The 288,358-nt window shown below is 43.2% G+C and overlaps 2 protein-coding genes across 5 annotated transcripts; one reads left to right on the top strand and one right to left on the bottom strand.

The window, feature by feature from the left end:
* Positions 1 to 36,253: 36,253 nt before the first annotated feature.
* GRHL2 (grainyhead like transcription factor 2) lies at positions 36,254 to 103,309 on the top strand. Of its 4 annotated transcripts, none has more exons than XM_066334289.1 (17): positions 36,254 to 36,599; positions 51,904 to 52,093; positions 55,048 to 55,115; positions 56,675 to 57,059; positions 59,532 to 59,584; positions 62,687 to 62,843; positions 65,165 to 65,276; positions 70,322 to 70,416; positions 78,963 to 79,121; positions 84,596 to 84,683; positions 84,770 to 84,909; positions 86,900 to 86,931; positions 88,014 to 88,108; positions 93,506 to 93,591; positions 98,817 to 98,881; positions 100,084 to 103,112; positions 103,174 to 103,309. In XM_066334289.1, exons 1-16 carry the CDS (start codon positions 36,580 to 36,582, stop codon positions 100,196 to 100,198), a joined length of 1,860 nt encoding a protein of 619 aa, XP_066190386.1. In that variant the 5' UTR covers positions 36,254 to 36,579; the 3' UTR covers positions 100,199 to 103,112; positions 103,174 to 103,309. The 4 variants fall into 4 exon arrangements, with proteins under 4 accessions (XP_066190386.1, XP_066190394.1, XP_066190403.1 ...); XM_066334297.1 differs by having other exon boundaries at positions 88,017 to 88,108; XM_066334306.1 differs by having other exon boundaries at positions 84,773 to 84,909.
* Positions 103,310 to 116,672: 13,363 nt separating this feature from the next.
* On the bottom strand, positions 116,673 to 165,751 carry NCALD (neurocalcin delta). Its single transcript, XM_066334328.1, has 4 exons — positions 165,670 to 165,751; positions 123,597 to 123,993; positions 117,231 to 117,336; positions 116,673 to 117,017 (listed from the first exon to the last, which is right to left on the bottom strand). Exons 2-4 carry the CDS (start codon positions 123,972 to 123,974, stop codon positions 116,920 to 116,922), a joined length of 582 nt encoding a protein of 193 aa, XP_066190425.1. The 5' UTR covers positions 123,975 to 123,993; positions 165,670 to 165,751; the 3' UTR covers positions 116,673 to 116,919.
* Between the last annotated feature and the right edge of the window lie 122,607 nt (positions 165,752 to 288,358).

Raw genomic sequence — 288,358 nt, forward strand, 5'->3', positions numbered from 1 at the left:
CAGCGCTGTGCAGGATGGAGCAGGGCTGTGCAGGAGGGAGCAGCGCTGTGCAGGATGGAGCAGCGCTGTGCAGGAGGGAGCAGCGCTGTGCAGGAGGGAGCAGGGCAGTGCAGGATGGAGCAGGGCAGTGCAGGAGGGAGCGCTGTGCAGGAGGGAGCAGGGCAGTGCAGGAGGGAGCAGGGCAGTGCAGGAGGGAGCGCTGTGCAGGAGGGAGCAGGGCAGTGCAGGAGGGAGCAGGGCAGTGCAGGATGGAGCAGGGCAGTGCAGGATGGAGCAGCGCTGTGCAGGAGGGAGCAGGGCAGTGCAGGATGGAGCAGGGCAGTGCAGGAGGGAGCAGCGTTGTGCAGGAGGGAGCAGGGCAGTGCAGGAGGGAGCAGCGCTGTGCAGGATGGAGCAGGGCAGTGCAGGAGGGAGCAGGGCAGTGCAGGAGGGAGCAGCGCTGTGCAGGATGGAGCAGGGCTGTGCAGGATGGAGCAGGGCTGTGCAGGAGGGAGCAGCGCTGTGCAGGATGGAGCAGCGCTGTGCAGGATGGAGCAGGGCAGTGCAGGATGGAGCAGCGCTGTGCAGGATGGAGCAGGGCAGTGCAGGATGGAGCAGGGCAGTGCAGGAGGGACCAGGGCAGTGCAGGAGGGAGCAGGGCAGTGCAGGATGGAGCAGGGCAGCGCAGGATGGAGCGCGGAGCGGCCGCCCCGGGAAGGCGCGGCAGTCGCCGCTCCTCGTGCACGCGCATCGGGGTCGCGCAGCGCGGCGCGCGCGCCCTCGCTCCCGAGAGCAGCCCACGCTGGGCACAACGCGGCACTGTGGTTCGCGTAGCTGAATTGTTCTGCCGCTGCGGAGTCTTTCAGCTGGGAAGGGTATTTCCATGTGATGGAAGTTTGCTGTGCACAGTAAATTTCGTGACATCTTTCTCTGAGATTTCAGCTAAAAAACACAGACAGCTGCCAAAGGAAAGAGAGAAAAGATACGGTGAGAGACTATTTCTCACCTTTCTGAAACCCTCCTCCCTGAGATGGGGGCTTTACAAGGCAGCTCAGGTCTTTATTATTTAAGTTCATCATGACACAGCTTGATAACTGCAGTCTCCACTTTCTTCTAGCACATATCAAAACCCTTCTCCCCAAATGCTCAGCCAAATAAATGCCCATTTATTTCATTTTTCTGCTGCTGGAGTTCTTCAGGTTGCCTCCACGCAACTCCTACACAGACTGCAAAGAATATTTACAAGCAGTCTCTTACACAGGTCTTAGCATATGCATAGCATTGGTTTCATTTAGTGTAGGAGGTTTCTATTTTTGTGTTAGTACGTCCCAATAGGCTTTGCTCTAACTCACATTACATCAGTTTTTATATATGGTGGACAGTGTAGAATGACAACAGGGATGCAACAGTGCAAAATGGCTTCAGACTTTCCATTCTACAGGACAAAAGGGAACTCCCTGCTTTTTCTCCTAATTTTTCCATGCAAGCTTCAAGTAGCACCATAACTAGACAACTGTTGGATCAGTATTGGACCATTTAGTTAGTATGCTGCCTCTTGCACTGATCTGGGCCATAGACCTTGGAGCTGACTGGGAACAACTTGGCCATCCATGTGTTTTCTTGACACCCCAGAAAGCAGGTGGGGAGCTGTAACTACTAAGTCTGAGAGTAAATTTGCTAGGAAGGGTGTTTTTGGTGCATAAAACATTAAATTTCCATTCAAGAGACCCAAGATTTTTTTTATCTGAACCATGGATCATCAAGTAAGCAGGCCATTCACTTTAGCTGTCTTTATTCATAAAATTCCCTGTCTTGCTGGTCACTGGGACATATTGGGGTACCATAGTGATGGTGTCCACATAGTTCCCAGAAAGCTACTAGGATTACAAGAAGTAATGTCTTCTGCCTTGGACTTGGTGTGATGACTGGAGTACCTAGGATGTGTCCTGGCTGTGTTTCCTGACTGCAGCTCCTGGATTTATAGCTCAGAATGGGCTTAGGTGACAGATTTGTCCACACTCCTGGGTATATACATGCTTTGATTAGAACTCCCAGGGATTCGGTGGAAAATATTCTTTCTGTGCCCAGAGGAGTCTGGGCCTCTTCAAAGAAGCCTCTGTAGCTTGGCAGTGTGAGACAATGCTCCTCCCACAGGAGCATGTGTTCAGACTTACTCATGTTTTACACAAACCACTGAATCAGTGTTAAATGTGATCATTTATGACCATTCCACTGTCAGCATGGACTCCTTGAGTGGATGAGTGACTTTGAGTTAGTGGATTTTAGGCTCTCTTGGAGTTAGTTAGCTAAGATGTTTAGCTAACTAACTGCAAGATATTCTCTACATTTTTTATGCTTGACTGAAGTAAAATATGACCTTAAAAGCATCAGTAAATACTGCAGCTTTCATGTAAACACATCAGATATACATCTACTCTTTCTTTGTTCTTTACTGATAATAGAGAAGTTGTAGAAAAGTTGTGCATACCTTCCACTGTGTGGGCTCCTTTCCATCTCTTCACCAGTGATCTTTTCCTATCAGGAAGTTTTTCAGTGATCTTCCTGTGAAGAAAAGAGACAGGTGAATGTATCTTGAGAAGCTGGGTGCTGCTTTTGCACCCAGCAGGAACTGAGATCTTTGTGAACAGGTCGTGCTTGATACTCTGTGTTCCAGGGTGCAGAGGGTTGTGGTGGTGTTTTACAGGTAGGACTCTCCCAGGAGCTGTGGTTGCCATGCAGGGATGCTAATGTGTGATTCCTCCACTGAGATTTTGGGTTCAGTCACCCAAACTAAGCAAGGTGCTGGCTGTGTGATGTGCTGCTCTGCAAGCAGAAGTCATTTTGGGCAGAGAATGTGGATAGAAAGACTGAAAATCCTTTTTCCCCTGTCTTCCTTATGTGTGGTGCTACGTGGGTCCCCAGTGACCTCTACACACAGCCTGCCTGTTCTGAACTTGTCTTGTGCCTCCACATAGCCCTGTCTTGGGATTCTGCAGGGTGGGAGACATGTGGCTCCAATCTACAGCAGGCTCCCAAAGGAAGAATATCTGGGAACCGCAATCCGCTGCTGAAGAAGTGCTGCATAATTATACACTTTCACCTAGGCAAAAGGAAAACGGCTAACTAATTACTTTCCTTGGTAAAATATGTCCTACCTTAAAGAAACCCATAAGCCTGCTTCTATTATACCTGAAAACTCTTGAGAGCTCATCCAGGGTAAAAGCCAAGGGCCACCAACTCTAGCGCCTTGGACTCATAGATGCTACAATAGGTGGGAAAAATTCAATACTGTGTCTTTGTCCCAAGGGAGCCATTGCATTTTGAAGGAGGCAGGATAAACACTATGAAGCAAGAAAATCCCAAATGTGGTAGTGGAATGTTAGCCAGAGGCTTGGCATCCCAGAGAAATGGGTGGGGTAAGAGGATCAAGGATTAGGCAAAAAATCCCAAGCTTGTGCTTCATATATCTTTTAATTTTTATCCTGAAAGTAAATACTAGATCAAAGATGGTTCCAAATTTTGACAAATTTTTGCCAAGGCTCAGGCTTTCAGGCAGGCTATAAGCTGAGATGGACAGTGGGCACTTCCACTGAAGCACTGTGGGGTTTGTCCACAGGGTGCCACATGGACACTGAACCACAGCGATCCTGATCCTCAGGAGCTTGAATCCAGCCCTCAGTTCATGACTGAGCAGCAACACAGAGTGCTGTGGAATGGCTGTGGAGAGGGCGTCTGTGAATGTGAAACTCAAACAACCTCTTGACCCACAATCCACCTGTAGTTCAATCCACTCCACTCCATCAGATAGAAGCCGCTTGCAGCTATGCAAATAGTCCATCCTAGCTGTCTTGTTGGCCTTCCCTCTGCCTGACCTAATTAGTGTGGTGAGTAAATAGAACAATGAGGTCAAATACAGGACTAGATTTTCCTTGAAATGGTTCCAGATATGGCCAGGACACCTGAAAGTGTGGTATCCACAGAGCACTAGCTGCAACACCTGTCCATCCAGAGGCAAGATGAACCAGAGTGGAATGGCAAAGTTACCAGCCCCTGAAACTTTGGGCTGATAGTTAAAATAAACAAAATTCCATCTGTATCCACTGATTTATGTAACAACTAGTATTTTCCCTGTTTGAGCTCTGAAGTTGTGCTCATGCATTCCTTTGCTTCAGATGCATTTCCAGGGCAAATTACAACAGTACCTGACATGGTAGGGGTTTTTTAACACAGCATCAGGCGCCAGGTGATATTTTTATAAGTATTAAATCAAGACAGTCTGCTAGGGAGGCAGGCAAGCCCAGTCAAGTTCTCACATACTCGCTTTATGGTATGAAGCCAAACTGCAAAGTTTTCCAAGTGTTTTAATGAACATGTTTCAGACCTTTTTATTAACTTTTAATGCTTCTTTATTTTGGCAGTTTAGTGCTGTGCTACAGGAAAGGCCAAGACACCCTTCAGTGCTGTTCCAGATAAATATGCCTTAACCGCAAATTAACACTTATATCTTGTACTGCTTCTGAAGTTGAAGGCCCCACGATCTGTTTGAGAATTGCTGTTTGCAATTCCAGGTTGTGATTTTGCTAAAAGAAGCCCCAGCCAGCTGAGGCTCTAGCAGAAAGCACTCCTCCCTCAATGCCTGGGCACCATTGGCAACTTGAGAGAAATGTAGGAATGGCAGCCTTGTTTGTTGGGCTTTCTTGTAAGGACTTTGGAGGCAGATTCCACTTCTGGAGGATGGACCTGAGTGGCAGGGTGGGAAGGGAAAGGAGTTCATCAGAGGACCAGCCCAGAGGATGTAAGGGAGACCCAGCAGGTCTGTCCTGCTCTGAGCACTCTGCACATGCCATTGTAGCCCCAGTGGAGAGTGACACTGGAGGTGCTGCATTGCATCTCTGGCCTCTGCTTGCTTGCCTGAGTAAATCTCTTTTCTTTACTCTCACAGTTTACTTTTGATTAAAGGTACAAGAAGTATTCAGCATTCTTGAAGGTGGAAGACAACCATAAAACACTGCTTTGCTTCTTTCAGAAATTTGTTTCCAGATCCCCTTTGGGGGTGAACTTCAAAACTGGGATTGAGATTTCTATTTCTCTATAAAAGTGCCTGTTCTGATCCAGGCTTTAAATCACTCCCTTTTTACCTGGAAAGCAGTAAGAATATAACCTCTACTGCCCCAGAATGTCCTTGAGCCAGACCCTGACACATTATTTCAACAGGTTCTTCCAACAGATAGAGGCCAGGCTGGAACTACAGGCATTCTGGTAAGTCTTCCCTTACTTTGCCAGTTTAGGAGATTTCCAGTTCTAAAGAAAGTGGGCACACATGAATGCAGCCAGAGTGCAAAGTAAGTGTTAATATTTTAAAAGGGCAAACCCTTTTCATTTCATTACTCTGTAACAGCCATATGAAGGAAAATGCCCTCTCTATCCTCCTTCCTTTTTGCTGTTTTTTGCTTTTTCAGAAGATCTAGGCTGATCTAAATATAGTGAAATAGATCAATGTCTCCTCCATCAAGTGTGTTCAGCTGTGACTCAAGTGTGGTTTTGCACCACTGCTTTCTAAATGTGCAAACACATTACCAGGCTTGCACAACTTCCCTGTGTATGTACCCATGAATGAAGTCAGCAGTAGCAAAACCAGGCACAAAGACTCTGTAGGTCATCTTGTCTCAGACTAAAATTGAATCCTTTGCACCTTGCTGTGTTGGAGCAAAGCCCTTTGTGGAGTACAACTGCCTCCAAAGCCAATTCTGAGAATAACTAGTGCTATTGCATGGTACTGGTAGAGTATGGGCTTAGATTCATTCTTGTGAAAAATAATGTTCATGTGTGAATTCTCTATTTTTGTTGCTGCAATACTCACTTGCTTAAGCTGTTCCTTAATCCAAATTTTAGATCTCATCAGCTGATTATTACTAGAGTCAGCAATTAGAGACTGACAGAGAGCAATTCCTAAAGTGTTTGAACTTGTTTCTCCACAGACCTTGTTGAGATCAGCTCTTAGTCAAGCCCAGTACAGACACCTTTGGACACTTGTCATTGCTCTGGTAGATGGCACTGGAGCTGTGGGATATCCCACACCATATGGCATCATGCTCAGTTTTTGTGGAAGGAAGGAAGGAGGGAAGGAGGGAAGGAGGGAAGGGAGGAAGGAAGGAAGGAAGAGAGGGAGTGAGGGGGTTACACATTCAGAGCGATGCCATTGTTCTTCCCAAGTCACCATTACATGTGATGGATCCCTCCTTTCCTCCTGTTTTTCTGGGGGTGGCTGAAATCCTGCCTGCTCCTGGGGAGTGGTGAATGAACACCTTGTTTTGCTTTGCTTGCAAGTGGGGCTTTTACTTTGTATGTAGTCATCTCAATCCATGAGTTTCCTCAGTTTTACCCTTCCAAATCTCTCCCTTATCCCATGGAAGAGTGGTAAGTGAGTGGGTGTGTGGGGCTTAGTTGCTGGCTGGATTTAAACCACAACAGGTCTCCAGACAGTGCATGTGGAACTGGCTGAGGCTTTTCTGCATGGTGCTTGTAAGACCAATCAAGAACTCCTTGAAAATGCTTTCCATTCTTCACTTTCTTGCTTGCTCTTGCCATGTGTTTCATTTCTCTTGTCTAAGAAACTTGGAAGTCTACAGGGCTTTGTGCACAGCCACAAACCCAGGTAGAACAGGTAGAAAGACAAGCAGCTGCTGAGCACCAAGTCACCTCCTCTTGTACCTACAGACTGCAGGTTCTGTCACTATCCATGCTATCTCCTGAATGCAAAACCCTGATTATTAACTGCCACCAGTCCTAAGGAGTGCAACAATCAGAATAAACCTGAATCTTGTAAATGTCACGTTGTGCCTTGAACAACCTGTGGCTGTTAAATCTGTGGCTTTGCTTTCCCCAGATAGGTTCAAGCTGTCTTTTGCATAAGGACATATTGCCATAGCAGCAAGCAGCCTGTTTGGCAGCACAACCTCTGCAGACAGCAGACCCTTTTCTCCTCTGCATAGGTTGAGTCCCCTGCTTCTTGCGCTTGCATGGATCTGAGGTCCCTTTTCAATGATGCCTGTGTATCCACTTTGCAAAGGACCCCAGCCCAGTGAAAATGTGGAGTATGCCCAAATACTGCCATTGATAACCCATCTATTCCCATTGTGTTGCTATGTGCTCAGTTTATAACTCCCTAAATTAAACCATGCTCTGGCTTGCCCTTCCTCTGGGGTCACCAGTGGTACTCCAGGCCCAAGTACACGTGTCCCACAGAGAGCAGTGAGATTATTCTCATAACTGTGCTGTGAAAGCAGTATTGCTAGGGCTTTCAAAGCAGGTACAAGAACATATCAGCTGGGCAGTGTCAGGACTGAGGTCCCAGCACAGACATGCAGTAGGAGTTCACACAGTCTTGGGTCAAGCCAAAAGCACTCCTCCAGCTGGGGCCTGTGCAGGGCCTGGGGGAGGCCTGAGCAGGGGTCCACTGCCATGGGCATGTCACCCAACCAGTCTTTGAAGAAGAATTTTCAAGTTGTTGGGTTTTATTAAGTGCAAAAGGAAAAGCCATCCCCATTTCCTTCGAGTGACATCTCTCCATCCCAGCCAAGGGTCACTGTCCTTGACAAATGTCCACCGCTGGCCAAAACCACTGTAGCTCCATCATTGCTGTAGATCCAGGTTTCTAAGAGAGATGGCTTATGCAGCCATGTGTGAGTGTGTGTGTGCGCGTATATGTGTGGGTGTATATGTCTGCATATCTGCCTGTTTATCTGCCTGTTATCCCCTGCTGAGCTGTGAAGCCACTGGCTGACTCAACTGGATGTCAGACATAAAATTAACCACCTATTATTTTCACAAAAGTAAAGAAGTAGAAGGGGGAAAGAGGGAAAAAAAACCCCACCAAGCTGTAGAAAAAGTGGCCACAAGGGCTTGCAATTTCTCACTCACCAGAGGGTATGCATGGGATAGTGGTTTTCAAAATGTTCCTGTTGCAAAAAAGCCTCCAGTTAGCAGTTACTGGTTCCTGGAAGCCAGATCAGCCATTAATAACAGAAAAACCCACAGGAGGAACTCAGGTCTGCTATGTAAATATGGGGATACTTTTAAATAGCTTGTAACCTGGCTGGGCTTTGGTGGATTTTTGCAGGCACAGAAAGAGCCATGCCCAATACCAAGCTGCAGCAGCAATGTCAGGACATCTCAAGAGAAACGTGATAAAACCTTCCCAGGATGAGCACTTCAGTGTCTGGCCCAAGGCTCCTCCATAAATGGCCAGCCCATTGCACCAATCCTGGCAAAGCCTCAAATGCAGGCTAGAGGTAAATACCCCGAGGACAGTTTAATCTTAAAATAGTTGAAGCTTGGCAGTGGTTTTCAAGAGCAGAGTGGGTGCCACTGGGGAGGATCAGATGCCCGGAGCATTAGCCAGTGCTGCAGCCGGCGCTGGGAGCAGGGGCTTGTGGGGAGCTTGGCACTGTGAAGGGACAGACCTCTCTGGACACAGGGACAGGCATTGGATGGGAAGCTGGGGATTCCTCTGTCACTACTTTTACGTAAAATAGGCCTGTGTCTGCTTTCTGAATTGGGTATGGGTGGTGAAGCCCAGCTCCTGTCCATATAAAGGAGGTCTCCACTGTCCCCTGCAGGGTCAGCTGCTCCATCAGGGGCATGATAGCCCAAATGCCAGGCCCACTGCTTATGGGGGGAGCTGGGAAAGGGGAGAGGTCTCCCTGGGAGTGGGAGGGAATGGGTGCCATGCTGCAGCATGCAACCTCCTGCTCTGCACAATGAGCCTGAGGAAAATTGGCAAATGGGATGGGGCAGGATTTGAAATGCACGTGAGCAGTGGGGGGAAAGGGGGCTTAAGCAATTATTTGAGGCATGAAGCAATGCAAAAATATTTCTCAAGAAGCCCTAACACACTGTGTGCTGCTGAGGTTCTTCCCAGGAAAGCAGACACCGTGGCTCTTGAGGACAGGCTGCTTGCTGTGCTGTGCAGGGCGAGGCAGCAGCTGCCAGCCTTCTCCCAGGGATCACTGTGACGTTACAGCAACCTGCAGAGGACTCACACTTTGCTACTCGGAATGGTTTCAGTAGTGGTGTGAAAAATATGTCTGGAGAGTTAAAATCCTGGCAGGCTTTGTGCATCTCTATACGCAAATACCAGTTATTAATCTGACACAAAACATGCCATGGTCCGTGGCCTATCAGGCTGTGCTCACAGGAGAAGGGATGGGGATGAGCCCCACAGCTGTTGAGTGGTTGATGCTCATCCAATTTCTTGTAGTGTTCTGTGCCCACAGTCTTCCTCCTCAGCTCTGTCACAGTTCAGAGGTGAAAAAAACTAACATATTTTTATTGTTGGGAGGCCTGCTCTATTTGGCTGCAACTGCAAATGCCCTATCCCCTTGCCAAGAGAAGCTTTGTAAACACACACCAGCCCTCCCAGGATTCTGCTAACAACTGATGCATTATTTGAAAATCAGATGTGGAAGAGGCTGGTGCATGCAGGAGCCTCCAGTGACCTGAACACGTGGATGGGGACCAAAGGCCAGAACTGGGTTAGTGTTTTTCAAACTCAATTAAACCTAGAAAGTCAGCATGCTCCAGACCATCAAAGCCAGGTAGGAGTGTATGAAACACAGGAAAAAGGACATTTGAAAGTCACACCAGAGCTGAAGATTCTGAGATAAATGCCAGCAGCACTAGAGAAAGAAGTGACACTTACAGCATATACCTAAAATACAGGCAAAGCTAAGTGAAAGGGCGAACACGGGGAACAAGGGGAAAAGAGCCTTCTCAAACCAATCTAGAGGCAGATTTGGGTGAGCTAGCTGGAAAAAAACTCTAGTTCTTTTAGATGATTATTCACATGAACATCATTTATGAGTTCACACATTCAGCATGACTGAGGAATACTGCAGCTGAAGAGGAGGCATGTGTACACAGTCATTTTTAATCAGATGCAGCTACTTGATGCATCATGTCTGATAACTGGCCACAGAATTACAGCCGCTAGTTCAGACATGTAACTGCTCTTTCCTCAGCTTCTGGGAAAGAGAAGAGTGACCTGAGACATAAAATCCATGGGGGAAGATGAAGAGTCAAACTCTGATTTAAATTTATGACTAGATGGCACCAGCACCACAAGAGCTGTAAACTTTGATGCTGCTGCTCCAGAGAAAACTAAAAGCAAGTCTGCTCAGCTTGCTGCAGGCTGAAATTCCAGTCACTGGGACTTACAGATTTGCAGAGGCAGACCCTCTAGGTCATTTAACTGCAAGAAGTGGCCTCCTCATTAGTGTGTTGGGGGAATTCCACTTTCACACCAACCATTCCTTGTGGTATCTTCAGCAGAGCTCAGTTGGGCTGGGAGTTGCTTCCGAAGGAAATATGACGCTGACTGGCACTGCTTTCAAGGGTGAGGATATGTGGGCAGAGTTATCCATGAATAGAGAATAAAATCTTAGAAGAATTACTTTTCATAATGTCTCATGAGGTGGATTTCATGACTTGTATTGCTTCACGGAAGTTAAGAACCCAGGTGCAGACTGCATCCAGCTGCCTCTGGTTCGAGTTCAGCCAGGGCAGAGGGTGGCTGGAGCCTTGCCACCCCCCTCTCATGGAGTTTGAGAGCGGGACAGAGTGAGAGCTATCTGGGCTGCTACTAGAAGCTTGGATGCAGTCTCTTTCCATGACAGTGGGGGAAGTCTGTGATAAGTGCATTTTCACAGTTGACAGCAGCTCAAATCAAATTTCACCACCCTTTTACCTTGAGCGATTTAGTCATCCTGAAGTGTTGTGCTAACACAACCTGCTGCCAGCAGGCAGCTCCTCCTCCCTTTTCCCGGTGGGGTGAAGCACATTACAGTCATTGGTCCTTACATTCCCCTAAAAATGCTCGTTACTTCACCATGGCTAGACCAATTAAAAGATGCCATTTCCATGAATGTAGCACTACAGCATCGAGAGAACAGGGATGGATGGGGTTGGACCAAAGGGCTCCAAAAGAGACTTCAGGAGAGCAAGATGGGGCTGGGGCCCAGGCAGGGCTGAAATGCCAGCCTGGCTGGCCAACAGAGCTCATGGCACCTTGGCCCCTTCCAGCACCTCTACCAGGGACACAGGGTGGGAAGCTGCAGTACTGGAGGCAGGAGACAGCTGTCTGCAGCTCATGGAGGTTGTACCTGATGTAAGAGCTCCCTGGGGCAGCACCAGTTGAGCAATGACTGCAGAGAGCCCTCTGTGACCACAGGTATGTCGGAGTAACTACAGGAGGTTGCTTTACATCATCTGTGGGTCTGACTCAATTTATTTACCAAAACACTCGGTCTCTGCACTGCAAGTAATAAAAGTGACTGGCACCCATTTTTTTTGGGTGAGCTTAAACGAGGCTGGCAAAGGAATTTACAGATGTCAAATTGTTTCTGTACACTCATACATAAGTGTCAGGTATAACAATAATTGTTTGAGTCGTTTTTTTATTTTTACACAGTCATAAAGTTGTAACTTGCTTCACAGCAGTCCTTCTTCCAGGGCATCTCACAGAGCTGGCTATGCTCCTGGGAGAGAGAAAAAAGGCTTTAAAGTATTTAATTCAAATTTATTTGCAAAACCTATCTGAAAATACATGACATTTCACTAAGGATTTTTGAATCACTAGAATAGGGAGCAAAATCTAATGGGACATTTTTTACGCTTAAATCAAAACATTCTTTTTCAAAAAACCCCATCCAGTCTGTGAATTTGTGGGAAAAAATTCTGAAAGTTATCTTCATAGCTTATTTCAGTTCTTAGCAGGACCATTTTCAGGGGTAGAAAGATAAATTTCCTTTTGACTCCAAATGCCTCATTCAGCTTCTGACAGTGCATTTGCAGACCATAGGAGTTTTCACAAGACAATAGGGATAAATGGAATTGCAATGTTCTCTAGTTCATAGGTCTTAAGGCCAGGTTTACGCATCAGCACCTGAGAAAGGGGAGGAGTGGACTATGTAGATATTCAGCAGCCTTGCATTACCACTGGCTTTGGCATGGAGATTGAACCTGATAATCCTGTACTGTGTGTTTTGTGGGGTGCCTGGTGACATCAGGTGCTCTTGGTTTATTTCCTAATGAACCCTGTCACATAACTGTTCTTTGCAACCCCTGCTTTGGCATGGTCATTGGGGCTTGTTGGCTGACAGAAAAGGAGGCTTAAAGGGGCTTGGAAGACAAGGTTCTGTGAAGAGACACAGGTTTTCTTTCTGAAAGTTCCTGTCATCTGCTGCATGGGCTAATCTGTGCAAAACCACATGTCCTCCCTCAAGAGTTGGACATCCAGGGCAAGTCTTCTTCAAGTGAATATGATGAGACATTCCAAGACCAGAATAAACTGCTTCCCTAGCCCAAAGTGCTGCATAGGACCTCAGATATATCTCTTACCTGTGAAGGTAAGCCATAACACCCTGTGCTGTTTTCAGAGATAATTGCACAGACAAAGGGAGATTTTACTTAAATGGCTGCCATAACTTCTTTTAACTATTGAAGGAAACAGGCTGGGACATGTCAGTTTTCTGCTCAGGCTTTGTAGGAGGCTTTCATCCTGCACTGCTCAAATAAGAAAAACTATGAGGTCACCAGTTGCTAAACACTTGACGTGGTTTCCCAAGGTTTGCCTCTATGGTAAGTGCTCTGGTAATTTGGGTGGTGTTGACAGAACCCTTGAATATTACCCAAAGCACTTGGTGATTATTTTTTTCTGCTGCCTCCAACAGCAACCCTCCCTCCAGACAGAAACACTGTTCTGCTGCTAATGGCGCACAAAAAAAAATAAAAAAAAAAATCCACCTTTGTGTTCCAAATGCCTTCCTGCAGACCAGGCTGCTCCACTCCTCATCTCCCAGGATTAAGGATGGAATGGGGTGGGACAAGATGGGATAGAGACAGATTTCTTTGGCCACCTCCACCTCCATCTTTTTAGGTTAATATTTCGAGCTTAACATTTGAAACATAATTTCAGGTTGCATTTTAATATCACATTCCAAGTGTGGAGTGGTGAGATGTTTTAAAAATGCATACATAATTTATTTTTCATTTGTGACAAGGACAGAGGGAGTCTCTTCAATAAAAAGACTAAATGGCTGAGGCTCTGCATAATCTGGTATTTGCGTTCAAAGACAGAACTGTATTAAATTTTCCTGCATGCCTTTTTACACAGTAAATGATCATGCAGATGTCCTCTCTATAGTCAAAAGCTGAAGCAAAATGAGGAAAATGATGTTGTTGTTTTATGAAAACCACCAAGTCTTCTAATGGGAGGAAGAATTTCTTCTATGGCATTAATTCAGCATGGGCTTTAACCACAAGCAGTCTCCCCTCCATTCTTAGAGACAGGACTCCAAATCTTGCTGATAAATATTGAAAGACTCCCGTGGACGTCTGCAGTTGTTGATTAAGAAGAATCATGACACCCGCTAGAGAAGCCACAGCAAAGAAGACTTGGAAGGCCTTGGAGAGGTGATAGGAAGGAAAGGCAAAACATGTGGTGGCAGTTCTTGGACCTAGAAAGACTTCTGAGTTTGGCTGTCCATTTGGTTGATCTGGAAGGTACAGGCATTAATCTGTGATATTTTTTTATCCAGGTTTACACTCTTATGCTGTGGCACGTACACTCCTTACAGAAGGAACACATTATTATGTTTAACAATGACATAATAAAAATGATCAGTTACCAATTACTTATAAAACATTGGGCTGAATATTACTTTTGTGCAATGCACAGGTTGTGTTTGGCTTTGTTCTTTGTATAAGCCTTGCAGTGGGGAGAGGAGGGAAGAAGCAAGTGTGATGACATGCTAATTCCAAATACTTTCCCTTTTTTCTTACACAGAAAGAAACATCAACAGCAGTCCAAGCAGCACAGCAATTATCATAGCATGCACCAATCTGAGAATAAGATGGGTCTCATGACCTTCCCCTGGACAACACAGGATGCTAATAAGCACATACACTTTTGAAGGAAACCCTGGGACCTGCCACCTTAAAAGGAAGCTCAGGCTGAGGTCACACTGAAGCAGTCTGAAGCACCTGCCCTGGGATTTTGTTTACATTAAGCCATTGATGAAACTGGCAAAAAGCAGCCACAGGGGGTGGAGTTGCAAAAGAACCTATTTGTGTGTTTGCTTGGGTGTGAGGATTTGTTTGCTCTTTATTTTACAGATATGAAAAGATTTAATAAATTATGTATTACTTAAGGAACAAATCCTTTACAATCTAAGTTCTTGCAACATAAAACATTCATTGGAAATGCACTGCTTAATAATCTTTCCCCACTCTGAAGTAGAGACTATATACTAAAGTGAACTATCCAGGAGATGTTTCTTCTTTCTCCTTCATAACTTCTCTTACCTCTGGCAGAGAAAGAATCTCCTGAGCTGTGATGGCTGCAGTGTATTTTCCACAAATTGCTAGCTGGGCTGCAAACAGCACACTGTTTGCTTTGTCCCAACTAGCCTTGGGTAAGACAAGTTCTTTGTGTCAAAACTCAGTTGTTAAGTACAGATAGATTGCTTTTCTGTTTCTTTTTTTTTCCTCTACTAGTAGTACACAGCCAAGGTCTATATGAGATCTTATTCTAGTTAAAGCTGCAGGAGACAGAATATGATGCTCTTCAAAAGCTCTGGAAGATCAAAGACAACCCAAGAGTTAGGAAATGCCAAAATGGAAGTTGCTCAAGCAAGTGGTCCGGAAGGGCTCACATTTCCCTTCATTCACATTGGCTCTGAATGATTCTGACAGTGTCCCCCAACCAAACTGCATCCCTGAGCCCCTTGTTCTCACTGCTCCTCCTGTGAGATCTCTTCTTGTAATTCCCATCTCACCTGGTTAGATGCCATCCTTTCTTTACCACCTGGAATATGACAAAGTCCATTTGTACCCTATTGTCCTTGTGACAACACTGCCCTTTAATTTAAATTGTGTTTGTTTCCTTCCTTGTTTCCTTGGTAGTTACTTCCTTGATGTATTAGTACCTCCTTTCAGTCTTTTTCTGTGCAGAATGGGTCTGAGACACCATCCTAGGGCAAAATGTGGCAGGTCATGCCCTGGGATCTCACCACTGCCTTCCACAGTGACCTCAGCACTGCAGTGGCTGGCTGGAGATCCCATCCTGCAGCAGTAAAACAGTGGTTTGCCCGTTGTCATGCTGCTGTCAAGGAAAGCTTCCTGGCCTCTTGCTCTGACTGACAACCTCACACGCCTTGCAGCAGTACAGCACTAAGACATCCACTTACTGTTAATCCAGTTCTCCAGTTTCTGGCTATCCTAGCTGCAGTGTCTAGTTCTACAGCCTCCCAGGGACACAGTAGAGACCCCATCACTAGTGATTTTCAATATGCAACTGGATGGGGTGCTAGATAAGCTCTTCTAGGCTCCCTGTGTGTGAAAAGTTTGACCAGGTGATCTTTCAAGGTTCCTTCCAATCTGGGCTGTTCTAGAATTCTTTGCGTATGAGAAGTGACTTTCCTGCAGTGATGAAGCTCTCGGTAGTGTAATTAGTAATGGTGAGGTCTCTGGGCAATCCAGTACCAGGGGAAGGCAGAATACATGGTGGTTAAAGCAGGAGGCCACTCACAGTCATTGGTCTTGTCCAGACCAGGTCCCCACCACAGAACTCAGCTGTCAGTAGCCCTTGTTCCTCACAGATCAACATCACCACTTTTCCTTCTACCTCTGTTAGTTCCCAGTTTTCACAAAAAGTCCTAGTCCCTCCCATGTCTTCATGTCTGTCTTCACTCAGCCCTACTGTTACTGCTGTGCCCAGAGGTCCCCACCCCTTGCTCCTGCCCCATCCAAGCAGTCCAGTGCTTCCCATGCTCTGGTTCCCAGTTGCAGCCTATCTGCTCACATTCTCAGCTCCTTTCTTCCCGCCTTGTGCTCCTTGTTGTGGTCCACTTCTCCGTCCCAAGTCCAGAAAGCCTTGCTGGGCAGCTTGTCTGCACAGGGCACTTCTGCCTCCAGGGTAGTGATCCCAGCAGGAGAGCTGTGGAGAGGTGGAGGTGTCTGCTCTTAGGCCACACATAGGCTGGCATGTGCTCAGTGTGGATGGAAGCCCAGATGTATTTAGCTACATTAACAACTACTGCTGAGCAAACGTGGATTTCAAAGGGATTTTCAGAAGCAGGCTCCTGAAGCAGTTTTTTTCTTGTCAGCCTCTCCTGATGCCATGCTAACTTTCAGCATCTTTCTCTGAAGCATGGGAATGGCAGAACTGTTCATATGTGTGAAAACAACAAAACTGAACAAAATAGTGTCTTTTTCTCTATTCTTACTGCAGCAGAACCATTTGGCTAAAAAAAATCTTAATATTAGGTTATCAACCTCAAACTGAAAATTTTTTCAGAAAACTTCCTCCCAAGTAGATCTGGACATGGGGAGCTGAACCCAAGGTCTCATATTGCAGTGTTTCTGAATCCTTACCCCGGTAATAGCAGGTGACACCTCTCAGACCTATGGTTGTGTAAAATATTGACAGAACTACCTGCTCTTTCCACCTGCCCAGAAAGAGCTCATAAACAGTTGCTTTGTGTAGTAATCTGTTTGCAGCATGCTGGAAGGATGGAGCAGCCCATAGGTGTCCAGCAAAGCTCCATTCAGCTATTATACACTGGGCAGAGCCGGAAAGTTGGCTAGAAACAGCAGTGGCCACTGTGGGTTCACTTATGAATGATGGGAGGGACCTTTCTCTATTTGATGATTCAGTGCTATGGTGACCAAAATTCCACAAACACTTCACAGAGAATAAGGCCACATGTTTTCCGCTCCTCCTTAGGCAGTGGTGCTGCCTGGGAATAACCTGTGGTGGTGAATTCTTTTGAGTTGATCCTTTTCCTACATGTCTCTGCTGGAATATCCTCTGCTGGGGGAAAAGACTACTCCAGATGCCATTTATGACCCACTTCATCTAGTAGACTCTTCATTGGTCATTACCAGTGAACAACAGAGTCCTCGTTACACTCTTCAGAATCCCCTTGTTCGGCCTGAAGTACTGCTAACCTTTTGTACAGAACCCAAATAGTAAGTGGAGTCATCCTGCCTCTTAACATGCAACAAGTCACTCATTGTAAGCTTTACCTGGTGATGGCTGGAAGCCCCTTCAAAACAGTGCGTGCTTCCAAAAAGTATGTTTAATCACTGTGACTGCACTGCTGCATTAGGAAGGCTTCTTCCCAAACTATGCTCTCCATAGCTTCATCCCTCCAGCTGTTCATTTAGAAAACCATTTTGTACAATAGCTACTTTCCATTCTTTCCAAGTCCTTCATATTCCATTTGCTTCTGAGTCACCTTTAATTAATGCCACTCTTTAAATGCTTCCAACTGTTCTGGCTAAAGTGCTGATACAGCAGAAAGCACCAAACTGAAAGGCTGAATTCCTTGTTTTCACAGAAGGAATTTATCACAGTGAAAGGTGAGACAAAACATTTTCACCAGGCTGCCACTGGTACTGGTACTGCATCTTATTTCTCTTCTATGTTAACAAGCCTGTGAGCATGAAGTTTCTCATTCCTAAGGAGCAGAAGAGCATGTCACTCAGCACTAACTGTGGCTCACGTTCTTCTGCAGCTTCTCCTGTCATTAACAAGAGATGCTACCAGGACTTCCAATCTTGCTGAAACTTTTTCTACTCACTTCAAGTGGCAGGGTAATCAAAAACACACAGGGACACAAAACTTGGAGGTAGGCAGAAAGTTGCAGGAGAGAGGAGAGTTTTTGGCTTAACTCAAAAAGCATTTGTGCTTATGCAGCACAACTGTGCAGCAAAAGCATGACCATGAAGTCTGGTGGAAGCATTGCTCCGCATGCTCTGGTTGCTCCCATGCTCAACAGGACTGAAGCAACATCAGAAATGTAAGAAATCACTGTTACATCACCAGGCAATGTAGAGCATCCCACGTTTGCAACACTGCATGCAGTTCCCTCCTAAAGGGCAGACGATTGGAAATATTACAATGTCAAAATGACCACGGTTGGAAGACACACCAAAACATGCCTGACCCTGCAGGCTGGATAGGCCAGCAATAAATGGGAGACAGAAAGATTATTTTGCCTGCTGTTTCACACAGTACCATGGATGCTAAGTGGCCCAGTCAAAAACGTGGCCTATAATAAACAAAATTATTATTTTAAGTACCTCATAGCTTGTGAGGCTCATGGCTGCATAACATTATGCAGGTAAAAACTACACAGGGGAAGTCAGACCAGTCCACAAAACAGAATGTTTACTTAAGAGATGTGAAATGCAGAGATGCAGGTCCAAACTCCAGCTGAGGAAGCTGAGACTCAGAATGAAGGATGCTTGGAAGGGGAAGAATGCTGCCCACTTCTTCCCAAAGGGCAGGAGATCTCAGAGGTGTGCAGTGCCATGTACGAGCCTCTGGTGCAACCCAGGATAGATAATTGCAGCTTCTCATGCAGTGGTTGTGGACAGAGGAACAGGGCTCGTCATGTTTTTCAGCACTTTCTGAGAAAGGGTTGTGTTTTGCTCTGGTTTGATCCCCAGTGCAGAGATGTCTCTGTGCTTCTGTAGTGCTTTCTTGTGGCTCCTGCAGAGTTAGTGAGAACAAATACAAACCTTGCTATTGTGTCAGCCAGTAGTCAGGCTTAATGACCATTTACTGGCCCACACACTGCTGAGCAAAGAGACTCCCTCTTAATGAAAGTCCTACTAAATAACAGTACAAATAATGTATAATTACTCAGAATGATGCTGGGTCCTTTAAGATCAAGGAAGATGGTCTCAAATTATACTCGGATTTCTTCTTCCTCAAACGACATCAATTGGTCAAAGTTCTTTCAGACAGAGAAGCTGTTTATTAGTAAAAAGATGACTTTTTTTTAATTAAAAATAGAATACTTTGGAATCACAGTAAAATAAGATTCAAAGGAATTGTATGATATTGTATTATATGTATCTGTGATAGCATACATGTTAATAAATAACAGTCCTTGTAATCTGCATTTTTTATGGCTAATAACCTGGGATTTGCTACTCCAACTCTGCAGGTGAAAATTCAGAGACCAGGAAAGGGGATGTGGCTTCTCCAAAGTCACACAATAGCCCAATTGTTAAATATGAAACACCAAAGTAGAAATACACAAACACGGAAGTCTGTTCACAAATGGGAATGAAATATGAAAAGAATGAGCAAACCTTTCTGTTCCTAAAAGAGCTAAAAGAGGAGGGTTACCTGCAGTAGTTAGGGAAAAAAAAAATCAAACATCTTAAACCCACCTGCAAAGTCACTGACTGTCTACATAATTTATACCAGCTTCCCTCGAGGGAGGGGCTGATGCAGGAATCTTCCCTGACTGCTGCAGGAGATGGAAATGGGGCCATTTGCCACAGATAAAGTGGTTTTGTTCAATAAACCAATAAGGTTTGGATTCTGCCTAATGGCAGAGTTGAGGCAACTGCACATAAGCTGTTTAACCGTTTCTAAACCAGTTGAGACATGGTTTCCCCACTTCACATCTACCCTGTGCCAAGTGAGCTTGGTTTTTCCCTTTCTTCTGTTCCTATATCCCATGACACCGCATCACATTCAATTATCTGTTATCAAGATTCTCGGGGAAGAATCAAAACTCTCATCTCTTCAGGGAACGAAAGAAAAGGGCAGCAGCTTCTTGCAGCCCTTTCCTCAGCTCTTCTCCTGTTCCACTATTTACTTTATTTCTTTACCTTGCAAACAGCTCCGGTGTCTTGGAGCGCGGGCTAAGCCCAGCCCTTTTGTGCCCTGCAGTCATCGCTGCATCTTTAAGGGAAAACTGATTCCCAGGAATGCTGTGCATGCACATACCTATCTGGGCGCTGCACCCACACCTGCCCACCAGGTAACCCAGCGCCCGCTGGCCCTCGCAGCCACATTCCAGCCGGCAGAGCTATTACTCGCTAATTGTTACCTGTCAAACAGGTAAACGAAGCTTTTGGGCCAAGTCCAAACAAGCGTATATTCCCACGAAATCCTAAACCAGCAAACCTTTGACCTTTCTGCAGCCCCACAGATGATTTTTACCGGGGCTGATTTAAAAGTGTGATGGTATCTTTGAGGGACAGAAGAAAGTGGCAAGTTGTGGTATTATTTATTGTGATGAAGCTTTCTCGTATGTGTTAATACATGCAGGAGAGCAGAGGATTACCAAAACAGGAGAGCAGAGAGGCAGCCCAGTAAACATGACAGAGCTCACGTCCCCCAGATCACCTGAGTTTAGTGGCTTTCCAGTGCTGATCCAAAAGCAGTTTGTGGATGGTGGGGAGCTAATATGCAAAATCTCCTGAGGGTGAAAAAGTTAGTGTACAGAGTAACTCAGAGCCATCTGGGAGGCCTGGAACTGGCATTTCCTCTTCATTTCACCCTGTTCAGACTTGTTCCACAGAGCATAACAGGATCAGCTCCTGTGGAGCAGGGGGGTCTCTGCACACAGCCAGAGGCAGCAGCCTGTTCCTGTCACCCAGGGAGGCTGTAAACATGGCTAGCTTTGCCCCTCCTTAGAGCTTTCTGAACAGGTCAGCAAGAGAAAGCAGCTCAGACCAATCTGCTCCATCATAAAGTTTGATCCTCCTGGCAAATTGCACAGAAGAGCCATTCTCTCACAGCATAAATGGAAAGGCGAGCTGTGTTCACTGAAATATCTGTAACATTTCATATGCTTTAACAGCAAAATGCGATAAAATAAAAAATTGATTTAATTGAAAAACTACAGCTATAAATCACAACATTCAAAACAGCAGAGCTATCCCTACTCTGCCATGACCCTCCTCCTTACTATCTCTCTAGCTTGGAGGATGACTACCCTGGGGAGAGGACCTACACGTTCTCACAGTGGGTGATATGATCTGGGACACTTCTGAATCAGTAACATGACTCAGTCTCATCAGAACTTCACCCCAGGGGTTGTGTGAATCTTCCAGCTGTCAGAGGAGATAGCTTAGGAAAGAGGGGAGAGTAAACAGTATAAACCAGATTGTTATTGCTTATAACAGAAACATGATCTGCCCAGTAAGATGGTAATCTTTTTCGGCAAAGGTTGCAGATAGCCTCCATGGTAAGCTTGATTTTGACCTGTCTCTCACCTTAGCTTTGCCCCAGTTAAACCAAGCTTATGTAGATCCCTCAGATGTCATCTTAAACACTGAATTTTATTTTGGAATGGATAATTTTTAACATTTTTATAGATGATTTTATTGTTTTTAATTTTGGAATAGCTGAGTTTTATTTTGGAAGTTACCAGGAGAAAGAAGTTTCTAGGGAGGGCTTTTTCAAGGCAAACTGGTTTCTATACCTTATTTGAAAAAGCATTTCAGTTTTTATATAATCACAGAATGGTTTTGGTTGGGTGAAAGACTATCTAGTTGAGGGCGTTTTCCACTAAACCAGGTTGCTCACAGCCCCGTCCAGTCTGGCCTTGAACACTTCCAGAGATAAGGGCATCCATAGCTTCTCTGGGCAACCTGTTCCCGTGCCTCACCACCTCACAGGGAAAAATATCTCCCTAATACCTAATCAAAATCAATTTTCATTTTAAAGCCATTCCTCCTTGTCCTATCACTAAATACCCTTTCAAAGGTCCCTCTGCAATTCTCTTGTAGATTTAGGCACTGGAAGGCCACTCTAAAAGGCCTCCCCAGAGCCTCCTCTTCTCCAGGCTGAACAACCCAAACTCTCTCAGCCAGTCTTCACAGAAGAGGTGCTCCAGCGCTCTGAACATCTTAATGGGATTTCTGGTTTTAATCCAGCGAAAGCTGCAGAATGACGTCTGGTGCTTTTCTTTGGAACAGGCTACTGCTTTGTGCTGATCTTGAGGAGTTTTTAGTTGACATGCAATCAGATATGCTTGCAGAATTTCAGCTCAGTCCAGTACCTTCTCTAAATGATGAGGAACTGTCTCAGAAACCAGAAGAAATCCTGGTATCTACATCTGAGCTAACAGGTTTCATGGAGCTAAGCTCAGCTTTGGGCTCCTGCAGACCCATAGGAGCATGCACAATTCCTACAGGAATTGGAAACTGCTCTGCAGTTCCTTCTCTTCTCTTCCTTCACAGTATTCTCCTGTCCTCTCATGCACACACACCCTGTCAGAACCCCACAAAACTCCTCAGCAGTACAGGAACTGCTCAGACAGCATCTGGAGGTCAAGACGTGGATGAATCCCTCTCCCAGAGCCTCCTCTGCACTCTGGGGAGATGGCTGGGGAGATGACTGTGGGCAGCTGACACCCGCCTGCGTTAACTGAATGCTCTTGTGACAGGCCCAAGCAAAGAGGAACCCATGGAGAAACAACCATTATGAAGCCTGGACTTTCAATAGATGCTGTGAAGAAGTAGCTGGTCTGGCCCTGCTTCTCCTCACCCAGTAGCAAGAGATACTCCAAGCCTGGCAGGGAGCAGGAGGGAAGGAGAGGGGGCTATTTCAATATGACTAGAAGAAAAGGGGAAATATTTTTTCTTGTGGTTCCCAAAAGGAAGCAGCATCTTGGCAGAGGCAACCTGACCACCAGGCCAGTCTGTCCTCTTAAGATTCCTCTCAAAAGCTATCCGAGCAAACAGTGATCCCTTCACAAGCTCTATTCAGTGGAATATATTTGATTTGGGATTCTTCTCCCTTTCACCTTACAGGGAGATTATTCAGATTCCTTATCTGCTCCCAGCTCTGTGCCAGGTTCCACCATGGAATGTCTTTCAGCTTGCAGCACTGTCACCAGATTCCCATGCTGCATCAATCACTGCACTGACCAACTTCCATAGGTATCATCTTAATATTACTGTCCACTAGGATCTGAAACCATCAATAATGGTACCCATAGGTATTTTGCTTAGGATAAAAAGGAAAGATATCTTAAAAGATGAAAAATAAAAGGGTGTCTGTTCAAAAACCATCATGTGAAAACTGACAGCTGCATTACTAATACCCACCTAGAACCAGCTGGAAATAATTTTGCCAGAAAATGCTGATTTTTCCTGTATCTCTCATTCCTGGTTTGACAAACATTTACTGAACTAAGAGCAAGGTTTCAGGAATTTGTTGCTTCACACAGGCTATTAAGATTCCTGGAGCACCTGGGCTCTCCAGGGTGCCCTGGAAGCTGTTGTTATCTGTGACAGAGTTGACTGTCCATGTCTAGGGTTGTCAAGTCTGTTCTTTCTGTAGAATTTTTGAGAAAGGGCCAGAATAACTTGGTTTTCTCTTTCAGACTCATAGAAGAACTTCTGTGTCTGAAAGCTTTTCACAACTATGTATTAGCCCTGCCAGCAGAGCAAACCTTACCTCTCCCCATAGCATCAATTTTACAATGTAGCTGCGATATAGAGGATGTCCACTTTGTACTTGGCTCCAGCTGGCATTTTAGCTTTTTTTAAAAACAGCTGTTGAAGAAGGTTGATTGACTTGAGGTCCTCATGCTCTGATCACCAGAAAAGCTGACTAAAACCAACAGCTCACATAGTCTCAGGCCACTGCTGGTGACCACAGGGTTATGACATTTTCCCGTTTGTGACTCCAGCTTGAGCAAAACAGTGTTATTCACAAAGCTGGTGACACACAAAGTTTTCTAGCTTCTGTGGTGTTCAGAAGTGACCCATCCTGGTATTGGTACTTGATGCCTGTGTGAGGTTTAGTACCAGTTAGTTTAATCAAGAGGTTGTGCAATAATTTAAAGCTGTCATTACACATTTCAGAATTGGAAAAGCAAATGTAACAAAAAGAAGAAAATGTGTAACTCTTTAGAGTTACAAAACAACCTTTCTTAATTTAAGAAATAAACAAGGGATTCTCACAAATGGATGCAAAACAATTGAGAAAAAAGAGATGCATGCCTAATCAAAGCAAGCCCTGCTAAGTTCAGTGGTGTGGTGATGCATCAGTGATACCAATTCCTACAATTTTCTAAAGGCCACCCTCACATGACAGAAGCCTGTTCTTTAAATCTCTGATTCTTATACTTCATTTGTACTTCAGGGAAAAGCTTTAGAGGGAAATACCGAGACACTGGCAGACAGATGAAACCTCTATTTTCTAAATGTCATGATTCTAAAGAAGGGGGTGCCACCATCTGTATGCATTCACTTCAGACTTAAAAGCAAGGTTTGAAGCTGAGAGCCTCCAGAGTGCGTTGTCATCTGCTGCAAACACAGCATAAAAGAAGCAGAAAGTAAGATAACAGGATTTGTGCATTTGTTAAAAAGAAGAAAGGAGCTCAGTTCTCAGATGCCTGTATCTTCGCTGTGGCTCAGGACACAGCAAGCCGCTGAGACAGCAGTATCTCCGGCACTGCTTCTGTGCAGGTACGGAGAATCTGCGGCAGCACTGACACTACGTGTATCTTCCCATCTCCACAACTGTCTGCCGTCCACAACACTTGCTTCACCGCCGGTATCAGGGCAAGAATTGCCTGCCAGGGCCAAGCTGCCTGTCCTCAGTGTGAGCTAGCTGGGAGGAGTGCCCTCCAGCTCCAGCCACTAATTAGCCACTAATCTCAGGCACTAGGATTCCCACACACCATGCAGGCTTCCTTTGGTGACTTTTCAATTAGCATCACAACACCCCAAGCTTTGAAGGCTTTGTGTATATTTATCTTTTCTTCCAATTGTCAGGGCCAGCAGACATAAATTAAACCAATTTAAGAGCATCTGTGTATCTATTATTTGGCAACTATTACCCTAAATTGACATAGTCTTCTGCCAGCTGACAGTCAGACACGGCTATATTACCCTGGTGTGACTTGTATTCTTTCACAGAAAATGTGACACATCACATAAGTACTGCTTTAAAACTGGAATTCACTTCTGCTTGTACAGGAGAAATGTCTGCCTTTATTGCACTGATGTGTCACGTCTAGCTATAGATGACACAGCTCTGCTGAACAAAGGAGGAAAAACCAGCACATCAGTCCCAGAGTGAACAGGGACTATAGCAATGAATGTTTGGGAAGTTTAGAAGAGGAGCAGTCATGTGGTATGGGAAGAATCCTCTTCTAAAACCAGAGACCAGATGCAAGTAGCAGCACTCACCTGCCAACAGACTGAATTCAACCAAACAGGGCCTGATCAGTAGCTCACAAAATTAAGATTCTCAATAGACTCCATCCACTACAGGATCAGGCCTTCTAAAAAAGCAGTATAGTGCTTCAAAGGAGAAAATTATATTTGAGGCATAGAAAGACCCAAAGCTAGAGGAAGCTACAGAATTTCCCAGTCACTGGGAAAGTGACTGGTCAGTAAAGTGCAGGTCAAGCAATTTCCTGGACACAAAGATAACGACTACACATATATGTAACAAAAAAAAAAAAAAATCCAATTCCTTCACACTGCCATAAAGGATTTGTGTTGGCTGATACAGCAAGCCTGCAGCCAGGTTGCTACTGCCTACTGCTTCATTGCTGTTGAAATTTCAACTCCTGTATTGTCATATCACTCCCATCCATCTCCCAGTCCGCCCAGCTCCATTGTCATTGCTACCAAACTCCAGTCATTGGAGCCAAGAACTGCTGCTGGGGCAATTCTCTGCATTAACAGGGGATCTCTGAGCAGAGGCATTTCAAAGCATCTTCCTCAGGCTCTAAAGGTTTTCCCCATTATAGTGTGATTGCTTGTTTAAACTGAGGTAATTGGCATGTGTATAATTGCCCTTGTTGACAATGAAGATTTTCAGATATCCTTAGTCTCCCTTCCCCCTCCCTGCCCTGATGGAAGCTCTGGAACCCAAAGGGAATGGCAGAGACCAAGGGGAAATCCCTGCTCCCCATCCCCCATGTTGTAATGGTATTTGGAGGGCCATAGCATCAAATTTGACTTCAGGCATCTGCTGTCTAAACCTTACAAAATTGGAGCACTAACCAGCAGTGGAGTCACTTCCAAAGTAAAGAATGGATATGTAGTGCAAGGGACAACTTAAATGAGTAACATTCTTCATAATACTGTCTATAAAAACACCATCTACATGTACACCCTTTTTGAAAATATGGTAATTTCACCTGTGACTTAGACAATACCTTATTGACCAGATAACTGCACTCATCCATACACTTCCATGAATTCAGAAGCTTTGCTGGTACTGCATTATGCTGATCCTGTCTTGCACTTGCAGAAATTCACCACTCCACCCACTGGAGGAGCTGAAACATCCAAGAAATGGGTGCTCCCAGAGCTGCTGGTGATGGCTCATCTGCTGGTAATGCCAAGAAACATCATGTGGTCCAGCCATGTGTGAGAATCTAGGAGAGAAGGGCTGTGTAAATGCTGTAATTAATTCCCTATGCTTGCATTTGGAAGGCTTTAGTTCACCCTGAGCAGAGGAGACTGCTTTGCATGCACTTTCACAATCACTTTAACTCAAAGCTAAAATCAGGTTGCTGCCAAAAGAGGTGGGCCTCTTTCCTTTTGTTGGGTCCAGCATTCCCACAGTTTGGCAATGGAATTTTAAGGGGTCAAATCAACCTAAGTACCTGCCTAAAAACTAACCCTATTAAAAAAAAAAAAAAAAAAAAAAAAAAAAAAAAAAAAAAAAAAAAAAAAAAAAAAAAAACAAACACAAATGAAAAGAGGCTTCAGGCAGATGAAAGAGCAAGGCTGCTGATGAGACACCAGAGGGCAGAAATGCGTGACCTGGGTAAGAGAGAGAAAAAGCCCCTTTGGGCAGCCACACAGTCTTCCACCAGGCTCAGCCAACCAGTGGTGATTCCAATGCATTGATTTCTTGGGGATCTCAAACAGATGTGCTTTACCCAACTTCACTGTATAGAGAAGGATTGAAACATGCACTTCTTACCCCTTACCTTACAAATAAGATCCCAGGATAACTAAGGTTACAGGACCTTCTGACATATTTTTGTGTCCTGCTTTTTACTCGAGTTGCTGCCTGCTCATCACGGTGACCTTGGGGACAGATATCACAGGAATCACCTCTATGGGATTACTTTGCTCCCCATTGTGGTACCAAGTTTAGTGTCCACCACCTGCACTTCATACACACATAACATTGAGAAAGATTTCATCAAGAGCTATAAAACTCTGGTGAGAGAAGACTGCACTCTGCCCAAAGTAAGATGTGTCCTTGAAGCCAGATATGATACTGCATCATCAGCTGTCCTGTGTAGATACTGGTGTCAGTTTAGAGTTATCAGTGCAACATTCAAAATTCAATCTATGCTGCACGAATAAGCTGAACCAATTTGCCCTGATAAAGTGAGATTTTAAATGAGATTTAAAATACCACATTTCATATGTAGTTTGTCAATTTTGTGAATGGAACTCACCAGGATTTTTTTCTCCATCCATAAGCTCTACTATCAATTTTGCTAGAGATAAAAAAAAAAAAAAAGGCAAGACTAGATTGAGAAAGGCACCTCACACTCTTTTAGGCTCTGCCTGGAAGCTCACAGGAGGACTGATGGATTCTGCTAGGCAGCAGGCTTAATGAGAAGTTAGGCGTGATGATGTTTGAGGGGCTAAGAATCCACAAAGCACTCAACACTGACACATTTGTCAAAACATATTCCCTGTCTGTGCAGTATAAGAATAAATGCATTCTAAACTGGGGAACTAACTGATTTCACTGGGAATGTAAGAGTACTTTCCAGGAGTCAGGCTGAGGCATTCAGCAAACTAACCAGATGCATTTGGCATCAGCCTGAGATTTGGGCAAGGGGTAATAAATTCCTAGCTTTGCACATACTCTCCATATAACCTTTGGCAAGTCTGTTGCTCAAAAACCTCATGCATAAAATGGAGAGTGCTGCTACCTCCCCACATCTGCCTTGTGCACCTTCCCTGAAAGCTTCAAAGCTCAAGAACTGTCTCTGGCACATGCTGCCTGGGCTGAAAGACTTTAAGCAACTTCTCCCTGATCCCAAATACTTCTTGGAGCTGGGAGACTGTGTGGTGTCAGTTTGGGCTCCCTCTCACAAGGGTTTCCTGAACCTTTGTAACCTCCTGCACCTAGTTCATTCTGGAATTACATAGATTTTATTTACCTTTCTCGACAAGCACATTAAGCATAGTATTAATTATGCAGAGGGGTAACTCACACTTCCAATGGTGTTAAAGCAAGGTCTGCCTTCCCCTTAAAAGTCCTAGTACTTAAGAGTAAAGTTTATGGTGAAATAAGGAGCAACATGCTCAACTTGCCCCACCCTTCCCTGCAGGGCTATTGCTCATGTGTGGGAGCTAGAGAAAAAAGCAGTGAAGAAATGTAAATGTAAATCTGCCTGCTTTTCCTCTCACACCCAAACACTCCACATAAACAAACAGCCATCTCTAGGTACTGTTTTCAAGTCAAATAGAGACAAGCAAATACTTAACATCTCTGTCCTGGAACCACGTAAAACTTTCTTGCTGCAGAATGCTTTCACCTTGCTTCTTTCTGAAGCTAAAATTTCCTCTTACTTGGGGAAAAGGAACAGATATAAAAATATAAGGGGAAAGCATAGATATAGTAAATTCGTTTATTCTAAGAGGTTTGGTTTCTCTGCTAAAACAAAGGAGGGAAAATTTGCAATGCAATTCCTTTTTACACACAGCGTCTAGGGCATGACACATTAAGAAGTTTCTGCATCCTGAACCACCGAAAAAAACCCATGGATGTTTTGTCCGATCCTTTCTTAAACTAAGAACTAAGAGAAACAAAGGTAGGGTAAAAGCAGCATACCTCAACAGGCATGTAACATTCCAGAAGTTGGAATTACATAGTATCTTCAATTTCCATTAAAAGACAATGAAAAAAGTAATAGTGAATTAGGTGGTATAAGAGTGCACACAGGTAACAGTTACTACAACAAAAAAATGAGGTGTAAAGCAACTTGATATCAACCCGTCAAAGTGAGGCACTGAGAGCCTGATTTCTGGGTCTGGCTATTCCACAACACATGGGCAGAACAAGATAGAATAATTATCACATCTCCCTGGGTGTCAGGGAAGCCCTTCCAGCAGCAGAAGAATAGCAAAACCCACGTTTGCAGCACTCTGAGTAGAGATAAAGCAGGCTTGTAGGTGCACGCAGGGCATGTGCATTGTATAAACATGGTATCACTGAGATGGCAAACCTGATAGGACAGGCTGACAGAGCAGCTGCAGGGAAGCTAAAACTGGGGTCTTCCCCAAGCCATGGACTAAATGATCTTGAAGAAGCTCCTGAGCACTGAAGAACCAAACTTAGGCAGTAAGAAAGGCCAAGAATTATGGCAACAAGCTGGGATTTCACATTGCCCAAAAATGCTGGATAGAGTAATATTATACACTGTCTTCATGTTTATGAATGAAAGCAGCTGGGGGCTTTTTTTTTTTTTTTTTTTCTGAAATACTCTTCTATTTCCAAAGGGAATACCAAAAAGTTGTAGAAAGTGACACTGTCTGTAAAGGTACTAAAGGCAGAGCTGACAAAGCTTAAACAGAAACAGAGACACAGGGTCTGGTGACCTTTCCACAGAACAAGGCACTGCAGAGGTGCCCTGGCTCCAACACTGGTTCCTTTTGTGCCACCAGACAATCCTCTTTATCCTTTGCCCTTCAAATAAAATAACATTTCCTTGCTTCTGAGGGCATCCACAAGGATAAATGAGCAATAGCTCAGTGGCTGTCAACTCTACCTCTCATTCAGTGAATGTTGAAAGGAGCATTTTCCATTTGCTGTGATTTTTTAAGTACCTTTCTCTTTGATTATAGTATTGACCTATTTTAAGGGAAAACTACACTGATTTTAAAACAAACAGCTTGGTAAGTCCATGGCTCTGTTTCCCAGCTCCTACTGCTGAAGTATTTCTGTGGATTCTCTGGGCTGCATTTACTCTAGTTCTTGAGTGTGGGAAAAGTAAACAAGCAATTGTTTATATGCCATCCTTCACCTTCTGCATTCTGGAACACGTATGCGTATTTTAAGACAGACTGTTGGAACAAAAAGACACATTTGTCATGGCTTTTAGAATGCTTATTGTTGCAGGGTAATATTTTAGACCTGTGGAGCCTCTCAATTTTTTTAAACTCTCAACGTACTTATAACCAATGCAAAGACATTTGAAGCTCTTGGGTTTGCCCCATGTTGATCACATCTCTATTTCAGGTTCCTTTAAAATGGTGCTCTGTTGGTCACAATGGCTCAAGGACTGACTGATGAGAGCTGGGAGCAGCATCCTTGGTGACAAACACGGACTTGGCCATTCCCACTCTGCACTCAGAGCCTTCAGTCTGGGCCTCCATGGAACTTGGAGAACACCAGCCCATCTGCCCCGGACACCCTCTGCAGTACCAAGAACAACCGTGGGCTTATTTCGTACAACTGAGGGAATTCTGTGTTGTCAAGAAGAAAAGAAGGGGAGAGAGGGAGGAGGAGGGGAGAAGAGAAGAAAAAAAAAAAAGAGAGAGAAAAAAGGAAAAAAAGGTAAAAATTAAAGAGAAAAAGAGCAAAATAAGAGGAAAAAAAGAAGACAAAACCAAGAAAGGGATAAAGGAAAAAAGTGAAAAAGAAGAAAGAGGAAAAAGAAGAAAGAAAAAAGCAAAAGGAAAAAATTAAAACTTTGATAAAAAGGAGGAGAAGACAAAAAGAAAATGGAGAAAAAAGTAAAAATTTTAATTAAAAGTTGGGTTTAAAGTATCACTACTGGTTAAAATATGATCTAGTAATTAAAGAAATCCAATATATATATATAGGTATTAGGACAATCTTCTTACATTCCCTGGGAGCTGTTTACAACCTAAACAAACCAACAGCACTTTACCTCTATCTCAACACAGTTTGAATTATGATGACTCAAAATGTGTCTATGAATTTGCAATTTTGTTCTATGATGATGCAAAGACTTTGTCAATTAACACAAGAAGCTGGACAAAGCTTTAGCAAGATGCACTCTCAACATTTTTCTCACGGGTCAGGTTATTTACATTCTCCAGCTCTGCCCCATAAAGACAGGACACAATTTTAATGTCAGCATAATTAATGTATTTCCAAAGTCTTGGACCCCACGTCACATGAAATTGTCTTTCAGAGATGTCTCCTTACTCTTTTTTCACACTAGTTTAACACTAACAGCAAAATTACCATCATTAGGTGACCTAACTGTATTTTCCCAGTGTTTAAAAATGGTTGAATGAATCACCAGAAAAGTCTACCAGGTGTGGAGGCCCCCAAAGACTATGCAGAGGGAGCAACGCTCCCGGCTCTCCCGTGGAGAGTGTCTAGCCCTTGAATTTCCCTAACCTAGTTGTCTAACCCCTTGTTGTTTGAAGTTGGCAGCTAAAGTTACTTCCTGATATGTTAATTACCTCACCCCTGATTGGTTCTTTTTGATCCCTTCTCCAATTGGCTCAGTTCTGTATCCTGCTTGGTTCTTTTTGGATCCCTTCTCCGATTGGCTAATTTTTCAATCCGCGCCACTATTGGTTGCTTTAGTAAACCCCACCCCCTGAGTTAAGAATAAAATTCCGGCTCCCGAGACCTTTGGGGTTATTCCTCAGAGAGTCGTCGGAGAATAAAGAAGGCTTCTGAAGAAGACCCCCGGCTCCTGTGGTTTCTCCCGTGCCACCTGCGTAAACCCCTGCCTGGAAGAAAGCTGCTTTGGCAGCCACAGCCTGGCGAGAGCTGGCAGGCTTGATCGCTTCTGCGATCTCACAAAAGAGCTGATCACTCTAGAGGAGTGCCTGTGCCGCCTGGGTTGAGGCCGTCTCTCATTGGGCGACTCACTTGGGAAGGTCTCGGCACCCAGAAGACCCCTGCCAGGGAACTGGGCAGTCGGCGACAACCAGGCAGATCAAAGCATCTGCAGAAAAGCCATCATTCTATATTAAATTCTATTGAATTGGTTCCAAAACTATGAGTAATCTTTATGAAATAGATTGGTACTTTAATGTCTGCTAATCAAGTTTACACCTAATATTCCAATCTATTGTCAGGCTTTGCCACCTTCTCACCTGTATCAATGTCCCATTGTCAGTCCTGAAAGGACTGACATACTGCGAGGCATTTTCATCACTAAAAGTTACTTCTGTTTTAAGCTGAAACATTATGTGTGCCACACTGCCTCGGTGCAATGTTACAGATATATAGGATAGTCACATTATAACTTTGTCATGTTTCAGAACCACGAAGTCTACATTCAAAATGAGCAAAACAAAAAAACAAATAAAGCTTCTTATATTTTTCCCCCTAACATATTTCCATATTGCTTTGATGAATCTAAAAGAAATGCAAATCAGCATTTCATAAACGAAGTGCCACATTCAGCTTCACACCTTACTCTGTGGTCAGGAAATGCTTGATATTCCATGATCCTCTACACGGCTGAGCTGCTGGTGTCACACGTGATGTGGAGGTACTTGAGAACTTGTGGTTGTTAAAAGGCTCACAACAGACATGTTTGGGGAGCACATATTACAGTTTCCAGGCAGCATTATGGAAATCCACGAGTACTTACCATTAATGACCAAATCTCCCATTCCAACAGGAATTTTATAGTTAATTGTGAAGCTCTTAAAGTCAACTGTTACCAGGATCATGGTTACATAGAATCACTTTCTTGAAGCTAACAGTGTACAGCAATTAATTCTTAGAGCAGAAGAACAAAATGTTTTGGGGTACAGGAAGGTTGCACTGCAATCTTTTAAGCTTATTTTGATGTACAATGGCTTCAATGGCTTCATTGAAGTCAGTTGAGGATCAAGGTCTGCACAAATTCCAATATAGTTTCATACAGAAGACTACAAAGGAAGGGCTGTAGGGAAGATTAACAGTAGATGTTGCATATCACAAAACTAGTTAGTAGGTGGTTGTCTTTGAACTTACTGTGAGAGAATACATTTTATATCAACAGCCATCAGTGACAGAAAGACACAAATAAAAATACGTGGTAATCACTGCCTACTGAAAACAGTTGTTTTCAAACATCTGCTCTCCCACTGAACTGTTTTACAACACTGTTTTGACATAAATATCTCTCCAACATCTTTTATCTCATAGACTTCTTTTAATAGTTTTCTGAAGTGTATTTTGAGTACTTGGTGCAATTAGTAAGCCTAGTTAAGCTTTGTTTGTACACTTGATTTCCTTTACCCAGTGCTGGCAAGTCCAAACGACATTCACTGCTCTGGAGTAAATAGCATAAACATGAGGTAAAGCTTTAGACAGTTGAATTCTACTCTGAATCCTTACAATGCCACAAAAAACTATCAGCTCCTGTACAAAGAAAGAAGCAAGCACAGTATGAAAAACAGTACCCTACCATTTTAAATATTTCCTGTACACTCCAGAGACAGGTCCTAGATTTTTAATAATGTATGGCATTACTATTCTATTTTTGCTCTACACAGCCTTGATTCTACAGGAAGCAAGACTGGTCTGCCCAGAAATAACATTATCTGATGTTTCAATGACTAACAGATTAGTTTATAATAATCTTGTAGATCATGAAGAATGAGCATCAAGGCTGGATTAGGTAGGACTTGTTTGACCTGTTCAGCTAGAGGTGGACTCTGACAATTTGATTCCAGCCTGCAGTGTGAAGCAAAAGGCTCATCCAGAAGACTATGAGCCCTATGCCTACCTTCCTAGTTAAAACAATTTTCAGGGTATATTTTTCTATATAAGCAACTCCTAACTAAATAATAGCTGTCATCTCCAACTACCTCAAATCAAGAGTTCATTACTGCATTTTCCACTTATATTCCTAACTCTGACCTTGGAACTACTCCTAAGACAGTAAGCAGTAATTCAGTCTCCTGACTACCTCATTCTAAGAGGATCTCTCCTGAGAGCAGGCTGCTAAAGGCAGTTTTGTATTTGACCCAGTACTAGAACAACAAACTCCATTTAGTTTGAGTTACAGTTTGGGTTTGGTCCAGGACTACAGATGGCATCAAATGCAGTTTTCTTTCTTGTAAAATCACATATCAGCAGCATTTCTACCTTGGGGAAGGTGGCATTTTCAAATGTGCGCATCACTGATCTTCCTCTCCTTCTTCCTATGTATTTCATATGGGAAAAAATGGAGGGGGGTGGAATGAACACACAACATCATCCAAATGTTCCTTAAAACTGAAAAATTAAAAAAGAGAAAGAAGATCCCTGAACCAGTGTTAATCCTATTGATGGTGCTCAAACAGGTAACCTTTTCAGGTCTCAAAGTTTCTTTCAGCATAACAACTATTTGGAAAGAAACCTTACAATTTCTGTAGTAAGCAGAAACTCTGGAGACCTTCAATAACTTAAATTGTTACAGCATTCTACCACTATTTCTTCACTAAAACAATATATAGTAATATATTTGAGAGGTCCAACTTTTAGGATTATATAGAATTCTGTATTCAAAATTACTGCATCATTTGCTATTAATAAATTACTCTGTTTCTCTTCTGTTTAATGAAGCCTTATAGCTTCCTCAAAATGTACTATACAAAATAACTCATACAAGCATAGCCATGAATAATGGCCAGATTGGCAACTTTTGACTGGATTCACAGATTGTATAATGTTTCTTTCCTGTGAATGGTGAATGGGCAAAGAGGATGGCTAACTAATATATTGTGTTCAATCAAAGGGTCATTGATCTAGGTATTTTTCTAATTAAGTTTAGTTAAAGTGACAAATCTTAATAGGACTATATTTAGGCTGACTTAGAGCTGATTTATACTGATTTTTTAAAATTTGATTAGTTACTATGAACACAGATAAGGAATGAGACCCAGTAATAGATATTTGTGCCTGATTGTGATCCCATAATACCACAGACTCAGCAGAGTCAAGTTTGATTTCAACTGCAGCAGTAGGTAAATTAAGATGACGCCCCAAACCATAACATGTTTTATACATACGTATATATGTATGTGTGTCTGTGTGCATACATATATATTTGGTTATACAAATATGTATTTCCATTAATATCCCTCCTACTACATTCCCCAGTGAAGGGAAAATCCCCTGTTCAGAAGTTGGACTTGATGATCCTTGAGGATACCCTTGCAACTCAGGGTATTCTATGATTTTATGAAATCAAATGTAGAAAATGGAAAATTCCCTTCACCTAAGACATTATAAATTTGATGGGTTTGAAACACTTGAGGCAATTGTCTTACAAAGATGACTGAGTAACATAATGGTCTACCCCACATAATGGTGCATTCTTTACACATTCAGCACGATTTATATAGCAAAAAAAAAAAAATCAGCAATCAAGTTGGATGCCTAGTATAGAAAGCTGTTTCCAGGAGGGCAGGTGGTAGCAGGAAGGATTAACGCAGTCCTGGTTTGTCTCTAATGGAGGAATGGGGACTGAGAATGGGTGATAGCAGATGGGAGCTACCACTCCCACTACCTGTTGCTACCCTCCCACTACCTGTTCTCAAACTGACCCAAGGAGGTCCCCTCCCCCACCTTCTCCATCAGGGTCAAAGCTGCTGCCCCCGCAGCCCAATCTGGTTGTCCCTTGTAAACCCACTGTGGTCCTCTGGCAAAGTACACAGTAGGTTGTACTGGGCTGAAGGGTGACTGATGGATTTGCAGTCCTCTTCGTTCACTTCATGCCTGCATGACAGAACCTCAATAAACGCTCCATTCCAGCTTTTCCAGCTTTCTCCTGCTGACAAACAGACCCCTTAACACCCACCATCAACATGCCCCAGTTCAGGTATCAGCTCTCAGATCTACACAGTGGCCGTTGGTCTGGCACCACCTCATCCTGTTGCCGTGAGATGCCTTCTGCAGAAAGACATTAACCAGCGTCAAACTCAGCTGGTCCCAACCGTAGTAAGGCCAAAATAAAAAATAAATAAAAAGGTAGAAGAAGAAGAAGAAAGAAAAAGTAAAAAAAGTCCCCAAACCCAAGAAAAAACCAATCTTCCAAACTGTCCTGCGAAGGGCGACACCTCCCTGGGCGTTATTCGACGGCAGCCACAGGCCAGCGAAGCCGGGGATTTCGGGCCCGGAGCAGCTCGGCAGGTGAGGCAGGCGGACCGCGGCCAGGGGCCGCCTCAGCCTCACGGGGCCCCCCTGGCTCTGCGCCGCTCCTCGGCTCCTCAGCGCGGCCGGCCGGGCCTCTCCGTCCGCGGCTGGGCAGGGAGGCGTTGTTGGACGGTGGAACTGCCCGCCGCCCGAGCGCCGGCTCCCCTTTCCTTTTTTTCTCGCCTTTGCTTTTCGTTCCCTTCCCGCCGGCGGCCCCGCGGTGCCTCCCGGCGCGCGGTGCGTTCGTTACCTGGCGCTCGGCGGCGGCTCCTTCCTCACCTGTGCGCGCCTCTGCCAATGGCAGCGCACCTGGCGGCCGCGCCGCCCAATCAGCGCGCGGCTCGTCCCTCTCCCCGCTCCTTTAGTGAAAGAATCCAGCGCTGCTCGGGAAAGTTACCTGTGCGCGCCCGGCCCGGCCGCTCTCCCGTGCCGAGCCCCGCCGGCGCCCCAGCCCCGCCGCTCCCCACATGCCAGGGGGAGGGGGCTCTACCTGTCCTGCCTCGGCGGCTGGCTGTGGAGCCGGGAGAGGGGGGGAAGGAAAGCAGAATTACCAGTAGCTCTGGTTCTGCCGTCCCGGGCGTTCACACGCACACCTTCACCTGCACAGACCTGAAAGTCCAGTTCCGCCAGGCAGACGGAGGCACCGGGAAAAGGGGAGAGAGTTCATTGGATCAAACATGTCACAAGAGACGGACAAGTAAGTGATCGCAGGCACGCCGCTGCGCCCGCTGCGCTGGGCGGCCCGCCGGGCTGGCCGTGTTCCCCTTGGCCGGTGGCGGACACGGACCCGCCGGGACGGCGCTTTTCCCTCCTCTCCCTCCTGCAGCGACGCCGGAGCGGGCGCACAGACACTCCGGAGCGCCCGAGGACGAGGCTGCGGCTCGCGGCCCCGCACCTCGCTCTCCGCCTGGCCGTGGGGCTGCGCAATTATTTGTTAAACTCCCATTTAGTTTAATTCTTTTATTTATTTAGTTTGTGTTGTTTTGGGGTTTTTTTCCCCCTCACCTCGAGGGTCGCTTTTCGTGGCAGAGATCTCCTCGCCCTGGAAGAGCGGAGCGGCCTCCGCCCGCCGAAGGCCTTGGACGTAAAGTGCTTCTTGGCTTTTGTGTTGGCGCAACAAAGGGCTTTTATCCCCAAAGGGCCGGGCACGGCCATCTTCCTCCCCTCGGCTGGGGCCGGCGGGGCAGGGGGCCCGGGCGGCGGGAGTAAGGCCCTGCCTCGGCCCAGGTGCTCCCCGGCCGCTCCATGCGGCGCCTTCTGCCCCGCCGTCCTGACCTTGTTTTCCCGGCGGGACGCCCGGGCGGGCCCGCGGCTGCCCGGAGACCGACTGGGTTAAAAAGTAACTTTCCTAGTAACGGGGCCGAAGGAGAAGGATGAAGTGCAGAGGGAAGGCTCCCGCTCCTGCGGGCCCCGGGCCCGCCGCATCCGCTCTCCCGCCCGGGCCTGGCGGTAGCGAGGCCGGGACAGGGCGGCGGGGCGGGGGTACTCCCGTTGTGTCCCGGGGCCGCCGGCCGTGGTGCTGGGTGCCCCCCGGGACGCGCAGCACCGCGGCGGGGCCGGCCGTGGGCTCGGTGTCCCCGGGACGGGGAGCGCCGCCAGAAGCCGTCGGTGGGCGCGGAGGCCGCCCCGGAGCCGAGCGGCCCGGCCGGGGGTGGGTTATTCAGCCCCGGTAAATAACTCGCGCAGGCGATGCCGCGCTCCCGCCATGGCGGCGGGTGGCTCGGTGTGGCGCCCGGAGCCGCCGTGAGGCAGCCAGGCGGGAAGGCCATTTTCCCTGCTCGGGTGATTAGTGTTTCTGTAGGAGGCGGCTGGCCAGAGTTACGGGGTAAGGAAGATGGAGGGCGAGAGGTGGCTGTTTTGTTTCACCGCTGCCCCGGTGCAGGTAGGAGTGCCTTAAACACGGGTGTGATCTCGGCTACGTTTGGTGTTGCTCAGCTGCTGGCCCTGGTTGGGCTCCCCAGAGCCTTTGTGCCAAAGGACGTGGAGAGGAGGAGTCTCGTGTTGGAGAGAGGCTTGGTGACAACCTGCCTGTCAAAGAGTGAAAGAAGGAGATTACCCGACAAAAGAGAGCAGCGAGGTTGGGTCCCCCGATAGGGAAGAGACAGAACGGTTCAGAGGGGAAAGATTAAACAAAAGTATTAGGCCTGGCCTTAGCTGACAGTGGGGTTGTAGGAAGGTAGCTACCGACACGAAATTCAACTGATTTCGGTGGGAGTTTAGAGTGGCATTTAGGAGTTCATTTGAGCTGGGGTGGGAACTAATGCCTTAGGTGGGCAGATTGGAGCAGTCAATGATTAAAGCGCGAGGAAGGGAACAAGGACAGAGCCCTGAGGGGTGCGAGTGCGTGAAGGAGCAGCTGAAAGAGCAGTCGTTCAGTTGAGAGGGGAACCAAATTAACTGTGGAAGAGCTGATAAGCGGTGATAGAGGGCATCCCAAAGCAATGGGCAGTTCCAGAAGGGCGTGAAGGTGAAAGGGGCCTATAAGTTACTTCCTGGCTAAGCCTAGTTGTTAGTAGTTTCAGCAGCCAGAAACTAGGCTGCGGCAGATCAAGGGCAGTTAATAGGAGTGGGAGGGGAATTTGGCAAGGTGGGGGGGTCAGAAGAGCAACTTCGCACCATAGTCGGCTTTGAATTAGAAGAACAGTGGAGAGGAAACGTAACTCATGTAAGAAACTAGGGCAAAAGTGGTTTCCTCTGGGTCTGGGATGCTGCTGAGATATTGGGCTATCCTTCCTTTCCAGCAGCAACAATATGGCAAAGGTCTAAGGTACTGAGACTGGAGATTAATGCTCTTCCATCCCGTCATCTGTATATAACAGCTGCTGCTGTTACCACTGTGAGGAACTTAAAAGCAATGCAGAGCATGCAACCCCAAGTAACAGCACTTGCTCCGTTGCAGGTATGCCTGTGATCTGCTTCTGGTTAAGCCGTTTAGAAAATTCATAGGTGATAGGTAAGAGTTTGAAAAGGAAATGAAGAGTAAAGAAATCCCCTGTGCTCTCTGTAGGCAAATGTAATATGAGAAGACAAATACATTTGTTTCCAGAAGAGATGACCAGATGGAATGAGATAATAGACTGGTGTGAGGAGTTTGCTTGGGAAGGTTTTTGACTTTTTTTTTCCCTAATTATATCCAATTAGAACCTAATCCAGAGAGTACATTATTCTCCTCCGCATGGCCTTTCTTTTACTTAAAACTAGACCTTCCCTACAGGTGAGACTGAAGAGTAGAGCTCATTATTTTGAAGTCAGTTAATTTGTCAGTCATTGGACGTGTTTTTATGGGGCTTGTCTACTGAAGTGCTGGTGTAGAGGACTAGGCAGGGGAGGGGATATAGAAAGTGTGGAAAAATACATTCTCTGGGACGTGCTGGCAGTTCTGGAGAGGTGATAGACCCTTCTGCACTGCTACACAGAGCTGCCTGCAGTGTCTCTTTTTAGAAGGAGTAGTAGGGACAGGTTCTGTAGTACTTTAAGGGAGGAAGGTGGACAATTAGGTGAAAATGCTAAAGAACCAGTGTTTGATTCTAATGCTAACTGAGTTTGGAGGGAGAGATTATCCTTAAGATAAGTGTACTATCTTCTTGTCTTTCCCTTTAGTCTTTCTGCCTAAGCTGGGTCTTGTCTGCTTGTTTCCACAAACTCTGGGGTCAGGAGAGATAAGGCATGATTGCACATGCATTTTTTCAGAGGTAATACCGATTTAAGCAGGCCGTGGGCACTTGTTCCTACCTCTGTTCCAGCCTCTCAGCTGTGTCAGTAGAGCTGTTGTGCAGCTAGAGAACTGGCTCAGAGTTGAGGTTATTTTTGACATCCATTTTTCGTCAGTCTGGGTTCATATGCAGCGGGGTGCAAGCAAATGGCAGGTGTTAAGAAAATAACTGTACCAATTGTAATCTCTGCAGAAGGAAATGTGTGTCCCTCCCACTCTGTTTTCTAGGTCTGTGCTATTGCTTCCTTTATTATCCAATTTCCAGATCCTTTGAGGGGAACCTGAGGACTGATGAAGGCTGAGGGACATAGGGTGGAAAGCAGGGAGCATCCCTTTTGCAGGGTGATAAGATGATTCTTCTGCATTTATAGGCTAAAGTTTTTCTTTTGTAGTATATGAAAAATGATCACTGCAAAACAACAGTCACGGCTCTGGTGCATTAGTGGAGCAAATCGGTGAGATCACTACTTGTGAGACTTAACTGGGTTTTAGAAATTGGCAGCACTTCCGTGAACTAGGAGCAACCATTTGGGATCTGTCTTGTAAATGCCACAGTTGGGTCCCTGCTGCTCCTGGAGTTGTGTGAAGGCTCAGGTGGGCTGGGACAGCAGTTGCAGGAAGGGCAGGCCCCAGCACGCTGCCCTGCCGGGGCTCTGTGTGTGTGTGTGTGTGTGTGTGTGTGTGTGCGTGCGGGGCTCTCTGTGTGTGTGTGCGTGCGTGCGTGCGGGGCTCTGTGTGTGTGTGTGTGCGTGCGTGCGTGCGGGGCTCTGTGTGTGTGTGTGCGTGCGTGCGTGCGGGGCTCTGTGTGTGTGTGTGCGTGCGTGCGTGCGGGGCTCTCTGTGTGTGTGTGTGTGCGTGCGGGGCTCTGTGTGTGTGCGTGCGTGCGTGCGGGGCTCTGTGTGTGTGTGTGTGTGCGTGCGGGGCTCTGTGTGTGTGTGTGTGTGCGTGCGTGCGTGCGGGGCTCTGTGTGTGTGTGTGCGTGCGTGCGGGGCTCTGTGTGTGTGTGTGCGTGCGTGCGTGCGGGGCTCTGTGTGTGTGTGTGTGCGTGCGGGGCTCTGTGTGTGTGTGTGTGTGCGTGCGGGGCTCTGTGTGTGTGTGTGTGTGCGTGCGTGCGTGCGGGGCTCTGTGTGTGTGTGTGCGTGCGTGCGGGGCTCTGTGTGTGTGTGTGCGTGCGTGCGTGCGGGGCTCTGTGTGTGTGTGTGTGCGTGCGGGGCTCTGTGTGTGTGTGTGTGTGCGTGCGTGCGGGGCTCTGTGTGTGTGTGTGTGTGCGTGCGGGGCTCTGTGTGTGTGTGTGCGTGTGTGCGTGCGGGGCTCTGTGTGTGTGTGTGCGTGTGTGCGTGCGGGGCTCTGTGTGTGTGGTGTGTGTGTGTGTGTGTGTGTGTGTGTGTGTGTGTGTGTGTGTGTGTGCGGGCCCTGCCGGGGCTGTGTGTGTGTGTGTGTGTGTGCGTGCGGGGCTCTGGTGTGTGTGTGTGTGTGTGTGTGTGTGCGGGCCCTGCCGGGGCTCTGTGTGTGTGTGTGTGTGTGCGTGCGGGGCTCTGTGTGTGTGTGTGTGCGTGGGGGGCTCTGTGTGTGTGTGTGTGTGCGTGTGTGCGTGCGGGGCTCTGTGTGTGTGTGTGTGCGTGTGTGCGTGCGGGGCTCTGTGTGTGTGCGTGTGCGTGCGGGGCTCTGTGTGCGTGTGCGTGCGGGGCTCTGTGTGTGTGTGTGCGTGCGTGCGTGCGGGGCTCTGTGTGTGTGTGTGCGTGCGTGCGGGGCTCTGTGTGTGTGTGTGCGTGCGTGCGGGGCTCTGTGTGTGTGTGTGCGTGCGTGCGTGCGGGGCTCTCTGTGTGTGTGTGTGTGCGTGCGGGGCTGTGTGTGCGTGCGTGCGTGCGGGGCTCTGTGTGTGTGTGCGTGCGTGCGTGCGGGGCTCTGTGTGTGTGTGTGTGTGCGTGCGGGGCTCTGTGTGTGTGTGTGTGCGTGCGGGGCTCTGTGTGTGTGTGTGCGTGCGTGCGTGCGGGGCTGTGTGTGTGTGCGTGCGTGCGTGCGGGGCTCTGTGTGTGTGTGTGCGTGCGTGCGTGCGGGGCTCTGTGTGTGTGTGTGTGTGCGTGCGGGGCTCTGTGTGTGTGTGTGCGTGTGTGCGTGCGGGGCTCTGTGTGTGTGTGTGTGTGTGTGTGTGTGTGTGTGTGTGCGGGCCCTGCCGGGGCTGTGTGTGTGTGTGTGTGTGTGCGTGCGGGGCTCTGTGTGTGTGTGTGTGTGTGCGTGCGGGGCTCTGTGTGTGTGTGTGTGCGTGCGGGGCTCTGTGTGTGTGTGTGTGCGTGTGTGCGTGCGGGGCTCTGTGTGCGTGTGCGTGCGGGGCTCTGTGTGCGTGTGCGTGCGGGGCTCTGTGTGTGTGTGTGTGCGTGCGGGGCTCTGTGTGCGTGTGCGTGCGGGGCTCTGTGTGTGTGTGTGCGTGTGCGGCTCTGTGTGTGTGTGCGTGTGCGTGCGGGGCTCTGTGTGTGTGTGCGTGTGCGTGCGGGGCTCTGTGTGTGTGTGTGTGCGTGCGGGGCTCTCTGTGTGTGTGTGTGTGTGTGCGTGTGTGTGTGTGCGTGCGGGGCTCTGTGTGTGTGTGTGTGCGTGCGGGGCTCTGTGTGTGTGTGTGTGTGTGCGTGCGGGGCTCTGTGTGTGTGTGTGTGTGTGCGTGTGTGCGTGCGGGGCTCTGTGTGTGTGTGTGCGTGCGTGCGGGGCTCTCTGTGTGTGTGTGTGTGTGTGTGTGCGTGCGGGGCTCTCTCTCTGTGTGTGTGTGTGTGTGCGTGCGGGGCTCTCTCTCTGTGTGTGTGTGTGTGTGTGCGTGTGTGTGTGTGTGCGTGCGGGGCTCTGTGTGTGTGTGTGTGTGTGCGTGCGGGGCTCTGTGTGTGTGTGTGTGCGTGCGGGGCTCTGCGTGTGTGTGTGTGTGTGTGTGTGCGTGCGGGGCTCTGTGTGTGTGTGTGTGTGTGTGTGTGTGTGTGCGTGCGGGGCTCTGTGTGTGTGTGTGTGTGTGTGTGTGCGTGCGGGGCTCTGTGTGTGTGTGTGTGTGTGTGTGTGCGTGCGGGGCTGTGTGTGTGTGTGTGCGTGCGGGGCTCTGTGTGTGTGTGTGTGTGCGTGCGTGCGGGGCTCTGTGTGTGTGTGTGTGTGTGCGTGCGTGCGGGGCTCTGTGTGTGTGTGTGTGTGTGTGCGTGCGTGCGGGGCTCTCTGTGTGTGTGTGTGTGTGCGTGCGTGCGGGGCTCTCTGTGTGTGTGTGTGTGTGCGGGCCCGTGCGGGGCTCTCTGTGTGTGTGTGCGTGCGGGGCTGTGTGTGTGTGCGTGTGTGTGCGTGCGGGGCTCTGTGTGTGTGTGCGCGGGTCCTGCCGAGCTCTCTTTCCCTCTCCCTCTCTCTCCGTGCGGGCCCTGCCGGGCTCTCTCTCTCTCTCTCTCCCTCTCTCTCCTTGCGGGCCCTGCCGGGCTCTCTCTCTCTCTCTCTCTCTCCCTCTCTCTGTGCGGGCCCTGCCGGGGCTCTCTCAGGACACCGGCTGGCCAGGGCTGAGGTGTGCTCAGACTGCCCACATAAAGGAGGGCTTGGGGCATCCTGGGTCTGCAGCAGAGCATGTGCTTCTAGGTAAATAACTGAGTGGAAAGCGAGCTCGTAGGTGGGAATGGGTTCAGACCTGTTCCCATGTGTCAGTGGAGGCGTGTTCACATCCAGCTTGCTGCTTGGTAGTATCTGTAGCAGAAGTTCGTATTGGGCTCTTCACAGAGTGGTTTTGATTTACTGTTTTCTCATCAGTGTGTAGATTTGCTGCCTTTGTAATATATAACTTAAGCATCTAGTGCTGTTACACAAACGGGGGTTGTCATTTACAACGTGATTCTGTGTTTTGTTATTTTTTTTTTTCAAACACGTTTCCCATCAGCAGATATTAAGTAGCAATTAGGTGACAAATCACTTAATTTTTTTTTCCCCACAGCTGACTGTCTGAATAGGGCATCCAGTGAGATTAATTTTCCAAAGTGTCACTCATCTGGGAATGAATGAAGAAACATTCAAATTAGATGTGTTTAGTTCTTGTGCTTTTTGTGTGCCAGACACCCTGTCGCAAATGTTCCCTAGAAAACCATTTCTGTGCAAGGAAGGTGGAAAATCAGTGCGCAGAACCCCACGGAACTTGCAACCATAAGCTTAACTAAGAGGAGTAAGAGTATCGAAATGGTTAGGTCTTTCTGTTTATGCTACTGTCTCCCTGGTGCTGGAGTCTGGGACCAGACTGAAGGTCAAAGCCAAAGAGGAGGGAGGGGATTTCCCCAGGTCTCTTTAACTTGATTGTAATGATCACATAACCCCTTCCCTGTAGAAGGGTCAGCAGGGACACTATCGTCCCTGTTTTGACTGGGACATATGAAGGGGAAATGATATTACACCAGTAGATATTTGTTGCCAGACATTTTCACAAATACTAATCCAGTGCAGTGGTTACCTTAAGATTTTTTTTTTTTGTTAATTAGTAAGCAGCCAATTAAGCTGTCCTTTTTTTTGTACATACACAAAATAGCACTTTCCAATGCTGATCTAGGAACTAATCCTGGGTTGAATCTTTATTATCCTTTTGATCAGTGAATGGGACAGTACTAGCTACTTAAAAGTAATTATTTCAGACATCTTAGTATACAAGGATACTGTTCTGTTCTTCTACAGTGCTGACATCATAACAAAGACCGTGGCTGGTTATAAAATATTTAACCAAGGAAACCATATTCAGTATATCTGAACTGTGAAATCAAATATTGCAATATATCTATAGCTTGAGAGTATGTGTCAAACATCAAAGATTACATATATAGATTTTTTAAATATATATTTATAGCTATAGGTTTTAATATATAGATTTGTTAATTTGGCTTATTTGGGGAGCCAGTGGCATATTCCATAATAATGTACTTAAGTAGTTCCATAAAGTACATTTTTTTATTTAAAAGTACATGCTTTTAAAAATATTTAAGAGAAATCTTGACTCCTAGGTTTGCTTGTTGAATTCATGTTTTCCTTCTGGCTGCATAAAAGATTTAATATCCTGAAAAAAACAGCAGTCAATGCTATCAGTTCAGTAACTATTCCATTTCCATTAACTCTGTGGAAGCAGTGAATGAACAAGGACCACAGGCCAAGGGTCAGGTTAAATGGCAGGAGGTCTGGGCAGCTTTGTCATGACCTGTTTTTAATTTTACAGCCTGCTTCTAGCTGCTTCAAGTCAGCTAAAACAACCTTGGGTGCTATGCACACTTGAAGTACTCCTCTTAGGAAAACAGCCTGGCCTGACATGAAGCTGCTAAATAATTGCTAATTCTGATCAACTCTGTCAACTCCTCCAAAAATGCTGTGACCTTCAGGTTTTCCTCATTTTTTGAGATGTCAGTGTTGTGGGTTTTTTTTGTTTTGTTTTGTTTTGTTTTTTTGTTTTTTTTGTTTTTTTTTTCAAATGTGCTGAAACCTGACCTTTTTCTGACAGTCTTTGTCTTGACTAAAAAAAATAAAAGCAACAAGCTTACCACACAAGTAACAAAAGATTGTCTGGTAGAAATAATATTTTATTACAAGTGAAACAAAAAGTCTTTTATTTCATAGGTATAAAAAGTCTGTCTCAGGGTATGTGATTGCTTACTTGAAGTACTCCTCGGTAGGCATTTATTGTATGTATTTAATTCTTATGTCAGATTTATTTTTCATACTTCCGCTTTGACATAGTTAATAATAATTTTCTGTCAATGTTAATAAATCACCTATTTGTTTTAATCTCTTGATCACTACTGCATGCTCAAGTTATTTTGGTTCAGAGTGAAAACAAATAAAACTATTACTAGGCATCTAATTGTTAAACTAGTCTGTTTTGCTGTTCATTGTTACTCTTCTTATATTATTTTACTTCCTCTCAGAGTGTTTAGTAACGGTAAAATAATTTATTTTAATCATTTCATGTGTGTAGTCTTGTTCAGATTTGTCTTGTGTTCAAAAAGTATAATTGTCCCAAAATTGCAAGAGTCCCAAACTTTCATTCATTAGAAGGCAAAATGACTCAACCTCTTTAATGGGAGGTTTTTTTTCCTTGATATGGACTTCTGTGCCAGAGGGCATCTTACCTTTTTGTTTCCTGGTGGTCTAAATTCTTTGACTCTTTTTTTTTCCTTCACTCTCACTTAATTTGTATATTTATATAGTCACTGGATTGGGTTAAATACATTTTGGAGACCTGTTGTGCTTCTGGGAATGGTGTGATTGTCGACTATGAAAGATGAAATGCTGAGACACATGGGCCATAATTTTCCTGTTCATTAAATGTTTGTGCTCCTTTGTAGTTTTAACAGAACCCTATTATCTAATTGAAACAACAGGATTGCAGACTATTTAATTATACCTTTGGCAATAAATCCTGACTTTTTTTTTTTTAATTAAATAAATCAAAACTTGCAATGAGCCACACAAGTTGTGGAGTTTCTTTCTTTTTTGGTCGTATTTTGTTTGTTTGGGGTTTTTTGTTTTGTCTTTAACTTGACATCAAGTAGGGAAAGTATTATTCTGAAAGTAATAAAGTTGGGCCAAAACTAACAATATAATCTTTGAAACCAATGGTTTCAAGCACTAGGACTAGCTTTGATTTATCCTTCTCTGTGTAATGAGCACAGGCAGAAGTTTATGATCTGGAATCTGAAGTTTAACTTATGCAGCTTCTCTGGGCTCTGTCCTGCATTTTAAATGGTCATAGTACTTCATTTTGTGCCTGTGAATTCGTATGTGTGTGCATTAGTTTTGAGGCAAATTGCATGAACATCTGTTCTAGATCTGTTTTATTATGGTCTTACACAAATCTTAGTTCAGCTGTAAGTGTAGAATAAACTTACAGAGGGTTTGAGAGCTACTGAAATGTTTGTAAATGATCATGTGCTGCCCTCCTTAGTTGTGTCAAAACCGAAGTGAGAACTTCTCTCTTTTCTGGTTCTTGGATGTGTCTGGAGCATGCTTCTGTACCTTCTGTCACACACCAAATGAAACATGGGTGTTCTACAGGTTCACCATTTCTATGACTCTGCACTGGAGGAAAGACCAGAATGCACCATGGTGTGGGATGCATGTCTGTGTGCAACAGAAGCCATCCCTTTGGTTAGAATCTTGTTTTAGAATTTGTGTTTCTCCCGTTGTTTGCAGACTGGAGATAGTTGCCCTGGTCACCTTCTTGTCATGCAACTAACATGGAGCTTATGATAAATATCCTATGGCCTTGATGTGCAGGGCTGGGAATGAGGGCGATGTGTCTGTCTTGCCTTTTCCAGTTATTTGACTAGTGCTAAGATTTCTGATGCTTTATAACAGCTGTATGGACCAAAGCCTTGTATCCCTTCTCTTGATGGAACAGTTTGCAGATGATGTGTGCAGAAGTGCCTGGCACTCTTACCTCACCTGGGTAAGAATGGGCAGGCTCAGACCTGGGCTGAAACCTGGGAATTGGTTCCCGGTTCTCCCGCCTCACACACATCGCTTGTGTGTTCCGGTCTGGCAGTGAGCTTCTGCAGGGAGAGGAAACTCCTCCTGCATTGTCAGGGGGTGAGAAGCTCTGTAGGTATATTCATGGAGCAGCTTGATTGTAACTTTTTTTTTTTTTTTTTTTTTTTTTTAAACAACAAATGCAATGTCAAAAAACCACAACCACCCCACAGTTAAAAACTGGAAATGCCTGGGCCAGGTGCCCACCTTGGCAGTTTAAACAATCTGCTTTAGATTTCAGGATTGAATTTCCTGGGCAAGGCAAAAGATATGGGGCAGGTAGGAAGAGGCTTTCTTGCCCAGTAGTGCCAGCTGGGTCAGGATGTAATGCTGAGCATATGATGGAGCAGGATGCAGATGTACTTGATGCAGCATGGCTGCATCAGTCTGCTTTATGTTCAGTGGCAGATATAGCTGAGAAGTTGAGGCCTGCTTAAGCTTTGCAAATTCAAGAAAAAGCTCTCGAGCATCAAAATTGTTTTTGAGAGACTGACAGGCAAGACATCTTGTTTCTCAATTAAAGGAAGCTCTGATCACCATGCCTTTTACCACTGTTTATGAGTGTGTTAATGGGCAATTCTGATTTCTTGTAAGCTAATTTGCAAAATGCATCAGCTTGTGAGAATTTGCCTGTAGTAGGATTTTATAGCCCCAAGGGCTGGCTGTTATATGTTCATTATCTTTAATCCTAGGAAGAGCTTGAAAGGCTGGCCCTTTCCATTTAGCTGATTTATTGATGTTAAGTACAATGTACCTCTCCAATTTACGTTGTTGTACTGCAGTAACTGAAATGAAACAAAGTTTGGATATCTTTATATTTATACACTACGCTTGTATAGGTTTTATAGAATTCCATAATCTTAATTGTAAAAAAGTTCAAAGAAATCACCTTAACTGCTGTTAATCTGGAAAATTTATGTATATTTTATGAAAACACACAAATCACTTTGGATGGTATGAACAGGAAAATCTCTACTAAGCAGTGAGACTAAAAAAAAAAACCATTTTGCAAAATAAAGGCCATCTGAAGATTAGTCTTGACATAAATGCTCCCGTGTCAGAGCAGTCTATCTCCTAGCCTAGACCATTGCCCAGAAAATACCTTTCATTCTCGCACACTTATGCTATTTGACATAAAACAGTGGAAACATTTTGCATTCACGAGGAGCTCACGTGGTACCTTGAAAGGAAACATTTACTTTTTAGATACAAGCTATCCTGAATTCCTCAGTTCTTTCTCCGTCATAAAATGAGGGTGTGTTTTGTACAAGCGCATCCCTCTCAGTTGTGTTCTGGTTAGCACACATCCTGACTCCCAGATAGAGGGGTGGTGGGCCGGCCCCGGTGAGGGGCAGGGGTTGCTCTTGTTCTCTGCTCTTTAGCAGATTTTTAGGTGTGACTGAGGCTAAGGGGAGTGTTTGCTGGTGTTGCTGGTCAGATTGAATGGGAGTCTTGCAATCTTGGCCTATCTTTTGTCCTTAGGTGTGTGGTTCTTGGTGGATGCTTTGCAAATACATCGGTGGTCACTGATGGATTTGCAGCTTTTGATAAGATTTTAGCTCTATGGTTCTGCTAATTGCAGGCTCCAAAATAGGCTTTTCTTTCAGCTGGGACGATCAGAGCAGCTCTACAGTGGGATTGCTGTTACTTGTGTCACCCTTTGTCTTCCACATGGTCCAGGTAGCACCAGTCACTGTCCTCTCCAGCATCTGCCAGCTGTCATCCGTTGTACAGCTGGAACAGCTGGGGCTTCTCTGGCATGAAGTATGATTGACAAGACCGAGGACCTTATCTGTGTAGAGCCTCTCTTAGGATGTTGGGTTTTCTCAGAGTATATTAAAATACAATATATTTCTCTCCTCTGCTTATGGAGGACTTTGCTACCCTTCTGTCACATTTAGCTGAAATCATCCAGGAGGTTCAGTAGTTGTGCAAAAAAATAAAGGGAATGTGTGTGCATGCACAAGTCTCATTTCTTCAGAGAAACACTCCCCTGTCATCCAAACGGCCTTATTTAATAGAGAGGTTTTCTTTAAGTGAGCCCAATTGTTTTGGCTGACTGCTTTGGCTATAATCTTTGAAATGAGTGACTATGTTAAATCATGATAATTAGCTCTGACCATTAACCTCCCACAGAGCTGATTACAGGGATAGGGGTGATGAGGAAGTTTTTTATTTTTCTTCGTGCTATTGTTTCAGTCTGTTTGCAGAGTAAACACAATGAGTATGTCAGTTGATTATGCTGCAGACCATCTCTCAAGGCAGAGGAGACAGATACTTTGTTTTCAAATGTGAAAACGTGAGTTTTAGTAAAAACATGCTCTGGAGAGGTGTTGGGAAGGATCTAGGTCTGTGCACCTGTGCCTTTCCAAGCATTCCAACTGTTTACTTACCGAATTGCTGTTTCTAGAGCGTTTATCCCCTTTGCTTTGGCTTCTCACCAGCACAATCAGACATGCACCTCTGAGAGACTGCACTCTGGGGCTTACTTTAAGATCATTTTAGCTAAGTTAGAGCAACAGAGATTGACTCCTCCCCTCCAGCATTTTTACAGACAAGCACAGCCAAAGTCATAGAAGGTGTGTTTTTAAAGGGATCTTGCTGTCTGACGATAGTGCTCATAAATCAGTTATGACTGTCACACAACTGTGAATGGTGCAAGTAACAAAAAGCAATTATTGATTTTAAGGGAAGATTGCTACAGGAAGAAGGGTGAGTGGGATTTTGTGCATTGCAATGGGCAGCTGCCCATGCGGTGAAACAGCCTGGATTTAGCTGAAGGGGAGCTTTGTTGAGGAAAGGAGAATCCTTGCTTGGAATAATTGCCTCTGAGCCAGGGAGAATTGACTACTCCAGAGTGGAAACAGGCCCTCACCTACCTCTGGCACAAACAGCAGGGCTATTGCAAATCTGATTTGAGTTCTAACAATAAGGTATTGAAAAGGCAAGCAGACATAGCAGTTCTCTCTGTATTTCCTTAGGCTCCTAATTTATGTTCAGCTTCACTTGCTAAAGCAAACCTGTAGTAACAAATATTTATGTAAAAACAAGAGGACAAAAATCTTCTGCAGCAGGCCAGGCAGAGGGGTCCTAAAAAAAAAAAAAGTTTCGAAATATCCAGTTACTTTAAAAGGAAAATAGAACCAGTACTGTAGTTGTCTGTATTTTCTGATACGAAGCTATGAAATGCTCTCTTCCCCCCAAGAGTTCATAAAATTGTGCTCTGTGTACCAGATGGATTATTTTGTTTTTCATTAAATAAAGAAACTTGTAAACAGTGCTCTGTACCATAGAGATTGTGATCTCCACCATCCCCCTCCTCTTCCTTAAACACTGGCGCATGCACTTTGCAGGTTGGACTTGCACCACAGCGGAGTTCTGGCGCTGTCCCAGCCTTCTGCCGGCCACTGCGGCTTGGGGGCCAGGCAAGGCATGCTCCCGGCATCCAAGAGCATTTACCGTGTGGGTTCAGTTGTGCTTTTATCAAATCCTATTTCTGAAAACAAATAAAAGTCTTGTTTGCACAGTTAAAATGCCACTCTCCATGCAACAGCAGCAGTTGGTTGGGTTAGATCTGTGGAGCTGGCACTGGTGCAGGTAGAGCAGAGCAGAAAGAGGAGGCTGACTAAACTGGCTTTTATATGGAAGATGGCAAAGTGTTTTATTAAGGTCACCAGGAATAACTACTAGTTTTACCAGTTAATTTGGTATATTTAGTTATTCTGCCATCTCTGCAGCTTTCTGTAATGTGTAATCTGTTAAAAGTTTCATTGTCGTACTTGTAATTTGAGCCAATTTTTTAACAGTGCTCTTGTAACACCCCTCACTCCACTATTTCTCATGCCTGATCTGTTTGCCTAGTCTCTTATGTAATAGGCCTGCAGTTGTTTTTTTTTTTTTTTTTTTTTTTTTTTTTTTTTTTTTTTTTTTTTTTAGTTCTTTTATCAATACGTTTATTGAACAGCTTGCAAAAGCAAGTGCTATTATCTTCATTTATGTTTCCATTATACTGGAAATTTCAGGCATAGCTGTGGTGCAGCAGCTTCTCATGCAGTATACAGGGGCACTGGTCAGTTTGTACCTCTTTCAGGCTGGAGGAAACTGCTTTGCTGCCAGTGCCACTCACTAATGGTCCTGTGTGTGTTACCATGGGTTTCTAACTAGATGCACTGAGTGATAAAGTGTGAATTGAAACCAAATAGGTTTACTTCTGTTCCATCCACTGGATCTATTGCTCATGTCCCGTTACAGAAATCTTCTCTGAAAATACTCACTGAAAAGTTACAACTGAGAAGTTGCATTCTAAAAGCCGAGAATAGCTTAATTTTAAGGTGTACTCGCTTAATAAATACTGAACTATGTTCTGTTTAGGTGAACCCTAGATTAGTATTAGATGCTTTTTCTTGTTTTTCATTCATGTCTTCTTATGTCAGTTGAATGTTGGAGTTTTTCCCCTATTCAAGTGTAGCAAAAATATGGGGCAAGATGTTCTTATATTGTTGCTTCCCTTTTTTTTTTTTCCACATAGTTTTAAAAATATTTTTGTAGCTCTATCTGTATATTAGTAAAAAATACATTTGAGTTATTATCACAAGATCTGCACGTGTTAATTTTTTTTTTAAATACTGAAGATAGCTAATACTGGTAAATATTTATGTCACCAAGTGTAATACAGAGATGCTTGCTTGATGTAGTCATGTAACTTTAATTGAGCTATTTGATGTTCTTTACCATGCCTTGTGAATAAAGTAATCCATTCTGGATCACAATTTTATTCTTCCTGTCTATGCAGTAACAAGCGACTTGTGGCCTTAGTGCCAAATGACACTTCATTCAACACCAGACGAGCCTACACCAGTGAAGATGAAGCCTGGAAGTCGTATTTGGAGAATCCCCTAACAGCAGCTACCAAGGCTATGATGAGCATAAATGGTGATGAGGACAGTGCTGCTGCTCTTGGCCTATTGTATGACTATTATAAAGTAGGTAATTCTGTCATTATCCCTCCCTGCTGCACTAGCAGGGACCACTCTAAGAGGCATCAAAAGAGCCAGTTTTCAAAGACAGAAGTCATTGCACCTTGTTTTCTCTCTAATGTTTCCATCATGCACCCATTCCGTTATAGGAAGCCTGTCTGAAAGTTTTGATGTATTTAATTCTGGAGAGAAAAAAAATATATCAGAATTCCCATATTAAACTTTCTACCATGTTTTCTTTTTAAGCATAGTGTTCTTCCTCTTCCTTTGCAAGAACATTGGATGATACTTGAAATATTCCTTAAAGAGTGTGAAAGGGGAGGACTTGTCCATCTGTACGTTTGTCTGCTTTTCTGGTTCATTCCACACATGTTTTAGTTTGCTCTTTAACTGAGGTATCTCTCATCTGACAATTTCCCATGTTATTTTTGTTTGTATAATGATTGCAGTAGGCTGTATACAAACATAGAGTGAGGTCTAGCCCTTGCACTGGAAATTTGGAGGACAAAAATGGAGCTGGACACACAGTCAGAGATCTAAGTCAATTTTCAGGAAAAGCACTGACACAGTTTCAGTTTGTCATGTTTGTAAACCAGGGCTTTACATATGATTTTGATAACCTCTTTTTTTTTTTTTTTTTTAATATATATTTCGTAGTGTCTAAGTAAAGCTGTGTTTGAGGTTTTTGCTGAAATCAGAGGAGAGTCCTACATAGTGCATCTCTGTGTAATGCAAAAATGTCATTCTGAAACCCATGCTGATCCCTTGGTACTCTGCAAACGGGATTGATGTTGTGTCCCAAGCACTAGAGTATGAAATAGTTACAGTGAAATGAACAATCTCCACACCCCTGAAGTCGGCTATGGGTGCTTTGGACAGATGGTCTTCTGTGAAAGCCAGCACAGCAATGCCAGGTCCCCTTGTGATTTATGCAGAAGTAATAGGAATGGGAATTAAAACCCTTTGCTTTTAGTGTTTATTAGTATAAATGCTTTTAATTTACGGATTCATCTTTTTAATCTGTGACATTAATTGAGTGTTCAGGAGAAGAGGTTGTAGGGAAGATGCCATATACCAATGTTATGGTTAAATATTGTTTTAATTGCTTTGCTGATTATATTTCAAGAGATGCACCTTGCTTTTGTGTGTTGTCAGTAGAGAAAACTGTTCCCAGTGAGAAAGAATAAATGTCCTTTTCTCTGCTTGATGTAGTTACCACAGTGCCAGAGTCTGTGAAATTAATATGGATTCATAAAATTCAGGATTTGTATAGCATTTGGAGTATTTGCTTCTGTCTTAATAGTACCTTTTTATGTATCAGTTCATTAATCTGATGTATTTTTGTAGTAAACCCAGAAAATAGTTCTTTTCCTTCTTAAAACCATGTTCTAAAAGACATGTCTGCTCCTTGTTCCAGGCAGTTGCAAAAGACTTGGGGTTCAGATGGAATAAGGTGGGATTAACATCTCAAAACAATTTCCAGCATTTTCCAGCATTCAATCATAACTATATTTGTCTTAAATAGCGAAGAAATGACAACTCTTGTTGATACTCTCAAACACAAACAAAAAACTTAAACTCTGTGCTGTAATGTGGAAGGTAGAGGACTTCCAGTGCACCAGACTCTTGACTTGTTCTTATTTGTAATCTGGCTCATTTGTTCTGACATGCTGGATAGTATTTTTGAATTACTTTTTCTAGCCACTAGGAATTATTTGAATTTATTGTTTGATTTAAAAATTTTTTTCTTTTTTCTTGTAGTGGTATTTACCTAAACATAGATCCTCATTCAGAGATAAATATATAGTCTTAAAAGGGAATCAATATATGTAAACTGTGCCTTTTATCCCGGTTCAAAAAAGAAATGAAAGAGGAGTTTTTAAACCAGCAGGATGCTTAAGAGAGAAAGGGGATGTCCCTAAAAGAAAGAATGGCTCTGGATACAACTCTGTGATTGTGCTGCCGTCTTGCAGTTATAGTTGATGTTATCATTGGCTGCTGGACTGCACTGAAATACTGTTTTTCCTCTGAAGTCAGATATTTTTCTGATGTTTCTTTAAAATATTTAAAAGTAAAAAGCATGGCTTTAGCCTATTCTTAGGTCTATTCTTGCTCTTTAATCCTGAGTTAATTGCTGTGATGCAGTGGATATGTCTTCTTGGGCAAAAGACAGAAGTTTTAGTTCCCAAATTAATGGCTCAGCAAGAAAAGAAAAATCTGGTCATGGCAGCAACTTTGCCCTTGGTGATTTCATATCTGTGCTGGTGTCAGGACACTGCTATATGGGAATACAGATCTTTTAAGTTGCTTGGTGTCAATTCTGAGTCCATCAACAGGCCAGATTTGGCTGGGTTTTTGCCTCTCATAGCTGTTGATGCAATCAGCAAAGAAGAAGTCAGTGTTTCTGATGACATACCAGCATGCCCTGACCTGTTCCCATACTAGGAAAGGGAAAGATCCACAAACTTTGTCTAGGTATGAATCCTGTGCTCTCCAGGCTTCTCTCTAACAGGAGGACTTACCTGGTGCTTATGGTTTAATTGAAAAGCCTTTTTTGTCTGAGCTAAAGTGGTCTCAGTGCAAAGCTCATCAAAGCATCATATATTCCTTCTCATCTTGTTTTATTCAGTGAAAAGTGTGTGTTTTTGGAATAATGAGCTTTGATTTTGAGATAGCTTGGCCTAGCTTGGTATTCAAAAGATAGGACATGAAGAAGAGCACTTTGCTCCTGACTGGTGTGCCCAAGAACTAGAAAAGAGAACAATTCCTATATTTTTTTCCCTTTGGGAATTTTCTTTCTGTTCATAATCAGTGTCCCAAAGAAAAACAGCTCCTGGCATCTGTGAATTAGACCACACTGATATAAGTTACATTTTTCTAGTTGTTGCAGTAGAGCAGTCTGAAGCTGCAAATGCCTGACAGTTGCATTTACCTGACCCCATGCCTGGTGTTGTTCTCAGGTTCCCAGAGATAAAAGGCTGTTGTCTCTTAACAAAGTGAGTGATAATCAAGAAGATCAAGATAAAAGGTACAGTATTATTCAAAATCATACACCCAGCTACTAGAAGTGTTGATCAGTTGTGAACTGAAGGAACTGTGAGAGCCTGAGGGGTTTATGTTTTGTTTCAAAAGTTAAAAGAATGAAAGCTGTTTTGGGAAGCACATTTTACTTCCCCCCCCCTTTTTTTTTTTTTTTTTTTTTTTTTGGTTAGACAAAATGGAGAGTATTCTCAAGCATGCAATTTGGAAAGTAGCTGTGAGTTTCTGTGTTTGGTGGTGGTATTCTGCTGCTTCGATTAGTAAAATCAGATTATCTTGACAGTTGGCAATTGGCTGTTTTTCTTTGTTTTCTTGTTGTAGGGCAAAAAGTTGAGTAGCTTGGCCTCAGTAATGTCATTTATAGAGTCTTATTTAACATAGCTTAGGATCTGCCCAGCAAATAAAGTAACTCTTAAAATCACTTGCTTAGAATGTTTTCCTCACTTCTCTCGGATTTCAGCTTTTCTCTGTGGGCTAAAAGTGACTTGAGCCAAAGGAAGCTGCTTCCTACTATTAAGACCCGCAGAAAAGAGTGTATATTTATGTAGAAACAATGAAGTTTTTACATACTGGATGGTATCTTCATATAAAATTATGACAGAAACGAGCTACACAAGGTTTATTTCAATGTAGCTAATTTGTGACAGCCTTAGATGGTCTCCACTAGCTGTTTATACTACTACTAGGTAGTAGTATAAATTTACTGTTTCAAAATAGGCTATGAAATGTTTTTTGGACAGTTTTCTTCTACAAACACCAGAGAAATTCCTGATGTTCAATTCCTAAATTGAATGTGATTGACAAAACTGGCCTTCAGAGCAAAGCCAAGAGAGAGGAATTTGTGTCAGAGCATTTCTCCTGGGTTGAAAACAAAGCAATGTTATACCTACTAAAAGTTCTATGAGTTAACAATTTTATGTCAGTGTAACTACTATCAGCAATCAGATTGCTTTCAACAGCAACTATGGGTAGATGTGGGAATGCTGCTGAAGTTACCTTGCAGCCACTATAGTTACTGATCTACTCTGCTACAATGGAATTCCTTGGACTTGCTCTTTTAAAACAGCATTGGTACCAGAGTTAAGCAAACAGTAATGGCATGTCAGCAGCCTGAAAGAGCATGAATTTTGAGTATGATTTTTTTGCTGTTGATATTTTGTCTATTTCATGTGCAATATATCTACTGTGAGTAATCCATGCCCTGCCTTACTCTTTATTCTTATTTTGTGTCTGAAGCCTGTTCCACTGCTGGATTAATTTTGCATCCAAATTATAAGCTAAGGCAAGAACCACCCTGGATACCCTGAATTTATTGTAACAAGTCAAATCAAATGTACCATCTTTCCCCATTTGTTAAAGATATCTGGACCTCTCTGCTTGCCTTACAATTTCTTTTGCCTAGTATTTGTTTATGTATTGCTTCTTATGGCAGTGGCTTATCAGAATTGGAAAAATCTTCTTCCCTAACATCTAAGACCATTAAGCTATTTAAGGGGAAGATTTCCTCTGTCAAGACAGTTCATAACATTTTTTGGTTTTGTCTCACAGAAATTGTCTTAATACCACGGAAGCTCAGAATAACTTAAGTGGGGGAGAAAATCGTGTGCAAGTCCTGAAGACAGTGCCAGTTAACCTTTCCTTGAACCAAGATCCTTTGGAGTCATCCAAAAGGGAATACAACACAAATGTGTCTGGGAGCTCAACACCCATCACAGGGTCTGCAGTGACTGTGGTTAAAGCAGAGGAATTCACCCCTGTTTTTATGACCCCGCAAACACACTATGCAAGAGGAGAAAATGAGGAGCACCGAGGCGTTATCTTTGAACCATACGAGGTGTCCAACATTGCTCCCCACACAAATTATCTTAAAGATGATCAGCGCAGTACTCCTGACAGTACCTACAGCGACACCTTCAAAGATGGAGGATCAGAAGTAAGTTTTTCACCTCAAATTAACATCTAAGAACCCAATAAAATGCTGTAAACAAGATAAGGATATTTGAGCTTGTAAACAAGATAAGGAGATTTGAACTGTCCACAAGAGCCATTAGAAGAACAGTGATGCTTGTTTCAACAAATTAATTTCTACTCCCTACTGTGTTCCCATCAGTCTGTGCTCTGATTAGAGGGGAGTATCATGAGACATTTCAGAAGACAATTTTAAAGATGTTTATTGAAAATTCTGAGAATAATAAATATTGATTTTTTTGTCTTTGAGGATATTGTGTCAAGTAGAAGATAGTTGTTATTCTGAAAGAAGATTTATTTGCCATTAACAAGATCTGCTTCAGACCTATTCATAACAGTAAGAAATAGCCACTTTGTAACAGGGAAATTCTAGATGTTCTTTTGAAAATGCAAATGAGTAGCAACAGCTTCTGCTGCTGGATAAACCCAAGTAATTTATTCAGAAGCTGTTTGTTGCACTAAGCTCTATTCTGCAACACAAGCCAGTGAGAAAAAGTAGCAGAATTAGACTAATAGAGGGGAACAGAGAATTCAACAGGCAAGGAACAACTGCATTTATATATACAGGAATGAGGAGAAAAAAGGCAAGGAGAGCTCCTTCTAACTTTTTTACAGTTATGCTGAGTCGAAGTAATTTTACAGTCAGTTTTAGTATGGTCATTACCTTCTGGCTGCTTTTGCCTGCTGCAGAATAATGCAAACAAGCTGGAACTGTAGAAATGTTAAGACAGTTTAAAGCTGACAGTACCTCTGCAAATAATTAGTGATATTAGGTGGCAAAACTCCCATAGAGTTAGGAGGGGAAAAACCCTACCAAAATTTAAATGTAGCAAAAGTACAAGGCAAACAACTTTAAGGCTGAGCTGTCCTGATTGAATATATGAGAAATTCACTATGTTTTTATACATGTATTATAGAAAAGTACATTTTCTCCATGAGCAACACAGGTCCAAGATGTCTGGAAGTGAAATCCATTTTCAGATATAGAACATGTGTAGGTCAACTAAATGAATAAATAATGAAGAAATCTAGCATCCTATTGTAAAATCAGTAGGATCAAACCTTGGATTGGAGACACTGCTCTGCATTAGCAAATAATATTATTTTGACTATTTTTACTTGTTACTGGTAAATGGCTCTTCTGGTACCATAGTCATGGCTTTCCCTGGAGTGCTGTAGCAGAGTGATTTCATTACACTGTTTTTTTCTGGGGCACATTGCTGAGAGGTTTCCAAACAGTCAGAGAGCTGTCAGACATACAAACTTGCTAAATTTGGATAAAAGGGAACTTTACATCTATATGTTGGCTTTGCATCCCAAATTCTGTGTTATAGTAATTTTGTTACAATGGTAATATATTGTTTCATGTTTTTAAAATGATTGATTAATAACATGGTGCAATACTTGTCATCTGGGATCTCTGTGCAGTCTGTGGAGAAAGAATCAGTTCAAATCCACTTGTCAGAAGTGGGTGGAGTGGTTTTCTAAGTGCATTCACTCCTCTCCATCTTCACCTCCCCTATTAGTTCTACAAGGAACACTGGATAATTAACTTTATGTCCCCAGCCACAGTTGTTAGGGGAGAGGTGTGCCACTGTTGGTGGCCTTCTAGCCCCAAGTGTTGACGTGCATGTGGCATGAAGAGCAGGAAGAGCTTTGCCATCCTGCTGCAGCCTCACTCAGCACTGAGCCTGTGCCTTTGTTTTGCTCAACTGCCCAAACCCGAGGATGTGCTTTGTCTGGCTGTGCTCTGACTACTCCTCCAGCCACTTTTGTGTAGGCACAGCTGGATGGAGCAGGTGTGGGGAAACCATAAGGTAAAATGTCAAAATATACCAAAAGAAACTTTGGCAAAGTTAGTGTTTAGAAGTAAGAAGGCAGTTTTTCATACTAGTTTTTGTAAGTGCTTACGAAGTATTTCCTAAGTACTGATGAGAATGACTGGGTTTGGATTTGCTCTAATACTCAATTTTCAAACACATTATAAATGCATATTTAGAAATGGTTTCAAAACTTTTATGGAGTGACTTAGTTGTGTTATACTGAAGGAGTGCTGAGTTTTTATAGATCCCTGTGGTGGTGGACACTTTGGTCAATTGCTTGCTATGTTTTTTGGATACGATTTTAACAATTATAAATATAGTGTTCTCATCTCTTTCATTTTCTTGTTTAGCTGTGCTTAGTTTGTTAGTTCTTTATACTATAAACAAATACTTTGAGGTTAGGTAAGTAAAATGTGTGTTTTTTACAATGTCAACCTCTAATCTTCATATAAAATTTGACTAGCATATTAATATCTGCTCCAGTTTTTAGGTATTTTGAGTTTTAAATGGTTGATGGTTTCTTCAGAGTTGTCTTTAAATAAACATAGTTACACTTTGGTTGGTACTTGCATTTTGATTTTATCAAACAATATTTAATTTGTCTTATTTTTCAGAAGTATCGGAGTGTGTCAGTGGGGGCAGAAGAATATATTTATGAACAAACAAGGTATGGCATAAGCTTTGCAGTATGTTGACTAGCATCAGGCAGGAATGTATTGAGGAGTTTCCACTGTGTCTACTTCCCACCCTTCCTTTCTTCACCCTGGGCTACCTGCAGGGCTCCCTTGATGCTGCCAAGCATAAGTGTCCCCTTATTCTCTTGCTCACGTTAGCTCTCGGATCTGGACAGTTTATATCTTCATCTATTGCCTTCCCTCAGCATTCCTTTAAACTCATAATTCCTCTGAAGCTTCCTCCCTGCCCAAGAATGCAAGATGAAAACTGTTGAGTGGTTTCCCAGGTAAAAGAGTATAGCTTTGACAGTCAGGTCATGAAAAATCTTTTCAGGATGGCAGAATGCACAAGTCAAATGTCCAGAACAGTTGAAAAGCTTCAAGAAAAAGCTTCAAAAATTAAAGTTTGAAAAGAATACTGTTCTGCCTAAGCACAGAGGAATGTGTATGTAGCATAGGCAAACACTGCAGAGTCCCTTTATCAAGTAGTAATCACTAACGTTTTTAAACTGATGCTTTATTTCATACTTGTGAATTGTTCTGTTTACATCTGAGAGATTACTCTCACTTTAGAATCAGGAACATGCCTGTGTAGTTTTTGTGGATCAGGCAAATGACTGAAAGTGTGATGAAGGTTCCTTACAGCTTAATATTTTTTCTGAAGAATGTTAAAACAATCATTAACTACAGTGAGTCATTATATAGGCAGAAGATATGAAACTGATATTTAGCAAAGGCTGCTCACTTATACACTGAACATTTGTAAAATTGAATAGTGAAGCATTGCTTTGTTAACAGTTCTCAATATTTAAGTCTTTCATTCTATGACCTGTGTCACATTTAGAATGAAACCTCTGAATGCACAGTAAGAAAACTCCCAGGAAAGATGTATTTAGTTTGCCTGGAAGTGGAAGGTTCAGAAATGAGAATTTCAGATTGAAAAAGAAGTGGTGAATATGAAAGTAATTGGAAGACTGCTAGAAAATCTCTTAGTGACTACACAGGGGTTTAGCTGAGACTCATGGTGAGATTTGGAATAGCATTGTAAGAGTGACTGCAATAAGTTTTAAGAGTGAGAGTAATCCTCCTGCTATAGGGCATGCTTTGCTTGCCAACTGGAAACAAGAAGACTCTCAAGTGGTACTACACAGAGGCTCCAAAACTGGCCAAGTGCAATGTGTCTGGGATTTACATTTTTTGACTGAAACATACAAAATGCCAGAAAACAGAAGACCAGCCTATGGCAGACTGTAAACAGTTCTGTTAAGGCATTGTTTGTTTCTGACTTTGATCATTCTAAAGCCCTTCTCAGCACACATCCTTGTTAGTTCTTCTGCCTGGTGTGTGGTTTGAGGCACATCTCCCAGGGCACTCAGTGTGCTTTGATGTGTGTCATGAAGTGGTTTTGAGCATGCAACCTGCAGCCCCTTCATGTGATGCTAAATCAAGGCTGTGCCCCTAGCAGTGCTAGTTCTGCAGCACTGGTGGTATGGCTCTTCCAGTCCACACTTGCCAGTACTGCTGTTCCCCTTTCACACAGGACAGGGGCTGTGGCAGCACGTGCCACAGAGGAGGGGAGGCAGTGCCTTTGTGCTGCCTTCCTGCTGCTTGCAAGAGCCTTCATGGTGGCAGCAGCTGCCTTGTGTGGAAGCACCAGTGCTGCCATTGGTGGGTTGGATAGGTATAGGTGAGTGTTTGCATATTACCTTAGTTTTGCTTTGATTTGTAACATTTAAGCGACTAGAAATATGACTGGATTTCAATTTATAAGCTAAGAAGCACTTAAAAGTTGCTTTCATTTGATTGAATGATTACTGTTAAACTGAATAAGTGATACTAAGCTGTCTGAAACTCCTTTTGGATGGAAAGACTGGATCTGTTGGGTTTTTTCTGTCTTCTCTTTGAGTGAGGTTTTAAATATAATTATTAGTTGTATGTTTTGTTGTGGGTTTTTTCTATTGGATAGTTAAAATATCTTTTATTTTCCCTTTATTTTTATATTGCTATGGCAGTACTATGATGATCCAGAGTGTTTGCTTGAATTAGAAAGTCAAGTATACACTGTTGTTTTGGACCAACATATTCCTCTTGGTTCTGCTCTGGCACTGCTTAAATACTTTGCTGAATTAGTACCTTTGTGAAAATGCTTCTACTGTATGTCCAGTTCAAGAAGACTCTTTGCATTAAGGTTTCTGTGCTGTTTGATTTTTTTTTTTTTTCAAAATCAACATTATTTTCATTTAAGAGAGTGTGAGGAGCTGCAGGCATCAATTTTATTGGATTATTGTTCAGGCTCATTATTGGAGGTAGTAGCTGAAGAGGCTCAGTGAGAATTGTTTTCAGCCAACAGTTCACTAGTTAATGGAGACTCAACTTTTCATGGTTTGAGAAGTGCTTTGAAGTTGAAAGCTTTTCTGTTAAGGAGCATCTTTTTAAGATCTAAAATTTCAAAACAAGAGCTAACTGTTTTTCCCTGATATTTTTCTAAAAGGAGGTTATTTGCTTGAACATAAAACTAAATGTAGGCACTTCATTCACTCTGATTAATTTTTAAAAGAAAGCTTATAAAACCCTTGATTTGCATGTTGTCTTTAAACAAATGAACTTATTGTCTCTTTGTATTCCTTCTTTGAATTGTGCTGACAGTAGCAGTTGGACTTTTCATTCTCTGTGTCCATCTTTTGCAACATGTTTTATTCTGGTTGTTGTTTTTAAAAGTTAGTTATTTATTTATCTTTCTGCAACGCTGCCAAGTTTAAATGTCTGTGGAGTTGATTATTTCCTGCAAATCATACTGAATCCTTTCTTGGTAATTGACACTCTCATTGTGGGGTACACAGTCTTATAATTCATAATGGTTCCTTTCACAGAAAGTATCCTAGCCTTTGATCCAAGAAACTTACAGTCCAGATAGTTTTACGCTTGACTGCAGGATCTGATGAAGTCGAAGAAAGAAAATTGCAATTTTAAATTGCCATGTGACATTTTCCTGGAATTTTTTTATTAGCTTCTTATGCCTGATACACTGCAATAATTACATAATAAAAGAGAAGGTGGTATGAATTTTGTGTGTGTTACTCTCCCTGTGTTTCCAGCAGCACTTTTCAGTATACACTCGAAGCCACCAAGTCGCTGCGTCAAAAGCAAGGGGAAGGGCCCATGACCTACTTGAACAAGGGACAGTTCTACGCCATCACCCTGAGCGAGACGGGTGACAACAAATGCTTCCGGCATCCCATCAGCAAAGTCAGGGTATAGTCCCATTTCTTTCCTAGGTGGGAATGGAGCTCTGCAGATAGACATGGCTGTGGTTGATTGGCTTTTAATTTTATTTTTTTCCTTGGGGGAAGGACAGCGTGTGCTTGTTCTCATGCTCGATGTAAAGTTGGGGGAGCACCTTATTGAGGGTGGTAACAAATGTTTTGCTGTCCATTTTTTTCAGAGTGTGATCTTATGATTTAATGATAGCCTCAGTTTATGGTTTGGCAGAATGGTGATTACACAGATACTACACTTAACACTGGTGAACTTATTGCCATGATTAAAGTAAAGAAGTCCAGGATCTGCTACATCAACTATGTAGTTGATCTTCGTTTACTGGTGCACTTCATCAGCTGCTTTTCAGTGCATTTCAGAGAAAATGTGAATAGTTGAATCCATCCTTTGTGGAATAAATTTTACATAATTTTCATTGTATAAGTGTGAACTTTCACTTGGCATTCACCCAGAAGTGTAACAAAATGAATGATTTGCATCTTAGATTCTATGTGTAGAACTTTAGTTTATGTATTCAGCAATATCTACCTGGTGAATGGGCCTCCCGATTTCCTCGGTAATGTTTTTGAGTTAACAAATCCTAACCCAGTAACCTTGGAATGAACAATGAGCCCTGTAAATTTTACCCTGGAGCTGGCAGGGCTGCATATGTATGAGGCTGCAAAATGTTTCCATCCAAATACATGAAGCACTCAAAATATTGTGACTTAGTCAAAAGAACCAATGAAAGTCAATGTGAGCAGTGAAGCAGACAACAATCTATGTGTTTCTATCATACATGAAGTTTAGAGAGACTCTTCCTAAACAGAGTCAATTACCTGGAGACTTCAATTAGCAGTTAATTTTTATCCTGGTTTCTTTAGGACATGAGGTTGTTGACTGGATCTGATGTAAGACTTCTGTGTTGCTGTACAGTCTCTTTCCCTGCCACCCATTCCTTCCCATTTTGTAGTTCCAGCTCTAGCACTTCTAGAGCTGAAACAGGACTCTGGAGGTCAGTGGTCTGACTGAAAACCAGTCCTCATATGCCTGGTTCAGTGCACTGCCACATGAATTTTGAAGCTGTGGCAGCAGAAGGGTGGAAATTATAAAGGAGAGGTGAGACTACTACATCCTTCTGGAGGATGTAATTGACAAAAGATTGTGAAACCATGTGCAACTTTCACGATCATGTTCTGTTTGCTTGGGCCCTACTCAAGTGACTGTTGAATTTATAGCAAATTGCATCCAAAGTTAACAGAGGGGCAAGAGGTTTTGAAGGTATTAAACCTCTACAAGTTCCCTGTAAGTGGTTCATAAAAAATATTAGTGCTGTCCTTGGTGGGAAAGCTGCATGGCCTGTTCTGGTTAGTGCATCAGCTGGCCAGCCACACACACATGATATCCCCCCAGTATGTACAGGCATAACCCAGGACTCCTCCACAGTGTGCACTACCTCATGCCCATGGAGAGGCCAGAGAGACATGGAAGATGTGGTGGTGGTGTTCAGCTTTTATAGGTGGAAGGTCACAGAGTACATGAAGGGTTATGGTGGTGGCTGTCGGGGTGGGGGGGACACAGAGGATGAATGAATTCTGATCCACCTTCTTGGCTTATAAAGCAGCTAAGAAGGTGCTTAAAAATCATTAAAAATAATGATTTTTCTGTGCTTAGTGTTTCAGGGTGAAAGTAAAACAGGGTATTTAAAAGTGAAGTTTTTGTTCTCTGTGATTCATTTTCATTTAATTTTAATTGGCATGAACATTCTTTCATTGTTTTGTGTTGTTCTGCTTGCTTACAGCAGGGCTTTTTCAAAAAGCCTATGTTGCTTGTGTAAAATTTTGCATAAAAATTCAATCTGTTTCCTTTGTATCACAATTTAACGAAGTGAATTCAGAATGTGAATTGAAAACTTCAGCCTCAACCTGAAATTCAGTAAATAGTTACACTGAATTTGTCATTAAACACATATATGCAAGATTCCTGCTCCCAAAAAGGGTATTTGAATTGTGTATACTAAATTGAAAATGTCTTGCCTTTAGCCATTGACTCTTTAAAACTAAGAATATGATAAAGTTTGATTTAGACTATCAAGGACATAATCTTGGGCCTTGCATTATTTTACAACTACGTTTCTTCCTTCCTGAGTATTTAAGTACCTTGTAGTATTGGACTGATTAAAACCCAGTCTTCTACAAACAAAGTACTGGGAGAGGGTGGTGGCTGGATCAGAACTAGAGGCATATGGAGATTTTTATTTTTGTGTTTCTGACTATTAATTATTTTAACTGATGTGACTCTGGTGTTGTTTTTCATAGAGTGTGGTCATGGTTGTTTTCAGTGAGGATAAAAACAGAGATGAACAGCTGAAATATTGGAAGTACTGGCATTCCCGGCAGCACACGGCTAAACAGAGAGTCCTTGACATTGGTGAGTGTAAGAAAATCTCTAGATGTTTCAAGGAAGATTTCAAATATTGAAAGCTCTGGGGCCTTGCACAGGAATGTGGTGGAATATATTGACAATGGCTTCATGGCTTGTACCACAGTTTTTAGCAATGGCTCATTCCTGCTAGGACTATGGGGTCGATGGCGGTGGGTAGGGGACCATGCAGAAGGAATGGTTCTCAAGTATTTACACAGAAGAGTTGCCCCTTGCATGTGTGTTTAGTTGTGTACCACCTTCTGCAGCTGGGGAATCAAGACCTGCACCTCCTCAGCTGTAGCAAAGTGTCTGTTCCCTTTATTTTTTCAAAGGATGAACCAGTCTTTCATCCAGCAACAGTTATGTTAGCTAATTGATGTGGAATTGCAGCCTGAGAGTGCAGATGTCATCACAGTGGTGACTGCAAAGGAGTGTGCAGGATTCCTACACCCCGAGAGTCTGAGTCTTGTCAGTGTCAGCAGTGAGGGAGAAGCAAGCTCTGGTGTGCTATCCTGAGAGACCTGTTTACTGTTCATCCCATCTAAAGTATTTACAAGCCCATTTCAGCCCCAGCTGTCCTATCTGCATGCTCGGGAGTTTTTAGCAGAGGGAGAACACGTACTTTCTGCCAAGGAGCCTGAAGTTGAAGTCAGTGGCAGTGTCTAGACATCAAGCGCTTCTCCCCTCCCACATGCAGTTTACACATGCAGCCATCTGCACGTCAAGTCAAAGGAGTCGGCAAGACCAAAGCAGACAAAGTCTATCTTGTTTTGACCGCCTGAGGGAACCAAACCATTGAATGGCAGGAATGAGCGGGGGCAGAGAGGGGGGCTAAACCAAAGCCGGGTTACTTGTCGAGAACATTTGGAGACTTCAGGGGCGATTGAACTGGGTGATCAGGGAATCTGTCCCCAAGTGGTCCTACTCACTGCAGTGTCTGTAGATTTTCAAATGCTGCAGTTTCCACTGAGGCCTGATGTTATTTAAGGTCAAGTGTATTTTGTCCAAGCAGCTCTTCCAGAATCTCTTCTCTGCCTCTTATCTTATCATTATTCTGGCTGAACTGTTTCATTAACTTCTTTCTTTCCCCCCTTCCCCTCATTTTCTCTTCTTGCCCGTTGGGGTTTCTAATGCAGTAAAACTGCTACCACAGAGCAAATGACTTTTATCACGAGACATTAAAAGAAGAAATAGGCCACGTCACAGCTCTTACTGAAGGGTGCTTTTTTTTGTGCTAGTCCCTGCAAGCTTGTGGTGGTAATGCACATGCCTTTGAAAAATATGTGCTGAGCAGCTCGCTCCACTGTAGTTCCAACGCCCTCTGACTCCACTGCATTTGAGGTGTCCTAGCACATTTCAGTTGCCTTACCCCATCAATTAACTTATGGTATGTATTATTCTCTGAAATAGTGCTCTTCAAAATAAGTGCTGTGCATGAGCTGTGTGTTTACCTGTGTTAAAGTGAATGTCTTTTAATTTTCCATTAGTTTGAGGTGAAATAGCTCTGCACTGACTTTTGAGGCACTCTAGTGCGTATTCTTTATTTGCACTGCAAACATGAGCAAAGCACAGTGTAGTAAGACTTACTGATACAGCCCTTTTTGTCAGATATGAGAGCTGTAAGAGCATGGTTCACCTCAGTTTTCAGAAAAAAAGACCTAAATATGTTGCTCAGTAGTGTTTTCTTGAGAACAACTGAAATACAGCCATAGTTCTTACAAGTACAGTGTTTCTGAAGTACATTTTATTTACTTTGGCACTTGCAGTATGACTAACTGGCTTATTAGGCCAGAATGACTCCCAATTTTTTTTCCCATAGAAGTATTAAGCTGCTTCTAGTTTTATCATCAAATGATGTAACTGAGCAACTTAATCTAAATTTGAAGTTAGCCCTGCTTGAAGCAGATGACCCCCAGGGGTCCCTTCCCTGCAAAATTGTATTGAATGGCTCTATGAAGATTTCCCTTTATGTTAAAAATTCAGATCGCTGAAGGAGTCCTCTAAATACTGAGTTAATGTCCCGGTCCTATGTAGTTAACAAAGAAGATTAAGTGTCCATAACTCTGCATCACCTGTTCCATAGATGTTACTCTTATTTTAATTCAATGCTTGTAGCGTGTTTAACATCTGTGAATCCTTTTTAATTGTTTATGAATGCACTTTTAATCTAGAGTATGATGTGGTCCTTAGCAGGCAGAGGATCAAGTTAATTTGGGATGCTCGAGTTCTGGGTTCCAGCTGTTCAGATCTGAGGCAGGCAGGGGGACTATGCTTGTGCTGCTTTCCATAGTGGCAGGGATGTGTCTGTTTGCTTTCTGGCCTGTAGTTATATCCTGGACATCAGAGGAAATAGTGGCTTGCTCCTTCACTCCAGACACACGGGGGTCACTGCTTTTGTTTGTTCTGTGTACTGGCTGCTGCACCTCTTGGGTAGAAGGATGCTTCAATGGATTAGGTGCAGTGACAGGTCTGAAGATGTGTTGATGTCAATAAGATAAGCATGTACTTACATGCTTTGAAGTCCTTAATGCTTGAGGAATAAACCTGAGGCTCTGACAATTATTAGGCAAGAAGGGAGGGTATTTTCCAAATTTAGGCTATGTACTGTTTTTTTCTGAAGAAGAAGTTAGGTGCATGCTTACTTTTTTTAGGAGGAATAAGAGGGGTAGGGGGAAAACAGCTGTATTTTCACTGTGCTGTGACATTGGATCACTAGTTTTTTCTTTTAAAATAATGTCAAATAAAGAATGCAATACTTAATTGCAGTGGATATTGATTGTTTAGAATAAGTGCAATAATTTGACATACTGGAACAGGTTCAAATATGAAGAGTGGGTATGGAAGCTTTGTGTTCCAAAGAAACTTGTGCTTGGGTTTTTGGTTTTTTTTTTTTTTTTTTCAGGATAGTTTGTATTATTTATGTGCACAATACAAAAGTATGCAATTACACATAATGCATGATTAATGTTTAACATTAAAATTTTGCCGTTGTTTAATATGCAATTTACGTAACAAAAGAGGAAATAAGTCCTGTGCAGCCGTTTTTGCATATTGAACAACTCTGATTTTCTCTTTCTGGTAACTCATAGCAGGAGAAGAGGAAAAGTTGTAGGCGCTCTTAACAGCTTTCAAATATTCTGAGTTATAAATGCTTTCTTAATCAACTGGGGATCCTTCTTTAATTGCCTGTAAATTGATGGGAATAGGATGCACTCCTGCTTTTTCACAGTGTCACATAGACACTCCATGAGATTTATGTATAGCAATTAAAGGAGAGGCATGTGTTGAGAGAAGGGTAAGGATTGGTGGGATGTGAGGTTCTGAGAGCCTTTTAAGACAAGAAAACATGTGTCTTTATGAGACATCTTGTTCATGTCTTTCCAAAGTGCACCTACACAGCACGCCCATATGCAGCAGTCACTTGCACGAGGCACTTTCTGGTGAATCATAAATTTAAGAGGTGGGTGGATGTGTGCACATGCATATTAAACTACTTATGTGTCTTCTAATTCCTCTCATTTGCATCCCCACACTGAATTTAGATAGTGAAGCCAATGACTTCAGTTAGAAAGGAGATCTGAGTTCAAGGTGAGAATGAAAAGCCTGCCTCCCCCTCTTAAACATTTTGTTAATTTGCTACATCACCAAATATCTTGTGCTGTTCCTATGGTATGAATAGTGATTTTTTTTTTTTTAATCCAAAATCATTCATGTGTCCCAGGGACACAGTTTTATTTGCCCAGTGAGATTCCAGCGTTCTTGTGTTTCAAGAGAAAAGTATCCTGATTGCTTGTCTCAAATGTGAAATAATTATTCTTGCAGCAATGTTTTTTTAAAAACTATTTTAAAGCAGTTATTACCTAGAAATTATTTTTTAGAGACCAACAGTTTAGGCAAAAGGAATGAATATTGAAACCATTTGTGTGTCTCACAGAATACCAAAACATCCACTTTCTATAACTGATTACAAAGCATGCTTCTGAAGCACAGATTTGGACAAACTTTAGGTCAGGTGTGTAATCTCAGCCCTCTAGCACTGAGTCCAATTAGAACCCTTAGGAAATGTTTGTCCCAGAAAGAGTTCTTCCATTAGTGTGAACTATCTGGAAGTTCCTTTAATCCGGCAGATATTACCTGGAATTTCTCTTAATCTGTCATCAAAAAGATAATGTGTTAAACTATCTAGCAAAGTGAGAGAAAAGCAATGCTTGTTCTTTTTCAATTATTGAGAAGATTTGGGAGTGGTCTGTTTTACATAGTTTTCCACCCTTACTGTTTTTGGGGGAGGGTTAGTCAACTTTGAAATCTTCCTCCCTTTTGCTTTTCATTCCTTCCAAAATGCTAGTTTATTGATGATAATAATAACAGTATGTGGGGAAGTAGTGAGAAGAAGGTGCAGATTTTGTAGCCAGAAGAATGAAAAATATTTTTGTTTGTTTATTTGCTGTTTTAGTAGTGTACATACTTTGGAAAAAGGATCTTTGTGGTTTTGGTTCTTTGTGGGGGATTTTTTGTTGGTTTGGATTTTTTGTGGGCATTTTGATTTTTTTTTTAATAATATATAAATACTAATCCAACCTGCAGTACAGTAATTCCTGGGGAAGTTGAAATGGACACTGATGATTTCCTGCAGTCATAGCTCTTAAACTTTTAGAAAGCTTCTTTCTTCTTTAGGATTTACCATGTTTTTTTTCTTAATATCAAGGTTTGAACATTGCCTTTAAATGCTTCAGTAGTTTTCAATAATTTTCCAGTTTCGGCCATTCCTTGGCCAACCTAATGAAGGCACTGACTCATTGCCAGTAGTCGCACTTACGCCTTTTTGAGAGCCAACAATATTTTGTGAGAGCATTAGCTAGTGATATATTATGCATAAGACTCAAGTTGCATTATATTTCCTCCTTGTGATTAAGATTATTCATAATTAATCATAAATGATACAAGAGGTTGTTTTCATGCACTGGACAACCCAGCTTAAGAAGCACATAAGTACTATGAGTTGTAAAACAGAAAGTTCAAATTTTTTCATGACTCTTGTTTTTTTCTTACAGCTGATTACAAGGAGAGTTTTAATACCATTGGGAATATTGAAGAAATTGCATTCAATGCCGTGTCCTTTACTTGGGATGTCAATGAGGAGGCAAAGGTGAGGAAAAGCCATGCAGATGGCATCCCTTTATAAGAACCATCCATTCTTAGACACTGTTCCATTTCCCTCCTTTCTGACAAATAAGAGGGCTTGTTGGTACGTGCCCAGCCTGAGAAACAGTAAAAGATTTTTTCCTATTTGTAAAGCCAGGTGTAAGACACAAGCTGAGTGTTTTCTTTCTGTAAATTATCAGCTTCCTTTCTACACTATAAGCATGTCCAATAATCAATACTCTGTAAGTTAGACTACTGTTGGTGCCATTATATTTTATATTGTTACACAGACTGTCTTTGCAATTGGGAATGAAAGTGTTTTTGAGGACTGAGACTTCTTTTTTTTGCCTTTTTCTTTTTTTTTTTTTTTTTTTTCTTAATGGTCAAGTACCCTCAGGCATAGGGTTTTTCATTCAGGAGTGTGACTGTCAAGTGGACATCATAAACCAGGACATCAGAACACCTTAACTAGTTTCTTACAGATAAGGTTGTACAAAGGCTGATAGAGTGCTTCAGCTGCATGGACTAGTGTGGGAGAAATGAAAAACTGTCGGTAATTATAAGAAGAAGTTGGCCCCTGGAAAGCAAACAAGGGAAATAGGCTGTGTAAAATGAGTGGGGGTAATGCAGTACTCTTGAGGATGTAGAGTTAATAAACAGCAGACACTGAGCTGGGCAAACTCCTGATACTGTTTTCATGTTGAATACAAAATGTCCAGTGTTCAAGTAAAGTTGTGAATCTTTCAAATACAAGGACATCTTCATGCACAGTTGCCCACTGCATTTCTAGCAGCATTAGAAAGATTGCATCCTCAGAGTGAGTCCTCTGAGAACTTGTATTGAATACTGAGTGGTAGCATTAACACTCACTGTCCTGACTCCCTGACTGAAGGTGTTGCCTGTTTATAGTAACAGGGATTTTTATCTTTGATGCACATCTTAAAAGAAAAGACAATAGTTCTGAAAATCATCCAGCTCTTTCAGAAGCAGACCTTGATAAACAGAGTTGTACTTGGCCCAGTTGCTAATGGTGCTGTATTTACTCACATAGTGATTACATTTCCACCACCCCAGATATTTCCCTATTATGTGTTTCCATTTCAAAATACAGCTATAGGTTGTCCTCTGCAGTAACAACAGGCAACTGTTGTGTGATCACTGTGCAGACAAATACCAGTTTGGGATCTCCAACACAAGCACTCTTTCTCAAGGACCTTTACAGAAGCGCTACCAGGGCTAGAAACATGGCAGTCCTGTCCCAGGGCTGGCAGTTCCCAAGACATTTGCTTTTGCAGCTCCGAGTCAGACTTAGCAAAACACCCATGTTGATCTAGGAATAAGGAAGTCACATCTACTAAGGTCAGGTATTAACCTTGGACATTTTGTTCTAATCTCACACCATTCACCTGGCTCTTGCCTTAGATGCCAGAACATTAAGAACACAACTTTTGCAATGATCACTGGAAGCAAAACAAACTAAGGTTTTAAAATAAAGGCACTTACTGGATTAAAAAAACTCTTCGGAGTGGAATTTAAGCTGCTTGTATTTCTGCAGGAAATAGTTATTAAAATGAAAATTGGCTTATGGTTATTTATTTTTGGGGTATTAAATATCTGATCTTTTAGGAGCTTGAACTGTAAATATATTGATAAAAGAGGATTAATAACATGATTTAGTGTTTGGCTATCAAGCATAAATCAGATTGTTTGTGAAAGCTTATCACCTTGTCTGCACTAAAGTATTTCCCTCCCCACACACATCTACGTGTACATGTTTGCTCCTGTTTGAAAGTATAATGGAATAACTGGTTGCACTGGGTCTGGGGATTCCCATAGGATGCCCCTGTGGTGTTGGAAACCTGTGGGTTCTGAGGCACGTCACTGGAGGCTGTTTCTTGTCCAGCAATTACCTCATCCATGGGAGATGAAGAATTTCAAGGCATAATTACAGACTCCCTTTTCCTAAGCTTTTTGAATGATGATCTTTCAACTGGCTCCATTGTTTCTGTTCAGTATTGTTTTCCATTTTCACCACAATTTCAAGATTAAAACTTAACCCCCTCAGAGGCACAAGAGCCTTTTTTTTCCAAGTCAGACAAAAGTGGCATAGAACAGTTCTTTTCAGGGCCTCTGAGATGGGATGTGATGAAGCATCTTACTGGCCCTGGAAGAAGCAGAGAAAACCTTCTTGCTGGAACACTTCTGGGGATGGCTGTAGAAAATCAAACAGAAGCAGTAGAAATCACCTAACCAAATATACCTCTCTCTCCTGTGAAACTAATCTTGAGCATCAGATTTCTCACTTTCCTACTCCACCTGGATGGCAGCTGATTAAAAGCCTTATTTTTCTGCCAGCTACCAGTAAATCTGCTTAAGGGTTGGTAAGACAGCATTTCATTGGGAATTTTAGTGGAATAAACAGGAATCCAGAGGGTACAGGCAGAGGCTGCTCTCTGTTGTCCCAGTAATGTCAGTGGAACTGGACTAGTTGGCTTTGTGTGTCGTCTTCCAACTTGGCAGAACAAGTCAATGGAAAGGGAATCTTGTACAGTGCGTATCAAGATATGGAATAATTGCACTATTGCGTTCTGTGGACTAAGGAAATAGCACCAAACTCAGAAACACCACTCTGCTAGTGTTTCCTCTGCTGTGCCTGGTTGACAGCAGCACTCCCCTTGCCTTCTGGCAGAGCAGAGTTAGGCCTGGCACATCCGTACTGTTTTCTAGAACAACATCCTTTTCTGCTGGGGCTGTTATCTAGAGGTCAGTGTGGGGCTTGTGGTTTGGAGCAGGATCCAGGGAAATGAGGGGAAGGCTCTATAGCCATGTCACACTCAGTACTTTCTTAAGACAAAAATAGGCTGTAAGGGAGCAGGGGTAGAAAGAGAAGAACAGTTTTGTACAATCCATCTTTGTTTCCCTCCCATGTTTAATTCTATTATAAATATGTAACATTTATGGGAAGGTGATTTGTTGTCTTCCTTTGGTTCAACCCATATTCTATGTTTGGTATTTTTAAAGGAGTTCTTTAAAAAAAGATGAGGAAACAAACAACAATTAACAAGATCTGACTTTTTAACTATCTTTTGAAAGTGTCTTTATAATATGCTAGAAGCTACATAGTTACCTTGCTGCTGCCCTGTAGAAGATTTTACTGTAACATCTGGCCAGTTGATGAAGTTCTAGTGGAGGCTTTTGAACAGAGCTCAGCTTCATTTCTGACAGATATTCATCCTGTCTGTATGCAGTGTTAGCAATGACAGAAGTTAGTTTGCAAGAAAGATTATTAAAGAGGCAGAATTCTCTTGGTTAAAGGATAATGTATTTGTCATAAACCTACCTAGCTCCTTGTCTCTGATAGGTACATCATTTAAATTGGCTATGATGGTGTTACTTCTGAAACAATTAATTGTATGTTTTTATGGAAAGTACTTTTTAGCCTTAAAATCGGATATATGACTGCAATGAACAGTTGCTAACAAAAAAAAGTCACCTTGAAGAGAAAAGAGTTTTTGTTGATATCAAGAGAGTATAGATTTCTGCTAAGCACTGCAACTTGGACATGCAATAAACAGACATGTTTGTGGCTGTGTTATTCAGGCAGGTGCTGGCAGATGAGTGAGATGATTTCAGTGAATGCAGGAGTTGTGTGCTGAGCAGTTGTTGTGTATACTTGCGTGCAATCACTGTCCTGCTAAATTTAACTGAAATGTAGATCTTTAATCCAAAGTATGCTGAAGCTTCTGGGAACCTTTCCAGCTATTTAATGAGTTTTGGCATAGCTCATACAGTAATAAGCTGTTTTCAAAGAGATTGATTTGCAGGATTAAGTTCTTGGATATTGTGGGCCAAACTGAGCTCCAGTTCCAGTGGGTACAATGGTAAAATCAAGCTTATAGAGCAGCACTATCTCTAGCAGTAATTTGTATTGTGACAATTCATATTTCTTAAACATTGTTAATGATACTTAGGACAGGCTTTGACTAGCATAAGATTCTTTTTTTCTTGATTGTGAATTTCCTTCTCAAGTTGCATCAAATTTAATTTAATTAGGAAGGAAATTAATGTCTACTCTAAAACTGTAAAGGTTGAAGGAAAAGGTGGTTCATTTTGGGGAGTTAGGAGCAGAAATTATGTAGGGTTAGACTTGGCAGCTACTTTAATAAACCATGTCTGTGTGTGCAAGTGTGCATATATATATGAGTGTATATATAGATGCGAGACATGCACACACACGTGTATATATTAGAGAAGAGTTAACCTGTGGTAGCACATAATGTTGAAATTCAGTGTATACAAATGGCTTGGTAAGTATGCATCTGGGATTCAAAGCAAATGGCATTTTTATGTAGTTGCCAGGGTGTGGTGTGGGTTGAAGAAGCTTCAAAAGAGTAGTGTAAACATTTGCTGGAGACATTTGTATTGAAATAAAACGAAGGTCTTACCTTTGTGTGGGATTTATAAGGTAACGGCTGGTAGGAGAAACTATAAACCCACACTTTCTGTGTATACGAGGAATGATGGGATTGAGGTTAGTCATTTGAGAGACGAGTCATTTAACTCTTTGTTGTTACAGTCTGGAGGGAGGAACCTTTTAAAGCAGGCTTTTAAGAGACCCCATCTGCGTTCTATGTAGTGCCAGTATTCGGTAGAGAAATTGCTTTAAGTTTCTTATTTTGTGCTGTAATGCACTCTTCCCTTCCTTCTGCCCTTGGCAGTTCCTGAGACAATGGGAGGCAGAAATGTAAATAGTAATAAAAGACTTACATTAGAAGTTTCGTAACTGTAGACCTTTAGTGTATAAGCCGAGAGACCACAGCAAGAGACATGTTGGCTGAATTAAATGATAAAAAGGGAAATGCACTCCTGAGCCTTGCTTTCTCCTAAGGCAGCTTACTGTGTTTGTGTCTTGTACATCCCAATTATGCTGCAGTATTTAACAAACAGCAATTCTCATAATAGCAGCTACACCGTGGAGGAGTGTTGTCCCCAAAAGACAGAGTGCTTTTTCTAGGCACGCTCTATAACAAACAGAAGAGTTGTCGTTATGTTAGGCCACTTGTGAAACTTTCTCAGTGCCAAATGTTTCTCCAAATTAGTATTTAATTGCCAACGGCACGCCTGAGCTGGAGACTAGATGGGTGGAACTCTGCCATTAATTGCTCTAATCTAGGATATGCTGACATAAAAAACCCCAGACATCACTATTATGACAATTGTACAATGTGTTCCAGATAGCAAAGCATTGCCAAAATCCAGTTTGCTCAGGTAAAAAAAAAAAAAAAAAGTTGCATCTGAATTCAGGTACAATCATAGTAACTTTTATTAATATAGTTCTAAGACAAGTGTAGACAGGGCTTGGAAGGAAAAGTGATTTCTCTTCCTGCTACTGTAATTTCTACTTAAGTCTACATTTTCTAACCATGTTAATTCTACTATGTGAAAGACTACAGCAAAGGAGACCTTAAATGTGGGTATCTTCTAAGAAAAGTAGAGCATCACTCCCTTTTGTGGCTGCCCATGGAGTAGTTTTGCCCCTTGTCTCATCAGTGTGGGAGTACATGTGTTATGGACAGGAGCTGGGGAGGGGGGAAGGTGATAGGGCAAAGCAGGGTGTTCTTGGACAAATGGCTGAAATCAGTGCAGTTTAGGGCATGTCACTGCTTTGGGGAGGTGATTTCTGGTCAGACCAGGGGAGAGAGAAGGGGAATTTTATCTCTTTCATTGAGTTCAGATGTTTCTCCAGGTCCTCTTCACCATACCAGAGTGCTGCACTGGTATGAATCTTAATTCATGCAAACAGAAAAACAGACCCTAAAATAAATAACAGAACCTATGTCCTCCTCCCTTTCCCTCTATACACTCATGTTTTCCAAACCCAAAATCTGTGTGGTGCTTTACAGGAAAGCTAATAGACTACTGCATGGAGACAGAAAAATTCCCCGGTATGAATGATCTGTGTTAATTCAAATCCCTCTGTCTATCTGTGAAGTGCTAATGATATGACAGAAAGTGTAGTACACTTCATGTGCATGAATGTACAATCATTGCTCCTCAGAGAGATCCTGATGTATTACAGTGTCAGGACGAGATACTGAGTCTTACAGCATCTATCTGTTATTCATGCTGAATAATTTGTTATTGCTGCATGGGGACTCTTGAAACCATAAAGTCTGTCTTCCCCAGCCACTCCTACTCTGCTCTATGATTGTGGAGGCAGTGAAGAGATGACACTGTGTATGTAGTTGATTAAGGTGGGACAAGATCTTTTTTTTGCTTCTCAGCTGAGTGTGCAGCAAGCGTGGGAGATGTACAAACTGCTAGGTAGATGCAAAGCCTGCACATCTTCTCACGTTTGAACGTACATTTTGGAAAATCCCTGTGCAGAAGTATGGGCTAAAATGTAGGGAGGCCAGATTCTGTTTAATGCTAGACTTTGTTCCAGTGCTGTGTGTTCACACACACTTTAAACCATTGCCCTGGCACTATAAATGATTCTAAAGGCAAGTGAAAATTCAGGCTGTCATATTTCAAAGGCGTATTCACTGTGTCTACACTTCGGAGCTTGAGGAGATCAACTTGTAATTTGAAACAGAAATAACACTATCAGCTTCCAAATCAGAGTTTCACCTAGGGCCTTTCCCTGCCTCCCTCTTCTCTCACAGTTAAAGTTCAACTATTTCATTTGTAAATGCAGCTCTGTGATACAATCAGAAGCAGAAAGGAGGGACCATTAGCTCAGTCAGGCAAACAAGCTGCTCTGGCTCCATCATAAAGACCCTGACTGTAAAGTTAACTTCTGCCAGGAGGGTAAAGTATCCCCCACCAGCCCTGCTGGAGCCCTTCTTTATTCTCAGCTGTCTTTCTTAGAGATGTTGCCTTCTGGTGACTCTCTCTGTTGGTTTATTTTCCCTGTTTGTGGAATGGAGACAGTGGAGGGGGGATGTTCTTTATGCTCTTCCTTCAGGAATCCTCACAGACCCCAGGGGCCTGCTGCCTTCTCATCTGCTCAGTGAGGTGTGCATCAGGTCTGTTTGAGAGACCAGTTTGAGATCGTTCCTGAGTGTCCTTATTCTTCTGGAGCAGGTTTCACATCCCCCTGGTTCTGCAGATATGTACTGCCGGTTTTCTCAGTCCTTTTCCTTGGTTCACACTTTTTGGGTTTTGTTTTGTTTGGTGTTTTGTTGTTGCTTTTTAAACTGAGAGTAAGTGAAAAGTAGAATTAGGTTAATACACAATTGCCCAAAATTATTATGCAATGCACATATTCCTCACTGGGCTGAAAATTAGATTTTTAATTTAGTTTAATGTCTTGAATTTTATGCATGCCATTGCTATCCAGTGGTATTTCAGTTCAGAGTGCTTGCTTTACCTCAGAATAGTCCTTGGGAGACTTTGGTGTTGGGAGACCCTTCTCCCAGGTCCTTTACAGATGGAGACGCACCTTGTCCCATGTGCCAATTGAGTTAAAGAGAAGAAGATAATTAGTAGCTATCAAGTTGTAAGTTTTTATTGTAGAAGGAGGGCAAGAGGTGCATTTCTGAAGTACAGGGAAGCAGGAAACTTGATGATTCAGTTACAGCGTGATGCTTACAATGCCAAGGTTGTGGGTTCCATCCCTGGTTGGACCATTCACCTTAAGAGCTGGACCCAGTGATGCTTCTGAGTTCCTTCCAGTTCAGAGGATTCTGTGATTCTCTGAATGCAGTGCAGAGTTACATGGCTGCTGTGTATCAAAGAGAATTTCTAAGAAGAGAGGTAGGGAAAATTGAAAAATTCCTTCCCAGTTCAAAAGGCAGGGTGAGATGCATCTTTAAAATTGAGGAAAGGCAGTGAAGGGCCCTTAAAATGAGCACAGGAGTATCTATTGATGGGATGGAGAAAGCAGTAGTGTTGATAAGAGTGTGAAGAAAATTTTTAAAATAAAATAAAGAGTAGAGTTTATCTTTGTCTCACTGAATTTGAATGAGCCATCAGATGAACAAGCCATACCTAAGGCAGCTGGAAAGGATGAACCAAAATGATCTGTATTAACAAGTAGTGCAAACATACGCAGCAGGTTTGTAGAGTGGAAGAAGTAAGGGCTAAAGACCTGAAATCCACATGAGGCACATTTTAGGAAGTTTTATCTCAGATTGTCTTTAGTCAGTTCCCATGAACTAAGCAACTGTGAGCTGCTGGAGGATCTGAGGAGTGCTCCTAGAACATGTCTTTCTGGTTTGGCTCTTCCAAAAAGAATTCACTTAATGTATTCCGAGCTCTGGTGTGAACCAAAGCACGGTAAGTTGGGACAACCAAATGATTCACTTCAAATGTGAGCTTCTGATCCAAACTGATACATTAATGTATGTCTTTCAAGTTTGTGCTTCTTCCTGGCATGGAAGTGTCTTTGCTGGACAGAAGTGGAGGATAAATGTGTGAATTGTCAAAGCGTGAATCACAGCTGAATTAAAACCTTTTTACTTTATTTTCCCATTTCTTGTCATGTATTTCTGGAAGTTTAATTGTTGTTTGTACCACATTTTAAAAAGAAATCTCTCTGGCACACAGATTTTCATCACAGTGAATTGCTTGAGCACAGACTTCTCCTCACAAAAAGGAGTAAAAGGGCTTCCTTTGATGATTCAGATCGATACTTACAGCTACAACAACCGCAGCAATAAACCCATCCACCGAGCCTACTGCCAGATCAAGGTTTTTTGTGACAAGGTAAGTGGAAAGCACAGTTATCATGGATGAAGGAGGAATCTTGTCAAGCAGTTTATTGTTGCTGTATTTTAGACCTAATTAAATGCTGTTTCTTTCCTTAAAGAATTGTATTTCATCATAGCATTTAGACTGGCTGTATCACAAATTTAACTGATTATCTTGTAATTATTTTACTGCTTTGCAGACTTTTTGGTCCTGATTCCTCAGCTTGTGAGCAATAGCTGGACTGTTGAAGGTCATGATTCTGGAATATCAAAAAAGTAATAGGAGGTGCAAATGCAGTGATCTCTATTTGGGAGGTCTGTGCTGATCACAGATTCACATAAATGGCAGTCTGCTGATGTCATCCCTTCTAACTCTTACAGCCAGGATAGGTAGCATGTAAACTTCATGTCAGTTTCTCTGACAGAAAAATGCACTTTTTCCGGAGGGTCTGCCAAGCTCCCTTTTATGATGCAGTGGAAAACAGCAAATTCCAGTGACACAGGTGATGAGTTTCCCCCCACTTTGCTTACAAACAGTTATTTTAGAAGCTCTTACGTTGCTAGGATTTTCTTATCAAAAGTAAAATACAAAAATATATTAGCCATTCCCATTTTGTAATTCACTGACTATTTTTTGTCTGTGTTCACACTCTCTTTAGCAAAATTTTGATGTTTTTGCTGTAGATATGACTGCTTCTATGTGGAAATTAGTAAGGTGTTTCAGCATCCAGACATAGATCATTCCTGAATGAACTAGACTGTGTCATGATCAGCTATATATTAATAGGTAGAAACAGTTGCTCAGAAATGTCAGTGATGATTCTTCAAAGAGAATGTGACCACTTTTCAGTTTTGTTTAGCGTCTGCCAGCCAATAACTTTTTTCGTGCTGAGAAAGATCTTTCATAGGGGAGCTGATGCCAGGATTCTAGTCAAGGTTCAAGGATTCAGGAGCCTACATCTATTTAAGTGACTTGGAAATTTATCCAAATTAGTCTTGCCATCCTACAGGTGGGAATAGAAAGACAAAAAGGCCATGCCCCAGGCAAAACATAACATTAACTTTTTAATGGAAAGGGTAAGAGTTCAACTGTTTCAGGTCTCAGTGTTGCAGCTCCTTCCCCCTTTTCAGTTCATTCCCTTGTTGCTGTCTTGACAACGAGATCTTGAGGGCTAATCAGTCAGTTGTGTTAGTGGAGGAAAATCTTTGGAAGTAATGAATGTAAATATATGCACTGAGGTCTTCTTGCAGCCAAAATGCTATGCTTTTAATTGTAACTTTGAATGTCGAATGTTCAGAGATTTGAAGCTGCAGCTGGATGTTAAAAGCTCACTAACTATCAAAGTAACAAGTCATTTTCATCTACCTGGGTCTGAAGAGCAATTAGAAAAAAATTAATTATTTAAAAAAAGGAAGGAAATTCAGAGCACAAACTCATCAAGGGTGACCTCTAGGTACAACTGGTGGAGATTTTGAATAATGCATGTTCATTGCATCTATTGGCTTAATTGGAGCTTCAAATATCCAGACTAGAAAGCAGGAAATGAATGTTGAGTCTATTAAGCAAAACTGTCTCAAAGTAGAAGGAAAGATCACAGGGGTAGTTAAAGTGTTATACACATCAAAAAGGTATTGGAAGTGGGAACTGAAGGGCTCAAGGGTATTGATAATAGGCTATATATCTGATTAATATAAATGTATACACACATGTAGTACTTCTGAAGTTAATGCGGGTGTGAAAGCAACTTGTGTGAATGAAAATTATCGAGGTCAATTCACATGACAGTTTGTACTAATTGGCACTTGGTAAGAGACGAATTCTTCCTTCTCCCCAAACTTATGCTGTCAGGTCTTTACCAACATCTCTTTGTCATAGGGCTTTTGTCAGTAAATAAGTGTTTGCAGAATTTCCACTTGCTGGTGGCACTGAGAGAATTCATCAGAGGAAGGTAGCTGGTGTGGCTGGGTATCCTCATCTTTCCAAGATGTCAAAATAAACCCCTGGCTCTGGTTAAGGTGGTGCTAAATGGTTCAGTTTCTCTTGCTAGCCTGTGACTCTCCCTCCAGTGACAAGGTCAAAGCTTGCTGCCTCTTTGGGAAAGGCCATGAAACTGAGAATGTTATTTATTGCCTACCTCCTTGTCATGATCAACTGAAGAGGTACTATAGGAATGTTAAGAAAAATCCCAGCAAACATATAATGATCTCTGTAAATTCTGAAAGTGTGAACTGCACTGATATGCCCCCATCTAACAGCCTCAAAATGAAGCTGATGAGAGAAGAACCTGATCTATTATAATCACCTGAACTAGTGGAACTGCACAGTAAATTCCTCCTGCCTAAGAACGAAATGTTTTTCATTTTGGAACATGAAAAAAAATGTTTCTGTGCCTGAGATGTTATTACAAATATTTCTTTCTGCAATGGGGGTTCCTCTTTAGGACCAATAAGTGTATTTGTATATTCACATAGATAAATCACATGTGGAGGTTTCCAGTTTTTAAGAACATTAGCTGACAAATTAACGCCTCGTAGCTGCAACACAGCATAACTGTTGTGGAAAGAGTTATCTTTGAAGAAATAAAACTGCATTTAGCTAAGTGGTACATATTATATATATATATTTTTAGTATTTATCCTTGAGTTTAATTTTAGTTTACATATAAACTAGAGAGCAACACCAACTCACATCTAGTATGTGCTTTGTGACATAAATGTATGGAGATAAATGCTGCAAAGGCTGTAAATGTTACTTAACAAATCTAACTTTACCTTACTCCCTATTTCTTCTCCAATCTTTTGTCCATGTTTGTTTTTAGTAGACAATCTTCAAAGTATTTGTTACTGTCCACATCATATTTTCTCACTGGTAATTCTCTTCCCTTGCAGTCTTTTTATCATGTGCAGATCACTGATGCTGCATTATAAGAATATATAATTTTTATTCCCTAAGTAGGTTGTCAGGGAAACTTGCTACCAGGCCTATTTATATATTGCGTGATGCTTTAGCCACTGTGTATGAAGGAACTAGGACTTCAGAGCTTGAAGAAACTTGATTTTCTACATGTGATTATTTTGCTGAAAAAAGCAGAACTTTACTTGGCAAATGACATAACATTGATCCAAAATAAAATACATTAATCCAGTTTTCTTTAATCTGAAAAAAATTATACATGTTCTTTGACATATATGCAGTTTTTGCATCCTTGTTTTTGGTGTGGAGCATCATAGAGAAAATGGACTATAATAGAATATTGACCAACACTAATTTATTATTAATCTTCAGCTATGAAGAGATGAAGGCTAATGTCCATGTGCCTGCCCAATGAGATGTGGAGTGCCTTAGCCTGGAACTAGAAGCAAGTGAACATGAGCATCAAAGTGGTGATGGGAGTGGTCCTTATGAGGGCAAGGGCTTTGTCAGGCTGGAGCTAAAATGCAAGACTTAAGTTTATATGAATTGAAGAATTAGGAAGAAAATACTCTGCATCAGATGAAATTTGTAGGCTGCATTTTTTTAATTATTAGTAGCAGAAATGCTCTTTGCATTTATACAAAGCCCAGATATTTAATTATTTCACTGGTCACAGCATAGTTTGTAGTCCCCTTTAAGAGGGTTATTTCTTCTGTACAAAAGAGATGTGCAAACTGTGTTTTATTAAGTATGTGTCAGATGGCTCAGCTGTTAAAACTATGCAGCCAGAAAGGCTCTAGTATGCAAAAATCATTTTGTGGTCTCATCCCTGTGATGGTGACGTTCATCCTGTAGGCTTGGCTGACCTGTGCCATGTGGGTTGCTCCAAGTTCAGAAGGGCTGGTAGGTAGTTTTGTGGGTACTGCAGTTGCAACATTTGTGAAGTGGCTGTGGCACAAATAAACACTGGTGGATGGAAATGACTGCCCAGCTCAGGGATTGCCTACACGCCAGAGATCTTGGGGCTTGTTCCCTTGAATGAACGAAGACGAAGTTGTGAAGCATCACCAAGTTCATGGTTACAAAGAACATTACAGAAAATCAGGAAAACATATACTTTTTATTATGGATAAAAGGCTGAGTCCTCCTCAGTTTCTGCTTTCTTGAGAAGAAACTTGCACTTGCTGCCGTGTATGAAATACTTTGGTGGTTCATCCTGTTCCCTGTGAGCAGCAGAGTGGCAGCACGGTGTGGCAGGTAGGGCTGTGGCCACCTGGCAGAACCCTTGTGCAGCACAGGTTTCTCAGGATGTGCTTTTTGCTGAACAGGGGCTGTGACGTGTAATTTTCCTCCTTTCTTAGAAAGAGCATGTGGCCTTGAAGGTTACAAATGTACGTCAGAAACACTTCTGATAAGTGCACAACTCTGAATCCCTTGGCTTCTGTGTTTGAGGTTGGTGAGTGACAACTGGACTGGGACTTGGTCTGGAGGCAGTGTTTCTGTTTGACACATTCATGTTTTCCTAAAGAGCTATTTCTTCCTCCAGCTCTTTCAGCCTCTTGAAATCTACTGATAGATCACAGCCAAGTACATCTTTTAATACTTGATTCATTGACTCATGTGTGAATTTTGCCATCTTGAGTGGGTATTTTTTGCTTTCTTTACCTCCCTCCCCTCCCTTTCTATTCAAGAAACTTCTAATTTTAATTTGGAAAAAAAATCTGTAATCTTGCATGCCAACTGTCTGGGAGCATATGGATCTTCATTACCCTTCACAATGTGATGGGTATTTTTTATAAAGTAAATTAGGAGAACTTCAAAGGAGGTGTTGCTGCTTTTTATGTCAATAACAAGTTTTATTTTTTAAACTTGTTGAGAGTGTATTTACATAACAGGAGCCTGCAACTTCCCAGTAGTTCCTGGTGCCTAATAGGGCAGTGCTACATTGCTTTTCTATTTCTGGAGAGCTTCTCCTGGTTTGAAATGCGTGTATTTTTCTGTAAGAACCCTTGCAATGTTGGCAAGCTGTCAGCAGAGCCTTTTTGGACTGTCAGTTCTCAAAGGCTCTGCACAGCTGGCTACCGTGGAGCAATGCCACCCCCAGACAAAGTGGTTGGAGGAGAGTTTAGGGAAGACCTCAGCACAGACATGCAAAATGATAGCAATCCTGTAGCTGTTTTATGCCATTACATGCACAACATATTTGGCCTAAGCACTCTGTCCATTGCAGAGACTGGGCTTGGGATGGCTTTTTGCACAAGTTATGCTGGCATCAGTCCTTCTACAAGACTGCATACTGTCTGTCCTGGCTCCTGCAAGCCAACATGTGGATATGTTCCCCTTGCTGTCTGTAGTCATGGGAGCTACTGGATATGCCAGCTGAGTCTCAGGCACAGGTGATCATGCAAAGCCTGGTACCTTCCCAACAGACTGGACAGATCTGTCTGCAATAAAATAACCAGTTTCTCTTTTAGCATTTCTGTGTGTCTCTTGCTGTAGTTCCAGGCATTGCAAAGTACAATACTCACAGTGGTTCCTCTTTGGCTAATACCTGTGAGTTGTCTTTTTTGCATCAGGGAGCAGAAAGGAAAATCCGAGATGAAGAGAGAAAGCAGAACAGGAAGAAAGGCAAAGGCCAGGCATCCCAAGCCTCATGTAATAATGGTGAGTAAAGTGGGCCTTTCTGGTCTGGGGCTAAGTCATGCTTAATATGCCTCCTTTCACAACCCTGTGCTTTGTGATTCACCTAGCAGCTGAAGGGAAGTTGAATGCACTCCCTCTGCAGAAGAAGAGTGATATCACCTTCTTCAAAACAATGGCTGACCTGGATTCCCAGCCAGTTCTCTTCATACCGGATGTTCACTTTGGAAACCTACAAAGAACTGGACAGGTAGGAAATCATGAGATGAGCAAATGCCCACTTGCCACCTGGCTCCTTCTGCTGTGGGGCAGGTTTTAGGGAAAAAAATCACTGTTCCTGGGAGCTGCTTGTTTCAGCTCTCATTTTGGTAAATGCAGTTTTGGCACATCACTCATAGAAGACCTTACGAGTAAGATGTACCTTTCTGATTTCTGGGTGCGAAGAAGGAGTTTATACTTCTTTGACAACTGACTAGTTTGGGTTTCATCATTCTTTTGCTTTTAAATATAAGGTTGATTTGTGACTGAAACACAATCTGGTTTTTAGTGCACTCTTTGGCTTGGTGAAATGAAGTGCCACCTTGTGGTGGCAGAGATCCCCCTCCTTGTCGCAGCTGAAAACAAAGACCAAGCTCTTACACGTGTAGGAAGGTCAAGAGTAGGGTCACTGAACACACTACCCATTTTCTGTCGGCATCCCCTAGAGATCTGGAAATTCCTTGAAAAAAAAATTTCACTCTTCCAAGTAAAACTCCATCATACTAATGTTAATATTCTGTATTTGCAGTTATTATCACTAATAAACATGAGAAAGTCTTTCCTGACTTGATTCTTTTCTACTTTATTGCCTGCTGGGAAGTTGAAAACCTGAACTGGAGGGTCAGCTCTGACGACTTTTTTACTATGAATGTGTTATTTATTAACATCTTAGGGAGCAGAGTGAGATTTTTATATATGTGTTTATAAAGACAAATAGTTGATGAGGAAATTTAATATGCATCTGGCTGAAAAATAGTAAAATGAGAAAGATTAAATGAAACTGAGTGTTGGAATTGTCAATTATTTTGAAGCAGTGAGAATTGTGGTTGAGCAAAGCACAGAGAGCGCAGACATTGTAATCGCAGCTGTCACTGGCTTACTCTCCCAAATTGGAAAGACACCCACTCACATATCAGTGTTGGGTACCTTCTGTCCTCATGGCTTTCAAACCAGAATGTGGATTTGTTTCAAAACAGGAGACGGTGGAAGCATTCCTTTGTATATATAATCTTGTAAATAATTTTCTAAACGAACTGGAAGATATCCCCATTTCCTAGCTCTTAGGCAATGTTCAGCGATGTCTTTTATTGCTGTAATTCCTAGCCACAGACCTCAGCTTTGCACACACACACACACACCTCTGAGCTATTTTCATTGCACAGGTTCAGAAGTGAAGGCTCCTAGTGAGAGCCGAGTGTGCTCTGAGCGTTGCCAGCACCAGTGCAGGAGTTCCCTGGGGTGGCTTGTCCTGCCCAGCAGGAGTGGCTGCTGTGCCCTGTGCCTCCACCCCACACTTGCACCGGTGCTCAGCAGCTGCAGGGCTGGTGCACTTGTTGGTGCAGACCTGCATTGTGAGGAGTTTGGCTGACTGTGCTGTAAAGTGTTGGACAACAGACTGTGATTTTATACCTTCCTTGCTACTGTCAGCTGCATTTGCTGCTGTTGTAAATCCGGTCCCGGTGACTCTCAGCTATGTGGGTTTACACAAAACTGGACTTAGGCTTCTGCCCACAGCCTGTGCAAAAAATGTTCAGCTGTACCATTAGTAATTGTATTTCCATTAGGCCTGTAGTTTAATCTTGTTCTTCAGAGTTTAATTAGATTTTCAGTCAGTATTAAATACATACAAAAGCTTGTGAGTGTTGTGGCTTAAACTGTATTACGGGTAATTTAGGTGAGTAGTGATCTGATTTAGAGTATTGTAAAATAATAGGGAAAATTATATAAACCAGGGAAGAGGGTAATGTCTCTCAAATAAACTTTGATATATTTCCACTAGATGATAATCAACAGCAGTTTCTCTAAGCCCCACTTCTTCCAGATGACAGTTAGAACTAGAGGTGTTTGTGTTTTATAGAAGGAAAAGGATTTTAAACATATGATAAACTGCTAAACACTTGTCTTTTCTCCCTTTTGAAATTATTCTGTTAAACAAGTGTCTGAGTTTTGGGAATAATGGATTTTTATTTCCATTTTTCTAGGTTTACTATAATACAGATGATGAGAGAGAAGGGTAAGCTATTTGTTTCACAAGCTTTGCAGTTAACAGTTTGAACTCACAGAAAGTCGATACAAAAGATGAAATCAGATAAAACTGACCCCCTTTGTCCCCCTTCCCTCATGTTCTCTCATGTAAACTGTCCACTTTTTATGTCTGTGTTTTAATACATTTCCAAGTAAAAAAGTCCCAAGGTTCAGTACAGGGACAGGGAAATTTATTTGACAGTGAAGTGCCATCTATGTAATCATAAAGGTTCTCAAATAATTTGAAAACCAGGAATTTTTTATTGAAGCACTGAACTTCACTGCATTCCTGAAAACTGTTTAGCAGTGCACACACGTGTATGCAACAAATACAGGAACTGCAGAGAGAATAGGCCATGGGCTATGTGCCAGAAGAGAAAGGCAGAAAGAGAACAGAGAACCAGGGAAGGAGGAATGTTGGAAATGGGAGTACCCTCTACCTGACTTTGGAGGGGCTGGAAGAATTGATGAAAGTCCCTCTAACAGTTGGAGATGCCATAAAATAAGGGTTTAATATGAGTGACTGAACTTCAGCCCACACTGTATGCCAGCTCCATACTTTTTAAGTTGCTTGATCCCCAAGTGAACACCCTCAAGTCTGAGATTCTGGAGTAACATAGCTACACTCCCATAAACCTGAAAAAGGTAGGGAGTGGCTGCAGTCGACATTTTCTTGAAAACATGAGGTCCTTTTTATTTCTTTTTGAAACTGATGTTCTTCATAAGGTTTGCAAGGAATTTGAGAAACAAATGGGTTTATTGCATCAAGCAATAACTACCCCCTTCCCTCAATATTTAAACAGTTAAGGGCCTTTGGGGTTTTCAAATTAGTGTGTAACATCAGAACATATTTTCCCCGTCACCTGTCCCAGCCAGTCAGTCTCAGCAGTTTAAGAGGTCTGGATAGTTCAGATAAGCATCAAAAGCTAAATCCTTGCAGTTTCTGTTTTTGGTGCTACTTGAGTAGTTAGTGGGTGTTTTTGCCAGAGTACAAAGTGAGTCATGACTGTTGCTGTTGTCTCCTGTTCTGCAGTGAACACAGTTTTACTGTCCCTCTTTTGTATATTCTAGTAGCAGTGTCCTGGTCAAAAGGATGTTTCGGCCTGTGGAGGAAGAGTTTGGTCCCTCCCCTTTGAAACAAATCAAAGAAGAAGGTCTGAAAAGAGGTAACAATCAATTCTTAGCAATTAAAAATAATTCTGTGGGACTCAAACCCTCAAGCTGGCTTGGACAAAGTCAGTTGTAGGATGCTAATACAAATATTAGTAGATGGGAGAGGAGATCTTTGCATCTGCCAGTCTATAAGGAGGCATTTTAACAAATGCTTGAAATTACTTAAAATAAAAAAAAAAAAAAAGACTATGCTCTCTCAAGAAGGGATCAGGACACAAGAATATAGAAAAAAAGCTAGAAAGTTTCTTGGTTCTTGGCCAAGCTACAAAGTTCATAGAAGTTCTAGCAGCAAATCTGTGATGGTCTATTTTTAACTTTTGCTCATCTTTTCTGTTCTGTCTGAGATCACAAGCAAATATGCAAGATGCCTTGGGTCAAATACAGAGACCTTAACAGGCAAGCTCCTGCTGACTGCAGACTTAAATTGGCTGGAATAAAATCTCAAAAATTTCCTACCCTAGTAGAAATATAAGACATGGAGGGACATCTTCCAGCACATGTAACTGAATTGTTTAAGAGTTTGTTTCCCTTAACTATTTTTACTGCCCAGATGGGTATTATTACAGTTGAATTTCATGTGCTCTCCTGCTTTCCAGTCTGCTACAAGTCGAATAATATTGAAGCAACAGCTTAGGCTGAACTGTTAAACTTTGCAGTGAAGGTGGTTTTGTCCAAAAAGTCTGTTTATGTACATTACTTCCATTGCAGTGCCGTCCGTGATAACTTCCTACACTGTCATAGTTAAACACCTTGGAGAATATTTGCCATTCCTTCAGTCTCATGAGTTCTGTCATGTAAATTTATTGACAAACTTAGGTAACTAAAACTTGCAAATATTTTTGAAGTTCACCTGTCAGCTTGTGAGACAACAAAGCAACAAGGTACAGAATTGAGCTGGGTTTTTCTTAGTTGTACCATTCATAAGACTCCTTTGAGCTTTACAGAAGTGGCTTTCCACAAGCCCACATTTGCAAAGTTTCTGTGTTGGTTAGGGTGATGTGCTTGAACCAGGGGAAGCATAGAAGATTGTAGGATAGAGACTGATATCTTCTTGAAATAAATGTGAACATATGATTCTTTTAATTACATCTTAAATTAATTATGTGAGGTCAGCACTGACCATGGACTTGCATTCAGTTGACTCAAGACCTTAGTGAAATTCACATTATCAAGGCTGTATCAAGCAGAAGATGACAGCCATGAGGGCTACATAAAGAACTGTCATTTCCTACAGTCTCACCTGGGTTCCCCAGCTGGAAGCCTAGGAATTTGCCTGCAAAGAGGTATTGGTTTGCTTTGATTATTCCTGTCCTTTGCTGTGGTTAGTTGTTTTGATACCATCCAGGACCTGCAAGCATTTCAAGGGTAAAATTAGAAAGAAAAAAAAAATCAGCTAGTGGCAAAACTATGTAAAATGATTAAATCCAGGAGAGGCATAGAACCAGAGAAGCTGGAGGATGCTCTCTTCCCATCCCCTTCCTGTTCAGTGTTTCTCTCATCTTGGACTATTCTGGCTGGAGGCCAAGGCTTTTCCAGCGTGGCCTTTGCTCTGGTGAACTTCCTGCCATCCGGAACCTTGCATCTGGGATCGTGCTGGTGGCGTGCAGCTCAGCTGAATTACCCATTTGATAATGTTGTCTTTGCCAGAGAACTCACTGGGTATTAAAATGTTTTGGTTTGTGTTTTTTTTTTTTTTTTTTTTTTTTTTTTCCATATTAGAAGCTTCTTTTCTCAAGATTTATTTGGTACAGCAGTATCAATAACTCCTAGAGAGCAGGTGTAGATGGGGTGCAGGTGTAATGTTTGGGAGTGAACAGGCCTGATGTGTGAAAATATATGTTAAAATATACATTAAAATCAATTAAAATATTCCCAAGGTGTCTCATTCACAGAGCAGTTCAGGTAAGTAGCAGCCAGTGAGGTGTCCAAGCCCCACTGAAGAAGTGAAGTGAAAGTATGTGGACCTACTTGTAACACTAGTGGAAGTAGAAATATTAAGGGACAGCCTTCAAGAGAACAGGTCTGAAGGGATTTGCAAACACAGTTCATATTCTCATTCAGGTAGCTGCCTCTTTTTGAATGATTCTTTCATCTCCTTGACCTCTAAGGGAAGTCCAAGTGCCCAACACAGAAATGTGAAGTATGTTAATCTGTACCAAATGTGCATCACAGCTAGTTACTTGGCTAGACTTGGCTGTTTCCTGTTTTGAGTTCTCAGTAAGTTTTCAAATCACTTTACCTTTCAGATTTCATAGGGAGTTTCCCATTAATTATAAATCCAGCAGCTGAGATATAGATCAGGTGTATTTCCAGTCCTGAAATTCTCAGTTTCAAGAAAGTAATCTTTTGTCTGGCTTTCATGTCTTAGGAAAGTCATGCTAAACTACTCTGAAACATTTTGGATTCCTAACAATCAGGAGGCTGAGAGCCATCCAAGGAATTTGTGCCTGGGCAATAATGAAAACTCCAAATGTGAGAAAGGAAACCCAAATTACAGCTACCAGCCCTTCTTTCCTGGACTAAAATGTACCTTACCTCCTGAACAGACTGTAGTTATTGTTCATAGGGTGCAGTCACAGCGTTGGTAGTGTCCAGGCTCAGACCTTCCTAATGTCCCAAGTCTTACTGTCTCATTGTGTTCTTAGTTTCATTTTTCCTCATGTATTGTTGTTGTTAACAATTTTAAAAGCAGTATCTAACATTGTTCCTCTGCATTCACACATAAATCCTCAATTCGGTGGCCTGGCTTCCAAAAGTCTCAGTGGTGCAACAACATCCCTTGCCTTGAGCAAAAGCTGTTTGTCTTTCTGCAATTTGGTGTGTTGGGGCTATTCCTTAAGTAACTAAAGACAAATTTATCTCCCCCCATCTTTTGCAATTCTTTTTAACATCTAAAGAGTATTAAGGTCTGCAGTGGATTTCAATGCTAGCAAGATGGTTAAGGACTAAGACCAGGGAGTAGAGCAGACGAATTTGAATTTATCTTTTAGCAAAAATAGCTCATTACCTTGTACAGGATTTAGCCCTTGTTCCCCTCCAAATCTTCTAATTAGTACTGTTAGAGTGAGCCCATCTAGGTGCTATGAATGTGGTGACAGTAGGATCAGAGGATGAGTTGTGTTACACGGTCACAGTCATTCAGTGGCAATGCTGCTGCTGAGTGCAGTGGAGCCTTTGCAGCCCTTTTCCCTCCCCTCTGGCTGTGCCTCCCGCTGTGGCCGTCTCTGTGCTGCTCTGCCAGCATAAAGGCTTGTGGGGCTACATTGTACACTGAGGCAGGGATCTGATCTGTTTGAAGAATAACTCAAAAAAGGGTTATTTTTTCACTCACATCTGCTGTTTGAGAGAGCTTGTTATCCAGGAAAATTCATTGAGACGAGCAAGAGTAAGAGGGTGTAAGGGCAGGGTTGAGACAGGGGCTTCCTAAGACATCACTGTCACCACAAGCCTTTTGTGGAAAAGTGCTCTACTGAATCAAAGCCAGGCGTTTCACACCTGTTGGGGTAAAGAAAAACCTAACAACCCCCCATGTGCTTACTTATCCCACCTCTCTGTGTGTATAATGTTGCCTGGCACACCAAGCACAACAGTAAAGCTCAGCACTGGGATTGTGTAATTAACCAACTTTAACCTTGGGCCAAGTGATTTTTTTTTCCTCCTTTCAGATATATTTGTAATTGTTAAGGCTGGCAGAGCTCCCGATGTTTGTAAAGCCAGGACCTACAGGACAACCCTCTATTCATAAGGAAAAGTTTACTAAATGAATATAAGTGGTAGTACTGGTAAAATTAGCCCATTGAGTGAGTGCTTGTTCATGCCATTAAACATGTCAGGCATGGTAAAATGTAACTCCTGGTGTGGAATTTTTTTTTCTTTTACATTTTGACACTTTAAGTTGTGACCTAAAGTTGCCAGCTTCTAAGTCCATCAGAAGGATGTTCTCAGGCCAGGCCCCAAAGAACTGCCCAAATATAGGTGAAAAGGATGTGACTCTAGGATGCTGTGGTAGCAGTTTCGTGGCTTATATTTCTGAATTGAAGATGCAGAAAACTCAACATTGTCTTACATGTTTGGTTTGTAGGCCAAGTCAGGGGACTGAAGTACCTATGATTTTTTCTAGTCATTTCAAACCTTGGGGAAAGAAGCTGCAATCCTCTGCAAATGGGCCCAAGTCCATCCTGTTAGAGTTTTGGCCTGAAAATTAACTTCTACACAATTACTTCTATATGAAAAATACCATCGTATTTTTTGGTTCATCTGCACATCATCTGTTGAGTTACCTGGTGAATATATCTCCTGGACTGTAAGAATTTGCAGTTTCAGAAGATGCCCTTTTCTATCTACAAAAAAAAAAAAAAAAAAAAAAAAAAAGTTATCAATGTAATTTGTCACACAGACATTACAGTGAATGTGTATTTGTACCTCATGTGCAGCAGTGCTATTTGAAAAGGCAGTTTATTTAGGAAACAAAATAAATTGCAGAACATCTTATTTAACCTGTTACTTATCAGTCATGTGAGATGATGCCTAAAACACTTTTCTAGTGTCTATGCTTACATGCTTTGTACCTGTCTGCTTTGCTTTTGCCATATTATAGCAAGGTTCCTCCTTTTACCTATGTAGGTGTGAAGAAAAGGAAAGCTAGAGAGGGCAGGGCACTGTGTCTGTGGACAGCTAACAGCTAGCAGGACATCTGAGGGAGGAAAAGGAACAGAAATGGCATTAGAGTACCTAAGTAGGTGGGCACACTGCTAAGTGTCTCCCTGCCAGCTGTGCTCTTAAATGTCTCCCCAGTAAAGTCTCAAATTACTTTGAACTCATTTTCCCCAGTGTTTATTTTCATACTGGTCAGGCCATTTGCAGTCATCTGCGTGGTAATGTAAGAGATAGCTATTTCTTTACCTTTTCTTTGATTTTGCTCTCAAAAGCACAGCTAAAGGCAACTCAGACTTGCCTTTTTTGAATGTCCTTTCCCAGCCTTTTAGACGATGCCTGAAGAGGTACAAGCCAAGACAGAGTTTTAAGAAGACCTAGCTTGTGTGTTTTGTCCTATAACCATGGGACAAGGTCCCAGTGCTTTTTAGCTTCTTTCTGTAAATGGAGATTTAGATTCTGGAAGATAGAGATTCTTCACAGAAGATAGAGATTCTTCACCTAAGATTAAATTTGCTGAATATTCAATACTGTCATATTTTCTATGCAAGTATGATGTGTTGTCCACATCTAGATCACTGATGATATTAAAGGTACATCTTTTTAAGTGCAAACCATCTTCAGTGCTTCATTTTATCTGTCATGGATTAATATTTGTTTTTCTATTCAGTGTGGGGTATTTAATCTGTGCAATTGACTGAACCTGCTCCAAGTTCGATTTTTTTTTTTTATTTCAGTGCTTTTGTATGTGAGGAAGGAGACAGATGAGGTGTTTGATGCTTTGATGCTGAAATCACCCACAGTAAAGGGGCTAATGGAAGCTGTAAGTATCTGATGTTCTCATATTGTTTGTCTTTCTTGGCAAGAAAATACTGAGGCTTTCCATGTATTATTGAGATAAACCATAATATAAAGATGAAGTTATTCTTAAGTGCATTTAAAGCATTTTTTAAAGCCTTTCTGGACTGCAGCTCTGAAATGCTGGCATTCTCCTAATTCGGTGTTGTCAGCAGGTTACTGGGTTTAAACAGCATCAGAGAGCTGATTATTTGAGACCTGAGCTTTGAGGACTAGCAGTAGTTAACCAGTGTCAGGGAAGGAGAGAGGTGCAAGCTTCATTTTCTGCTGTGCTTCTTTCTGAACTGATGGTTCAGAGCCTGTTGAATCTTTTCCTGTAATGCTTATCAGTACATTCCCAGCCTGGTTTCCAAGAAGAGGCCCAAGGATGTGCTGTTCCTGTGGGAATTTCATATGGCCTTTGTGCAATTGCTGTTCAGCATGTAAGAGGCAGGTGCTGAGCCAGTGCAGACTTGTCATTCATATGTTGTCTCAAATTCCTTCTCTAGCCCTCATTTACAGCATGACCTACCTACCAGTTGTTTCTGTGCTGCTTCTTTGAGTTGAGTTTTTTGCTTGTTACCCATTGGCCGTCATAAGAATTGCTATTTCCATGTTTAATCTTGTTTATATGAGCTGATGGCTCATGAAATTTGGCAAGGGAAGAGTTAAGAAATAATCACGTGTCTCACTGCTTCAGTGAGGGAATGTGAGATTGACATGTGGGATGCTGAGTTGATTTCCAGCCTTGTTTATATGTAGGGGAGAAGAGGGAAATGGATGAAAGTGCCCCTCTGAGTCCCTTAGAGAACTCAGCCAAATGCTAGAAGTGTGTATATTTATACTCTCTTAAAACTGTCACTGTATCTTGTTGCATGTACTGAACACTTTTAATGCAGTAAAGATTGAATTATTTGGTCAATATTTGGCCAGTAGCAGAAGGCAGAAAAAGATTTGTGGGTTAGTGAAGTTGGTTAAAGCACCTATTTAGATGAGGGTATCTCTGAGGAGAGTCAGTGGCACGCTAAGGATGTCCTAACTGTGCTTCTGCCGATGCTCTTTGTTAGCTGTGATTGCAGCTCAGCTGTCAGGCAGAGCACATGGATAACAAAAACCAGGCTTTGCTTGAAGAGGCAGCAGTCTGATTCATGGTAAGCTGCAACACAATTTGATCTTGTCTTTGTATGGAAGTTAAAAGTATGTTATTATCCTATAACTGTTCAAGCTAGCATGAATATTTTATCTCCAGTAGTCTGTGCCTCTCCATGCCTGTTCTCCAGCTACCATGTAACAAAAACAAAGCTGGTGCAGAAGCAGGAAAGGTTTCTGCATACCTCAGTCAGCGCAGCTGCTGACTCACTGGCATGTTTTCGGCACCAGAGAAATCTAATCTATTGTAAAATGTCCCATTTCACTGGAAGGAACACACTCAGAAAATTTTAATTCTCTTTGGTAGGATATTGTGGATAAAACAATGCCAGAAAGCTGTCAAAGTGCATATTCTTAAATATTCTCTCTACAGTCATTGCAGCAAATCATGTAGTTTTGTAATTGTGCATATCCTAAATGCTTCATTCTAGTCTCAGTATTAAGAATTTAGGAGCTGAGCCTCTGAGTATTACAGAGCACCAGATCTGAAAGAGCTCCAGTGATCCTCAGTCATACTTCCTTCTCTGTTTATGGATTTTACTTTTTTTTCTTTTTGTTAGTCACTATTCTTGATCTTTGACTTTTTCCCTAACTTTCTGTTATTAATGGTATTAATATCATATTGCAGAGGTTTTCTCAGATCCTATGTTTATTTTATACTCACATACTCCTTCTCCAAATTAACACTTAGATTCCTTCTCAATTAGACATCTTTCTTTTGGCAAATATCTGGTGATCTTGGATTTCAGAAATGCAGCACGTCTCAGGAAGCGATGCAGATATTTGGTTTTCACTAGTCATCTTGATCAACAGAAAATAGCAGCTCTACATCCTGCTTTTCAGCCTGATCCAAAGTCAGGGTAACTGTGGATCTCAGTAGGTACCTCGATTTTACACTGTGCAAAATTACATATTTATTCAAATTACAGAAGGCAGTTCAAATTGGGAAATTTAAGCATCTCCCAAAGTTAATAATTAAAAACTAACAGCTGAGTTAGACTATTAGATACTATATGTGTGATCTTCCAGCCAGTGTAGGGCAACAGACTAGACCATTTCATAGAAATAATCTGGCAAAGGTATTTTCCTACACGCCTTGACCTGCCCAGATATTGCCCTTTCCGGCTTCCTTTCTCCAGCAGAGAGCATTTCTGGTGGCTTGTGCAATCAGACAAACCTGCCGTGCCAGGGGGCTGCAGCCCAAAGGAACACTCATACAGCTATTTCAGTGCCACTTGGAAGTCTGTCACACTGCTTTGGGCATCCTAACAGAAAGAAATATCTGCTCAGAAAATTGACAAATGGGCAATGGAGATGATGAGGAAAAATATTTCTCCAAATAAAAATATCATTTTAAAATTCAATGTAGCCTGCTTGGATTCAGGTGAGAAATCCTGTTGTTTTGTATGGAAGTTGGCAGTAAGTGGTGGTCCCCCTTCACTGCCAGCAAACACACTGAGAAGAGGGTGTTAAGTGAGATGCCCTAGCAGATGCTTGCTCTCTGCTTTCTCCAATTCTGCAGCAGAACTTAGCACATTTGTACTAGAGACTGTGAAGGGGAGGTTCTCCCATATCCCCACTTTAATCCTTGCTTCCACAGCTTGCTGTTTGGTATAATCGATTGAATCCCAGGGGTTCCTGAGAAATGTGCTTATTCAGTCAGCTGGAAATCTTTTGCAAAGCTCACTAATCCCTGCATGTTATATAAATCCTACACCTGTCATAGGCAGTGTGACAGGCAAGGCTTTCTCAGCCCAACCTCTCATGGTTTATGTAGGAAGTGATGTCCCAGAGTCCCAAACTGCTTTGAGCAACATTTGGAATGCATGAGTGTTAGGTATGCCAAATATCCTAGGGAAGATTTATGCTGGAATGCGCAGAATGCTGTATATTAGCTGCTATTAAGCCTCCTTGGCAAGAAATGTTTTGCTCGGCTTGTTTATTTGCATGGAGTCAGTGAAAAGCGTCTTAAAGTGCTGATCTTTACAATGTCACTAGGCTTCAGAGTTAACAACCCAGAGAGGAGGAGCGTTTCCTCATGTTCACACAGTTGTGGCACTTGCTGCAGTTTTGGGGTTTTCTCCAATGCCTGTTAAAAAGGATTTTTTCAACTGTCTAATGAAATTGAGCCATTATTATTATTGCTTTACATGAACACTTAAATTTAGGGGTACAACAGAGGCACAAATACAAAAATTCAAGACCAGATTGTTTATCTGATGTCATTCTGTTCATGATAACCAAAGCCAGAGGATAGGAAAGAGTAAAAGAACACTGAAACATGCTGGTGCAAGTGAAACTGAAGTAGAAAATACCACCCAAGTTCAGTTTGTATTTTGTTCTCTGCTAGGTGGAAAACTTAGGCAGTGGATGTGTCCATTGTACCTCATCAGTTATACCCCTTTCTGTTAGCCAGTGATATATGCTAATAGTCAGAGTACACTGTTTTCAGTGTAAGGGAAGTTTTATTGGTTCCTCAGAATCTTGGAGTTACGCTATGTCAAGCTGATACCCTTATGCATTATTAAGGGTAGTTTTTAAGTAAAAAATTGCATCTGGGCTAAGGTGACAATTATACTATTATAGGTGACATAGACAGGTATAGGCTAATTATTTATTTCTTTCAGAGAATCTTGGCTGTCTGGATGGGAGCCATGCTTGGTGTTCAACCTGTGACTCTTTGAATCTGTCCTCACTGTTGAGTTTATCCATTCCATTTTCTCTTTTGTAATAATTGCTTTAATGTACTTCCCTAAAATACCTTTTCTCAACAGAACTCTGAATGCAAACACAAAGAAAGGATTTTATAGTGACTGATGTTTGCCAGTCTTTAAATGGATTTTTAATTATGCATTTCAGTTCTCTAATGCAGAAGATAAGTAGTCAGCTATTTAGCTGCAACTTCATTTCACTTGGGAGGAGCTGGAAACTTGCTTTGCTTGGCAGTAGAACACCACAGAACATTAATCACTGGGGGGGAAAAAGTAACTTTTCTGTAACTATTTTGCGTTTTGGGACAAGCCTGAAGTATGAATGGTGAGGTCTGTTCCCTCAAAGAATCACAATTTGGAAAACAAACCTGGCTCAGATGAAGGGCCCAGGGACAGCATCTTCATAAGTACACCACAGACTCACTGCAGAATAGACATCCAAAAAAGTTACTAGTACACTGCTGCAAAGCAATACCAAAGCATCCCAGTGAAAGTACTTGTTTGCATGGATAATTTGTCAGCTAAATAGTTACTCCTTCTAAAGTTTTACTGTATTTTCTGCTATATTGTTTTAGTTGCATTAGTAAGAAGTGTACTTTCCGAGTCCTTTACCTTGATAACACACTTCTCTGTGGCATCTCATTACCTATACACTTAGATGATGTTTTGTGAGCCAAATAGTGTTTTCATTTTGCTACTGTAGTAACTAGACTGAGTCACCTTCACAACAACACAGAAGCTTCTTAGTCCTGTGTGTTTGATGTTGGTAGCCCTCCCACAATAAAAGGTACCTTAAAAATACTTTTCAGACCAAAGTATCATCATGGAGAGTCCTGTTAGCTTAACAAACCTCCAAATGTCTTTGAGAAATAAAAATGTGTATGTTTTTGTTGTTCCATCAGTCCGTCAGCTCCTGTTGTTTTGCCATGTGTCTGCCTTCTGCCTGGCAGGAAAGCCTTTGCTTCCAGGAGCCCAAAAAATCAGATTAAGAAACAACAGAAAGATCAGATTGAAATTCCCTGATAAAATCTGAAGCTGGGAAGAGCATTGACTCCTTGAGCAGAGCACTGGGAGATGCTGGGGCAGTTCTGATGCCTCACACCCTATAAAAACTATAGCATCTGAGTTTTTGGATGGAGACAGTTGTGGGGTTTGATTAAGCTGTTCAGGATTATTGCTCCCCAAATCATCCTTAAATGAAAGCACGATATAGTTGTGACAGACTTTCCTGTATAGCTATCCTGCCAAGTTTGCAGAGAATTTGTTTTAATGTCTTATGTAAGGTATGAGGTGATAATTTTATATTTCTCATTCATCTTTAGTGATACTTCTTTTATTTTTATTATTTCAGATCTCTGAGAAATATGGGCTGCCAGTTGAAAAGATTGCCAAACTTTATAAGAAGAGCAAAAAGGGGTAAGTTAGTTACCTAACTAAGGATCTATTGCAGGATCTTTTAGAAGTACTCAGAGATCCCAATTATACTTGGGGCCTCATGATGCTGGGCAGCACAAACTCTTTCAGGAGGCATACCCCTGTGCTGAAATCTTCATATCTATGGAGACTGTAAGGGATGGTAGAAGAGGAGACATGGATCTCCAATCTGTGTCTGACAAGTATTCATAAGCTTACTGTGAAGAAAGAGTTTGTGGATATGTGGATAAAGTCTTATTTTGTAGACAATATGCTTAATAATGTTGTAGAGGGCCAGCATGGGAGATGCTGCCTTTGCTGTGAATGCAGCATGGAGTTCTCTTGCAGTGTTAGGAAGAAGTAGGCCACTGTCTTATTCTGAAAGTCAGGCAGACAATGTTTGTTGCAGGGGTTTCAGCTGAATAAATTTAGACATGAACCTCACAGCTGGACTTTTAGAATAGCTAGGCTTCTGCTCCTTGCCATTAAACTAAATCTTCTACTTTTTTTTTAAAGTTCTATTTAACACAATATTGTAGTGATATAATTTTAAACCAATCATTTATTTTTAGCTGCAGCTCTAGCTTAGGGCATTGTTGTGTCTGGGAATTCCTTTAGCTTTTGAGAAGACAGGTGAAACTTCTCATGTTTTGCTTCTTTCTAAGTGGCAGAAGGAACACTTGGAGGTAAAGAGTGAGGAAAACACTCACATACACTTCTAGTAGTCATTGTTGATAGTCTCACATCCAAGCTGAGTTCTAAGTCTATGAGCTGTATGCAAAGCACAAATTATACTGCTTCCCTGTGTTAGCACCTCACACCACAGAGGTGCAGTAGCTCACATGATGTGCCTGAGGAGTAGCACAGACATGTCCCTGTGGGAGCCAATGCCAGGCATGGGAAGCAGCAGCTAGCTGGGTCTGCCAGGGATCTGAAGTGCAGGTCATCTGTAGGTGGCTTAACTGTGTCAACATCCCCGCACTGGTGTGTCTCTTAATGACTCTGGCAAGGAGCAGCTTCTAATCCAAACAGTATAAGGGACTACGGGGCAGATCTTGATAATAATTCCCACTAGTGACCCTGTATTGGCATGTGCTGGAGTCTGGTTTTGTGTTGCAAAGAAGCAAGTACATGTGGTAGAGTGTATAGCTTTCCCTTTCAGTGTCCTGGTACATAAAAACATTGATTTCTGCCTTTGTCACCAGTATCCTGGTAAACATGGATGACAACATCATTGAGCACTACTCCAATGAGGACACATTCATCCTGAACATGGAGAGCATGGTTGAAGGCTTCAAGATCACACTGACAGAGATCTAGCTTCAGACAGAGCCTTTTTGTAAGGAACCACAGCATTTCATCCTTCTTGGAAAGCAGATTCCCCATGAACCTGACAGACATTGATCAGAGAAACTGTTACAAGACTGCATTGAAAATACTGTCCATTCTGCACATATGCAGCCACTGCATATAGACTTGGGTTTGTCAAGCATGAGGCCACTCACGTTAACCTGGTCCCTTATTTATTGTTCCCCACTCTCTAGTATACAAGCAGTTACCAGTCCCCAGATTTGTAACCAGATGACCCACTGCAAATGTGAAATGCAGCATTTTAATCCACACTTCAGTGTGGATAAGCTCATTCAAGAACATGTTCAGTAACTATGCTGGTCTAATTCCAGATATCTGGTATAAATCACTTTACCAGTAGTTGTCTCTGTCATTGCTAAAAATGTGTTGCAGTGCTAAAGATGGGCAAAGTGGCTAACAGTTCACTTGCTCAGACTGATCCATATCTCTCTATACTGTATAGTCTTGCCAAATACCTCTGGTAGTTCTCAGCACGTAGCAATGAGGACTTGTAAGTAAGGCATTCAGCTACAAATGTCATTTGTAAGTAAATGGTAAAAAAACCATTTTAACCTTGTATATAATGTTTATAATATGCAATAATATATTTTAACTACTGTATGTGGGCATGTTTACTGCCACTATGTTTTTGTATGTATTTGGTTTAGGGTTTGATAGAATCTTTTCTAGAGGATTAAATTGCTGCAATCTGTTAAGGAGTGTGTACTGAGAAGCTGATAACTGAATCTGTCCTCATATACTCCATCCTTGCTCACACAGTTGTATATTCAAATATTAGAGCAGACTCTGCTACTGGGTCTTGGATGCTCTGGCACAATGGGGCCCACCTTTGGTGCCCAAGTCCCAGCTGTGGATACCTGAGTCTCCCATCCAGCTGTAACAGAATCCAAGAGACGCTGTGTGTCTGCTGCCGGGCTTGCTTAGGGGTACAGAAGGGACTTCTTCCTGATCGTCTTCCTTGATGAAGCAGAGGCTTCTAAAGCAGCCTTTCCTCAGACTTCTGGTGGGAAGGTTTTTGTCTGCAGCAGCCTGTGCATCAAAGCATTCCTCTAGATTGTAAGAAACAGAACTTCAAACTCTTCCTTTTAAGTGTATTTGCTCTTGTATTTCCATTGAATGATTCTGTTGTGATTCCTAGGACACTTGGGTGGCGTATAAGCCTGGACCTGATGTAAATATTTTATCAAAACTGGAACAATTGTGCTAGTGGAGACTGACTATTCCACAACTGAGGTGTGGAGATTAGTCTCTCCCTCAAGGGCTGCATCTGAATCCAAGTTGACCTACATGGTTATTCCATCAAATTGCATGCCTGTCTTGCGAATTCTGTGAAGAAATAAAGTTGTGCAGGCTACAATCATACCAGGAAAGGGGTTGAAGGCCTGAATGTCCCTATGATATCCAAGCATCTCTCTCCATTCTAGCTCCTCTGGCTGTTGTAAAGAGCTCCTCACTCAGCATATAATTTTCAGACTCAGTTGCATTTTATTCTCTATGCACTCTACATGGATCCTGTGCGACAGACAGAATTGTGGGTCCTTTCCTACATGCAGCCTTTGGAGTTTATCTTTTTATTGTAAAACCTTTTCTGCTTTAGTCACACAACCTTTATTATTTGGTAGTTAATGGCAGGAAGAAACACTGCCTAGTTTAACAGGGCTCATGTAGTGTTTTGAGCTGTGTGGAGCTATTTCCATTCAAGCAAAGTAGCTGGGATAACTGACCAGTCTGATTTGGCTATATGAATGAGATGTCCTGTAAGTTCTTGCACATTTTCTTAACTTAATTAGCAGTAGCATTCCATTAAAACCTTTTTCCTTTTATAGAGATGTTAGATACATGTCAAAGTTTCTGTGGGACCAGAAACTATAAAAGGTTCAGGCTGATAGCATCAGTGCTAACATACCCAGAATCCACATATGCCTGTAAAGCAAAGTATGTGCTCTTTCTCCCAGCCTTTTCTTTTGTCATGCACTCCTTCCCCTTCTGATGCAAAGTTCTGTTGTAATTTTCTTAACTTTTATATAAAAATGCACTCCAGCAAAGATGCTCTTGCTACCCTGCTCAAGAGCAAACAATCTGGGAACATAAGAGATTTATGATGGTTCAGTTTGTTTCTGTTTGGCTCAGACTGAGACAAAAAGTCTATTCTGACTTATCCCAGATATTTTTTTCTTAAATAAAAAAAGAGGACCGTTTGGACAGGAGGCATTAGGAACTGGGACCAGCACACAGGACTGGTGAGCAATACTGTTAGTTCCTGTATTTCTTTGTTGGTGTTTGGAATCCTCAAAATATCAAGATGTTTGGGCAGAAGCTGCAGAAGAAGCAAAGGAGTAAATGTATGCAGGAGTTGAGCCCTGGTTCTCCCCCAACAAACCTGCTGTCCAAGGGAATGCCTGTGGGACCTGGGGCTGCCTGGATTGGAATGTGTTGCATTAAGAAATGCTAGTGAGAATTTAGGGATCACAGAGAAGGACAGGTTTTCCTGGCAGCACCAGCACTCAGATTAATGGGATGTTTTTGTCTTACATTTGGGTCAAGATGAGCTGAGATGTGTTGTGTGCTGCAGCATCCTGTGATGAGGAGCAATGTAGGAGCAGTGAGAAGTGCAATGCTCCAGGAATGCTGAGGCTTAAGGAGATATCTTTCCATTGTAATTTTAGGAGCTTTCAGACAGCCACTGTCCAGAAAAGGAAAGTTGCTTCCAAGATTGACTAAAAGCTATTCCAAATACATCTTAAAGTGTGTAAATTCCTGATAGTTGCAAGCTGATACTCCTGCCTTTAATTCCTTCTTAGAGTCTCAATGAAGTTATTGGGAATGTGACTAGATTGGTGGTAAGACTACTTTAAAACAACAAGTTAGTTGTTGTTTAAAACAACAGTTAGTTGTTTAAAACAACAAGTTGTTGCTCTACCTAGTTAGAGCTAGGTAAGGATGAGTGCCTTTAACTTTATCTGCCAGGGTCAGAGGACTTTGTTTCTTTGCTCCAGATGCAGAAGCATCACAAGCACTAAGGCTGAGGATCCATGCTGCACCCCTTCAGTTGTAGTTATAGCATCAGCTGCTGGAGGAGCACTGAACCTGAATGCTGGTTGTGACAAGCTCTCAAGGTTCATCTTGTTGGTCCAAATCAGTTCATCAGAGTGGTAGGAAAGGGGCAAGGGTGGTATGAGTAATGCAAACTTCTGAAGCAGTGGCTGCCTTATGCCCTGCTTGACTCAGATATCCTGAGGAGTACACAGTGCTTACATGTATATTGTTTAAAATATGCATGTTGCTTTTGTTTGATTAAAAAAATATTGATTAATGCTGGATCTTCCACATACTATGAGTTAAATGGAAGTAAGATTTGGCTACTGTTCAGTAGAGGACAGGACTATCTGCCTCGCCTCACCTCCCTTTATCTCTTTGTGGAACTGCAGTGGTTCTTAATTTAAAGGAACAAAATTCTCATTTCCTTTTCTTCTTCAAGACAGCAGTCTTGAATCTTAACTAGTGCAGCCTGAGGAGTGGCTTGCTGCTCAGTGCATTTTCCCTATGAAGAGTTACAGCAGTGCAGTGTCTGTAGATGTTGTGTTTTGGAAGACTCTAGATAGAGGTGTACAAAAGGAGAACAGTCTTCTAAGTTTGGTTCCTGCTGCAGATTTGGCACTTTGTCCGTCCATTCGATGTTATATTATGAAATCCCATTCAAATTCTCAAATTCTAGTTCTTTCTCACAGTCAGGAGCTGATATTCCCAAAATAAAGTGCATCCTTTGAGTGAAGCTTTGTGGATGTATGGTGATAACCCCATCAAGACATTTTGGAGGATTTCTATCACTGAGTGTAAACTGCAAAGAAAATAATGTTTTTTTCCTGTGTCCTCTCTCACAAAGTTTTTGGTCAATTGAATTCAGAGATCAAATGTCTTTATTTTTCTCTTTCCTTCTATTAATTGTTTAAATGTAAATTAATTCAAACAGTTAGTAAAATCTAAACTCTCTAGCTGTCAGAGATGCTGTATATTGATTGAAGTGGAACTGGAAAGTAGTATCTTATGACTTATGAAATGTAAAGCTTATTAAATGTTTATATGCTCTTCCATTTCCTATTAATTGAGACAAGATACAAACACAAATGTTTGTGCCAAAGATTGTGACAAGCCGTCTTTCTGGCAAACAAGGAAACTTACTGTATAAATAGTGTGCTTTTATATTAAGAATATAGCTCATATAACTTAATAGTGTTGCAACTGGGAGAGGGGTTTGATAAGCTGTAAATACAGTTATTTTATTTTTTGTACATTTTTAAGAAGGAAAAAAAATAAATATTCCTATGTATGAGATAATATTTCTGTTGCTGTCATGTGTATTACTACATCTCTCCAGGAGGGAGAGTATCAGTATGTACCAGAACCTGAAGTCGGGGTGGAGAGAGGATGGAGTCAGGGTCTTCTAGATGGTGCCCAGTGGCAGGACCAGAGGCATGTGGACACACACTAAAACACAGGAGGTTCCCTCTGAAATCAGGGAAAGCTTTTTACTGTGAGTGTGACTAAGGACTGGAGTAGGTTGCCCAGAGAAGTTGTGGAGTCTCTATCTGTATAGATATTTAAAAGGTGCCTTGACATGGTCCTGGACAAACCAGCTCTCATTTGCCCTACTTGAGCAAGGAGTTTGATGAACTACAAAAATCCTTTCCAACCCCAACTATTCTGTGATTCTGTGACTTGTTGGCGTGTCCCAAGGTGGGAACCTGGCTGGAAGCACTGACACTAACATCTTTGTGACTCCTGGGCACCTGAGGTCCTTACCCACATCTAATCCAAAAGCACTGAAGCATACCTGGCCACATATATTGCAGTAAAACATTTTCATCAAGCATTTTATTCTCCACCAGTTGAGTTTGGCTTTTCAAGCAAGATTCAGGAGGTGAGAACATCTTAATAGGTGGGAAATTGCTTGGGAAAGCATTTGCCTCAGCAAAGGTTGATTCCCCAAGCACTAGCAGGGCAGCCCTGTCTTACAGTGGGGTGGAGGAGTTCAGTGCTCTGGATGAGCAGTGCAGGGTGAGCCAGGATCAGCTCCCACGGAGCTCTTTAAGGTAATCACATTTCCTGGGCACTGCATGTGATCGATATTTAATTATGTTTTATAGGAAGTAGTTTTACTGAGTGGCTCTTAAAATGCAAGTGCATTAAAGCTGCATGGTTGGCAGTGTGCCATCTGCGAGGCCATGGAGGAATGAGGAGAAGTGTGTTGGCTGATGGGAACTACTGCACCCACAACTCAAGGGCTGGACTGTCTGGCATGGCTGAGCCAGGCCAAGGTGATTAAAGGTCATTAAGAAGAAGTGACCCGCTTTTTGGAGCAGAGGACAAAACGCTTCACCTGTAGCTCCTGACCGAAACATTAGGGGACTCACTGGAGCAGCAAACCTGTGGTTTTCAGCACCTTCCCCAATCTCTTGGCTCAATTTGTGCGGCAGAAAACAGTGATAGATTCTGGAGCCCGCTACTAAAGAGATGGGGCCATGAGCTGCAGGGTCACAGGTTCCCTGAGGTGGTGGGAGGTCCACTCCGGGATTGTGGGAGTGCAACATGTGCTCCAGTGCCTGGGGCAGACACCTTTGCACGGCGAGATTCAAGGGACAGCAAGGGTGGTAAGAGCAGGATTTTAGCACCCCTGTACAAATAAACACCTCCTTACACCCAGTCTTTTTATGCCAAATTGTATGATGGCCCTAAGGGGAGGGAGAGGAGAATGTACATCACAGGGAGACTGGCACACTGGAAGCTTGTGTAATAAAGCTTGTTTGCACTGAGCTCAGGAGATACCTGAATACTGTAACTGGTGCTTCATTCAGGCTCCAGCCTGCCTCAAGCTCATATTAATGTGCAGTTCCGCAAATAGCCTTCTTTTTTAAATCTCTAAAGGAAATAGGCACTGGTTTCTGTTACCTTCCAGTAGGCTTTAAACTACTTTTTGCACTCAGCTAATCCCAGTTCCAAATTTAACCTAGGTAAAAATTTGAGGAGCTTAAGAAGCATGCACAGAAGCATCAGCCAGCCCCTTCCAGAGCCTGTCTGAGGTTAGCAGGAGTCCCTGCTGTGACAAGCTCTGCTGCTGCCTCATCAGCCATATCTCAGAGTAACTAACCACAGCTACCACCCTGCCAGCCCATGCTCCCTTGCCACATCCTGCTCCCTTGTAGGTGTGATAGTCATTAAGGGGTAAAAAAGTGCCCTAAGCCTGGACAGGCATTTATCTACAGCAGGGAAAGTTGCTGTCAGCCAGCTAAGCTGCTCTTTCCAGCTTCAGAGGACGAGGGCTCTCAGCCTTGTGCTTTAATAACCCACTCCATGATATCCTACTCCTTGTCCAGCTGCTGGCTTTAGCTGCTGGAGAAAAAACTCCAGCAGTGGAGCGCCCAGCCGGCTGCAATGTGCCGGCTCAGCTCCTCTGCACAGCTTAAGCCCTGGCTGAGCTCTCCAAATTGGCTTTCATGGCTGCTGACTGTGCCCACAGCAGTGAGCAGGACAGGAGCCGTGAAGGCAGCAGGCAAAGGCTTCTCTGGGGTTTTCTCCCCAGACCAAGGGGCTACCTGAGGCTTTAAGGCTCCACCGTGAAGGGAGTAAAGCGCATGGCACACCATCACTAGCTGCAGCAGAATGTTTATTAGTAGGAAAGAACATTTAGGGGATTTCAGTAGGTGAATTTTTTTGAACTGTTGGTACCCACCACACATTGGTTTTCATCAAGATTGTTCAAGGTCACATATTTATATAAGAAAGCAATAATTCATATTTAGGTGCAATCAGTAATTCCAGTATGAAAAAGCACCGTGTCACAAAACAATTTACAATACAAAAGTCTTCAAAATCTAACATTTAAAAACAATATATTTGTTCAACAGTAATAACAATACAGTAAAAAAAATTATTTCCCTTTAAACAATACTGCTTATATATTTTGGCACTCAGAAAGAAACTGTCACAAATGTGCCTTTTTAGTCTTTTTAGTCACACAATGCTGTTTTGTGAGTGTCTATATAACAAGGAAAAACATGCTTTTGAAGTCAGTCATTTTGCTAGGCGCAGTTTGAACTGCTTTCTCCATTAAAAAAAAAATAAAATAAACAAACCTGAAAGAAAAATAACTCCTAAGTTGCAGCATGTCTTGTCTTTTGGCCCACGACACAATCTGGAGAAGCATCTCAGACTCAGTCTATCTAGTAAGTCAACCTGCCTGAAAGGCTGGATCTGAGCCCCACTTCACTCTCCAAACTTGAAAAGAAATATAGACCTAAGCCATTCAAATGGTCCTGTCTTGTAGAGACTGACCCCAAGTTCTTGCTATTTTAAACACCCCAATAAGATTCTGAATTGCTGCTCAGGCTCTCCTTTTCCTTAATTTCCCTCAGTGTTTGTTAATTAATTTTAAAGTCACTTGCACGAATTGTCTTGCAATGTGAGCCCACTGTTTTCGTGCTGGCACAGCCAGCAGTTCCAAGGAAACCCAAGTTCCAAGGAGCATGCATTTGGGTGAGCTACAGGATGAAGGAGCCTGATGCTAGCGGGGTGCCCTGGGTCAGGAGACAGTCCTCCCAGGTCTTCTCCTGGGGCCAGGGCTGGCACACAGCCTGGGAGGGGGAAGCTTGAATCTGAGAGAGGGAAAGACAAAGCTAGACTTTTCAGGAAGAATTAGTTTCCACTCAAAACTGACCCCTACTAAAGGAAGAACGCAGGTGCTACGTGCCGGGTGAACACCGGTGCCTGCGTGCAGCTATGACAGCCCCTGAAAAAGGCTGATTCTAGTGAACATGCAGTCCTTGGTGCTATCTCTAAAAGCTGAACAATAACAAAAAAAAAAAAATTTAAATAGTTTTTACATCTTACATCAAAGATGCCACTACAAAAACACAATAGTATCACACATTAATTAGTACAGTCTTAAAAATGCAAACCAACGCTGGTAAGACTCCCATACATTCTGCATATCATATTTACAGAGGAGACTAGCTTCTTGAGAGGAGAGGACCGTCATAGAGAGATAATCTTCTGAGTTTGTTGCATAATACAAATACATTATCAGCATAAGAAAACTTTATTCTAACACTAAGAGCTCAGGAAAGGTCCTAACTGGAAGTTATTAGCTGGGGGAACCGTGCACGTGCTGGGGGGGCACAAAACATACACAACCCTCCGCCGAGTTCTCCGTCTCCTTCAGTGGCCTGATCATCTACTTTGATTTTATCAGGTAGGTTTAACGTGTTGCTCTGTAGGTGCAGACTCCCAAAGCATGGAACAGCATAGGGCCACATGCCCAAAAGCTGCCCCTGGTGCGTCTGAAAGCTGCTCGCCTCTACATGTCCTTCTCATGGGCTCTGCCTGGCGGAGAACCAGCTGGAGACTCAGGATACCACCAGATGAGCTTACAACAGAACCAGGGGGGAAATAACACACCACAACAGCTATAGGCAACAACACACAGGACACTTGCAATTCTAGCCAGCCATAAGAAAAATATGCAGACCAAATTAATTTAATTCATAGTTGTCCCTCTCCTTTCTGAATAGTAAAAGTCTTCCTTAGGATATGTAGATTTGCCTACAAAACATTCATCTAGAGAGGTATCTAATTTTGCCAAGACACAGGATATACTGATCTCCATGCTGCTGCAACGAGTCTGCTTGTAGTAGATCATTAAAAGTTCGATTTATTATGTCTACTCTATGCTGCAATGAGGCAACAGCCTGAGGGAACAGAGAAAGCTCTCCCCGTGGAATGGTCATGGACTTTAACAGGAGCTGGACACTTTGATCCATTCAGCTCTTGACCATGTTTTATCTCAATTTATTAGTTTCTACAACATCAGAAATATCTGCCCAAATTTAAACAAAATTGTTGTGATTTAATCCCAGCCAGCAACTAAGTCCCACAAAACCACTCATTCACTCCCTTCTAATGGGATGGAGAAGGGAATTGGAAGGGTAAAAGTGAGAAAACCCATGGGTTGAGATAAAGACAGTTTAACAGGGAACACAAAAGCCCCTGCAAAAGCAAAGCAAGACATTCATTCACCAATTCCCACGGGCCAGCAGGTGTTCAGCCACCCCCAGAAAAACAGGCCTTCATCACAGGTAAGAAGACTTGGGAAGACAAATGACATCACTGTGAACTTGTCACCCTCCTCCTCCTTTCCCCTACCTCTTCATATGCTGATACACCATGGCCTGGGGTAACCCTGGCGTCAACTGGGGTCAGATGTCCTGGCTGTGTCCCATCCCAGCTCCCTGTGCACTGCAAGCTCTCTTGCTGATGGGGTGGGAAGCAGAAAAGTCCTTGACACCATGTGAGCATTGCTCAGCAATAATGAAAACATCCCTCTGTTATCAACACTATTTTCAGCACAAATCCAAAACCGACCCTCATTCTAGCTACTGTGAGGAAAATTAGCTCTTTCATAGCCAAAGCCAGCACACAAATGTGTAACTACTTTTGCAACCATCACATCACTCACTCAGCAATATTTAAAAATCAAAAGGTATGAAGTACTCCTGTCAGAGGAAGACAATATTGGTCACTTCAGGTTCAAGGGCAAAATAATGCTGAGTATACAAATATTAAATACAAGACTGCTTGGATGGAATTGAAGTGAGCAAATGGAAGAGATAAACACATTGAAATGCAGCTCAATTTGTCTCCTTGAAACAAGTGTGCAGACAAAAACAATTGCTAAGGCAATTAAGCTCTTCATTTTTACCAGGCACAGTGTGCCCACCTTGCTAGTAATTGCTCAGTCAGTTCTGCGCTTGGGATTATTGGGAATTTTGCATAAAAGCTGAAGGACCAGCAGGGCTGAATCTAAGAGGATCCAAAATATCGAAATAAATCACAAACATGCCTAAAACATGAATAAGAAAATTAAACTCAAAATACCAAAGAAACATGATTTTGTGGAACATTCATATGACTAACATTGAGCATGATGTCTTCACTAACTTTCCTTAGACCCTTTTTGGATTGAAACCCTGGATTTGATTTTTCTTTTTCTTCTAGATAACTATTTGGTTGCCCAAATGGGAATAATGACAGGAAATAAAAAGGTGATGTTGGCAAGGAACTGCAAGTTCTCCCCCAAACCTCCACACCGGACCCATTAATCTCACCTCTTAGTGCAGCCAAGGAACAGCACAAATGAAGTTTAAAATCTAAGAGGATTCTTCAGGTGGGTTTACTAATCACCATCATCCTGTCATCCCATTTGGTGGGGAAACATAAGGCCAACCCTGAACACTGCTGAAACCCCTGTCCCCACGGAGGAGAAAAGCAGAGGTCACACCATCAACACTTGTTTTGGACACGAAGCAGGAAGAGTGTCTGATATAACTATGCCAAAATTATCTCTACAGCAGCTGGGTGCTCCTGCAGGACTGGGGCACTGCACACTGCATGGGGATGCACAGGAAGGTGCTGCTCCAGCCTGGGAGAAACCAGCTCTCTGTGGAGTAAACCAGGGCAGTGGAGAGTGAGCACCTGGCAGATTCAGCCTGCAGTGCCTCAACAAACACGTACGTGATAATGAAAACCATGTTGTTTCACAGGTTCAGTGTGCTCTTAGAACGTTTAATACAGCCAGTACTTAATAACAGGAAATAAACAGTGTGGTACACACAGGTGGGCCAAAGATGGGAAACCAAATCAAAAGCTGTTCCATTTAAGTGCATCAAGCTCGGCTCCTCCACATGTCAAGGGCTGGTGTGTTTGTTCACAAAGAGGCTTGGTATGCCAGGAAAAAAAAAAAAAAAAAAAAAAAAATTGGAGGTGGCTGCAAAGACTTGGAGAGCTGGACACCCTGAGCACATGCCCTGGGAAGGTGAGAACATCTTTGGTATAAGGTCAGGGCAAGAAGGGAAGATCAAAAACATCTCAGGTGCACAGAAATGAACACTATGCATAGGGTGGGTGGCTGTTGTGTGCCTCGAGATCTAGGAAGCCCTCAGCCTGCCTAATACAGATGACCATGTCTGCTGCAGGACTCACAGGCCCCAGCCTCACTACACAGGGCTAAAGCAGCCCAGGAGGTACCACTGACTGGGCTGGAGTAGAGGAGTAGTGCTGGCTACTGCTAAGAGTGGTTCACTGTGCAAATTCAGACCCTGGACTACAGGCAGGAATGCCTTTACAGTTTTCAGTTTCTCTAGTCTTTTCACATTGTTCACTGCAACTCAAGCTCTTTTTTTCTTTGCTTATTAGTCAGCATTTTATAGGTGATAGCTTAATCCCAGCTACACATTAAAATAATACAACCTCTTGCATCTGGTCTTTCCAGCTTGTTAAGATATGGACAGCACATCTAAAACTTTATACCTTATCCTGTGAAAATCCTTACCCCAGAAACAACTTCTCAATATGGATAATTTAGAAAGAACAGCAGCAAAGACCAGGATGGAATAAGGGATGCTGTTTAGATACCCATAGTAGACAGGGATATTTTCTGCACAGAGCAAGGAGATTGACTGCACATCCAACTGATGGTTTTACTGCTCTGAAGGCCAGAGCACCTAATGGCTTCTGCGGTCCCTCAACAGTGGTCCTGGTTTCTAATGTCACTGATTTCCATACCTGTTTATAATTCCCTGCTGTTTTTCCTATGTGCTTAAAACACAGATGTTCACTCCACTGTTCCTAGCCTGCAAAATGACACCTGGGCTTTGAGAGTCAACTGAGCTTTCCCTTCTTCTTTTCTACCATGGCCGGGAATGAACTCCTTCAGGCAATGTTTTGTCCTCAGCTGCACTTAGGGAAAACCTTATGCTCATCCTGGGAGCTGTTTGTTCAATGCCTGCCAGGGTATGGTGAACAACTCTGCTGCTTAATTTTAGAGTGTATTTTGTCAGTGCCTCTGACAAAACACGCAGCAGTCAGAGCTGCTCACATAGAAGGTGCCATTTCTAGTCAAGCCCTCTCTTGAAACACATTGCACGATGTGTCTGATGTATCACTGCTGTTTATCTCATCTGCCTACTGCACAATCAGTGGAAAACTGCATGCATCTCTGAGCACTGCTCAGCTCTCGGGCACTTGCCAAGTTTCTCTGCATTTCTAAGCACAAGTTCTGCCTGCAATACCAAGAAAACAAACATTTCCCACTTTAAGACTCCTACATGAGATCCCTCTTACTAAGACACAGAGCAAAGAATGCATCCAAATACTTCTGCAAAGGGCAGGTGAAATATTCTTCTCCACCAGTCTTGCACCAGGTACCTCACACCTAACTGCTGAGCACAAGGACTGCCATGCCAGGAAACCAAGGGAGCACCAAGAGAAAGACAAAGGGAGCTGCTGGTGTACTGGGTGTTCAGGAAGACTTGTCCAGCCAACAATCAGACTCGTGTGATTGTTCCACTTGGCACTTGTAGGCTAAACTGCACAAGGAAACTCTTGAAGGACGTCTCCTCTATCCTGACCTGCTATATTGCTACCATGTTGCATCTTACACCAGCGGTGCTAAAAAAGGAGAAAGTTTTAAAAGAAGCCAGCAGCTTAGCTCAGGGCGTTTGTTCTGAGGCAGGAGATTCCCTTCTCACTGCCACATGTCCCCAGGGCCCTGCCAGTTGTCACTGTGTTCTCTGGTTCACATGTACTGAGATGTATGGCCAAGGCTATCTTCTCATCTTAGCTTAGTCTGCAGATTAGGGCTCAACATCAAGGTACCACAGTTCACCAAGTTTCCATGAGACAAGGTTCTGCCCATAGCAAATGCAAGGTAATGCGACTTAACCTGATCTGCAGTAAAAGAAAATCAAGCTAAGCTGCATTATTGCACTTTTGCCATCAGTGAAGAGAGAAGTCCTGGGGCTCAACCCCCAAGGGCAGTGTTCAAGCCACAGGGACTTGGTCACATGCGACTACTTTCTGTGCTGGTGCGCAATATTTCTGCATGCAGACCTCACCCAGCAATGAAATTTGCACACTTCTGGCGTACTGCTTTAAGCTGCAGAAAATGTGGAGGTCATGCCTTATAACACAGAACAACAAAGGACAGAATGCCCTGGAAGAAGATAAAAATCCTACAAGCTCCTAAGAACTGCGAGGGAACAGCACAGCTCTGGGTACCTCAGGAACATCATTGAACTGTGAACTGACTTCAAATAATGTCAAAACAAATATTTCTTCAGACCATCTCAAATTCTAAGTGGTCACAAGAACACATGTGTTACTTTTAAAAGGGTTGTGCTCCCTTTTCCCTTCCCAAAGCACCCTAAAACAAAGAGAGGCTACTGCAAAACTCACTAGTCATAGTACTCACTTCACACCTTCTGGCCCAGAGTTTGACAAGGTCAGATAAATGACAAGGAACGTCAGATAAATGGGACTGGCATTTTCCATGAGTTCAGTCTACATGTGAGATGTACTCAATTCCTTTGGACAACACACAGTGAAGGCTGCCTCTTACACATGCAAGTAAAACTAGAGAATGCATCTACAAAACTGAGAAGTGATATGAAATAGTACATGCTGTCTGCCATCCTTCCTGTGTGGAGATATTGCTAATGAATCACTCAAAAGTCTGACTTACTGTGCCATTTTATACAGGATACATCACTTTGCCTTCAAAAGCTTTATGAAGGCAGTTATGATTACAAATGTAAGTAACAGCAAAGCAGAAAATTTCAATCTGAGGTGCAGCACACCACTGCTGTCCTGCTGAAGTGAGGTCTGCAGATGTTCCTATTACAACTTCAGCTACGAATCAGCTTTAAGTGCATGCAGAGGCAGAAAAAGAAAGGGATAGTTAATAATTTAAAATAATACCAATCATCAGTGGCACTCAGGTAAAAGAATAACCTTAGTTCACTCTGTAAATGTTTATACATTAGCCTTATCTGCAGCTATGTCCTCTGCAGCTGTAGGCTAATTCTTATTATTCCAAATTTTGTGAACTGTGGGAAGCATTACATCTCTGCTGGCCTGGGGTCACAGCACAGGTTGTGCTTTCAAACACGTGTTGCACGGGAGTAACCCGGGAGGTGAGCCTGGCCCCAACACCCCGAGACTACTGAGCAAAAATAAACTGAGAGATTAGCTTCTGAGCAAGAAGTATCTTGCAAAATGAAAAAGAGGTGGTATGCAGTCACTTAAATAAAAGGCAACATTTTAAAAGCTCCGGTCACATGCAACCGCTTTCACAGCATTAAGAAGATGGAACTGCAGAAGGTATCCAAGTTCACCTTCAGTAAATGCCAGCTTCCACAGGTCTGGGCTGCTTTGGATGTGTGTCTGCACTGAGCCAGGAGGTTGGAAGTTCAGCAGGGATCCTCTGGCGTCACCTTGTCCTGCCCACGGGCGTGGTGATGGAGCCGGCAGCACTGGTCATTCCCGTCTGGCAGAGGGGGGTGTGGATCACTGCGTGCCACTGACCTTGCTTCAGCAATCCCCAGCAGTCTGGCCAGGCGTCTTCTGCTGAAAAACAACCCTAAAGTACATGATGCTCAAAATCCATGAAGTGATGGGCAGGAGACAGAGGGCCAGAACCTCTCCAGGTAAAGCAGAAAATTACCTTGAAGAAGGTAGGCACAGACTGTCCTTCAAAGGGTTAGATTTGTGCACATGGTGTCTAATTAAGATTTGGGAGAAGGAGATAGGGAATATTTTCATCAGCCACAAGAATTGGTGCATAACTTGCTAGTGTTGCTCACTATAACACCTGAAAATTCTGGGTATTAAAATCTGTTTGTGTCTGTGTGGGGCCTCTTTGCCTTTTTATTTTCCCACACTCATCTCAGTATTTTGATTAATGTAATGGAAATATATAATCAATTGGATTTTTGTGATTGTTTGAGACAAAGATGTGTACTTGAAGACATTTATTGAGTGTCATTAGCCACTCATAAAAATTTTAGTACAACTGATTAACAATGTTATTTTCAATTTACTTTTATTTTTTCTTAACATGCTTTGCCCTTCACACCTGGCAAAGCAAATGGTATGGAAAAATTAAGTATAGGATTGCTTCTGTCAGTTATTGTACATGCTAGCTAGTGTTCCACAGAAGATTATTTATGCTCAACTACTTATTCATGACTTCTAATTAGTACTTAGCTAATCATCATCTGCAAAGCAGACTTCTTTTACTTGGTTTATTTTAAATTAAGGCTACTGGGGATTAGCATCTACAAGGTCACTTGACAAAATGCCAACTTTGCCTGTCAGACAAAGGTTACTCTAACGAGCTCATGAATTCCCAACACTGTGCTCTGCCTGCATGGGTAGCTCTCCAACAGGATCACAAAGCAGACTTCAGCTAATGACTGATTAATGCCAATTTAGTCAGCATAATGCCTCCTGTTGCTAAAGCTTTTCCAGCTTTTCTTCTGCAACAGCGCTTGTGAAGTTCCTATGAAATCCCACATGTGTGTATTAGCTTTGCACACAGCAACTTTGACCAAAGGATAAAATTTTGCAGCAGCAAATTTCAGAACTCCTGCACCTAGGCGGAAAGATAAACATTCAACATTTCTCTCAAGAGCTGATCTTTTTTTGTTTTAATTTTTATATATATAAATATATCATAAAGCGTACCATTTCCTCATTTCAGTACAGATTTTTTGAACTTTACTAAAATAAATGAAATATAAATGCTACAATTTTATGTTTAAAACAAGTTTTGATGACAGCCTTCCCCTAAGAGCAGGCCCAGAAACTCTGTTAGCTACATGGAGAGAGACAAAAACACCTCCAAAACTTCCTCCTATGCAAGAGCATTCAGAACAGCAGATGTGCCTTAGCTGGAGCTGCTTGCAGGTGCTCCGTGAGTTCCTCACGTGAATGTCCACTCTCCCTAGTAGCAACTGCTTTATTACTAACCTGAAAATTTCACATTCAACATGTATCTCCCTTAAATTTATTGTCAAGACCCAGCTTTTCATATCTGTGTCTGCTTTTGCTGATCCCAAACAGCAAGAGGTATTGTCAGTTGTGGATTTGGAGATCAGGATTGCAAATTGCTGAATTTTCAGATAAAGCCATATGACTTCAACCACTGTAAACCTAGTAAAAAAATGTCAACCTTCATTTTGTCCCTTCTCCTTCACAACCTGGAAAGTGTTCACAGCATTGAAACAACGAGGCATGGGAGTGGATGATACCCCCCCACACACGTTTTGCGCCTTCATACTTCTTCCCAGTCCTGTCTTTGATCTTAACTGGTGCCTCCTGGACAGGAGAGGAGGTTCCAGGTAAATCCTACCCACCCATCACAACCCCTTTGGTTCAGCCTTACTACACTTTCAGGTCCTGCAAGTGAATACCTAACAACTAAAGCAGCAATCTAAAATCTGTCAGTGTGTCTTGCTGCCAAGGGGTTTGTTGTTGGTTTACTCCTCCTCAACACATACTTTCCAAAACACATACAGAACAAACAAACAAACAAAAAAACAAAATGAAATTTTAAAAACAATGATAACACCACAATATCTGTTTAAAACAGTACTGCCCGTGCTTTGGACAAATTGTTAAGAGCAATTCAGCATTCTTATAATTAATCCACAACAAAATAAGCTATAAGATGCCACAAATGAAGGCATAATTGGCCATACAGAGGCAATACTACCATGAATGTTGTTTGGCAAGAAAAAAAAAAAAACAAAGCAGATACATAATTCATCCAAAGGACAGGTTCAGAACTGCCCGGCACTGCTGGGATCACACTGCAGGAGACGGACTATGGACGGATCACTCTTGGCGCCTCGGATGAACTCTTCCAGAGAGAGCTTTCCTAGAAAAGAAACACATTCATTTAGCACACCTGGTGGGTTGCAGCACACCTGTCAAGCCTCTGGACAAGCATGGTGGAAGGAAGCTGGGGAAGCCAGGAAAATCCCCTGGGAAAGCAACCCTGCAAGGTGAAGCCCTGCCTGCCTACACCCCGTTGGGCTGCAGACGATCCCTTGTGTGGGGACACCCCGGCCACCCCCTGCAGGGTGCCTACCATCACGGTTGGTGTCCATCTGGCGGAAGATCTTCTCAGTCCTCTTCTCGGGTGTTGACTCATCTTCTGGCATCTTCATTACAGAAGAAACCATCTTATAGATTGCCTGTGTGATAGACAGGGGCAAAGAGCTGGTAACAAGCACATTATTTTGGTGCAAGGGTATGATGATCTTCTTGTGACAGAAACAGGCAGAAAATATCCTTGGAGCACCAGCAAGACCTGCTCTTTGGACGTTGAAGGGTGTTGGGTGGCACCAGTGCATGCAGCTTCCCTCTTCAGTGGGACACCCGTTTGCAAAATACTGTGTTTCTTTAGTCATGGTCAAACACCACGTGGGTTTGGACTAAGGTTACATTTTTCCTTATTAAAACAGTCTTTGGACAAATTTATAATTTGTACAACACATTAGGCAATGGCAGTTCCCAGAGCCTGGAGGAACAGCCAGGGCACCATGGTCCTGTCCTGTGTTGTGATGCATCTCCATGCTTTGCCACACAGGCTTGATCCTCACCACACCTGTCTCCTCACCCTGCCTTTGCTTCTCCCCCATCTCCTTTCCCTCCCTCCCTGTCAGCACCCTGTCCTGGGGAGAACAATGACTCACTTCCTGCATTTGCTGCATCTCACGGATAACAAAGACTGGACCATCAAGGAGGCGGCCTTTTCACTGGGGGTCGGTGCGTGTGCACAGCTCAAAATCCCTTTCACAATTCACTCCACAGAGACCAGATGCTCTGGTCCTACAGAGGACCACCACCACCCATAGCTGTTCTCAGCACAGACAAATCCTTTGTGGCAAACATAAGCATGCAGCACCGGTAAACACCAGGGCTTTGTGTTAGGCATCCCTGCGGTGCCACGCCTGGGAGAGCAGCAGCACTCAGAGGGGCTGCAGGGTGGTGGCCTTGGGGGTTCCTCCAAGCCACGTGGAGAGGCAGCACATCCAAGCCCAAGGCAGCATCCATTGCCCTGGTCCAACTGCTCCCCTCTGCTGTCTACTGCAACTCATTGGCTGTCACCTGCTGTCGTCTGACTGCTTGAGTTATTTGTTCTTCCTTTCCTTTCCTCCTGCTCTGGGAGGGGGGTCCTTGGTGCATGCCAAGATTTCTCATTGGGTCACTCCTCCCTCCTCTTTCCCTTCATGAAGGCACTCTGCCTCGCAGCTCAGATCATCTGGCTCAGGATCCCCAAGGACTGGCTCCAGGAATGTAACAGCACAGATGGAGGATGCCACTAAGTAGCACAGACATTTTACACTCAGATGAGGGAGCATCCACTTCCTTGGCCATCTCGCTGGCTTTTCCTCTGCCAACAGCTCACCCTTCACATCTCCCAGGAGAATTAGTGTTCCAGAGCACTGGGCAGAGCCTCACTAGAGGCAGGGATGCTGTCCACACAACCACGATACTCTGATATCAGGAATACAAAAGAAAGGATGAACATGCAAGTATGTAAACACAGGGATGAGGGAGCTGCAGGAAGAAGGCAATAGGGAAAGAAATAATGGAAAGGGCGGACAGTAAGAATTTAGACCTTGCTCATCCTCATCAGCATGCAAGGCTTGCAAGGGTCAGAGCAGAGATGAGCCTTATAAATCTGCCTGTGTTTAAGCATTTGAAGCTGTCTGGCTTTTGTCTGGAGTAGGAAGAAAGGTGGAGGGGTCACTCCCTCTCTCTGGGTGAGAGGACGGCAAAGCAGAGAATCCGCATTGAAAGTGTGGGAGGAATGCCCCAGACTGGGAGTGAGGGCATGTTTACCCGGATCAAAGTAACCATAGTAAGAATATGCAGATTTTTAGGACAAAAAAAAGCACTTCAGGATGACTTCATACTACAGGGTCCTTTTCACAGAGGCGTGTGAAGGGAATAACAGATGAGATATTCTAGGAAAGCCAGATGGGAATAACATAGTAAGCGTTCCTTTCATGCTGAAAATGGTTACTCTGGACAAATTCTTATGTCCTTACTCAGAAGTTCATTGGGAAGTTTTCCCAAAGTAAAAGCCAGCTAAAGCTGATTAAGAATCTTGAGACTTGCCCCATATTAATTCAGTGCAGCTACACAAAACTCTTTATTGTATGTTTGAAAGAGCAAGCTCTGAAAGGAATCTGGTTTCATGTGATGATTACACAGAGCTGGGCTGTACTAACCCTGGGCTAAGACCAGGGGCCAAAAGGCTGCAGAGGTTCCACTCCACATGGAGTGTGACTCCTCAACCTCCCAGAACCTGGGCTGAAAACCATCAGTGGCATTCAGCACTGGAAGCTGACACCTGTCAGCAGCCTCCTGAGTCAGGGCAGCTTTAACAGGTGAACTTCCGGCAGGAGTGCTCCTTACAGCTCCCTGGCACTCCTGAATGTCACCAGGAAATGTCACCAGAGCCCTGTGTACGTCACTGGAGCAAGCACAGGCTCCCGCTTCATCTGCTGCCCTGCTGAACTCTCTCCTTTGATTTTCCAATTCCATGTGGATGAGCAGCAATGGGTGATTCTAGGGCAAATCTCATCCCTCTGCCCATTCACACAGGTTTTGCCAGTTGCTGGCTGCCACTGCTGCACTCAGGTCAGAAGCTTTGGTGAGGGCTGCATTTTCCTGGTATACCTGGCCAACTGTCAAAAAGTTCATTATGTGATGGCAGCAGCAATGACAGCACAAATTTTCAGTTGATCTTTTTTACTCTGTTGAAATAAATTCTGATGGCTAGAAGTCTCATGAAGTGAATGATTGGCCTGAAAAAATTGTTTTCCTCTCAGTCTCATGGAGATTTTTGACACTGTCTTTACAGAGCCATATCAGCTTTTGCTTCTTTCCATACTAGCTTCTGTTTCTTCCTGGCATGCAACTAAGTTATCCCATCAAATGAAACGTGTGTGCTCTGTTTTTATTAAACTGAAAGTGTTATTCTTGTCTCTGCTCAGTATTCTTAAAATGCCTTTTGAGTCCATACAGTGAAAAAATGTATCCTTAGAACAAGGTTTCCATCTCTCCTTTGAACTCTTATTTTAAGAGACTAGCCAAATATGTCCCGTTTCAGCAAGGGGAACAAATCTGCTAACTGGTTTGCAGCTATTTTTGAATGGAGTGGGCTATTTAGATTATAGGTAAACATACGGGACACATGAAAAGCCTGAGACATGAATCTGAGAGGAACTGTGACAAGGTCTGTCAAGAGGGCAGGCTATGAAGCCTCTTCTCACAGTAGTCTGCAGATGTGCTAAGTCTGGTAAGTGCAGCAGTATCCTGTGGACCTTCTTTTTTGAGGCTCTGCAGCTGTCAGCCCACCACCTAAAGTCCTTCAGCTTGCAAACTGTGCAGTTGGCTCCATGTGGATCTCTAGGCAGGGCTTTTTGGAGACTGGTGTAGGGACAGGCACGGTGAGTGCACTGGGCTGTGCCTGCATGGTTAAAGGCACGATGGTGCACGAAGCTTAAAGGAACGCAGGTGCTTTGCCATCGAGTACATCCCTTCACAAGGAAAACAGGCCTTAGGAAGGTGTTATGGACCATTCACCTTCACCTCCTTGGCAGCTGGCCAGCCATGAGGGCTCCTGTGGGACATCTTAACCAGCAGTTCTGCTGTTCCAGTGCTGCTGCTGCTGCTGCCACTGTTACCTCAATCTCCTTAATGCAGCGCTGAGCAGGAGCGCCACACCTGCACTGCCTGCAGTGCTGTTAGGTTAGGCTGGAGCAATGGAAAGAAAATGCAAGGAAGCAAAACAGTGAAAAATCACTGCAGAGAGAGGGCTTTCAAAGCACGAAGAAAAGCAGACTGAAAAAGAAGGAAAGTGTGCCTTGCCCCCATGCTATTTAAAATACAGTAATCCCACAGTAACAGGGAAAGTATTTTTCTGTGAAATGAAGACTTTTAGACTAAAGGTGTTTCTTATAGCATTCATTTTGATATATTGTCTCAGGCAAAAATCCCAATGAAAACATAATCCTGCTCTATCAATTTACAAATGTATGCTAGATAAGGGATTTGCAATAAGTTCCTTTGAGACATATATCAGAGATACGTCAGAGTTCTGATTTTCACTCTCAGAAAAATTGTGATTGTTGAGGGCCCCCAGGAAGACATTTGATAGAGAATCCTGGCATTCCATATGAAAAAATAATCATCTTTCATAAATGAAAGTGATAGTTGTTTGCTAGCTTTTCGTATCTAATCACTCTACATGAAAGGAACCTCTCGACAAAGCAAGAAAATACGTTAATCTGGTTCAGTTTCAGATATCAACTGAACATGTTTCCAGAGACTCCACAACAAATCCCATCCCACTGGGAGGAGCTCCTGGTGATCAGGGCAATACAGGGAGACCAATGCATTCAGAACAACCTGAAAGAAGAGAACAGGGTGAGATCTACAAGCACACTGCCTTATGGGAAGCTCCATCACAGAAAGGGCAGCTTTTGTGGTTTGAAAATTGCTGATAGTCCATGGTACAGAAATAACTGTTTTTCAGGCTGTTCACTTCCATAATTGCTTTTTGTGTGGTCCCTCAAAATTGGGTCCCTCAAAATTGGGTCCTTCAAGATGAGGTGAGATTATAAGTATCACGCAGTTGAGTTTCACATTCAGTGTGAAAAGAGGAGAGAGCCAAACCTCTCAAGAAGCGCAGAGGGATGGCTGGAGTGCCAGGCAGAGGGCTGTGCACAGCCAAAGTGCTGCTCAGGGTTGGATATGCACACTGACAGAACACCACCCTATGCCGACCCCTCAGCTGCTATTTTGTTTGATGATGGCATCATGGCTGTAAAAGACAATGCTGTGATTTGGTACTGACATAAATGTCAAGAGGAGGCAGAGCATTCCAGCCTCTAGACTTGCTGGCAAGCAGATCTGGGGTAACTGGAAAAGTTTCCAGGTTTGCTGGTCCTTGTTTGGCTCACTACAGAAAATCTGGCCACTGGTATTTTCATTTTATTTGACATGAACAAATCTGTGGCCTTGTTCCGCCTGTCTGTAGATCTCCTTGCCTGGGGGCTTGTGCTGCCTGTTGGCACGGTGCCCTCCTGGGCTCCTCGACAGCAGGGAGGGGTCCTGCCGCCCCTGGGGTGTCTCCTCCTCCAGAGGAGCCGGTGGTCACCCGGCTCCTTGTGTTTCCTATGTACTGTGTTAGCTCTTCAGGGATTCTTTCTGTTTTCTCACGAGGAGAAATACAGCCAGAAAAACAGTAATTGACAGGCTGTTTACCCTGCCTGGGGGAGAGGAAGATTTGTAAGGAACAGAGGATCTTCTAATGCAAATATTCCATGGGGTTTCTCATGGCACAGGCAGGGAGGTCCTGCTCCTCAACTCAGACACAGGAACATGGAACAGACTAAGTGAAAGCAAAAAAAACTCTAGGTTTGCAGCTGAACTTGGGATCTGGTCTTGCTGAAGCAGTGCAAGTGCTGGTATTGGCCAGTGTTTGAAGGCTGTGAGAAGGGCTCTGGTACAAAGACAGGAGCACCAGCTGTTAGGCTGACTCCCTACATGCAGCTTGCCATCACAGCCTGTAATTTGTGTGCATTACTTTCCCTTGGTTTTCAGTGCAAATATATGTCTGATTAATACAGTACATTGTTAGCACTTCAGAATTTCCAGGGAAAGGAAAGGATCTTGATAAAAGTTTGCCTTTTTTTTTTTTTTTTTTTTTTAAATAGTGCTGCATTATACAGATTCAAGCTGTGTAAATACACTGCCATATTAAAAATGTTTTAAATCCTTCAGTAGAGTGATGTGCCTCAAGGGCAAAAACATGTTAGAGAAAGCCAGCAATGTGGGAGTCTTACTAACACCACAAGGAAACACAACCAAAGAAGCTATGCATGGAATCATCATCAGACAAAGTTTATCTATACTGTCAACTTAGAATGAAGACAGCTTATATGATTCTAATAATGCAGACCTCACTGGAACTAGGTGGACAAAACACCTTTATAATATGTCAGCTGGTTCTTCATAATAACATGATTTTAAAGTAGATTTGTTTCTTATTGTGGAGGGAGCCTGGCTTCCTAAAAGTACACTGCCTGGTTGCTCTAATGTAACTACTTGGTTCAACTGTAATTAATCATAATTAATTCACAGGGTTCACAGAATCACATTTATCAGCAGGTTAGTTGCTATACTCAAGCCCAACAGAGCTCCTAGGGAAGAAATATACATGCAGCCTGTTGCTCCGGAAGAACTTAGAGTGGATATTAAGCTGTAGTTTGAATTGTGACACCAATCTTTGCCAAACGAAATAGCATTTTATATCCAAGCAGTGATACAAGATTATAAACCAGTGCTGCCAGTTTTTTGTTCAGTCTCAGTGCAACATTGCTTCACAATTTGCTCTGAAGGAGGGAGCCCAGGGGTGCCTCTGAGCAGCACATACCTGCACGATTTCCAGCATCTCTGACTTACTGATGTAGCCATTCCCGTCAAGGTCGTACATACTGAATGCCCACTTCAGCTTTTGCTCCAGTTTTCCTCTCGACGTTACACTCAAGGCTATGATGAATTCTCTGAAATCTATTGTTCCGTCTCCATTGGCGTCGAAAGTGCGGAATACATGCTCTGCGAACTTAGAAGCGTCCCCGTAAGGAAAAAAGTTTCCATATATTTTTTTAAACTCCTCCATAGATAAATGCCCACTTGGACAGTCTCTCAAGAAGCCTTTGTACCACTCCTGGATCTCATGTTCTGTAAAGTCTGTACTTTCTAGCAAATCTTGCATGACTTCAGGGCGTAGTTTGCTGTTTTGCTTTCCCATATTCGAGTTAAAGTATTACCTGCAGAGCAAAAACAAACACATATGAATTATTATTAATTATTGATACTGATTAGCTTGGAGGCTGTAGAAGAACACTATGCTGTATTCCGAGTTTTCTGATGATACTTCACTCTTGAGGATAAACTGAAATCTTGGACAATGTCCAGTACTACATGTATACTCTGAAAAATTAATAAACTTAATCTACATGTTGATCACAATATCTTTTGACAGTAATTACACTGAATTTATTGCCATCCTATTTTGCCCTTGAAATCATGAGTTAAGATATGGATGTTGCAAGGTACTGCTAACCAGTAGCTGTGTGCTGCAGCACACTCTCCATCCCAGTCACCCAGCGGTCCTGAGGACCTGGCTTAACGAGACACAATTTCTGTAACTCTGGTGGAAACCAGACTGGCACAAAAGCCTGTGTTCCCTTGGTCTTGTTCCAAAGGGGGATCAAGGTGCAACTGCAGTTGTTCAGTATGCTGAAACCAGTAGCTCCAAACCCCTTCTACATGTATCTTTATAACCAGAAAGCCACCCAGAAACTGCCTCGTTTGTTTGGCATAGACCAATTCTCATTTTACTTCAAAATTAAGATAAAATCTGAAGAGATTTTATCAATGCTAGATTTCCCCACTCAAATTATTACTGCGTTTTTTTAATCTCTATTGTAGCCAAAACCTGGATCTATTATTAATAGTATTATGGGTGGCCATAGCTCTTTGAAAAATCCTCTTAAAAAAAAAAAAAAAAAAGAAAGAAAGAAAAAAAAGTACCCAGGCAATGAAATTGGAAATTCATTTCCCTTAAATTAACTATTAAGAAGTATTACTGGATACAGTCTCTAATAAATCACCTTAATCATATTTCATTTGAGGCAAGTTGATACATATCACATTGCGCAGCACATTTACTAATGATGGATGCCTTTGGGTTTTAAGTTTTGAAGCCTGAGTGTGTTGGCTCCAAAAGGCAACATCAGTTTTACTGGAAGCTTAACATTATACTAATGTGCAGGAAGCCCTTCTCTATTGACAGAAACCTGCCTGAGAATTTGTCACACAAATGACAGTCACAACTGAGATATGATGTATGGATAACTAAAGCAGAATTGCAAAATAATTTAAACATGACTCACACTGTTGTCAGAATGGAGTCTCTGGCCCAGAGATGGATTTAATAATGATGACTGGAATGGTGAAAGAACATTCAATAAAAGGTCCTTTCTTAACCAAGATATTATTTTTGAAAGATGAAAAATAATACACTATCAATACGTGACAGAAGCAGCTACTGAGAAATGTACCACCATTTGAAGCTAATCTACTGTCTCTTCTGTTTGGCATTGGGAAGAAGAAGTTGAGGTTCTCCTAGGTTGATGCTACATTTTTTTTGTGGGAAGCTCCCTTTCTCCCCAAGGACTTTGAACTCCCCAAGGCCGCTAGAGGACTGATTCCTTAATTTCCTCTGTTCTCGGACCAGAATGACCAAAAAGCTGTATTTCTCAAGTGTAAAACTATGGGACCCATCCTAGATCCATCTGTGTCTCTGGGATTCACTGATGGTTGTCTGGTAACATATAGTTGTCGCCTTTTTCCCAACCTGGAAATGAAATTCGAGATAATTTTAGTAAGGAGGTAATATAAGAGCAGATATTTATTTGAAGGCCTTCAGAGGCAGTCCACAGAGGCAAGATGTCCGCAACAGCCTAGCCCCTCCAGAGGTGAATACATTTCATAGGCTTTAGGAAATTAGCATAATTGATAAAAAGCACCGATTAGGAGGACAAGTGGTGATGCAATTTTCCTTCAGGTCAAGCCCTTTCTTTGGAGTTCTTTCCTCAGCACTCTTGGCCTTGGTTCCCAGGAAGAACCAAGATAGCACTGGGGTCTTGTATACCCCTGGGGCTTGGAGTTCTGGAATTTGGTCTTTTGCCTAGGGAAAGGTTAGGGAAAACTAGTCACTAATACAATAGACTACAGAGATACAAATATATGTGCAAAGAATACAGAGAACACATAAAAGAAAAAGGGCAAAAACCAAATGGCATCACAGTTTGGGACCTAGATGTCCTGTCTAAACACACTGCCTATATGGTTCATGGAGAGTGGCCCTCCCTGTTGACAGGCAGGAGGATGAGAAGGCTGAAGAATCCTGCCCCATGGGGATCTATCCATCTCCTAACAATTTCAGGGGCTTGGTTGATTATGCTGACCAAACAATATCTTTTCCTCTTTTCTCCCAAAGTGTCTCCAAAACACTTGAAAAGTGTAAGATGCCACCTCAAAGGTAATTTTTCCTAACTGCCTTTTGTCTTTTCATCCTGATCAAAACATGCCGTACAGTTTTCAAGCAATCCAAGCTCTTAATGCCCCGAAAATAACCAAAAAGTCCTTGTTTCACAGGCCTGGTCCAACAGCTGCCGAGGCAGCTGAACGTTGTCTTGCCTTCCACGGGTTTTGGAAGGGGCCCATAAAAAACAACCTGGGAATTAGCTGAGGGAATGGATTACAATAGGGCAGCCAGAGTGCTTTATGTCAGGCAAAACAACATGGTCAGGGTCTGCCAGTGGGATGGACGAGCAACTGGACAAGGGAAGTGGCCAGGCTCAGTGGCCAGGCAGTTTTACACAAAACCCCCAGCAGAATCCCCAGCACAGACAGCAGCTGCCCACAGCCCCAGCCGGCGGCTCCTTTGCAGTGCTACAGGCAGCACACTTCCCAGATCAGAGAGTAGGGAGGCAAGATTGCTGACTAAGGTGCAAGCCAGCTGTGGTAGGAATGAGCCAGAATTAGCCATACAATCTCCTCCTGCTTTTTAATAACTCAAGCATTTGAAAAATGGAAAACTCAGCTTGAAAATTTCTAGTCCAGAGTCTTCTGAAAAATTGAAATAATGAGGTAAGATACAGGCAGTGTCCTTCAGGAGGTGGCCAGTAAGACTGTATTTCACTCTAAAAAGTGAATGCCTTTGTAGCTGCACAGTGTTGGAGGTGCAACATGTTTTCACCAAATAATAAAAACCACAGAAGAGCAGAGGGCACTGCCTTGCAGAACATCACAACCAGAAAAACCTGTGTTCTCCAGGCAGAAAGGGAGAGCTAACCATATGTGACTTGCAGTACAAGGTTGAGATCCACAGCTGTTGTGATGCCAGGTGACACAGTCAAAACCAGTAGCATTATTCCTGAGTCCTCTTGTGATGAATTGTTGTCATGTTCTTTGCTCTCCAGATTTCTCCTTTTTAATAGGTGGTGTTCTAGGAACCGCAGCAATGGGGTTTATTGTGCCCATTCTATCAACAACAAATCAAAATGCTTTTGTAGTCCAAGTACAGAAAATCATGGAAGACACTTGAAGATCCTCACAATCACTTCACAGACTGCTATCTGACTCTTCACAATAGATTAGATTATGGGCAGGGTGCAGCAAACTAAGAGGATGTCACCTAACAATGACAGCAATAAATGCACAGAACAAAATAAAATTGAAACTGAGCTTAGGCATCTTTTCACACTTTATCATTCCTGTAGATCTTTCCAATTTCTAATAAATGATTAAAAGTTCAAACTACAGCAAGTAAATAGCGAACACAAATCACAATGGCAAAGTAAAATATTGACAATACTGAGAAATGGATGTTGTAGAAGTGCAAAAAGACAAATTAAGTGGTTAATGAATATGTTTAATTGCATTTCTGCAATTTCTTCCTCTGATACAATGGTATTAGATACAATATATATGGATGACTTGCTACACAAAACAACATATCAAAATATTAAGGTCTTAATTCTTAAGGCAATATTTATTGGTAAAAGAATGTGATGTGTTTATGGTTTGAAAGGTTGATACCATCTCAGCCAACAACTACAGAGTATCAGGAAGCAAAGTGTCACTCACTGCTGCTCAGCTGCTATGGAAAAAATCCCTGTTCATTGATTATCGGAGAAAATGTCATAGGCAATGCTCCTTAAAGGAAATACTTGAAGTTCCTCCATTCAGATCCACGTGTGGAGTTTTTAAGATGAAGATGACAGAGTTGTTTGGCCTGTGGCGATTCAGCACAAGCAGAGAGTGACCCTGCACTGATGGCAGTGAGAGGATTTGGTGTGTGCAGACAGCACAGCGCCGCTGCTCCAGCCTTCTCCTCACACAGGGAGCTCTGACTGTGCAGGAGGGCAGTGGACACCATGTGTCTCTTGGCAGCAGCTCGCTGCTGCTCACACACAGCTGTTACCTCAACCTGAAACCTCAGAGTAAGGCAAACACTGCCTGCTTAAGGGACAACCTTGCAGGAGCTGGGAAGATGCAGCAACCAGGAGCACGGAGCCAACTCACTGCAATGAGTGCAGTGCAAACAAACATGTAATGCAAACACCTAAACGTATTTCCTAAAAAAAAAAAAAAAAAAAAAATAAAGTTTTCTTTTTTCTGTTGAAGTGCTTTTACTCTTCAAACTTGACATGTATCATATGAAAAAAACTCCATGCTGTTTTGGTGGGTTTTTTGTTGTTATTGGTTCTTTTGTTGTTGTTTCTTTTTTTGGTGGGTTGTTGGGTTTTTTTGTTTGTTTGTTTTGGGTTTTTTTGATTGAGCTCAGTCTGCCAAAGACAACAAGACTTCTTAATTTTCATTTAGGCTTAAATCTGAGGGGAAGTCCCACGCTAGGAAAAAGTACTATGAGAAGGGGGCATTTGTGCAGGGAAGCCTTGCTCTAAAAACAGAAATTTTAGGCTACTGGGTACTCCACAAACAATGGCACAAAGCACCTCCAAAGTCTAAAGAATCAGTTTGAGAACAAGTTCTGCCTGATCTGTTTCCAGTGGGACCAGCAAGGTGAATCACACCATAGGCTTGGCTACAGACACTGACTCTGTAAAAATGAAAGCAGAAAACTTCTCAGAAAGAAGCAAATGAGAGTTCCATTTTGTGATTTTCGTCTTCAGAAGCTTCTGTTCCTTGGCTTCTAACACACAGTTCAACCTGTTTCCAAGAAATAATCCACTTATGGGTGCAATGCTGTCTTTAATATATTTCTAACACATAATTTGAGAATTTTCCTGAGACTAGCAATCGTGGGACTTCCATCCCTGCCAAGCAGCTGCACAAGCTCCTGATGACTGCTGGAATGGACTAAAGGCTGAGCAGGACAACAGCATCACTCTGAGCCAGCTCTGCTACCTGACAGTGGTGAGAAAGCAGTGTGCCAGCATGAGTCAGTCCCCCGTGGCAATGCCACTCTGAGGTAGGAGTGCAATTCTCCACTCACCATCACTGCTGTGGTTCTTCCTCCTGCCAGATCATTACTGAAAATGTGTGACAAGTGGACTCATATACACCACCTATCTCTCAAGCTGTCTGCACATCTGGAAATGGCAGATATCTCACCTTCTTTCATGTCCTACCCACCAGCAGTCTTCTCCTGTCACTGCATACCAGCCTCCACAGCACAGTAGATAGGGCTCTGGCAAACTAAATTCTTCTGCCATCACTTTCTGCCACCTCTACCAGTTCTTTTTCTGCCTGTCACTGTGCAGCTCATCTCTGTCACAAGCTCAGAGGGGTGCTGCTCCTTCCTGGTTGACCAAACTTTGCAGTATGGCATCCCCTTAACCCTGCAATAAGTGGAGGGATATCCAGGGGAGAGTGCAGTGTATCTCAGAGCATGAGACTTTGTCTGGGGATGTGTCCCCAGGGCTTCCTGGCCAAAATTTTGCCCTGTTATCAAACTTCACCACATTAGAACTACTCTCTTCCTCCCCCTCTGCCAGCTGCTCTCATTGCTTGGTAAAGCTTCAGGTACCAAATACCAGTCCACCACAATGTGTCAGTCTCTACAAACTCTGTTGTTATTTGTGATCCAGTGCTTACTAATGCAGCTCTGGTTCATCTATGCCCATGCCCTTACAGAAAGGAGGAAGTTATGTGCATTTACAAAAGTCAAGGCTTGGTGAACACAATCTGGTATAAAAGCCAAGTTTCTTTCATAAGGTCAGTTATTCCTTTGGGCTGTAGTACTGCTAACTGCTGCACGAGCTATGTGATGAGACAGCTCAAAGCAACAGCTATCTCAGACGATACATTCCCTTCCCATCTGTGTATGCTGCTTCCCTGTGGTTGGAACACCAGTGTTGCCATGGACTCATCCTGAATGCAAACCCAACAGTAAATGTGGGCAATGCACTGTCTCCTGATCTTGGAGCTCTCCAGTGAGACTTGGTGAACAAGGCAGAGATGTGTTTGTGGATCTCTGGTGTGCTCCAGCCCAGGAGACTCTGTGCTCAATCCCTGGGCTCCTGATTCACAGCCTCAGAGCCATATCAAGCACAGCTCTCCACTGTCCCACTGAAAATTCCAGTGCCAATGCAGGATCCCACTGGTGGGAGACAGTGCTTAAGTTACAGCAGCAGCGGCAGCAGCAGCCGTGCAGGGAAGAATAAATCCTCTGGTTTTAGTCTCCTGCCATGCGGTGTAAGCGCTACCTGATTTTCTTTTTCCATCCATAATTTTCCATCATAATTTTTTTATTTCCATCCCACAAAAAACAACCCCTCTCGCTCTTGGAAGCAGCCACTTTGCTTCCTTCTGGCCATTTCTAGTTTGTTTTCACACGTTCATTTCAGTAACCAGTGTGGAGATGCTTGCCAAGAAAGTCTTTTGCCTATTTTTTTTTAACAGCATCTTGGCACATTTTTTTGAAAGAAAACCAAATTTATTAAAAACCACACAAGGACTTAACAAAAAAAATAAATACATGCCATCCTTGAGCCTTGCCATCCTCCATTTATCTATTTCTATTGGCAAAGAGCAAAAACCAGATGAAATTAATGAGCAAGATTCATTTAAAAAAATCTGACATTCTCTTATTAATATTCAGAAGGAACAGCAGTAAATAGATTTGCAGTGCAGTAAAACAAGCACCCAAATACATCTGGCTAACACTATAGCTGACATTAAAGAAGAGGAATGAAGAATAATGAAGAAATTAAGAGGAAAAAACCCATGGAAAAGGTGTGGATAGGATCATCATTCAGTATTTACGCTTTATTTATCAATAGCAGGAAGAAGGTTCATGTACCATCCAGTTGCCCGCTGCTACTTCCAAACATGTTCATCACAATATTCACTCATTTTGTATTAGGATCTTAGTTCAATGCCAGGATCCTGACATTTTCATTGCTCTAAGTTCCTCTTTTGTTTAGTGTCACCTTCCTGTTTCTCTAACCCCTTACTGGGAATCCTTCCCCTACCAAAGGTGCCCCTAATTTCTCCTTTGACAGTATTTGTTCTGTGCTTTCCTGCTACCGGAGAAACTCAAAACAAGAAATAAAAGCAAATGCTTTATAGCTCTGTGTTTTGGTTGAGGTGGGTAGTCCAAACAGGAGCAGCTGCACAGAGTTCACACGTTTCAAACTTGGAGGTGCTCATGGGTAACATCAAAAGCCCAGGCTCTTCTCCCTTCAGATTTGTCCTGGAAATGCTATAGCTGCTCCACTTTGTCTCCTCTTTCTCTTTATCATAATTCCTTTGTGCATTTTAGCAATGAGGGCTGGTGTGAAAGTGGAGGAAGAGGATGCAGGAGAAATGCAGTGCCCCATCAATAAATGCTGGAGTCTTTAGGATGGTTAACTAGACAACAGCCTAGTGCTTATCATGTTCCTCTCAGCAATGCCCACGGTCTCAGCTGCAGCTGTTTTGAGACCAACATGCAGTGTTTCAGTCTCAAGCAGTGAAAGGGCTGATGTGCACACTGTGAAAGGGCTGATGTGAAGGCATAACCTTCAGTGTCACTGGGGCTTCCAGAAAAGGTCTCTGTTTCCAAAGCATTCCCTGTGAGGTGGAGTGTGTGGTACAAAAAGGGTGACTAGGCACATGAGCATTTCTAATATTGGGAGTTGGGGAAAAGAGCATGTTGTGTGCATTTGTACAGCGTGTCACACTGTGCAGTGACTCCTCTCTCATTCACGGCTGGTCACTCTTTGCCTCTCAAAGCCCTGCATTTAGGGTTCCTGAAGCTGCTCCTGTCTGAAATTTGGTGTACATCTATCCACCAATGAGCAGTGTCTCTAATGGGCCACCTCTACCCATTAGATTTTGATTGCATGGGGCAATCAGGTCTGTCATTAACCTCCTGGTAATCAGGTGCTTGGTGCTGCTGCATCAACAGCCTGGCTGTCACAGAGGGGAGATGAGGCTCTCTTTACACAAAATCTGCTGCTTCAGACAGAGCACACCTAAGTATCTTTAGGAGGGTTGTCTGCTCAGTTAAGGTGGAACCTCAGGCAGGGTAGATAGGCAGTGAAGACACATGGAAAACAGGCTGCTGGAGATACATATAAAGCAATCTATCTTCCCAGATCCTACAGTGACCCTCCAAAGTGTAAGAGGGTGTAAATGCGGGCTCCTCTGTGCACACAGGTGGAGTATCTGGCACTTCAGCCTTTCTCAGTGTCCTGGGCTTTGTCTGGAGTCCCTTTGGAAAGTGCTGCCACCACTCTATGAGCAGGACAAGAAATGATGCAGTAAATGTTAGATAGTCATTCCCCAGGGCCAGCAAAGGCTTCAGCCATCCAGAATGGTGTGAAAGTAACATTTTCTTCCATAATGAGAAATGTGAAAAAAAAAAAAAAAAAAAAAAAAGAGAAACCAGACAAAAGAGGAAGAACTCACACAGATTTGTTTACCCCTCCTCTTACACTCAGAAAAGGTCTAGCTATTTAATTTCATTTCTTCCCAATTCTTTTAAAACTCACAACAATAAAAACCATGCCAATATTCACATGCTTTTTTGGTTCATAATCATTCATTTGTGAAGTTGAGAAACAACGCTTTACCATATGCTATGTAAGAAAAAACCACAACATTTTGTTCATTAACCCTGGATAGAACAATCTGAGGTCTTTAAAACAACTAGCTCTTTGCCTTGGCAGACTTCAGATGACTCTTTTGGGAATTAGATATATATTTATGTATTTGAGGTCTTAAAATTCTATGGAAATAGTATTTTTGTAAAAGTATGTTTGCCTTTGCGTAATTTTGTATGGCAAAGGGCAAGAGAGACTTTTCCAACAGTACATTAGAACATCCACCCTCAGGAGGCTGCCTTTCCAGATTTTACTGCATTCAGCTGTTTCACTAAGCACAGGACATCTGCAGTATTTATAAATGTGGGTGTTAAGCTGACAGCAGGGGAGCTGGCAAAATCTCTCACCTGTTCCATCTGGAGGTGACTTTATCTATCAGCATTCTTTCAGAACACCATATATCAAGATCCAAATGATGGAAATTTTCTGCAGCTACTGTGTCTCCTATTTAGCAACTTGTGAGCCTAAAGTCTCTTTGGTTAACAATACCTTTCTGGGCCACATTTCCTAAAAGGCTCAAGGTCACATTTTTCCAAGTGCCCAGCACCCACAATCAAACAAAACACACCTTCCCTTTGGGCACCTGTGTAATAGGCAGTTTCTCGAAAAGCATCTGTATCCAGTAAACTGAGACCTGCTAGAAAGGAGCACCACTGATTTTGGTACCTAGTAAGGGCCTGAGTGCTTTAGAAAAGCCACCCTTCCTACACACCTGCGTCACTGCTGTTTGTCTTTATCCTGATACTCACATGTCCAGCCACGTCAAACCTGGTTTATTCTCCTTTCTTCCACAGGGCTTCTCTCCTTTGTGCAGGGCACTCAGCAGGAGTAACATAATCTTCCCCAGTGCACCTGAGCACACCAGTCATCAAACTCATCCAGCAGCAACTTCATCGGGTTTCTAATCTGTCCTACATCTTGTTAGGTCCTTTTATGTAATCTAATATGCAATACCTTGGTGAAGGGTAGTGGAAACTAAAGCAGAAAGCTACTGTTGCACAAAGTAAGATGAGAAGCTGATGTGAATTCATGATATTGATTTTTTATCTTGTAAATAAATAGCATGTGACTCTGAAAGAGTGACATTTGTGCTTAGACTACCCTTAAAAAAATTGTTAACAGATGGTCTCCTAGCCCACAGCAGAGACTCGGTGTTGACAGAAAAAAAATTAAATCGTGATACTGGAAAAAACTGGAGCCATTAGCTGGCAAACTAGATACTTTTTAAGATGTTATGATTGGGAAAGGAAAGATTGTCAAGGTTCCTACCTGGAGAGTAACTGAGGTTTTGTTCCATGTTGAAGAGACTTACTGGAACTTTCTCCAGGAAAGTAGGCAACTGGAGATTGGGAGTGGGAGGTTCTGGCAGTCAGGACCAGAATTTTGCTAAGGAGATGGAAACAAGCTGCACTAAGATAATGTCACAGTTTACAAGTTCATAAATATGAAGGTCCATGCCAGGGATTATTTGTCCAGCACTTAGCACTCTCGAGTGTGCCTGAACAAAAGAGAGCTAATGTAAGAGAGATCTAGATGACTAAAGGAACTTCGTGGGAGTTATAGGAATTTTTAAAGCAGTCTTCAACGATGTTCCCAAACTGCATCTATTGTGTTAATCTTCTCTTTGTGCATGTCTTATTTCTCAGAACTTTTACACCCTTGAACTACCAAGATGATCCTATACATCTGGACAGGATCCCTTTGGATCCTTCCTTTTTACTGGCCCTGGATGAACAGCACTGGGTGATTATTTTTTCAGTAGAACCCATTTCTATTAGGTAAAGCAGCTTAGCTGAAATGAAAATGTTTTGTCACATTCAAGAAAACAAATTCTGTGGAAATGCCAGAATTTATCATTTCAATTTAATATTTTCCTTTTAACATGGCAAAGAAGTTTCAGTGTTACTTTATATGATTATTGATTTTGTTTGGGCATTTTTATTTAATTAATTTTAGAATTACACTGGTTTGATATTATTGAGAAAACAATTCAATGCCACTGAAGTGAAATAACTTGGTGTTTCTAGATCAGTTTTAATATCCATCCCACTGGGAAATTTTGCTGTTTTGTTCCAATATGCAGTGAAAATAAACACAAATGTCAAAATTTCATTTGGAATGGGGATTTCAGACTTTAACCAGCTCTAATCAACAACAAAGCCATCTGCTCTGTATTAATGACTTAGGGCAGTATTTAATGCTGCAAGAGAGGGTGATATTCTACTGTTCAGCATTGCTCATGGAAGTCAATGACATATGGTAAGTTTCTAGTTTCTAGTTGTCTAGGGGAGTTTGAGGCTAGCCACTTCTATTTTATTCCTCATGCTCTATTGCCAAGTTCACCGAATTCATCATTCAAATCCAAGATCTTCCTGTGAATATATGAGAAAACATTCTCCCAGTAACATATGGCACAGCCTACAGCTCCTACATTTGAAAGAAACTCATAATTTCCAAATTGCAGTGCAGTAAGCTACTTCCATTTTACAAAGGTTTAAACTGATAATTTAAATAGAATATTTGCTCCATGGTAAATGTCTATTTTTGAACATTAACAGTTAAATAAATCTATTTTATTTCAAAAGGTAACTTAATCCAGATGAGTGATAATATGAATTCTATTTGAGAAGATATGCTGACATGGAGGATTTTAGCACAAACGAAAGAAAGTAATATTTTAATTTTGTTGTAAGACAGTATCTTTGCTGTTTTTTCCTAAGACCTCTTCTCTGTCTTCACATACAACCTTCGTGCTGCAGGTAAGGTACAGGAACACCATATAATTGCCCCCAAGCAATACAGTCAGCTTGCCAAGCTCAGCCATGGACCCCAGTTTAGGCGGTTTGCTGTGCCCTCTGGAAATTTCCATGGAGAAGGATGTGGTTGCCACTGTGATGAAACTATCTCTTTTTTTTCCTGACAACCTGATGATTACTCAAGTCACCTTATAGTATCTCCTTCTTCACACTGTACATGGACAGCTGACCTGGGAGCTCTGCTAGGGGTGTACAACAGGCATTTAATGTGGAGATTCTGTTCCCTCTGAGCACCATTTGTGTACAAACCTGAAAAAACTTCGCTTGGGAAACTTAGCTTGGATATAATCCACAAAGTTGCTGGAAGAAGATTTTGATTTGTATTCACTTTGAAAGTCAGAATGACATCCAGTCCTGACAGCCTGCCGTGAAAAACACAGAGCCGTGTCCTACCCAACTGCTATTTCATGCATAACACAGTGTGCTGCCTGATTTTAGAAATTACTCAACAGGAATGAATTTGGGAGTTTGAACAACACGGTAAAGGTCGGTAAGCAAACTCCCTTAAGAGCCATAGAAAAACATTTTGACAAATTAGGTGCAAAAATAATTTGCCATTCTTCTCTGTCTGTCTCTCACACACATGCAAACAAATACTTGTGTAATCTTGATGCTCTTACTATTGCTTGTTATCAATTAAAAAAAAAAATCCCCTAGCAGGTTCTCAATATTAAGTTAGGTACTAGACACTCATAGACAGTACTGGTTTACAAAGGAACTTTTGAAATGCCATGTATTGTATAGTCATTATACAGAGTGCAGTAAAAAATTGTTTGAATGAATTCCACAAATTTTTACAAGTTTATAGCATTGCACAAATTGTAACAAGAAATAATCTATAAAATCCAGGACAAAATCTAGACAGAAAAATAGAAATACGAGACTGAAAACTCTTCTGCCATCATGGAAAATTTTCAGTAAATTCAACTAACATGAACTCCTTCACAAAAGAAAGGGTTAACAGCACTTCTTCCTTCACTACTAACATTCTTTGAGGAAGTAAACAAAGTCCATCAGATAACTGTCTTCAAACAAATGAGCTGTTTTTTCTCATGTGAACAACAAACAATTTGTACCACTGTTATAGAAAAGAAGTGGCAGTACCAGAAAGCTTCTTTCCAAAGTTTAACTTTAGGAAAACCAGATTCTATCCAACATGAAATAAAATGTCACTATTCACCACTTCCTAGTGACCGTAAATAAACAGAAAAGCTCATCCTGTTACATTTTTAGGCCAGTGTACTTTTGCCTCTTTGCTGTTCTCAAGATGTTCTCAATCTGTTCTCTGAGATTTCTTGTATGTGAGTTTTAGGGCCTTTCCCCATTTTTCATTTTCCAGGACTTTTATTTATTTAGCATAAAAAACTTTGTCCTTTCTTTCTTATACGTTGTCTTTTACTTTCCACTACTATTCCTTAGCTCCCTAAAACAACCACAATCTTTCTTACTTTTCCTATTATCTTTGAAAAAGTCTGTCACATAATTTCTCTTAAGTTTTTCTGCATTTCCTATGCATGTCCATTCCTGCATGTCCAAATTAGCATTTGCAAATAATGGCACTTCTGATGCCATGCACCATCAAAACAATATCCTAACAATGAAATATATCTGTCTGAAGCAGCAGAGTTTGGAAACCTTGGAAGAAGACCATCTATGGCTTGATCTCTGTGTCTCTCTCTAGTTAAATCATCCAAAAGAAATATGTAGCAAAGATGTATTTGGTATCTAATTAATAGAAAGCTATTACAATTTCATCTACCAGGATTTGCCTTGTTGCTTTTATCTTAATGGTAGTGTACCAGTACTGCTGTTTTTAAGAGCAGTTTCTGAACTCTGAACAGCATCACCACCAATTTTCAACTACAAATTCAGATTTTAATGATCTGATTCCTTTTCTGGGGATGCATTACTTTTCAGACATGGAAAGGAATGAAAATGTACATAAGCATGAGAGGTGCTGACTCTAATGAGAATATTTTGCCTGTGGCTAATGAAGGATTTACCAGTTATGTGATGGCCAGTGTTTCAGATCCTTTTAGTGACATATGCTCTTATGTAATCATTATCTCACCAATAGAGTTCTGTCTCTGACATTTGTTCCAGTTTCTTTTCTTGCTCTGTGTGCCCCATATGACCCATTCTTACTACAGTAATAACATCTTGCACCCTCAGTATCATGCCTTATAAAAATAAAGGTCTCATATTTTAAATGTCTCTCTCCTCCTGCTTGCTGTATATAGCTTTTTAGATGTTCTGTTGTCTTCAACTGACAATTCTCCCTTCCACATCATCTTCACCAATAATTTCTGTCCCAACCCACTACTCCTCAGACATTCCATGCTTCCACTCACTTCATGCATCAAGTATTTCCTAATTCTCTCCGCTGTTACCAATGTTATGAAAACCAGAGAAGCTCCACTGCATAGAAACAGGATGAGCACTGAAGAATCAGCCCACTGTTTGTTAAGTGCCATATAAAATCACCATACAAATCACTTATTCAATAAAAAAGCACATCCTGTTCCACCAAGTAAGTCTCAGATCCTGATCTTCTAACAAACTCACAGGAAAGTCACCTAAGTCAGTGAGCAACACAGGGATCCTCCTGTGAATTACCAAAGGAATTCTCCAAGAAAGATTAAGAAATTGGTACTATGCAAATATATGAAGAAAACTACTGATTTTTCTACTTGTGTTTTCTGTATTAAAAGAAGGATGTATCCCATGAGGCTTGCTTGCTGCTTTTTTACTGAATGTTTTAATAAAAGGAGCCATTCATTTAGCAACAGTATCTATTTCATTGAGAGGTGCTTTAAAATCTAACACTCAGTTACATGAAAACAAGGATGTTTTCAAATTAGTCTCCACAGGATGATAAAACAGTGACTTATCAACAGTTTACCACCCAGCACTGGGTAATAGTCATTTAATCTCAATCTGAATGAAAGATGGAGCTATCATCATATAATGAACACAGTTCAAACCCACACATTGTTCATTCATGTGTGATCAGATGAGAACTGGTTTCAGTGATTCAGTGATCTCATACTCATTTGTGAAGCCTCCTATTAGCATATATTGTCATTACTTCTTTTGAATGGTTGGCAGTAAAGTTGGCTTTGGAGCTGGTTTTCAGCCACTCAAAAAAAAAAAAAAAAAAAAAAAAAAAAAAAAAAAAAAAAAAAAAAAAAAAAAGTCAATCCCACACAACTTTGGGAGAAAGCCAAAATTTTCTTGGAAGTTTCCTTGATGAAGTAGTATGAGTGGGATAGAGCAATATCCTTGATTTTGGCAGTAAACTATTCTTCTGGCAACTTCATTAAAAAGTCATTCCACTTTATGAGTTATCAGCAAAGAGCTGGTATTTTTTAGTGCGACTGATGGTCCTCCCTCTTCTGACAAAATTAGAAACATCAATAATTCTTAGATTATTTGCTTAGAAAATTTCCAAGAGGCAAACATTTCCTTATTTTTAGGCCCTTGTTTTCTTCTGTAGTCAAAGCAGTGGAGGCCAAAGTTCGACTACATGTACTTCACTTAAATGATGAGATCTCTCTACTCTGGGTTTTATATGGGCACAGAAACAAGTGTGCACCACTGCTACGTGGGCAGGGGTGTCCCATGCTGAGCCCTCAGTTCCCAGTCCCCAAATAAATCCTGATTTATCTCAAGAGACCTGGGAACAGTCTTTATACTACATATCTATAGATTCTTCCACAGGTGTTGAGAACATGGACATGCTATGACCCCTAGCAGGGACTACTGGCTATCAGGAGGACAAGACATGCCCCATGATGCTGGCTAGCCACAACCAAGTGTTGCATGTGGCTAGCAAGTGTTAACAAACCCATATGGGCCAAGGGTTGAGGATATGTGCTAGCAGTGACATGATCTGAAGGAGTCTTGGCAGAACAGTTATTGCTACCTCAAGCACAAGGTTGAAAGCTGGGGAGCTGCTGTGAACTAATGCACATCTCACCACTTAGATTCTTCCTGTTCCTTATGCAGGGAAAAAAAACCAAAACAAACCACCAAAACAGGTCTTTCTAAACAAGTACTCTGTACCCTTCTCCACTCATTGCTTAGTTATGCATCTGGGAATCAAATAATGAGGTTGTCTTCTGACTAAAGATCTCTATTAGTGCTCCCAAGAGGCTGCATGTGCTGCTCCTTGGCAGAGTACCAGGAGGCAATCCTCACCAGCACAAGCTTGAGTGTTCTCACCAACTTCTGCATGTGATATAGACAGAAAAGGATAAACACTGTAGAACTGGATGAGACGGGTTAAATACCACTGCTAAGAAGCTTTGCTTGTGAAGGAACATCGTAACAAATCTTTTATTTGACCCTCAATGAGGTAAAAATAAATGGACTCTCTCAAGTGCCTTAGCTGGTCAGACAAAGCAGTAAACCCTGAGATAAACACAGGAGAGAAACAGGTGGCCTGTAAATTTATCATTGTTAATGCATTATAAGCGTGACAGAAAAGGGTAATTAGCACATTTGGAGCAGAGAGGGATACTGGTGGAGAAAGAGGTGGTCACTAACCTCCATGGAGGCAGATGGTGCATTAGAAGATCTGTATCATATCTGGTGGCAAATACATCTGGAATCCACTGGATCTGAAGAGCATGGGGGCTTTGGCAAGGCCCGATCTCACCTGACACTTCTTGGCTCTTGGGAAAATTGAATTCAGATTATGAACTAGGAATGGAGGGGGCTACTTGAAACCAAGTGGGAGACGTCAGGAAAAAACTTACTTCCAGGTGTGACCTCATTCCAGCTCAGGCAGAAATTCTTTAGTGATCTCTTCATATAGATGCCAGCCTGCAACACTCAATAGTATTTGCCAAAGGTGCATTCTGCTGTTTGACAGCATATAAACTCATGTAATATGTCATCTCTCTTACAAGTCTCTTACACTGTTAAACCATCCTGATGACAGCACCCGTTTCACACTGTATGAGCATGAATGTCCATGGACACATATGATCACTTCTCTAATTTGTGACTGATGACAATGAAACATAGCATGAAGAAAAGGCACAAGGCAACCCTGAATGGGAACATTCAACTTGCAGGCAAGCAGATTTTGCCATCATCTTAACAACTATAAGGTGTAAGTCAGAGAATCACAGAAGAAGCTGAGTTGGAAGTGACCCACAACTAACATCAAGTCCAACTCCTGGCCCTGCTCAGCACCATCCCCAGGAGTCACACCATGTGCCCAAGAGCATTGCCCAAATGCTTCTTGAACTCTGTCAGGCTGGTGCTGTGACCACTTCTCTGGGGAGATGTTCCAGTGCCCAAACACCCTCTGGGTGAAAACCTTTTTCTAACAATCCAACCTAAACCTCCCCAGACACAACTTCAGGCCATTCCCTCAGGTCCTGTCACAGGAACCACAGAACAGGGATCAGTGTCTGCCCCTTCTCTTCCCCTCATGAGGAAGTTGAGGTCTCTCCTCAATGCCCTCTTCTCCAGGTTGAACAGAACAAGTGATCTCATCTGCTTCTCATACGGCTTTCCCTCAAGGCCTTTCACCATCTTTGTTGCCATCATTTGTGTGCCCTCTAATGCCTTTATCTTTCTTATTTTGTGGTGCTCAGAACTGCCCCCAGCACTTAAGGTGAGGCTGCCCCAGAGCAGAGCAGAGCAGGACAATCCCCTCCCTTGCCCAGCTGGAGATGCTGGGTCTGATGCTCCCCAGGACACGCTTGGTCCTCCTGGCTGCCAGGGCACTGCTGACTCATATTCAACTTTATGTTGTTCATCTATGAACACATGCAGGGGATTTATTTCTTTCTGCCCCACGGCAGAAGGCAAAACTGGCTTGCCTAGTCCAAACATCTTCCAAAAACTTGGAGACATACCTCTGCATGCCCTCTCACCAGGCAGCATGTGGGGGCTTATACTGAACAAAGTATGTGCTGTCCAACTCCCCTTGGACAGTCACAAGCATGGACATCCCAGTATTTTACATATTTCACCAAGAAGCTAGTTTTACTTTTTATTTAAAAAAATACCGTATATTTTAAGCACAGCTTTGAAGTGGGCCTGAAGTAAACAAGGGTGATCAGGGAAGATCAGACAGCTCAGGTTTATCATTAAAATATTCTTCCTTCAGAATATGTGTGAGACACTCAAAGAAAGGAGCCTCTGTATGTGAACTTTCAAAGTAGTCACAAACAAAAAAGCATTATTCTGTTGATTTTTTTCCTGCAGGAGTCTACCTCAGCAGATTATCACTCCTGTATCTATTGAATGGCCATTTGTGACAGCAGCCTTTTCATCTGGGAACTCCAAAGCTTTTATATATTCTCATCCCTTTCATTTACAAAGCTGGCTGATAACAGAAGCATATTTAAAAATTGACCAAAAATGTCTAGAATAGCACATTCACAGAAGAAACTACAGGTCCTTGATGAGATGATCTAGAAACACACTAAGACACTATCAAAAGGTGCATTGTAATGACTGTGGAACACAGATGCATCTTCTTCATTCTGAGAAAGACATATAAAATAGGATTGTGCATAATGGAAAGCTCTCCAGATGCTTTTTGAGATAGTGATGGGACTAGAGCAAATGGGCAAAGTTACACTTTCTAGGACAGTAATGCATGTAAGCCCCTTGTACACTCAAACTATTTGCGGGGAGAGTTATGGTGTGATGCTGGGCAGATTCTGATTTGCAAGACCCTCTCTACTTGAGCATGCACTGAATAAAAGACTCCAGGGTGTACAGTTTTTGAATTGCAAGTTAATTCCCCCTCTCTGAAGCCATCTTCCTTATTCACAAAGAAGCCTTGCTCTTGGATTCCTGCAACTACTTTCCAAGGGGCGTCACAAAAATGAAGCACAGCTGACTGCACTAATATATATGCTCCTATTATACAGAAGAGATTCACACTAGAAGAGTTGAGAGAGAAAACCTGGATCACCCGAATTTCAACTTTTCCAACTATCTGAATCTGAAAACTCACCTTTATCTTTTCTTGTAATATATGCATATGTACCTGTATGAACTATATATACAACACATGTGAATATATACAGCATCAACTAGATGGACACACTTTCAAGAGGAGCAGACAACACACCCCCTGGTTATGTTACCATGTAGGTTAGTATAACCCAGAGTGGGGAGCAGGGTGCAGACATGAATGCCACACTGAACTGTGAGTGCCCTGAAGAGAAAACCAAATTGGTCCTTCAGAACTGGTAGATGGGACAGATCTGAGGTCAGCTGTCACAGCTGCTTAGCACAGAACCCAATGCACCTTCACATGACCTTGGCACTGCAGCTCTGCTGAGCTGCTGCAGTGAGGGATGTGATCAGTCATGCATAGAGCATGAAGCAGATGTTGTAAGCAAGGCACTCACTTTTCTTCCAGCACTGGAAGCTAAAAACGTGCCTTAAGTAAGGGATTGGCTAAAAATGTGCTGTCCTCTGTATGGATGCTCTCCTGTATCCTTTCCTGCTCAAGGGTGATTATGCCTCTATGTAGGCAGAAGACTGTGTCTCTCCTACACTGGCTTAGCCACACTAGGTGGCTGGATTACTTAGGGTAAGTCTGTAGCATTATATTACTATTCTAGAAGGAATGAGTTCCTAAAACCCAAAGCTCAACCTTCTATCTGCTGAGCTCACTGCAACCATGGAAATCGAACATCTCTGAGAAACAGGTGAATAGGAAAAAGTGTAAGGAACTGAGAGTTTTGGACAGTGCACGGTGTACTGTAGGCACGAAATGAGAGGGGTCATATTTAATTACAGACTGCACAGGCAAGAGCAGCTTTGACATCAACATAAGAGATTGCAACTTAGCAAAATAATTGGATAACCAAAAATAAAGGCAAAAACTTGACAGCCAAGCTTCACATGGTTAGAGGAGAAGGAACTGTTGGGCAGCCAGCACTGTCTCCATAGAGGCTGAGAGACACGTCCATTGTTGGCCAGCTCTTCCCCTGCCTGCCCAGCTGCAGCTGTGTGTGGACATTCTGCAAGCATCACAAAGGAGCAGGGAAGCTCAGAAGCTGCTAGACACTGAACACATGTCCTATCATGGGATTTTCTGCAGCCACTGACCCTGAACTAAGCTCCCTCTCTTGTAATCTCTTTTCATTTGGAGTTCCAGTCTCCTTCTGGATCTGCCTCCATAGCATGAGCTCTGCTTTTGAGGGGAAGATAGCACTGTCCTTTGCTTGAGTTTGCAAAATCTTTAAATCAGCGTTCATCAGCATAATTGTTGATGAGATTATGGTCATCTTAATACACTAACAGCTTCAAGTTAGTAGCAGTACTAGCTAGAGCAAACTCCACCACCAAGAGGAGCTGAGCAAAACCAGCTAAACAATGAGACCTCATAACTCATTAGGGAGCTGATACCTAGAAGCTCTGAGTCAAGAAAACTGAGAAGGGTGTTGAACTATTCTAGAACACCTATCTGCAGAAGGGAACGGGAGAGCAGCCTGAATATGGAGATACGAATTCACATCTTTCACTTCTTTAGCGCATTCACCTTCCCAACACTTCAGTACACCAAGGAAGTCTTTGGTGAAGAGCTCAGGCACAGAGCAACAAGACACAGATCCCAATAAGTTTAGTCACTGAAGGTAAGAGTGGGATGAGAAGTAGTGTTGCTCTATCCAAATGTGCTCAAGCCAAACACCCGAAAGTCCCTGCTCAGCAGCCATTTGTCCCTGGAAGTGGGCAGACATCAGAGGATGTCTTTTTGTGACATTTCTCAGTATAAATCAAGTTACATACCAGTCCCAGTAGGATTTAGGACCTACCTCATACTTGATCTTTCTTAAAATCATGTTTTAATCACTAGACTGAGAACAGTCCAGTGGGGAGAGGTGTGCACAGGGAGGTGACAAAGCTTTCAAAACATACTGGAGTCACCAGCCTTACAGACAAAATGTTAAACTTAGGCAACCGTGAGTACAGGAAGCTTTAATGAAAATCTTCTATTCTGTGGCACAAATGGTAATGTTGTCTAACAGGAACATACTATGAACAGTCCATAAGACATCTAGGGGACCATGTTCCCTGCAGTCCTGCTAGCTGAGCAATCTCCTGAGTAATCACTGTCTCTGTCAGACCAGAAATGCCACAATGTGGTAGAGAATAAGCTTTTGGTGAGATCTTGTGTTTTGATAAATCCCAGAGGATTGTACACACAGTGGGGATGCTGACAGTCACAACACCTGGGCAGCTGGCCTGTGCAGGACTCTGCTGGTGATGTGCAAATACATGGCTCTGGCTTAGCAATATCTCTTTGGGTGGAAACCAGAGCCTTCAAAGGACATTTTCAATTCTTTGGGGTTGTCACTGACCAGGACAAGAACTCGTATATTTTCTACAGCATGGTTTTCACTTTCCTCTGATTACTGCTAATACCAATCTAATACCCTGTCTTTAAGATGTCAAGAAACTGCTTTTCTCACCTCAGCTTAGAAGTTGTAGGCAAAGTGCATATTTGCATATAATTAACTTCTGCTATTTTTCTCTAGGAAAATGATAAACAATAAGAAAGGACTTTTTTTTTTTTTTTCCTGAGGACTTCTAAAATGTCAGCTGTACCTAGTGAATGAAATAAGAAGAATGTAATTAAACATCTGCTCTTTCACTCCTAGTAATGACTTTAAAATAGCCAGAAAACTCTGAAGGTTGTGGCCATGGTAACAGACACCAGCTTAGGAAAAAGGAAATACCTGCAGTTATAACTGAACATAGAGATTGCTCATCTCCTTCTCTGAGCTGGAAGTTTACAATCAAAGCTTTGATGTGTGCTCTGGTTCCTCTAATACAATTTCATCCTACACCATGTGGCGCATTTATTGTGAGAAACTACCAAGTATAAAAATATGTATATGTAATTCCAATGCTACATTCACTCTTGCTTGAAGGAAGAAAAACTGTTCATTTTTGGCAAGTGGCTGGAGCAACTGCTGGTAAATACTTCTGTGGAAAATGACAATGCAGCATGATGGAAATGTGCCAGACTTCCCTAACATGCAGCTGTCTCCCTCCCTCAGAGCAGCAAAGTAATTGCTGCTTACATCACAGTGATGTCCAGCAGCTACAGGCAGCACTTCTGGAAGATCCTCCAGAACTAAGCCTAGAGACCTCCTTGGCTTGGCTGAGAGAGAACTGACAGAACTGACCAGATTCCTCAAAAACACCTGGCCTCATCTCACCCTGCTAACGTGCCTACTGCCTCCAGAGCCTCCCCAGACTCCGTCCTGTCTGTGGCCAGTCCATTCCACCGTGCATCCCACCAGGCACTGCAGCTCCTCAGACACACACAAGTGGAGAAGAACAAGGCCATTAATCAAACACAGCCCAATAAAATAAAAATCACAGCAGAGACAGGGAAGATAACCTGAGACAGAGGTGGAGAGGGGGTAACATGGGTGTGCTGTGCACCGAAATGATAAGCAGCTCCTGGAGCTCTGCACGATGACTGGAACTGCTTGCAGCAAGAGCCAGCAGTGAAGGAAAGAGCTTTTCAGAGTGTTTTACACACCTCTGTGACAACTGTCTTAAATGAGAACTTGTAAGCAATGTGCATATCGGCCAAAGAGTCTAGGCAAAAAGCATCTGTCCACTTTAATGCCTAATATCAACCTTGTTTCATAAAAAAATGCAAACACTTAGCTTTGAAATGTACATGGTAAAATATGACATGAAAATAAGCAGGCAAAAGAAGGTCAGGGGCGCTGGTGCTGCTGAACCCTACTGAAACCACCAACTTGTATTTTTGAAGGCTTCCTGTAAACCTTGTCAGAGGTTCACATCTATAACTGGGGTGAACCTCAGCTGCTGGCCATGGGCCAGCTGTGAAGCTGGTGCAAGTAAATATGCTGTAGCAGTCTCCTGCGTGGGGAATAACCACGGGCAGGGTATGGGTACCTGAACATGTTGTATTTCTTGGTGTGATTTCCCTTTTGAACCGCACTTTAAGCCTTCAAACAGCACAAACAGTACTAATTCACTTGGATTTTTTAAATGTTAATATAGAAGCTACGAATAATTTTTCCCAGGAGTTTCCAAGTGAACAAGATGCCACTGTTTCCTTATTGCAGATGCACTTAGCACACTGGAGCATCAAACATTTTTGCCTTCATAAAGAAACAAGGATTTCTTTTTGTTCTGATCAATGGCTTAAAATTCTATTAAACTAGCACATACCAAGCACATTGCTGGAGCCTGCAATGTAAATGCCACCTTTTCAAATGCGAAGACAACCAATTTCTCAGAGAAGTCTGGTGGAGCTTGAGAACTCCTCAAGCATGGCCAAGAGAAATAAAGCTACTGCCACCAGCATTACATGGGCTTCATGCCTGTGGTTTCTAACAATATCATCCTTGCAGCATGGCCAGACGAAAATTTAATTCAGTGAAGTTCCATGAAACTCTGGTCTCACTAGCAGTGCAAGGTAGTTCAATAATGAATGGAAATCAATGACCTGTTAAGACTTGGGGGTTGGACTAGATGACCTTTAAGGGTCCTTCCCGAACACATCTCTGATTGTGACTTGTGATGCCTTGAGGGGCACCTGACTGCCTCTCTGCACAGCTGCTCCATGCACATGCCACCTCATTGCCTTGACCACATTTCAGCAGAGCCATTCCCACCTCTGAGGCTGCAGAGATGGACAAGCTCAGCAGTTGCACTGTTGAGGTGTAAGCTGCCATCCAGCCTAAAATGCTCAGCTCTTGGGGTTTCCTTACTGGCTGCAATATCTGCCCCTCAGCTGCTGCCACAGGAAGCCTGTGGATATTGAGCAATCCCCAGACACCATCTGACCTTGTGTAATGCCCAGTGCATTCAGCCCTCCCTGACCCCAAAACATGAATAAAGGCCTGAGATGTCTACCCAGCATCACTGTGCCAAAGGTTGCTCTCTCTCTTCTTGTGCTGCAGCCAGTAGGAATCAGCATCTCATGTGCCACAGTCCTCAGAAGCTACTTCTGTTTCCAGATCAAAGGTGCAGTGGACTGGCAGTGCTTGTGGCTATCTGAAAATAGCCATTGGAAGAGTAGGGGCTCAGGAACTGCTGCAGAAGAGGGGAGGAAGCAGACAAGGAGAGGCAGGTCTTCTCCTGGTGCCCAGACAACACTCCTCCTTATTTTACTTGGAGTGCTTCTCAGAGCCCTGCTCCATATGACCTTTCACGTGAGCTGAGAAGAGTGACAGCAGATGCTGGTAGCCAGAGGGAGGGGAGATTTAGTGCTGCTCTATTTCCTTCCCTGGAAAATTTGCTTTTGTAGGAGGAGGTCAGAGATGCAGAGCAGCAACCTGAGGGAGAGCATTCTCGCCTGCTCTTCTGAAGGACTGGAAATTGAATGGAGTGGAGTGTGCCATGAAGCCCCATTTCACTGGAGCTTTTATCTTTTAAAATTAGGTTAGGAAATTTATTGCTACAGTAGCTTAATCCCACAGTGCATTATCTGTACACATGATGGACTGGAATATGAGCTAATTCTGTCAATAAAGAGACTGCCTGCATCTTGATTGTCAGATACAAGGAATTCAGTCTTCACTTCGAGGTGCTAAGCAGCTGCAGACTGGCACACTCCCCTGCCTATGCTTTTGGTTTGGATGCTTCCTACACTCAAGTTTCTTAGCAAGAGATGATGCTGTGGGAAGGGAGGAAAGGGGGGAGAAATTTGGTTCCAGACACCTGGCAGCACACTGTGACTCTGCACTAGCCTGTGGGGTGGCATGGGGGCTTCTCTGCCTGATACCATGAGCTCTGTATGCGCTGGGGACCCAGCTGTCTGCCTCTGCTCATCTTTGTCTGTGCCCTTTATCGCCAGGAGAGACAGAGACCAGCAAAAGTGTTCCCTCTCAAGGTTCAGATCAGCAGGGAGGTTCCTTGGTGGAAGGGATCTGCCTCTGGGCACTGACACGCATTCTATTCAGTTTTGCCTGAATAGAGCAAAGGGGATGGACTGGGTCAGAGTTTGTGTACAGGTACACACTGAGTGCTTTGAATCCAGAATCAACTTTTAACAAGATACATCCTTCAACCACAGCTCAGGAGGGGATTGTTTTAATATCAAACTCTCCACATTACTTACCTACACAAAATTTCAGATTCAGAAATCTAAATTTCACTGTCTCTATACAAGCTAAAGAAATCTAGTCGATACCATCTCTAAATGGAATCTAGAAAGTGACTGAGCAAATTCTAAATTTATGGGTTGGCAGAAATAGAAATATGGGAGACTAATTTCACAAAATCACTTGAGCAGACCACAGTCTCAGTTTGTTCAACATGGAGCGTCAGATTGAGTTATATAACTCCTTATTGATGTGAAGTTCCTTGATTTTAGCAAAAATGGCTGGAAAATGAAACTTCATGACAAAACAAAGCCTTTTCTACCTGACTGCTCAGCAGACAAATCCTCAAATCAATTATTCTTGGAGCAGCATCCAGGATAACTGGTCCACCAAACAAGTAAGATGAAGTCTGGAATGTCACAGGAGTATCCGGTCTTTGGTTTTACAACATCTCAGATGTAGGCGAAGGCTTTCCAGCCAGTCCGCAACATGAAAAGGTGAAAGCTTATTCTTCAGATCAGAGAATGCTCTAATGTTTATATTAAAAAGTTAAATTATAAGCAGGGAATAAACTTAACAAGACTGACCTGCTATTTCCTCTTCTTTTTCTTATTCTTTTTAAAGGAGCTAGTTATCATTCAGTTCATTCAGTTCTCATTTATACAACATACTCAGAAGAAGTAGCTGATAACATTGACTGATATACAAAACCAGAACTACTCATGGGAAGGAGGACAAGGACTAATTTTCCTGTCATCAAAAGCGCAGCTAAATAGTCAGAAATGTCTCCTCTCTTGGTTTATTTGAGCCCAAAAGAGAAGTAGCTGTGTTATTTGGTTTGTGAGATGTCACTACTAAGTCCTCCAAAAGTCTCTCAGTGTCCTTTAGCACAAAGAAGGAGACAGTCAGATATTTGTCGGACTTCACAGGGAGATGTTCAGGGAGAAATCTCACACTCTTGATTGAAGAATAAGCAGGAATGTTTTAGGACTACAAGATATATACAGTCTCACAGATTTTGAATGTAAAGGGTACAAACATCATTTTTGCTATTCCTCTGCAGGCCAAGATATGAGGACACATGCCAAAACACAAAAGAATTTTCACCCATTTCAGATTCCCATTAAAAAAAAAAAAAAAAAAAAAGTGTACTAAATCTGAAAAATAAGTGTAGTCATTTGAATCATGAATTTGGCTTTGTAACCCACTGGGAGACTGAAGCAGAGCAAAACACATCTGCTAACACCCCAACTTGAGCACCACAATTGGCAAGTGCTGCTGAAGAGAGATCTCAGACTGAAGTTGTAGAAATGTCAGAGGTTAAAACTGAAGTTTCTTGGAAGAACTGACCTTATATGGAAACTGTAGGAAGTCTGCCTGCACTGGCTTTCCAACCAGTACCAGAAATGAATAAGCATTCATTTTTAATAGATTCATGGATGCATATAGAAAGGTTAATTCCAAACCACTTGGGTAAAATCAAAGCAAATCATTCCTCTGGGGATTTGCTGGACAGAGTAAGGCAGGCATTTCCTCTGTCAGGATCATGAATTGAAATCAAAGGAGAAATCTCAGGTGGAAGATGGTTACAATAGGGCTCTTCCAAGCTGAGTCTTGGGATCGCTGTAGTTGTACATTTTCACTAACAACCAGGATTCATAACCTCAAAGCAGTGCAGTTACTGATGACACCAAGGTGACAGGCACCATCAGGTGGACACCAGACTACCCCACAAGAAGAATGGGAGAATCCCAGCACTGGAATAGTGCAAAGGGGTGAAATTCCTTATTGCAAAATGCAGTATGTGAGGGACCAGCGGGAAGAATTGATGTTCTTAACTAGAAATGATGGAGCTGGAGGAAGAGCTGGAGGACTTATACAGCCATTAGATAACAGGAAAATACCAATTTGATGTGTCCTGCAAGAGACAAGAGATGCTTTCTAATGAAGCTGCTGAGACTGATCTGTTGAGTTCAGGGAGGGTAAAATACCAATGCTATTAATGAGCAAGTTTGGGAAATATGAGGGCTCACCTGGATTACTGTAGTACATGGCCAGAAAAACACACTGAGAAAAAAGGGATTTTGGCCTGCAGTGGCTGCAGAGCAGAGCTATTAAGCCAAATAAGGGAATGGAAAGCCTGTGCTCTCAGAGGAGACCAAAGGCGCTTGGATGTTTAGCCTTGCTAAAGAAAGGCCAAGAGGGGATATGGTTGTAGTCTATAAATACATCAGAGGGGGTAAACACTAGGGAAGGAGAAAAGCTGTTTAAACTGAAGGACAATGCTGGCAAAAGAACAAATGGGTATAAACTAGCCATAATAAATTTTGGCTGGGAATGAGAAGCAAATCTCAAACCACTAGAGCAGCAAAGTCTGTGGAAAAGCCTTCTTCAAAGATCACAAGACAAAGAGCCAAAGTCATGGGAAAATGCAATTTGAAAAATCCACAAATAGGGTCTATATGACATGGATACCTGCAATGGACTGGGGGAGTCAGGAGGTCCCCTACTGTCCTGACTTCTGGAAAAGCATCAAAAAAAACAAGCATGCTTCTTACAGCAGTCCATTTTTCTGGCACAGAGGATCACCACGAGGAGAGCCAAAGGCAGTCAAGTCAAGTAAACAAGTCTATGATATCTCTAGCTTCCTCTGCACTATGTAATCACCCCCCACCACACATCAGTGATGGGGGTGGCAGGAATGTGAGGGGAGGTTTATGCCAGCAGAGGAACAAGATGCAACAGACAGGTCAGGAAAGCTGGCCAGCTCTGTCACTTCGAGCATCAGACAGCACTGAGAGCAGCAACACATTATTGCAAAAAGTTTAACTGAAATTAAGATTTACAAGTAACCTCAATAAAATTCACAGCTGGTTGGGCTTAACCTTGCATTAAGAGGATTAGCAGTCTGTTTTCCAAATCATGAAATAGTAAGTTTTGCATTTTCTTTGAAAGTGAATTACAGACGTGCCTGGTCTCTGTTCAGTATTGAGTAATTCAAGCTTTCTCCAAAATTTCACCTCTTTATTGTCATCCTTTTGTCTCCTCTAAGGAAGACAATTAATATTAATTATTAATTAATTAATTATTAATACTATTCTTTCCATCTGAAGATTTCTGATGACTTCACAAAAATAACTGTGTGACAGCCGCGGTACAGTGTTGATTGCACAGTGGCACAGGAAAAGGGAGGAAAGGATTTTTTCATCTGTATGGCTTTTTTATCAGCTGGTCCTGTGCTCCTGGACTAGCTGGGGTCAGTTTTCAAGATTCCTGGGTTGGCAGAGACTCACAAGAGGATGGCAGAGAACAGACTCCTATCAGGCACTTCTTGACCCTACCTGGGCTCAGAGGCTGTAGGCACCTATATCTCCTGACAGCCATCCTTCTGCCTCAAGGCATGCCCAACACTGTCTTGACTGTGACAGTGGGAAGGCACCATGCTGCCTCATGCTCCCTCCCAAGCCACACCATGACAGATATGGAGGAATCCCTCTGCTTATCAGACCTTTCACTCAATTGTCAAATGTCCACCTAACAGGGAAGAACACAGTCAGCAGGGAGGTCTTGCTCTAGGACACCGCCTTGGACTGAGCTCTTCCTTTTTCTCCTCTGAAAATTGGTTGCTCAGGATTTGAAACAGTAATAAAGTACTAAACAGTGAATGGCATCAAGGCATTTCACCTTGCACAAGAAAAACTAGCCATGCATGGGTCTGCAAGCACAGAGGGCCACCAGAGTTCTCTGCCATCTGCTGACCTTCCAGAGGGCAGCACCGAGGGCAGTGAAACTGGCTGGAGATGAGATGGGGAGATCGACAGCTCATCATCCGAGCCCTCTGCTACATTATGGCTGTCTCATGAGTTTCCTCAGGGCAAGAAAAAACAGCTGAGAACAGATACCACAAAACCTAACAAATCCACCTGATGTCATCGTCTCTTGGGGGTTGTGTAATACAGTTAACTGCTGTTCCCAGGAGAACTACCAAATCTAATTACTTGTTATGACTGCATTAGACGAAGAAGGTGCATCTTGCTGATAGTTGCCTAGTGGGAATATAGAATAGCTCTTTCTTTTGTCCACTTATAATTAAAAGAATCTCCTTTGTATATTAGATTCAGTAGTTTATAATGAAATGCAATAAAGATTCCTTGAGTAAATATCCTATTTTTCTTAATATGCTTATACAATTTAATGGAGTCTCTTATTCATTGGAGGAGGAGCAGTTGCAGAAACAGTGTGCTTAAACAGACATGACAAACCATGCAATAATCCAGTGCATGGTTCAGGCTAATGCCTGACTAACAAGCACGTCCCACAGCAGTGCCATTTCCATTTGTGCCAGACACCTGAGAAGCAGCAATCATAAACCTCTTCAATGGCTAGGAGAAAAACCTGCCATTCTATCGTCTGTGCAGACAGATTTAGCACTCCGTGAAATCTGTATCAAAATTACCCACCAGCAGAATTAGGTAACCAACTTTAAATAGCAAGGAATAGGGAGTTATGTCTAGTTGAGCAGCAGCAATTTGGACAACACTGATTCTTCAGTGGAAAGACTGAAGAAATATGCAAAATATGGTACAGAACAAGAAATGCAAACACTGATGAAACACACAAATGGTTGAACAGACTTTTATTATCAGATGAAATAACAATGCCTTAAAATAGGATCCCATTTGGGTTAAAAAAATTAACAAAGTCAAGGAACTGTAGATTAGGGCCAGGTGCTAGAAATTTAAGAATGTTTTTGCTTTTATCTGATGATTCTTGGAAGAAACACTTGTGTTCATATTTCTGCAAGAAATATTTCCTGTTGTTGAGCTTTCCTTTGAAAGACATATTTCTGTTTCACTACTGAGAGCAGTTGCAGAGCTATAAATGCACAGCAGGCCACGCAAGACAGATCTTTAATTATACCTATCCTTCCGTGAGTTCACTGGGAGCCAATTGCTCAAGGCTAATAAGGATTAAAACATATTCAATGACTCTGAAAAACTGTCTTACTGCTAATCTTCCCAAATCCCCTGTATTATTTAGAGCAACACAAGCACAACAGCTCCTGTTTGCAAGTGAAAAGCGAAAACTTTACACTTTCATGTAGTCATGCCCAAGTCCTGCTTTACTAAACCCCACTGCTCAAAAGTTTTCAGCCAGTATCATGATGCTCTGCAGGACTTTGATGTAAATCTGCAAATATCAGAGTTCTCTATGACGGCTTCCATGGAGCACTGACACTAAGTGATCTCTGAGCAGACCTGACTGGGAAATTCAGGGAAAGTAGAAGACACTCCATGTCTAACAGAGAAAGTAATTAAAATAATCAAACCTACCTGAAAAGCCACAGGCAAAGTTATAGGCAAACGCTCCCCTGGCTCCCTCAAACCCTACTGACATTATGCTCCAAGGTCAAAACCACACAGGTTGAATTCAACAAAACCAGAAGTACTGAGAGAAAACTGCATTCAGAAATCTCCTTTGCGTTTGACCTCTTTCAATCCTGAAGTTTTACAAGGAGAGCACCTGGACATTACTTCTCTCTTTGCAGAGTGAAATGTGAAATTACTGACAGTGCTGTGGGGCAAAGGCAGTGCTGTATGTGGGGCTGGGCAGTCCCCAGGGAGCTGCAGTGCACAGCGCTCACTTCAGTAAAGGAGGGTTTGGAAAACAAACTTTAGGCATCAGACAGCATTAGAAGGGAAGAAGGGAGAATGTTGGTCTCTCACAGAGAGGGCTAATACAAATAATATCAATTTGCTTATTGTGGAGAAATGGTAAAACAGAAGGGGTGCAGTAGTGGATACTGACCTCTACATTTTTCACATCTTAAAAATAAATGGATTGTAAACTAGAAAAGGACTAAAACTTGTTGGAGTCCAGGGCATTTGTTTGGATGCCCTGGAAGGTCACAGACCTCGGCAGGGAGACTCGGGACCTGAGCAAGAGGGTTTAGGATCTGTACAGGGGGGTTGTAGTAGACCCTGGCACGGAGCCCAGGAAGACAAAGTCTTTGACTTCAGCCCATGGGAACGGCTTCCAACATTAAGAGAATAATTACAAACCACAAAGGTGTGAAAATAGCAGTTTAGCTTAGCACAGGGTGGAATATTGTGTAGTTTTGGGGTTCTTAGAATGGAGGTAAATGGGGAACAAGATGCAGGATTTAGGGTAGTGCCCTGGGTTCTTCTTCTTCTCCCCTAGCACCCATCTTCTGATGTGAGGGTGGCACAAAGTAGTTCAAGGAGATTGGGTCAGAGTAGAGATGACCCTGTGAGTATAGATGATAGGTACTGGCACATAACTATAAATAATATACATGTAATTATCTGTATAAAGAGGCTGTGACATCCCATTGAGGGAGGAGTCATCATGTGTCCGAGCAGCAGAACATCTTGGCTGGGCACAGAGAGAATTTTAAGATAAGAAACAATAAACAACGCGAGAAACCTTGAAAAACAAGACCTTGAAGACTCCATTTCATTCTCATGTCTGGCTCAGGGCCTTCAGAGGGCAAAAGACTCTCAACCACCTGAATCTCGGGTGAGCAAAACCAAACTGGAGAAAATCTGAGCCTCACAGGGGAAAGGGTATGTACCAAGAAACAACATGAAATCAGCATCAAACCCACACTCTTTAAAGGGTCAGGTCAGCAGTGTACATGATAATGTTCCTCTGTACAGAGAGAGGAGTAAAGAGCCTGGTGCTCTACAGAGCAAAGGCTTTTCTTTATCCTCTCTTCCAGCCATGTTCCTAATTTCCTTCACTTTGGTCCTATTAGAACCCCACTGCTTTGTTTGACAGACTGGAGTTGCCAGCCTTTTTGTCACGCTCCAATGGGCTGATTTCCTGGCTGTGGTGAGAACCGACAGCTCATGAGCTCTACCTAGACCTGGGCTTCAGAAAAAAACACTTTTCTATTTTTAAGGCTCTTTTTTCTCCACAAGGATTCTCACCCACATCACCTGTGACTACGAAGCAAATGCATCTGGGTGCATTCCCCAGCATGGGGGCCAACTGGAACAGAAGTTCCCTCATCCCTGCTATTGGACTCTGCACCCTCCTGAAAAGTGACTGTGTGCCATTTGCCCCCTGGAATGGGCCCAGTGGCACAGGCTGGGAAGATAGGAACTGATTGGGAGCTAGACTGGGATAGGGACTGCTCTGCAGAGGGAGTGATTTTGACTACTGAGCTCTGGTGCTGGGGTTGCCCCCTGTTTAATTTATTATGGACACAGCCAGTGGCCATAGTACAGACACAGCCATTAGCTCAGAAAACTGGATAGCTTGTCACTTACTTGAATGTTAGTGTCAAAACAAGAAATACCAAGGCTTGGGGGAAGCAAATGCTTACCTAGTGTGGGATATTAAGAGGGGATTATGAACTGGACCCAAAGTTCAAATAATTTGGCACATGCTCTGCAAGGGGCCTTGGGCTCAGTTATGAATTTACTGGGGCTCTGAAGGGGTCTCAGGGTATGTGTACACAAAGGAGTTGGACTGGATGCCAAGGGGGGCCAAATGCCCCCATAGAGCTCAGCCCTTCTGCCTCCAAATACCAGCCTTGGTTGGCTTGACCCTTGCATTACCCCAAATGCCAGTCTTTGTGGGCTGAGCCTCCACCTACACTACACACACCTGTTGCTGGGGTTATTGGAGACTCCAGACCACAAAGAGGGCTGTGGTATGGTCAGTTTAGCTTCTCAGCACCCCATAGATGGACAGCTGCATCTGTTCAAGAGGCATGTGACTCATCTGGGTCTGGCCACCTTCATGTGGGGATGCCTTTCACTGGGACTCAGGGGATTTCCACAAAGAGGCACATGTTGCCTGTTCTGGTCAGTTCTTTGTGCATGCAGCAGTGAAGCAGCTCCTCCTCATCCACCCACCAGGGCCACAGGAGAGCTGGCTGATCTCCAGTGAAGGCAGTGAGAATGGGATGCTCCCCTCTCTGCTCCTGCTCAGCGCTCGGGCAGCCAGCCAGCCACAGCGAAGGTGAACTGCTGAGACGTGGTGACAGCAAGCCGCTGCCACAAGCATTTAATTTTTAATTCTGCTCAGGGCTTCTTTTCTACCATCCTTCCTTGTAGCCCTAGGGGAAGGCTGCTGGCACCTGTTTCTGGAGCTCACATTGTTTGTGTTTGGCTGCATGCCTGACTGTGAGGGACAAGAGAGAGGGGTCCCCAGCCAGCCCTGGTGGGTGCTGTCAGGGAGCCTCTCCAGAGCAGCTGCTTGCCCGGGCCAGCATTCAGGGATGGGACACACAAGGTGCTTTGAGGACTGGAATTGCATCCCAGCTCAGTGGGATCTGATGGCATCACCAGTCCCAGAGCCAGGCTCCCTTGAGCCTTTTTTCCCAGAAGCATTCTTTCCTTCTTCTTCAAAGGAGCATCCACCAACAAGAGCTGCTTCTTTTCAAGTTGGGCAATAAAAAAGTGGACAGCATGAGCACACTGCCCAACACTTGCCCCTGGGAAGCAAGGGCCGTCAGGAAGGAATTACTGGGCTTGCCAGTGAGGAAGCAAAATTGCCTGAAATACCAAAATACCCCTCACTGCAGACAGAGGAGTATGCAGCTGTTCCACGCAGCCTACAGATCCTCTCTTCTCCCCACTCAAGTCATTCCTCTGCTTAAAAATGTTGTTTTGGGAAGGAAATGAATAATGGGAATAGCACTGTAAAAGCATGGGGAATTCACCAAACAAAAGAAAAGCTGCTATTTTTGAGAATGCCTCAAACTGGTAGTGGTGGCTTGTTTTAACTCCTTCTTTCCCAGCTGCCTCCCCAACACTCTGTTTGGAGTGCTACCCACAAAGCATGGTGGGAGTGGCATGCAGGAAAGGAGTGTCTTCCTACAGGCTTTTGGAGCAACACCACAGCCTACTAATAGCTGGCACATGGTGAACTGATAGCGAAACACTCTGATTTCTAATCAGATTCCTTGAATTGAGGCGAGGGTTTCTGCAAGGGTCCCAGTGTCTAACAAGAAGAGCAGAAGTCAGGCAACCAGTCACCCTGCTAGTGCTTCTGTCATCTTTTGTCATCTCTGAAAGAACTGTATCTTTCTAACTGAAGCACCACAAACATTACGTGTGAATGGTGGGTGACTGCACAGCAGCTGAGAAACCTGCCCTAGGTTCTCAGTGAAAGGGCCATCGCTGCAATAAAAGAAACAGAATCTGCCAAGGCTGAGGATCAAGTTAAGCAGTATAAACTCATCTTTAACAAATTCACCAAGACCCGCATGGAGCTGATGTGGAGCATGTTACACTGCTGCTTCATTAGCTCTCACTTTTTCCTGCCACTGGTGTGGCCAAATTGGCCAGGTCTCTTTGCAGCCCTGGTCAGGGCTGAATGGCTCTCCTGCCTGCAGATTCTGTGCCAAGGGAAGGCACAGGTGATATCTGGACCTCTACTGCAGATGGCTCTGCACTTCCTCCTGACAAAACCAATCCTTCTGGGCTAACATCTAGCAGAAGAGAGTCAAAATAAGAAACAAATGTGGAGGGACCACTGCGTTGATTATACTGGAGGAAGAACAACCAAAGTCTGAGTTCATGTTTTCAGTTCCTAAAGCAATCCTATTCTGCCCAAGTGCTGCTGTGCACGTCGGCAGTGAGGATGCAATGGAGCTAGCAGCAGGGACAGGGGATGCTCTCTCACAGGCAAATCTCATTTCTGAATTGTCAGAAATGAATTTTCTTTGTTTCATAAAAGATGAGTCTAAACACTGCTCCCTGGATTTTCCTTTCCAAGAGCAATATGAGAAAAGAAATATCTATTTTTTTGTTCAGAAGGAGTTCCTCTTTGCATTGCTTCTGACCTTCCCAAGTCCCAGCACTTCTGCCTTTCACTGAGTTCTGCTTTTCAGCTTTTACCTTAGCGGTGACAAGGGGGACTTCCTTGGCAGGAGTCACTCAGCTCCTTCATCAGGTGCTGTCAGGAGAGGCAAAGCAAAACACAAATGGCCTTTCGGCAGAAGTTCCCACTACCCAGAAACTCTTCAGTAACTCAGAGACCAGAGAGTCTACACAGACATCAGAGCTGAAAGTGGTTTAATATCATATGCCATCAAACATTACATGCCTTGCAATTCATGTTGGGGATTTTGATTAAGGAAACCCTTGAACATACCAAGGAAGAACTGTGAATTCTGATAATGTTCTCAATTTTTGGCAGTAAAGTAATTGAAAATGAAGGGTGAAGTGAAATAATTGAACATGAAAGCTGTGTGCTGTGTCAAATCAGCAATAATACTCAACTGAGAGGAGATCATGGTTGGACTGAAAGATTGGTCAGCCATAATTTTGCACTCTTCTCATCCCCATCAGCCTGTGAAATAAAAACACAGGCTACCCTTCTGGTGGACTGCTTCAGCAGGATCAGAACAACTTTACATGAAAGATAAACAACGATGAATAGGACGTTTGACAGACAGGTCCAGAGGACAACAGACAGTGCTTCTGCTGAGATATAATTGCTCTAATTGGACCTGGGCTTGTGAAGATGGTAAAGCTAAAGAGGACTCTGCAATCATGCTGCCATTCTGCACAAAAGAATACTGTTGTGATAGGAAGCACATAGCAGTTGTGGAAAATAATCAACAGCTTTGTGCTCGCATCCCCCTGCCATCTCGGATTTGCGAGCACAGCATCAGCAGAATTATCTTCTTTAGAGTTAAAGGTTCTCAGGGCTGAATTGCTTCATGAAGTCTCTTTGAGTGTTATTCAGCTGAAGTTAGACACTTCACATGTGCTGGATCCATTGTGTTTTTGCAGTCCTGGAGGAGACGCAGAAAGATCACATGAGGTGTAATCAGGAAATCTAGCTGCTCTGGGAGTGAGGGAATTCGGTAAGGAAAGAAGCCAATTTTGACCTTCTTCAGCTTTAACTTGTCTTCTCTCGGCTGATAGCCTGTAAACCACCTGATCTGCTTGTCTAATAAAACCTCTCTACAAGTAATGTTGAGTGTCTCCAAAAGCTGATCTCTTCTATTTATAACAGTAGAACAAGCATGAAAATGTTGTCATCAAGTAGCAGGCACTGCACAAGGGTTGACTGTTCACTGTTCCTCCAGCCCTACTTTGAGCCCAGTGCCCAGATGAGAGAGCAGCCCTGTTAGCCACAGCTACATCACACAGCAGCTAACACACACTGCATCACTGCTAACACAGGCAGAGAATTTCCCTCTCCCAACACCTTCAGACAGCTCCATTTCACGAAAGTCTTGTCTGGCCTGTTCTTCAGATGCCCACGGACATGAGGCAGCACTGCCAGAGGCCCTTGCATGGGCACATGCAGCAGTGCAAGAACAATGGCAGCAGCCTGCCCTGGACACTCCTGCCAGCACGTGCTCATCAGCCCTGACAAGGGCTCTCCTTTCCCCCTCATCCCATCCCTCCTGGTCCACCATGTCCCTGTGGCTGGACAGCTTGGCTCTGGCCTGCTCCCCAGAGCCCCATTCTCTTGACAATGAAATTCAGCAGGCAGCTAAGAGGCTTTGTGACACATGTGGCAGGTACAGCCTGTCTCAGCTTTCAGCTCCCCTGTGCAGACACAGTCAGTTGAATTGCTGCCTCCTGCTCCTTTGCAGTTCCTAAGTAAATGTAAAAAAATGCAGTTGTGATGTTCAGGAACCGCTCATTTCCCACCTGTAAACCAGCACTTGTACCTTGAGCAAGGCCAGTTGTCCCTAAAGAGCCAACCTGGCTTGCTGCACCCTCCTTATCAGAAATGGTCATGTGCAGTGATGCCCTGAAGCTCCTGTCCTGTGCTCACACTGCAAATACCAGACACAGGTGGCAGGATGTGCATCACCCAAAATGTGAGCAATGGGACAGACATCTTCTCCAGCACCCAGGCAAAATGACAGGGCTGGGTGCAGTTGGGTGCAGGAAGGAGGACCTGGCCAGCCACAGGACAACTGTCTTGATCCTCAGAGCACTCTGGGGGTGACAGTGTCCCTGGGCCACTAGGAACCATGACACCAGCCAGCCCATTTATTTATGCCATTTGTCCTTGGGGTCACAGGTCCACACTTCTCCTTTTCCTGTCCTGACATTTCCTCTGGAGTAGCACTGTGTCACTCAGCAGGCCAGTGACAGATGTATGGGGACATCAAAGCATCAAGCTTTTGATGCTTTGAATCCCACACTCAACTTCTGCCTCCTCCCAATGCCATCCTTGCTTTGTGCATCACAGGCCTGGTTTCACAAAAGGACCTGACCAATGCCCCAACAAGGTGGTGGCAAAAATTGGCCGTGGATGATGCTCTCCTAAAAAGTGCATGTCTCAAACAAAAGTGCATGAGATTTATAAACACAAACTCAGCTGAAAAACACAAGACATGTTTGTTTCCAGCTAATATGTCTATGATGAGCCATAAATTGTCACAAGAATAAAAAGCGTAAGGATTGAAACCAGTCAATTTTATACAGCTAAAACTTTGCACAACACTGTGAATATATACTGCAAAAATTACTGAACTACAAAAGATGATAAACAGAGCTAAATCAAGACCCATCCTCAGCTATCTGCTGTAAAAGAAGGCGTGGCTGGCAATTTCAGGTGCTGGGCAAATTGAAAACAGCATTTCAGACCAAACTACAAGCTTCTTGGTTTTTCTGCATGTAAATCAGATCCTTACATTATCTCACTGTCATTTTGTGGCTGAAAGCAATTCAGCAGCTATCAGCACAGCCAGACTGAAATTCAGCAGAACAGGATCTGAGCCCTTCAGCTCATAATGATTAGATGATTCTGTGGAAATGAATCTTATGAAAATATGAAGTTCAGTAGAAAGCTCACAGTGTGTGAAGACCACAGAAGGGAGAGGAACTTTACAACTCAGCCTTCACATTTTCCACCTATAGGATTTCACCATTTGCTAAAGTTGTAGTAAGGGCAGCTTCTTCACACTGCTCCCTCTGGGAAATATCACATTCAACAATTCCTGAATTACGGTTTCTAATTATATTTTCATACTGTAATGCTGTCTGAAATGCAAATTTGATGACAGAATAATTCAATCCATATAAAATAATTACAAAATTACTGTTTCTCAGCCCTCAACTTGTACTCCCTGCTATTTAAGAAGATAAATTTAACAGCAGCAAAAGTACAGCCAAAACACAGTCTATTTTTCAAACTGTTATCTGACTATAACTGTCTGCATAGATTTTGGCTCACCATAGAAGATTACTTCTAAAATATGACTACCAAAAACATTCCAGAGTTCGGATTTTTGTTGCTTTAGCTTGGAACCAACAGTCAGGTCAACTTTTATTTTGCACTCAGAGTGCCCTACGCATGGCATCTGTGTTTAATTGGAAAAGCAACTGTTGGTTAAAATGCCAAATCTCTACTGCAGTCCTAATGCTGATGCAGACATTAAATTAACACAATGTAATGATTTTTAGCAGAGTGAGAAACAACTTCTGCAATAAGTAATTTAAGATCCTGAAACTCCATACTGAAACATCAGTTCCCACTGACAACTGCCACCCTCTACAGAGGATTTTATTCCCCCCATGAATATTGCCTAAGCAGTAGCTAGAACCTTTAAAAAGACAGCAGAAATTGTGTTCTGTTTGGAAAAATTCAAGGAGTAGTGTTCTGCATTGCAAGAGGTTTCCAGGTTACATTATGATTCTGGCCTAAATTTAGATTGTCATTGCCCGTCAACTCAACCAGATCAAGGTAGAGCACACTGAGTGCATTGTTATTATGAGGCTAGAGGCATCAACAGCTCACATCTGTTTTTGATTTCCCTGCTGTATCCAGTTGTGTGAGAAGTGACTTGAGGAGACGTCAGACATGACTTTAGCCAAGGTCTTTCCTAAGGTGAAGTGCTCCAGTTCCTCAGGAATTGCTGGTCTGCTTGCCCTCACCATAGAGGAGAGATCATCCATTCCTCACGTGTGTGCAAAGGGGGGGGACATTTGCAAATGGCATGAAAACTGATGGGAAGTAGGAGAGTCAGTCTAGACTCCCTAAAAGCAGGTGAAGTGTTGCCAAGCCCATGTGCATCTCACGTATTTTCTCTTTATGTCAGAGGATTTCAAGCCCAAGTAAGCTGGCAGCGTTACAGCTGTGGCATTGGGCAGAAGGTGAAGGATGGGCTGTGCACCCACCTTCCCCTCTCAGTGGTGGGAAGGAATCTACAGGCTTTTCTCATGGTGGGTGGAAGCATGGCAGCACAGAGATGGCAGGATGCTTAGCATTGCAATGCCTGGCAACTTCACACAGTGCCAAGATAAACCCAAGTGCTAGTCCAAAGGGTTTGGTACAGAGCTGACCAGTGAAAACAAGAGCATGAAATCATCAAGCAGAGGCACACAGCCCCAGGATGAGTCTCACACACCATTCCCTGCCCTCCTGAGCAGGGATCTGTGTCACCTCCAGTTGCAGACCTTCTGCCTGTGAGCTGCCTGCCTGCAACTCATTCCCATGTCTGGGGCAAAATAGGTGGATCCTAGGGATGGCATGGCCAAAGCCCCCAAAGACTCATCAAGAGGGGACAGAGCTGTCACTCTGCCAGGTAGGACGCATCCCTGTGCAATCTCAGCGGCACTTACCAGCTTCCCCTGCAACACTGCCTCTCAGACCTCTTTCCACACAGCATGTACAGGACTCTTCTGCTAAAATGTGAAGCAGTTTATCATCCTTCGCTCTAAGGTCAAGTTAGAGCCTTCTCAAGACTACCTCAGTAGCACTAAGGAAAGATGTCTATTCCATAAGGAGATGAGGAAGGTATTTTTAAATCATTTCTAATGAATAGCTCTTGAGTAAAAGTTGCAGCAATTATTTTTCCCCTTATAAGTAGTTTCAAGGCATCAAATACTACAGGACACTGTATTCAAGCCTAAATGAATGAGCATAAGCCTCAGCCCACACTGAGCATCATCAGTCAAGTCCAATCTGGGAGGTGACGGCAGCTACACATGGAGCCAAATCCTGAAGACATGAGGGTGAATGACTCCTCTTGAATGGCAGGTGCCACTCAGCTCAAATCTGTCCCCATACTCCATGCCTTGGTCCCTCTGCAGACTTACCCCAGCAGCATAAGCTGGTGAACAAGCAGACCTCAGAGGGTGGTGGGCTGTATAAACCACCTCCCTGTCCTCCCTGGATCCCAGCCCACCTCTACAGTCTGGGGAGCTCACATGCAGGTGGAGGGGAATGGACTGCTATGGGCTGAGACACAGCTCCCCACAGCAGCTGGGGATCAGCTGTGCCCATCTCAGCCCAGGTGGGTCACCAGGGCAGGGATGCCGAGTGCCCACTCATCCCCCATGGCAAGGCTGAGCAGGGGTGCCAACACCTCCAAGGCTGCAAGGCTCCTTAAACCTGGGTAAGACTCACCTCTGAGGAGCCAGGCGAGATTCCTCAGGCACTGGTGCAGTGGCATCAGGTGAAGAATTTAATAAAGACAATTTGAAATATTTCAGCCCTCCCCAACAATGATGTTTTAGGGCATGAGAGTTGAACTGGAAAGAATTGATGAGATAACACCAAGTGAAATGGTTCAGACATCTCGGATGCGTTTATCCTCGTTCTCTGCTAAGAACGCCAAATGCAGTGAAATCCGGAGCACTAAGCCATAACTTCCTTAGAGAAGTGCCTTCAGTTTTAATGTCTGTCTTGGCTCTCTTCATAAAACAAGTATTTATGCTGCATTTGATAATATTAGGATAATTTTTATAGATTTTTTTGAAATCTTACTGCTCTGTGTTTTAAATTGTTTTGTAGCTCCACATCATTTTAGACCAGCAGCTGCTTTAGAGAATCATTATCATTATCGATAAACCCTTTGAACTTTGGGAGGAAGGGAACAGGAGTATATAATTAGAGAAGATAAGAAAGATCTAACATACTTTTCCAGGAAACAACATGCATGATGCTTCAGCTGTAATCTGTTGTTAAAACAAATCTATATGTTCCCACAAAAACAAACTCAGCCTGTGGCACTAAACTTCAGGAGCTCTGGGATAACCTTCCACACAACAGCAACCTCGGAGTAAGTGCAGTACAGAAACAGACCCAAACTCCCTCTTGTTTTTACAAAAAGATCCAAATAGTATTTCATTTTTCAATCACTGTGGTGATTGAAAAATCATGCTGCTCATGCTGCATTTCTTTTTTTAGCTATTCTGACTCCTCTCAATGCACAAGAGAAAAAGAGAAAAAAAAAAAAAGAAGAAAAAAAAAAAGAGAGAGAGAGAGAGAAAACAAGCCCTGTGTGTGCGTGCTTGTGAGAAAAAGGGTAAAAGCCTGTGTTACAGCAATGCTGCTCTCTTGGCATATTTCAGATAATTTTTCAGGAAGCTTTTGATTCCTTCCTCTGTAAACACTAGAGTCAGAGCGCCGCGTGCCCCAGGAGAGGGGCAGGGAGCCCGGGGAGCGCGCAGGGTGCAGCGACTCCGGGGAACAAAGATGATCGAAATGCTCGAACTTCGAGAGTTGGGGTTGAAGCTGCTCCTGGCTGCATTGACTGCTGTCTTGCCGCTCACTGGACACACTGGATACAAACCCGCCTGAACCGGGCAGCATTAAAAAACTACGAATTCCAACAGAGTTATAAAAACCACGATGCCTAAACATCATTTCTTTTAACTCCCGAACGCATTAGCCTAGGATTACTCACGTTCATTTATATTCCTAAAGTGTCAAATGAGAACGATACCGTTTTATTCTCCTTTCACGGATCATTAATCTATATTTAACTCCGTTTTGCCGTCTACACACAGAATTAGTAACTGGAAGCTGCTTTGCATTTATCTGATAGCGCTGGGCTTGTTCATCAAGGCAAACTTCCAGCCAAAACAAACAAGTGAAACAAAAATCAGTCACTGATACAAGCCGCTTTCTACTCTAGTTCTTTTTTAAGGAAAATAACGCAAACCTGATGAGAACATAAAGCAAACGGTTACCTCAGACCGCAGAAAGGCAAGTTTTTAACAGCCCATGCTCCGGCAGCCCCCGAGCTCGAGCGGCGGCGAGGATGACTCCGGCATCCAGCGGGCTCCCGGCTTTGGCTGCGCGGCCGGAGCGGGCTCCGCCCCCGGTGACGTCAAGGCGGCCGTCACATGGCCCGGCGCCGGCCCGGGGAGCCATGGTTGTCCTGGCAACGCCGGCACTGCTCCGAAATTGTTTCAATAGGTCATCTGTCATACTGCGCGCACGGCGGAGCCATCGCGGGCCCCGGACAGCCCAAACACCGCCGGGGCTGCTGCGCCGGGGCTGGTCCCGTCGCCGACTCTCCCTTAACCCTGTCCCTGGAGGAAAACGCCTCGTTCTTCCTCTTGCTCCTGCATCCGCAACCTCCGCCAGGAAAAAAAGACATTACAACCTGGTTTGTCCAAGCGAAGGGGCACAAGAGCTGCCCTCCGAGGGTGCCGGGGCACCTCAGTGACTGGCTAGCACTAAAATTAGGGTGTTTCTAAATGACACGCAGCTGAAGTTTTATTCATAGCCACGGAGACACGTGGCTGGTCACCCACATTCTGCTCGGATTCGGGCGAGGCAGCGGCGGAGCGTGCTGCAGTGATGAGGGGCCGCAGCCGGGCAGGGCTGTGGGCTGGCCCCCAGAGCTCCCTGCCCCTCGTGTCCCTCAGCCTCGGTCCCTCTGCCAGCCTGCAAGCGCGGCTTCTCCAGCTGCTCCCAGCAACGCACCACGGGGAGGGACACAAAGCAGCGTGCCTCCATCTGATTCTGACTCACCTCTGCAGCCTTCTCCTGCAGGAAGAGACACAACACATGGTGTCTCCAATTTCCATGTAACTCTAGATAAAATCCACTCCTTCCTCCAAATTTCCTTTCTTTTCTCTCTCTCCACTTCACCTTAGCAGAGCCCCACAACACATGGATGTGCCTGGAGTGGGACACAGAAGGTGCTGGAGAAGGGAAGGACTTTCACCTGTGAGAAGCAGGGAGCAAAGACAAAGTGTCAGCAACAAGAAGATGCTTCTGAGCTCATCAGGTCTGGATGAGTGGACAGTGATGTGGAAAGAAAACTGTCTGAACAGCGGATCTCAGAAGGTTGTGGTCAGCAACACAGGGTCTAGTTGGAGGCCTGTAGCTCATGCTGTTCCCCAAGGCTCAATACTGTGTCCAGTATTGTCTTACTTATCCATCATTAACTTGGATGAAAGGGGCAGATGCCTCCTCAGCAAGGACATGGCACAAAGCTGGAAGGAGCAGCCGATACCCCAGAGGGCTGTGCAGCCCTTCAGAAGGACCTGGGCAGGCTGGAGAGATGGGCAGAGTAGAACCATCTGAAACTCAAAGGCAAATGCAGCTCCTGCACCTGGGGAGGATCCCTGGGGACCAGTACAGGCTGGGGGCTGACCTGCTGGGAAGCAGCTCTGCAAAGAAGGTCCTGGTGGACAACAAAATGTCCATGAGCCAGCAGTGCCCAAGAAGGCCAAAAGTGTCCTGGGGTGGTAGGAAGAATGTGGCCAGCAGGTCAAGTGATGCCCCTCTACTCAGCTCTAGTGAGGCCACATCTGGGGTTCTCTGTCCAGTTCTGGGCTCCTCAGTGAAATAGAGACATGGAACTCCTGGAGTGGGTCCTATGGAGGGATACAAAGATGATTAGGGAACTGGAACAACTCAGTTTTGAGGGAGGGCTGAGAGAGCTGGGTCTATATAGCCTGTAAAAAAGAAAGACTGAGAGGGGACTTTATCAATCTCTATCAGTATCTGAAGGGAGGGTAAAAAAAGGATGCAGCCAGGCTCTTCCTGGTGGTGCCAAGTGATAGCACAAGAGGCAATGACAGAAACCGGTGCATAGATAGTTCCACCTGAACATGAGGAAAAGCTTCTTTACTCTGAGGGTGAGAGAACACCGCAACAGGCTACTCAGAAAGATTGTGGCGTCTCCTTCTCTGGAGTTATTCAAAAGCTTTTTGGACACAATCCTGTGTAACATGCTCTGGGGAACCCTGCTTGAGCAGGGAAATTGAACTAGATGACCTTTGGTCCCTTCTAATCATTCTGTGAGCCTGGGACCAACAACAGCCCATGCTGGTTTACACAGCATTTAGTGAGTAGGGCATCTCTAGCAGAGTTTACCAACAACCCCTCCAGCACTGGCACTGCACTGGGGCTTTCTTGGGCAGCTGCTCTTTGAGGGCAAAGCCCTTTGAGATCCTGAGCTGCCCCCCTGGGTCTCAGTGCTAAGCAGTGAAGAGGGCTGAAAGACTTATTACAATACAATAAGGCAGCCCCCAACTGTCTAAAACTCATGCCATAAAAAAAGGATATTCACAATTAGCTAGGAAACCTGTGACTGTTTAACAAAACAAGAATAATGTGATGAATTTTTAAAACACCCAGTGATTACTACATGTGTTGCACATAATCCCACATATTATTCCAATATAGAAGGCTGAAACTTCATGTCAACACCCACCAATAAAATTGTATCATAACTTACAGATGTATTCTTTCACTTAATGGCAATGTTTGTACAATATTACATAAAGTTTTGGTTTGCAGTTTAAAAGATATCTCTCAACACTGTGTAGTGCGTTCCTTTCTGCTGGTCTGACAAAAATGCATGCACCTGAGAGATATCAATGGTTCTTAATTCTTATAAAAGCCTTTTCACAAAAGGAGACATTACAATGCATGCCTTTTGATCGTCACAAACATTCAAAAAAACTATTTTGCTGATTCCCTAAAGAGCCGACAGAGACAGCCAGGTAGGACCATAGAATCATAGAATGGTTCCAATTCAAAGGGATAGGACCTTGAAGATCACCTACTTTCAATCCCTCTGCCATGGGCAGGGACACCTTTCACTAGATCGGGTTGCCCAAAGCCCCATCCAGCCTGGCCTTGACTGACTTCCAGGAATGAGACACCCACCATTTCTCTGGGCAACCTGTTTCAGTGTCTCACCACCCTCACAGAGAATCATTTCTTCCTAATATCTAATCTCAGCCTGCATTCTTTCAGTTTAAAGCCACTACCACTTGTCCTGTCACTATGTGCCCTTGTAAAAAGTCCTTCTCCATCTTCCTTGTAAACCCCTTTGGGTACTGGAAGGCTGCTCTACAGTCTTCCCAGATCCTTCTCTTCTCCTGGCTGAAGAACCTCAACTCTCACAGACCCTCAAGGACCTGCACCTGCTCTGCTCCTGTGCAAGTCTGGTTCTCCACACTTGCAGACACATGGGTGTGCAGAGCATCTTCATCTTACAGCATAAAAATAGCCCTTTCACTCACCTTTACAGCATATTTCTGCTGCAGTACAAGAGCTTGGAGGAGTTTTTAAACCATGCACAGTGTTTATAAGGGGGTGCTAATTATGTGTTGAGAGGGTTATAATTTTTAGCCAGCTGAAATCTGCTAAGTGAAAAAAAAAGACAAATGCTCTGAAGAATGGCAGTGTGGGGTTGGATGTTCCCAGTTCCCAGGGCTTGGCAGAGGTTTTCCTGCACCTCCCCAGTGATGTGGGTCCTCCACAGGGATATTTTCTGAATCACTGACTGAAATCTCTACTTCTCTGTAGTGCTCAGTGTAACTGTGAAAGCTTTCCAGCACTAGGGTCAAGGGAGACCTTACACCATGCAGACAGATGCAGAAATGAAAGCAACAGCATCTGTCCCTCAGAGAGCTGAAGTATCCTGCTAGAAGTGGCAGAAAACTCCTATATTCTCTGAGTTAACTTTTCCGTGATAAAACCCCCAACATAAAAAGAGCTTCCTCTATAGTTTCAATCAACCAAGTGAGCTCAAAGTAATGAGACATGGGCACTGGCAGGAAAAATACAAAACAAATATTTTATGCAGGGAGAGACTTGTGAATGATGGCTGATGAAGAACTCAGTGTGAGCTGGCAGTTTAGGAAGCTTAGACTAGTTTAGTTTGGAAAGCTTAGGGGGTTTTTTTTGTTAGTTCAGTTTAGTTTAGATTAGTTTAGTTTAGTAAGTTTAGTTTTAGCTGTCAGCCCAGAAGGCCAACTGAATCCTGGGCTACATCAAAAGGAGCAAATTAGAGGAGAAATAGGGGGATTGATTAATCACCAACTTAAAGTGCAACAAGGGAAAGTGTAGGATTCTGCACCTGGGATGGGGCAACCCAGGATATACAGACAGACTGGGGAATGAGAGGCTGAAGAGCAGCACACAGAAAGCAATCTGGGGGTCCTGGTCGATGGAAGGTTGAATATGAATCTGCACTGGATGATATTTGGGGTTCCTTTATACCCTTAACATTCTACAATTTAAAATCTGGAGCCTGCTGAGAAACAAATGCATTGCATCCATCTGGGACCATGATACAAAGGGACCCCTCCTCCTGCTAGAAGAGCATGATGCCTCCTGGGGAGAGGTTTCTGTTGTGCGTTTGGGACCACCTCAGTCCCTCCCACCACTCCGAGTCTGGGGCCCATGTAGGGCAGTACAAGGGAACAGGAGTTGGTTCCTTCATCCTTAGATAATGGACAGTCTGCCAGAACTTCACTGTCTGCACTGAAGTGTGTCATAGGTATCATATACACACATAGATATCTCAAATACCTAAACCTAGAACAAACATGTACGAGGACCTATGTGATAACTTACACACAAATGCAGTACTACAAAGGGCACCATCCAGCTTTCCCCCCTGCACTTCTTTTGTCTCTACAGAGCTAACAATAGATAACATTTGTTTGCCCATAAAATGGAAGACACGCAGGGAGCAGAAACTCTATATGGGTTGATCTTTGAACCCACAAGACTAGATCTTCCCTGGCGTCAATCCTCGCTCTCAGGAAGGAGTCACATCCATGCAAGCAGCTGAGAATCTACTCTTGGCTTTCCTCTTATCAAAACAACACTTAGAAAGTGTTTCACCTTGGAATCTTCCCTCCCTTTTACTGTTTTTAAAAATAAAAGGAAGGAAAAAGGCAAGTAGGCATGTTTTTGGTGTAACAAATATAAAGAACAAACCACATGTGTTTTGCTGGCCTCTGCTGCTTGCTGTTTGAAAGAGTGGCTAATGTTTCCATTGGCATTGGTTACATAGATAAAAAAGAGACAGAAACAAGGCTCAGCAAACTTGTCATGTTGACTTTTGCTCTTGTAGAAAAACAACATGGGAAAAAACCCACAGGAAAAGACATTTTAGTTTCGATACAGCTGTCACGGCACTACTAGCACAGGGGGTTTTGAACAAAAACAAGAAGAGAAAGTGGTTCAGCCCACCCTGTTCACTGACGGCGGCTCAGTGAAAGAGTTATTGTTTGAGTCAAATCAGGTGGAAGATGGTTTCCCAGGAATGCAGCACTGTAAGAAGATCCTACACTCTCCATATATCTGTCATGACTCTTTACTGCCACTGATTCCTGTTCCCAGGGACAGTGAAAGATTCTATTTTCCAAAGCAGTAATTTTTGTTTCCTGTGCTGCACCAGCGGCTTTGGGGATGCCCCCAGCACCTTTTCTAACAGTGAGAAGAGCCCCTAGACTGAAGGGAAACTCAGCATCAGCAGCCAGGACCTGGTCCCAACAAAGGCCTCTGATGGCTGCTGCTGAGAGATGGGAAAAGCTCTTGCAGTGTGATTAGCCCTTTTGTGACATATCCTGTAAAAAGGATCATGTGATCTGTAACAACTTTTCTGGCATTTGAGCCTAAATAATGCAATCATCTATCCTTAGGCAGTATTGCAGTAATTGTTTTTACTGCTGAAATACGCAACAGGATTTTTTTTATAGTTTTGCTTGCACCTGCTTCCCCATAGGAACTGATCACTTTTGGGGCTTGTGCATTCCTCCTGCATCTCCTGCCCCATGCCAGTGTCTCTACATGCTCTCCTTTCTCAACTTGTTCTCCTGGATTTCCCATGCAATGCCCTCACCTTCCTTCTGGGAAACTCCATCACCTTTACTTTAAATGAGAAAATCATCTTGAACCATGAGTAAGATAAAACTCACTTTCTGCCACCTTGCACATCTTCTAGGACAGCATCTACCCCAGCAGCTAAAAGGAGCCAGGACCCGTTTCCTAGCCCAGAGATCAGATCTCATAGCACCACTGGAGCCTGCAGCAACAAACCTCTCCCCCAAGGGAGTTGCCTCATCCCCTTCCTCCTGTTGTGAAGGTTCTCAAGCCTCTGCTTTTCCCTAAACCACAGCTGGGAGAGTGAGAGGAGTTGAGGCTGACTACCACAACAGTAATTTAGCCTCTGAGCAGTAGCAAGTGTGCTGCATTGGAATCACCCCTGTAGGAATCCCATCTCACTGGCACAAAAACACCAGGATGTGCGGGTGGGAGGAGCCCCAGCTGCTTTGCCCTGGAGAGAGCCAAGCTGAGGAGTTAAGAAAGAATTTCACAACTTCACCCAGAGCCCCTAAGACAAAAGACAAACTTTTTAGTCACGCGACCTGTCTGGAGACCCACAAGCCCCCTTGGGATCTTATGTAGATCTGTTACAATTGATTGGTTTTGTACTCTTTTCCTCCCACTCTGGTGTCCCATGAAAACCCCTGGGTTTCCTCTGGTTGGCAGAGGTTCCTCGTCCCTGGACCCTTTCGCTGGTACCTTTGCAATAAAGTTACCACCTGCGGAAATTCCATACGAGACCTCTCTCTCTCTCACCACGGCCGGCTAAAAGAGGGGCTAACTCACAAGGGCAGGAGCTGAAATCACTGAGCTGAAATCACTGAGCTGAAAAATCACTGCTCTGCCCGCTGCTGAGAAGCCCCTCTGCCAGCTGATCCCCCAAGAAGCTGTTTCTAGCGAGACATCTTTTGGGGGTGGTTGTGGCTCTCTGGGTCCCAAGCGGCGGACCCTCTACCAGCTGGAATACCAGGAGACCAGCACAAAAACTCAAGAGACTAGATAAAAAAGTGAAATATTCTTAGCTGGAAAGAAATCCCATCATCTAGCAATCACAGTCAGTGCCTCCTGAGGGACCAGCCAGGAGACTGATTCTGCTGCTCAGTGTGGATGCTTTCCATTAATTGATGCACTTGAGTTGTGTGTCCTTACCTAGGGGCCAAACTGAAAGAAAGCAAGGAAAAATAATTTGGATCAAACAAGAATTGATTATGTGGCAACATGCAGGGAAAAAAAATACACTTTGTATCAAAAAAAGCATTTAGGGCATTTTAAAACAAACCAAGGATATTTGGAAACAAAGGTCTTCATCTGCACTGGCACTTCAGCAAAGACCCATGTGGGCAGGAGGGGCCACCACTGTTTGTCCTGCTGGTGATCACCCTCTCTCATCCTTGAGGCCTGTTTGGCTGGAAAGCACAGACCAACGCCTCTCCTCTCAAACTCTGATATTTGTATGGTCGAACCTAACCTAGCCCATTTGGACTGAATTTGCTGGTTGTTTGCAATGCCTGAAAGCAGCACTTTCTGGAGAATACTTGATTTGCCAATTTTTCATCCAGACTGAAATAATAGCTCAGGTAGCAAATTACCACCTGAGCCCTCTTGCCAGGATCTCTGTTGTCTCAGAAAAATATTTTCTGATTGTCTGGCTCTTCTGCGTCTCCTCCTTACTGTGTGGAAGTCACATCGGAGCTGCAGAGATATTAAGATCCTGACCCAAAGTCATCTAAGCACATGGATAACCTTACACTGGCTGGGATGTTACACGTGTGCTTAAGTATTTGCTGGATGAGAGCCCAAGTGCCTGACAGCATCGTGGAAACCAACCGTGCACACAGAGATAGCGGTGCAGAAAAACAAGATAGAAATACCCTTTTCCTCCCTAAGAAATCTTTCACCAATGAGAAGAATGGAAGAGAAATCTGTAATAGGAATTCAGTCATATGTATTTTAGTCCCACATATATTGAAAGGAACCTTTCCAGTTTTTAAAAAATTCTTTGCAGTGTTGATCACATCTGGCAAATTTCAAATGGTTTTTGTTTTTTCCCTTATTTTTCTTTTCCTGTGCTTTCACTCCCTCTTTTTATTCCCCCTTTCCCTGAGTTGCTGCTGTCCATTTCTGTGTAGTTTATCTTATCTGAGTAGCTGCTAGTATTTAATTTGTAATAGAAAATCACCAGCCTGCTGTTGCACATGGAATTCTTTATCACACTTCTGTTAAATATACCAGTTTGTGAATAGCCCAATTTATAAAAAAGTGAATTTCAGCACACCTTTGATATGGTGTTTCACTGCCCACCCTCAGGAATGAAAGCATGATGTTATCCTTCCTTAACAAAGACACAGTGCTTCCAGCACTTCCCATGGCTCTGAAGCCCTCGTGGTCATATCAGCCCTTGGCACTGGAAACCTGTTTTTCTCTCTAGAGGATAGTGGTGTTTTGCAGCCCACTCCCAGGAGCCCAGATGGTGCCTGTGTACACCCTCTGAAGAGGGCTTCTGCCTGCACAACTTCCCCCAAAAACCCTGGTGGATGTGGGGTCTTTGGGCTGCACTGGTCGCTGCCAGCCTCCTCCTCACCCAGCTCCAGATTGCCACCCAGAAACTGTCTTGCCACGAGGAAAATCTCCCCTGGGTTGAATTTGGACACAATAAACAACTCATTCTGCTTCAATTTTTTGCTAGTCCTTAGCTGGACATTTCTGTGTCCCTTCCAGTTATCCAGCATCTCCCTGGCAGCTAATCTCTGCTCCTCAGTGCTAGATGGGTAAAGTCTAAATTGCCAGCTTTGCCTGGTTTTTTATCAGTGGGCAGGCAGGGGTCAGAATGGAACAAAAGGTCAGTTCAGAATGCTCTGGAGTTTTGCTCTTCGGAATGCAGCTCACTGTCCTTGCACACACTGTTATATGGTGTCTCTGGCAGGGGCTTCCTTAACTTCTTCCTCCACAGATAGTATGGAAAGGTTTCCTTGAGTCAGTAGCTGCTGAAGAGATAGGAATGAAAGCCTTTTTGGCATATGTTTTTGGGCTAACACCAAGTGTCTTTGCCCTTTCCTTGATCACATACACTTTTCCCCTTTCTCCCTTTGATAGCCAAAAGGTAAGTGGTGATAAGTTTGTCATAAATTTCCTAAACACAGGAACAGGAGCCAGAGAAGCTATCTTGCTGGAATGCAGACCATCCGTGCCACTTCAGCATCCAATTTGTCCAAGCTGAGAGGAAGAACCTGGCCATGCCTGATCAGCAATTCCAGCAGCAGTGTCCAGCTCCACCTCTCTGACATCCCATTTCCCACTTCTGCCTTTTCCAGCACTTGCTGCTGGCATCTGCCTGTGTCCCTGACCCTGCTGTGAGAAGGATGGATGCCTGGACACCAGTTAGGCACATACCTGCAGTGCAAGCTCACAGCAATTGCCCAAAGGCAAACATACGAATTTTCAGACCTGCAGGCTCTGCAGCCTGGCACTGCAACAAGAGGAAGGCACAGAGCAGCTGGAGTGATTACTGCATGGCCAGGCATCTGTGGCAGCAACAAAACCAAAAACTGTCAGACTCTAGGCAGATGAGAGCGGAATACCCTCTCTCTAGTAATCTTCCGCCCCTTCCCCTTCCACTGGTGATGACAAACATGGAGTTAGTTAGGACTCTGGACACTAAGCCAAATGTTTGAGATCTTTCCAGTCTCCAGTTGGTGTTTTGTGTCTCTCCTGAAGCCAGACCTGATGCTATGGCATGCTGTCCCCACATTAAATCAATCTTGCATGTAAGTCAACTCCATGGCTGGACCCCACAGATTAACAGGCAAACGGGCTCTGAGCCCAACAGTGCTTTATGTGAACTGGAATGTAAAGGCAGATTCTCACAAATCAACTCAATCGGTCTTTCCCTTGACTTAGTTGACTCCGTGGGTAGGCATGTACACATGGTTTTTCACAGGCAGGTATAAGCTCACTCTGCTCCAGTGTGAATTGACTGGAAACCACATAAGAGTGGTTTACATGGGAAAAAAATACACCAAAACCAAGCAAAGAAGGCAGCCACACTTAGAAAATATTTGGTTGCTGCAGAGCACAAGTAAGATGGAGCTGACAACTGCCTGCCAGAAACATGCAGAACAACCCCAAGAATAAAACAAAAACAACCTAGGAACAGCCAAATTCTGTAAGATCCAGTTACCAAAACTGCTGCATTTATGGCTCCTATTTGTCTTTAACAGGAACTAAGAACTGTGTTGTCCTTTGAGTGAAAGGCTTCATTGTATGAAGTATCTTCCTGTTCCTGGTAGAGATGACCCTATCCAGATGTCCCTGGACTCCTCATAGGGAGAGAAAACTATGGCTGCTTTCCCACATTATCTCTGAGTGGGACAGTCGCCCAGTTGTGTTAAATCCCAGCAACCAAACTCATCAAAACAAAACAAACCAGAGCAAAAGTGAAGCTGTCACTGACATGAGAGGGACATAACTTCAGTAAGCCAGATGACAAGCCATGGCTGGACCACTGCAGATCCAGGTCTTGCCTTCACCCCCTCATCAGTGTTGCCAAGAGCAGCGCTTTCCAGCTAGTGTATCCAGTTTTTTTCTTCAGGAGGTGAATGCCACCCCAGTTTGAGGATGGCTTCTAGGCTACAAATGCATTAACTTTTCCAGAAGATGCAAAGACAAGGCAAATACAGGTTGATGCAAGAATCTTTGCTCCTGACTCACTGAGTCTGAGCACTGCTGTCACTCAGTCCTGCTCAGCCTCCTCTCCTAGGGGTCACAGACTCTCCCAGGCATTAAGTGGCACCTGTTTGCTCCTTCACAGTCCTTCTCCTTCCCTGCCCTGGTCCCTGGAGACTCATCATGGGGCCAGAGAGCAGAGCCCTGTGCTCTCCAGGGCTGTGCAAGCTGTTACAGCTGCGTGTTTTATCTGCTTCAGGAAGATTCAAATGGGAGAGTGAAATTTTATTAATGCTGAATTTGATGAAATGTTACCTGAAACTGGTGAAAAACAGGTTGAAATTTTTGAAATGTATTGAATAAGAAGTGCCCCAAAACAATGTTAACTTTGCAAATTAATCTCACCCATGTACTTAAGTGCTGCAAGCCAGTCCAGCAAGACAGGAAAAAAAGTCAGAGAGGAGTTATTACACAGAGAAAGGGTGACATCCAAGTTAGAGATCATCTGGGTATAGTCTCAAAACAAATTTAATCCTTCATCTCAGTCTGTGGCACAACAGGAAAATGAACAGAGGGGCAAAGATAGAGTAGCTAATCAGACAGAATATGGGGATGAATATTACTAATGGAATAACATTTGAAGACTTTTGATGTGTTTAAATCAAGAGACCAGGTGATCTGTATCTAAGACTCAAAGAATAATGAAAGAGCTGGCAAATTAAACAGTAAGTCCGGCAGTGAAAGCTTCTGACAAATATTTCTAGTTCAGGCTGTCTCTAATCAAAGGACTGTAAGTAATGCTCACAAATATGGGCCCCCTTATCTGGTCTATGTAGCATAGAAAGCATTAAGTCAGATTTTACGGGAGGAACAAACACAGAGGAAGACAATACAAGCCCATATCTTTATGAAATATATACATTCATCTTAGCCAGTATCTGCTTTTGATAAAAGGATTTTACTGGCCAAAGGGAATGTTATTTACCCAGACTTTTCTAAACCACCCAACATGCTACAATATGGGTAAGTATTAGGTAAAACAGAGATTATGCAAGCTACAAGAACTGTAAGGTGAGGATGAACTAGCCAGTGGACAACATCTTCCTGAACCTGGAGCAGGCTGGCAGGTGGACAATGGCAGAGCTCCTCAAGGGTGGGGCCTGGGAGTGCTCTAATTTATAATGGCGCAAAAATCAATATTTTGCTGGTAAAGTATGGTGATGAAGATGTGGCCCACATGCAAGATGATTTTAGTGTCAGAGGATGGACAGACAAATTCAAACCAAAAAAGGGCAGAGATCCTTGAGGAATGGGAAGTCTAACTGGCTGGAGGAAACAAATCTAGTTTTCAGCTCTGTTACCTTCAGCTCTGGTCAGACTGGATGAGCTAAAAAACATTTTGCAAAAAGGTATGGAGGGTATGGAGGGTATGGAACAGTGGCCATCACTGTTTCCATCCTGCTTATCCCACGGAGACTTCCCTGAGGACACAAGGGAGGTGATGACATATTTCCCCTTTCTGCTGGTTAGTTAGACTTGACCCAAAACTTTCCTTTTCAAGATATGTGTTTGGCAAAGAGTAGTGACTCCTTGAAATTACAGTCCACAATAAAAGGGAGACATAAGCATTTTATTTCTCTTAACTGTCTGCATATTTGTCTGCATCTCTTTTGAATTGTTTTACCAAAAGGTAAAAACAATTTCTGTTCTGGAAAAAAAGGCACAAGTCATTCCTAAAAGGCAAAAAAAAGCAAGTTCCACTATACTGGTAGTTAGTCACCGTTTTGAACTGTTGTCATGCAACTTTTCATAACTAGGCAATGCAAAAACAAAAACAATGTAAAATAAGCCTGGATTTATCTCTTGGAAATTCTCTGTTGGAGAATGAATTGGATGAGGGAGATTTTTCACATTGCCAAGGGGCAGTTTTTAGAGGATTTTAAGGTCTTTGGTGGATTAGGAACAATGAACATAAAGAAGTTAAACTGTGGGTACACAGTAAATAGCATTTACACAATAGAGAAAGTGCCACCATGACACTGACAGGACAGGACTAGATCAAGGTAGCTGACCAAAAGAAAGGGAGTAGGCCAAAATGAAGGGGAAAAGTTATTGCCTTGTCTTATCATGAGCATTGCCTTTGACTTTTAAACAGCAAACAAAATAAGCCATTAAAAATACATCTAAATTTGAGATAATGCTAGTAAAGGCAACAGTGGAAGGTCCTTGGTTAAGCAGGAACTGATTTCTACTACTGATTGAAATAAATCTGTTGTGCTATGAAAGAGGTTAAAGTGAATACCAAGTTTCCTCTAGAGTTGTGTCTATGGCCTCTGTTCCCTACCACAGTGACCCCAGAGCTGCTCCATGTCCCAAATAATTCTTCACTACAAGGCTCCCAAGCCTTCTTCACATCTGCAGGCATCTCCAAAATCCTTCCAGTTCTTCCATTTTGTTTCTGAGGGACCTCTGTGGGGCACCCAGCTCACCCTGAGGGTCCATAGGCCAGCCATGCTCTGCCTTAGGCTCCTGCTACTCCACATTGATGGTTTTGGACATGGCTACGGATAATGGTAGTAGTGGTAGGCTTCATCATGTGCTACACAGCTGGTTTAGCAGTATGTCTGAACTGACTAAACTATATAAAGAAGGCCTGAAATGTCTCTGTATATCATTGGGTGGAAGATTGTTAATTTAGATTCATTTTAATTAACTATTAGTTTTGACAAAATACAGAGGAACTTGTATTTTCAGGGCAGATTTCCCCAGAAGGGAGACTTCTGCCAGTCTGACTGGATTTGGGCAGTGGTTTCAAAAGCTGCTTGAGCAGCACAGTGAGACAGGAGATGAAGACATGCTCAAAGACATAGTATGCTCAAATAAATCCCATTTTAACTGCCAAGCAGGGCAAAAGGAGCAATCTTCTGCTCCTGCTAATATACAGCATAGCAGACCCTGGACGTGGCACCCAGTCTGGCATACTGCCCTCACAGAAGGTAACCCACAGGCCACACTCCTCCTCTGCAGCTTTTCTCATGCAAGGAGTCATACAGGAGCTCACATGATCCAAAGGTTCTATGAATAAAGCCTCACAGTGTAAAAATTTTGGAAACTGGCAAGCTGGCAAGAAAAAAGTGGATCTTCCAGGGGGATACAGCACTTCCAACAGCAGGGCAATACAACAAAGGCAGCAGCTTTCACGAAAGCCATCTACATCCTGGACTACTCTGCACGCTGGGGAAACTATTGGCCTAATTTTCTCCCTTGTGCATAGTGACTCTGGAACCCATAAATAATTGTGGTGGATTGACTGAAGGAAGTTAATTCCATTCCAGTCACAGTACAACCACTCTGGAACTAGAACGGACATCACTGGGCCTGCAGCCTGCTGCATGTCCCTGGGCTATCCTCTGGCAGGAACCCTACTCCCAGGGAGTACATCAATCCTCTGTCAAGCATGGAGAAAAAATTCTCATGTTGTCTGGGTCTCTCTTCAAGGCAAAGGTCCTAAGTTTCAGGTGGTTTTGCTGCACTCAAGAAAGAGCTACGTCATCCTGGCATCTTGCACAATCTGGTCTGCCCTCTGAAAGAAGCAGGAGGCAATGTGAATGGAAAAGTGGTTTGTAATTTTTATAGCTTTCCAGGCAAATGATCTTCCTCACTTTGGTGGCTATTTTCAACATCAGCTCAAGCATCTCTTAGGGGATTTCTCTGCAAAGGTCTCCTGTTCAGTGCATGTGGAACTTGTACTGAGCTCAGCTTGGGCTGAGCTGTTCCACCTTCTTTGTCTTCAGGTTAAAGCTTAACAGTGTCTGCTACTTTCTCTCCAAATAAAGTACAGCCCCATATTTTTGGGTCACAGCACAGGTAACAGACCTGCAAACTGCTGAGATGGACCTCACAGTTCTCTGCTTCCTGTTCATGCGCTGCCCCAGCACTGAGAGCTAGCCCACCTAAACCAACACCAGCACTGGCACCCGAGTTGGAGGGCATTCCTACCTGTCCTGTGTGTGCTGAGATTAGCTGACACTGAATCCTTCTCAACAGGAGGTCTTGTGACACCCAGAATTTAGGGCTTGTAACCTATGTCAGAAGTCTGGAAAAGTCTACTATTAACTATCACCAAAGCTGTCTCTGTTTCGGGCTCTGTTACTCCATCAGCTTAAAAAAACCCCAAAACCAAACCTGTAAATCTATCATTTGCAGTCCCATCTCTACTTACGTGGGTGTAAGAAACTCTTCCCAGATCACGAGAGGTTCCCTGGCATACCAAAAAAGCAGCTGGATCCAGGACAAACTTACATTGCATCACATGGAACCAGGGCTGAATGGGACTAAACCCAGTAGACTTTGGGCTGCCTCAAGGCTTCTGCACCCTCCACATTGTTATTATACATGACCTTTACTGTGAAACAGGGGAAAATATACCAAAGCTTTAAAGAGAGTAGTTATTTTCATTAGTGATACCACCAGAGACCTTATTACAGAAACGCAATGTAATTGTAGCGCAGTTCTTACCTTCTGCCAGAGCCTACAACACACAGAGCTAAATTCCTTCCCTTTCTGGGTTTTCCTACCCAGTGAAGCTTGTCCAGATGCAATCAAAGGGGGATGAAAGACTGTTTCAGGACAGCAACACAGCTGTTGCAGGGAATATTGCTCCTCTGAAGAGATTCATACCCAAAGCCTAAAACAACCCTGAGAGAGCACTTCAAGACACCTGAGAAGGATGTTCCTCCCACTGAATACTTTACATCTGTGGTGGTTCAGAGTACAGACCCTGCCAGTCAGACCCTGATTTCAGTAAATGAATTATATCAGAGGTTAGTACTAAAGTCTTAGTGATATTTATGAGAGACTTCTTTACGTGAACAAGCCTGAAACATTTGGAAACTATTTGTTTTTTCCAGACACATACCGCTTAGTTCACCATAGTTAGAGACAGATTTTGGACCAAGAAGCATGGGAATGTATCCAGAGTCAGACTATTAAAAGTTTTTCAGGCCAACTTCACTGTGCTGATACACTTAACAAGTTCAGGAGACTAGGACTTGTTTTCAGCATGTGTGTGACCAGCACTGGAAACATCACAGACACACCGGGGTCTGACATCCCCCTCCCGGTGACCTTGGCTCTACTGAAAGTTTACCTACACTGCAAAGCTTTGGGTATCTATTTCTATTATTTCTATTTCTATTTCTATTTCTATTTCTATTTCTATTTCTATTTCTATTTCTATTTCTATTTCTATTTCTATTTCTGTTTCTATTTCTGTTTCTATTTCCATTCTATTTCTAATCCTCTCACCATGCCTTTGAAAACCCTGCCTTACTATTATTTTGAGTACTATTCAGAAGTGGACCTGTATCCTTTCCAAGGAGCAAGCCCTGAGTAATATACCCCAGGAAGAAAAGGTGACAGCAGCAGCCACAGAAGCGGGGGGCAGGAAGGGTGACAACCCACACACCTGGAGCCTGAGCAGCCAAGGGGTATGTGGGACACAAGTGCCCAGCACCCAACCTCACTGCAAACAGCGATGGGAAATGAGTGAGTGCCCCTGCCCAGATCTCTGACCAGTCTATTCCTTCACCCACAGGCCAGGACCCAAATATGGGGAATGGCCTACTGCACCCTGGGGAGGTCCCACAGCCTGGACCAGCCTCTGTGTGAAAGGGGTCCTGCACAAACTTTAGTTGCTTTGCAGTACCCCATTTCCTCTTTAAATACAAAATGTCAAGATTTAAGTTAAATTATAGGAACATTTTATAAATTGGTATCAGCTTAATACCTGTCAGGAGCAGGGATGTACTGCCAAGATCAGCTGACACTGGGGATAGGGGTGGAGAGCTGGGCTGTGACTGAGAACTGGGAGGTGGGATGCCCAGGATGAGTAGCCAGGAGAAACAGCAGGAGGAAAAGGCAGAGAAGGAGGAGGATCCAAGTTTGCAAATGAAAGTCTTGTTCCAGCAGAGATCATGGCATCAGAGAGAGTGCCTGGTTGGGGGTGTTTTTCAAAAACTGGCTCAAGACCTGGAGGCACTTTTCTTCTCACTCGGCTTGTGTTGTCACACAGAAGCACTTCTGGTGTGTTCAGACACTGACATGATGATTTGAGAACCTGGTTTCACATATTTGCAGCCCTTCAGGAGACACATCCTGCTACTTGTGCCTGTTCACACTTCTGCTGGTGCTGCCAGTGGCGGCTCAGGAGAGCTGTCCCCAGCAGCCTCTCTTAATCTGCTGTCTGAGCACTTAATCACTGATTTACAGCAGTGCTTGGGATGGGAGTGGCAAGAGTCTTTACAAAGGTTTTCCAGCCGCTGCCAGCTGCCCTGCAAGATGCCTTGCCTCATGTCTGCTTATTTCATATCATTTAGCTGGCTGGAAACAGCCCCCACTTGGGCAGAGAGGACGAAACCTCTTAATTACCACGAAGTGAGAAGCTGGGAAACTGGATGGCAATGAGGAGGATGGTGCCAGGATTCCCCCCTGAGCTACCCTCCCCCCTTATACATGGAGCTGGGAACACAACCAGCCTCACACCTCGCAACCATATGAGTCAAAACAGCTTAAAAATCCTGCAAGTGTTAGAACTATTGCACGGTAATGCCTAATCCAGCAGTCCCTGCAGCCAGCGTCAGTCTTTCCAGTGATATCAAAAGTTGTTGGACAAGGGCCTAAGTGACTAACAAGTACAATATTTGAAATAGAGGCGTGGGGCATATTTGCAGCAATATGAAAAGAACCCCTATTCAATCTCTATTGGGCAATTAACTTTAAAATATGTCTATTGTCACTAAGTGTTTTGCAAACATGCTGAATCTGTAGTAGAGGACCGAAAACTGTCCCATTTATAAGCCAAAAAATTTTATCTGAATGCAGGTGAGGCATGCAGAGAAAAGGAAACAAGTATTTCTGCAAATACATTAAAATAAAAAGAAATCATATGTTGTGAACATAGTGTACAAAGTCAAAGAATGTGTAATGAGAAATCCTACTAAAAATCCTGAATTTGGCATCCCTTCAGTCTAGAACGACTATAACTTAGATTTTTTTTCAAGATCTTCAAGTGTCAGAGCTCCCCAATAATAGCCTGAAATTAGTTTTAATTATATGAGTAAATAACCTATTAACTATAAACAATATGTTTAATCACAGCTAAGCAAGGTGCCTCAGCCCCTGGTACAGCCACAGCGGAGAGAAAGGTGCCTGCAGGGAGTGGCTTGTCCCTTTCCAGTGAAGTTAAAAGCATTTTGACTTCATCTGTGCCCTGTGTACGTCACAAGACACACAGAAACTGGTACGAGGTCACCAGGGCCTTCAGAATGACCCCCTGTCCCCTTGCAATGAGCACAATCCTCTGCTGCTGGGGGCCAGCTGAGGGGTCTGGTGGCTGCAGGGGACATGATGCCTGTGACAAAGGAGATTTCATCTGGGAATTGCTGGCAGGAGGCCTGGCAGGATTCCCAAGATGCAGGGTCTCCCAGGGGACAGGGATGTCCTCCCCAGTGACATTGACACAAGTGGCAGGGCAGTGGCTGGACCAGCAGAAGCTGAGGGCTCCTGCTGGGGCTGCAGAGGCTGTGGGGGTTTCAGGCTTGGCAGAGGGATACCTACTCTAGCAGATGTCACAGCATCATGTGAAGGAGCAACAGACTACAGGTCTTTCCACTGGACTTCAAACTTCATGAGGAAATGGCAGTTTTTCTAATCAATGTGTTTTCATAAAACATCATTGAAGATGGCTGTGTTTTCACTGTGTCTTTATGATTGAACAGGCACCACATCTTCTGTATTTGTGAGCACATTGTTTCTGCACTGACTACAGTTTGAAAGCATCTGGAGACCATTTTTAGGGCTCTGACTTACACTGTGGGAGCTCCTGCAGCATCAGGTTACCAGCAGCGTCTCATCAGGCAGCAGAGACCTATGAGCCCTCCCTAAGAAAATGAGACTACTGTAACACTGTGTGAAGCTGCATGAGGGCATCAGGAACTGGAGCTATGGCTCTCACCTATGAACTCCCATATAGTTTTCAAATCCTAAACTTGTTTCTCTTGTATTTCCTAGAAGGTGGCATCCCTGTACTTCTGGGCAGACAAGGGCAGAAGGGAGGTGAATCCAAATTTCCTCCTGTTTTTTTCATGAGCTGAGTGGCAAAATGAAACAAAGAATTTTAATGTGCTGGTCAACAAACTGTCAGATCTCTGCAAATAGCCAATTCTAAGGATTTCTATAACCTTGACATATTTAAAGACCAACTGGGCATAAAATATACAAATTATCTATATGTTTTAGTCAATATATATTTTATTCATTTCCTGGGCTTGGTTCATAAGTAGTTCATGGCTGAGGGTTCATAAGTGAAAGCCCAATGCACCGGTTTTCCCAGGCCTTTGAGCTGCTCCTGTACCAGAAGAGCTCTGAGAGAGCTGGGCAAAGTGGAGCAGGCCCAGAAGAGAAGAAGGGTTTGTGTGACACCTCCTGAGCCAGGAGGTCTCAGTACCTGTGTGCTCTCAGACAGAGATAGACCAAACTGGGCAGACAGAAGTTGTTCCAGGACTTCCACAGTCACTCAGCCTCTGCCCACCTTGATGGAGTGGCTGTTGGGACAAGAACAAGACTGAAGACGTTCATGGAGATAAGCCCATGTTCTCTGAGCACCAGATGCTCAGTGGGGCCCACAGGGGTCTGTGAAGCCTCTGGCAATGCACGTGCATCTGGCAAAATCGGCAGTGCAAATGCAAAAAACTCAGGTGCTGGGATACCTCCAGCGTCTTCCAGACTGGGGCAGCCCAAGAGTAGTCTGGAGAACCTAAACTGTGGATTCAGGTGCCCCCTTCCTAGCTAGGGACTATTTCAAATGTCTTATTATTTTAACGGGTTTGGACCTTGGTTTTAATAAAAGAAATTCTGCTCTAGAGAGAGTGTAAGGAAGATAAGTGCTACTGAGGCAGGGACTGATGCTGGGTGCTCTATGATCCAAGGTTCTCCCTGTCCCCAGGGAGAATCACCAGTCCTCAGTTTGTCACTTCTGCATGTCCCTAAAGCACACAAGCCCAAAGCTTGGCCTCTTGCTGTAGGTACTTCCATAACCACAAAGTCATCCTTCTTCCTTCACCCATGTTCATCCTTGTCTCTTGCAGGAACTCCACAACAGCTCCTCACCTCTTGCCTTTCCATGAGTCTCCTGGTTGCAGGCATCCAACAGATGTGAAAAGAACTGAGGAAAGGTGTCTCTGGAAGAGCCAGAGCAGTGCTGTCATTCTCAACGATTCTTCTATTTGTTCCTCAGTCTTACGCTCCTTGGAAACACAATTTTCCTGACCAGAGCTATTCTTGTGTCACCTGAAGGATGGGAGGTCACTCTTAGGAGTTACCTCTTAGGAGGTACCTGATGTCACCTGTCACCATTGATATGAGAAGCTCAGTACAGATCTGAGGTCTGTGACACTGTCCTGTCTGGCCATCAGAGGGTGTCAGAACAGAGTTCTCCCATCAGATTTTCAGGGGTTTTGTGTTAATCAGCTGTGTTATAGAGGAAAAAGTCTCAAATAAGATTAATACTTTGCTAGCTCAAGTGCTATTAAATGCATGTGCACACAATTTGTAGGACAGATGCACATTCAGTTGAATGACTTTTTTGAGTACATGTAATACATGCACAGTTCTTGCCCGTGAATTATATAAAAACACAATAATAGGCAAGAGGTCACAAGTTTTTAATTGTCACATCTCAGCATCCACCTGTAAGAGTACTAAAAATGTCATGGATTTTCTTCCAGAGGAGTCACAGTGTTCTGCACTGTTGGGCTGCAAACTTCACAAAGCCCTTCCTCAGTATCACTTCAAGGGTTTCCTGTGAAGAGGTCTGCAATGCCCTCAAGTGACCAGGCTGGATTTCCCATCTTAAGAGCTCTAGAGAACCTGGTGAGGGCTGCTGCAAAAAGGCAGGAATGGTGGCGTGGTGTTAGAGGGGGACTACAGAGCAAAGTCCACATGTTGGGCAAGAGGCAGAGAACCCAAAACTTCTAATAAAAGAGATGCAAAGCAGCTGCCAGCAAAACAGTGACAGGAGCTGGCTGCAAAAAGAAATTGGAGAAAAGGAGCGAAGTCTGAGTGAAGTGTTATTATTCCCTATTTCCTAGAAACTTCAGCTGTGGTTTTTGGTAAGAGAGAGCTCAGTTAGTGTGTAGCGCATCCTCATTCTGCCTTTTTAACTGGCACAGAGGGGGAAACCTCATGTGCAAGGTATTCTGTGGCTTCCTTCCCTCTGAAGAAATAGTTAAGCTCCACCTACCTAACTTCATGGGCTGGACGGGAAAGATCTGATTTGTCAGCTTTTCCACCCCTCAGCACCAATCGGTGGAAGAACTGCAGCTGGGTTTGTGCAGACATGGCCCAGGGGGATGTGAAGCTCCTCACTAGCCCAGGTCACTCTGTGAAGAGAGAAGAGGCAAGAAAGGCCTTTTGCAGTGGTGTAATTCAGATGCTTTACATGTGAAGAATATCACATCTGTCCTCATCTGGTGCACTGAGAAGTGGAGGGGATGGGGAGTGCTGATACCAGCCATGCTTTGAAGGATTTTGAAGCATGAACATGCTTTGTCAGAGTTGACTCGGTGAGGAGCCCAAGGGCTGGTGGATGCAAAGTGGTCTGAAAGCAAAAGGAGCCTTCAACTTGCTGGCCATGACCGATGGCTTGTCCAAAGTGAGGGCTGAGTGGAAGGGAGGAGGAGGAATGCCAAGTCCCAGCAAAGCAAATATCAACATGTGTGCACGCCATGTAAAAGCAGAAATGTAAACAGAGCCCTGTCCAAAATAAACACCTGTAAAATAAACACAGAAAGGCCACAAAAATGACCACCAAGGTATAGGAGAATATTTCAGTAGGCAACCACCAGCCCAATGCCACCAGAAATGCTCATCTTCCTGTAAATGAAGCTGCTCTGGAACACATACATTGAATGAAGGAGCACAGTGTCCCTGCACAGCCCCGTGGGCACCAACTCCGTCCCAGTGGGAGGGCCCCTGGGCAGGGAGTGCAGCTGCTGCTGGGGTCAGGCTGCCACTGGCAAAGCTGCAGTGCCTGGCGTGCACCACACGGCCGGCATGGGGAGGAACACTCGCTCCAGCAGGGAACAGAGGTCTCACAATGGAAAGGACCAGTTGGATAGACGTGAATAGTCCCTCACAACCTACACAAAAATTAAGAAAACTAGAAACCCTGGATGTCTGCCCCACTGTCCTGATTGCCCTGCCAGGGTTACCATGTTCCTTGGGGCACGTTGGCATAGCCACCACACTGAGTGGATGGGAAAGTTCTTGTCCTCTCCAGGATGATCTGGATCTGAATAAAGGCTATGCAGGGGCATGCTGGGCCTGGGCAGCAGCCCAGCTCCCACTCCCTCTCCATGCTCTGCAGAGGCAGACAAACAGGGGGTTATTATTTTTTGTCCTCCAGCATAACATCAGTCCTTTTCTGTAGGCTTTGTCACAGCAATGATCCAAACCAGACCCCTTCTTTCCTTTCAAATATTTTTCCAGCATGTACTTCATGCTGCACTGGAGACGGACACTCTGCCCTCTCCAATGACAGACAGTGATGTGCAGCCTTCTCCTTTGCCTCCTATGGCACTGTATTCCAATCCTAATTCAGAGATGTGGTTCAGTCTCTGAATTGTTCTCCATCCCTCTCTGCTCCTTCAGAGATATATCATGGGGTGAGAAGCTGTCTCCCTGAATGTGTTGGGTTTTCTTGGCAATATTTTGGCAGTGGAGGTGCTATGGAGGTGGCTTCTGTGAGAAGCTGCTAGAAGCTTAATCTGTCCGACAGCGTCAGTGCCAGATGGCTCCAAGACGGACCAGTCACTGGCCAAGGCTGAGCCCATCAGTGCCAGTGGTAGCACCTTTGGGGTAATGTATCTGAGAAGGGGGAAAAATGGTGATGCAACAGTAGCCAGAAGAAAGGAGTGAGAATTTGTGAGAAATAAAGTCTCTGCGGGCACCAAGGACAGTGGAGAAGGAGGGAGAGGAGGTGCTCCAGGCACTGGAGCAGAGGTTTCCCTGCAGTCCTGGTGCAGCCCAGGTGAGGCAGCTGTGCCCCTGCAGCCTGTGGAAGTTCACAATAGATCACAGATCCATCTGCACCCATGGAGGACCCCATCCTGGAGCAGGTGGATGCTTGAAAGCAGTCGTGACACCATGGGAAGACCATGCTGGAGCAGGCTTCTGTCGAGACCTGTGGACCCATGGAGATTGGAGCCCACATTGAAGCAGGTTTTCTGGCAGGGCTTGTTATCCCACGGGAGACCCACGCTGGAGCAGTCTGTGCCTGGAGCATGAATCCCATGGAAGGGACCCACAATGGAGCAGTTTGTGAAGAACTGTGGGAAGGACTCATGTTGGAGAACTGGGAGCTGTCTCCCACGAGAGGGGCCCCACACTGGAGCAAGGGAAGGAATGACAGCGACAACCAGAGGAGAAGGAATGACAGAGACAGCCTATTACGGTTGACCGTAGACTACATGCCCTGTACACCTGTGCTGCTGGGAGAGAAAAGGCAGAGATCTCAAGAGTGAGTTGAACCTGGGAAGAAAGAAGAAGCAAGGGGGAGGTGTTTTAAAATTTAGGGCTTTTTATTTTCTCATTATCCTACTCCGGTTTTGATTGACAGTAAATTTATTTCCTCAAATAGATTTTGTTTTGCCTATGACGATAATTTCTGAGTGTTATCTCCCAGTCCTTATCTCAACCCACAAGCCCTTTGTTATATTCTCTCTCCCTTGTCCAGTTAAGGAATAGAGTAACTGAATGTTAAGGAAGTAACTGTCCAGTTAAGGAATGGAGTAGCTTTAGTTGACACCTGTCCAGCCAGGGTAAGCTGACCACACTGACCTACAAGCTAGTATCCAAAACTTGTGCTGAACAGATGCCACATTTGCCACAGTGGTGGGACTTGTGTCCTCATTTTTGCATTTCAACTCAAATATCAGCTGGTGATTGTACGATCCAGAGCCATTTGTCTGCCATACTAGGGACTCACAGCATCTACAAAGATAGTAGTACCAAGTAATTGGGTCTGCAAGTTTAATTTACTGAACTGCCATTAACACTAATTATTTTTCTACCATTTCCCTCCACAGTGACATCTGTTAGAGGTGTAATTTCAGCAATGAAGCTGAGTCCAGCCCAGCACTGGCAACACAATGTACACATCCCTCTGTTTACTATTTCTTAGCAGTCACCTTGTATTTTACTTTTCCCAGGTCTGCTGAGTTCTTTGTAACGAAGCAGTCCCATCCTGCACACATCTGAATAACACCTTACACAGGAGAGCCTGGTCACCAGAGGGGATTTGTGTGCTTGCAGCTATGTCCCTAATATGATAAGCAATTCAGCTCTTGCTTCTTGTACATTGGGGTTCTCTAATGAAAGAGTAGAAACTTTGTGGTGAAATCAGCTGAACCTGAAGACTAGAGGTGTCAGGGTTTTCTGTTTTCCACAAAATCAGCTGAGAATGAAGCACTGCAACTATTCATATTTTGGGGGGAAACCTCAGGGTGAAAAAGAGACTGTTTTCTATTATGGTTTATGTTGTAAATCTCACATCTTAGGCATAGTCTGTGTAAATACTTGTGAGATTAGCCACAGACATCAAGACTAGGAACTACAAGTGCAGTAGCTTTTAGGAAGCTGAGCTCTTCATATCCCATATCTGCTGTGTATCTAGTGCACTGACCTCTTTAAAAAGAAGCTTTACAGAAGATGCTATTAAAAAGGAAGAATTTATTTAATCATCACAAAAATACATATTAAATCTAAGTATCTCCTAACCCTTGAAATATTTCTAGTTTATGCTTAGGCACTTGCACTGTAAATCACTATGCAAGAAGTTTCTTTTTCATGGCAACCTCTTCAATTCCATACTCATTTGGCACATGAAACACAAGGGCCTGCCAACTTGCTGCTTCTTTCCATATCTCCTGGCTATTTAACAACAGTAACTCATGTTAATGAGGTTGTACATTTGCTTTTTCCCTTAAAAAGTAGCACAGAGCTCTTTCAGATAGGGCCCTCATTGCTGTGCACATTCTTCAAAGTCCAAATGCAGAATGAATGAGTTTGCACTGACAGCTTTGCAGCCTCTGAAAATATGCTTGTCTTTGGGTGGTTTGCCTTCCTCCGTGCTCTAGAAAAGAAGAAAACTTCTGTTCTTAACAAAAACTGAATTAACATGAACCAAGAAACACAAAAGAGAATTGTCACACCTTAGCAGCTAGTCTGTATTATAACAAAGTATCACATTAATATGCAACAAAACATAATCTTTAAAATCTTCTCATTTGTTTAACTCTTTGAGGTGTAGATTACTGAGTTAAAACCATTGCCAAAACTGGTGCCATATTATGGTAATTTATATGCAAGAAATGTCCCCCTATGTAGAAGAAGATGATATAGTGTTGTTTGCTATTAATATGTTCTTGAAGCTTAAGATTAATTTGCTAAATAGAACATTGCAATCAAATTTCCTTCAATGGCTCATCTCTTTTCAGTCTGCACAAACCAAAACTTTGTATACCTGGAAGTAAATGCTAAACCATGCTTGCTGCTCCAGCCAGATGGAGTTATTGGCATTAACACGGTTGAATAAACTTAGCATAATTAAAATCAACATTTTGCCCAATCTACATTGCTTACTGCAGGTGCACTTCTTGATTTATTATGTAAAATTATTCAATTTGATTAAAAAAAACAGAAAAGTGCAATACAGAAGTAACAACAGCTTTCCTTCAATAGAGTAAGAGAGATTTTCTCCTTCTGATGCAAAAGCCATATACCATGGTCCTATCCCAGCCAGGGATTTGTTTGCTTTCACAGTGCCTGGCTCTTCTGGAGTTGTGCTCACCAGCATTACCCTGTGTGGTTCACAGACCTCCCTTGGGCACTGGCAGCCTTTCCATTCCAGGGCAGGGCTTGGGCTGCCACTCAGACTCAACAGCATTGCAGAGACTGCAGTTGAAACCAGGATGCAGCACAGATTTGGAAATACTCCCTTATTTCATGAACTGTCCTCCTTGCTTTTAAAGTGCAGATGAAATACCCTTAAGGGAGAGATTTTGTCTGGGGCTGCTACCAAAGGGTTTTCTTGTGCAGAGGGTGGAACAGGCCAATGCACAGCTCATGTGCAATGGCATCACCAAGTGCAGTTGGTCACTGTCCACCAAGAGAGATGGAAATATATTGCAAAAAAGATACAAAGCAAAGTGAAAGGTGTGGCCAGTACCATACACTAGCAAAAGAAGAAAAATCTCAAACATATTCATCAAAAGACACTCACCTGGGCAACTCAATGCCCAGGGATTGTGGGCATGGATGTGTGCCTGAACCATGCAGGATTCAGATGGGGTCAGGAACTGATGTATAAACAGGGACGTTTTCTTATTGTCCACTCAACTGAGCTTCAAAAAATGCAGAGTATATTCCTCACCCTCTGTCATATACCAAGTTTTTCAGTAAAGAAGAATTTGATTTAGGGGCTGGTCTTCCTACTATCATTCCTTACAGAAATCTCTCTCCTGAAGCATCTGGAAATTGTCACTGTGTGAGTTAAAAATACTGAGAATCCGAACCCATCATGCAATGCCTATCTTCTAACAGTGCTCCTGCTCTACATACATATGAACTGCACGTTATCTATAAATAATGGACAAAGAAAAAGGCATTGGAAGGAAGCTAATTTCAACATCTTTTGCATTTGTGGGTTTCTGCTGCAAAGAGTTTCTGCTTTTCATTTCCTTGGGGTTTTTGAGCAGTAGTATCATATAATATGTCAACTGTTTACTAAGATGGGAATCAAGTGTAAATATTGAGAAATCTTATAAGCAATACTGTAAATTCAGAGCTCAGCAAATAGGCTGAGCACAGCCCAGCAGCTTTCCATTGCTTTTCAGGAAAGGTTGATATTCACCCATGGAAATTACAACATTCATACACAGGCTTAATCTGGCCATGCTGCTTAATAAGGGAGGAGAGGGAAGAAACAACTTCTGTGTCTGAATTTATGGCTTGAATACTCAGTGAGGGATAACACTGACATATAACAAGACTGAGCAGTTGCAAAAGAGACTGAAACTGTTTGAATTCTTGTAGTGGCCTTTGGCCTGATGTGTTTGGACTCTTTGAGTGTGTGTGTGACTGTAATAGGATAAAAATGTCAGTGTGAGCTTCTGGATAAAACTGCTTCAGCTTCTTTCTTGTTCTCTACATCCAAACATCTGCAGGGACAGCTTGGGGTTTGGCTCTGCCAGGGACTTGCAGCCCAGCAAGAGGTGTTTGACTTTTAACACCATGGCAGCACCGGTGTGAACTTGAGCATCCATACTGAGCATATAACCAGCAAAACTGCCGTGGCACAGCGAGTCTGCTGACACTTCCAAACAGAAGAGATCCACTCTGTTTAGTCAGGGCATGAACTGTGTCCAGAGCACTTTTGAGGAGATAGTTTCACATGGCTCCTCTTTTGACATTGTTCTTCACTTTTCTGTTTCTGTTCAATGCCTTAAAGCAGCACCTTTTTAACTGATTCATCATCCCCAGACCACATCAACTTTTTGTCGTGCTCATCCCTCTCTGCCTCTCCCACAGCCCACCCTGAACCTGCAGGGTCGTGTGTACCTCTGCTCTCCAGCTCCCTGGTTTCCAGCTCTGAGACTCCTGGTGGCCGCAGCATCTCACTTATTTCCGGATTACAGGGTTTGGTTGGCAACACAGCTATGACCCTTCCTTGCTGTTTGCAAGTTTTTCTTCAAAGCCAAAGATTTTCTGGGTTGTGCAGTGCTCTTCCAGGCTCGGCAGTGGGGAATGGAGTGTGGGAACTGTGTATCATTGTGTATCATTGATGCCTTTGTGTATCATTGTGCTTTGTGTATCATTGATGCCTTGCCACCCTGTATTGCTGATCTCTAGGACAAGTGCTACAGCAAGGAAACTTTGTTTTACTGATGACTTAACTCTGCCTTTCCTTGTACACAAGGAAATTATTGCTAAGATTTCCTTCATCGTGAGTACTTCCATAGGGCTAATGGATTTAAACTGAAAAAGAGTGTATTTAGATGAGATATTAGGAAGAAGAGAGTGAGAGTGGTGAGCCTGTTCCCGGCTGTCCAAAGAAGCTGTGGATACCCCATTCCTGAAAGTGTTCAAAGCTCTTTGGATGGAGCTTTGAGTAACCTAGTCTAGTGGAAGGTGTTCCTGTCCATGGAAGGGAGTTGGAAATAGATGGTTCCTTTCAACCCAAACCACTCTATGATATACTTATCTCTATTTGTGATATACCTGTCTGGGCAAACAGGGAGGTTTGTCACTCTCACCACTTGTGGGATCCTACAGTTGGAGCATCTGTCTCTGTCTGTGACACATGACAGAGACATGGGAAAACCAGGAGATTTCTCACATCCCTTATGAGTCCCATGCTGATGAAGTGACCCTGACAGCCAGCACAAGAAGGGCAAGAAGGGCTGTATGGACCTCCAGAGCAGTGACATTTAAACTGGAACTGAAATACCAACTGTAACATCCCAAAACAAGGTAATCCTGTGGTATTCAAAAATAACTGTCTGAACAGGCAGAGTTCCACACCTGAGCTCTCACTGCTGTTACTGGGAAGCATCTGTCCTCCTGCAGAAAAACACAGAATACTTCCCTCGTTCCTCCCTGTCAGGTAAAGGCTTAGTGGCATTCCTGGATAAAAGCACAAAAGATTCATATGGAAATGTGGCTTTACATCACAGCTGTTTAATTACACTTTCCAAAAGAAGTAAATATTTCCTCTTTGGGGGATTTATTGGTGGGTGACACAACAAAGAATAGTGTGTGTGTCATGGGGCAGAAAGGAGAAGCATTTCATGAACCTGGATTTGGGACAAGTGAAAGAGGCCTTTCCTAGACAAGAACTTTGAGTCAGTGGGCAGAAAGAGTGTCTTCCCTTTCCTGAGTTAATTTGCCTGTGCTTTTGTCCCTACCCAGCTTAGCTGACAGGGAGTGACTGCCAGATGCATTTACTCCAGAGCATATCATGGGAGCTTGCAGAGAGCATGAGCTCCACCCCTGAGTCCTTTCACTGCAGTGTTGAGATGTTTTTATTATGGTTGCTGCAAGCTTCTGTTTCACATTAGCAGTCTTAAAACTGTGAGCACCAAATGTGCCAGCAGCGGGCTCAGGGCTGAGCATCCCCATGGTGGGGAAATCCATAAATAGAATTTCACAGGCCAAACAAGATGGTCTGTAGGACAGAGAGCAACATCCAGGGTCAGAAAAAATTACCCACAAGGCTCAGAATATTTTAGTTTTATAATGAAAGCTGAAATTCATGCAAGCAAGATGTCATCATTGTTCTGACACTATTCGATTGTGCTGGCATTAATGATAGAGCTGGCAGTGCACTGTATGTTCTTGAACGATGGCAAATGCACCATGGAAATTAAATGTGAAATACTGAAAGCAAAATAATAGCTGAAAAGCATCCTGCTTTTAGGGTTTTGATAGCAGAAAACATGAACTACACTGCTTATGCAAATCTGAAGTCAGTTGTAGGCTAAAAGAATTAATCAGAATGCAAAGTAGTGTAATTCTGTCCTAATTCTAGGAGAAAGTATCAAACACATGTTTAAATGTCATTCTCCAGCCATTAATTATATCCACTTAGCAAAGCCCTCACAATGAGCTGTACAATGAGGTGTCACTCACCTGCTGGCTGGGATGCTGTGTCCGATGGCCAGGAGCTGCAGGAAGGTACAGCCCAGAGCACTGAGCAGCTGTTTAGTGACACAGTGGCTGTTTGGCAGCCCTGGGTGTGCCAGCAGACTTCCTTGGATGTGTGAATAACCATAAAGGAATGACAATTAAGTTATGAAGTCTGCTCCAAGGTGCATAAGGAAACACTTCAGCCTCCTCTGTGGCCCATCTCTGCAGTGCTGGTGGTGGCACCTCCTGCCCTGAGAAGCAGCTCTGCAGTTCATCCCCATTTCTGCAGCCATGGCTCAGAGCAAGAAACACAGGACAAACTGCAGCGAGGATTCAGCTGGGGAATTGAATCTCTCTTTGTTTGCATAACTCAGTGGTTGTAAAAATGGGAATACACCAAGCTGGGTTGGTTTTCTCCAGGATTTACAGATTCACAGGATGCTGCTGGTGTCTTGTATGCAGCATGTGGAAAGAAATGGGCAGGAGAAGCAGATCTAGCTACAGCCAGGTCCAGAGGGTTGCCCACAGCTGCAGTATTCCTTGACCTCCAATCTTTCTGAAGAATCCTTGGAAAGAGACTGAGTTGTTGGCTTGGTTTCAGAGGACCAAGAGCCTGTCATGGAGCCAGTGGTGATGGCAGGGAGACTATAAACGCCTCTTCTTATTTTAAAGTAACTTACCCTGAGAAAGGAAGATTGCCCAGAACCATTTCCATGTTCTCCTGACTGATTTGCTATGATTTAGGTGTGAAATGCTCTCCAGTCTTGAAACTGAGCTTTTCATAATTACCAAAAATCTGTTTTGTTCCAGATCAAGTCAGCTTACTGAGAAGTGCTGGGTGTGAATGCATTTGAAGAAGAATGGAAAGAATCAGATCGTGCCATGACTCAAAAATTCTATTTAAATGGCTATTTCAACATAATAAAGGGTTAAGGAACATGTGTCCACACTGTTGGAAGGCACTAAATTTGCCAGTATATGAGAGATATTGTTACTGGTGTTTGCTCTGCAATAGTAACCGCCATCCCTAATGGTCATATAAGTAATTTCTCTGCTTCCTACTTAGTCAAAACAGATGGTTTTAAATACATCACATTTAGAGCTCTTATAGATTCTCAAAATTACATTACACCTTTTACTCAGCTGAATTAGAGCCTTGTGTTACATAAAAGAGATCTGAGCCATACTGATTACAAAAAAGTAGAAAAGATTTTATTAAAGAGATGAATGAGCTTTTTGTAGGTTTGCGACACTCTGGCAAAGAGAGATTAAAATTATTCCATTTCTACAGCACTTACCCACCTCAGCAGGTGGCTCTGTACTCCCCAGTCAATGTTCTGAGAGGTTATTTGGCAGTTTAGCACAGATACAAACACTATAGCTCAGATCTCTGAGGGGATATGAATTGGCATTGTGCTGAAATCTGGCTTCCCTTTCAGAGTTGAGGGAGCTGTAGGGTTCATCCTGCTCATTCACTGGAGGACATCCAAGCTTTTTTTGGTGGTTGGGTGGTTTCATGATCCTCCTCAGAGGTCATGCAGAGAGGGTCAGGGTGATCCATGGCTCCAGATTTCTGCCTGCCAGTGTTGACTAATAGACTTGTGCATGCAGGATTGAGGATCCCGTTCCCAAAACCCCAGAGATGAGGCTGTCACCTGCTGCAGTTCTTAACACTGAAAATGGTTATGGCTTTAGAAAACCTGGTGGCTGTATGTCCTGTCCCAGGGAAATCACACCTATAAGGATTTTGAGCTCTGACATTGGGGGGGAGGGGACAGGATGATGAGCAAACTGAGAGTTTATGGGTTAGGATAAAAGTGCAGACTAGTAAGGGTGACATTGTGTGGGTGTTTGCTACAGTTGATCAGGAGGAAGAATTGGGTGAGGCCTTCTACAGGCACCTTGAAAAGATCCTCAAAGTCACAGGAAGTGGTTCTTGTGGGGGACTTTAACTACCCCGACATCTGTTGGAAAAGCAGTACAACAAAGCACATACAGTCCAGGAGTTTCCTGGAAAGCCTTGATCACAACTTTCTCTCTGTCTGTCTGTCTGGAAGGGAGGAAGGAAGATGCTTGCTCCTCTGTGAGGACTGTTTTCCTAGGGCAAATTTCTGCTGCCCCTGGACCACACAGCAGGGCTTTAAACTATCCCCCTAAAGCTTGGAGCCTTCAGCACCAGTGTCCTGGGTTGTAGTATAGGATGTGCACAAAGTATTCTATCACCATCTTCATGAACTGATGAATCCAATTGCTGGAGCAGTGTCTTCCCAGGCCCCGCTCCCTCTGGAGTGCCTTCAGTTAATGGCCCATCAATGCCTTGTGCATGAATCAGAGATAACTCCCTCCGGGAGCTATCTGTCTTTAATGGGCCATCATGGACCCCTTCCATGACTCATCATCCCATTGTGAGATGCTCTGCCCATGGGGAGGAGCCAAGAATTCTCACCTGGATATAAGCTGAGATCTGGGACAGTTCAGGCGGCCCTTACCCATTGGATTCCCAGAGGACTGGAGCTACCAGACCTTTTCTAAAAGATCACTTCTTCAGGAAGACCGCCTCACCTGGACTGCTTCCATCACCCTGCTCAGGTTGTATTCTGACTCTGTCAGTGGTCTTTTGTATTATTGCATTTATTTTATTTTACCTGTTTTTCCCCTTTTCTTCTCATTAAATTGTTTTTCTGACTTGGAGCCTCTCACTTGTTTTGCTTTCAAACCACTACAACCAGGCATAGGAAGGATTGGTCTGTCAGTTGGAGATAGGGGTAACAGAAATGGCTCAGAGAGAGCAGCCACAAAGCTCAAGAGAAGGCTTAAGTTAATGAAGACATTGCTATTTAAAGTCAGCAGCGACGACAATCCCTGGCAGAGGATTTATTTGAACCAGGTCAAGCCAAGATGGGGGTGAGGCAGCCCAGGTACTCTGCCAGCTGATGGGAATCCTTGGCATGTGTTGGGGTGGCTTCTCCTTAGCCCCAGCCACCAGAGTGCTGGCATCCACCTATCACCACCTTCACCTTCATGCTTAATGACACATCTTGCACTGAACAGCTCCTGCAACTGGGAGTTCATGCTGCTAAAACAAAGTCATTGTCCTCTGGCCTGGCATAGACCCTTGCATTATGAGGAAAATGTCTCTGCTGCCTTGAAGCCCTCCAGGAGAGCTGTCAGGCACCTGCACTGTGTTAGACAGGATGCCTATCTTGCCCTCCATCCAGGGCCAGCAGTCCTACCCAGGTTATAAAATCACAGCCAGTCATAACTCCTAGAATAGCATAACATAGCATAGAATAAAATAACCCAATAATGAAATTTCAAATAGATATTAAAATTACAGAGCTCTGAGCAGTCAAGTCAAGATCCAAACTATACACACATATTTGGACCCTCAGTTAGACTTTCCATGCCAAGTGACAAACTGTTAATAGTAATTAGGAAAATCTACTTCCTAAGGTTCAGATGAGGAAGCCAGACAGTGGCAGGGATCATTTTAAAGTCTCTTAAGTCTTTGCTGTAACTCACCAAAAGCTAAATAAGCCTTTCTCTCCATAGCTGTTTCACCTTAGAGGGAGGTTTAAGGAGAGGGTTGTCGAAGGGACCACTTTTCCCTGCCTGCTCCTCCGCAGAAGCTAAAACAAGGCTGATGCTCAGCAGGTATCCTTCTTTCGGCTCCAAAGAGCCAAACCAATGACACCTCCTACCTGCAAACAAAACTGCCCAGGGCAGCCTGAACTTGGGTGGTAGAGCTCTTCCTTCTTGCACAGATTTACCTTATGCAACTAAAATACTGTAAAATCCCCAAAACGCTTAATAGATTAGAAAAGTTTGCTCATTAGGCCCAGGTGGAGTTGCTAAGCCCTTCTCAGGGATGAAAACACCATTTGGTCCAGGAGCCAGGAGAGCAGCAGAGTCACTGCAAGGAGAACAGTTACAAACCACATATTGACTTCTGCAGCAGGTGAACCCCAAAACCACCCTGTTTAAGGGTGAGATCTGTGATCCTCCAGAGCATGGCACATACAGCTGCAAATAAGGGGCTCAGTGCTAATGATTAGCATTTAAACAGGCTCCTGAGCAGGTTTAATACAAGTAACAGGAGAATAGAGGAAGGGACTTCTGCCTCCCCCGTGTCTTCATGGAGTTTAGCAGTGTAGGTGCAGCTCATGAGTCCATATTCTGGGGTGCTCTCTGGGATCAGGTTAGGATCAGGCTCCTTTCTTCTGCCTGTCATGGTTGTAAATGCCTCCTGTATTACCTCATGCCCCTGGATTGCCACAGCCTACACCCCAGAGGTTTCCAGGAGAAGAGTGTGATGTTGTGTAGAACTGAGTTTTTAAGAAATATGAATTCCCTTAGAGATATCTGCCTACAGGATTAGACGCACCAGCACCATTACAAGGGGAGGTCAAGGAAAGCTTAAATATGAATTGATTTTTAAAATATCTGTGTTAGTAAGCCTGTAAAATTCCTACTGGGGAATTCTCACTAGGAATTCTGACTTTATAGGCATGATTGTCCTCCAGGCTTTCTGTATGGAGAGCTCCTGAAATACCTCCAACTTCTCATCTTTCTCCAGTTCCTCAGCAGAACCCAGGTAGCATTACCTGTTAATGCATGGCCCCTGTGCTAAGAACTTGAGAGGTGACTAAATCAATTTGCAAACAAGAAGAGATATCCTGGATGTCATCCCAAATGCTGAGGAATTCCAAGAGGTAAGCTGAACATAAGTTTAAATGTAGAACAGGCAGAAAAACAAAAAGAAGTGAGGTGAAATCAGAGCAGGGAAGAGATAAGGAGCTCAGCAATGACTTTGCTGTGATGGATATCCAGAAAAGTCACTGCTCCACTGACTGCTCTTGAACCCTTCAGTTCTGGTCATGAGGAGCTCTTCTTCCCCATCATTCCCCAAGCTGAGCACCAGCTGTGCCTTCCTCCTTGCTCTGACAGCAGGGTGGTTTAATTTTACACTGAGGAGTCAGATATGGATTATGAGCTTCTGGCTGAGCATTTCCCCATGGAGCCAAGCTGAGCAGCTGGTTCAGAGGAGTAGGAAGTGGTGTGGGTGGACGTCTGAGGTGTGGCTGTCATCGGGTGACATGGCTAATAATAAGAAGAGTCCTCCCCTTCTGATTCTCCCAGTGAAATTTGGCTCTCCCAGGCCTCCCACACACGTCTGATGGAACCAGCAGCCATAGCTCAGGGTGCCACACAGCAGTGCTGCCTGCAGCCCCTGAGCCAGGCCAGGGACTGCAGCTTACAGGGTGCTGCTGTTCTGGTGAGCTGGTTCACGAGCCTGCACAGCACCCTCATCACGCAGAGACAAAAAGGAGCAAGAGGAGCCCACTATGATATTGCACAGCCAAACTGTTATGGGGCTGAAGGAAACTCAGTTTCAAGTCCCTGTGGTACCTGTACCAAAGCAAGTATTGAAGCTCAGCATTCTGCCCATCAGGCTTGTGCTGCCCATCCAATGCAGTAGCTCTGCTCACCCACACAGGGACACAGACAGAAGTCTGACACCTCCCCAGACATCCCTGGTGTTAAAATGCTGGCTGGATGGAAAGGATGGAAAGGCTGAAAGCTCATTTCCCAAGAAAATCTCCAGCACTTGCTTATGGACAAACAAGGTAGAGGAAATGTTTTCTGATGCTCCAATTGAAGCTGTGCCCTGCGCTGAAGAAACCCACACAAGGGTTTCCCTCCCTCATCACTGAATTGCACTTCCTCCTGGAGCCCTGTAAGCCTTGCCTCCACCTCACTGAGAGGCAGGTGCTGCCTTGGGGAGAGATGATGTGCTCCCTCCCACTGGGCCCCTGTCCCACTGATGGGGCCGAAGGTGTGAGAGAGTGCATGAAAGTGGCTACAGCTGCTGGGTCAGGGGATGAGACAAGCTACTGGAGTGGGAAGGCAAAAGAAAGCAAGAGAACACACAAATGGCTGGTCTGTCGCAAGGAAGAGCAAAGGTTGATATCACTGAAGTCAAAGGCCAAGTTGCTGCCTGTGAAGTTGTTCAGGGTGACACCATTCCTCCACCAAGCCCTGTGGGAAGCAGGGTGGGACCCACCAGTGTCTGAGTGGGAGGAGCATTACTTCTCACTGCATGTCTGGTGCACTGGCCTTTGTGCCAAAATATCACCCCTGTGCCACACATTCCTTCTCCCGGCCCCACCAGTATTTGCACTGCATTGCAACCTCCTTCAAATGCACGTACAATGGGGGCAATGGGCCCAGCACAGGGCAGGTGTAAAATGCAGGTCCAAATGCTGCTCATTTTGGGGAAGGAGAGGAATGTGTGGGACAGAAACCACGGGAGCAGCAGGAACAGGTGACTTACTCCCAGCAGCACCAACATGGAACAGAGGCAGGAAAAACAAATGTGTGTGCTCATTTCTCTCTCCCCTGGCTATATTTGGAAATAACCAACGTAATGTTAAAAATAAAATGTGTTTCAAAAGGGAAATTTAGGCTATATAAAGCAATTTTTACATTGGTATTAGGCTGTGTTCTCTCTCCTTTGTGTATCAATTGCCAAGAAGTACCAATATGACGTTGTAATTTACATAGCAACATATTCAAAGTTCATGCATCTGTTACTGCTAAGGGAGGCTCAAAAATTCAGGATCAACTTCTACTACCTTTAAACTGGAAGAGGGATTCATTCCAGAAACAAGTCTCCATTATGAGACAAATCCATCAAAACCTACTCTGTGTCTGATTTCTTGAAGTAGTAGAATGCATGTAAGCCAGCAGAGCAATGGAAACTCCTCTGCTGCAAGAGGACAAAGTAGCAACAAAATAGATGCATATCAAAAATATACTGAAATTCCAACACAAGCCATATGCTCTCTCTTGTTTTGTAAAGCTTCATTGTCTTCAGAAATACTCCCTTAAAAAAGACATTACTTGTATTTCTGGGTTATATTTTTAGAATGTGAATGGAGAAATCCCTGCTTAAGTCATTAGTCTAGCCTTCAGGATGAAAACAGGAGGGCAAATTTAAGGCATGAGATCCCATACTCAATTCAGTATCAAATACCTGATCATTTAGATACTAAATGATCAGGTATTTGATGTGCTTTGTTGTTTAAATATTTCCAAAGCAAGAGCTGTTCACCAGAGAAACATGTGGCATCCTACACTCCCCTGTCCCCCATTTTCAAACTGACAAGCATTATTTGCTCAGTCTGTCCTCCCAGAGATGCCCCCAACACAAGCACCTCCGACTCTACAAACATCTGATACAAACTCATTCACGGGGTGGAGGGCTTGGGACACAGCTGCTGTGAAGGTCAGCCCTTGCACCCTCTCCTCTGCCATCTGATCTAGACCTGCCTCGCTGCACTGCCGGGCACTCCATGCCTGTGGTTAGGTCTAATCAAGGTAATGAAGCTATTTATGTGATTAGTGTCCCCCTTGCTAGTTGTGATTTCATCTCTCTCACGCACAGCATTAAAGAGCACTGCAGGACCATGGGGACCTAATGCCTGAGCTGGGCTGCTCAGACCAGTACTGAAGTCTCATGTTGGCAGAGCTGTAGCTTCAGTCACCACTCAGCCATGAGACCCATGACCATGATGACTCAGAGGAGTCAGGCATGCAACTTTGTCCCAAGGGTGTCACCTTCCCCAGCAGGGCTGAAAATAGGGACTGCTTAAAGCAGGGGGAAAGAGGTGACTTAGAACAGTTACTGTGAAAAATGGAGTATGCTGCTCTGCATAGCTCTGTCCAGGGTTCACATGGATCTGCAGAGCACTAGTACAGAGTGACACTGACTGGTACTTTGAGTGGGCTTGTGATGGTCAGGAGATGACCCAGATGTCATGATATATTGTGAGTTATGCAGACATAAACAACAGAAGTATTTTCAAAGGTTTTCTCAATGAAAGTTTAGAGTAATGTTCTTAGAGGCACTTTATTTACAACACTTGGCCATTTTTAATTCATATTATTAGTATTAACAAATATTATGTTTTAGAAGGATAAACTTTTAAAAGGCAAGGAGACTATTTTTTCCATCTAGGCGTGATTTTTTTATTTACATTGCCAAAGTACTTTAGTTCATAAAACAAAAAGGTCTTCTAACCAATTTTAAACTGCGAGATCATCATCCCTGCAAATGTTCAAAAGGCACGTGGATGTGGCTTGTAGGGACACGGTGGTGTGAGGTTAATGGCTGGACTTGATGACCTTAGAGGTCTTTTCTGACCTTAGTGATTCTATGTGTACCTTTAACAATTCCTAGCACTGTCATATCCCCACTTTATGCAAGGCTGAGGGAAGCCATGGATGACCTGGGTAGGAGGGAGGGGTCTGGTTTGGGGGCTGGAGTCCCACTGCCCCACCGAGCGACACAGGAGGACATGTTGTGGTTGTGTTAACAGAGGAGGAGAGGGGCAGCTGCCTTGCAGCATGCACATGCACACCTCTCTCACAATGCCTTCTGCATCTGTGCTGAGCCAGTGCATCTGGAGTGGTAAGAAGCCAAAATCCCGACTGAAGCCTTTCTGAGCCAAAGGATGCTGCCTCGCAAAGCAGGGAAAAGGCCAGCCTGTGGCTGAGGGCTGGAGGGAAGCAATAGGCAGTTCTCAAAATGTGTCAGAGAAGGGGTGTGTTTGGAGAGCTATTTGCTGTCCTCATTGGCATTAACACTGTGCCCAGGAGAATTAAGCACTGTTTTAAGTGATCTATTGCCACAAAAGGCCAGTTCATGTGGACCTTAGCCATTAGCATCACATCTGCTCTAACATCTCTCCTTAAACATAGAAAAAAAGATAAATTCAGGTAAGCAGCCCAAAAGTGTTGGTCAATACAACAGGGAGTGCTCTCTTCTGTCTATATCCCAGCCACTTTGCTGTCCTAAGCTGGTTACAGGCATCAGAACAAAAAAGATTGCTCAGAAAGTTTTCAGGGGTGAGAAAGAAGCTTTTTGGATGACTGCAAGGAGCTTCTTCCAGCACAAACAACACGTAAGTGCTTGTAACAAAACGGAACCAGTGAGTGATGGTGGGAGAAAGGGTGGGAGGCAATCCTGCTGGGGCAGGCACGGATGTTTTGACAGTATGTGAGAGATGATGCCAGGGAGAGGAATGGAATAGCACTGTAGGAGAGGAGGGAAGCTGATGGTAGGGTGGATAGAGAGAGCTGGCATGTTCAAAACAGCAAGCTAGGAAAACAATCTTCTTAGCAGGATCTGGACGGATATATTGGTAGGGCAATAACCTTGCAATAATTGAGACGTATGAAAATCTGGATAAGCCTATTAGGATGGAGAATAGTCAGAGAGAAATGTGGAAAAATTGCACTGAAATAATCTGCAAGATGTGCATATTGCCTAGATATGAGGATCTTTAGGGACAGTCAGTCTGAGGGTGCTGCCCAGACTGAAAGTGCTAGGATGAAGATGTATGCCTGATACCTGAGGTAGATGCAGTTTAAGGGAAAGACCAAAATCTCTGAACTTATGTTGCTGGCAGGAGTATAGGTACTACTACTATTAGAGCAAGCAGATTTGAAACAGAAATGTGTTTATCAGCTGTGAAAAAAAACCACAACTTCCCAGGGTCCAATTCATACAAGAGATACCACTCAGCGCTGGTTTCTGGAGTCACTGTATCTCCACCACCTGCACAGGGAAAAGGCCACCTTCAAAACCAGACCCACCCTGGCAGATACCAGCCAGACTCACCATACCCTGAGTACCTAAATGCACCATGCCAAGGAAGCCAGTCTGTGTCAGTCATATGTCAAGAGCAAGGACACAACCATTTCTGTAATTCCCAGGGACACTTCTGAATACCACAGATGGAGATGTGAGTCTGGGGAGAGAAAAGCTCAAAAAGCCGATATTGGTGTTATGTAACTGTCAGCAGGAAGCAAACTACTTTTCCAAGGAAATGAAGGCTCTATTCCACCTCCATAAGAACAAAAGGGAAAGGGAGCTGAATCTAATGGTACATCCAACTCAGAAGATCCTGATATAAGGAAAACCCTAGAGCAGAATCAGGTGCAGTGAAAATTCTGAGAGCCTCCAGAAAAACAAGTCCTTCTGCACTCTCTTCACCTCCCACTGAGATGCATTTCTCTCTAGTCTAGGCTCTGGCCACATTTTTAATTCACAAAATGTGATACAGACTGCAGCCTTGTTTCTTGGTGTTGCAAGAAGGCAATTGTCCCCCATGCACCACAAATTAAAAAAAGCATTTTTGGGCACTTTCCAACCACAATCCCATTCTCACTGGCTAATGAAAATAACCTTAATAACACACTCTGATTTACCAATAACTGATTTACTGGGACTTACTGGGCTGGGTTGTCTCTAAACATACACATCCTCCAGTACCTGCAAGACAACACTGCCTTCCTCCATTTATATGTAAGCGTCACACATATAAGATCGGTGTGGTGGTTCTTCTCTCCAAGGACAATCAAGAGAGCACAGAAGAGTCAATAAATGAACCTCAGCACGCCCATTTGGAGACCTGTATAGGGGAAGGTTTTGGGAAGATGGCTAGAAGAGTAAAATGGTCCAGAGCAGGGCAGAAATGTCCTCACACGTGAGACTTCTACATCTTCTGTCTTCCAAATTCAGATGGTGCAGGATAATGCCAGACAGACCTAACAGATGTAAATCTATTTGCCAAGAGAGAGTGGTGATTTGGCCCCAGGACTGATGGCTGGTTTTACACAGAAACACTTGGTGACGCATCTGGTATTCATAGCAGGAACCACCTACTTTCAAGCCTGCCAAAACCAATATGGATTGCTTCACTCTGTATCAGCTGTTCTGCTATACACAAGCATCCACAAGGTTTCCTAGAAGATGAACAAGCCTGTCTCCCTTCCATGTAGCTCTGGGACAATTTGTGTTTCAAAGAAGCCAGAAAAAATTCATTTAAACCAAAGAGCATAAGTATATTTGGAGCACAAACCTCTTTTGTTTTGGCTTCAATGGCTTATCTGTGAGCTGACATACACAGTGCACAGCCCTCTGGTTGTGTCCACACCAGGCACAGACTGATGGGCAGACTCTGGAGGGCTGTGGTGTGCTCTTCCCCTTAGTCAGTAAGCTGAAAAACCTTGAATGTATACTGTGGCAAGCACAAGTCATTCAGAGCAACACCTTAAACCCATCAGTCCCATATGTAAAAGGCCAAGATCAGCCTCATGTATTCCCACCAAAGCTGCTCAGAAAAGTGAAGTAGCATGTGATACATAATAATTTACCTAGTCAGCAGAAATTCATAAACCTCTTCTCAAGACCTGTATTACAAGAGCTATCCTTCAAACCTTGACAAACTACAGAGTGCTTTTCTAGGTGCTGTCATACTAATATTTTACAACTTCTACTTATTGTGAGGTTTGCATAATTGTTCCAGAAAAAAACCCACAATTTATAGCACAACATGCAAGGAATGATTAAAAAAATCATTACAAAGTTTTATTCAGCCGAGTTCAAACTGATGCAGTTTAAGGAATTTCAGATGAGGCATTTCAGCTGGAGAGTATTTTAGTACATTTGACCATCCCATAGAATTGTTCATCAACATTTTTATCTATTTATCCCTCACTTTGGTAATTTTACAGGATAGACAAAAAGTTCTTCAAGACATATATTAATACCAAATAGTGGCAAATAACTAAGTACTGCAGGGTTGTTGTAGAATTGTTCATCAACATTTTTATCTATTTATCCCTCACTTTGGTAATTTTACAGGATAGACAAAAAGTTCTTCAAGACATATATTAATACCAAATAGTGGCAAATAACTAAGTACTGCAGGGTTGTTGCACCACATCTTTGTCGTGGTGATGCCTGTGATTGCTTCCTGAATACATACTACGTTTCAAAGAAGTTCTGCATTTCCAGAACTGTTCTAATCAAGCATAAAAAGCCACCAGCTGGGAAGGGCACAGTGACAAGAGGTTCTCTGTTGCAGCAGGAGGAGCACATACAGGTTGCAGAAATGTAACTAATTTTTAATTTCATCATTTTCAAACCTTTTTGTAACAGTTCCAGTTCCCCCAGTCACATATACTGCCCCTGCCAAACCCATACATACACCCTGCCAGCACCTCCATCCTATCCAATTATAAATGGTAAAGAAAATACTTTTGTTTATTGAGGTATTTTGTTTCTGGTCTTACAGAGATGTTTTTAAAGTGCTCAAACACATAGTTCAATATTTTATCACCAATGTTTAATCTGGCACTGGAAATTCATACAAATGTCTTGGAGGCATCATGGAGCCTCCATAACTGATATTGGATAGCTGAAGTTGGGAGAAGAATGTTATTATTGAGTAAGAAACCCTCTCATATCATCTCATGTGCCTAACTCAGCTTAAGTATTCACAATGGATTTCTCTTTTCCAGGTAATCATACATTTTATCAGTCTTCACCATGACTGCACAATTATCTACATTTTGAAGAATTAACTGAGTTCCACGGTGTATTTCTAGCTATTTAGACATATTCATGAGGCTACTCCTGAAGGCCCACAATTAGACTGGGGAGCTGACACTCAATCCCTCTGAAAGATTGCCTGAGTACATTTGATATTGTTAACACTGCCCAGAATTCTCATTTTGAGGTGCCAGAGTGAGATGTTCAGAAAAATGGCAGCACTCGTCCATTTGCTGCAGATTCCCATTCCAGCTATTACAAACCACTTGCACATTCTTAGGAAAAACTGCAAGGTCTCAACAGCTGAAGTTTTTTCTGGGAGCCTGTCCTAGCTGAGTCCTAGCTGAGTGGACACCTGCTCCTGTCTTCTTCCTGTCCCATCCAGATGCAGATGTTGGTGACCTCTCTGGGAGCACTTCCACAAGTACAGAGACAACCAGGCACTTCAGGGACAGCCAAGCCCCTTGGAATCAAGCCCTGAAAAGAGGAGCTAGGAGTCTCTTTGCCATGTCTTTTCCATGACCTGAAAGCTCCTGAAGGATGGACCTGTCTGGCTGCTGCTGAGGAGGAGCAAGTGCCAGGGCTGGTGAATGAATGCCAGACAGAAGGAGTGGCAGCAGGAGCAGGGGAGGCAGCAGGAAAGGCAGCAGGAGGCAGAGAAAGGGGAAAGAGCCACTTAAAGCAAGGGACAAAAGGGGATCCTGGAGCATCTGGGCAGAGGGATGCAGGAAAATGGATGAAGGTGGGGACCATAAAGGAGATGAGCAGGCTGAAGGGGAAGTCTGGGAGTCAGAGAGGTGTGGGGAGGATGGGAAGGTTGGGGAGGAAGGAGCACCACGGGGAAAGCAGGCTTGGATGCAAGAGTGGAATGTGGTGGGTGGGAGGGCGCAGACATGGTCTGACAGCTCACTGAAACTGGTGGAAAGATTCTCCTTTAGAAGAGAGTAAAAGAAAAAACGATCTCTGTGGAGGAATGCAGTCTACAAAATAATGAAGTACAAGCAAGAAGCCTATCTAAAGCCGTGTCTCCTGACAAAGAATCATTCAAATATATAGTGAAAGGGAAGGATATCAAGGAATTCAAGCTCCTGAAATGCAACTCTTGGATTTTCCTTGTGTCATTAAAGAGAAATTTCCTCTGCCAAGCAGAACAAAGGAGGGCACTGATTGCACTGATCCAGTGCTCCTCATCTGCATGAGGGAGATAGGGAGAGATCCCATTGGAGAGAAGGGTATTGTAAGCATAACTGCAGATGCACCGAGGCAAAATTAACAGAGGGGGGATGATGGGAGTGTGGCACATTCCCTGACACAGACAGGAGCTCTGAGCTAACAGTCAGTCAGGCAGAGCTCCTCACTTGCCCCAGTGCTGTTGTTCCCTCCAGGAGACCTCCAATGATTCAGGGTTCCTGGGTTTCTATGGGCATCTCCAGTGAAGGGGAAGGTCCTGCCAAAGTTAGCCCTTTCCTGGTGGCCAAAATCAGATTGTTGCAAGGTCCTACTTCCTCAAATTCCAGGCTTGAATAGCTCCAGACCCACTGGAGTTGTGTGGGTTAAGACAGACTTCCCCACATGCAGCATGCCATGCATGGAAACACTGTGCAGCTGTAAATGTAAACCACGGTCAAGAACTTCTGTTCTTGAGTCCTGCTTCTTCCCACAGTGCCAGTTCAAAACTGAGTGTTAGGTATTTCAAACATGAAGAAGATGAAGTGCTTATTTTTTAAAAATGCTTTCTGACAACACAGTACAGTTCCTTCAAGCTTGATAGACTAACACTCAGCTATGGTTTATTCAACTGCATTTGATGGTTGTAATAAAGTTATTTGATAAATTAACATCTGGTTCATGTTAACTCCTCCCCAAACTCTCCAAGAGGAGATATTGCAGATCTGAAGTGATTTCTCAGTCCCTTGAACAATATCCATGCCTTGTAGCTCCACCCGATGCAGTGTTGTGTGTCCAGTTTGTCACCAGGCTGTTTGGGTCCTTTCCCATCAGTTTATTCTCCAAGCCAAGTATAAAATGTCAGACTTCCTCTCATGGTACTGCTCCCTTAGTCTCACACTATCCCTCATCTTTGCTGATGGTTTAAAGCCTGGTCACAGTGCCCATATACTAAATGATTTCTTCCTAAGAAGAAAACCTTTCTTTAAGCAATGGTCAGAAAATCCCATTAATCATGTCTGTGGCAATCAAAATTCCGGTTAGGGAAAGTGAAACATAATTACTCATTTTCATCAGGCAAGCTGCTGCCCTGCACCTGAGTTTATTAACCAGCCAGCATATCTGACCAGGGCATGGAAAAAATTCCTGCCAGATGTCAAATGGGAGAAAGTGGAAATGTGCCCATCTGGTCCTCAACTTTCTAAAACTCTTCCCTGTCCCTGCTCAGCCTTTCACAACCAATTTAACACATGCAATCCCAAGAGTCAGTGTGAGATGCAGGTTGCTTGTGCAGCAAGACAAGTGTTTTTAGCAATAAACACCACTTTTCTGGCCTCAGAAGGGGCTGGTGTGCCCTTCATCAGACAAAGTCCACTTCCCTGGTGCAGGTAAAGCAGAGGGGGCAAAATATTCAGGGTAAAAGCCTGGCCATTTAGGTCAGTATTTTACCTCAGGTACATGATTAGCTGCTTTTTTTTTTTTTTTTTTTTTTTTTTTTTTCTTTTTCTTTTTAAAATAGCTAATTCTCCCTCCTGATAAATATTCATAGTTTCTTCACTACTAGAAATGATCCTGAGGCTCAAACTTTGCATCTTGTTAGCTGAAGCTGTTAGTCTTAGTGTAGTTAATAACCATAACTGGGCTAATGGGGCGTGTACCTAAAATACTTATTGCTCTCTCTTGGAACTAGAAAGGCCATTTTGGAAGTATAAATGTTTCTTGACTTATCAGGAAAGGCTTCTCAGAGCATTTCCTGGATAATGGCTAGCTGCAGAGGAGGCTTTAGACTGCCCACACAAATGTGTCTTGATGTCAGAATCCAGACCAAGAAAGAAAGAAAACAAAGACAAAAATTGACTGGTAAATATCTTTAAGATGACTGGCATACTGTTATGAACTTCTGAGAAATAAATTAGAACATTTAAAATAATCAACCAGAATTCAAGGACTTAGCAAAACAGAGGCACACTTTGAGGTTCAGATATTAACTCACTCAGCCACTACCTCATCTGAATGAGGGTATTTGGATTTCATTTTTGGTACTGCTAGTATGATATAATTACCCACTGAAATTCACTTATCTGAGGCCTTTGTTTATCATGGATTTGCAGAGTGATTTTCTTCTTTAGAAATGGAAAATATCAACCAGTCAGACAACACCAGAGATAAAGAGCATATGGCCAAAAAAGCGAAGCACAGAAAAAAAATCAGTAACAAAAGCCCTCCTATTTGCCAAAAACCTTCCTACCTGCTGTTATCAAAACCCTGGGTCTTAAGATTTTGTTTAGCAGCACAATGGACTAATTACTAATGGTTTTGGTAGCACACACATTATTCATATTATCAGGCATAGGACAAGAATTATAAAAACACTGCTAAATTAATTTCCTTCCCAAGATGAAATACGAAGTTACTTAGGGGACCAGGTGATACAGAGAATTAACAGAGCTTTGAACAAAGGAGAAAACAGAGCAGGGAAATAGAAAAATCAAAGGGATCTGAGTATTCATCAGCTACCTTAATTTGAGTATGAAACCAAAGAGCTGTGACAGCAGACTCACAAAGCATTGCACAGGGCTCACGGGTGTCTATTTAACATATTTAACACTAGAAGAGCAGTCCCTGCTAGGGAAAGGTTCCTCTGGGCAGAGCCAGGTTTGGTCCAGAGCCAGGGCTGATGCTCGGGCTTAGGAGATGGGATGGGGAGATAAACAGGCAGTATCTGGGTTAACTTGTGCTTGTTTTAGGCTGCACCCTTCTCCACATTTCCTAGTGCTGCCATCCATGGCAAGCCAAGCGGAAGGGATTGCCTCCATCCCCCAGAACATGTCCGATCCCACCAGGCTGATGTCCATTCCACAGGGGGCTCCTAGGGTGGGTGAAACTCACTGCTGAAAGACCAGTGACATAAGTCAGAGACAGTAGAGATCTTATGGATCTCTTACCAGATCCATAAGAGTCAACTGTGTTGGTTTTGAGCACACAATGACAAGGCAAGTGTGGTGGTTTAGCATGAATGTGAAAGGGTTTTTTTTCCTAAGGATGTTCTAGCATGGATTGGCTGATGAATGGGAGTGTTTTCTACACCTCTGGAAACACAGTCTTGAATCATAAATCCTAAGTGACTCTGCCCTTTCTTTTTCCAGCTGGCAAGGAGCTAACATCACCCCATAAGTCAGAAGTTCGGGCTGGTCCCCCCGGGCCCAGGCCTGGCCAGGACTCAGGGGGGTCTCTGCCTGTGGGAGAGCAATTGAGGCTGGCCGTGTCCCCTCTGTCCCCTCCCAGCTCCTCCGATGGGGAGAGGAGGAGGAGGAGAATTGCAGATTGGCAGTGCTGGCCCTGTGCCAACACCACAGTGGCAATGCTCTGGGCCTTGGATGCCAGAGCCGCTGGTCTGAAGGAGAAGAGACTTTTAAGAACTTTTTTCGGAGCTCCAGGGAGCTGATCCAAGTTTGAGTTGCTTTAGATCTGACCAGGGGTGGAGGAGGGTCATCCATCAGTGTTCCTGAGCAGCTCCCTTTCTCCCTTCCTCCCCTCACCATCACCTGTGGCCTTGACGTTCCAGGAGTCCACTGGAGAGGAGGAAAAAAGGACTCTGGGCAAAGACATCAACCCTTTTTCCCTCCTCCATGGAAGACAGAGGAATTTGAAATGTAAAGAGACAAAGTCAGTGAAAGAACTGAGAAAGACTGTTTGGAAGATGGGATGGAGGAAGTGGACATTTCTGACCGGGCTTCTCTAGGTGTGAATTATGGAAAAATGGACTGTTTTTGTAATATCCTAATGCTGCTTGGGGGAATGCAAGTTCTAGCCAAAGGGTTGTGTGTACTGATATACATGAGTTTTAACTGAGAATTTTGAATAGAATATGTCCCTGGCTTCTGGGAAAGAATAAGGAGGTCTCTATTTCTTTTGAGATAGAGGCGATTTTAGAGATAGAAGAGAATCCCTGTTTTGTACTAGAAAAGCATTCTTAAAATGATACCCCAAACATGCGGAAACCCATAAACCGCTTGAGAAATATATGGTTATATGGGTGAGACTGCAGAAATTATATGGGACTATATAGACTATATAACTATATAAAAGTTATATGGAACTCTGCAGAAATTCTGGTCGGTTGCAGATCTGTGGCCTTGAAAGCCACCAGACCTTTTCTTGTGGCATGTTCTCCATAACTCTTGAGAGGCTCCTCTCCCAAGGTGATGTAGGATCATGTTTAAATGGTGGCAACTGACTGAAAATCATAGTTTTCTCTCTGTGTCGAGTGGGAAAGTGAACAGTTTTGGACAGGGGAAAGGTGTTTGAATGTCTCATTTTTTTTGTCTCTCTCTCTTTTTTCTTTAGTGTATGTTAATAAAATCTATCTGTTTTTACTTTTAAGTTGTGCCTGTTTTGCCTTTTCCTCACAAAATCTTGTCTCCCAGTTGGTAATTGAAATTTGGCGAATGTGAAACCACAAAAGAAAGGAAAGTCCTTGTTCTTTCCCACCTTATATCCAGCTGCAGGACTGGCACCTGGAAAAAGTAAATATGCCTTGTGCTCATGGGATCTCTCAAAGGAACTGGCTTTCCTTAAAATGGGGGAAACCATTCATATCAGAGGCAAAAGGAGAAGCAAACTTCAGCCTTGGCATGCAGAGCCACTCTTTACCAACACACCTGTCTGAAGTGAGAATACACCTGAGAACCTGCTTTTGGTGTTGGTCCTTTGCAAACACAAGAATGTCCTTACTGTCTGTGTTCCTCCTACAGGAGTCTCTGTGTGGCCTCTTGCCCTCTTTATTGACCACAAACAGTTTGGACACAAAATGCATCATTTGATCTTATGCCCTGGTGGTTTCTGGTGACATCAAGCCTGACCACAGAGAGGTTGGAGAACCTTCACCCCCAAGACTGGGAACCTACCATTCCCTTCCACACACATGGCAGCTGTGTTATGTATATTCTGTATTTTCCATTATTCCTCTATGTTGAGGCATAGGGAATACACATGCCCTCAGGGAAATTGGGAATCCCCTTTGACCCTCTACACAGGCTGGGTTCCTAACATTTTGTGCTGTCTCCTGGGTACCCTGGATGGGAATCCCATTTTCCGAGTGCTCCTGCTCAGCTCCCTCCTGGAGGCAAAGCCCAGGAGAAGCTGGTTTGGTGGGAGTGCCAGAACCCTCTGGGGGAGCAGGACCTGCTCTGTTGTCTATCAAGCAAACTGAGAACAAAGGAGGTGAAGAATGGGGCCATTTGCTATTAGAAAATGCGAGGAGGGCAAGCACTAGCATTCTCACCATACTGATTTCCCATGGGCATTACTAGCCAGACTAACTCTCTTCTAGATTTTTGGCTTCTCTGGCCCATTCTGCTGCATTCAGTCTATGGCTTAGGCTCTCTCCTTCACATAAGTAAGGGGAAACAAGCCCCAAACAAGGGAACAGAGGGAATGGTAGTCAGGAATTGTGTGTTTCCCTACCTCCAAGGCACCCTTAAGAATTTCTGCATAAATATCCACACCTAAATATTTTTTTGTCCCCTGCCTCCCACATTCTGTCTTGGGTATTTATTTATGTAAGAAGGGTGACAACATTTTAAAAAAAGAGCTGATTGGCTTAGACACAACTGGATGCTGCATGGGGCAGGCCACTCATCTCAGCTTGATGCATCAAAATACTTTTGCTTTCTTTATGCTTATTGCACAGAACATGTACAAAATAGGTCAGAAAATAAACATAAGCTTACAAACAATTCAAGAAATTGCCACAGTCACAAAGACTAAATATTTAATTGATTTGTTGTTTATGCAACTGGTGAGCACAAACTCCAGTTCCACTCACCTGAGAAGGAATGCACTGAGGTGTCCTGCTAATGCCAGATAACAGGTGGCATTGAGACTTACCCAGCTGCCACCCATGGCTCAGGGTAACCCAGCTTTCACCCCAGCCTGGAGGAAAATGAATGATCTACTTTTACAAGGAAAAATTCAGAAGCCTTTAAATGTTACCGAAAGACATTTTTTTTAACACCACCCACATTGCCTTCATTTCTTGGTAAGTCTCAAAGTAAGAGCCACACCAAACCAAAGTTTAACAATCCAAATTTAGATTTTTCTAAAGCCTCTTCCCTCACTGCAGTATTTGTGGGCATTCTGCTGAAGTGTATTTGCTTCAAAATGTGCTTCGGTTGTTTCTTAAGGGGGTAAGAACCATCTCTCAAACGTACTGCTGAACCTTCACAAGAATTGCAGTTTTCTATTAAAAAAACAGCTGATGTAGCTGGAGAGTTTGTTGGGTGAGAAAAATCAAGGTTGGTCACAGCTGGCCTTTGGCTTGAGCCTGCAGCCCTGCTCCAAACCCTCCCCTGCTCTGCAAGCACAAGGGGCTCCATTCACAGCCCATGTAACGTCACTGATGTCAGATAAATCAGCTCAGCTTCTTCTAAAAAGAGCATTAACCATTTTTCACCTTGCAATTCCAAGATGAAGAAAGGAAAAAATGTATTTGGCTTCAGAAGCCACATACAACTGAGTCTCACTTTGTCTGGAAACAATACAAAATTCACATGCAAAGCATAAGGAGGACAAAAAGGGCCCTGTCAACCCCTATGAACTCACAACAGCAGGTTCCCCTCTGAGCCTATATAAACACCATATGCACTGCTGGCTCTGAGAAATCCTGGGGACAGCTCTGGCTGGATAAGAACTGTTGGGTCAGAAGATAATCCAGGAGAAAGTGAGACAAGCTGATGTGTTAGACAAAGGCCAGCACAGTCCTCACAACAATCCACCACACGGCACAGCACGCACTGCAAGGAGCTTTGCTGAGCTGCTGAAGGCAAAACATGGACAAAAGATTAATTGAGCCCTAAATAATAGCTCTCAGTGGAGAGCCAAATCTCTGTGCCTTGAAGAGCAATGCACTTGAGTGTGTCAGATCCCTGACAAATGCCAGTAATGCCCGAAGAAACAGGAGGTGAGTGGAATTTGCTACCCTTTAGGAGAAAAAAAATAGGTATTTAAACAGTATGGTTTAAAAGGTAAATACTCAAAAAAGAGATGGTATCTATAATGTGCAATGAGTACCTAAGCATGTGTTGTACTCACCTGACAGCTGCAGAACCAAAACCCATACAAAGCTACCCCTCAAGGCTCTGAGCTGGTCCCTGTGAGGTTTAGCTTTGTCAAGACACTGTGTGGGACCTGGAGAAGCTGGTGTGAGAGCCTTTCCTACCAGAAGCACGCTTTGTGCTTGACATCCCACAGCTCATGGGCTGCAAGGGTAGAAGGAATCCTTTCTACTGCTGTAGAGACCTTATTTCAGACTTCTCCATGGGTGCGGCACTTTGTCTTGAAGAGCTACACAACAAAGACTCCAGGACTGTGATCTAATTCCTGAATGTATTAAAAGCTGGACTATCCTGTGGCATGGGCAAACAGGAGGGAAAACTCTAAGGAAAGGCTGGATTAAGACCCTCCTACCTGTATAGCATCTCCTACCCAATTTGTGCATCTCTGTTGTGGGACACAGAATGAGCAAAACTAAGCCATGCATAGCCTGCCTTTCTGGACAATTTGCCACGTACTTCATTTGAATTTTCAGGCTTTTCCAGCAGTGCTTCTCAGCCTGAGTCATCAGCAGAGATTCTCTCCTGTGTCTGTGTGTCACAACTCCTCACTCCCTCAGACCTTTTCCAGCTAGTACTGTTAAATGCACGAGATTTACATTTTGGTAGGGACCTGCTGTGTTTACACTTTCCAAATGGCTTATAAGTTTATGGCAGGTTGTTGGGAACCTCAAGTGTCAGGGAGATTTAAGAGCTAAATATCATAGTGGGAAGTGGAAAGCACTTCGAAGTCAACCAGTGCTGACCAAAGCCTTCTCTCTGAAGATGATATGTTTTGCTTTTGGATTTGGTCCCATGTGAAGAACTGAACTGTCAATCTTCTAAACGGAGAGTTTTGGAACTCCTGATCTTCTCCTACAAACATAGCTTGCTTTGTAAGTGCGACTGAGATCAAAAAGATAAAGCTTTTGAATCTTGCCTTGGCAGTTGTATTGCTAACAGAGTCTCCAAAAACACATTGTTTCTCAGCTGAAGAGTTCTCACCTGATTTTGATGAAATTTACTAAGTTATTCAGTATGCATACTGAATAAATAATGCATAAAACATGCCCCCACTCCCCCAAAAGAGACAATAAAAGATTTTAAAAAATCTTCTGTGACTAGAGGATGAAAATACATAATCTGAGGATGGTTGTTGGTCAAATTTTATGGAGTTTGTAGTGGCATAATTCCTTAAATCTGAAGACTTTTTTGCAAGCTTATATTGAGAAAACATAAGACTGAGAGTAGACCTACAAAGATGTCCATGCTGAAATGAGACCCCAGAGAGACTTTGCAGTGCCTTTTCCATAAATCTGAGTTACAACAAGCAAACTTCTGACGCTGCTTTCTTTGAAGTATTGTTTTACTAAAAAAAAAAAAATTAAATTCCATGTGCTTCCTTCTATGATGAATTATTCATCTCCTAGAGAAAAGGGGACAAAAGGAGGAAAGAAAAAAAAAAGCTAGGAAGCACATAAATATCACTCACAAAATGCAAGAATAAATCTCATAACTTTCGGAATTTCTGTGGAAATATATTTTAATATATTTTCTTTTCAACACAAGAAGCGTGGCCTCTGTTCACATGAAATGAATGTGCATAAAAGAGATACTAAAGGTTCTTGTGCAGCTGCAGTGCAGCAAGCTGCAGCTATCCATCATGCAGTTGCTGCCCAGGGGGAACTGCCCTTTTATCCTAATTGTGTGCAGGGTTGTTCAGCTGTCACATGTGACTCTGATAGTTGTTTCTGCAGTTTTGCCCACATTTTGTATACAGATATGCTTCTGTAAATGGAGCTCTGGTCTTCATTTCTCTGATCTGCTCTCTTTTAACAAAGTACAGTGTATCTGCAAGAGGGGAACTGTGCTCTCAAAGTTCACCCAGGCATGGTTCATCTTGTGCACTATCAGAAGGAAAAAAATCTAGACTGATATTAAGTCCTGTGAAGTTAAACAGCTTTTGTTTTCAGAAGTAGCTAAATGAAACAGAGATATTTATATTTTACAGTGCTGATACAGATGACTTGGAAGCTTTTCTCCTCAGCTGTAATGTCCCAAGTAATTGTTTCTAATGATCATCACTTTAAAGGACAGCATTATACACCTCCCTTGGTACAAATAGACTTTATGTTGAGGTTGATGCTTTCTTTTTACTATTATGACCAAGTTTAATTCAAACAGTAGGAGCACAGCAGGAAAATGCACTGCTTTAAATATAACTCCTGTTGCAGAGCAAATTAAGAAATTCAGCTTATCTTTCGATTAAAGCAGATGAGAAAGAGCAGTCAGTATACCAACATTAATATGTATGAAGCTCCATAGAGTGTCTGTAGATGACAGCTGTATTCTGTTCACGAGGCACTGCTGGATGGGAGTGTTTTGCAGTGATGTAAGCAAACCCCTGAGGCTTGGTGGTGGGGGGGACAAACTTGGTCCTGCCTGTTCTACCTGTGCTGCTCTGGAGCAGCTGCCTGACGAGAGGAATGGGGCTGAAGGTGCACTGAGGTCACATGAACCCCTGTTAGTTACTCCTGCCCCTTCCTCTGGAGCAGAGGCACAGGCAGAGTCTCTCTGCTCACAGACATCAGGTTGTGAGCTCCCAAGGTGAGGTGGCTGCTGCCCTTCTGGGCTGCTGAGTGCTTGGCACCATCATGTGCAGTCCACCTGCAAACTGTCCCTCCATTTCCAGCTTAAAAAGTTAAGTCAGATGTGGAAAACTTGGTTAGACATGAAACTCAACTTTTGGTGGCCTCAGAAACAGAATTTTTCTAGTTTGTCAGAATTGCTTGATCCTAACTAAAATCCACCAAAAAAAAATATATATATATATATCTCCCCCAAAATTATGTATCTTGGTGTATGCAGGAGGAGTTCAGGCAGAGATGAGCCTCCCAGTTCTTGCCCAAAGCTGGCCTGGTCTCTGACACTCTGGACTGAAAACATGGCAAGAGGCCAAATGGTATTTTGTGAAAACATGCAAGTCCTTGGGAGATGAGATAAACAACCTTTTATAAGAGATTCAAAAACAGCTTCCATAGAGAAGTGACAAAGAGATTCCTCATTTTGAAGAGTGGGATATAAAAGATAACTTCTTGGAGGTCCATGTCAGTCACATTGATGAGAGGAAGATAAATAAAGTTGCAGAAATGGCTGCTGTACTCCAGCCCATCAGATTGGCTCTGGAAGCTCTGCACAGCCTCCCTTCCATCGTCTCAGAGATGATGTTTACAAGGAATAAAATACATAATTAGGTAAGCAGTTGGCAAAAGACATAATTTATCATATTAAGCAATTAAACAGCACTGGATGGATTTGGCTGCAGCTCTGAAAAATCCGCATAATGAAACAGTGGCACTTGACATTAAAGCTGAACTTTCCTTAGGTCTAATTTTGACTGCCATTCATAGAGACAAAGTTTTTTGGACAAATCTAGTTGGGAATGTGGGCAGCAGAGATGCAGACCCTGGCTGTTTGTCTCCACAAGCTGCCATGGCTGCAGCAGGGCTGTGCCAGCCTGGAGCAAGTGCCAGGGCATCAGTGAGGGCTGTGAGCAGGAGCAAAGGAGGCTGTTCCCATGCTGTGCTTGGAGAGCTCTGCCACCAGCATGCCTATGATTTTCAGGGACTGGGGAGGTCCCTGTGCCATCACCACTTCCCTGCTACAGGGCATTCCCTTCCTGTGGTCACTCTCTGCAGGTGTGCCTCCTCACAAGCCTCCCAGCACACGGGGTGCTGGTGTGGTACTCCTGGGGTGTGTGGCAGTGCAGGGAAGAGGGAAAGGCAGATCGTGGACTCTGCTGGCCCAGCAGCTCTGGTGGGGTGGGTTAGCTCTGGCTCAGCAACAGCCACTGTACAGCCATTCTTTATTGCTGCACACCACTACAGGGCCATCATGTTTATACCTACAGAGGCAAACTGATCCCACCTTAAATGGGCCTCAAACCATCTTCTAGTTCAGGGAGAGAGAAGGACACTAGCTAGGACATTGAAGCACCCGAAGCATCACAGTAATGCATTTGTTGTTTGTTTCTATTTTTGTTCTTTTAGTGAACACTAGCATTTAAGTCTAATGGAGCCATGTTACATCTCTCCATGACCCTTCATGATTTTGGAGCAGAGAGAAAGAAATCAAAGCACAACCACAAAGTTACACGCCTATCATTCATGAACTTAGGACTGCTGTCAACTATTTCCCTTTTAAAAGATACCAGCTTTGATGTCTAACATCTTCTAGTTACAAAATTATCCATTAAATGTAACTTTCTTCTCACCTATGCTGTTTAATTCGATATAGTTTAGTTGACTGAAGCAGGTGAGTTAGTTTTGCCCTCTGCCTCCCTACACCAACACAACAGTTCTTTGTTTGTAGTCTCCAGTGTTGCAAGCTAAATGTTCAAATAAACTGTTCATGCCTGGAATAGTTAAATGTTTGAGAAGTCTTCTGTACACAAGAGAGCTTGAAAACCTTTATAAAAACAAAATGTATCAGTATTTTAATCAATAACTAGCTAGTAATGGCAGGAATTTTTAAAAGCTAGTGTTTATTTCGAGAGTCTGTAATGGCCTTTCAATCACAGGAGCTTTCTATTAGGTTTAACTCCACAATCACTCTTCAAGTTCCCTGGTCATTACTCCTGAGATGAAATGCTGAAGAGATGGGGGATCCCCTGTGTTTTGCCTGCAGCAGGTACCCATTATCAATACTGCTATTATCCTTACAGCCAGAAAGGATTTTTTGTGCTGTCAGCAATCTGCACATCAAAACATGCTCAGTGCAGAATGAGAGTTAATGAGCTGCCTCCTTTGTGCAATTTTATCAGAGATCAACAGACCTGGGTATATGAAAGGCCTTTATGTAACTGAAGGCAGCAATGGAAAAATTCAGATTTTGTGAAATATCGTTAAATTGGTTTTTTAAGCAACACTTCTGCTGTTTGGGTTTTCTCTTCCCGTCCTTTCAGGGCTGTGCAGACAGCATAAAACCTCTATTTTTGTCTTCATTTCTACTTTTTTCCTCCTTTGAAAAAGGAATAAGATGAAGGCCACTCCAGAAAAATATAACTTGCAGCTATAATATTTGCCTGCAAATTCCTTCTTAAAGCTCACCTTGCTGAATGTTTCCAAAACATGGCATATCTAGTCAATGATACACCTAAAGCAAACTTGCCACTTGCTATTCCTAGAGTTTTGAACCTGTTGTCACCACTATTTCCAGGATAGATATAACTCTGCTGGCCAGCATGCCAGATGTCTGACCAACAGGCTGTTTCTCGGGGTGGAAGTGACATTGCTTATGTAAATGCAGCGTGAGCTAATCACCCTGGGACTGCTTAACCCGTGTCTTAAAATTACATCCTGCACTATTTTGCTTCTCTGTGCACCCAGGTATGTTTTTCACATGTTGTTTTCCTTGGGGGCTCAAGGACAAGAAAAGGAGGGATGGATGGAGGGGGATGCTCTCAGCTTTCACCCAGTGATGTTGGGTGCTTGGCTGGGTTCCTGGGATCCATCAGAGCCAAGGTTGTGTTCACACTATGGGAGGATGCTGGGGAAAGCCATGAAAGGGAGAAACATGTCCCACTGGAGTCTCAAACTTCAGCTGATTTTATTGCAGCAAATGTTACTTTTTTAAAATAAGAAAATAAAATAATGATTCTGAAATATTTCTATAGGTCTGAGACAGCTCAGAGGCTCTTCTCATAACAAATCTGGTGCAGTGCTCACGAAAAAAGGCTGATTTATAGGCTAAAAGGTTATGTCATCTAGCTTAGAGCACTTAGACCTCCATGCATGCACTTATTCCAGGAAATAGAAGTCAAGGCTCAACCTGAGAAGAAACAATCATGTTTCTGCATTTACTTGATCATACAAGACTCAAAAAAACATCTCTTCTTTGGAAAAAACCTGACCTAATTTTTTTCTTTGTGTCTTACAAATTGACTCCTTACAGCAGGTCTGGAATCTGATGAAGACCATCTTCTTGTAACTATGAGAAACCCTTTCCTCTATGTGTCTCCTTGCAGTAGGCAAATCTGTTGCCTGAGATAGGAGACTAAATAAAAGCTGTAGGCTGGTGCCGCTGGAAGGATGTGCAGTTTACACCATGGATGTTTTTCTGCCTTGGCTTTCTGTGCCAGCTTCTGGGATGTAAGATGCAGAAAAAAGAAGAATTTGCCCACTAGCAGAGGGTCCCAAAAGGCAGGCACAAAGCCTTCAGACATCCTGATGCTTGCTCGCATCTAGTCAACACAGTGAGATATATCTCTACACATCTATCTCCCTGTTATTTCCTGAACATATGTAATGCTGCAGGCAAACCCACAGCATGCTGTGGCCAAAAGATGAGGTTATCATCTGCAAACCCATGTTCAAGAGCACTGTGAGAGCTCTTCAAGCATGCAATTAGTTATTTTCCTCATGACCATCTCCAAAAACTTACCCCTGAAATAAAGACCCAACTTGTCCTCCAACAAATGACCTCTAGGCCCAAACAGGCTTTTCACACTTGCTGGTGTGGCTGGTGTGGCTGGGGTGACTCCAGGGATTTATGCAGGGTAAACCACAGATCTGAATCAACTCCCCTCTCAGCACGCTCTCATTCCTAACAGGGCTAACCCACCTTTCACTGCACACATGGCCAATGCCTCTGCTCCTCTGTGCTGTCAAGTCTACCCTTCACTGGAGTTAATCACAGCACTAAGGTTAGAAAACCCTGCAGCTCCATGATGTGGTACTGAGATCCCCTCTGGCCTGGCCTCCACGATCTCCCCCCACCCTGCACAACAGTTCCATCTCCTTTTTTTCCCCTCATCATAACATTTGCTTCTGTTTTGGTCTTTCTTAAGGGGTCTCTACCCTTTCCATTGAAGCCATACACATTTTCTGCCCTAACCAACCTGAATGTCACTGCTTCTTTCCCACCCATCCTAGTGCTGGAGATGTGGTTTAGGGATCTTATTTGGGAAAATATTCAGCTGAACCTGTGCATTATTTCCACACTCATGGGAGCCCCTTCATCCTAATGTGTCACCATCACGAACATTTAATTAGGATCTCTGTGTATCCAAAAGATGGAAGCCTCTTTTTCCTGCAGAGTGGCAGAATGTGGGTCACTTATTTCAGTTCCCTGCCACGGTCCTTGTCCATTTGCAGATTTTTGGCTCTGTGCTCCCCATGTGTTAGTGATTATCTCTGCTGTTACACCCAAGCTAACAATTTCCACTGTTAAGGCTGAGCTCTTGTGGGTTTGAGCAGTGAACCAGGATGCACCAGTAAATATATTCTCTAACAAGCCTTCTTAGAAGAAAATCAGACACATAATAAGGTAGTTAATTAACATTTGAAACATATTTTTGCCTCCATATGGCCCGAGGATTAGCCAGTAAGTGAGGTCTTGCCAGGTTGTTTCCAGTACAATACAACGGATGATACGTCAAGCATATCCTTGGTGCAGCAATGTTTATTTATCGTATGAGGCATAGGCAGAGTCCTGTTTCCCTGAACACAGAGGGCAAACAAACAGGAGCAGGTTCCTTGCTCAGCAGCCCAAGTCTCGTTTTCCAGGGAGCACTGCGCACAGAAGAAGCTCTGTCTCTTGGCTTGCTCCCAGAGGCTGCTCCTGGATCTCTTACTACAGCCTTTCAGTAACTCCATAACAAATACATTCCTCTGGAAAGTTGGAGAGCTATTTTTAACCCCCCTCACACACAGCTGTAATCAATCCATCGCCCGGCCCAGCCTCTGCCAGCACCTCTGGGGAAACCCTCCACCCACAGCCTGGCTTCTGCTCAAGCCTCACAGGCAAGGCCAGGTGCTCTTCTCTGGTTACACAGAGGTGTGTTAATTGTGGCTATTACTTAGCCCACGTGTGTGCCGAGATAAATGCTTGTGGGGCTTTCAGCAGCACATGAGATGAAGGGTGTGATGAGCACCTTACAGTACGAGGTGCAGATAAGGCGCCAGATATCACCAACTCAGGTGGATCTGCCCTCCCATAAGGAGTGCATGAGACAGCTCAGGAATCTGCAGCTGATCTCCTAAAGTACATATCCATATTCAGTTCTGTGGCCCAGGAGTCATCACAGTGGTGGCCCAGGAGTGGCAGACAGCCAAGTAAGGGTTGCTTTCTGCCCCTCCTGTTGTACTTACACCTGCCTTGATCCTTAGCCCTACACTTACTTGCAGTGCTCTGCAGACCCATTGCATCACCCTTCAGGGCTGTCCAGCCAGGAACACATCTCTTTGGATCCAGATGAGCCTGTGCTTGGTTTTATTTCTGCAAGTCACACAATAAGAAAGTCAACTGTGGCCCTTTCTTTGCTATTTTTAATGTTTAACAGAGCAAATTAATACTTTGAAACAACTTTGAAATCAAAAGTCCTGAAGGTCCCTGAGAAGACAAACTGTTCAAGAAAATAACAAAGATTTTGGAGTCAGGATAAATGAGTGAGAAGACACTAAGAAACCACTGCAGTCCTGCCTGGGGAAACTGCATCTCTCACACAGTGGAGGAAGGTGTGCAGGGGCTGGAGCACTCCTCCAGCTGCATTCCAGAGGAAAGGGTTGCAGTCACTGGCCTTTCCACTGACTGCACCAGTAATATCTGAATGTAAACCTTCATGGAAAAAAATGTCTGCAAGAAAGGAGGGGCTCTGATCCTTTGGGATATATGAAGGCCACAAAAGAGAATTCAGTCCAGAACAGGCAATAACAAAGCTGCTTAAGGTGCTCATCCTTGGTACATTAAGCCAGGAGTCCAAACCTCTTATTTCAGCTCTCCTTCAGAAGGAAGTCCTTGTGTCTTCGTCAGAGAGGGCAAAAAATTCAGCACTATGTCTGCAATAAGGCAGATGCCAGCTTCCTCCCCAGCAGGCATTTCTCCCTCCTGCCCCAACACCTCTTATTCCTGTCCCACGTGCAGCAGGGCTGCCCAGCTGGGGCTGGCCCTGTGCAGCCCAGTCCAGAGCCAGCCTGAGCAGACCCATGGGGTTTGTGAGGCCACAGCAGTGCAGGAAAGAGGAAGGCAAGGAATGAAGCCACCATCCCTTCCTGTGAAGCTTTCATGAGCAATTGGTGACTGTGTGGGCACACCACAGGCAGAACTGGCAGCACCAGAGGCTCAGCTACAGCCAAACTAAAATAAAGGCAAATTCTGTTTCTTTAACGCCCAGGAGAACTGAGATCATACTGTCTCACTGCCAGCCTCCACGGGGGAGCTCCTGCTCCCCTCCAGACAGTCCTGCTGTCCCCCAGCCCTGCAGTGGGAGCTTCACCAGCAGTGAAGGGGCTGCTGGAGGAAAGGCAACTTGTACCCACTCCTGGAGATACTCTACCTCTCTTTCTAAGCAGAAATCCCACTGATGTTCAGAGGGTTGGCTGCTCACTGAGTTACTCCTGAAGTGTTTCCAGCCCCCAAAACACACACAGTGCCTTTAGAAAGGAGGAAGAGGATAGTGGACTCCCTACTGCTCTCTGACAGGGCAGGCTGCGCTTCCCCTCAGCACCAGCTGCACTCAGGCAGGCTATTAATTAATTTTATAGGCCTTTAAAATTCGTTATGAAGCAGAAAATGGTTTTCAGAGAAAAGCAAACACACCCTGTGCTTTCTCCCCAATTAAAGCCGACGAGCTACACTGGCTCAGCCAAGACATAACAAAACAATGAAAACAAGGCAAAAGGTTTCAAAGTGCAAGTGGTCGAATCAACAAAGTGTTTTCCCATGTAACAGAAGAAAAATAATTAAATAAAGTGTTGCCCTTCAGAGCTATAAAAGGAAATTTATGTCTAAAATGGAGATGTGGCAATGGTAAGATACAAACCCACAAACAACAGAACATCCAGGTCTAAGAGAAGGACCCATTGACTACAAAATCAGTGGTCAGAAAACTTCTCTGCAGTGAAGACCATTGTGAGGCAATTGCCAAAAATAGCCAAACTTCCTATTTTAATACTAAACAGGTATGTTCAGAGGCAACGGAAATTTTTCTAGTGCAGTGTCTGTACACATAAGAATAATTATTGCCTGCAGTAGCAGGAAGCTTCATGAAGGATTTGATAAATAAAACTGCAGAAAACTAAAGCCAAAGGAAAACATCAGTGAAAAGATCCCAGTGCAAGAGACCCAGATTATGCAACTTCATGACGAGTGCAAGAGAAGAGCCAAGTTATGAGACTGACTGATTCGAAGTCAGAAATACCCTTAAGGACAGATCCCAGGGGCAATGTGGAGCGTGATGATCTTGCTGGGTCTAAGACAGGAACTGAAATATCAGCAGAGATAAGGCTGGCCTGTGCAATGTCCAGCACTGGAATAACCCAAGGTTTCCATTCAAAATTGCCATAGGCCCAGAGAGGAAGATATTTTCACCACTGTATGCTGGGGTGTTTCACAGTCCTCCCCCTGATTTTGCACAGATGGAAACTGGAGGGAAGCCAGGAGAGTTGCAGCAATAGAGGAGAGACCATTTCTCCCACTGCCACTGACCAGAATCACTGCTCTTATCAATCAATGCTCAATTTCTTCCAGTGTGAAATGACAAGAAAATCCTTTCTAATTCAAGATCCAGCAAGGAATAAAGATTATAGATGATCAGAGCTGAAGATTCAGGTCGGAGTTAAAATCATCCTCTAAAAAATGCAAACATTCAAGCGCTTCTGTTTTAGGCAGCCACCTACAAAAAGCAATTGGAGTCTGGTGCAAAGCAACCCTGTACACTTTCAGACCCAAATGCCTGAATGCACAGGAGGGAAGGGAGCAATGTCTGAGGGATAGCTACAGCAACTGGGTATTGTGAGCCTGCTCATATCCAGCACGGGGTCTTCTAGAGACACACAGAGAAAAGGACTGCAAAGGTCCATTTTGAAAAGAAGGAACTGGTGCTTTATAAATGTCATGTTTCACAGCAGCACAAGATTCCTTAACACCAGTGCCTTGCCTTGCCAGCCTGGGGCTGGAGTTTTAGAGCACAGAGCGAGCACAAGCTGCAGCTCTGCATGAGAAACATCTTATGCATAAAGACCAACTGTGAGGAAATGCAAATCCAGACAGGCTCTCTGCAGGGAAAACTTAAGAATATTGACTTTTAAATTGATTTTTTATTATGTGGCATTCCTAGAGATGTGACTTTTATCCTGGCCCAGCAAGTTAAAGAGATTATTTTGGGGAGATTCAACCACCAAAGCCATGTGGCTCTAATACCTCCCATGCTTTTAAACATTCAGTCTGGTTTCTCACCGACATTTGCACCAATAATAAAATGGGGAGAACTCAAAGTGCTCCTGTGCCTTTCTCTGGCAAAGCAGACAAGCAAGCCCTATTCCTCCAGCCACAGAGGTGATGGGAGGAAGGCAGGTGAGGATGAGGAGCAGGCAGATGCCAAGATGAATATCAGCAGTGCAAATCCCAGGAGCACAGGATGGGGTTGGACATGGCTGAATTGGGCACAGGCAAAGCTCTTTACATACCAGACTCTACAGGGACACTGTCAGGGCTGGGTGACAGGTACCTGCTGGGAAAAGCTACAGTCTCTGCAAGAGTTGAAAGTGACTGTGTGTGAATAGTCTTGAAGAGCCAACAGACCATCCTACAGCTCCAGGACATAATGTCACCAAAGAGAAAATATATCTTTTTAATTAACCTTCCCCCTAGAATATTGATCTGCACTGCACAGGTTCCCCTAGACCTCCATTAGTAACTGTTGATGCTTAGAATATAATGAATAAAACCCAAGAGGCTGTTTATCTTCTTCCTTTTCTCTTTTAGGGGTCATTCCTTCTTTCTATCACCCCTAGCTATTTTTTCCCACGTATCAAATCATGTTACCATGCTGAAGTTGTTTCAGTACAGATGCTTTGCCTCCTACTGCTGTGAGCCCATCATGCTGCCCTGTGACCACAGCCACCACAAGGAAATAAACCTCAGCAACATCTCAGCAGAGGAGCATTTGGAAGCTTTTAAAGAGCAGCAGTGCCTGTGGCAGAGCAGCCTTTCCCACTGCCTCTGACAGATGGAGATGGAATAGGCTTTCTTAGTCTCTTTTTAGAAAACTGATGGAATAGCAACAACAATCTGCAGACCAAATTGCAAGTGTCTCCCCCAGTTTATGTCTCAGCTCCCATCAGGCACACCCCTCCTGAAGGAAGAGCTTGGTCCAGCTCCAGACACTCACATACAGGTGCCCTGCTGAGACCTATGTCTGCTGTCCTCACCATTTGGCTCATTTCCTACACTGGTCTAGTCACTCCTTCATGGCATCTTATCCCAGCAACAGCCCTGGCAGCACATTTTTCTAGGCAAATTTATCCCTGCCAACATCCGCCCCTCGAATGTCAGCTCTTACCCTGTCTGAAAGGATGTGTGGAAGCCTTGAAAACAAAGACCAGGGATAGAACTCTGCCAAGGCAGAGAAAGAATATATACGAAGAAAATTACTTCTTTCTTCTCCATTTCAGTCAAAGACAGTTACTGTCCATGGTAGCAGAAGACATTTCAGGCAAAAATGGGATTTATTAAAGTTTACTAACATCTCTATGTGTCCTTTTATTTCCACTAATAGCTCATCTTCCTTGCAACCTTTCTATACTCTTGTTTTTTGCTGTATCTGCAGACAATTCTTCACTGGATGAGCCAAAGAGGCTGGTTGGCTGTCAATATACAAACCCTTAGCTTCCCCAAATATTTTCTCATATTCTGATACAAAGCGAACACAAGCTTTTTTACATATATATACATGGTGTGATTCCCAGAAGGGTCCTGTGCAGGGTAGGAGTTGCACTGTGATAGTCCTTGTGGGTCCCTTTCAACTCTGTATATTCTATGATTCTATGATTACTTACATATGTTTATTATCTTTGATTCCAGACATATATATAAAATTTGTTTTACATTTTTTGTTTTTACTGCTTCCCTTTGTAAAAGAAAAAGTTAACAGTCCCCCTGGGCTCATTGCTGGCCATCACTTATTTATTTTCAAGAAGGGCTGAGCAGATTTGAGCACTGTCAGGTAGCTGCAGTACACTGCCAGGTGAGTGCCCATGTTCCTCCTCTGTTTTTCTTTCTGCAAAAGTGCTGGTTGCCATTTAAATTGCTGTTGCATTGTGGAGCAGTCTGTCCTGAGCCACACAGAGGGATAGCCAGAGATTTGTCCTCCCCAGCACACCTCTCCCCAGTACCTATAATTTAGACTTTAGAAATGGATGCAAGTATTTCTCATTTATTCCCTAAATAGGGCAAGCAGGGATTGTCTGTCCTTTCTTCAACTCAGCAGTAAGCCACTTTAGTACATTTACTGACAGCTAAAAATAGACTACCCATGCCTCTGCTTCCTCTACTGAGTCACCAGCAGTTTTCTGACCAATCCACAGTTGTGCAGCAGATGGTTGGGCTCCAGTTCAGAAGGTGCAGGGCATGTAACTCCGAGCATTGGCACGCTCACGGACCTCATCCATTGCCTTACAAGGGTGTGCTCCATGGAAAATGATAGGCAACACTCCTACTAACAGGGATGCTGGGCACCTGGGAACACCAGCGTGGGCTCTGCATTACCTGCAGGGCCAGTAAAAGCCACTCTTCTAGTCCTTAGGATGTGCGCAATGAGGCAGAGCCTAAAGTGGGAGAAAGGCTGCAGTGCCAAGGAAGGGGGGAATTCCCAGGAAGCGGAGCGGGCACATCCTGGCCTGAGCTCGGGGACTCCTGCTGGAATGCAGCCAGCTTTTGCACTAGGCAGCTGTAAGTAAACACAGCCAGCGCTCTCCAAAGGGCTCAGCAAACAGAGCACTGGGCAAGACTTTGTGCCAGCGCTGCCAGAAGGCAGAAATGTGGCTAAACTCCCTCACCTAAGTGGCTGTCTCTCTGCAGCCCTAGCAAATGGGAAGGGTGCCTGCAGGGATGGATGCTGTGGAAATCACACAGTGCCTCATCCAAATCTCTGTCCTGGCACCCCTCAGCTGCCCTTAGCTTTGCTCACTTGGTGGTACACCTGGGTTTGGCAAAATGAGCTGCTGGCATGGCTCGGTGGTGCAGCAGCAGCTCCTGGAGCACTGCACAGCCCTTCACCAGCTCCAGGGATTTCCAGATGATGTGCAAACCCCGGGGAGGCCCAAGGCAGCACTCTGCTTTCTTTCAAACAGCTGACAAGCCAAAACGATGTCCCTTGTCCATCCACTGCACCAGCACAGGCTGATTCCTGGCACCTCCTCTGGGAAACTGAGGTAGGGACTGCTCTCGGGCAGTGAGGGGGTGATGAGGCCCTGGTGCCATGCACACATCCCTAACACAAATGTCCAATAACCAGTTTTAAAACAAAATTTAATTCGATTTCTCTGATGGGACAGCATGTTTTACTGGCTGAAATGGGAGGCAGGATTTCTGGCTTCCTTTTCAGGATTATCCAAAATGAATAGTTTTCCCAGCTTCCTCTTGGCTGGAGAATAATTATTATTATTATATTTGTTTATTTAAAGTCTCTTCAGGTTTTTGTTGTCGTTTGGCCTTTCTGGCTTGTTTTTTAATTAGAAGTAATTTAGTATACTTTCATTTCTTTTTAAAAAAAATCCCATTTTAAATATTCCAGGCTGGTCTCAGTTTGACAGTAAGAAAGTGAGTGTGGATATCAGAAAAGTAATTTATATTGGGTAACCTTGTTGCTAACTGTTTCTTCTGGGAGTTTCAATGAACCAGTTAGCCATAGGTTGCTATTTTTGCATGTCATTACCTTTTTTAAAAGAGGAATGAGATCAGAAAAGCGAGACCTGGGCTGCTTCTTGTCATGGAAGGAGACTGGAAATATACACTGGATCCAACATTTACTGCAGGCTGGAGTGGAGATGGTGCACCCAAGTGACCAGGCTGTGTCCCAGGACATGATAGGGGATGCTGACCCTACAGGATCATGCATCAGAAAGCTGTCCAGTTTCATCATGGTAAAAATGGGTTGTTTTTCAGGGCCACAGGATGAGGGAGCGTGGAGAAAGTCCTGTCCTCAGGGCAGAAAGCATGTAAGGTAGTTATTTGTCTCACATGATGCTGTAAATTCTGGAATAAGTGGGCACCAAAAAATAATTCCTCCATAGGATGGAGCAGCACGTCAGCCTTGTTCCAGCCCGTGCAATAAACCTCATTCCCCAGCCACTCACTTTGATTTTTCCACCACTTGCAGCCTGGCACAGAGAAGCAGATGTCGATAAGACACAGGATTTCAAAAGGAAACCTGATTTCCCTCGAGTTTACCACTTCTCCCTCCTGGCTCTGCTTGTCTTTTTGGCAACCACCAGCAGCTCCCATACACGCAGTACACTCCCCTCATTTTCTAGCTGTACCAGGAGCTGCCGTAGTAGGAAGCTCAAATAATTGTTTTTGCAAGAGCTGCTTTCCATAAATCCTTTTGAAGGTCGTGCTGATTATTTCCTCCCAAGCAAGGAAAGCACCGTGTAATTATTGCAAATGTCACCTGGTGAAAAATCACTTCCAGTCAATCATCTCAGCCTGAAGATAACTGCTGAAGCTCTTTGCTACTGCAACAAGTCAAACAGAAGTAATAAGGGGTGTCACATCTCTCCTGTCAAGGCTTGTATTTCCATGCAAATACAATAAATTGATTAAATAATATTCATGAGAAACCAGTTCATGGACTCACTGCTCAGTAGGATCTGGTGGATCATGCAGGATCCTGCTCTTGCTATGGCTGCTCACACAAGACAGAGCAGGTTGTGGCTTTCTAATTCAAAGTGCAAGTAGATCCTGGAAACCTACTGCCTCACAACTGCTGCAGAGCAAGTGACTCAGTGACAAGACACCAACTTGTCTCTGCCAGGACAGTCAGGCACAGGAATGCTGCTGGTCCCAGCTTTTTCTGCACTATTTCAGTCCTAAGCCAAAAGCAGGTAGTGTATGGCATTATATGATGAAGGTGTGGAACATTTTCTGCTGTAGAACTTGGTTCTATTTAAACTAAATTTGTGATGATCACTCTTTGGGACAAAATATTTCACATTTAGTTAGTGCTTGAAAATGTGATTGCTCTTTTTAAAAGACAAACTTAAGAGCAAAGGTGATTCAATAACTTCAACTGCAATTAATGTGTTTAATGAACATGGAGGTCTCAAATACATATATGTGTATATCTGCTTATCTATTTCAAGCATCTTGGAGAAACAGCATCTTGTTTGGAACACCACAATTAGAAGCACTGATGTAAACCTCTCAACAGGTAAAAGCAGCTGTTTAGATGTGCCTGAGACAAGGTGCAAGCCTCATATTTAACTGAGTAGGGAGGAGACCCTACTTCATACACAGGCAAGTGTCAAGCATCTAGCAGGGATTAAATATATGCAGAGGATAAACACATGAAGCAAATTTACCTGCTTGTAAATGTGCTTTGTTGAAATTACTGGCAGAAGTAAAAAGGACACAGCTGACTAGAGAAAAAAATTTAATTGTATCTTAATTTACCAAAAGCTTGAAGAAAATCCTTTAAGGTCTTCACAGAGACAAAAGAGAGGAAAGAGCATGGGTGCTGTACTGTGCCGTTCAGCTAAGGGCACACACCCAAAAATGAGCTACTGCCATAACTCCCATGCACCAAATTAGAAAATACAGCGTGTGTATATATATATATATATATATATATATATATGTATAAGATTTTATTTTGGCGCTAGCAGCTGCAATCTAAAAAACAGTAGGGAAGTTCTCTTACCAGAGCTTTGAATACAGGTGACTTGAAGAGGAAGGATCGGTTTGCAGAAATGCTGGAGGAAAATTAGTTTGTATAGTTTTTGTCTCTCTAAGTCTAAGAAGGGTTCTGGTCCACTTACTCAAGTTGTCAAGGAAAACAACATTCACAGATGTTAGAAAATATGGTCCCAAGCACCAACCTCACACAGCACGACAGCATCAGAAATAAGTGCCCTGGCACCCACATGCTGACTCGTGGCCAGGCTAGTGTTCTCTGCAAAATGCTTTAATGTAAATTTCATCAACACTTTAATAGGGATATGAGAATAAAATCAGATGTGTTAAAAAAGCACCATCCATTTGGACAACTCAATGACCATGGAAATCTCCTTGTCAGAACAAAGCGTATACTGGAAATCAATACAGGTATTTTACCTACAGGAAAAAGGACAGGACTTGTGATCCAGCTGTTGTGAAGTGACAGATTTGTGACCTGGTTTGTCACAAAACATAGAATAACCAAAGAAATCATTAAGGAAGTTCTCTGGTATTTTCTAGCTGGCAAAGAATAGTCAGTGGAGCAAAGTTTCAGCTCAGGGTTAAATGCAGCCTTGCCCAGAAGCTGTCTCACTCACAGATCAGTGTGTACATTACTTGGAACATGCAGGCTTCCTAATGGCATGGAGCTGAGGTGCAGTAGGAGACCTTGCTCTGACTCCAGCATCCATGAGAGGTATTTCTCTTGTCCTGCCATACCTCCTGCTTGTTCCTAGTCCCCATGGCCCAGAAGAGGACAGAGTCATGTCTGTGGGACCTGGTGCTGGTGGGTGCAGCCTGGCTGGGACACAGGCATTCCCAGGGGGATGCCCAGGGACCCTTGCAGTGAGAAAGCTCACCCTCAGCCCCATCTGTTCACATCAGAAAACCATTTCAGAAGACTCCAGATTTCGTTCTGACCCAAGGACTCTTTGGTAAGTGACTGTTCATGACACACAGCTGGCATCCTGCAATACCATAAAAAACTCCTTCTGACACCAGCTACTGATGTGACCTAAAGCTGGTGCTGGTTTTTTCCCTGTGGGGGGCAGAAGGGCTGCAGGCTGGTGTTGTCTGCTTGCCCGGTGGGAAGAGGGGTCCCCTCTCCCCCAGCACTGATGTGTCTCTTTCCCTTCCAGCATCCGTCTGCCTCAGGAGATGAAGCAGCATGGTGATGGGTGCCTGGGGCTCAGACAGACTATTTTTAGATCAAAGGAAGCCAGATGCTCATCAGATTGAAGGCAATTTCACCTCTGCAAGATGCAATTTCAGTGTTGGAAATTATGAGAGTTTAACAGAGCCCTTGAGGATTTCAACATTTGTCTGAAAATTGTTTGTGAAGTCTTGAAGCAACATTATTGTCTCAATGTATCCCAAGCTCTGACAAGATGATAGTCCCTCACAGATAAATTATATGTTTTCAAATAATTCTCTCCACAATAGCTAAGCTAGTTTGTGTCCACTTTTGACTGGGTAGCATTTTTTTTTTTCTATTAACAATTTGATAACTGTGTAACTGAAGAAATATTCCACAGACATGTAAATCCTCAGCAGAGGATCCACTGTACATTACTCTGGTAGATGTCATAAATCTCACTGAAGAACCTCAGAGCTCAGAAATACTTCAAAATGGCCAGGAGAGATCTACCAGTTGCTATTGCACTCACTGGTCTTTCCTCTCCCTCTCTTGGAAAAGACAGAAGCCTAAAGATGTCATCAGACATGAAATCTGGTTTTCATCTCAGTCTTATTCTGGCCTCATTTTATATATTCTTGCTTCAGATTACTTTTTTTTCCAAGTATCATTTTTGGCCTCTGGGATTTAATTCCCACAGCTGCAAATTGTCACTGTCACCCGCAAGTCAGACCAACATCTAAATAATTTTTAACTCTGCCATAAAAAAATGGATTCTTTAACAATATATGGGTTTTTTTTTTTAAATATAATTTGTCCCAGACCATTTCAGGTTTATTTTTTAAGATGATTTTTTTTTCTTCTGAGGTGACAGGCATAAAGACTTCACCTTGTTAGCAATCAGCTCTTCAATTATATGCTTTCAATTTCTTTTCAGACAGAAGTGAGCACACTGTAAGATGAAAATGAAAAATACTGCAGGCAGATGAAAGAAAAACAAAATCAAAAGGTCATCTTCCCCTTTGCCTGCTCACATCACACCACAGGTTACAATAATTCTATACCACAAGCAAGCAAATACTCCATCCCCCCACTTTGTCCCTCAGTGTCCCAAAGGTGTTTCCTCTGCAAACACAAGCACAGAGGTGTGCTCAGAAAGAGATCTTACAAAGGCTCACTGCAAAATCCTGCCAGGATTTGTCTCTTACCCATATTAAGGATCTGGGCATCTCACCTAGCCAACATTTGTTGTTAGCGTGTGTCCAGGAGCACTTACAATCCTAGTGGTGGAAAACCCCACGGAGTACCCATCCCAGTTCTCTGGTCATACAAATTTGGCCAGCTAAGTGTCAAATTTCCCAAGCTGTGAGAATGGTAAAATGTCTCTGAGGTCAAAAGAAAGTGGTGCAAAGAAGCTGTGACCTGAGCTGGGATGGCAGTGGAGCCCCAGGTGCCCCTGGTGTTAGCTCTTCTAGTCATCAGCGGCTAACAGAAAAGGTTTCAGCTCTGAGGAAAATGCACTTGAGGAGCTAGATTTTCTCAATCTCAGTAAGACAGTGCTATGGTGGGCACAGAGGGAACAGGTCTCTGTGGACAGTTTCCAAGCTGTAGTTTCTGCAGTGGCAGAGCACAGAGGAGATGCAGGTTTACCTGAAGAGGGCACTGGCTACCTCAAAGGCACCTCAACTGCAGGGTTTGGCCACCAGAACAGGGCTGTAGCAGAGGCAGAAGGACAGGAGAGAATGTCAGGGAAGGAGCTGAAGTCCCTGGGATCATTATTTTGTGCTTCCTCATCTCTCATTGTCATTATGTGAATGTGGTGGTGGTTGAAACCTCCTCCAATCCTGGCAGACACTGTTAATAGCACAGCCTGGGTGAGAAAGGGTCCCTCAGGCCCAAAAGTGAACTGAATCAAAGCAAAGGTTACTACTCAGATTCCAGAGTCAGTGATGTATGACACCCCACCAGCCCACCAGCAGCAATGGCCAAAACATAGCAAAGAAATTGTTTGTGGAAAGTGATGTCAGCACCACTATCAAAGCCCAGTCAAGTATCAATGAGCTTCTTTGTTTTTTTACCATCCCCTAGCAGGCTTTGGACCCAAAACTGGAGATCACAATGATGTTAAAGAGCAAGTGGGAGGGAGCATTGAGGCAGGCCTGTATTAAACTGGGACTTGAAGGATGATGCCTCAGCTCTGGAGTGTGGTCAGCATTAGGAGAAATGGCAGCTTGTGCCAGTAATTCTCCAGGATCTCTTAGAAAAAAATTCGTTGATCAGGAAAGTTTTCTGCACCAAAGGGTCATTCTGCAGAAGCAGAAACAAGTCAGAAATGGTAAGGAGCTAAGCAAAAAGCCCCAAAAACCACTAATGAATGTGTTTTGATTAATACAGCCTATTTTCCCTAGAGTCTTTCTAGCAAGAAAAGGCCCTTCTACCCTTCCTACCTATTTTTACCCATCTAGCATATTCTGTAATTCACTGTTCAGCTTTAGAGAATGTTCCAAGCAATCTGCATTCACACACACACACACACAGAAACACACAAAGCACACACACACTTTCCCCTGCCATTTGCTCGGTCGGTAGGAAAGAGTCTATTGCACTTCCTCACTGCCAGTAATGGAATAATTGGATAAACTCTGAGTGTGTGAATGAGCAAGGCTGAACTGACAGCACAGCCTAAGAAGCTGACAAGAGATCAAAAAGAAACAGAAAAGGCAAGAGGATATACAGCCTTGAGAACAAGCCCTTGGGCACTCTAATGATCTCTCTTTCTGGTTTTTTCCCCAGCTGAGTTTGATGTAATATTCAGCACTCTTACACGCAGTAGAAGGACTCAGTAGCACATTCAGGGGTGCATATGTCTACACAGAGAAATAAGACAAAGGTTTTCCATTGGTGCCTTGTCTTCTCAGTATCCTCTGAAACAATCTGCATCATTGCCACCTCCTGGTGGTGGGCATTTGGGTCGACCCCTTGATGACAGCCCACAACTGCCGTGGTCATATCTGCATTTTTTTCTGGCTGGATGCAGTACTGAAATTCTCCAAAACCCACCATGACTTCAGCCAAGATGTAGTCATGGGGAAACAGGAAAGAAAAACAGAAAGAGCAAGATAAAGCTTATTGCCAAACACATCCATGCTGGCAGACTGTCCAGTTGACTTGATAATGGTATTTTTTATCTATATTAGGAAATAGTTCTCTCCCTTATCTCCAGAATTGCTCTGGGAAATTGCTCACATTGAGCAGGAATACTGCAGATGGGGTGCCCAGGCAAGGGACAGGTTGCCTGTTCAAAACATGGGTGCACAGAAGGAGTGAAAGAGGCTGGGTACTACCTGTGGTACTCTCTGGAATCTGAAGGCTCAAAACTGCCACCTTTCTGCCGCCTGGAAGCAGTTATCCACCTCACCCAGCATACAGGGAAGTGGGAAGGCAGTGATTGAAGAGTTAAGCAGCACATGGGCTGGATGCTGCTGGTGGGACAGAACCAATGAACATCAACTTGGGTTGCTCTGTCTGTACTTTCTGTTTTCTCCTTTAAGGACAACAGCCCATGCTGCACCAGGCACGATGGACAGGGTGAGGAGCAGCAGGTTTTTCTGGAAATCCTGGAAACAAAGTCCCTGCACTGGCCTGACCTGCAGTTTTCTCTCTCCTGCACCTCCTCCAAGATCAGTGCCTTCCCCCTGGCACTGCATCGTGTCTGGCAAGGGAAGAGTCAAAGACCTGCTCCTCCATTGTTTCGGGGTACTGGGGTGCCCAGGGCAGCACATGCTCGATCACTGTGCACTCCTAAAATTAGGCAGGTGTCCATCACAGCTGGGAAATTTCAGCTGTCTCAGTTGCTGGAATGGGAGTGTGGGCACAGACTTGGTCTTATTCGAGTCTTTGTGCTGTGTCAGGCAGAAAGGTGTTCCCTGATGCATAGTGGAATGGCAGAGATGGAGGCCTGGCTCCCAGAGTCAGGCTCTAAAAAACACGCAGAGGAAACCCTTCCAAAGTTTCTTGGATGGGCAGCTTACCTGAGTTCTCCCTTTACCACATCCCCTCACAAAGGGAACACATTTTTTAGATTATTTTTTTTTTAGATTCTCTCAGCCTGAGGCAAACACCTGGTAGGCAGAATTTTGGCCCCAACAGTTGAAAACTGGAAAAGTCAAAAGGATGAAAAACTGTGATGCTTTAGTGGAAAGTGTTAGGCAATGTTAACACTCCACCATAGTTCCAGCTGTGTCCCTCTCTGGTTTGGGATGCAGACCCTCAGGTCAACCCAGTGTTTAGTTGTGTTTCTAAACAGCCACAGAGATTACTGATATGAGGTTGTCAGTTTTGCCCTAGGACAGGATCTGCAAGGAGATATGCAATTACAGAGATCTCATCTGGCTTACCTCCTGGCAGTGTTTTTTGTCTCATTAAGACTTCTTAATGTAAACTCCAGGCCTTCTGTTCCCTGTGCCATTGTTCTACCCATTGAACTCATTGGCAAAAGACAGATGTGTATTACTTCATCTGGATTTTCCCAGCAGGCTTAAACACAGCTCGGCTGGCTCCTACCCAGCAGTGATGAAATCTCAGGTGGGAGAGATGTCCATCTCCTCAGCATGGTCACTCATGGGGCCAGCATGGACATCTTCACGTGTGCAGCCTGAGGATGTCACAGGGAAGGGTTTGTGGAGGAGGACACAGCCTGGGAGAGCAGGAGGTCAGGTGTCTCTCTGCAGCTGATATGCCAAGTCTCAACCGTGCCAGGATTTAAGCCTTTTGTATCCTGTCCACAAGCACCCAAAATGCCAATTTCTTGGTCTTCTCAGCTGATCTGGGACCTCTCTGCTGGATGCAGCAGTGCAAGTCCTTGTTTGATGGAGGTGGGTACCAGTTCTGCAGCAGTCACATAGATTTGGGTCAGATACAAGCCCTGACTGATTTTATTGACGTACACTGGAGACTGAAGCTGTTGCTGCTAAGTCAGCTTAAAAAAGTTAGAGTTAAGCTTCTGCCAGTGATCCCTGCAGCCTCAAGCAAGCTCCCAGCAGCAAGGACCTGCTCTCACTCAGCAGGCAGGGGCAAGCCACAAGCTCCAGCACGTGGCACAGACACCAGATTTTAGCATGCACTTCACTACACCCATCCTCCATGAAACAGCCCAGTGAAGAAATGTGCTCTTGACTTTCAGAACACACTGCAGGGTACTGAGCTTTTCCCAAGCCCACAGAGGCAGTGAGGGCACTCAAAAAGGTCAAAGAAGAGTCCCAAAGTGGGGCCCATTTGAAAAATTAAATCAAATTGGTCCATGGGGATGATGCACCCAAGGATGAGAACCCATGGGGTGTCCTTCACCAGGGGCCTCTTTCTGTATTAAAACTAGTCAGGAACAGCATGCCTTTTGCTTGCTCCTGTTCTGCTTGGATGTTTCACAGGCTCCAGAGAGGAGCCTGTGAGAGAAGGAAAGTACAGCTCTGGCTCATGCAAAGGAGAAAAACACATTGCTAGATCATGTGGAGCTCATAAACCTGAGTTTGCATTCCTAAAATACTTCCGTTTCAGTAACCTTTTAAATTTAACTCCCTGTAGCAAAGACACACCAACTATCACCTTGGAGTTTCATATTTCTGAAGCCACATGCTTTTCAGTTAGGTCACCACCAGAAAAAAGGTCAAGCATCCTCCTAGCAGATGGTTTCACAAGAGAAAATGTAAACAAACTCAGCAATCCAATATGAAGTAACACTGATGTCCAGACACTGCCAATCTTTCATCCTCTGTGTAAAAAGTAGAGGGTTGGTATTATTTGTAAAGGAAATCAAATGAGCTGATACAAATGAAGGCTTTTTAAAGAAAGAGAAAGCCTACCATCAAATCTACACTTATAGTCTAGGCTCTAGACTAAGCCCCATCTTTTAACCATTTAGGATTCTGGCAATAACTACCAGGAGTATTTTAAGTTGATATGTAAACACTTAAACAAATGTCAGCAGTTCTAATGCAGTGAAATAATGTTCTCATGACCAAGAACCATGGTTTAGATATTAAAACCAACCAAAACTTTTCCACTGACTTCTCATTGCATATAGGACTAGAGAATTTCTTTACATCATATATATATATTTTTTTTTTGAACCTCAGGTAAGGGCACAGAGTGTGTCTGCTCACCTCACAGAAAGAAACTTTCAGCTGAGGAAGAGAGCCCTAGGCTTGCACACAAGAGGAGGAGATAAGGTTCCCAAAACATTTGTATGACCTTGAATAAAATACACTAACTTTCTCTTCCTTCTGGCCAGGTTGTCTTTAACCTGCAGGGAATGACCTGGCTGTTGTATCTCAGTCAGCGTGGTCCAGTTCTGATGTAGTCATTCAATATTAAATCAAACAGTTAAAAAGAATTATTAAATCAATTATTTAGGTCAAAAAACTAGCCTGAAATATTGTGAGCATCTTCGCCTGAGTTTCAGAGGAAGTGAGAGCTCAGCACCCTGCACTGTTACATCCTGAAAGGAGAAAACCCTCTTATGGATAACATCTGGTCTCACACAAATGCCACCAAACACTGTGATTGTCACCTCTGCTTGCCATGTGGCACACAACACAGGTGGCTTTACAGAGATATTTAAAAACAAGACAAAGCACCTAAAGCCTGTGGCCAGGCTGCAGCAATAGCTGGTTGTGGGATGGTCTGTTGTGGGACACTCAGTCCTCCCAAAGCATGCAGAGCACTGTGCTGCATGGCAGAGGCATTCGTTTGCCATGCACAGGAAATCCCAAATCCACCCACTGGGTTGACTGGGTTGTATCTACTTTGCCAATCTTACACATAAATGCTTGAGTGGTACCATAATGGGCCGTGGTGAGGGGGTCCCACCAGCCCCATTTGGCCAGCAGGAAACCCCAGCACACCCTTCCCTGCAGCATCCTTCACCCCTGCAGAACACAGGAAATGGGCTGACAACCTCAGACTGGTGGTTTTCTGGGCAAAGAATTGCTTGGCAATGTACAGATTTTTCTTGCCAAGAAATATTTTGGCATTTCTGGCTCCGGCAGTGGCTTCAATGTTATCTAAAAATTCATTTCATACCTCTTCTAATTACTCTTGACAAATTTAAAGTCAGTATTTAATACTGTTTAGCTCAAGGCCTGCTGCCCCAGGCAGCTGCATGTAACCATGGTGGCTGTGGTGCTAAACAATCTAGAGAACTTCTGTGAGCAACATTTCCATGAGGGATGAGTGGATGCAGAAGTTATACAGAAGTTATGCAACAATAGCTATCTGTACCCTCTTAATGTTCAGCCAGCGTGCTTCATTCCAGCAAACAAAGCATCTTCCCCACTGAATGAAAAAATCCAGCCTGCAGAGGTGTGCCTTCAGCAGCCTGAGCTTTCTGCACCTTCCTCTCACTCAGATTTATCTCCAGAAATGTGTCTAAAACACAGCTTTGGCTCTGACAAACCCAAAGCCTTTCCTTCATTCCTTATTTGTTGAGGTAAGAGTACGGTACTTGACATCTGCAGTTGTGCTGGAGTTTTGTACCTGAGCCTCATCCCTGCCATGTTGTATGTGCCACCACAGGGTCCCAGCCAGACCTCTGTGCCTGCCCCTGGACCCTCCACTCCAGCAGCAGCAGATTTTATTTGCACTCACTCATAACTTCAGGAAGCAGTTTCAAAGTTGGCACTCAAGACATCACATGAACCCCCTCACTGTAAGTGAAGGCAGGTTTGGGACCACTTGATGAAATTGAACAGCCCCAAGGCTATGGGATCTGATGGCATGCATCCCGGGGTCCTGAGGGAACTGGCTAGTGTGGTTGCCAAGCCTCTCCATCACCTTCATGTCATGGTGACTAGACAAAGTCACTGGTGACTGGAAAAAAAAGGGAAATACTGCTCTCATTTTTAAAAGCGGAGAACAGAAGATATGGGAAACTGGAGACTGATGAGCCTCACCTCTGTGCCTGGCAAGATCATGAGCAGATTGTCCTAAAAGATATGCTGAGACATTTAAAAGACAAGGGTTAAGTGAACTGAGTCAGCCAGCACAGCTTTACTAAGGGCAAACCATGACTAATCTGGTTTTCTGATGGAGTGATGGCAACATTCAGCTAGGGAAGATGGCATATGTAATCTATCTACACTCTGTAAGGCCTTTGATATGGTCCCACATGGCATCTTTATTTTCAAACTGGATAGATATGAATTTGACTGATCACCTATTCAGTGGAGAATGAAATGGATGGATGGATGGAGAAGGACTTGAGGGTTGTTGTGGATGAAAATCTGGGCATAAGCCAGCAATGCGTGCCTGCAGCAGAGAAGGTGTATTGTATCCTGGGCTGCATCAGCCCATTACAGGATGAGGATGGTCACCTCACAAACAGGGACAGAGACAAGGCAGAGGTGTTTAATGCATTCTTTGCCTCTGTCTTCAACATGGATGGTGGGCCAAGGGGTATCAGTGCCCTGGGCTAGAGGATCATGACTGTGAGTATGGTAACTCCCAGTTGACCCTTGTCAGTCTACAACTTCCTTGTGAGAGGAAGAGGAGGGGCAGACACTGATCCCTGCTCTTTTGTGCCCAGTGATAGCACCTGAGGGAATGGTCTGAATTCCTGTCAGAGAGGTTTATGGTGGATATCAGAAAATGATTCTTCACCCAGAGGGTGGTTGGGCACTGGAACAGTTCCCCAGGGAAGTGGTCACAGCAGCAGCCTGACAGAGTTCAAGAAGTGTTTGGGCAAAGCTCTTGGGCACATGATGTGACTCCTGGGGATGGTGCTGAGCAGGGACAGGAGTTGGACTTGATGATCCTTGAGGGTCCCTTCCAACTTAACTTATTTTGTGATTCTGTGAAAAGAGAGATGACCAGCAGGTTGAGAGAGGCGATTTTCTACCTATTGTTTGCTGTCATGAGGCTGATCTGGAGGGCTACATCCAGACCTGGGGTCCTCAATGCAAGAAAGATGTGGATCTGTTGGAATGGGTCCAGAGGAGGGCCACAAGGATGTTCAGAGGTCTGGAGCACCTCTCCTATGAAGACAGGCTCAGAAAGCTGGGGTTATTCAGACTGGAAAAGAGAAACTCAGGGGACACCTTACTGTGGCTTTCCAGAAAATAAAGGGGGTTACATAAAAGAGAGAGAGGGATTTTTTATATGGGCAGATAGATGCAGGACAAGAAACAATGGTTTTAACTGAGAGAGGCCAGGTTTACATTAGATGTTAGGGAGTAATTCTTTGCTGCACAAGGGATAAGGCACTGAAACAAGTTGCCCAGAGAAGCTGTGGATGCCCCATCCCTGGAAGTGTTCAAGCCCAGGTTGGATGGGGTCCTGAGCAAATGGGCTAGAGGAAGGTGTCCCTGAACATCCCTGCAGGGGGGTTGCAACTAGGTTATTTTGAAGACCTCTTTCAACCCAGACCATTCTGTGATTCTGTGATTTTATAATGAGGAGTGCTGAGACTCATGTCCATAACTGAATGTTGTTCACAGGCTTTTAGAGAGTGGTTTGCCATATGGAATCTCAGGCCACACGGAAGGAACTGCAAGCACTCTTGTTCTGGAAAGCTATAGATTTGTATTCTCCATTGCTCTCACTCCTCCTTTCCCTTTGCTGCCCATTGTCATGAATCCAGTGCACCTTTGTGCAATAGGATCCTTCATAAAAGAAGTCAAAATGTGTGGCAGACCATTTAAACACAGCTGCATAGATTTAATTGTTATTCTGTCACCACATTCAGTCAGACTGAGGGAAACTGGGCATTAGACAAACCGCTTGATTTCAAATGTTATTTGAAGGATTTTTTGAACCATAAAGAATTTTATTAACTTGTGCCATTCCTATGAAAGCATTATAATGCAGTGCACATCACTCAGTTAAGAAAATAATACTGATCTCTATGGCAACCTGCAATGAACAACATATTGACCATCCCCAAAGACACAGGGAATTGCATTATTCCTGTATCATAATGGTTTCTACTTAGCGCATGTCTTGTGCTTATACATCTTTAGGATTAAAAAAAAAAATACAAACCTAGGAATTGTGAGTCATCAAGCTTCCAGCAAAATGTTTGATGCAATAAGCATTAATTTTATTTCCTGTAGCTCCTGCTTTGCAACAAAAGAAGTGTAACTTCATTCATGCTGCCAACATCTATGTACACAATTCCCAAGGAAACTACAAAGTCAATGACAGTATATGCAATATGATGAAAGCATGAAAATAAGGCCAACTGTTTCTCTGCCCCTTTCATGTCTGATCATTTACACTGTTCACGTCTCCTCAGCTGTTACAACACTGCACCATCACATCAGATGTTCCTTTATTCCTCAGAGCTTAGCTCAATGAAGGAGAGAGAGTATGCATTGCAAAAAATGAGATGGGTCCTGTACAGACTGAAAAAAGCCACAGAGGCTTTCCCTGTAAAGGGAAAAGGTTGCAGAGCATGAGTGGGGCACAAAGATGAGATGTGGGGAAATGTGGCTACTCCGCTGGACAAAGGCAACATATAGAAAGAAGAGCAGGCAGAGAGCCAGGAAAGGCAGACACTGATCACAATGCAGTGGAAATCCATCTCCAAAGTCCTTTAAATGCTCTTCAGAAGATTCACAGCAGGCTTACCATGAAGAGGTGCTCACTAATTCACTCATTATAATGTCTTTCAACAATATTGGGACTCTTTGGCCAGGCATGATGACATTGTACTCACTTTGTGTGGTTGTAAAATTGTAGCCTTGTTAAAGGCAGCACAGTTTTCTCCAGCTCCTTGCACATGCACCTTAATAAAACTTCAAGCTTTAGGGCATAAGTCCCTGCCAAGTAATGAAAGCTAGAAAGGCTTCTTCGTGCTGAACAGATTATTCCATTTCTGACTATTTCACGGTTTTTCTAGTTTCTCAGAAGCGTATCAACCTAGGAGAGGTGGTGCTGGAATAGAAAGACTGCAATATGTGTGTATAGTATGTTCCTTCCCCTTTCCTATCATTTCTACATAGGAAAATTCAGTGGTTCACATTTAAAATTTTATATTGCAGAATGCTCCCCAGCAAAATTAAGAGGCAAAAGCAGCAAATGATGCTTTTAAAAAAAGACTTGGCAATGCTGAGAAATAGTAAACTGCAGTATAATTATGTGCTTTCAAATCCATATCCATGATAGAGTGCTTGCTGCTGTGTCCAGTCAGCAGAGCAGAGAAGGAGCCGCTAGAGCCACGGGCAGCTCAGTCCTGCCAGCACCAGCACTGCCAGACTGCTGAGGAGAAAAGCTCTGTATTAAAATGCAGGGAAACCTCTGCTCTGTATCAGTCTGATTTGATAGTTGATTTAACTTCTTTGTGCTCACCCAGCACTCAGTGGCTGGGTTTTGTATTCCATGTTCTCAGAGAGCAGATGACCTACTTTTCTTCTATTATTATTCCTGGTTTCAGCAGCCTGCCTCCCCGAGAGCGGAGGAGGAGTGCTGGTGGTGTGCTTGTGGAGGATACACACTCGGGACTTGGTTGGTGAGTGAGTTAGAGAGAAAAGGGGTAGAGCTTTTAGTATGGTTTCATGGGAGGTGAAAATGTATTCAGGCTGCTATACTGCACCTTGCAATGGGGAAGTCTGTTTACAGAGGGGTTTGAAACAAAAACGAGCAAGATGTAAAGTAAGTAAACTTCCCGGCAGAGATAAGGTACAGGACACTGTGTGAAGGGTGGGAGGAGTGGAGTGAAGGGTGGCAAGTGGGGAGGAAGACTTGACCATGGGTGTCCAGGAGGAAGATGCACAGGTTGAGCCAGTGCTTCCAGAGCCCTCTCCAGAGCCCCTGGTTGTTTACAGGGAGTGAGGTGTACAGAGAGAGGCTGGTTTTGGAGAAAGGACATAAGGAAGGATGATGCCAAATGTGTAAAGTGAAAGGGGGAAAGGATAGGATAAGAAAGAAAGGGATGATATGCCTGAAAATTAAATTTTTGCCAGTGTAGGTAGGTGAGTAGTTCAAATTCACCTCCTATGCAAATGAGCAATCTTTGCTGATTTTGGGTAAACATGACCCTTCACAGGACCTGTGCTTGCAGGCCTGTTGTAGCTGATGCCTTTTTGCATGACAGCAAGGCTTCGTCCCACCAGAATGAAAGATGCAGTCAAAATTGTCTTGTAGGATACAAAAACCTAACCTAAGGAATTGCCTCCAAAACACAGATCACACACAGGCAGGTGAGAAATGTCTTAGGTAAAGGCAGGATTTTTGCAGACAGAGAACAGCGTCAGGAAGTCATGCAAGTGAAGGAGACAACTTGGGAACATACCTCAGACAGAAAACAAAGTAAAGCATCTTTAGGATGAGGAGCTGCCTGGGACAGAAGTAGAACCTGGGTGCAGGTGCAATAAAACTGACCTCTGTTTCAGCCTCTTTTCCTACTTCATTTGGGAAAAAACAAACCATGTGTATGTTCTCCGTAAGTAAACATTTTCATAAAATGCTTAAATCCATCATTTTAGTTGCCTGATGGAGCAGAGCCCATATAGAAGCCAACTTTAATGACCAAAACAAACAATGAATTATTCTTCTTCTTAGTGCATCTGAGCAGCCTGTCCCAGAACCCTTTGGGCAGTCTAGTGAAAGGCTTTTGCTGCTGCTCTAACTGAAGCAAGCTGCTGCAACCAACCCCAGAGTCAGCCAGGTATAAAAGTCAGGCAGGTCTTTGCTCTGGATCAGGAAAAGCTCATTAACTGCAGGAAGCTGTGTATTCCCTCAAGGCTGTCAGTTCCTTTCCCACATTTTCAATATTTGCACATTGAAATGCATTGACATTCATGAGATTTGGTGAAAATAATTCAATTTAATGCAGCATCCAAAGGTAAAGAAAACATCACTGTAAAGGTGTAGTTTGACACTCCAGATTACCTTTTTCAACACAGCTAGAGAAAGTTCTGAAAAAATATATAAGTAATTGTAATTGAAAGATCCTTAGTCTAATACTTCCTTCCAGTGCTGGTCTCTTAGGGCACAGGCAGGTCAATAGGCTCTGACAGAAGACAGTACTTTCATGTGTATTATCCCATACATTTTATGTACAACTTCTTGAGCAGTATGAGAGCTGATTACAGCTATTAGAAAAAACACAAAATAATGATGCACAGAGCAATGGCAAAACCTTTTCTGAATGTTTTCCTTCTCTTAGAAATGTCTTTTCTAGGCCTCAAAATAAGAAATCAGATTACATGATTGCTGGAGAGCAGGGAGAGAGAGAATGCTTGGAGCAAGTCAAAGGGTAAATGGCCATTTGTTTCCATGTCATCCACTGAGCAGGTGAAAAACCCAAAATATCCACTGAAGCAGAAAGGCAAGAGATGTGTTGTGTGTCTACTTTATTGCTTAAATATTTTCATGCTAATGAACTCCAGATGACAAGCAGTGCAGATAATTCATGAGTGAATTGATTGCTTATGACCCTTCAACACTAGGGAGGCATCAGCACTGCTTTCCAGAAAGCTCACCATTAGTTGCAATCTCCAGAGACCAATAAACACTTTGGCAGAATTTAAGATAAGAAGACATTTCACATAATTAACAGGCATAGAAAATGTCACCAGCTCCTCACCTACCCAGAAACTTGTCATGAACAGTCAATTTCACATTTTGATTTACTGAAGAGGGGTGCAAAAGATTTATTAAGGAATTCTATATTTCTGCCCCCCACAGAAAACTACTTGTTAAGAACCCAGAGGACAGCATTTTTAGCTAACCACAATTGCAGAACAGCCATTGATTAAGGTTCTGCACAGGAGCAACTGTGACTGCTTGCTGTTTATCATCCTGCAAGAACTGATGTCTGTTGCCCTGAGCTACAAAAAAAGGCCAACGAGAATTAATTTGACATCAAAAGAAGAAGAGCCAAGCCATATAAGCCTTCATCAAAGGAGTAAAGCAGACGTGTAATTGGGTGCTCAGAGTGAGTTAGGTTTCTGCTCACTCACTGTAGTGCTGCAGTGGATGGATCTGCAATGTGCTCAGCCCTGGAGCAACCAGCACAGGGGGTTCCTACCTACCCCCCTTCCTATTCCCTTATTTCTCCCCAAACAGAAGCAATGCAACCCTTGTGGTGTCTACACTGCTCTTTGTGGCTCAGCTTCCTTGAGGTTCCTTATCAGTGGGAATAATTAGTGTGAACACTAAAAGCCCCTCAGTGGGAATAAAGGGTCAAGCCCACATCCCCTAGCACAGAGCAGAAGCTCATTATCTTGCATGAATTCTCCATAAATTGTGGAAATGTATTCAGCATATGGCCTTGTTCTGCTTTTCTCCCCAAAGAGAGAGCAAAAAACGTATATTTTTGTTGATAATTTTCTCATATAAATTCGATTTGAAGTAAGAACATTTTTAATGGACTCTGCATCTGTGTTTAATGTGTTAAATAGAAAATTCAATCATTTCAGTGTAATTGTTTTATTTACACCTGCTTAAACAGAAAATAAATGGCTACAATAATCTTCTTCTGAGTAAGAAATTATGCAGTTCACACCAGGAGGGTAATCAGCAATGAAGGAAGTTATGTTTTCTTGACAAAGCTGGGAATTCATGAATGCTCCCATGATGGGCAGGAAACTAAACATTGAAATTACCTGAAGTCACTTCACATGACAAAGTAACAATATTTTATTCATCTTTCCCCTTTGTCTTTTTACTCCAAACCAATGCAGGCCAGATTATTAACTTGCATTCAAAATCCTGGCCTGAGAAACAGATGAGTATTTACTCCAACTAAGCCTGTCACTGAGACATCTCAGGGATGCACATCAGTTCTCTTGTAGGGTTTGAAGCAGAAAAATTACAGAAGGAGCTCAATGAGAGGAAATCTGAGTGTCAGCTGTATCTTGTCAGTTGATAAATTTGCTAAAAGAAGGATTTGATTAGGCACCACACAATAGCAGTTTGTCTAATTAACATGCTCAGGAGGAAGCAAGCGTGGCCAGAGCAGCACTGAGAGATCCCTGTAGCTCTGGTGACTTGTCCTCAACCCAACCCCTCATTTCCTTACTGCCCATGGACCACGTGCCCTACAGCTCCCTCGCTTTTCAAATTACCTTCCAAAACAGCCACTCACTAGGTGCTCATGTCTAGTGGTACAAACATCATTGCTGATGTCTAACACTACAAACCCTTCCTGTGACTTTGGAATAGCAGCCAAGCATTTCCTGGGATTCCAAAGGGACTCCAGGCTGGGCAAGAGGGAGAATTCCAGAACCACAGCTCTAGGGATTGCTCCATGATCATATTTGACTTAATATAGAGGTATGAGAAGTACTCTCCTCTGGGTATTTTCTTTTTTGCTAGAAATTACGTCATCTACCTAGGAAGGACCTGTGCAATGAGGCAGGGATTGACTAGAATAACCCACTCAGACATCTTTAATAATGTGGGCACTCAAAAGAGGCTCCTTTTGTTGAAGGCCAGATGCTATCCCGCAAGAATGAAGGAGAAGATCAGACACCTGCAGCTCCCCATGGGAATAGTGGAAACAGTAAAAAAGGGTACATTGTCACCTCCTGTGGCACCTCTGTTGAACATCCTGCATGGCAAGAGAACAATTCCTCAAAATGCAGCCTGAGGTGAGCGTTGCCCCACAGATGGGAAGATGCATTGGCGAGAGGTACAGAGGCACCATCACAGTGCATGCATGTACATGATCCCTGAGCCTTGGTGTTTTCCAGTGCCTTTCTCAAGGAACTCTGATTGCTTTACTTTACTTTCAGCTTTCAGATAACAGCTTCTTACAAGAAGCCAGAGAAATCAATATAAATCTCTCAGTGGTACCTCTGGAGTAGCTGTTTTTGTTTGGAGTAAAACTGTAAAACTAATTATTCAGCAATATTATAACCTTGAAAATCCACCTTATCTGAAGTTGAATAGGTTATATCCAACACTTTAATGACTTCAGACATTCCCCTAGTACAGCAAAGAAAAGTACTGCAGAACAGAGCTGGCTCAGGGGTGCATATACTGCCTGTGCCTCACAGCTATAAAAAGGTTTCCATCTGCTTTGTTAAAATAAGGTTGTTTACTCAAAATGCTTTTGAAACAGAGATGAGGAGTAGTACAAATTGCTCTAGAAAAGAGCACTGCTATTTATAATAAATCTGGACAGAAATAAAGGTGATGACAAATGCTAGTGATTACACTTGAACCATGTGGACACGTAGAACTGTGATGGGTTTTGATGTTCCTGCAAAGAGCAATTTTCAGGCCAGAATTTGCTTTGCATCCACAGACATTAGAATAGCTTTATCTCTTGTTTTTTTATTATTATTATTCAATGGTAGGGTATTAAGATCATGGTCCAGAGAAGATCTGGAAGGAAGGCAAAGAGTGGCTGTGAAAACTAAGGATGTATGGACATTTTTTGTGTCAAGGCAACCTAAAGAAAAATGGGATCCTGAGAGGTCCCACCAACACTGATTTTGTGAAGATTCCAAATAGCCCAAATCAGAGAAGCTTTGCAAGTCTTGAAACCTGTCCCTTGCCTGGTTGAAGAGCTTGGTTGGGTCAACAAATGGTAGCCACTTACATGGTTCAGGCAGTCAAAACACACAGTATCAAAGCTAATGAGCTCCTGTGTGCAGCTTGCAGAAGCCCTGCACCTCACTACCTGTGACTAAGCCTGGAAAACAAAATGCTAATAGCTAAAGATTGGGCTGTGCGCGCCCTGAACCTCTCAAAAACGCCTCCCTTCCATGACCCCATCCTCATGAGATGTGCAGGAGCTTACGGGGTTTTCACATCCATACATCCAGATATCAAAATGTTTTTAAAGACTGAACCAGTGCCACACTGTAATCGATATCCTTATTAGTGAAATGGCACAGGAACGACTGCAGTTGAAATTGCAGTGGCCCTGCTCAGCTCTCCCACAGGAGGTGCCACTACACTCTGTATTATGAGGTGCAAGATCCACAATTTTACAAAACCAGCATCCTGCCCTTGGGATCCAGGAAATTTTTGTTTGCTATAAAGAAGCTCAAAAAAATATTCTGAAATGTCTTAGCTATTTTACTCCTCCATTTGCCATGCTGGATATCCAACTTGTTTCATGCTTAAGCAAAATAAATTAATCAGCAGGGCTGCAAAGAAAATATTTCTAATTGAAAGATAAATAGACTCTAGAGGTTTCTTTCCTGGAGAAACCTCCTCCAGGAAAGAACTGACAAAATAGGAAATAACAGCATAGGAGTAACACAACACTTGGGGAATAAAAATAACCGAAACATCAACAGCGTTGTAATAAAAGCAAGCACATCCAAACATTACATGAGTGACACAACCATTCAGAAGTCATCATTTTTTCATCTATTTAGGAAGAACTAAGATGTAAGCATGCAATGCCTGTCTGTGGGGAAGCAAACTCGATTTTAACCTAGTTTTAGCAGATGAGCATTATATCTACCAAATTTCAGATCTGCAACAGTTAAATCAAGGAAAAACAATTAGTGGCAATTACAGAAAGTGAAGGATCGCTGCAAGGTTGTTTATTTCACATTCTCTCTTTCCTGTTCTCCTCCAAACAAAAACATACCACCTTAACTTCATTTTTTCCAGACACTGATACTCTCATTCTGTCAGTGGTTTTTCTACACACCCGGTAAGTTAACAGACCTGTTCACACAGATGAAAGATACTGTTCAATATTTTGCTGACTTAGAGTTACTATCTCAGCGGGATGGAAACACCCAGCTTCACCTCCCTCCCGTGCAGAGAAGGAGGTAATGGCTTTCTCAGAAGCAGGACACCTGCAGTCCTGTGGGGATTTCTTGCACATTGCTGATGCTGTACAAGAGGAGTTGTGATTCCCCACAAGGCTCCCGGCAGCTCACCCGTGGGCAAGGATCCCATAATCAGGATGATAATCAGAGAGGGTCAGCATCTCATCAAAAAGTATCTTTTTAAACTGTATCTTAAGGAACATATGACAAACATCCAACACACTGCATTTTTCACCAGTCAGCTGAAGACATGAGCTAGAAGACGGTTCTCTCTGCCAATTTTCAATTTTCCAGCACCTGCTACGGAAACAGAAAGATTGTTCATAAAACATCTGTGAGAGAAAACTCAGCTTGGAGTCAGAGGATTTTTCTTTCCTCACCAGTATTTGTGCAGCTATGGCTTTGGCATGTACTCAGACTTCAGAAAGAGCATCCACCCTTGTGATAGGACAAAATGCACAAATAAAATAAAAAATAACTAAGAAAGAGATTGGATGAGGAAATGAGAGTGACCCATTGGACTAATGACCAATTACAGCATCTATAGCTTAGTGAGGCTGACAGATGTAAAGCCAGAGTACTCAGCAGTGTTTGCCAGTGGGCATTGTTTAAAAGTAGTGCAGGATGTGGTTACCCTTCCTTCTTGTCAGCCACGGAGTGTTACAAAAAAACGAGTATTTATTGTTGCAGAAGAAAGACACTCGACTAAGCAGATAGAGAGTTAAAATGTTGTGGTGTTAATGATAAACTTGTAAACATTTGCAGCAGTGGCAGTATCCTTCATTTCTTGTTCTCTACACAGACAGGTGCATGTATCCACACACACATTTACCTACAGAGGGAAGGCAAGTGATGCCATCACATAAATGTATGGTAGAACATGCGAATGTATAGGCATATATAGGCATAATTAGTGTGTAAATACATTAATTACTTGAAATTTAGGAACGTAATCTGTATAATTGAAAGGGACCAACTTAGCAAGTCTGCTACTTTGCATTGCAGCTTCTACCTTGCAAAAATCCTTGTTGCATTGTTAACAGTTTGGGAGGCTTGCTCTGATACTCATCAACATGCCTCTAATATCTACTTTATTTACTACAGCTCATACGCAGACGGTGTTGGGTTGGCCTTGTCCTTTCCCAAATAACTGTCATTCATTGTGATCTCTGATCTATCTATGTACAGCATCAGTGTCTCTGTCACTTCTTTCTGGTCTCAGTGTGACTGAACATTCTACTTGATTCCCTTTGTATGTAAATGTGTATGTGAATATATGCATCTGTCTGAGCACATGAATCCAAACTTATTGTTTAGTTCCTTGGTTTTCTTCCTCCTGAGGTGGAAAACAATTTCCTCTGCAGACAATTCAGAACTAGGAGTGAGCTTTATCACTGTCACCAAGCAGTGTCTGGACTCTCATATTGCTCTGCAGGCTGGGAGCTCTGGCCTGATTGCATCCCCCACACACTGGAGTGGAACCATGCAGATGTCAAAGGTCACTTCCCTCCAGCAGAAATTGCATATATTTTTCATAATCGTAATAAAATCCTGACTAGACAGACTTCCATCTGACTTAACAGATAAAAAAATACTTTAAACTCTGTTAAGAGCATTCTCCTAGTAGCCATGTTGCAGAGCTGCTTGTGCACTGGGGAAGAAGACAACAAAGGTTTTGGCTACAGTTCTGCCAAAACATTCACTTTTTAGACTAAAGCAATATCCTCCTGCCTCTTCATACATCAGTTAACTAATAAATACCCTCTTTGTTTTCTTCTCTTTGTCATATGGTGCTGGTTTTGTTAGCTTCTTACATTTCTTTGTCCATAAGCTGAATATAAAGGAATAAGTCATGAGAGATGGGAAGTTTTGCTTTGAGAAAAGAATTACTTGAACTTGACTTCGTGGGAAGAAAAAACCCCTTAGTTAAAGAGGAGATGCTGTGAGAAAACTTGATAAGGTTCTACCAAAGATTGATGCTTCTGAAAATTACTGAAAACAACCAAAAATTAGATTCTCAGGTTTGATAGGTGCTTTCATAATTCAAGGATACTTCTAAAACCTAAAGCAGACGATGCACAATTCCCCAGGCAGCACAAGGGTGGAAATTATTCGTATCTGTTCCAGCCACTTATAGCACTGTGGGCTGCCACCCACCTTCTCTCACCCCCACTAGAAACTTCCCTCCATTCCTCATTGCTGGCTGCTGCACGGATAGGAAACACATTTCTCTGTCAGCGTTATCTGAGGTAGAGGCCAGCCCCGGCCCCGAGGTGGGTGGGATGGGAGTGAGCCTGCCCTGGAGCCTCCATCCCCTCCAAAATATGCCCTTGGTGCCAGCCAGGAGCAGGCACTCCAGGAGACACAGGAGAAGCACTCACTGCCACTTAAATCCTTCTGAGACTTTGTTCCCATGCTGGGAAGAGGCACCGTTTTTATGTCATAGATCTGCTTTATCCTCCTGTTCTCTCTCTGGTCTCAGCCCGACTTGCAGTGAAATCAGCAGCGATACGTTCTCTTATCCCTGGGAGCAGCGTTATGTAAACCATTTGGCTACACTGGCCCTATGCTGCTCAGAAGCTATTTCCAGAGACAGGAAAGGTAAGACAAATCTATGGAGGGTTCCAAACATAGGTCTAGTTGGTGAAAAACTGCAAACACTTTTTCTGCTTGGTGCTGTGCACAATAGAAAAATACATGCCACTTCTCAGGTGTGATTATGAAAAGGTAAAGATTCAGGGTTGCAGCACTTTTCATCAGGAGGCCTCCAACACACCCTTAGGAGTGACTACACACTGTCAATTGCTTTTAAAACATGAAATGTAAGAGCTTCTCTCCCCCCCATCATGAAATCTTTGGAAAAGATTTCCCCTTGCTTTCTACCTTCTGATTTACTGTGTGACCTTGAAGAAATATACTTTTACTGACCTGTTTTGACCAGACAAATTTGTCATTCCTGCAGTCATTCTGCATTTCTGCAGATCAGTTGGCAAAGCTTTGGATAGATGGCACCAAGGGTAGGCACCCAAGCAGCAAAATTTGGGGCCATGAGTATTTCTGCTGAAAACCTGCCTAGTCCCCCTGCAATATCTGAACTGCAAAGAGCAGGGCCAGAGTGCAGCCTTGTGCTTTGTGCTCTGCCCCTCTCTCTGCTGTGTGTGCTTCCCTCTCCAGTTGTCCTCTTCTTCAGAAACAAGGTCAAAATCAACACGACAACCTGAGAGCTACCAAACATGGTTTTCCCCTACCCTCACTCCTTATCCAGTTTATACTCCTCAAATGGCACTTGATGCTTTTTTTCCCTTTCAACTTATCAGGGATTTTCTTTAGAAAATATTCTCTCTTTTCATGGTAGGAAAAAAGGATTACATCTTTGCATTGCTAAAATAAATCTTTAGTTTTTAGCTTTGATAATGCCAGGTAACTTCTTTCTGATTTTGCTCAATCAATAGATACAAAAATCTTCTGTTTGAATTTGGAACTTACTTTTACTTATACAACAGAAACTCAGTCCGAAACTGGTAGTAGCAGTGATGTAGTGATTATGTCTTAAACAAAGAGAGAATAACAAAAAGAATGAAATTCTACAAAAAACTAAATATCTGGGCCCATTCTCTTTAACACATACTATTAGCAGCTCAAAGGCTGACTGAACTGATGGATTGGGCTCTTCCATTAATTTAGGTAAATTTAAACAACAGTTTTAAGAAGGACATTATGGAATTTTGCCAGTCACAGAGATTAGTAAAAACTATATTCCCCTAAAGCCATTATTAGCTGTTCTTTCTACAATTACACTCCATCCTTTGTGTGGAAAAAGGATGCATTTTTGGCATGTACTGACATGGTTTTATGTACAAGCAGAGAAACCTTTGCCCAGCAGAATAAATTACAATATTGTTGAATTGCTGGAAAAGTCAAATTCTATATAGAAATAATTGTATATGGCCATCCAGCAATCACAGGTACAGAGCAAAGTAAAACAACCTGAAAACATTCAGGAGCTGTTGGTGTCACAAAAAGCCATTTTACTTAGTCTGTTACAGTTTGCAGCATTAATTATTGAGCTCTGCTTGGGAAAAGTCTTGAAAGAATATAAATTGCCTTTTTTTATCTACCACAAGTAACAAATAATCATTAGCAAAGATAATTCATTTCCTCTCACAAGGCTGCAGTGGCTGCTCATTAAAAATAGCAACCAAAATCAAACAGTGGAAACCAAGAATAAATTAGAAGATGTCATGAGCTTTTCCAAAAGAGCTTTTAGCCAAGTCTGGAACTGCTCCTATTACACATAATTGGTCAAGAGCATCTAAGCTTGACAATATTTCAGCAAAGGCATCAGCAGTGACTAGGCTGCGGTTCCAGATCTGTCCCTGTCCTGTGTCTGGGCCAGGCCAGTGGCACAGGCAGCAGGGAGCCAGCAGTGGGGAGGATGTTAGGGGAGGATGAGAAAGGCCTTCCTTGGAGACCTGAAGCACCAGAACTGCATTTCTGAAATACTCCAAATCATGCACACTGCATTTTAATAAAAATTACTCATTTCCTTAAACAATAGCAAGAACAGTAATCTGCTACACCATTAACACCAACATTTTCCTCCTAACTTCAAGAGATGCATGCTGGCATAGGCTCAGACTTTTTTTCTGTTAAACTGCAGATATTTTATCTCAAAATAAAAGTTATGCAACCGTATTTTGTACCTCTGATCAGGACCAACTGCTAGACTGACTCCTGTATTACACAGGAACAAGATGTTGTGTCAAAACTATTAATACCAAATCTTTCAGGAAAAGGTGGACTATTTTGGCAGCAAATCCTCATTTCCAGTGGAGAATAGTCCAAAAGGAAGTCAAAGATCCGGGCTCTGAATGCAGAAGAAGGAGCATTTGTAAACAGTCTAGACAAATTTCCATGCAGTGGGGCATTTTTAAAGCTTCTTCTACCTTCACTTATGTATAATCTCCTAAACGGCAGTCAATTAAAAGCTTAAAACAAACAAAGTAAGTATTTTCAAAAAATGTTCCTTACTCAACTAAAGCCAAGAGCTGGGTGTTTTTTAAGAAAAGCAAACTGTGTTATAGCACTCTGCAGGCACCAAGGCTGCCCCTGCTTCTGCCTGAGAGCTGGACACTCCTGAAACCCACAGCTGGGGAGTGGGTGCCTGGCTCTGCCACACCAGCAAACCCATGAGTGCAGCACTCTGCACAGCTGCCACACCAGACTCTGGGCTCCAAATCAGCAATTTGTCATGAGCTGAGATGGAGCTTGAGATCAGGATAAGGTGATATGTTCGAAAAAGGGGCACTGGCAGGTGTTACACCACCACACAGATTTTTCTGAGCAGTTTAAAGCTCCACCCATGCTTTGGCCATCTAGGCTGCAGGGGGAATCTAATGGGCGATTTCAGCTCTGGCACCAGTGTCCACCTCAGCTCTGCCAGGTCATTTCTCCTGGGCTGGGAGGGGCACAGTGCCCCTCTTGAAGAAAGGAGATTCAAGGTGATGAAGTCTCTACAGCCAACAACTATCTCTACTTTACTGCTGCTTCAAGGGGAAAGGGCAGTAGGGTGTTACATTTCAGCACAACAGCAGAGCTCAGTCTGGGGCATGAGCTCTGAGATAGCTTAGCCAGGCCCTTGTGAAGCCAGCCCTCAGCCATGTTCCCAGCCCTCAGCAGGGGCTCATCTCTCCATGTGATGTCTCAGCTGGCAAGTGCATCACAGCTGGCACAGAGGTTGCAAAATGGTGAGATGATCTGGACACAAATGAAGAAAGATAATTTCTGCTGGTTTTCTTGCTCCCCAGGATCACTAAAGGATAGTAAATACTTTGCATAAAGAAGAATAAATGCAGAGAAAATAGCGTGTGTTCTGTTTGAGACATCTATCCATTATGAACGTATGGCCATCCATCTGAAGGAGTCAGCAAGGCCACCTTGCAGGTAACCACAGCTCAGGCAGACACAAAAAGTGGCAGAAGCTGGTTACTGGCTTGGACAAGTTCTTAAAGACAAAATGAACACAGGGATTCTTGGGTTTGCATATTACATCATCAAGTCACCATTCAAGAAAACAACGAACAGAAGCTTTTAAGAACAAAACTGAGCAAGACTCACTTGTGTTGTGGTTTAACCCCAGATGGTAACTCAGCCCCATATTGTTGCTCACTCCTTCCTCCGGAGGGATAGGGAAGAGGACTGGAAGAATAAAAGTGAGAACACTCGTGGATAGAGATGAAGACATTTTAAAAGGAAAACCAAAAGCCACGTGCACAACCAAATCAAAACAAGGCATTCATTCCAAAGTGGTTTCCATGGACAGGCAGGTGTCCAGTCAGGAAAGCAGGGCTCCATCATGGGTAATGAGGGGCTTTAAAAGACAAATGCCATCACTCTGAACATCCTCTCCTTCCTCTTTCTTTCCCCAGTTTTATATGATGAGCATGGTGCCATATGGTGTGGGATTTCCCTCTGGTCAGCTGGGGTCAGCTGGCAGATAGATGATATTCTCATTTTGTCTAGAGCAAACTACACACAAAAATTGTAATCTGGATTTATAACCAATGAAGAGAGCCTGCTCGCTAGAGCAGTTTTGAGTAAAGCACATTTTTAGCACTCCCATTTCCAGCTGATACCCTGCACAGAACTTTTCCGTGGTGCAATTCCGAGCACATTGCCAGGACACCACAGGGAGATTGGCTGCAGATGTATACATTCCACCAGCAGCACGACTCTGCATCCTTTCACCACTGGGAAACCTCTTGTGTTCATTAGGCTTGAAAACCATTCATTCCAGTGCATGAGCACCACAGACCTTGAAAAAATTACTCTTCTTGGATCTCAGTATTTAGCAAATGTTTCTCACTAGTTGGTTATCTCTTCATCAAACAAAAGCCCTACTCATGCTGTTGACAATCATAATATGTATTGAAACAGAAGAGAGTTGTAACTAATCAAGCCCTGTTCCATGGGTGGGTGTAAAAGCAATTTGTTTAATTCGTTTTGGAAGTCACAGAAGCAAAGCATTAAAGCTCATTTTACAACATTTATATAATTGTAATATTTGAAAAGCCGTTCTCCTTTTGATTTATCAAGATTTGGTTTAGACGTTTGCACACACAGCTGGCGTGTTTTTGCAGGAGCATGGCAGCAGTACCAGCACAGCAGCAACACACCAGGGCTGGGGCAGAGCAATGCACTGCCAAGCACCTTCCATCACCTCTGCAGGAGCTGTCCAGGGGTACACAAGAAAAACCTGCTCTCTCAGTCCTACCAGGGGCACTGAGGAGGATCTCTCAACACAGGAGAAGGGAAAAGACATGCCAAAGAGCTTGTCAGAACACTGCTCACCTCCATCTGCTCTTCCAGCAGTGGCCAAAGTGGGACCTCTCCAGGCTCAGACATAACCACCAAACAACATTCTGGTTCCTGAGAACTCTTCTGTTTTTCTGGCATTAAGCTGCCCATCCCATCTCAGCCCATCTAAGTCATGCCTCATCAGCAGCCAAAGCCTGCACCAATTCTCCTATCCTTTCTGGCTCTCTGACTTAGCTGCACCCACCCCTCCCTCCATCTCTCCTGCTCCTCATCCTCCTCTTTTTTACCTCCACAAACCCCTCCAAGCTCCTCATCTCCTTTGACAATACAATTATTCAGCCTCCTGTGCATACCTGCAACACCAGTTAAGATCAAGTTGGAGGGGACCCTGAGCAACCTGCTCTGGTGGAAGATATCCCTGACACTTTGGGATATCTTTGAAAGGTAGGAGGGTTGGAACTGGATGATTTTTAAGACCCCCTTCAACCCAAACCATTCTGTGATTCTGTAATTCTTCCTTCTCTGCCAACAGCAGTCAGCAACTGAAACCTCCTCACAGGGCTGGGAAAGTACCAACAATTCACATTATGCCTTACATTGCTGCATGGACAGCATTTACACACGGCTGTGGGTTTGCATCCATTGCAATGATAAGGAAAGCTAGAGAAGGATTTCACACTGGGGAGGGAGAAGAAAAAGAGGCAGACAGTAAGTTCATGAAGCTCGTGCTGCAGTGCTGTATCAAGTCAGAAGCCCAGTACCAGATGTCGAGAGAAAATGCAGGCACTGAAATCACGAAGCAGTGAGGCTCAGAGGACAAGCTTCCACCCACTCCCAGCAGCCAGTGCTAGAATTTCTGCCACCTTTACCCTTCACTTTCCATTTTAATTTTCACCTTTCACAAGTTATTCTTCAAATAAGCTCATTCAGGATTATGCAATGGTTTACCTGTGGCTAGGGACACACAGTCTGGATGGCAGAAAACATGCCGGGAAACACCAGCTCACCCACTGAGCAGCACAGCTCTGCTGCAGCCCTCGTGTGTGCAGCACACAGGTTCTCCTGCTCCAGTCCTAGCTGCCTTCTCCTCGACTGGGGAATGTCAGCCAGTTTAAGGACATTCCGTAGCACTGTCTTTAGCCTTCATACAACACACTAGGCAAATATCAAGCAGCATTGCATTGTTGCTTATCACAACTTTCACAATACTCTCGACATATCCCAGCAGAAAATTTAGACAAGTAGTGATACACTGTGACTATGCAGGGCTTTAAAATCAAGTGTACATGGACTTGAACACAGATACACTTTCTAATTCAACCCCAACTTCTACAGTCGTGCCATTGTGCTGCCCACATTGTGCAGTGAGTTTGTGCAGAGCCCACGGTCAGGTCTGGCTCATCCCTACCCTCTATGCTGTAGGCAGGAAAGAAAACATGCACCAAGCATCTTCCCTCTTCTTTTCTGTGTGTAGAGTTTGTCTCTTTGGCTGCTACTGGTTATTGGGTGGAAATCTGACTTTACAACGCCTGAAATGTTTGGTTTTAATTATGATTAAATATGCAGAGGAAGATGAAACTCCAGTCCCTTTGGCCAGTCCTTGTGGCTTATTTCACTGCTGTTAATCACTACACATTGTTTACAATTTCTCAGCCAATTTTCAATCAACAAGAAACTGCAAACTGCTCACATAAAAGCCAGTCCGAATTACTTCTGCAAGTGAGATTTCCTCAGATGCCCAGCCAAGCTCAGCTCTTACATAACCCAGCTGAGACTGGTGGATTTATCCTAAGGATGAATTTAAACAAGTGAATCAAATTCCAGAGACTCTGACAAATCCCCACAATCTGGCATGGCTGGGTGTGGGACGGGCTGCCAAGCCTTGGCAGCTCAAAGACACGTGCAGACAGCTGCCTGTGCTCTCTGTGGCTCCTTAACAGGGCTGCAGCCATGGCTGGCTGTGACAAATGTGGCACCTCATCTCCTTTCAGTCACTCTCTGATGGGGTGGCTGCCCCAGGCACAGCTGGCACTGCTGCCCCACACCTTCACAGAGCCTGGCTGGTTGTGCTGCTGTTGGTGGGAGAGAAGGGCATCACCTGCTTCCCAGCATGCCCAAAGGCTGGTTGTCTTCCTCACTCTGCTAGAAGAAGTCAGCCCCACACCCAGATGCTTGCCTGTGGTAGAACCTGCTCTGATAATTCTAGCCTGGACTGTGCTGCTGCTCACAATATTTCTCTTCCCATTGTCTCTCCCAGTATTTGGCTCACAACATGAAGTAGGGCTACCATATCAACATAACTTTTCAAGATAAATCTTTTACATCTTGGAAAATGAAGTTCCATGGAAGCATGGAAGATCAAACCCTGCCAATGAGGCTGTATTTATAGCACTATTGTTTCTATGGGGTGGATACTGCCAAACATTTTCAGGGCTTCCTTTTCCAGGACTGGTTTTGAGGATCTCTAGCTAATTGTACAGAGTCTTTGTTCTGCCCCATCTTCTACTTCCTCCAAAAAAGACACTCACCTCCTTTAAGCCCACATTTACACACCTGCTCATGAAGAGGCCAGCTGGGCCAGTACTTCCCTGCTCACTCTGAAGCAGATCTCAGGCAAGATATCTATCTTTTTGAGACTGGTGGTATTCCTTTGTTCCTGAGATCCTTATGCAGCAAGCTTCTTCCCAAAAGCCTTTAAATATTTCTTGACTTCTGTTGATCTCTCTCATCCTTCTTTCTCACCTTTTTTGGCTGACTTTTACATGAACATATTTGGGAAAGTCTCAGTAGCATGATGGTTTGCATCTGGAAGGTGTCTAAATGTTCCTCTACCTCTGCCACAGCTGATTTTCCCTTTGCAGCATATTTACTAGTATGTTTTTTGCTTTTTGTAGATATGATAAATTTACCACAATGAATTCACATGATTTCTCTTCACCATTATTCTATCTTTTGTCTTGACACATTTTCTGAAGTCAATTTAAAGGTGGGAAGCAGATAACAACTTCATAGTGTGTGTAACAATATGTAGGAGACACAAATTAAGACTTAGGATTAAAAGTGCCCAGCTCAAAGTTCCCTAGAAAAAACTTCCTCAAATGTGAAGCCCTAAAACCTCTTAAAATCAAGAGTGAGATTGCACAAGTGATCATAATTCATCTTTCTCAAGAGTTTCACATTTATTTACAAAATGGTTAATCCAGTTCTAAAGCATTCCTTTAAAGCAGGTAAATATTATCACTATAATAAATATTATATATTTTTATGAAATTTCTCTTGAACACAAAGGTAATACATGGGACACAGAAAAATCAAGTCATTAACCTCAGATCATGAAACTTGCCAGGACACAACTACAAGCCCATTCTTTCCAGTTAATAAGGGATTAAGTCTAATGTGGATGGACTACTGATTTGGTTAATGAAAAATACCTCCTAGTAAGTCACAGAATCTTTCATCATCCCTCTTCCTGTTTTAGAGGGTTTAATTATTTATTCTGTATTTTTTATATAGTGTCTAAGTATTATGGCACTACCCTGCTGCTAAATTCTCTTTAATTTTTTTGGAAAATATTTGTTATGGTTCTTTACTTCTGCTTGATGAACTTTCACATTAATACTTCACCTGACTTTTTACCCTCTTATCTGTTAAAAACAGAGACCAAAGCACAGTTTCAAAAACTCAGATTTAAATATAATTTAAGCAATGTATATACAGAGTAATTACACAGCTGGTCATAAGCAAGAGCAAAATTTCCCAGTTTTAGGAATTCCAGTTGTTTTGTTCTCTATGAGCAGTAAAAAAAGAGAAACAATTATACCTTTGTCATATAAGATCAGTAACAGTTCGCTATTTGGGCACTCAAAAGATTGATGTATTACAGTACAGTTAGAGCATGTAGAAAAGTTTCAATAATTAGAGCTGCAAAGGGACTTAAGGGTATGATAGAAAAAAATCCCAAGAACCAGTTACCCCCAGAGACTGAGCATTAGAACACTTAATTTCAGCATTTTTAGGATGTAATGTCTCATTTTGTTAATTATGAAGTGTACCTGACTTCATTAAAAATGGTGACTTTTCACTTAAAATTATACTTCTAAATTGTGGTATGGAAAAAAAGAATTTAATTTCTGACTGAGTGATGTAGTTCAAGCCAGCCCAAAGTGATCTTTCAGGTTTCTCTTCTACTAAAAAATTAGGGGGAAGAATTTCTCCAGAAATTGTAAAGGAATTACATTTTCCAGCCAATAGACTTTTGGTTTTTGTTGGGGTGAGATGGAAGGCAGAGGATCCAAAACAATAAAACCATTTTTTACCAAAATGCTCAGGTCCTGAAAAACTTGTACCTCTTTCTTTTGTTTCAGGAAGACTCTCTGTATGCCTGAACACAGACTATTTATTTCTCACTTACCCTTTTGCAAAGACTGGTCCTCTGAGCCCATCTGCAGTGACAGCCCTGTGTGTGGCAGCCACACCTCTGGACAGCACAACCCCACACAGAAAGCCCACCAGGCCACCAAATCTGCAGTCCACATCCTCCAGAAGCCTGTGGCATCAGACTGTCACACAGGTCTTGCATCCAGCCACAAATGACTTTTGCTTCTCTTTGAATCATTTCACCCCTTCTTGTGAAGGGACAATATCTACCTGGACCTGTCCTGGAGGCACCATCCTTTACCAGCTCAGTTGTCCAGCAGCTTCAGGTAAATCCTTTTTCCTTGGCAGGCAGTTTAATTACACTTTCCTGTCCATAGCTTTTCTTCTCCCTTTCAAGCCAGATATCTCATGAAGTCCAGCTACCTCCACACCTATCCCTGATCCTTTCCTTCCAAAAGGATACCCAGCAAATGACTGTCCCCAAATGTCAGTTTTATTTTAGTTCTGTTTTCAGCTTGTAGATGGCGAAAGGGCTCTCTTTTCCCAGAGGGGAGAGGGAAGGATGGTCAGCTTTCACTCAAGCAGAGCAGGAGAGCTCAAAAGCCTATGGGCGCAGGAATGTCTCCTGACTCCACATCCTGATTTCAGCTCTTCCATAGACAGGGCTCTGCAGCCATGTTGGATGCCCAAAATGTACCCAAATGATCATGGACAACTCTGATGTGGTGCATCTGTGACCAGGGATCAGCCCTGGGGAAACAGGTGCATGACAAGAGAATGAATGACCCCTTGGGAATTCCACTCCCTCCGCTGCGAGCTGCACGGGCACTCAGCCCTGCCTGAGCCAAGCCACTTGCCTGGCTGGGTCCCTCTCTGGGTCCACAGGCTCAGCATCCCATCTGCTTTGGCCCAGCCAAGCCCTTGGCCTTGCCTGTGTCCAGACAAGCCTCTGTAAAATCTTAAAATCCATACACCAATCACACCAAATCAAAACACATAGACAGGTCTCCATGGTAAGTGTATATAAAACAATTACTGGATCTACCTCTAGCCATGCTTCTGTATCTAGCAGAAGCAGCTTCTTTCCCTCCGGTTTGTTTAATCCAATCACTAGCACATTAATAATAAGCAAAATAAAGAAAGAAATAGAAAAAAAAAAGACCGTGAAGATGATAGAAACAAACATTCTTGAGGAAAAAATTGCACATGGGGAGAGATCATATCACCAGTCTTCTATTAGAAAAATATGTAAGATTGGAGTAAGTCTTAAACCCCATGAATTATTTTAAAAGATGCACCCATTACATATCATTACACAACTCACAATTAGAAAAAGAAGTGTTTCCAAAGTCTAATTCCTTCCTTGCCTGAGTGACCTACTTCAATCAGTTTATTTACTTGTTGAAAAAGTACCTGTCATCTTAACATATTTCTATTGCTCTCTTCTTATGGGAGGATCACTTTAAGGATCACAAACATTTTTCTAAACTAACATGCTGTAATCTGCTAGCTTTTTAAAATTCATATACTACATTAGGCCTTATTAGATAAGAAATCTGTCTTCCTCCCACCAGGTTCATCCTGCCAATGAGTATCATCCCTGACATTTTATGATAAAACAGGGTTAGACATAGGAAAGCAGTATTCCATTGAAACTACATCAGGAAGTTTAGCTCAGCAGCATCTAATTATTCAGATCAAATGGGATATAACATCCTGTTTGAAGACAATCTGGGATCTCACTACCAATTTCTGTTTAATGGTATCCAGTAACAAGACCCAGGAGAAAGAAACTCTGCATAAGAAGAGACAAATAATCTTCCTGTAGGCTGGAGCAATTGGTTTGAGTTGGTAATTAAATTATTTCCTACTTATTGTTTGGCAGAGTGTTTTGAGATATTTGAACAGCAAATAACTCCACTGTTAGTGCTTTTATTGTTAACAAGGCATTTTTCTCATAAGTATTGGGAGGCAGCAAACAAACATTGACAAATAAAGCTGCAACAGAAACCCAAAGCAGGCTGTGCTACTGGGGAGGCAGTTAAAGCGCATCAAAAAGTATGTTTATTTCTGATAGTGTTGTGGTTTTGGTGTGGGGTTTTTTATATATAATATATTTTCATTTAAATGGCTACAATTCTGGGAATCAATCTTAAAAGATCGATATTAACCTCCAAGGCTGTGAAACCCACAACTCTTCAGCTGGATTTCAGTTCAGTGGACACTCCAGAGTTAATGGCTGTTCTTGGCACTACAGATCACAGGCACAGAGGATCTGCATTTCTGAAAAAATAGATCATGTTGTCTGGCATCCAGCAGCTGAAATTTCAGGGGTAATTTTGAAAAGCCAACCCTAGCCAACCTGCAAAAAGTTCATGCAAGGATGCAGGGGCTGGGGCCCTGGGTGGCAGCCCTGCTCCCAGGACACTGCCCGAGGCCATGGCCTCAGGCACACAATGGGCTCACCTGTACGTGATGGGAATAGATGCTTGGAGACTTCCACTCAAACACTCACTGTATCCTTCCACTCATCCACAGATGCCTTCTTAAATCACTCTCCTGACTGAGTCAAGGAAATGGGAACATGCACTGAAGCTTTAACAGACTGCTTTTGGTACATTCGCAAATATGCATTTGTGCTGGAAAAATGCCTTGTTTACATTATAAAGAGTACTCCCTTAATGAAGCACTTTCTTAAAATATCTCCTTGTACTGACATGTTACTTTAAGCTCTCTCATTTCCCCACTTCAATTACTTTGTCTTAAGGAGCTTTGCTTGCAGGAATTATATTGGAGCCCTTGACTACAATATTACCAAACTCAAAGTCTGTGGTTCATAGTCACCCTTTCTTTGGACATTAAAACAGCCACAGTCTAACTTGCAGCAACAGACACACGCCATGACTTCTACAGCACTACAAGTATTTTTCTGCCCCTTTTCAGCTTTCTCTCCATTCAGTTCCCCTCTGCCCTCCCCTTCACCTCATTGCTATACTTCTTGGCTGCTTCCTTACCAAAGCATCTCTCTACAGATCTTTCCTTTTCATGAAAAAAATTCTGGTAGCCTATTAAAGTCTGTCTTTAAGTCAGGCACCTCCATGCATGGTTATGTAAGATGTAGTGAGAAAAAGCAGCAAGAAAAAGAATTAGAAACATTGTGAGGAACAGCTGTGGGAGCTGAGTTTGTTTAGTCTTGAGAAGAGGAGGCTCAGGAGGACTTCATCGCTCCCCACAACTCCCTGAAAAGGAGGTTCTAGTGAGGTGGGGGTCAGGCTCTTCTACTGTGCCTGCAGTCAGAGGGTGAGAGAAAATGGCCCTAAAGTGAGACAAGGGAGATTCAGATTAAATAGTAGGAAGAAGATTTTCACTGTTAAGTTGGTCAGGCATTGGAATGGGTTGCCCAGGAAGATGGTGGAGTCATCATCCCTGGAGGTGTCTGAGAGTTGTCTGGATCTGGCTCTGGATGATGGTTTTAGGGATTACAGTGGCAGTACTGGGTGAACAGTCAGATTGGATGATCCCAAATGTTTCTTCCAGCATTGATGATTCTGTGATTCACTGCTAGCATCAGTATGAACTCTGTGCTGTAGTATTATGCACTCACATTTCTGAAAACTCAGCTGTGCAACCTAACCTCTACCCACCCTCCTCCACATCCCTTGGGCTGGGAATTACTTCAGAGCTTATGAGAGGAACCATGGCAAAACTTAGGAGTCTGTGGAGGTGTGATACCAGTCTGCACAGAACTGTGCTCTACCACTGCTCCTGCAGTATCAGAGAGGGCAGCCCAATGCCTGCCCCTCTGCAGCCTCTCCTCCCTCCCTGCCCAATGAGCACAGCCTCATTTGTGGAGGCAGTGGGGAAGGAGAAGACTCAGGACCTTCTGCTCCCGTTGTTGTTCCCAGCAGAGAGGGCAGAGAGGACAGGAGCTCTGAGGGTCTCACGAGGACATTGGGTGAGTGCTGCTGCACCTCTGGTCCTCCTGATTTGGGTATGGGGTGATGGAGACAAGCAGTATCAGCACCTCCAAATCTTGCACTGTGCCTTCCATCCCAGAGGCAGGCAGCAGCACATAACAGCAAGAAACAGGCTGGAAATGGGGCAAGAAAGGAGAACAGAAAAGAACGCCAGCACTTTTGCACACACGCTGCCACCTCACTAATCCTTCTCATCCAAATACTTTTGTCTAACTGAAGAACTTGTTGGTATAAGCATACCTTTCTCTTTTTCTTTGGATTTATTTTTCTTTGTCCTCACATCATTATGGAGGCTTTCTAACTCTTGTGGGTACAAATCCCATCACTTACTACAACCAGTAGACTACCCCTAGCTAAGGAATTCCAGCTGTTGCATTTTTACACAAAGATATCCCTCCTGGAATGTGTTTCACAAACACGACATCTTATTGTTCTGTAAATACCACTGTGTTAGCCTTTTAAAAAGAAAAATGAGAAGGAAAATCAGCAGCATAATTACTGAGAGAGTATCATCAACCAAGGAGCACAGATAATAGAGATGAGGGGGCGTATCAGACTCAAATTATGACCCTCACTTCATTAGAGTAGTTTGTAGAGTTGAGTTTTCTGTTTGACATAATTTAACAAGTTAAAGTTTTTCAGTATAAAGCAAAGTATTCTAAATAATATTATCCTCTAAGCAAAATTTTAACAAAAGAAAATCAAGGAAAAAAGATCCTCATCAAAGTGTTCATTGATGTGGCAAAAGCAGTTTTTTAAATAAACAAAACTAGCAATTCAGTGGAGAATTATTTATTATCTCTAGCATGCACACTCCCACTGGTGCTATCACCAAGTGCATGTACAGGTGGAATAATAAATATATAAATAGATATAAAAAAATAAATAAAATAAAAAAACAATATTATAATAAAGAACTATATATAAAAGGAAATAGGCTCATGTTTTATGATGGGACAACAGTTGTTAGAGTTTTTTAGTCATGTTACAATGTAGAAAATGTGCAGACTTCTGCTTCACCAGTTTATAATGCCACAAGGCTGTAATTAATATTTTCCAACTGTATATCTGCAAAGATATAACTAAGGCAGAAAAATTTATTTAACTCATAAATCTGGACAGAGTGTATTCATTCTTATCAGTATTTAATGTAAGATAAATCAGGTCATTAAAACAACTGGCAGTCCATTTTATCCTGGCATTGTTCTGGGGTTTTTTTTAATATTTGAAAGGCAACATACTCCTTAAAAGACTTCTTTTTCCTTTAGAAATAAAAGCCAAACTCTAATTTCTTAGCTGTCTTGACATGGTGATGACAGCTCTATAAACTGGTGTAATTATAGAAAACTGAGTTCTGATGTTTGACTTTGAACATACCATCGCAAAGAAATATTACGGAACAATTTTTGAAAGCTCACACGTGTCTTTGTCACACTGTTGCCCCACAAGCCACCAAAGATCAAACCCGAGGATGTTCCTGGGCCTGTCATTGAGAAGGGTATTCCAGACCCTCCTTGCTGGAGGAGCCTTTGGGCTGCACACATAGGGATGCCCTGGTGTGGAAAGCCTCCGTGGTGAGGCTGGGTTTGCAGCCCAGGCACGTCTGTGGCTGTCAGCAAACCCGTGGGTGCTGCCAGACGTGGAACTGGCTGGAGAAGTAACGCTCAGTTTGGGCATACAACACCATCTGATGCATCCCAGCAAACACAGGAAAGTGCATAACATGAGAGCTGTTGTTCAGTTTGGGCAAAATGTGTTTGGATCAAAATGAAATTCATATGAATAATTTACTACTCTAGAGATATATAAAACGATAGCCCTTTTTTTTCCCCCATAGTGTTTAAGAAAATCTAATTTCTTTTAACACAAGAAATCAGGGAGTTAATTAAACCCATCCTTCACTCCACAGTGAAAGTTAAAACAGACCCTAATGTTAAATAAATGTACTGAGAATTGCCAGTCTTTGATTTTGGACAGCATTCTTCTTGTAATTAAATTATGTCCTAACATAATTAGGTTACTTTTTACCTCTTACTGAGATTTTAGAGACATCAAACACCCCTTCAGTAACAGGATTGCAGTGCTGGATCCATTTCACCCACCAAATTAGGCAAAATTGTGTTTGGGCTGACAGTGATGGGGTGCTCTAAGCTTCCTCATCCTTCTCTGCATGTTGAGACCACTGCCAGGGCAGTTCCAACACTGCCTGCACCACTTCTGAGGTCAGGGGTATTTCTGGGGACTGGCTTTGGAGGCTGGAGGAGATCAGTACCACACGACTCTCCTTCAGAAGCATCTTCCGAGGAGTAAGTGCACAGTGTGCAGTGTTGAGGATGTGAAAGAGAGTCACTACAGGGCCAAAATATTACAGACTGCCCTGCTAAGTGGATGTGAAAGATCTCTGCCAAGAGATTTAAATCTTCAGAGACTGCCCTAAAATGAACTTGAGAGAGCACTTTCTGCAGTAATTTAATACTAACAGGATTTATATATTTATTTTTAAAAATCTTTCTGCATGAAAAAATCCCCAGTGCCTTAGTGACAGCATGTCAAGAAACCATCCTCCAGCTCCCAGGTCTCAGCCTCGCTGCTGAGAAAGAAGTTTTGCAGGAATCCAGAGTCAATAATCCCAGCACAAAATTAGATTTTTTTTTTTCTTTTTCTTTTCTTTTTTTTCTTCTCTAGGAATAACAGGAGAGAAAGAGGAAGAATTTGAGGAGAAAAGGAATACGGGAAAGCAACAATAGGTGCCATTTAAAGCAGAATTGTGTAATAAATAACACAAACACTAAGCTGAATACTTATGTTGGTGGAGGTAAATATGTTTGAAGGAATGCAGAAAGTGGAATATACCATCATACACAATAACATGCTAAAAGCAAAATGCTTCTTCCTCTCATGTTAAAAATAGTGACTAAGTATAGTCTCTTCATGGCAAGAAGAACTCTATATCCTTAGCACTTCTAACAATCCAACAGACGTACATATTCCTGAACCAGCAGAGATTTTTCCATTATGCTTTTCCACTCCCCCTGCCCTTCATTCCCTCACCCATGGATGTGTGTTGAGCTAGACTGTGGTGCAGAAAATAGCCCAAACTTCCCTCTAGAAGAGACCAGACCTTCTGTTCTTTGTCCCCATTGCTGGTACTGCCAGCTCCTGCATTATTACCACGGTTTGCAAAGGGGGTTTGCAGTGGCCCTACCCACCACAGCCATTTTGTAGAAATCCCAAAGGTGCCACCAGAGCATCCCTCAAGCCCTGTAATTGCACTCCTACAGAATGCAATGTCTTCTAAATTATTCAGTGGCTGCCAGGGTAAATTCCTCCCCCCTGAGTTGCAGGAGCACTGTCACACACCATGCTCACTTCACAGCAGGGCTGGGGTGAGAAACAAGGCTCCTCATTGACAACGCCCTGACACGCAGGCTCCTCCAAGACACCACTGATGAAGCAAGGATGTTCTCATTTTATAGCTAAAAGATAGATGCAGTCCTTGCTCCACTGATTATGGCTATTCCTATTTTTCAGCTAGGATCATGTCTTCATCGTGAGCTTGAGGCCATTCAAGTTCCTTGTGTCAGCCACTGCTGAAGTTGTCCTGATGCCATGGCCAATCCAGGCTTGGGACTGAGTGTACACTTCTCTACAGACCCAGTTTACGTGAATTCTATTTTTTAAATCATCAGGGATTCCCAAGAAACCAACAAGCTCTGCTTAAATACAGATCTCTTGTTTTAATAGAGATTGAACTTTCTTCTCTCAGAGACCAGTGGCAAACACAACAGTTAAAATATAAACCTTTGTCAAGGAGAGAAAGGTCAGCAGTCCAGACCTCCACCCCTGAAAGTGGTGCCAGGCACAAAGACCAGCTGCCATAGAGTTGGGGAAAACCACCATGTCTCCTACAAAGTGTGCTTTACATGAATGTGTAAAAGAAATGCAATATGCTTAGGGAGGATGGGATAGGGCACAGAAAAAGCAACTGGTTAAAAAGGGTTTTAGAGCAGAGAAGGTGACAGCTTCTGTTGTCTGTTCAAAGTTTCCTTGTAAGGCTATTCACCTACCTTATGTAAAAGACATCTGTAAAGAGTTCAGAAGTTCCCACAAAGGTCCCTACAAATCTAATTCTTGCCTAGATGAAGAAGCAGTTTAAAGCTTCTTTCAGTCTATTCATTTTCTTGAAGTAGATCCAGATTAAAAACAATCCCTCCAATGAAGAAAGAAAATCCAAGCACCTATTAAGTCTGTTCCCTCCAATAAATCTCTTTATCTGTGTCAGGTGTCCTTGGTTCCCATAATCCCCATACTTCAGCCTGCCATTCAATAATTTTATTAAATGGTAACTTCCTAAGAGATTAAATGAAGATTTATTCTTTGACCTATATTCCTCCTTGCAGAAATGATAAGTTTCTGATGCTCCCTTGAGGCTGAATGGAGGCCAAAGCAATTGTAACTGATCCTGTACACATTTAACTCATACAAAGACTCTTCTCTAATATTTGCTAACTGTATGCACTGACACCCTGTGTGAGTCACCTGAAGGAAAGCTACCCAAGGCTTTAAATCTTGTGAATGGTGCAGCCTTGTCTCCCTGCACAAGACAATTTCCAGTGATATCGGGTGCCACAGCAGCAGGTAGCCCAGCAGCATCCCCTGCCACCCAGGCACAGCTGCTGCCTTTGCACTTGCTCAGCCCCCAGCACTAATCTATCTTGCTATAAAACCTCCTCAGCTCATTCTGCAGAGGCATTTTTACCTAGTCTGCTGGCTAATATTCAAAAAATATAGCCATTGTGGAGCTGGTAATTACTTGGAACAGCTTTTTAGTGGCAAATGGCACTGTAGAAATGAAATAATTTATGTCCCTTTAAAAAGATTTCATTGTTCCATGCTAAATATTCTTATATTCATTATTCTAATATTTGAATATGATAGCACACTTTTTGAAATTACTTGCACAAAACTTATGTCAAAAGAGTTCAGGTCAATTCTCTTTACTCCCAAATAAATATTTAGATATTTGCCATTTCATTCACCCAAAAATTTAGGGGACTGTAAACAGCAAATTATTTTACAACAGGCACAATTGCTATTATTTTGTCTCATCAGTCCTCACACCAATTAAATTGACCTTATCCTGAGCAGCAAGCTCTGAAAACTTGGGCTGCTGTATACTCAGAAATATAGAGAATTTTAATTAGCCATGACATACCCAGCAGTATCTGTCTGCTGGCATGGAGGAAGCTGCCTAGCAACAATGCAAAGAAATCCTCCAATAACCCTGGTGGATCACAAAGAGTCTGTTAAAAATGGTAATCTCTCTCATAGACAAGGAAAGATGGTTTCAATTAGGGACAGCAATTCTCAACTTGCTATTTATATGCAGTGAACTAAAATAACATTCATTTAATATAAATACAATATAAAAAGGCCATGCAAAATCACTTAGAGATTTAATTTACAGTACTTAATTCGATATTCACATCTGTAAGCCTTTTGTTTTGCTTAACAGCAAAAACATTCCAGCTAGGTCAGACCTACACTAAAGCTTATACAAGACAGAAATCTCAGCAAATAGGGCTGGAATGGGCTCAAGGAGTTGCTTAGTCCATCCACGAGCACCATGTATGGATAAATTATATATAAACCATGCCTATCAATAACACTTTACTTGTTTCCCAAAACCTGCAAACCTAAACAGTAGACAACTTCCCTTGGCACTCCGCTCATCTGTCTGACTCTCCCAAAAATTATAAAATATTGGGAAATCTCTAACAGAGAAGAGAAGAGAAGAGAAGAGAAGAGAAGAGAAGAGAAGAGAAGAGAAGAGAAGAGAAGAGAAGAGAAGAGAAGAGAAGAGAAGAGAAGAGAAGAGAAGAGAAGAGAAGAGAAGAGAAGAGAAGAGAAGAGAAGAGAAGAGAAGAGAAGAGAAGAGAATACATTGAAAAGGACCTTAAAGATCATCTAGTTCCAGCCTCCCCTGGCCAAGGGAAGGAACACCCATTATTGGACCAGGTTGCTCAAAGCTGCATCCAGCCTGACCTTGAACACTTCCACAAATGGGGCATCCACAACTTCTCTGGGCAATTTGTTCAGTGCCTCACTGTCCTCACAGTAAAAAATTTCTTCTCACAGGAAACCTCCCTTGCTCCAATCCTGCAGGATGTAGTGGAGCAGACATAAAGAATGATGATTCTTTTAGGAATTTCTGATGTATTTGGAAATGGCTATCATTTATCAATCTTCTGTTGGATAAACAACTCCAGCATTGCTCAGGCTTTTCTTGTACAGCTCATACATCTTTACTGGCCTGCTTCCTATTTCTTTTGGATTCTTTCTCCAAATCTTTATACTCCTTCTTGCCTTGCATGTTGAGTAAACGCACCCTCCCAATCCAAGTTGGCAGAGACAGCTCTGATAGGTCTGTGGCCATCACTTCTCCAGGCATTCAGGACACAGAGGAGTTTCTCTTTCATTCTTTCTCTTTCTCTTTCCCCTTCCGCTTCCCTTTCCTCTTTCCTCCTATGTGTTCACATCCCTTTTGTTGCTGATGCTGTCCTTGTCATTGATCAATCCTCACTCTGGCCTTTCTACAGAAAACTGCACCAGCAGAAAAATAGGAGCTAGCAAAGGCTGGAGTTGCCCACCCAGAGTGGACCCTCCCCTTGTGTGAGATCCCATTTCTCCCCACCAAAGGGAAAATGTGGGGCTGGAGACAACAAGATCCTGCATGGGCTTTTGCCCCCAGCCCTCCAGTCCGACCTGGTCAGGCCAGAGAATGTGCCCAGACCAACAGCATTGTGGCCAGATCTGCATCCACTGCAGCCAGTTTATCCTCTGGATAACAGGCACTGCTCCTTTGCAGATGGAGCCCTGGGGTCCCAGTGGATGTGTCCTTCCAGCCTCAGTCCAACAAAGCACCAGGACACCATGGCAGCTCTCAGCTGCCCTTGGCAGTGACGGCTGCAGGCAGGAGCACCCATACACAGATTTTGGTTTCTCCAAAAGACTAACTCATTAAAGAATTAAAATTGAACGCCTTTAGAGATTGCATCCTGGCAAAACAAAGTTCCCAGTCTCTCTTCAGGAACAATTAATCACTTTTTTCCCGATGAAACAATAAAAGGACTCAGAGTCTTCCAGTGGATTAGCATAAACCTTTATCCTAACTTGGCAGAGCTGGAAGTAACAAGGAAAAGAGTCCAAGAAAGGAATAAATAATAGAGAACCTCAGTGCCTGGGGTTAAAACACTGGGGAAAGGTTCACTGCTCAATACAAGCTGTCAACCCCAGTCTTCAGAAACCTACGTATTTGAATTCAGAACAAAATGCCAAAGAAACCACTTCAATGTTGTTGACCAAATGTTTACATTTTGTTGATATTTTTAACAGTCATCTGACAACAATTAATTCAGTGCTTGGAAGAGAGGTGTCACTGTGTCAAGTCTTGCTATTGGGATAATTATGAATGAACTTCACTACTGAGTTTGGTAAATCAGGGCTCTTCTAGATCCTACACAGCATGTGCATACTTACTGTGCAGCTACAAAGTCTGCATTAGCATGAAAAAATTAACTTTCATACCTATATCTCTGTGTGTGTGTTTGCATATATATATATAAATTTATTAGGCATTCTTCCAAAACATATCAAATACATGAATGTATACAAATATAAATGTATTTATATATTTTGGACACATTAAGTAGTTGATTTTCACCAAAAAAAGTCTGGTTTCCTTTTTACTTATTAATGTGCCTGATTTCTTAGCTCATTAGTTTTTATTCCTCTGTTCTTCTTGCTGGGAGTGGAGTTTTGATTGCGGCACACTCTAGAAGCAATGAGAAAATGTGATGATTCTCAAAGGTCTCAGTCAAATGTTCTGTGTATCACACTTACCAATCAAGTCCAAACCTCTAAATTTGACTACTACAAAAGGCAAAACTTTCCTACCTGTCTCTCTCATTTCTCCTCTTCAGGAAGCCGTGCTTTGGTGTGCTAACTCAGCCTTTGTACTAACCAAAGTGGGTATTTCAGGGTTTTAGTACACCTTAAGCAATGGGTTGCAGACCTATTTCTTGTATCTGCATATTTATTCCAGCAAGAGGAAGCTTTACACTCAGGGGCATTCCTTTTGTTTCTGGCAACATAATAACATTTGCTTAATTGTGTTTTATTAATGTTAATATACCCACAGGCTCAGACTCTGCCCGCACATTTTTGTAAATTGAATTAAAGGAAAAATGAATCAGAGTTAAAAGACAGCTGATTAATTTTATTCGCTTGCTTAAGGGGGTTTAAGCCAAATGGTCTGCACATCTACTTTTCTTTAGAGAACAGACTTTGTAGCCACAGGGCTAAGAGAAACATGTCAGTAAACCATTTTCATTGCCATGTGTCAAGGAGAGCTATTTAAAGCTTAAAAGGAGGGGACATTAGGGAGAGGTGCTTACCCCCTGCTCTGTACAAATGGCAAGGTTATACAGCCATGGTCTCTCCTGCCTGCTGCTGAGATCAGAGGGCTTTCATAAAGCATTTTTTAATGAAGCTCTCAGAACAGCCCCCAGAGCCTGCCGCTTGAGACAGGCAAGGACATAAGCACAGAATAACCCACTAAAAAGGGATGTTTTAGTCCACACAAAATCCAACTTATTAGCAGGTCTGCCTCAATATGTAGTGTAACTCAATGACTATTATTCCACTTTTTAATAGGCTTTCAGCTAGTTGCAGTAGAAATCAGTTCTTGAGACAGATTTCTCATTTGGAAAAAAATATAATTAATTAGAGACGCCTCCACTGGATGTGTATTTATACAAAGCCTGAAATATCAGCGTGGATGTGGGGCTGTTCAGTAGGAACCCTGCTCTATTTGCCAACTATTCAGAAGGTTCTGGCCTGAAGAGACCCAAAAAATATGTTGGGCATTTCTGGTAACCCTCCTTTTAATGACTCCTTCACAACTTCCTATTCAAAACTGGTAAGTCAGAAAAGCTAAAAATCTCAGAGGAAAAAGGACAATTAAAATACGTGCCAAAGTGAATGGCTTGAGCCCCTCTGTGTGCACAGAAGCTACAGCAGATGTCCCTTACTCTGACTGGAACTTCATATCAGGATCTGAATATTTTTTGATCTGTTTTGTCAGGAAGGGAGTTGGAAAGGAAAAACTCTAATCCATATGGGAAGAATTTTCACTCTTTTAGGTCCCATGACAGTGAGATGGGCTGGAGAAGGGTCCCAGGCAGCAATAAACCATCTTCACCACACTGCCATGGTCAATGCTCTGTGTAAGTACTCAGGTCACTTTACACTTTCCCTTCTGGTTAATCCTGATGTTTTAAGTGGTTCCCACCTCCTCTTCCCACAGCTAATGACATATGAGCAGTGAAAATGACCCAGAAGGACGAAATGGATAATTTCTGGGAGTAGAGGACGTTGCTAATAACCAAACAACTCATAAGGGGTTTTGTGGGGTATTTTATCTTCTTTTCTTCTGTTAGAGCTGGGATTAAATGCTCGAGAGACACAGTTTTCGTGTTTGGACTCAGTAGTTTATTAATTCCCATCTATAGTACAGTCTCACAAGTTGTGAGTTGTAGCTAACAAGGTGAAAAATGGCTCTCTATCCCTTTCTGAAGTCTTTTAAGCACAAATTGTCCAATTATGAAAGGACGCCTAAATTATTTCAACCTTTAACCCAATAACCAAACACCCGTGGTCCTCACTGCAGATTATTCTACACAATTACAAGAAATCACCCAAAATCATGAAGAAGAAGGTGGAAAAGAAAGACTTAGCCTCTTCCCTAAGACCTCCATGTTGCTTTATATGTATTACTATATACTAAAACCTTAAACTTTAAGGTTTCCACCCTGTGATATTACACACTTCTATTCAGACCACACAGCCATAATCCCAGTGCTATCAGTCAATTTTGGAAGCCTGTTCCACAGCCTCAGATCAAATGTAGTGTTTTCTTGAAGGTCCATGCCTGTTAGCACAGAAAGCCTAAAATTCTCAGCTTCCAGGGTTCCAACAGGGTTTTGCAGGCTTTTCCACATTCTGTGTTCCAAACAAGAAACATGTTCCAATAGGTCTTGCGTGCTGCGTGCACTTGTCAAATAGTCTGCTACATCCCAGCTCATGAGGTACCTCCATGTGCCACCAGGTATAACGAGCAAAGTGATCCACCAAGTCAATAGCCATGGTGAAATGTGGGAAATTTGTGGCACAGCTTTACAGCTTAGGATGGCAAGTTCCTCCCTTTGGGTCTCTGTGAGTGTCACCAGCACAATATCCTGGTGGAATTTTTCACACCACTTGGATAATCACAGTGTCTACCAAGCCCCCAAATAAGGTCTCTGGCCAGGACATGGGTGCTCACATCATCCTGGACACCCACACCATACCATGGACACCTCACACATCCAGAGGAATATGATGTTAGCTGAATTACAACCCAGAACTCTTCACTTTGCACCCCCACTCCCTCTCCCTGTGTTGCCTCTTCTCTTTCACTGTTGTATCTTCATTGCAAAGACAATGTTCAACCTCAAGCTGGTGAATGAGAGGGATCTCCACCAGCATAAGCAGGGGTCAGGGCTACTGTGACATTAGCTGGAGCTTTGCTTTCTCTTCATTGTGAAGAAAACAAATTTTGCTTCTGTATACAGAGATTTTTCTCCCAGACTTGTAGTATTGTGGCCTGGCTTCTTCTGCTCAAATAATTGTAGGACAACCAAGGAACTGGAACTGCTTGCTCTTTGCCTTCAAAAACGGAAAAGAAAAATACAAATGAATGTATATGGCTTTGGTTTCTCTAACTTAGCATAGTGTCTATTTTAGTCTCTGAGTGTCCATTCTGTAAACTGGAAAAAGTAGACTTGGTTAGGGGTCAGTCATTTCAGAAATGCTCATTTTCCATTAAGATATCCAGCTAGGAATTTTTAAAGAGTAAACAGACCACAAAAAAAGATTTTTATTCTTCATCACAGAGCTACATATTATGGAGAAGGCTGAAAACTATGAATTTGTGTGTTGGTATTGGTGTTTATGGTGGTGACTTTAAACTGTGTTGCAGCACTTGAGTGCTTTACCGATTTGAATATTGCTGATAGCAATGCTTGCGCATCAGAGAAGTGAATTGAGAGTGAGGAAACATGCAGCTTGAGCAAATTCAAAATAATGAACAGTGACACAGATAATATAACATATATAGAACATTGTTAATACTTAAGCTTTCAAAGCACTTTATACTTAAGGAAACTTTTGGGGAGCTCTAATTTCTGATTAAAAGTATCAATAAACTGAGATTAAAACACGAAACTATTATATTGTTCTCTAACAGTTGAATTTAGAGTAATTTTTGTGTAAAAAGATTGAGGTGTTTAAGGTTCCTTGCCTCACTTTTTCCACTTCCATTGAAAGTATCTGAAGCGGTGTAAGATGTGAAATGCATATCCCTTACTTAAGCATTTTATTTACTCACTAGGACGCACAATGGAACTTTGACACTCATAAAAATGATAACATGAAATATTCCATGAGATTAAAATATGGGACTATCTGGCTCTGAATGAAAGAAAAATGCAGCTGCCACTCATGTTCCTGTCCTGGCAGGATGGAAAACCTTTGGAGCCTGTCACAGCTGGATGGGGAGCTGACCTTCTCCCCGCTGCCACTCAGCCTGCTGCAGGCAGCAGCACAGAGACCTCCCAGAGCCTCCTAGGGCTCTCAACACCCACACATGGAAATGTGTGGAATTTCAGGATGGCTACTGCATCCCTGTGCTTCTCCCAGGAGACACAGATGCTTTTTAGTATTCTTCCATGCTCCAGGCTGGGGGAGGCAGGGATGGAACAGGAGAAATAGCACTCTGCAGAAGGCTCCTCCTGTTAGCCCTTTACATCTTTTGGCACTAATGTTTTTTCCCCGTAATATACACTGCAGAATAAAGACTTAGGATGAAAAAAATCCTATTTTTAAAACTACAGCAGAAGTAGTCACTATTCAGAGACCTCTGGGCAAGCTGCTCTCTGGGGCTTCTGGCTGGTGGGCCAGGTGGAGCCAGGCTTTAAGCAGACACTGCTCCTTTGATGTCAGCCAGTGATGCTCTTCCTTGTACTCCTACTGAGCTTGGCCTGGAGTGCCCAAAGCCCTACAGGAGCCCATCAGCAGCCAGAGAACTTCCCAGGCCCTGCTGGAGACCCCTGAGGATGCATTCACAGGAGGAGCCTCACTTCTGAACTTACCCTGTCAGGAGGAGAAAAACGGCTGTCATTTAACTACAGAAATAAAGCTTCTACACATCCCAGGCACACACAGCTCCTGTTTGCTTGCTCAGATTATCTCCAGCTGAAGAGGCAGTGCCCCCAACAGCTCCTGACTGGTAGGAACTCTGTGCTGAGAAGGCCATGCAAGTTTTGGTAATGTTCAGAAAGATGCTTTAAAACTAACAAAGATTTGCTGTCTCATAGGAAGACCCCAAGGTGCTCCATGTGCAAAGGGAAAAATGTGTCATGACAGGACTGCTGTGCACACTTAAAATACAAATGCTGCTCAAAGAAAGTACATAGCATATGCATGTATATGAGGAACCCAACTCATGTGCAAAGCACTGCCATGTCTTCACTGGATCTAACCAGAGCAGCCAGTCATGGTCCTTGGAAGGGTCTGGACCATGCAGGAGAGATGTTGCTAACAGCAAAGGCTTTAAATAAAATCAATCAGCAAAACAACTAACTACGTGAATTTACATTAACTGAGCTGCAGTCTTGATGAGGAGTTATCCAGTGTCACAAGATGATGCTGTTTGCTGTTGAATGCTGGGGAGCTCTGATCCAGAGATACCTTGCTCCTCCTGTACCTTCAATCCACTGTATTGCATCATTGAAAGAACATGCAAAGCAGTGCAAGATCCAGCCTTAGATGTACATGTCTGCATAACACACCAGCAGTGTCTCTAATAAAATGTCAAGAAAGGGTCTCTGAATACCATAAGACCTGCAAATAGAGTACAAGTTTCCTTCAGCTAATTTACCAAGGTCTGTACATGATTTGGCAGATTATTTGTACTGTAATCTTTGATGCCTTAGGATTTGGCTTTTATGTTTTTCAAATCCTGTACTGCTTTAGTGTGTAAGTCCAAACTCGGTATAGAGTGTTTGCTACTGTCTTCACATTTTGGTCAAACAAAACAACTCCTCTAGGCCTGAAACTCCAGGACACCCTACTGCCTCAGGCCCCAAAAAGTATAAACAAAAGTGGATTGGGGGGGAAAAACTGTAGGTATATGACTTCATTACCTGAATCTGTAATTAGAGGATTAACCTCTGATATATAAATGGACCAAACTTATAACTGTCTGAAAAACTCATGACCATCATCCATCTTGGGTGCAGCCCCTCTCAGAGGCTTTTGACTGCCCAAGGTGTACCTATTGAAGGCCTTTAATAAATACCCATTTTATTCTCTTAACCTGTCTAGCTTCTGTTCTAGATAGCCACTCCAAGGCATCATCTTCATCTGCACATCATATTATTAATACACTATATAACAAGTGATATCATAAACTCCCTGGAAAAAAAACTTTGGTTTACACTGGAAAGCACCTCATCCACTTCTAATATTGTAAAATACATTTCACACAGCTGTTTTTAAGACTAAGTCTCAAAAATTAGATTTTACTTTTATCAACACTCCCTAGGCTCTAGTAACATCTTATCAGACTTACAAAGTAACTGTGTATGTACATATTTTAACAGGCCAGTTACTTAAATGAAATATGACTGTAATTACTGAAAAAACACATTTAGATTTTCAAAATATTGCAGACTCAGAAGAATGTCTTAGTGTTGTTAGGAATAATCTGTTGATTTTATTGATGACAATATCTTTTGTTGATTTTCGACCACAAACTGGTAAGAAGGAGTTTCAGAGGTCAGGAGCAGTTCTCACTGTTTTGCTTAATGTCAGAGAGAGTCTAGTTCATACTTGTCACTGGAAAACTGTTGGAGTCCAGGACATCCCCTTGGATGGCCTGGAACCCAAGGAAGGGAATTTGAACCCTGGACAGGGGAATGTGGAGCTGGTCCAGGGGGCTCGTAGACCTTGGCACAGAGCCCAGGAAAACACCAGGTTTGATTTTAGTCCATGGGAGAGGCTTCCGACACAGAGAGAGGAATTGCAAATCAGCAGGATGTGAAAACAGTAGTTTAGTACAGTGGACGATACAGAATTTAGTAGTTTTAGAGTTTATAGAATAGAGGTAAATGGGGACAAGATGGTGGAATTTGGGTGGTACCTCATGTACTTCTCCTTCTTCCTCGTCCTCCATCTTTTGGGGTGGCGATGGCACAAAGTAGTTAGAGTGGATTGGATCAAAGTAGAAATTACACTTTTAGTGTGGGCAATAGGCATTGGTACAAAATAGTAAACAACTGACCTGTAGTTATCTGTATAAATGTAAGGGAACATCCCCTCGGGAGTCAGTCACCTCGTGTCCCAGCTGCTGTCCGGACCTCGGCTGGGAGCAGAGAAAATTCTGAGATACCAAATAATAAGCAACATGAGAAACCTGAAAACAGACCTTGAGGACTCTGCTTTTTATACCAACGCGTCTCAGGGCTTTTAGAGGGCCAAGGACTTTAAACCACCTAAATCTCGGGTGAGGGAAAATCCCCCCGAGAGAAAACATCTCATTAGAAGTGATTATTAGCTTTCACAGTGCTGGTTGTTGGAGGAAAACCTCTCACTCTGAAATACTCGACCTTGTGCAAAAATGGCGGACAACAAGAAACTGGACTAGTTCTACCTATGCTTCACCTCTCCTTGTATACAAAATCCTAGGTCACCACCTTCTCTGAAAACCCCTCTTAGCAGCAGATTAATATTATGGGGAAGTAAAAGAATTAAATTACCTACTTCAGTTTGAAGACTGACAAAATATTTTCTCAAAATATGTATTCAGCTCTAGGATTTCCACCTTGTTTTCTTCAGCCTTGCTCAGCTTTCAATCTTTAGAGAAGACCTTCATGTTAGAGTGAGAATGGGTTTAGGACACACCAGTTTTCTCTCTAGGTTTTTGGCCAGGTACAAGCCTTTCCTACTCCCCTGAAAATGTGATGCAACAACTTTCCTGTGATGCAACAACAACCCAATGCACTGTTGTAATTACCTAGTTTAAATTCTTTCCAGTGTTATTGGGAACTTCCATTTATCTTCAGGTACTACTCTCCCTTGGGCATGCCAAAATGAAGCCACTGTTTGGCCAGAAAAGGAACATTTCAAATAATTGATTTGATCATTTTACACAACTTGCCCAACCATTGCACAGAAACACTGTTGTGGTTTGAAAACAAACCAAGTGAGAGGCTCTAAGTCAGAAATAAAATTTAATGAGAAGAAAAGGAAAATAAAATAGAATAAAATAAAATAAAATAAAATAAAATAAATGCAAAAAAGGAAAAAAAAAAAAAAACACTGACAGAGTCAGAATACAACCTGATCAGGGTGATGGAAACAGTCCAGATGAGGTGGTCTTCCTGAAGCAGAAATCTCGTAGAAAGGTCTGGTAGCTCCTGTCCTCTGAGAATCCAGTGGGCAAAGGCTGCTTCTACTGTCCCAAATCCCAGCTTATATCCAGGTGAGAATGCTTGGCTCTTCCCCATGGGCGGAGCATCTCACAATGGGATGATGAGTCATGGAAGAGGGCCTTGATGGCCCATTAAAGAGAGAGATAACTCCCAGAGGGAGTTATCTCTGAGTCATGCAAAAGGCATTGATGGGCCATTAACCGAAGATGGTGATAGAATACACCCTAAACTACAACCCAGGATGAACACTCTCTGCCTTTGCTCACAGCCAGGTTCAAAACCGTGGGTGTGCTGTTTTAGCCCTGCTACATTGCATCCAGCCATAAGCACTGTCACCCACAGTTCACACTAAAACATGCAGAAGAATGATGCAAACAGTTTGTTAGCAGCAATGGAGCAAGCCCAGGCTGCTGGCATAGGAGCATGGAACAGGAGAGACAGCCCCTGCTCCTACTGCTGGAGGGCTGCACAAATGAACCTCATCACCTGCCCCTCATGTCAGCAGACACAAAGAAAGATTGGTACTGCAAATGGCACAGCTACGGCAGGGCACTGCTGGGAACAGAGGCTGGACCTGTCAGAAAAGGCTTTTCTGTGTTACCAACCTCTTCCACATCACAGATTAGCCAAGTGCTTGCTGCTTGCTGCACTTCACTGTATGCTTTGGCACTCCAAAAAAGAGCAGCGACCAACAGTGTGAAGACAAAACTGCAGTATGTATCTGCCAGAGATGAAGCTCAGTCTTGTGAAATGTTGAGTAGCTGTAATTTGTGCCATAGTCAGCTGGATTCATGGAGGTCCAGCATCTCCTTTTAACAATGTAATAAACCACAAAATAAGTACTTAACTAGACAAATCCAATGTTTACCTTAAAGGATGTTCTGAATATATTGCTCTGTTCTGGCATGGCAACATTGATCTGATGCAGAAAGCTCCATGTGGGAACTTTGGCCTTTAGAGTACTTTTCCTAAACATTATCTGAAAAATTCTGATTGCAAGTGTAGGGACAGGAACCACAGGAAAAAAGCATTTTTGTCAACAGCCTGTTTACACACAGCCTGTTTACACGTCCATGAGTGGTACTCAGGTAAAAAATTCTGCGCTCCATGCAGTAATAATTATAAAAAATATGTGGTTTCTGGAACAGATTCTTAAAGATAGGTATAAAAGCCCAGAAGGAGCTACCAACTAACTAATCAACACCACAGCTCTGTGACATGGAGCCATTCAGCTCAGCAGGGCACTGAGTGCTGCCAAGAGTCATTGTAATTAACTATTTCATTAACAGCCAGTGGATGAAACACAAAGGGAGAGAGGTATCATTTTGACAACAAAAACAGATGATGCTTCAGAGAGAGAAGCAGTGTGTCATCAGATGATTGGAGCTGAAATTCCAGAAAAGATACACAGATATGATGTCTGTGTCAGAGGAAGGGTGATGTTTCCCACCACCTCCAGCTCTGTCCCCTAGCAGTTGTCAGTAGAGACTTGGCCTGTCCCACCAGCAGGGGGTTACCCAAGATAGGGTTCTCAAATATATTATGTCAGAGAAAAACAGAATCCCACCCCATGGAGGGGCTTGAGGTCCATAGGAACGGCTTAAATCACCTCTGCATGGTACAGGTATGTAACCAAGTGCTGCTTTAGAGAGAATGAAAGCCTGGCCTAGTAAAGAGAAAGACTATTTCTCACTACACACTAAATCTCTGTGGTTAAAATTTTATGAGACAATTTACAGGAGTTTGGCTCCAAAGAAGCTGAAGATTTGATATATACAAGCTCTTCCATTCTGATTCCTATGAACTAATGCCCATCATTAAGAAACAAAAAAACCCCAGACTATAGTTTTCACAATTCTTTGCCGATTTAATAAAGAAATAAATAGCTTTGATCAGTGCCTTAGGAAGCAGGGCTGAATGAATGTGAGTGACACTTATGTGGGTTAACAAGAATGTCACCCAAAGGAGAAGTGTAATAAGCTGTGGAATATACTGCCTTTCACTCCTTCCCATCATCTTTCATTCCTGATTAAGTGTCACACAGAAAGAGTATCCCTAATGTACATAATCTAAAGCTGATTGTTCAGGCCATGCATCAGATCGATTCTGCAGTACAGAGTAGACAGGCATGGCAGCCAGGCAGGCTTCCTGCTGGGGTGTGAGGAGAGCCCAGCTCCAGCCTGGTTTGTCTCGGTGTCACAGGGCAAGTGGAGAAGCAGCACGCTGCCGCTCCGTACTGAGATTCCTCCATCCCTGCTCTGAGAGACCTGGCAGATGCTCTGCACTACCCAAAAACACTCTTCACATTTCTTCCCAGCTGGACAACATGCCATATGAAGTGGCCATAGAGAATGAACCTGTAGAGGCTTCTGCTGCTTAAAAATAGTGCAAACTCAGGCAGATATATTCTCTGCTGTTTGACTTCCTGGCATGTAATTTTCTTTTGCTTGAACTGTGGATTCAGACAGATTTTGTCTGATAAGATTCTCAGTTTTGGGTAAGATAGTCATCAGTCTCCTCTAATTAATTTCTTTATGTTTAAGTGAGGAACTGTAATTTGAGGCTTTCCCATGTTGTGTCTATTAATAATATTTTCCTCTCAACATCTCTGCCCCCTGATCACACACATATGCTTTGTAAAAGCCTGATAACATCCTTATTCTTTGTTGTGGAAGCATACTACCAAACAGCGAAAGGAAGATTTCCCTTGCGTTTTCTCTTCCAGACTAAAACCCCTCAAAAAAAAAAAAATCCAGAAATGATAATTTTCCTTTTTTTCCTTTGTGTTCGGTAGTGTCAAAACAATGACTATGTACCTGTGGGATAGTAGAGCTCTGTGACAGAAAATAGGCAGAAAATGGTATTTGGGACCCTTTAAATTGAAATCCTCAATCCCCAGCAGTATTGAAGGTTAAGCTGCTTTGAGAGTCACTTGGCAGATACAGTAGCTTAAAATACTCTATATAGGAAGATGTTAATTAACTTTTCAAAAAAGATACTGCCTTGCAGGCACTGCTTTGTCATTGCCAGCTAAGGACAGTTCCCTGCCTGGCTCTGGGGACCATAGCGAGGGAAACAAGCTGCCTGTGAGCATCCAGGAATGTGAGAGGGAAGATAAGGAGCCAGGTGATTGCAGCTCCCCAGAACCAGAGCACACCTCACTCTGTGGCTCCACACTGCTCTGTGGCACTAGGAGGCACCAGGGCAGATACCAGACCAGTGGATGCTTCTCAGTCCATTGGTCTTGCCATGGGGAAAAGCAGAAGGAAGTGGGAGGTCAGGGAGAGATAGGAAAGAGGAGAGAGAGGCACTGATGGCTTAATTTCTCTCTTCTCCAGTATGTTCTTTATGAACAGGCATGGGGAGGCAGAAGTGTGATGGGAGCAAACACCTTATAGACCTCAGTGCTGGGTGAAGTTCATCATCAAGAACAGATGGTCATCCATTTTTTAAGAAATATATTTCTCAGGCCCAGGAAAACTAAGGATTTGTCAAGGCTCTGGGTCAGTAAGCAAGTAGCTGCCCTTTGCTGCTAGCTCTGCTTTTGCATTCCTGCCCACGACTGTTAATATTACACTGCTTTTACATTATTCATACATTGACAGATGTGGAGGCTGAACATGGAAATGTAGAAGTTAGGAAATAAAAAATATTTTTTTAATTATCTTTAAAAAATTGTATTTATTGTTTTTGTAAAAAGCCTTTCTCATAATATGGAAGAAATACACTTCAGAAAACAGTAAGTTAGGGTTCAGAGACCCATACACAGAAACTTAGATAATATAAACCATATATAATTTTAGAATCCAGCCAGTATCTTCTCCAGGAAGAAACAGCTGAAAAACAAACTCATGTGTGACTGGATACAACCACTACCTGTAGGCAGCCATTGATATTTTTAGTAGAAACTAATGAAAGTCTACCCTTGATGCTATTGCACAGAACAGGCTTCTTACCTAGCCTCAGAGGCACAGGGACCACAGCTGTCAGGAGGCTGCCAAGGCAATTTGCTTGATGCAGAGTGAATGTTACATGCCTGCGTGCACAGGCACACACACACTCAGAGAGCTCATCAGGCTTTGCTGCAATCAGCAATGGGAAATCTTCCTTGAGATATATTTATTTTGATTAAAGGCTTTCATTTTGTAGCACCCCCACTCCTCCTTTTATCATATCATCACACAGACCCTGCTACTTGTCCATTTAATCCAATAACCTTTCTCCTAAAAGAAGTCAGCATCAGACATGAGCTCTCAAATGGGCAGGTAGGGATACCCTGCAGAAGGGGCACTTCCAGTGCTGCAGCAGCTGGTATGGGGACAAGACATGACAGAGCTTACAGTGAATTGCATGTATATGCATGCACACATTTGTCAACACATGCAAACATAGGGTTTGCTATGATTTCATAACAGCTATTCAATAAAATATTCAAAGTTTCATTTAGGAGGAAAATGAGAGCAAAGGGATGTGCTGGGACTTTGCTTCTCCTTCCCACTTCCCTTCTGCTCTATTGCCCATACACTGTGAACACTCTGTCTCAAGCCATATAAACCAAGAGCAGAAACTTTTCATCAACAGCACAATGCTACAAACACACAGTTAAGACTGGGTTCTGTATTTCTTACCACTTTTCTTGACATATAATGCCTTGTCATACTCCGTTTCATGAAGGTTGGATGTAGTTTGCCTCTCCTTTTGACCTGTTTTTCTATGCATCTTTACTAAGTCCTTCTTCTTGCAACTCACATTTGAAAAGTCCAGTTTGGTTCCATAGAAATTTTTCTAGCCTTTTAAATAATTTTCACCACCTCCATTGCAAGTGCCTGAAAGGGTTTGGCATGTTTTTCATGGAGGACAACCAGACTTGAAACAAGTATTCTAGATGAAGGTGTCCCATGAATTTATGGGTTGGTATGATGAGCTGGATATTTTGAAAAACTCTTGAATCTAGAATTTTGCTTTCCAATCTCTTTTTTGTTCATCAAGAGCTAGATCAAACCCAGTCCTACTAGTGACAGTATTTATATAATCTCTACTGATGTGCAGTCCTACATATTTTCAGGCCCACTTCTAGGTTAGTAACTCCTGGGACAGTGGTATTTCCCCTATCTAGACCCTTTTGGTGCACTCAGACTGTCAGATTTTCCTTCCTCCTAGGAAGATCCTAAAATGGTAAACTTTTAGGTAGGTTTTAGAACCTGCCTATACTGAAAAAGGCTTTTGAGCAAAAAGGGGGATGCATGAAAAGTCCATCATAACCCTGCTTTATAGAGAGTTAAAGTATATTGGGTTTTTTTTTTTTCTCTTAAAATGTTACCAGGAATTTAAAATCAAAATAACCTTCAAATGCTTTATGTTTCAGTTTGCCAGATTTTAGAATACAAAATATCCCAACCACATGATGACCCTTGCAGATACGGGCAAGTTTGCACTAAAGCATCAAAATTAATAGATATTTCTCTTTAAGAACATTTTTGTCTGACTGTTATTTCAATAGGACTTGCAGACAATTCTTTGTGCTGTAAAATGCCCACTAATTACCATGTGCTTAAGCCAGCTTCAGAATAATTGGAGATTCAGAGACCAGCAACATTGGTGCCCATTTGCATATGTCAGAACCTAACCTCATGTGGCTGCACATTTAGTAATGTGTGTTCTCCACAGCTGCTTCTGTGGAGAGAGGAGAGCAACTAAAATATCAGCTTTATAGAGACTCTGAAGTGCTTCACCTTTCTTGGAAGACTGTACTTGGAACCTCCAAGCTATCACAAAAAAAATCTGAAACTCTTCCCATATTTAAATCGGTGCAGACAGTAGTTACAGCATCAGGAATATTGAAATGTTGGGATTTGAACACAAATACATAAACTCTGGGG

This window comes from Sylvia atricapilla, chromosome 1 (assembly GCF_009819655.1).
Source record: "Sylvia atricapilla isolate bSylAtr1 chromosome 1, bSylAtr1.pri, whole genome shotgun sequence".
NCBI classification, from domain to species: Eukaryota; Metazoa; Chordata; class Aves; order Passeriformes; family Sylviidae; genus Sylvia; species Sylvia atricapilla.

Excerpts from the sequence above, each read along its gene's own strand:
- GRHL2 (XM_066334289.1), top strand. The coding sequence starts at position 36,580 with ATGTCACAAGAGACGGACAA. Across the intron at positions 59,585-62,686 it reads TATATTTATGAACAAACAAG|CAGCACTTTTCAGTATACAC; the intron begins GTATGGCATAAG and ends CTGTGTTTCCAG. Across the intron at positions 62,844-65,164 it reads ATCCCATCAGCAAAGTCAGG|AGTGTGGTCATGGTTGTTTT; the intron begins GTATAGTCCCAT and ends TGTTTTTCATAG.
- NCALD (XM_066334328.1), bottom strand. The coding sequence starts at position 123,974 with ATGGGAAAGCAAAACAGCAAACTACGCCCTGAAGTCATGCAAGATTTG. Across the intron at positions 117,337-123,596 it reads AGATGCTGGAAATCGTGCAG|GCAATCTATAAGATGGTTTC; the intron begins GTATGTGCTGCT and ends TCTATCACACAG. Across the intron at positions 117,018-117,230 it reads GATGGACACCAACCGTGATG|GAAAGCTCTCTCTGGAAGAG; the intron begins GTAGGCACCCTG and ends TTTCTTTTCTAG.